This window comes from Microcebus murinus, chromosome 10, assembly GCF_040939455.1.
Source record: "Microcebus murinus isolate Inina chromosome 10, M.murinus_Inina_mat1.0, whole genome shotgun sequence".
Classification (NCBI taxonomy): Eukaryota; Metazoa; Chordata; class Mammalia; order Primates; family Cheirogaleidae; genus Microcebus; species Microcebus murinus.
In genome coordinates this window covers 53,758,969-53,993,285 of record NC_134113.1, presented here as the reverse complement: position 1 = coordinate 53,993,285, position 234,317 = coordinate 53,758,969, and the positions used below count along the sequence as shown (strand labels likewise).

General features: G+C 49.3%; 12 protein-coding genes, 1 long non-coding RNA gene and 1 other non-coding gene across 20 annotated transcripts; 10 read left to right on the top strand and 4 right to left on the bottom strand.

Moving 5' to 3' along the window:
* Positions 1-11,605: 11,605 nt before the first annotated feature.
* Positions 11,606-16,607, top strand: RHEBL1 (RHEB like 1). The gene is made up of 8 exons (XM_012764927.2): positions 11,606-11,863; positions 12,798-12,869; positions 14,145-14,212; positions 14,485-14,567; positions 14,657-14,713; positions 14,911-14,958; positions 15,301-15,382; positions 15,539-16,607. The coding sequence occupies exons 1-8, from the start codon at positions 11,812-11,814 to the stop codon at positions 15,626-15,628; spliced, it is 552 nt and encodes a 183-aa protein (XP_012620381.1). The 5' UTR covers positions 11,606-11,811; the 3' UTR covers positions 15,629-16,607.
* Positions 16,608-18,952: 2,345 nt separating this feature from the next.
* KMT2D (lysine methyltransferase 2D) lies at positions 18,953-58,751 on the top strand. Of its 3 annotated transcripts, none has more exons than XM_020287465.2 (55): positions 18,953-20,138; positions 24,512-24,597; positions 24,855-24,981; positions 25,154-25,377; positions 25,472-25,581; positions 25,768-25,930; positions 26,266-26,431; positions 26,532-26,646; positions 26,792-26,943; positions 27,148-27,293; positions 27,432-29,024; positions 29,119-30,212; positions 30,672-30,782; positions 31,139-31,249; positions 31,869-31,973; positions 32,667-32,848; positions 32,994-33,158; positions 33,251-33,360; positions 33,457-33,504; positions 34,152-34,373; positions 34,567-34,686; positions 34,776-34,889; positions 35,102-35,232; positions 35,317-35,464; positions 35,664-35,729; positions 35,912-36,022; positions 36,228-36,365; positions 36,461-36,545; positions 36,768-37,009; positions 37,111-37,184; positions 37,402-37,452; positions 37,577-39,388; positions 39,494-39,676; positions 39,754-39,890; positions 40,117-41,978; positions 43,317-43,440; positions 43,589-43,673; positions 43,779-43,845; positions 43,948-44,180; positions 44,280-47,096; positions 47,237-47,377; positions 47,502-47,669; positions 47,831-47,990; positions 48,611-48,686; positions 48,863-49,038; positions 49,398-49,528; positions 50,199-50,331; positions 50,409-50,536; positions 50,694-51,837; positions 53,040-53,176; positions 53,278-53,408; positions 55,119-55,404; positions 55,631-55,704; positions 55,829-55,937; positions 56,113-58,751. In XM_020287465.2, exons 2-55 carry the CDS (start codon positions 24,549-24,551, stop codon positions 56,203-56,205), a joined length of 16,680 nt encoding a protein of 5,559 aa, XP_020143054.2. In that variant the 5' UTR covers positions 18,953-20,138; positions 24,512-24,548; the 3' UTR covers positions 56,206-58,751. The 3 variants fall into 3 exon arrangements, with proteins under 3 accessions (XP_020143054.2, XP_012616594.2, XP_012616451.2); XM_012761140.3 differs by having other exon boundaries at positions 30,672-30,785; positions 34,776-34,880; XM_012760997.3 differs by having other exon boundaries at positions 30,672-30,785.
* Positions 58,752-59,178: 427 nt separating this feature from the next.
* Positions 59,179-73,894, top strand: PRKAG1 (protein kinase AMP-activated non-catalytic subunit gamma 1). Of its 3 annotated transcripts, XM_012761260.3 has the most exons (13): positions 59,192-59,260; positions 63,443-63,491; positions 67,582-67,763; positions 70,859-70,968; positions 71,149-71,230; positions 71,328-71,386; positions 71,521-71,566; positions 71,668-71,722; positions 72,024-72,150; positions 72,255-72,420; positions 72,584-72,621; positions 72,885-73,031; positions 73,172-73,894. In XM_012761260.3, exons 4-13 carry the CDS (start codon positions 70,897-70,899, stop codon positions 73,277-73,279), a joined length of 900 nt encoding a protein of 299 aa, XP_012616714.1. In that variant the 5' UTR covers positions 59,192-59,260; positions 63,443-63,491; positions 67,582-67,763; positions 70,859-70,896; the 3' UTR covers positions 73,280-73,894. The 3 variants fall into 3 exon arrangements, with proteins under 3 accessions (XP_012616704.1, XP_012616714.1, XP_075863343.1); XM_012761250.3 differs by lacking the exon at positions 67,582-67,763 and having other exon boundaries at positions 59,179-59,260; XM_076007228.1 differs by lacking the exons at positions 59,192-59,260; positions 67,582-67,763 and adding an exon at positions 59,445-59,576.
* LOC142873365 (uncharacterized) lies at positions 59,468-77,528 on the bottom strand. The gene is made up of 2 exons (XR_012921437.1): positions 77,445-77,528; positions 59,468-59,790 (listed from the first exon to the last, which is right to left on the bottom strand). It is a non-coding gene; the product is annotated as an uncharacterized LOC142873365 (long non-coding RNA).
* On the top strand, positions 76,837-79,552 carry DDN (dendrin). The gene is made up of 2 exons (XM_012761236.3): positions 76,837-77,055; positions 77,469-79,552. The coding sequence occupies exons 1-2, from the start codon at positions 76,847-76,849 to the stop codon at positions 79,396-79,398; spliced, it is 2,139 nt and encodes a 712-aa protein (XP_012616690.2). The 5' UTR covers positions 76,837-76,846; the 3' UTR covers positions 79,399-79,552.
* A 12,238-nt stretch (positions 79,553-91,790) lies between these two features.
* Positions 91,791-95,539, bottom strand: WNT1 (Wnt family member 1). The gene is made up of 4 exons (XM_012760921.3): positions 95,436-95,539; positions 94,456-94,709; positions 93,510-93,775; positions 91,791-93,026 (listed from the first exon to the last, which is right to left on the bottom strand). Exons 1-4 carry the CDS (start codon positions 95,537-95,539, stop codon positions 92,538-92,540), a joined length of 1,113 nt encoding a protein of 370 aa, XP_012616375.1. The 3' UTR covers positions 91,791-92,537.
* Positions 95,540-104,284: 8,745 nt separating this feature from the next.
* Positions 104,285-111,957, top strand: WNT10B (Wnt family member 10B). Of its 2 annotated transcripts, none has more exons than XM_076007226.1 (5): positions 104,285-104,572; positions 105,443-105,556; positions 105,784-105,926; positions 107,739-108,112; positions 108,709-111,957. In XM_076007226.1, exons 2-5 carry the CDS (start codon positions 105,483-105,485, stop codon positions 109,165-109,167), a joined length of 1,050 nt encoding a protein of 349 aa, XP_075863341.1. In that variant the 5' UTR covers positions 104,285-104,572; positions 105,443-105,482; the 3' UTR covers positions 109,168-111,957. The 2 variants fall into 2 exon arrangements, with proteins under 2 accessions (XP_075863341.1, XP_020143059.1); XM_020287470.2 differs by having other exon boundaries at positions 105,664-105,926.
* Positions 111,958-114,458: 2,501 nt separating this feature from the next.
* On the top strand, positions 114,459-146,415 carry ARF3 (ARF GTPase 3). The gene is made up of 6 exons (XM_012759392.2): positions 114,459-114,682; positions 129,920-130,159; positions 130,995-131,105; positions 131,326-131,450; positions 131,996-132,153; positions 146,172-146,415. The coding sequence occupies exons 2-6, from the start codon at positions 130,012-130,014 to the stop codon at positions 146,191-146,193; spliced, it is 564 nt and encodes a 187-aa protein (XP_012614846.2). The 5' UTR covers positions 114,459-114,682; positions 129,920-130,011; the 3' UTR covers positions 146,194-146,415.
* Positions 142,221-146,415, top strand: FKBP11 (FKBP prolyl isomerase 11). Its single transcript, XM_012759176.2, has 6 exons — positions 142,221-142,592; positions 142,779-142,844; positions 143,261-143,348; positions 143,653-143,686; positions 144,059-144,129; positions 146,172-146,415. Exons 1-6 carry the CDS (start codon positions 142,464-142,466, stop codon positions 146,387-146,389), a joined length of 606 nt encoding a protein of 201 aa, XP_012614630.1. The 5' UTR covers positions 142,221-142,463; the 3' UTR covers positions 146,390-146,415.
* A 366-nt stretch (positions 146,416-146,781) lies between these two features.
* Positions 146,782-158,674, bottom strand: DRC2 (dynein regulatory complex subunit 2). The gene is made up of 8 exons (XM_012759051.3): positions 158,316-158,674; positions 157,565-157,732; positions 150,145-150,314; positions 149,504-149,642; positions 148,508-148,705; positions 148,106-148,324; positions 147,268-147,417; positions 146,782-147,183 (listed from the first exon to the last, which is right to left on the bottom strand). Exons 1-8 carry the CDS (start codon positions 158,445-158,447, stop codon positions 146,812-146,814), a joined length of 1,548 nt encoding a protein of 515 aa, XP_012614505.1. The 5' UTR covers positions 158,448-158,674; the 3' UTR covers positions 146,782-146,811.
* Positions 158,675-172,922: 14,248 nt separating this feature from the next.
* On the top strand, positions 172,923-172,984 carry LOC142873573 (U7 small nuclear RNA). Its single transcript, XR_012921578.1, has one exon. It is a non-coding gene; the product is annotated as a U7 small nuclear RNA (small nuclear RNA).
* Positions 172,985-186,638: 13,654 nt separating this feature from the next.
* Positions 186,639-193,884, top strand: RND1 (Rho family GTPase 1). Its single transcript, XM_012758915.2, has 5 exons — positions 186,639-186,869; positions 187,643-187,730; positions 190,367-190,476; positions 191,337-191,471; positions 192,783-193,884. Exons 1-5 carry the CDS (start codon positions 186,750-186,752, stop codon positions 193,026-193,028), a joined length of 699 nt encoding a protein of 232 aa, XP_012614369.1. The 5' UTR covers positions 186,639-186,749; the 3' UTR covers positions 193,029-193,884.
* A 4,570-nt stretch (positions 193,885-198,454) lies between these two features.
* Positions 198,455-215,543, top strand: DDX23 (DEAD-box helicase 23). The gene is made up of 17 exons (XM_012758247.3): positions 198,455-198,581; positions 204,087-204,295; positions 205,437-205,541; positions 206,552-206,645; positions 207,090-207,155; positions 208,240-208,378; positions 208,657-208,790; positions 208,922-209,034; positions 209,274-209,417; positions 209,521-209,746; positions 210,260-210,405; positions 210,770-210,947; positions 211,703-211,945; positions 212,397-212,548; positions 213,104-213,212; positions 213,979-214,153; positions 214,617-215,543. Exons 2-17 carry the CDS (start codon positions 204,087-204,089, stop codon positions 214,838-214,840), a joined length of 2,457 nt encoding a protein of 818 aa, XP_012613701.1. The 5' UTR covers positions 198,455-198,581; the 3' UTR covers positions 214,841-215,543.
* Positions 215,544-216,367: 824 nt separating this feature from the next.
* On the bottom strand, positions 216,368-229,186 carry CACNB3 (calcium voltage-gated channel auxiliary subunit beta 3). Of its 2 annotated transcripts, none has more exons than XM_012758523.2 (13): positions 229,050-229,186; positions 221,571-221,693; positions 221,217-221,339; positions 220,627-220,742; positions 220,277-220,341; positions 220,050-220,069; positions 219,775-219,855; positions 219,529-219,587; positions 219,253-219,362; positions 218,809-218,960; positions 218,473-218,568; positions 218,202-218,351; positions 216,368-217,758 (listed from the first exon to the last, which is right to left on the bottom strand). In XM_012758523.2, the coding sequence occupies exons 1-13, from the start codon at positions 229,089-229,091 to the stop codon at positions 217,444-217,446; spliced, it is 1,452 nt and encodes a 483-aa protein (XP_012613977.1). In that variant the 5' UTR covers positions 229,092-229,186; the 3' UTR covers positions 216,368-217,443. The 2 variants fall into 2 exon arrangements, with proteins under 2 accessions (XP_012613977.1, XP_012613890.1); XM_012758436.2 differs by lacking the exon at positions 229,050-229,186 and adding an exon at positions 225,728-226,193.
* Positions 229,187-234,317: the final 5,131 nt, after the last annotated feature.

Genomic DNA, 234,317 nt, shown 5'->3' with positions numbered 1-234,317 from the left:
TTTAGATAGCGTTTATCCTTATCCCTATGTAGATTGGTCCTCATTTGAGCATCTGAGTGTTCATGATGTAGTTTTTTTTTTTTTTTTTTTTTTTTTTGGAGACAGAGTCTCACTTTATTGCCCAGGCTAGAGTGAGTGCCGTGGCGTCAGCCTGGCTCACAGCAACCTCAATCTCCTGGGCTCAGTGATCCTACTGCCTCAGCCTCCCGAGTAGCTGGGACTACAGGCATGCACCACCATGCCCGGCTAATTTTTTTGTATATATATTTTTAGTTGGTCAATTAATTTCTTTTTTTTTTTTATGTTTGGTAGAGACGGGGTCTCGCTCAGGCTGGTTTTGAACTCCTGACCTTGAGCGATCCGCCTGGCTCGGCCTCCCAAAGTGCTAGGATTACAGGCGTGAGCCACCGCGCCCGGCCCATGATGTAGTTTTAATCACAAGTAGGAAAGAAATGCTCCCACTCCCACACAGAGCATCCTGTGGGAGCAGATAGTGGGGGGCAGTGTAGGGAAATTGGAGCAGGATAGGAACAGAGTTGAAGGTGATACTTCCAGCCTGAGGTTTGCTTCTTTCAGAAACCTACACCTAAAGTGTCTCTCAACTTCTCTTCTTGGGACCACATAACCTAAGAACACAGTTGTCTTATTTCAAACCACATGGTGTCCAAACAGAAGTCCTTGGAACTAAGGACTCTTTCTCTGCTATTCTCTTTTGCTTTCCAGTGATCCCTTTAGCGGAGCCTTGGCTTAGCTTGGAGCTGATGGCCACAAGCTGAGACAGAGCTGTCACCCTGAGAGCCAGGCCTGAGCAGAGCATTGCAGCTGCCCAGGGAACAGCTGGTTAAGCCCTCAGCAGCTGCAGCAGCTGGGATTCCACCCAACATTTGAGCTGGGATTAATCCATTTCCTCCATACACATCCCATCCTTGTTCTAGTCCCTGGCTACTCTACAGTATCTTGTAGAATCTTTGAGAATAGATATCGTAGATCTCTTCCTTAACTGAGCTAGAGCCTGTCACCCACCTTCTTCTCTTGGAGGCAGCTGGCCCAAAGCACTTTGGGACTACTACAGAAAGGAGGGTGTGGGTCTCTCTCTCTCTCTCTCACATAACCTCCTTTCCCTCACTCTCTTTACCTTTCAATAAACTGACAGGATGGAATATTCTTTGAATTGTTTGCTTTTTAATAAATGTTAGAATTGTCTAAAGATGAAGGCAAGGTGAATTTCATTTATCTTTCTTTTATCTGCCCCAGACAGGGTCTCACTCTGTTTTGCCCAGGCTGGAGTGCAGTGGTGTAATCTTAGTTCACTGTAACCCCAAACCCCTGGGCTCAAATGATCCTCTTGCCTGGGCATCCCAAAGTGCTGGGATCACAAGAGTGAGCCACCCTGCCCTGCTGAATTTCCTTTATCTTTGATAGACTAAACCAAGGCCTAGAAATTATTGGTGGGAGTGTCTGGGGAGGATCAAGCATCATACCAGTGGTTGTCACTTTTAAACTGATTGCTTCTCATTTAACTGTGACTCTAAAGTTAAAAACAATAGGGCTATATATTCTATGTGGTTCTTATTCACCAGCTGTGCGGCCTTGAGAGCATCACTTTGAGATGCCAGAGGCTACAATTCGGTGCTTCTAAGAAGTTAGAAGTAGGGAGGTACCCTGAGATTTAACTCAGGAAGGGAAATTAACTCAGGAAGGGACAAAGCAATTCTTCCCAGATCCAGAGACTTGATTTCCTTCCTTCAACAAATATTTATTAAGCCTCCACAAATACTCATAGGCATTGTGCTATACTAAGGATTTTGATATTTTTCAAGAGAAATAGGTAATCATTTTAGTAGATTAAATTAATTTAATTAGATTTTAGCTTGGAGGAGTGGTCTAATCAAATTTGTGTTTTAAATAGATTACCTAGGCTGGGCGTGGTGGGTCACACCTGTAATCCTAGCACTCTGGGAAGCCCAGGCAGGAGGATCCTTTGAGTGTAGGAGTTCGAGACCAGCCTGAGCAAGAGTGAGACCCCTGTCTCTACTAAAAAAAGGAAGAAATTAGCTGGACAACTAAAAATATACAGAAAATATTAGCCGGGCATAGTGGCACATGCATATAGCCTCAACTACTCGGGAGGCTGAGGCAAAAGGATGGCTTAAGCCCAGGAGTTTGAGGTTGCTGTGAGCTAGGCTTATGCCAGGTCACTCTAGTCTGGGCAACAGAGTGAGACTCTGTCTAAATAAATAAATAAATAGATTACTCTATCTGCTGAGTGGAGAATGGATTAGAAGGGGGCTATCTGGTTCAGCAGGGAGGAGCCCAATGCAATAGGATCATGCAGGGGTGCAGATGAGAGATGATGTTGGCTGAGATAAAGAGGTGGCAATGGAGATGTAAAGAAAGGACGATTCTAGGAAATATTTAGGAGATTCTTCCAGCTTTAACAGGTCATGGTTCAATTATTTTGTAAAGTACTGGTTGTGGTCCCTGGATTGAGAAAGGTCCATTAGAGCAGCAGTCCCCAACCTTTTTGGCACCAGTTTCAGGGAAGACAATTTTCCCACTGCCAGGAGTGGGGGTGTGTAGAGCTCAGGCAGTGATGCACTGCCCGTTTCCTAACAGGCCACTGACTCGAACTGGCTGTAGCCCGGGTGTTGGGGACCACAGCATTAAGGATCTAAGAATTTCCCATCTTCCTGAATAGGTTAGTGTTTATCAAACTCCATGCTGGCAGAAGTCAAGGGTGGGAGTATATACGAGTGAAGGGAGAACCAGACATAGGGAACATACATACAGAGAAGATGTCTGCACAGGTATCCTGATTAATCTGAGGGGAGTAGGTAGAGATACATCCTTAACTGGTCCATCAACATGTGAACATCTGGGAGGTGCCCCAAAATCCACATGACAAAACTGAATGCAATTATTCAACGTCCCTCATACCCCCACTAAAGAATTCCTGCTCTTCTTTTCATGTCTTCTTTTCAATTCTTTAAATGGAATTGCCATCTTCATTTACTTTGTCCCCTTTACCAAGGTCACCAACATCATAACTTCTATTTGCTGTGCCCTTTGTATGAGTCCTCACCACCTTCTCTGTTGCTACCCTAGTCCAGGCCCTCATCTTACCCCTCCTGGGTATTGGCTTCCTATTAGGGTTTCCTGCCTCGAACCCCAACCCCTCTCTCAGCACATCCTCCTCCATAGGGCCACCAATGTGATCCTTACAAAGCATAGCTCTTCCGATGGTACTGCCCTGCTCCCAAAAGAGGCAGCAAAAATTTCACTGCTTATTGCAGTTTTTTCCCCAAACCTTGTATTATTTTCATGACTATTTCTATAGTCATTTACCACCCATATGATTATTTATTGCTTCTATTATAGCTACTTCTACTGTGATGAGACAATGTAAATTTGCCTTCTAATCTTTTACTCAATAGTTTCCCCTACTATATCATTCAGAGGTGTATTATTCAGAGTCCTTGGAAGAAACAAATGGCACACTCAAATAGGGAATTGAGAATATAATAAAAGAGCTGTTCACAAAGGTGTGCGTAAGGTGAAGGGGTACCAACAAGAGTGGTGAAGCACTGAGTCTGGCCCTCTGTGGGGAGCCATTACCACCCCTGGGCCTGAAGTAAGAAAGCGTTCTAAGACCCAGAGAGAACTGTAACTGCAGTGGTAGCTGAAGGAGAGGGCCAACCATAGGGTCTGTGGCCTCTGGTAGAGGAGCATAGCCACTATCAAGAGGTGGCCCAGCAGAGACTAGGGGAATAAACATTCCAATCTTCTGTCCTCTATGCTCAAGTGTCTGGCCAATGGTTCCTATTAGCTAAACCTAACTGGGAACCAGAGGGCGTTAACACAGTCTATAAAGGTCAGCCCTCCAGGAGCAAAGTGCAGAGTGGTGAAGGGTAGAGGGAGGATCTGGAGGGGCAAACAGAAGATGTGGAGTCTTTATAGAAAGATGTGGGGTCTTTATAGAAAGGTCTTCAGATTAGAAAGTGACAGGGAACACCTGAAGTAATTTATTAGCTAATTTCATTTTTTTCCTTTCCTTCTTCTTCTTCTTCTTTTTTTTTTTTTTTTAGAGGCAGGGTCTTGCTCTGTCACCCAGTGGCAGGATTCATAGCTCACTGTATCCTCAAATTCCTAGGCTCAAGTGATCCTCCAGCTTCAGCCTCCCATGTAAGCTGAGCCTACAGGCATGCACCACCATGCCCAGCTAATTTTTCTATTTTTTTGTAGAGATGGAGTCTTACTCTTGATCAGGCTGGTCCTAAACTCATGACCTCAAGTGATCCTCCTGCCTCAGCTTCCCAGAATGCTAGGATTATAGGTGTGAGCCACCACGGCTGGCCTTAAAAATATTTTTGTAGAGACAGGATCTTGCTATGTTGTCCAGGCTAGTCCTGGACTCCTGGCCTCAAATGATCCTCCTGCTTTGGCCTCCCAAAGTGCTGGGGTTACAGGTGTGATCATTGCGCCTGGCCTTATCAGCTAATTTAAACCTAAGAAACATAAAATGTTTGCATTTTATCTTAACTCTGTATCTGCATATTATTAAAAATGTTGATGCTTTTGATCATCAACTAAATGATCATTCATTTTTCTAATTAGAAGATCCAAAATAAAAGGTGTTGGTTGGCGAGGTGGCTCACACCTATAATCCTAGCATTCTGGGAGGCTGAGGTGGGAGGATCACTTGAGGTGAGAAGTTCAAGACCAGCCTGAGGAAGAGTGAGACCCCATCTCTACTAAAAGTAGAAAAATTAGCCAGGTGTGGTGGTCTGTGCCTCTGTAGTCCCAGCTACTGGGGAGGCTGAGGCAGGAGGATCACTTGAGCCCAGGGGTTTGAGGTTACTGTGAGGTAGGCTGACACCACAGCACTCTAGCCCAGGTGACGGTGTCTCAAAAAAAAGAAAGAAAGAAAGAAAGATAGATAGAAAAGAAGAGGTGTTGTTTGGCTAGCTTGCTTGAACACACTTTTAGGGATTAAATAATCAAATGTCTAATTTGTAATATTTAATGTATTAACTTCCATGTACTGCACATATTTAAAAGTACAAGTCCTATAATATAATAGATTACTGCTGTTATTTTCCTGTTTTTCTATTCTTACATTGCAAGAATAGTTTTATTCAAACTCTGATGTTCATATGAAAATATTCATTTTCATTACAATGCCTTTATGATCACTAGAGCCTCTTTTGGAACTTAGATGTAATACCTGAAGGTGAAATCATCTTGTGATCATGAGGTAACAAGCATGACGAAAGGGTCAAAAGAACTGTAATGATGTCAGACTTGACATTATGGAGCAACTAGACTAATGCCATTTACCTCTAGCTTTGTTACAAGAGAAAAATAAATCCCTGTTTTTATTAAGCTATTGTAAGTTGATTTTTCTGTTATTGTAACCACATATCTTCTTCTTCTTTTTCTTCTTCTTTTATTTTTTATTTTTTGAGGCAGAGTCTCACTCTGTTGCCCTGGCTAGAGTGCCATGGCATCAGCCTAGCTCACAGCAACCTCAAACTCCTGGGTTCAAGCAATCCTTCTGCTTCAGCCTCTCGAGTAGCTGGGACTACAGGCATGCACCACCATGCCCAGCTAATTTTTTCTATATATTTTTAGTTGGCCAATTAATTTGTTTCTATTTTAGTAGAGACAGGGTCTCACTCTTTCTCATGCTGGTTTCGAACTCCTGACTTTGAGTGATCCATCTGCCTCAGCCTCCCAGAGTGCTAGGATTACAGGGGTGAGCTACCACGCTCAGGCTTCTTCTCCTTTTTTTTTTTTTTTTTTTTTTTGAGACAGAGTCTCACTTTGCTGCCCAGGCTAGAGTGAGTGCCGTGGCGTCAGCCTGGCTCACAGCAACCTCAATCTCCAGGGCTCAGCAATCCTACTGCCTCAGCCTCCCGAGTAGCTGGGACTACAGGCATGTGCCACCATGCCCGGCTAATTTTTTGTGTATATATTTTTAGTTGGTCAATTAATTTATTTCTATTTTTGGTAGAGACGGGGTCTCGCTCAGGCTGGTTTCGAACTCCTGACCTTGAGCAATCCGCCTGCCTCGGCCTCCCAAAGTGCTAGGATTACAGGCGTGAGCCACCACACCCGGCCCTTCTTTTTTTTTTAGAGGTGAGTTCTCTCTATTTTGCCCTGGCTGGCTGGAACCCGTGGCCTCAAGGTGATCTTCTTGTCTCAGCCTCCTGAATAGCTGGGATGAGAGGCAAGAATCACAACACTCAGCTACATCCAAATATATTCTTAATATCCAAGTTACTACAACAATAGACTGTACATCAGAAAGTTCAGGTTAGTGTAGACTGGGCACTCAACTTCTATGACAGATGCCACATATGGCCTCATTGTCTACCATGAAGGCACACTCAGAGTGCTCCAGGGGTGTGGGTGGTGAGGATGGAGTTGTAGGGCTCAACTACAGCTGTGGAAACCTTGGAGTTTGGTCAAATGGAGAATTCCAGCTTGGAATTCTTGCCATAATAAATCTATTCTGTGATAGACTGAAAAATATAGCCACAATATTTTGTAGTTCCTGTCATCAAAAAATGGAATCTAGGCTGGGCGCAGTGGCTCATGCCTGTAATCCTAGCACTCTGGGAGCCCAAGGCAGGCGGATCACTCAAAGTCAGGAGTTTGAAATCAGCCTGAGCAAGAGTGAGACCTCATCTCTACTAAAAATAGAAAGAAATTAATTGGCCAACTAAAAATATATAGAAAAAATTAGCTGGGCATGGTGGTGCATGCCTGTAGTCCCAGTTACTTGAGAGGCTGAGGCAGGAGGATTGCTTGAGCCCAAGAGTTTGAGGTTGCTGTGAGCTAGGCTGACACCACGGCACTCTAGCCCGGGCAACAGAGTGAGACTCTGTCAAAAAAATAAATAAATAAATAAATAAAAGGAGTCTATTTCCTCGTGCCTTGAATCAGGGCTAGCTTTGTAATTTGCTTCAGCTAATAATATGTGGCAGAAGTCATGCTGGATGAGTTCCACAGCCTAAGGCCTCAAGAAGCCATACAGCTTCTATCTTTGCCCTCTTGAGTGTTTCTGCCACAATGTAAAGAAGCTGGACCACTGAATGATGAGACACATGTGGAAAGTGAGAGGCCCAGGCAAACCTAGCACCAAGGCCCCAGACATAAGTGAGGTCCTGTTAGACCTTCAATTTCCAGTGGAGCTTCCACTGACTGTAGACACATGTGTAAGTCCAACAGAGGCATCAGAGGAAGCATCAATTCAACCCACAGAATCCTGAGAAAAATACATTGTTGTTTCAAGCCACCAAGTTATGCAACAATAAATAACTGATACATCAGCAGGGAGGTGAACTGTGGAAAACCAAAAGCCCTGAAGACCTGTGCAATGGAATCCATTAGAAAAGAGATGAAGTATGATCTAGATGCAGATGTAGAAAAGAGATCCAGTATGATCTAGATGCAGATGTAGTAAAGAAGCTTTCACTTTTTCACAGAGGTACTTAAAACAGCTTTCTGGGAACATTTTATCTTTATTTTGTCTCAGTTGTTTGAGACAGCAATGTATGATGCTATCACTGGAAATATTATTTCAGTCCATTTACTCAACATTAGGATAGTTTATTTGATCATATGTTTGTGATCTTCACATATCTGTGATCTTTACAAGGCAACCATTTATGCATTACTTTAAAAAGTGATTGATATTTAATGAACAAATATTTAATAAACAAACATTTGTCCTAAAATGTGCAGGTTTTACATTTATTTATTTATTTATTGAGACAGAGTCTCACTCTGTTGCCCAGGCTAGAGTGCCATGGCATCAGCCTAGTTCACAGCAACCTCAAACTCCTGGGCTCAAGCAATCCTCCTGCCTCAGCTTTCCAAGTAGCTGGGACCACAGGCATGCACCACCATGCATGGCTAATTTTATATATATATATATATATATTTTTTTTTTTTTTTTTTTAGTTGTCCAGCTAATTTCTTCTATTTTTTTAGTAGCAACAGGGTGTTACTCTTTCTCAGGCTGGTCTTGAACTCCTGAGCTCAAACGATCTGCCTGCCTTGGCCTCCCAGAGTGCTAGGATTACAGGCGTAAGCCATCATGCCTGGCCTTTACATTTATTTCTAATCACTTTGTCTTTTGCCTTACTTTTTTTTTTTTTTTTTGGAGACAGTATCTTGCTCTGTTGCCCTGGCTAGAGTGTGGTGGCATCATCATAGCTCACAGCAACCTTAAACTCCTCAGCTCAAACTGTCCTCCTGCCTCAGCCTTCCAATTAGCTGGTACTACAGGCATGTGTCACCATGTCTGAGGTTCTTTTTTAAAAATATTTTTTTGTATATCTTTCAAAATATATATGTATTTTTGTAAAGACAAGGTCTCACTATGTTGTCCAGGCTGGTCTCAAACTTTCGCCTCAAGTGATCCATGATGCCTGGATGTCTTTTGTCTTCCTTTACTATGGAAGATTGGAAAAGAAATTGCTAAAATTTCCAAGCTTCCTTAATATAGCTAGAAATGACCATATGAAACACTTTTGTTCAAGGAGATATAGTGAAAATCTGCTGTGAGATAGTCCCTTGCTAAGTAAAAAGAAAATGTCACAAGACGAGAAAGCCTTTCGTCTTAGGCCTTAGCCCTTTCACTTTCTCCCGGATTCAAAACAAGAGAGCTTGAAGAGGATTTATTTATTTATTGTAGACAGAGTCTGGATCTTTCAGTTGGGCTAGAGTGCTGTGGCATCAGCCTAGCTCACAGCAACCTCAAACTCTTGAGCTCAAGCTATCTTTCTGCCTCAGCCTCCCAAACAGCTGGGACTACAGGCATGCACCACCATGCTCGGCTAATTTTTTCTACATATTTTTAGTTGGTCAATTAATTTCTTTTTTTTTTTTTTTTTTTTTTTTTGAGACAGAGTCTCACTTTGTTGCCCAGGCTAGAGTGAGTGCCGTGGTGTCAGCCTGGCTCACAGCAACCTCAATCTCCGGGGCTCAGCGATCCTACTGCCTCAGCCTCCCTAGTAGCTGGGACTACAGGCATGCACCACCATGTCCGGCTAATTTTTTCTATATATATTAGTTGGCCAATTAATTTATTTCTGTTTATAGTAGAGACGGGGGTCTCGCTCTTGCTCAGGCTGGTTTCGAACTCCTGACCTTGAGCAATCCGCCCACCTCGGCCTCCCAGAGAGCTAGGATTACAGGTGTGAGCCACCACGCCCGGCCTAATTAATTTCTATTTAGTAGAGATGGGGTCTTGCTCTTGCTCAGGCTGGTTTCAAACTCCTGACCTTGAGTGATCCACCTATCCACCTGCCTAGGCCTCCCAGAGTGCTAGGATTACAGGCATGAGCCACCGTGCCCGGCCTTACCTTTTAAAATATAACTTATTGGCCGGGCGCTGTGGCTCACGCCTGTAATCCTAGCTCTTGGGAGGCCGAGGCGGGCGGATTGCTCAAGGTCAGGAGTTCAAAACCAGCCTGAGCAAGAGTGAGACCCCGTCTCTACTATAAATAGAAAGAAACTAATTGGCCAACTGATATATATATAAAAATTAGCCGGGCATGGTGGCGCATGCCTGTAGTCCCAGCTACCCGGGAGGCTGAGGCAGAAGGATCACTGGAGCCCAGGAGTTTGAGGTTGCTGTGAGCTAGGCTGACGCCACGGCACTCACTCTAGCCTGGGCAACAAAGTGAGACTCTGTCTCAAAAAAAAAAAAAATATATATAACTTATTTGTTGTTTATTTGTAGATTGTTAGTCTTCTCCCAAAAGAATACTTGCTGTTTGTGAGCAAAGACCTTGTGTGTGCTGTTTGCCGCTCTATTCCCAGCACCTAGAAAGGTACCCAGGAAATGGTTCTCATTTAATAAATATTTGTTGATGAATAAATTAATAATACCAACTATCAAACTTAGGACTGTTGTCAATATTAAATGAGATAATAAAATGCACCGGGCACATAGTAGGAGTCTCTAAAAATCCAGGTATTTTCCTTCCTTTTTTCCCCTGCCTCTCTTACCTCCTATAGCCAATCCTATAGCAAGTCAGCTTCACCCCAGCTTCAAAACACACCCTGAATTCTCTACTTCATTCATCACTGTCACTCTAGTCAAGCCACCCTCATCTCTCATGTGGACTACAAGTAATAGTCTCCTAGCTGATCTCCCTCTTGCTCCTGTTCCCCCCAAACCCCAATCCATTCTCCACAGCCTGGGAGATCTTTTAGGAAAACAATTCAGATCATGCCACACCCCAGCTTGAACATCTTCAGGTACTTAGAATTAGCCCATATTCCTTTGTGTAGCCAGGCCTCTGCCATTCTCTTAGACTTCATCTGCTTTAGGCTAACTATCTGCAACCCCTCCCCGCTGGAATTTACCAAATGTATTTCTTTTTTTTTTTTTGAGACAGAGTCTCGCTTTGTTGTCCAGGCTAGAGTGAGTGCCGTGGCGTCAGGCTAGCTCACAGCAACCTCAAACTCCTGGGCTTGAGCGATCCTTCTGCCTCAGCCTCCCGAGTAGCTGGGACTACAGGCATGCGCCACCATGCCCGGCTAATTTTTTTTTTTATATACATATCAGTTGGCCAATTAATTTCTTTCTATTTATAGTAGAGACGGGGTCTCGCTCTTGCTCAGGCTGGTTTTGAACTCCTGACCTCGAGCAATCCGCCCGCCTCGGCCTCCCAGAGAGCTAGGATTACAGGCGTGAGCCACCACGCCCGGCCGACCAAATGTATTTCCATCTTAGCTTCTTAGCATGGATGGATTCTTTTGAATCTTCTGTTAGTTGGTTCCTTATTGTCTGTCATTCAGATCTTAGTTTAGATTGGGCTTCCTCTAAGAGAAAGCACCACTAATCTAAAGTGGTCGTTTCTTATCACACCACATTTTAAGGCACTTAACACTATCTGATATTTCCCTATCAATATGTTTGGTTTTCCCACAAGTTTTAAGCTTCCAGAGAGCAGTGACCTTATTTGTCATGTTCATTGCTCTATCCTCAAAACTAGAACAATGCCTGAAACATGTAGTATATAGGCTCAGTAAAGGTTTATTGAATAAATGAATGCATTGATTATTATGATGATGATGATTACAAAACCTCGGACTACCTGGTCACAAATTCTAGCAATTTTCCCAATCACAAGAATTGCAGTTCTGAGATAAGATGCTTGAAGACTGGAAACCTGCTAACAAAAGGTCTGGGGCTGAAGGCTGGAGGAAGCAGAGGGATTATATTGAAATCTACCTTTTTTTCCTATCCAAGGATCCCAGAAACCTTACAAAAGGGAGGCCTAGAATCTTTTGACCAGAAACTCCAGCCTAAACACAGCCGGCATTTTCCACCCACCATTCTTCGCAGCCACTTCTGCTAGGCTGCAAATGCGCAAACACCTCTAGGACCCCGGGTTCCTTTCTCTTTCTTTATGAATGAACCGGCTCCAGTCTGCGCACGCGCCGCTCCCGGCGCTCCCGCTCCACGTGAGGCCCACCCTTCCCTCCTGCTGGCGGCCCCGCCCTTTCCCATTCTAATAGACCAATGGCGAGCGGCCCGGGGGGCGGAGCCCTGAGCGGCGCGGCACGGTAGTTCCCCGGCGCCCGGCTCCCTCGCCTTAGACGTGCTGTGTTGTGATCACGTGGCCCGCTCCGGGCGCGGCGCTTGTTTTGGTTTCCCTCTAGCTTGCCCCTGGCAGCTTCGGGGTGAGCGACTTTCCTGCACCGGTTGCCGCGCTTTCCTGCACCCTGACCTCCGCTTCGGGCTATCTCAGCCCGCAGTTCTGCAAGCCTCTGGGGCGGGCTCCTGCCATGCCGCTGGTCCGCTACAGGAAGGTGGTCATCCTTGGATACCGCTCTGTAGGTGAGTCTCCGCCCCGCGGAGCGCACGGAGGCACAGTGGCTTTGTGGTCAGAGAGGCGAACTCGACCTAGGGAGGAATGGTGGCATCTTAAGAACGCGGGTGTAGAGCGAAGATTGGAAGGGTGGAGGAAGAAAGGCTGGTGGTGTGTGGAGGGCTGCAGGAAGCGGGAGAACGTAAGGGTTAATGTGGATTTGGCTTTGGGAACCTCGGAGTGGTCCCCTGCATTACTCTGGGGGCAGGGTGGGGTCAGGATTTGAAGATGGGGGCAGGGTCTGCGTGGGGCAAATAGTTGCAGGTATCCTGGGGCAGGTGGGACTTGATTTTAGGGAATCCTGGATCTTCCCTATGTGGGGTGGGGAAAATCGGTGGAAAAGATTTCTTGGAGGCTTCTGAATGCCTCTGGTAGCCAAAGTGCAGAGACCTGGGGGAAAAGAGGTTGAATGTGGACCAAGGGAAAGTATTGCTTGGGGCACTCACAGGCTAGGGTGCTAATTTGGTCCTGGGTCAGTCTGAAAGATCAGAGGATGTTGGCCGGGCGCGGTGGCTCACGCCTGTAATCCTAGCTCTTGGGAGGCCGAGGCGGGCGGATTGCTCAAGGTCAGGAGTTCAAAACCAGCCTGAGCAAGAGCGAGACCCCGTCTCTACTATAAATAGAAAGAAATTAATTGGCCAACTGATATATATATAAAAAATTAGCCGGGCATGGTGGCGCATGCCTGTAGTCCCAGATACTCGGGAGGCTGAGGCAGCAGGATTGCTCGAGCCCAGGAGTTTGAGGTTGCTGTGAGCTAGGCTGATGCCACGGCACTCACTCTAGCCTGGACAACAAACCGAGACTCTGTCTCAAAAAAAAAAAAAAAAAAAAAAAAAAAAAAGATCAGAGGATGTTAATGTTGGTGGTGGGTACGGCTACAACTACCACTGCTCCCCACAGGGAAGACATCGTTGGCACATCAATTTGTGGAAGGCAAGTTCTTGGAAGGCTATGATCCTACAGTGGAGAACAGTGAGTAGACTTCTTCCCTAGTGTGCTGGGGATGAGACTGGGAGAGTTTGGGTGCCCCACCCAACTTCATAATATGGGATTTCCCTGGGGTGCCAAGCGGCTGATTTATTTAGACGTTAAGTCTAATCTCTTCTCTTGCAATCTTTTCTATGTGTGCCTAGGATGTGGATTTTCCAAAATACTGAATCCAGGATAGTATAGATGTAGACAATAAACCCTAGCATGTCTGTGTGTTACCTGGAGAACTCCTTGGACCTGGTCCATGTCACCCCCAGGGTTAAGAATGTAAGGGGGCAGTTGAATTGTGGTGTCCCCCTGTAGTTCTAGCTGCTGGATAGGCTGAAGTCGGGGAATCGCTTGAACTGAGGAGAGATGCTCTAGTGCGCTGTGATCTAGCCTGTGAATAGCCCCTGCACTCCAGCCTTGGGCAACACAGTGAGAAGCTGTCACTGTGTCTTTTTTTTTTTTTTTTTTTGAGACAGTCTCACTCCATTGCCCGGGCCAGAGTGCCATGGCATCAGCCTAGCTCAAAGCAACTTCAAACTCCTGGGTTCAAGTGATCCTTCTGCCTCAGCCTCCAGAGTAGCTGGGACGATAGGCGTGCACCACCATGCCTGGCTAATTTTTTCTATGTAGTTTTAGTTGGCCAATTAATTTCTTTCTATTTTTTTTTTTTTTAGTAGAGATGGGGTCTCTGCTCTTGCTCAGGCTGGTCTCCCCTGACCTCAAGTGATCCTCCCGCCTCCACCTTCCAGAGTGCTAGGATTACAGGCAGGAGCCAGGACACCTGACCCATTCTATTTTTTCTTTAAGAGATGGAGGCTGGGTGTGGTGGCTCACCCCTGTAATCCTAGCACTCTGGGAGGCTGAGGCGGAAAGATCATTTGAGCACAGTTCAAGACCAGCCTGAGCAAGATTGAGACCCCATATCTACTAAAAAAAAGAATAGAAATAAATCAGCTGGACAACTAAATATATATATAAAATATTAGCCAGTGGTGGCGCATGCCTGTAGTCCCAGCTACTCGGGAAGCTGAGGCAGGAGAATGGCTTGAGCCCAGGAGTTTGAGGTTGCTGTGAGCTATGATGATGCCAAGGTACTCTAGCCCAGGCAACAGAGTAAGACACTGTCTCAAAAAAAAAAAAAAAAGAAAAAAGAAAAAAGAAAAAAAAGAAAGAAAAGAAAAGAAAAGAAAAAGAAAAAATAGAAAGTAAGGGGGCATACATTGCTGGCCCTACGAGGCATCTCACAGTCAAGTTTTCTTTTCTTTTCAGCTTACAGCAAGATAGTGACTCTTGGCAAAGATGAGTTTCACCTCCACCTGGTGGACACAGCAGGGCAGGTACCAGTTGGGGTAGGGTATCTAAACATGGCAGTTCAGCCCTAGGAGATGAAGCCTTGTAGTCTCTGTGGCTCATTTGTACAGCAGTAGTAAAAGGAAAGCATTTTAGCTGCTAATAGAGTACAGGGCTTATTGGAGCTGCTCCACAAATACTTGTTGAATACAAGAGACTGTAGTAGGGAGTGTCCCAGGGAGGGTCACCCATATGTTCTGACAACCTTTGCCATCTGAGTGGTATGGATCTAGGTATTGATGTTTCTGTTTCTTGTTAGGATGAGTACAGCATTCTGCCCTATTCATTCATCATTGGGGTCCATGGTTATGTGCTTGTGTATTCTGTCACCTCTCTGCATAGGTAAGTGACCAAAGTTGTGAGTAGGGGACTTGGGAGGATCTGAGGACTGTCTCAGAACTAAGGTTATAGCTCCTTTCTTGTGTTTGAAGCTTCCAAGTCATTGAGAGTCTGTACCAAAAGTTACACGAAGGCCATGGGAAAACCCGGTAAGTGGTCCTGGGGAATACAGACATACTGTGGGAATGAGGGGGTGGGAGAGAGGGGAGGGGAGAATTGTCCAAATTAGAGGGAGGCTGGCGCATAGATCCTGCCTGGTCTGATGAGTTGTCCAGCCTTGATTTGAAGGAGTTGGGTAATATGGGAAATGAGCGGGGATCCTGTAGCAACTGCTGTTTCTTCACAGGTTGCCGGTGGTGCTAGTGGGGAACAAGGCAGATCTCTCTCCAGACAGGTATGTAAATCCGTGCCACTCAGGGCAAAGGGAAGTGAGCTGGACTAGGAATCAGTCAGGCAGGCTCTTGTCCTGGCTCTACCACTGATGCAAACAAGTCGTTTCACCTCTTTTCATCTCTAACTTGAGAGTTTCTATCTCAAAAGCCACAATTTCATATCGCAAGCCTCAGTCCTAGCCTAGATTCACCCATTGTTCCTTTGCTTACTTATATTTTCTCCTCCCCAACCCTCCTCCCTAACCTTGGGGAAGTGGGATGGATCAGAAGTCTAGATTCTAAAGATTTTGCAGAGCATTTGGAGACAACTATCCTCCATCTCTATATCCTAAATTTGCTTCCAGAGAAGTACAGGCAGTTGAAGGGAAGAAGCTGGCAGAGTCCTGGGGTGCGACATTCATGGAGTCATCTGCTCGAGACAATCAGGTCCTGGGCCTGAAGATTAGGAGGGTGGTGGGGGTTGGTAGTGTTTCTCTCATGGCACTGCTTGGCGGTGGGGATGTTGGGGAAGTGGGAAGTTTACCCTAGAACTGGAATATCGGCACTGAACTGACTTTTGCCCTGAATCCCTATCCTTTGTAGATGACTCAAGACATCTTCACCAAAGTTATCCAGGAGATTGCACGTGTGGAGAATTCCTATGGGCAAGAGCGTCGCTGTCATCTCATGTGAGGCCTTGGGCATAGGATAACTGCCTTGTTTCTGCCCCTGGCACTTGCCAGGCTCCAGTGGAGGGCCTGCCCTCAGACTTTATGGGTATGGTTGCCCGCTGTGTTACTGGCCCTCTGGGCACACAGTGTGGTATCCTCATGTTTGCACACTTTCTCCAGGCTTCAGTGGCCTGGATGTCAATGTTTACAAAGGGGCAAGGATGTCTCATGGGTACTGGCCTCTAGCCCTCTGTTTTTGCTAAGTGAATTTTGTTGGAACCTGTGGGATTGGGTTATGAGTCCTAGACATTTTTTATCCAGAGCCCTTCCTCCTGTGTAGGTTGTGGGTGTTGGCTGGGAAAGAGGAGCTGGGGACTCCTGAAGTAGAGCTGGCTTCTGGGATGACAGTGTATATATGTAAATAAACTGAGAAATCTTTTGTTGTTGACGTCTTCGCATCTGGGGAGAGCTCAGGGCCAATATCTCCTTTTCTAAGGAATAAGTGATAGCTGTGGTCTTTGGGGAATCTTTCCTCCTCTATTGTTTCTATTCCTTACTCCTCAATTAAGGACCATTATGCTAAGTCTTAACACTTGCCTTCCTACCTTTCTGTTCTGCTGGGTTCCCCCTTTGCTGAGTCCAGTTGGTTGCCACTCCCATCCAAGTTTGTAGCCATTCAAGATCCCTTTAACTACAGAAACACCACCCTCTAGTGGCCAGCTGCTACATGCTGACCTAGCTATATTCCTGGGGCCTTGGCATTTGTTGGAACTCAGAAAGAGCGTAATTGGTTTGGGAAGGAGGAAGAAAGCTCTTCATTCCTAATGATGTAAGAATTGAGAAGCAGTATAGAGGCAGAGACTTAAGTGTTGTGAAGATTTTGACTTCTCAAGAGAGTTGAGGAGTATAATAAGAAATAATGCCCCGGTTGCCTATCAATCCCCTTGTCCACCATGTCCCCAATGTCTTTCATTAAAATGGACATTCTTTGCTCTTTTCATACTTTTGGTGATCTTTTTGTACCTTTCATACCCTTAGAACTGTGCTTTCTTTTTTAGGTGTCAAAGGCTATTGCTTCTGTCCTTCCTTATTGACCTACTGCCTCTAGTAGGATTGATATTTCAGCTAGAAAGGTTTGGTCCCATTTTGCCCCTACTTTTCTTGATTCCCCTTCCCCACCAGCCCAAATGCCTAACTGGTATAATACCTTCTCCAAGGACTTGCAAGTGTTATCTGTGTAGTATAGTATCTTCACAGGGAGAGACAGTATAGACCTCTCCTGCAAACTGGGGGAGCCCGAGGTACCCAGTTAATGCATTTAGTTGGGAAAGATGGACAAAATCTAGGTGCAATTTTTAACTGTGACTTTGTCAATGCCTGACTCTAGGCTTACAGTTGAGATATGGTTTGTCATGCTGATTTTCAAAAGTCCTGCCAGCTGCTTTTGCTTTTCTGATCTAGAATCTAAAAAGAAACAAGGACTATTGGAAGAAACATACTCCAAAGAGCAATCTTAGTAGCTTAGGAGGTTCTTCAGAGCTGTCACCACCCTCTCTCCTTATATTATAATTAAGTCACTTTGCACATCTGATCTGGGATACTCATTATAGGGGCCTACCTTCCCACTGCCATTTTCATGAAGTCTGGGGTTTTCTAGAAGTTTCTCAAGTGATCTCAAGGCCTGGGGACAGTAAAGAATGGTAGTTAATAGTTGGTTAATAGCTCTTCCACATAGTTTTGTGACCTTGGGCAGTTACTTACTCTCTGAGCCTTAGTTTCTCATTTATGAAGTGTGGTTAAATCTAGGTTGAGGAGAGTATTAAATGAGGTAATACAGGTTACAGTTCATCATACATAATAAGCCCTTAAGAAATGGCTGTGTTACTACTGGAGGTTTTTCTGGTGAGGGTCTGCCTGTCTCCGCCTCTGGGTACAGAGAGTAGAAAGAGACCTTCCATTTTCCAACTTCTGTCTCTTGGTTAACTTATCCTATTAATTGGGACAGGTGTGGGATCACTGCTGGAGTTTTTGCTGAAATAGACCTGAATGGTCAGTGCAGAGAACATGATGCCAGTGTGTGGCTAGCAGAGGATATGCCTAGTTCTGATCTCTCCTATAAGCCTGGCCAGTAGGGATGAAGTTATGCACTGTCCAAAATGGAATCAACTAGTCACCATGTGGCTATTTAAGTTTAGTTAAAAAGTTAGTTCCTCAGTTGCATTACCTACATTTCAAAGTTCTCAATAGCTAGATGTGATTAATGGCTATCATATTAGCTTAGAGTGCATTTCCATGGTTGCAGAAAGTTCTATTGAACAGCACTGTAAACCCTTTCCCACAAAACTAGCCCTGGATCTAATTTGCCTGCCTCTTTATAAACATGTATTTATTTAATCCTAGGAAAAACATGGCCTTTGGTTCAAATCATCAGCTTCTCACTAGATGTCGTTCCGTGATCAATTTCACCTATTTTAGCTTCAATGTTTTCATCTCCAATATGGAGATAATTCCCCGTAATTCATAATGTAACTAAGAATATATAAAGTATCTAGCACATAGTTAGTTTGTGTCTTCCTGTTGGCCCCTGTGTACAGCTAATGCAAAAAAGGCATTCCAATCCGATCTCATCCACACTTACGGAGGGTGGGGGAGGACCTGCAGGAAGTGGGTCTTGGGATCTTGTCCAGAGTAACAGTACTCCGGCCAAGAAGCAGCGAGACTACCTCAGTCTAGCAAAAAAAAAAACAGACACAGGTTCTGAAGATCCCGAAAGACGAAGAGGGTGTGGGAGCACCCTGAAAAGGAAAGGAGGCTCTACATTTATGTTTTGATGGGGAGGGGTGTGTGGTGATGGTGTGGGCACCCACAGTCCCTCCTTACGAGGGGGTCTGGGAGCCAGAAGGAACGACCATGGACTCGTCCGGCTTTCTTCGGGCCCCCGAACGTGGCAAGAATCCACCCTTTACAGTGCCAGGAGCCGTGCCTCACTTTCTCCATTTGCGGACTCCAGTTCCCAGGATGCAGAGCAGCGGCCAAGCTCCAGGCTCTTCTTCCATCCCCCCTCCCGGGAAAGATTGCCCCTGACCAAAGCAAGAGGACAGTTGGAGTTTCAGGGACCAATGATTGCACGGGAACGGAATTAGAAAGTGGCCAGAGTCCTAGTTTCACGTCCTGGGCGGTAAATGAGGCAGTTTCAGGGCCCAGGCGAAGAGGAGGGGGGCTTCGTTCCCACGTGTCTGCACAGCGGCCGGCCCGGCGCAGTCGGGGTTAACCCGTGGCGGAGGGATCCCGCAGCGTGTGCGTAGAACTGCAGAGTCACAGCCTTTCCTCCGAGAGGGCAGTATCCCTCCGCAGCTCCGCTCCAACACAAAATAGGGCCGCATCTTCTCCTTTCTCCCCTTCTCGAGTGGGGTTCCCCGGGCAAAAGGACCCCCCGGATCTCGCGCCGGAGGCTTCACGAATCTCCACGACCGCTGCCCAGATCTCCAGCCAGAAAATAGCCCCTTCGCAGGAACCACCCTACCGGCCGAACAGGAGGCGGAGGGGGGGGAGGCGGAGCGGCGCCGCGCTGCACTACTTTCCTCTCCGGTTGCAAATGGCTGCCTCGTTCCCCACTTTCCGCTCAGTTTCCTGACCCCCCGGTGCCGGGAGCCGGGGTTGGGCCATGCACCTCTAGGCCTCCCGCGATCACAGCCAGCCGGGGGTCGAGGGGGTGCCACCGACCAGAGCCGGCCAGGCCGGGGGCGGGGCAGCTCCCGAGGCCAGAGGGGAAGGGAGGCGAGCGCAGGGCCTGGAGCGGCCGGAGGGGAGCGGGCAGAGGGCTCGCACCGCCCGCCCCTTCCTCTTCCTCGCCCACCTAGCCTCCTCCCTTCCCCGGGGGGAGCAGGAGGTGGGGGGCTCGAAGCCGCCGAAGAGTGAGCTCTTGGGGTCGAGGAGCCCGGCGCTGGGTGTGTGTCAGGTTGAGCCCCGCGGCCCCGCCGGCTCCGCGTCGCCGTAGCTCGCGCGGCCCCGGGGCGCCGGCCCGGGCGGGGAGAGGGGCTCGGCGCTCCTGTGAGGGTTTCACGTTCCATCCGGGCCCGGCGCGGGGCGGCGCGGCATTCCTTCCGGGCTGCTGGGGAGGCGCCTCGACGTTCCATCTGGAGAGCCTCGACGTTCCGCCCGAGCCCGGCGCGGGCGGCCGGGGCGCTGGCCGGGCCCTGGGACTGAGAGGCCGCCCGGCGACGCGGATGCGGAGCCTGCTCGCCCAAGATCAAAGCCACCGGTGCTCTCTTTGTGTCCGCTCGGGATTCGCCGCCCTGGGGCTGTCCATGGAAACCTAAACTGCTGGAACCCGAGGCAGAGAACCCCCCTTTGGCTTCTTGCTTTTTTTGGGGGGTAGGGTGGCCACTCCGACCTGGATTTACCGTTCTTGGCCCCCCTAAGCCCCCCCGTGCGGGGGGCGGCTGTGATCGCTCTGGCGGTTGGAGGTCGGGGAGCGGCCCGGGCTCTGGCCATGTTCTCGGATGAGGATTTCTGGATCGCCCTGTGAAGAGGTGAGTGAAGTCCGCCCGGCCAAGGCCCAGAAAGGGTTGGACTGGGGGCACAGCCAGATGGACTATCTTGGCCAGAGCTGGCCTTTAGGTTGAAGAAGGGGGTGCCAGAGCTGCGGAGGGTTCCTTTGGCAGGGTCTGTCAAGGGAACCTGAGCCAGTCACCAGGGCAGAACTGAGGCCTGGTGTCTTGGGGTGTGCCTTTTTAAAGACTGGGGGTTCAGAGAACCTCAGGAGTTTGGGAAGCTGGCCAGATAGCCTCTCTGCCTGTTTATTTTTGTGTTGGGGGGAGCTTGACTAAACTAGGACCCAGGCCCTGATGCCAGCACCAATCCCTGGCTGCTGCTTCTCCCCCCAGGGTTCCTTGTGGGCCTTGGGACAGGACAACTTGGGATGGGGGAGGGAGGGTGCCACTGCCAGGTCGGACTTACTGCCAGTTGGACTTAAAGGTTGTTCCTACCCAGCTGAGCACCCAGAGAAGTCCCTGGGAAACTCAAGGAACCCTAGATCCTTCACCAGGCCTCTTTCACTGGGCAGAGGGGAGAGTGTGGACACTGACTAGTGTGATGAAGGGGGTGGCTGGGGCAAGAAGGAGGCGGGGCTGGGGGCAGCTCTGGCCCTGCTGTTCAACTTTAAACTACCACTGCCTGGCAAAGTGACCTCAGTGAGGCCTAGTGCTGTCTTAGCCTGGTTTGCCTCCCCTCCTCTCGGGATGGACCTAATCTCCAGGGGATTATAGAGGAGGCCGTTGAGATTTGCTCCCTGCGAATGTGGGCTGCAAAAAATGGCTTTTGTCTCCCACTTTCTCTGGGCCTAGTGTAGAGAGCTGGCTGCCCATGAGTCCCTGACCAATCCTGCAAGCCCCTCCCAGGCCTCTCCAACCTTTTTTTGACCAAGGAATGTTAACTGGTCCTCTGTTCCTGTCCCAACCCTGCAGTATTGGATGGCCTCTATCTCTTTGGGGGAGAAATGATTTTATCAGGGTTCTCTGCTATAAGCCTGTGTTTTGAGCCCTGGCAGGAGGTATTGAGGAGAAGGGATGTGTATGTGCCTGCATGAAGGGTGCAGCATGAGCCTCAAGCCTTTGGGCCCTGAGCTGGGACAGCCCCTCTCACACCTGTCATGTTACCCAGCAGGGATTTGGCTGGGGCATTTTGCTCCCTCACTCCACCCCCTCCAACATACATGTGCTGGATCTCTTTGAGTCCAGTCTTGGAAAAGGGAAAATAGAGGGTTTTGCCCTTGAAAGATTTCTGGGAGGTGAGAGGTGGCACAGGGGTGATAGAGTGAGGTGAGCTGTCAACTGTGCTTTCTGCTCCTGTGTTCTATGGAGGGTCCCTCATGTTGTCTACCCCAAACAACCTCCTCAGGTAGAACTATTCCTTGTTAGCTATGGCTACCCCCAGGATAACCCAGGGACAGTGTGGAGGGTCTGCAGGGCTAGTGTTACCATTTAGATCCATCTTGGAGGGCTGACCCAAAATGGGGGTGGGGAGAGGTGTGGTTTGATTCTCAGGCTGGGAACCAGGAAGTCCTGAATCCTACTGAAGAGCTGTTCACTCAAGGGCCTGCTTCAGCTTTACACCTCTCCCAAGCCTCCATTTCCCCCTTGGCTGGGAAAATGGAGTGAAAGCTATTGGTCTGGGATGGAAGAGGGAGGAGAGTGGGTTGAGATAAATTCCTGCCTTCCTCCTTGCTGTTTTGGACCTCTTAGGTGTAGGGCTAAGGGATGCTAGCACAGTTTCACTTCCTAGATCTGTACTTACTCTCTGGGATCTCTAGTTCCCTAGCGGAAGCCTGGCCAGGCACTAGCCCAGAGTAGATCCAGGGAAAAACCCTTGGGGAATATGTGTGTGTGCGTATGTATATGTATATATGTGTGTGTGTCTGTGTTTAATGGCTATGAATGATGGTATGGGGGAACCTGTGGTCTTTGTATGGTTAGATATGTTCAGGGGCCTGATAACTGTGAGTATAAGCATTGAGATGCAAGTGCTGGACTGCAGGGATGAGAGATAGGCATTGAGGGTTCAGACTTATTGGAGGTGCTAGATTCATTTTGATACAGTTTGGAGGATACTTTTCTCTTTGCCTCTTGATCTCTCATTTTCCATGGTCCCATGAATGGGGGCTCTGGCTTTGGAGGATGTTGGTACTCTGTCTCTCAAGGCCAGATGAAGGTGGTTTCTGTACCTTTTTGAACACTACCAGCCTTACCAGCCTGAGAGGGCTGCGCTTGGGGGAGGGCTGAGGAATTTGTCCCTCTGGCCTTGTATGAGGCAGTCCTCCTCCTACCCACTGTATTATCATTGTTGCTTTTTATTTCTTACTGTTTGTTACTCCTTTGGCCTCAACTTTCAGAGCAGAGCGAGTGGAGGATCTTTGGGGGCATGTGGTGGTAAGATGTAGTAAGATGCAAACAATTAGAAAACTTTGAGGACCCTAGGACCTTCTGGGTGTGGTCAGGCTGTGTGAATGATTGAATAGAGAGACCTGGCTGGTGCCCTCACCTCCAACTCCTACTTTGTGTAGGTGGCTTCTAAGTGCCCCTCGAAGTTCCATAGCAGTTTTTCTGTGAGCCAGCCAGATGACCCACCCTGCTTTCCTTTCAGGTGTAGTTGTGTGGCAGGTGTGGGAAATAGAGATGGTTTGGGAATGGAGATGACAGGTATTAGGTGATGCTTTATTTTCCCTATCTAGTATATTTTGAGAGTGTTATGGAGAAAAGTAATTTTCTTTCCTATGACATGTCTCAGGAGGGGGATAGCCAATATCTGGAAATGAAGTGTGAGTTCAGGGAAGGAGGACTGATATTGAGGTTCTTGAGGAATTGATTTACCAATCTTGGACACTTCTAAGGGTTCCCTCTGTCTCGTTTGCTCTGGTCATTCAACCTTAAGTGGCTGATTGGGGTATTTGCCTTCCAATTGGAGAGGAAAGGGTTGTTCTTACTAAAGTTGGTGTGGTCACTTTGATTAAACAAGAGGAATGGAAAAGGTGAGAGATGAATTTCTCAAACTTTTATTACTTAGAGTTCTGTTTTAGGGATTTCCCCCACCTCACTGCCCCCTTCTCTAGGAACACTGTATATATTCTTTCTGATTAAGAGAAAGGGTCTACACTTCTTTTTTTTTTTTTTTTTTTCAGCATATTATGGGGGTACAAATGTTAAGGGGTTTACACTTCTAAGAGCTGCTGGCACTTTTTTTCCCTTCTTTTATAGGATACCTTTCCTATTCCATACCTCTGTACTTTGTTATTTACTACTTTTTTTTGTTGTTGTTGCACTATGCTTAGTTCCCTCTGAGGTCTAGGAAAATATGCTCAAAGGTATAGGTCCCAGCTTTTTTAGGGGTAACTTTAGTGTGTTTCATTGGCTCTGGTACAGACACGCATATCTATGAGGGAAAGGGGACCGTTATTTTCCCCTGCCCCCCATGTGTGTGGAAACCCTGCTTGACGGAAGAGGAAGGAAGCTGCTCTGCTCTGCTATGTCCTGCCCTGTTTAGAACTCCTCCAAGTGGCAGTGTGCTTCCTGAGACTACAACTCCCAGCATGCTTAGCCTCAGGCCTGACTACACATGCTCAGTAACTCTTAAGGTCCACTTCTGTTAACTACTAGGGGCATCTAAAGAGGAAGGGCAGTTGGCGTTGCTAAGGGCAACGACCTGAGGCCTTCAGGCTGGGTGAGACTCTGAGCTCCGTTAGGGCAGGGGCCAGGGGTGGGCTGAGCTGGATTTGGGCTGGAAGTGGGTAGAAATTGGGGAGTTTCTTCAGTTGTGATTGGGATGTCCTGGTTGAAATGAGTGGAGATGGGGGAGATCTAAAGCTAGGGTTTAGTTTCAGTAGTGTGTTCTATCTCTTGCAAGACCCCAGACTCTGCCTCTGGGAGAGGGACTGTGGGTGGATGCTGACTTCCTGGGACATGACTACCCCTGGGATGGCACTGGCAGGCCTCTACAATGGTAGCTTACTTGAGACCTGAGGAAAAAACCCACAGGATAGGGCCCACCAGAAGCCAGGAACTCAGAGGTGAGGCAAAGAGTGGTACTGGGTGGTAAATCAAATGTGCTTCTAGTTGGGCGCTGTTGCCCTGTGAACTCTTACAGAGGGGGCTGGAAGTGGGAAAGTGGAATGAATCCCCTGAGAATCCAGAGTGGAAGAAGAGGGTATGTGTTTATCTGAGGAGAAAGTAGGCAATGGGATAAAGGTTAGGGATAAAGGTTCCTTATCATTAGTATAAGAGTTTGTAGGTATGGCTTTGCTCTGGCTATAGGGTCTGAATGCTATTAGCTGCCTTTTCCCTGGGATTCTGGGAAAAGTGCTTACTGGGGAGAAACTTAATAGACATACAGGTATCTCTCTTGGCACCAACAGGTCTCCCCGAGAGGGCCCTGCCCAGTCGGAGAGAGGGATGGACAGCCAGAAGTCGCCTGGTGAGGATAAAGATTCAGAACCAGCAGGTGAGTAGGAACAAATCCTGGGTTTGCTTTCAGCTTTCTCCTCCTCTTGGGCAACCTTAGATTTCTGGTCCTGTCACAAGGATGTGGGCTAAATCTGTGTAATAGACAAGTAATTGAAGAACTTTGTTCTTTGAGACAAAAGTCAAAATGCCATCACTGTGGCCCACTGAGGGTTTTGGATAATCTCACGGGTCTGTTGAGGAGACTTAGTATTAAATAGGGGATGAGGGCTGACATGTGCTCTGTCTGTTCATTAGCTGATGGACCCACAGCCTCTGAGGACCCAGGTGCCACTGAGCCAGACCTTCCCAACCCACATGTGGGAGAGGTCTCTGTCCCCAGTTCTGGGACTCCCAAGCTTCAGGAGCCTCCCCAGGACTGCAGGTAACTTGTTTGGGGAAAATGAGGATACCTTAGGGCACATGAGGATTTGATTTGAGAGTCTGGGGCTTTCAGGGGAGAGCATTTAGGAAAATGAGTGTTTGGGGAGCATGGGTGTGCCAAATCCTGGGGTCGGCAGGGGCCTGGCATGGTGCTGATGCTTGTGTGTCCACAGTGGGGGTCCAGTGCGGCGTTGTGCTCTCTGTAACTGCGGGGAGCCCAGTCTGCATGGGCAGCGGGAGCTACGGCGCTTTGAGTTGCCATTTGATTGGCCCCGGTGTCCAGTGGTGTCCCCTGGGGGGAACCCAGGGCCCAATGAGGCAGTGCTGCCCAGTGAGGACCTATCACAGATTGGTTTCCCTGAGGGCCTTACACCTGCCCACCTAGGAGAACCTGGAGGTAAGTGAGGGCACAAGGGGCAGGAAACAGGGAAGGGACTGGGTAGCAATCACCTTTTTGTTAACTCTTTCCTTTCTCTTTCCCACCTATACAGGGTCCTGTTGGGCTCACCATTGGTGTGCTGTGTGGTCAGCAGGCGTATGGGGACAGGAGGGCCCAGAACTATGTGGTGTGGACAAGGCCATCTTCTCAGGGATCTCACAGGTGGGGCTGGGGCCAGGGGATTGCATAGGTGAAGGACAGGACTGGGCTTGCTGGGCATAGGCAGGGCTGGTGGGCTTCTGAGAGTCAGGGTAGAGAAGGATAGTGGGCATACTGGGGCAGAGCTATGCCTGAACTGTTTCTCTGGAGAAGCTGGCTGGCACTGAGACATTGTCTCTACCCTGGCAGCGCTGTTCCCACTGCACCAGGCTCGGTGCCTCCATCCCTTGCCGCTCACCTGGATGTCCACGGCTTTACCACTTCCCCTGCGCGACTGCCAGCGGTTCCTTCTTATCCATGAAAACACTGCAGCTACTATGCCCGGAGCACAGTGAGGGGGCTGCACATCTGGGTGAGAAGTCCTTCCCTTTGGATGTAGGGCAAATGAGGGACCAAGTGTGCCTTGGATTTTTGTAGTCTACAGAGCACTCATCAAAGTCTGTGATTATATATTGTCAGTCTGTCCCACTAAAATAGATGTGAACTTTGTGAGCACAGGGGCTTTGCCTATCTCATTTACTGTGGTTATCTACAGTACCTAGAACAGTGCCTGGCATATGCTGGGCAGATAGTAACTGTCATTCATTCATTCTGTGTCCATGGAGTGCCTTTTATGTATACAGCATTGTGTTGAGTCTTGCAAGGAATCCATAGCTGACCTGTGCTGTCTGTCTCTTCCAACTGCAGAGGAGGCTCGCTGTACAGTATGTGAGGGGCCGGGGGAATTGTGCGACCTGTTCTTCTGTACCAGCTGTGGGCATCACTATCACGGGGCCTGCCTGGACACTGCTCTGACTGCCCGAAAGCGTGCTGGCTGGCAGTGCCCTGATTGCAAAGTGTGCCAAGCCTGCAGGTAAGAATCGAAGGGCAGGAGGGAAGCCTTAGGCAAAGCATAGGTTAGGGTTGAACGCCAGGGCAGGGAGAACACTGTAATGTTCTCTGTACCCCGGCAGGAAACCTGGGAACGATTCTAAGATGTTGGTCTGTGAAACGTGTGACAAAGGATATCATACCTTCTGCCTAAAACCACCCATGGAGGAACTGCCTGCTCACTCTTGGAAGTGCAAGGTGAGTGTACTCTGATTCTGCCTTACTCTTCCAAGTTCTGCCTCCTGCAACATCCCCAGAGTTCCTCTGTCATGACAAGTCCTGTGTTCTCCAGTCTTTGCTGTCTGTCTGACCAATGCCTGTTTTGCCTGCTCTCTTACCCTAGGCATGCCGGGTATGCCGGGCCTGTGGGGCAAGCTCAGCAGAGCTGAATCCCAACTCTGAGTGGTTTGAGAACTACTCGCTCTGTCACCGCTGTCACAAAGCCCAGGGAGCTATCAGTTCTGTTGCTGAACAGCATCCCCCTGTCTGTAGCAGGTAAGTGGTATGGACTGGATGAGAATGGGACAGGGGTTGGAAGGACTGAGATTGGAAGGGGCCATGTTTCATCCAGTGGACTCTGAAAGGAGAGCCCCAAGGTAGGCAGTACGATCCACAGCGTTCATGCCTTGCCCCAGTGTGCTCTCTAGGAGCTGTTAGCTGGTGAGAGCCACAGTGCCTACTCCCCTGTACCCTCTGCAGATTTTCACCCCCAGAGCCTGGCGATACCCCCACTGATGAGCCCGATGCTCTGTACGTTGCATGCCAAGGGCAGCCAAAGGGTGGGCACGTGACCTCTATGCAACCCAAGGAACCAGGGCCCCTGCAATGTGAAGCCAAACCACTAGGTGAGTAGGGTTTGAGGGTCCCTGAAATTAATCCCCTTTCATTCTGTGGCAAGAGACAGCTTCTGCTTTGCCCCAAACCCTGTGCTTTCGGTGGAGTAGATCAGAGCTAGGTAGGAGTATAGTGTGTTGTGTCTACAGGGAGAGCAGGGGTCCAACTTGAGCCCCAGTTGGAGGTTCCCCTAAACGAGGAGATGCCACTGCTGCCCCCACCTGAGGAGTCGCCCCTGTCTCCACCACCTGAGGAATCGCCCACATCCCCACCGCCTGAGGCATCGCGCCTGTCCCCACCACCCGAGGAATCACCTGCATCCCCACCACCAGAGGCATTGCACCTGTCTCCACCGTCAGAGGAGTCGCCCCTCTCTCCACCACCTGAGGAGTCTCCTCTTTCTCCCCCACCCGAGTCATCACCTTTTTCACCACCGGAGGAGTCGCCCTTCTCTCCACCAGAAGAGTCACCCCCATCTCCTGCACTTGAGACTCCCCTGTCCCCACCGCCTGAAGCATCACCCTTGTCCCCACCATTGGAGGAATCTCCGTTATCCCCCCCACCTGAGGAATTGCCCACTTCCCCGCCGCCGGAAGCATCTCGCCTGTCTCCACCACCTGAGGAGTCACCCATGTCCCCTCCACCTGAAGAGTCACCCATGTCTCCGCCACCTGAAGCATCTCGTCCGTTCCCACCATTTGAAGAGTCTCCTCTGTCCCCTCCACCTGAGGAGTCTCCCCTCTCCCCACCACCTGAGGCATCACGCCTGTCACCACCACCTGAGGACTCACCTATGTCCCCACCACCTGAAGACTCACCTATGTCCCCCCCACCTGAGGTATCACGCCTGTCCCTCCTGGCAGAGGTATCACACTTATCCCCACTGCCTGAAGTGTCACGCCTGTCCCCACCGCCTGAGGAATCTCCTCTATCCCCACCACCTGAAGAGTCTCCCAGGTCCCCTCCACCCGAGGCTTCACGCTTATCCCCACCACCTGAGGACTCACCCACGTCCCCATCACCTGAAGACTTACCTGCTTCCCCGCCACCGGAGGACTCGCTCATGTCCCTGCCACTGGAAGAGTCACCCCTGTCACCACTGCCTGAGGAGCCGCATCTCTGCCCCCAGCCTGAGGAGCCTCATCCAACCCCCCGGCTTGAGGAGCCGCACTTGTCCCCCCAGCCTGAAGAGCCGCATCTGTCCCCACGGCCTGAGGAGCCGCGCCTATGCCCTGTGCCTGAGGAGCCATGCTTGTCACCCAGGCCTGAGGAATCACACCTGTCCCCTCAGCCTGAGGAACTGCGACTGTCCCCCCAGACTGAGGAGCTGCACCTATCCCCTGTGCCTGAGGAGCCACACCTATCCCCCCAGCCTGAGGAGCTACACCTGTCCCCTCACCCTGAGGAGCCATGCCTGTCCCCTCGGCCTGAGGAACCACACCTGTCCCCTCGGCCTGAGGAACTGCCCCTGTCGCCTCAACCTGAGGAACCGCACCTGTCCCCTCGGCCTGAGGAACTGCGTCTGTCCCCTCAGCCTGAAGAGCCTGTGGAGGAGCCAGGCCAATGCCCCACACCTGAGGAGTTACCCTTGTTCCCACCACCTGGGGAGCCACCCTTATCCCCCTTGCTTGGAGAGCCGGCCCTGTCCGAGTCTGGGGAACCACCTCTGTCACCTCTGCCTGAGGAGCTGCCCTTGTCCCCACCTGGGGAGCCATCCTTGTCACCTCAGCTGATGCCATCAGGTAAGGAAATGCTAGTACCCCCTTACTCTGGAGCAGTCTTAACTCTTTATGACACATCTAATCTAAGAGCTTTTGTTTTTCTCTTTCCTTCCAGATCCTCTTCCTCCTCCACTCTCACCCATTATCCCAGCTGCGGCCCCGCCAGCCCTGTCTCCTTTGGGGGAGTTAGAGTACCCCTTTGGTGCCAAAGGGGACAGTGACCCTGAGTCACCATTGGCTGCCCCCATTCTGGAGACACCCATCAGTCCTCCACCAGAAGCTAACTGCACTGACCCCGAGCCTGTCCCCCCTATGATCCTTCCCCCATCTCCAGGCTCCCCAATGGAACTGGCTTCTCCCATCCTGATGGAGCCTCTTCCCCCACGGTGTTCTCCACTCCTTCAGCATTCCCTGGCTCCTCAGAACTCCCCTCCTGCTCTGCCCCTGTCCCTGCCCTCCCCCTTGAGTCCCATAGGGAAAGCAGTAGAAGTCTCAGATGAGGCTGAGACACAGGAGATGGAGACTGAGAAAGTCCCAGAACCCGAGTGTCCAGCCTTAGAACCCAGTGCCACCAGTCCTCTCCTCTCCCCTATGGGGGACCTGTCCTGCCCTGCCCCCAGCCCTGCCCCAGCCCTGGATGACTTTTCTGGCTTGGGGGAAGACACACCCCCCCTGGATGGGATTGATGCTCCTGGTTCACAGCCAGAGACTGGACAGACTCCTGGCAGTTTGACTAGTGAACCTAAAGGTTCCCCTGTGCTCCTGGACCCTGAGGAGCTGGCCCCTGTGACCCCTATGGAGGTCTATGGCCCCGAATGCAAGCAGGCAGCAGGGCAGAGCTCACCCTGTGAAGAACAGGAGGAGCCATGTGCACCAGTGGCCCCCATACCACCCATTCTCATCAAATCCGACATTGTAAATGAGATCTCTAATCTGAGCCAGGGCGATGCCAGTGCCAGTTTTCCTGGCTCAGAGCCCCTGCTGGGCTCTCCTGACCCTGAGGGGGGCGGCTCCCTGTCCATGGAGCTAGGGGTCTCTACAGATGTTAGTCCAGTCCGAGATGAGGGTTCCCTACGGCTCTGTACTGACTCGCTGCCAGAGACTGACGACTCACTGTTGTGTGATGCTGGGACAGCTATCAGCGGAGGCAAAGTCGAGGGGGATAAGGGGAGGCGGCGCAGTTCCCCAGCCCGTTCCCGCATCAAACAGGTGAGGGGCTCTGCAGCCACTGGGTGTGGTCAAAGTTATACCACTGTCCTGTGTCACTTACACCTCCTCACCTGGCTTATTGGGATCTCTGGGAGATTGTCTGTCTAGTCCTACTATTAAGGAGAATACTAATACATAGAAGGGACAAAATGCCCAGGTCCCAGGTTCATGGTTAATCAGTAATAAAATTGAGACCAGAAACTTAGTTCTTTCAAGCCACTGTTTTTTCTCTGTGTCTCATATTGGCCACACCTTGGGAGGGGAGAATGGATTTTGGCCAGAGCTACCTAATTGATGATAATCTGGTAGCTTGGCTTTTTCCCCTGCCTTCAGTGGGACTCCTGAGCTTTATTACCTGTCATACTCTGTCCATTCATCTCTTTTCTTCCCTCCAAGCCTATGAACCCAACGCACTAGCTCTTGACTTGCTCTTGCAATTGTCGCCTTTCCTTCACTCAGGGTCGCAGCAGTAGTTTCCCAGGAAGGCGCCGGCCTCGTGGAGGAGCACATGGAGGACGTGGGAGAGGACGGGCCCGGCTAAAATCAACAGCTTCTTCCATTGAGACTCTGGTAGTAAGGAGAGGCCTCCCATCCCCCAAGCATGCTTCAGATGGTCCCTTCAAAATCAAACACCCTTTAAATCCTGCCAGTCCCTTGTAGGCTGGCCTACCTGCCTGCTGACCTTGGGCCTATCAGACTATGTCTGCATTTCTTTCTGTCTATTTGGCCCCCAGGCTTTTCTGAAATGTCTGCCATCAGGCTGTGGCCCAGTTTGGGAGCTGGGGTGTCCTTTTGCCTTTTAGTCCTGGCTTCTGGCCTTCATCTTAGCCAGGGGTTCACACTTCTTTCCCCCAACACCAAAGAGGGAAGTGGCTTAGTTGGGGCAGATTTATCTACCTCACATTCCACAACTCTCTGCCTTTAAGGTTGCTGACGTTGATAGCTCTCCCAGCAAGGAGGAAGAAGAGGAAGACGATGACACCATGCAAAATACCGTGGTTCTCTTCTCCAACACAGACAAATTTGTTCTAATGCAGGTACTATACTCGACTGGTGTAGTCCCGACTGGTGTAGTCCCGTCCTCAGCAGTGAGACATGGTGTATGTTTTGGTGAGAGGGTAGATAGGGAAAACCAGGGACCTACTTCTGGGGATACACAGATAGTAACTTAGAATCATGTTCATTATTTGTCCATGCATCAAATTTTTCTTGAGTGTGTCCTTTGAGCTTGCACTAAGCTAGGAGCTAGACAAATAGCAATGAAAAAGGCAGAAAGGGCTTTTGCCTTATTGAAGCTTATATTAATAGTTTAGGGAGCTTATATATGTTCTCATCTGAATAATCTTGAAACAAATAGAATTTTGTCACATATGTGATTCTCACCCAACCGGTCTTTATTCCATCATGTCTTCCTTTAATTTCTTTTCACCTTTACCCATGTCAGGCTTATAAATTCAGGTTACCTGATTGGGTGTGCAAGGCAGGAGTAGTTCCTATGGATTGACTAGGAGTAGCAGGGTCCTGTGGTAGCTTACAGTAACCTAATGCTGGGGATGGGCTTCTCATTTCCTGGTCCCAGATTATTGTTACAGTCAATAGACTGGGACTTACTGGGTTGAGACCTTGTTGGACATTCAAGTTTGTGTGTTTCCTCAGGACATGTGTGTAGTATGTGGCAGCTTTGGCCGTGGGGCAGAGGGCCACCTTCTTGCCTGTTCGCAGTGCTCTCAGTGCTACCACCCTTACTGTGTCAACAGCAAGGTGAGTTCAGGGCCCAGGGGTAAGTTTCCTGTCCTGGCTACACTATTTATTAGTAATACAACTGTTGGTCATGGATGTCATTTGTCAGTCACTGATGGTTATCAAACTTGTCTTGGGGAAAAGTACTTTGGAACTCATGACAGACTCTTTGGTAGACCATGACTTGTTGGTGTAATTCAACTTATCATACAAACTATGACAACTTTACTAGTAGAAAACATGATATAATCTGGAGATAAAACATAAAATCAAAATCATAAGTACATGTACACAAAGAGAAAAACAGTGTTTTTGACCTAAGCATGATCAATTGTTTTGGGGCTTTCATTAATATTAATTTATGACTTGTCCACTGCTCATATTCACTAACTGGTAGCAAGAGCAAGTTCTAAATGTTCAAGAAAAATTGGGGGAAATACAACCTAATTTTCTCCAGTCTTTTTGGGGACTTGGTTAGGGAAAGGTTGCCATTTCACTTATAATGAGGCAGTGGCTGGTGTGGCTGTTCTCTGATCAGCAGAGATCCTTGAGAGTTTAGAGCCACTGTTCTGGGGGTGAGGGTGTTCTGCATAAACTTCCCTGTGGCTCAGTTGGAGGTCTGGGCTGTGCAGTGGGTTTCCTCCAGCCCTACCCATGTTAAGTCCCCGCTCCCATCCATGTCACACCCTGAAGAATTGCCTTCTTCTGCACCAGATCACCAAGGTGATGCTGCTGAAAGGTTGGCGTTGTGTGGAGTGTATCGTGTGTGAGGTGTGCGGTCAGGCCTCTGACCCCTCACGCCTGCTGCTCTGTGATGACTGCGACATTAGCTACCACACATACTGCCTGGACCCACCACTGCTCACTGTGCCTAAGGGTGGCTGGAAGTGCAAGTGGTAAGGAGACCTGGGATATTTGAAGGGACCTGGGGCCTGAGATGTTAGAGCGGATGTGATGTTGAGTATGTGACAGAGGCTGGTCACTTGGTTCTCTGTAAGGGCACCTCTGGGTGCTGAGGGTCTGTTTTCTTTCTCCTACCAGGTGTGTGTCTTGTATGCAGTGTGGGGCCGCCTCCCCTGGCTTCCACTGTGAATGGCAGAATAGTTACACACACTGTGGACCCTGCGCCAGCCTGGTGACCTGTCCTATCTGTCATGCTCCTTATGTGGAAGAGGACCTATTAATCCAGTGCCGCCACTGTGAACGGTGGGGGCATCCCTGTCCACCTATGTTGGCCCCTGTTCCCTGTTGTTAGCCACACGTTGCCTGGGCTCATCTCCTCCCGTCTTGTTCTCCAGGTGGATGCATGCAGGTTGTGAGAGCCTCTTCACAGAGGATGATGTGGAGCAGGCAGCCGATGAGGGCTTTGACTGCGTCTCCTGCCAGCCCTACGTAGTAAAACCTGTGGGTGAGTACCAGCTGTGGGGACAGGGAGGAGGAGTCAGGACAGGAGTGCCTTGCTTTGGGACAGGCCCTTAAACTGCCTTTGTCTTTGTCTCCCCAGTGCCCATTGCACCTCCAGAGTTGGTGCCTATGAAGGTGAAAGAGCCAGGCAAGTGACAGAAATGTTGAATGCCAAAGGCAGACGAGACCTTGAACACCATCTAGTCTAGTGTCAACCACCCTCCCCCAACTTTATCTCCTCATTTTAAGAGGAGGAAACTAAGACCCAGGGAGGTTGAGTGGCCTGCCTAAGGTAACCTAGTAAGTTATGACAAAGTTATGACTAGAACTGAGGCCTCCCCAGTTTCCCAGGCAGTGTTCCTTTCACTAGGCAACATGGCCTCTTTACTGCCAGAAGTTCATCTCCAGAGAACACAACTCTTTTTCCTCAGTGAAGGGAGCCAGGGCCAACTCCTTCGTCATGATGTGGGCACTGCCCCTGGCTTGTAGGGCACTGTGTGCTGGCCCCTCGTAGCCCCAGGTAGCAAGAGAATTTATTTGGTGGGCCTAGGGTTAATCACAAGCAAAGCCAGGCTTTTGCAGTTACAGTCCCTCTCTGAATTCCCCTAGGTCACTGACAGAGAACTCAGGCCTCAGCCAGTATCCCTTGGTGGCCTGTTCTCCCCAGGCCTTTGGACCCCAGGCTAGACTTTGTGTAACTGCCTCTGTCTTAGCTGGGGACATGGGTCGCAACTTGGAGTTCTGGTTTCCCTGGAGCCTCCATCCAGGGGTCACATACTCTTCCCTCTCATGCAGAGCCCCAGTACTTTCGCTTTGAGGGTGTGTGGCTGACAGAAACTGGCATGGCTGTGCTGCGTAACTTGACCATGTCACCACTGCACAAGCGGCGCCAGCGGCGAGGACGGCTTGGCCTCCCAGGGGAGGCAGGGCTGGAGGGTTCTGAGCCCTCAGATGCCCTTGGCCCGGATGACAAGAAGGATGGGGACCTGGACACCGATGAGCTGCTCAAGGCTGAAGGTTGGACTGGGGAATCTCAGGGAGCTGGATGTTGGGTGGGGGCTGCATTGCCACTCTCAGTTACCCTCATGCACTGTTGGTGTTGTTCAGGTGGCTCTGTGGCAAGGTACTCAGCTCTCTGAGTGGCAGGATGACAAGGTTAAAAGGGCACATACCTCTGATCTGTCTCCATCTTCTCTGTCACCATACACAGGTGGTGTGGAGCACATGGAGTGTGAAATTAAACTGGAGGGCCCTGTCAGCCCCGATGTGGAGCCTGGCAAAGAGGAGACCGAGGAAAGCAAAAAACGCAAGCGCAAACCCTATCGGCCCGGTGAGGCCCTGGGATGGGGCGTTGGGGTAGTGAGGGACAGCTCCCCAGGTCCCCCAGCGGCTTCTCATCCTCAGCTCTGCCTCCTATAGGCATTGGTGGTTTCATGGTGCGACAGCGGAAATCCCACACGCGTGTGAAAAAGGGGCCTGCTGCACAGGCGGAGGTGTTGAGTGGGGATGGGCAGCCCGACGAGGGTGAGACGGGTGAGGGCACCAGTGGGGCCTGGGAGAAGGTGGGGATTGCAGCACACATGGGCAATGCCGGGGGGGCTCTGGGAGTGGGCTCCCTGAAAGGGCCAAGCAGGTGGTGGGCCCAACTAGTGTTGGGGGAGAATAGGCAGAAAATGTCACCTGGCCCGCTTGCGAACAGCATGCTCCCAACCCCAGAGAATCTGACACCTCCCTTTTGTCCATAGTGATGCCAGCTGATCTGCCTGCAGAGGGCTCCGTGGAACAGAGCTTAGCTGACGGGGATGAGAAGAAGAAGCAACAGCGGCGAGGACGCAAGAAGAGCAAACTAGAGGACATGTTCCCTGCTTACCTGCAGGTGGGTCTAAGCTCCAAGGGGTGAGGGAGGTGTCTGTGTCCTGCAGGGCATGAAGAAGACTCTTTCTCCCTGATGCCCCCACAGGAAGCCTTCTTTGGGAAGGAGCTGCTGGACCTGAGCCGTAAGGCCCTTATTGCAGTTGGGGTGGGCCGGCCAAGCTTTGGACTAGGAACCCCAAAACCCAAGGGGGATGGAGGCTCAGAAAGGAAGGAGCTTCCTACCTTGCAGAAAGGTTAGTTATGTGGGAGTGAAATGGTCTGAGGGAATCCAACTCCTTCTTGCTAAGGAGCTGGCAAGGACATTTGGTGGAAATAGACTGGTCTCTAGGAGTAAAGGGCGGGGCTGCGAGGGCCCTGGCCTGTGGAGCTGGGGACTTGTTCTGGGCATCAGATGTGGGGTGTCTCTGATTGGAGTGGGACTGTTGCTTGTAGGAGATGATGGTCCAGATGTTGCAGATGAAGAATCCCGTGGCCCTGAGAGCAAGGCTGACACACCAGGTGAGGGCCGCCGAGGGGCTGTGTCCTATCTTGGCTTTGCGTCTATCAATCTGCTCTGTCCTGGAGCACTGTACAGTGAGGGTTGGAAGCTGGAAACTTGTTTCATGCTCCTCTGTGGTTCAGAGTGGCCAGTGTGGTACCTTCCCTGGGTTTGAATAATGGGTTTCTCTTGGCAATTGCAGGACCTGAGGATGGGGGTGTAAAGGCGTCCCCAGTGCCCAGTGACTCTGAGAAGCCTGGTACTCCAGGTGAAGGGATGCTTAGCTCTGACTTAGACAGGATTCCCACGGAAGGTGAGGCTGTGACCCACACCTCTTCCATGTGTAAGGGCCTGCTGGGAGAAGGAGAAGGTCCTATCTGTGAGACTGTGATCTGTACAGCTTTTGTGGGGGTAGTCCTGGGCACCCTCCCTAGCCATGACCATTTTTGTAGATTTGTGGTGTCACCTGAACTTCCCAGTCTTCCTCAAAAGTGTCCTTCATCATTCCTCCCCCACAGAACTGCCCAAAATGGAATCCAAGGACCTGCAGCAGCTATTCAAGGATGTTCTGGGTTCCGAACGAGAGCAGCACCTGGGTTGTGGAACCCCTGGCCTAGAAGGCAGCCGTACACCACTGCAGAGGCCCTTTCTTCAAGGTGATATGGGTGGCAGTGGTTCGAAGACTGGCATAGCCAAGTTCCTCCCCAGGATGGGCCAGTCACTCTTTTCTCTGATCTGGTCCCTCTTATAGGTGGACTCCCTTTGGGTAATCTCCCCTCCAGCAGCCCAATGGACTCCTACCCGGGCCTCTGCCAGTCCCCGTTCCTGGATTCTAGGTTGGTATCTGTGCTTAACCTTCGTGGGCAGTCCTTTTGTCCTTTCCCTCCATCTGGGTCCATGACTTGCCTCCCCTGGGCTCCTGGGCTGCTGTAGCAACAGTTCCCCTGCTCCTCCCCACTCCCTGCTAGGCAAGGGCAGTGGCCTAGGGCTCTGGGCAGTTTGTCTAGGGTGGGACTTGGTATCCCTTCCCCCTGTGACTCTCTGCCCCTGCGCCCCAGGGAGCGCGGGGGCTTCTTTAGCCCGGAACCCGGTGAACCAGACAGCCCCTGGACAGGCTCAGGGGGCACCACGCCCTCCACCCCCACCACCCCCACCACAGAGGGTGAGGGCGACGGGCTCTCCTATAACCAGCGAAGTCTTCAGCGCTGGGAGAAGGATGAGGAGTTGGGCCAGCTCTCCACCATCTCACCCGTACTCTATGCCAACATTAACTTTCCTAATCTCAAGCAAGATTACCCAGGTACCTGTGGGACAAGGGCAAGGGAGAGGACAGCCTGACAACATGGCTGGTGGAGGGGTCACCTGCCAAGTCTCTCTTAACTTAACCCCTCTACCCTCTAGACTGGTCTAGCCGTTGCAAACAAATCATGAAGCTGTGGAGAAAAGTTCCAGCTGCTGACAAAGCCCCCTACCTGGTGAGACAGGAGGGAGCACGGGTCAGCATGGGAACTGGGAGGGAGGGAGGTATCTTTGGGTCATTCACCTCAGTTCTCTCCAGCCCGCCTCCCCATTAAAGCAGCTGGGCCAGAAGGGATCAGTCTCTGGGTAGGGAGCGTGAATGGCTGTGTGAAGGATGCGGGCTGGGCATGAGACTGAGGGCTAGGCCCTAAGGCAGTGTCCTATATCCCTTAGCAAAAGGCCAAAGATAACCGGGCAGCTCACCGCATCAACAAGGTACAGAAGGTGAGTCGGGGCTGGGCTGGGCTGAGCCTTCCAAATCCTCTAGCAGGTGGCCTGTCTGAGAGTGGGAGCACATGGGGCCTACCTACAGCAGTCTGACTGCTCTGTGCCTGGTCTCCCCCTGTAGCAGGCTGAGAGCCAGATCAACAAGCAGACCAAGGTGGGCGACATGGCCCGTAAGCCTGACCGACCAGCCCTACATCTCCGCATTCCCCCCCAGCCAGGGGCACTGGGCAGTCCGCCCCCTGCTGCTGCCCCCACCATTTTCATTGGCAGCCCCACTACCCCCGCCGGCTTGTCTACCTCTGCGGACGGGTTCCTGAAGCCGCCGGCGGGCACGGTGCCTGGCCCGGACTCGCCTGGTGAGCTCTTCCTCAAGCTCCCACCCCAGGTGCCCGCCCAAGTGCCTTCGCAGGACCCCTTTGGACTGGCCCCCGCCTACGCCCTGGAGCCCCGCTTCCCCACGGCACCACCCACTTACGCTCCCTATCCTACTCCGACTGGGGGCCCCACGCAGCCCCCGATGCTGGGCGCCTCATCTCGTCCTGGGACTGGCCAGCCAGGAGAATTCCACACTACCCCACCTGACACGCCCCGACACCAACCCTCCACACCTGACCCCTTCCTCAAACCCCGCTGCCCCTCACTGGACAACCTGGCTGTGCCTGAGAGCCCAGGCGTAGGGGGAAGCAAGGCTTCTGAGCCCCTGCTCTCACCCCCACCTTTTGGTGAGTCCCGGAAGGCCCTAGAGGTGAAGAAGGAAGAGCTCGGGGCATCCTCTCCTAGCTATGGGCCCCCAAACCTGGGTTTTGTTGACTCACCCTCCTCAGGCCCCCACCTGGGTGGCCTGGAGTTGAAGGCACCTGATGTCTTCAAAGCTCCCTTGACCCCTCGGGCATCTCAGGTAGAGCCCCAGAGCCCGGGCTTGGGCCTTCGGCCTCAGGAGCCCTCCCCTGCCCAGGCTTTGGCCCCTTCTCCCCCTAGCCACCCGGAAATCTTTCGCCCTGGCCCCTACCCTGACCCCTATGCCCAGCCCCCATTGACCCCTCGGCCCCAGCCGCCACCCACCGAGAGCTGCTGTGCCCTGCCTCCTCGCTCACTGCCCTCGGACCCTTTTTCCCGAGTGCCCGCCAGTCCTCAGTCCCAGTCCAGCTCACAGTCCCCACTGACACCCCGTCCCCTATCTGCTGAGGCTTTCTGTCCATCCCCTGTTACACCTCGCTTTCAGTCTCCTGACCCTTACTCTCGCCCACCCTCACGCCCCCAGTCCCGTGACCCTTTTGCCCCATTGCATAAGCCACCCCGACCCCAGCCTCCTGAAGTTGCCTTTAAGGCTGGGCCTCTAGCCCACACTCCACTGGGGGCTGGGGGCTTCCCAGCAGCCCTGCCCTCAGGGCCGGCAGGTGAGCTCCATGCCAAGGTCCCAAGTGGGCAGCCCCCCAATTTTGCCCGGTCCCCTGGAACCAGCGCATTTGTGGGCACCTCTTCTCCCATGCGTTTCACTTTCCCTCAGGCAGTAGGGGAGCCTTCCCTAAAGCCCCCTGTCCCTCAGCCTGGTCTCCCCCCACCCCATGGGATCAACAGCCATTTTGGGCCCAGCCCCACCTTGGGCAAGCCCCAAAGCACAAACTACACAGTAACTACGGGGAACTTCCACCCGTCGAGCAGCCCCTTAGGGCCCAGCAGTGGGTCCACAGGGGAGAGCTATGGGCTGTCCCCGCTACGCCCCCCATCAGTTCTGCCACCGCCTGCACCCGACGGATCCCTACCCTACCTGTCCCATGGAGCCCCACAGCGATCAGGCATCACCTCTCCTGTCGAAAAGCGAGAAGACCCGGGGGCTGGAATGGGTAGCTCTTTGGCGACACCTGAACTCTCAGGTACCCAGGACCCAGGCATGTCCAACCTCAGCCAGACAGAGCTGGAGAAGCAACGGCAGGTGAGTAGGCAGCCTGGAGCTGAGCTCCCCCATATTTGCTGTGTCTGTGCCAGACCCATGATTGGAGTAAAATGGGCCCATTCCTCTTCTCTGTTTTCTGCACAGCGCCAGCGACTACGGGAGCTGCTGATTCGGCAGCAGATCCAGCGCAACACCCTGCGGCAGGAGAAGGAAACAGCTGCAGCAGCTGCAGGAGCAGTGGGGCCTCCAGGCAACTGGGGTGCTGAGCCCAGCAGCCCTGCCTTTGAGCAGCTGAGTCGAGCCCAGACCCCCTTCGTTGGGACCCAGGTAGGTAGAGTGGCAAGGGGTGGTGGGGCCAGGGTACTGAAGTTGGCCCTACCTTCATCTACTGCTGTCTTTTCTAGGACAAGAGCAGCCTTGTGGGGCTGCCCCCAAGCAAGATGAGTGGCCCCCTCATGGGGCCAGGGGCCTTCTCTAGTGATGACCGACTCTCCCGGCCACCTCCACCGGCCACACCTTCCTCCATGGATGTGAACAGTCGGTGAGGCTCCAGGAGGTTCCCTAGGGGTAGACCAAGGGGACAGATTTGACTACTGTTGTATTCTCCATCTGATTTTCCTTTCTTACTAATCCTTCTCCAGTATCACTTCTCTTTCTTATTCCTTTCCCCTCACTGCATTAATTCTGTCCTTCCTCACTACCCTAAGCCCATGTTCTGGCTCTTTTTCATCCTGATTCATATTACTGACTACTGTGCATTCTTCCAGGCAACTGGTAGGAGGCTCCCAAGCTTTCTATCAGCGAGCACCCTATCCTGGGTCCCTGCCCTTACAGCAACAACAGCAACAACTGTGGCAGCAGCAACAGGCAACAGCAGCAACCTCCATGCGACTTGCCATGTCTGCTCGCTTTCCATCAACTCCTGGACCTGAACTTAGCCGCCAAGCTCTAAGTTCCCCCTTGGCGGGAATTCCCACCCGCCTGCCAGGCCCTGGTGAGCCAGTGCCTGGTCCAGCTGGTCCTGCTCAGTTCATTGAGTTGCGGCACAATGTACAGAAAGGACTAGGACCTGGGGGGGCTCCATTTCCAGGTCAGGGCCTGCCTCCAAGACCCCGTTTTTATCCTGTAAGTGAAGACCCCCACCGACTGGCTCCTGAAGGACTTCGCAGCCTGGCAGTATCAGGCCTTCCACCACAGAAACCCTCAGCCCCACCAGCCCCTGAATTGAACAACAGCCTCCATCCGACTCCCCACACCAAGGGTCCTACCCTGCCAACTGGCCTGGAGCTGGTCAGCCGGCCCCCCTCGAGCACTGAGCTTGGCCGCCCCCCTCCTCTGGCCTTGGAAGCTGGGAAGTTACCCTGTGAGGATCCTGAGCTGGATGATGACTTTGATGCCCACAAGGCCCTAGAGGATGATGAAGAGCTTGCTCACCTGGGTCTGGGTGTAGATGTGGCCAAGGGTGATGATGAGCTGGGCACTCTGGAAAACCTGGAGACCAATGATCCCCACCTGGATGACCTGCTCAATGGAGATGAGTTTGACCTCCTGGCATATACTGACCCTGAGCTGGACACTGGGGACAAGAAGGACATCTTCAATGAGCACCTGAGGCTGGTGGAATCTGCTAATGAGAAGGCTGAGCGGGAGGCCCTGCTGAGGGGAGTGGAGCCAGGCCCCTTAGGCCCTGAGGAGCGCCCTCCCCCTGCCACTGATGCCTCTGAGTCCCGCCTGGCATCTGTGCTCCCTGAGGTGAAGCCCAAGGTAGAGGAGGGTGGACGCCATCCTTCCCCTTGCCAGTTCACCATTACCACCCCCAAGGTAGAGCCAGCACCTGCTGCCACTTCCCTTGGCCTGGGGTTAAAACCAGGACAAAGCATGACGGGCAGCCGGGACTCCCGGATGGGCACAGGGCCATTTTCCAGCAGTGGGCACACAGCTGAGAAGGGCCCCTATGGAGCTACAGGAGGACCACCAGCTCACCTGCTGACCCCCAGCCCGCTTAGTGGCCCAGGAGGATCATCTTTGCTGGAAAAGTTTGAGCTGGAGAGTGGGGCACTGACTTTGCCTGGTGGACATACAGCATCTGGGGATGAGCTGGACAAGATGGAGAGCTCACTGGTGGCCAGTGAGTTGCCCCTGCTCATTGAGGACCTGTTGGAGCATGAGAAGAAGGAGCTGCAGAAGAAGCAGCAGCTTTCAGCACAGCTGCAGCCTGCCCAGCAGCAGCAGCAGCAGCAGCATTCCCTATTGTCCACATCAGGTGCTGCCCAGGCCATGCCTTTGCCACATGAGGGCTCTTCTCCCAGTTTGGCTGGACCTCAACAGCAGCTTGCCCTGGGTCTTGGAGGTGCCCGACAGTCAGGCTTGGCCCAACCACTGATGCCTACCCAGCCACCAGGTCATGCCCTCCAGCAGCGCCTGACCCCATCCATGGCCATGGTGTCCAATCAAGGGCATATGCTAAGTGGACAGCACGGGGGACAGGCAGGCTTGGTACCCCAGCAGAACCCACAGCCAGTGCTATCACAGAAGCCCATGGGCACCATGCCACCTTCCATGTGTATGAAGCCCCAGCAACTGGCAATGCAGCAGCAGCAGCTGGCTAACAGCTTCTTCCCAGATACAGGTAACTTCAGCTGATTGTGTGGCCAAGTTGCTCAGAGGTGACCGTAGTTATCACCAAATAGGCTAGAGACCTAAGATAATCCCCACTTAAGGAAGATGGGACACAAAGAACCTTGGCTAATGATATTGGTAGAAGCACTGTAGATTTTAAGAAGGGAGGGAACACTGCCTGGCATATATCAGGCATTCAGATGTTTGAATGAATGAAGGGAATGAATGTATGAATGAAGTCTGATTAGCAAAGGCTTTGTGGCTGTGGTAAGGCTGAAAGTTTAGGCCTTGGAAAGAAGTGGCCCAAGAAAAGGTAAAAAGATGGAGTAAGGCTGTAGTGCCAGGAAAACCTATGGGATTTCAAGAACAGGGAGTGAAGTGGTTAGGCTGGAGTAGACTTTGTGTAGAGGAAGTAAGTGAGCACTACCATAATTTTGGAGAGTTAAGAAGGGGGGCCATATTGAGAAAGACCTCAAATTATTATAGCACTTATTGAGTAATTATTATTTGTCAAGCAGTGTGCTGAGCACTTTACAACAGACTCATGAAGTAGGTACTATTACTACCTTCGATTACAGAAGAGGAAACTGAAATGTGGAGGTTAAGTAATTTGTTAAAGATTACACAGAAATTAGCAGAACTAGATCTGAACCCTGATATTCCTCTTAATTGTTTTATTGTCCCAGAATTCCAGGAGAGGGAGTTTGGTTAGTACTTTAGAAAGTGGGGAGTCAGTTAAGTTTTTTGAGCCATGAAGAAATATATAAATTGTAGGATTTTAGGAAGATTTAAGTTTTTGGTGGTTGCTTTTTTACGTAGCATTCTGGATAGACAAGGGCATGGGCTACACATGGTACACGTTGTACCCCAAACAGCTCTGTCTAGGGCTTTGCCACAGTGCCTGCATCTTGGGTTCTCGGGCTGTGCTAGTTGCACTGAGGATACTACTTTTGAAGAGTGCTTTCCCAGTCATGAAATGTACTCATATTTCTGGCACATTTGATCCTCCACAGTTCCATGAGGTAAGCAGGGTAGGGATCATCATCTCTGTCAAATAAAGGTGTAAACTGAGGCTTAGAGAGGTGGAATGACATTGATACAGTGATTCAACAAATATTTACTGAGTCTCTTTTCCTAGCATTGTAAGTAAAAACAGGACTACATGTCCTATGAATAATAGAGCTGAGTCACCCACGCGTCCAGGCTCCTACTTCAGTGGTCTTTCTGCCATGCTGTGCCATTGTTCTGCTTGGCTTGGTTGAGGTCAAGGTGTTGAAAGGAAAGGCAAACATACAATGGAGGATTGACCCTCCGCAAAGCCCCACTCATTTGGCTATTCCCTCTCCAGACCTGGACAAATTTGCTGCAGAAGATATCATTGATCCCATTGCAAAGGCCAAGATGGTGGCTTTGAAAGGCATCAAGAAAGTGATGGCTCAGGGCAGCATTGGGGTGGCACCTGGTATAAACAGGTAAGACTCGGGGCTGGGGTGAGGTTGACCCTTTTCTTTCCTAGTCACACCCCTTTCCTTCGTGGTCCCCTTTCCTACTTGTCCCACTTCTTTGCCTTCCAACTTTCCCATTGCCAACATTTATCTTCTATGCTTTGGTGGACTCCAGGCAGCAAGTATCTCTGTTAGCCCAGAGGCTCTCTGGGGGAGCTGGCAGTGATCTGCAGAACCATGTGGCAGCTGGGAGTGGCCAGGTAAGTGGTCAGGTGGGAGTAGGAACTTGGGTCCTGTGCCATTGGGCCACCCTTCTTAGGTCCTGGAATAGAACAAAGACCCTTCAGCACCCTCTCTCATCACAGGAGCGGAGTGCTGGTGACCCCTCCCAGCCTCGTCCCAACCCGCCCACTTTTGCCCAGGGAGTGATCAGTGAGTATGGGGCTTGAGAGGAAGGCATGAGTGGGAACATAGGGAAGAAGAGGGATTGGGATCACCATTTTGCAGGTCCTGACACCCTGCTTCCTTTCCCAGATGAGGCTGACCAGCGGCAATATGAAGAGTGGCTGTTTCATACCCAGCAGCTCCTACAGATGCAGCTGAAGGTGCTAGAGGAGCAGATTGGTGTGCACCGCAAGTCCCGGAAGGCTCTGTGTGCCAAGCAGCGCACTGCCAAAAAGGCTGGTCGTGAGTTCCCAGAAGCTGATGCTGAGAAGCTTAAACTGGTTACAGAACAGCAGAGCAAGATCCAGAAACAGCTGGATCAGGTGGGGAAAGCAAACTTCAGTCTAGCACCCAGAAGCCAGGGAAGTGGGATTGTATAGGTGGGAATGCCCCAGGCTGACCTCTTGATCCTCCCATGTTAGGTCCGGAAACAGCAGAAGGAGCACACTAATCTCATGGCAGAATATCGGAATAAGCAGCAGCAACAGCAGCAGCAGCAGCAGCAGCAGCAACAACAGCAGCAACAGCATTCAGCAGTGTTGGCTCTCAGCCCTTCTCAGAGTCCCCGGCTACTTACCAAGCTCCCTGGCCAGCTACTACCTGGCCATGGGCTGCAACCACCACAGGGACCTCCGGGTGGACAAGCTGGAGGTCTTCGCCTGCCCCCTGGGAGTATGGCACTACCTGGACAGCCTGGTGGCCCCTTCCTCAACACAGCTCTGGCCCAGCAGCAACAACAGCAACATTCTGGTGGTGGTGGATCCCTAGCTGGCCCCTCAGGAGGGTTCTTCCCTGGCAACCTTGCTCTTCGAAGCCTTGGACCTGATTCAAGGCTTTTACAGGAAAGGCAGCTACAGCTGCAGCAGCAACGTATGCAGCTGGCCCAGAAACTGCAGCAACAGCAGCAGCAGCAGCACCTCCTAGGACAGGTGGCAATCCAGCAGCAACAGCAGCAGGGTCCTGGGGTACAGGCAAACCAGGCTCTGGGTCCCAAGCCCCAGGGGCTTCTGCCTCCTGGCAGTCATCAGGGCCTCCTAGTCCAGCAGTTGTCCCCCCAGCCGCCCCAGGGGCCCCAGGGCATGCTGGGCCCTGCCCAGGTGGCTGTGTTGCAGCAGCAGCACCCTGGAGGTTTGGGCCCCCAGGGCTCTCACAGGCAGGTGCTTATGACCCAGTCCCGGGTACTGAGTTCCCCCCAGCTGGCACAGCAGGGTCAGGGCCTTATGGGACATCGGCTGGTCACAGCTCAGCAGCAGCAGCAGCAGCAACAACACCAACAGCAGGGGTCCATGGCAGGGCTGTCTCATCTGCAGCAAGGTCTGATACCACACAGTGGGCAGCCAAAACTCAGTGCTCAGCCCATGGGCCCTTTACAGCAGCAACAGCTTCAGCAGCAGCAGCTACAGCAACAGCAGCTACAGCAGCAGCAGCAGCAGCAACAGCAACAGCTCCAACAGCAGCAGCAGCTCCAACAGCAGCAGCAGCTCCAACAGCAGCAGCAGCTCCAACAGCAGCAACAGCTGCAACAGCAGCAACAGCTACAGCAGCAGCAGCAGCTTCAGCAGCAACAGCAGCTACAGCAGCAGCAATTTCAGCAGCAGCAGCAGCAGCAGCAGCAACAACAGCAGATGGGCCTCTTGAACCAGAGTCGAACTTTACTGTCTCCTCAGCAACAACAGCAGCAGCAGGTGGCACTTGGCCCTGGTGTACCAGCCAAGCCTCTTCAACACTTTTCTAGTCCAGGAGCCCTGGGCCCAACCCTCCTCTTGTCGGGCAAGGAACAAAACATTGTAGAGACGGCTCTTCCTTCAGAGGTCACTGAGGGGCCCTCAGCACATCAGGGAGGGCCATTAGCAATAGGGACTACACCTGAGTCGATGGCCACTGAACCAGGGGAGGTAAAACCCTCACTCTCTGGGGACTCACAACTCCTGCTTGTCCAACCCCAGGCCCAGCCTCAGCCCAATTCTCTGCAGCTTCAGCCACCTCTGAGGCTTCCAGGACAGCAGCAACAGCAAGTTAACTTGCTCCACACAGCAGGTGGAGGAAGCCATGGACAACTAGGCAGTGGATCATCTTCTGAGGCTTCATCTATGCCCCACCTGCTGGCCCAACCCTCTGTTTCCCTAGGAGAGCAGCCTGGGCCCATGACGCAGAACCTTCTGGGCCCCCAGCAACCCCCTGGGCTAGAGCGGCCCATGCAAAATAATATAGGGCCACAACCTCCTAAACAAGGACCTGTCCCCCAGTCTGGGCAGGGTCTGCCTGGGGTTGGAGTTATGCCTACAGTGGGTCAGCTTCGAGCACAGCTCCAAGGAGTTCTGGCCAAAAACCCACAGCTGCGGCACTTGAGTCCTCAACAGCAACAGCAGCTACAGGCACTTCTCATGCAGCGGCAGCTGCAGCAAAGTCAGGCAGTACGCCAGACCCCACCCTACCAGGAGCCTGGGACCCAGCCCTCTCCTCTCCAGGGACTCCTGGGCTGCCAACCCCAAATTGGGGGCTTCCCTGGATCCCAGACGGGCCCCCTCCAGGAGCTAGGGGCAGGACCTCGACCTCAGGGCCCACCCCGGCTCCCTGCCCCACAAGGAGCCTTATCCACAGGACCAGTCCTTGGCCCTGTCCATCCCACACCTCCACCATCCAGCCCCCAAGAGCCAAAGAGACCTTCACAGTTACCTTCCCCCAGCTCTCAGCTCCCCACTGAGGCCCAACTCACCCCCACCCATCCAGGCACCCCAAAGTCCCAGGGGCCACCTTTGGAGCTGCCTCCTGGGAGGGTCTCACCTGCTGCTGCCCAGCTTGCAGATACCTTGTTTGGCAAGGGGCTGGGAACTTGGGACCCCCCAGACAACCTAGCAGAAGTCCAGAAGCCAGTGCAGAGCAGCCTGGTACCTGGGCATCTGGAACAGGTGGTGAATGGACAGGCGGTGCCTGAGCCACCCCAACTAAGCATCAAGCAGGAACCTCGGGAAGAGCCATGTGCCCTGGGAGCCCAGGCAGTGAAGAGGGAGGCCAATGGGGAACCAATAGGGGCACCAGGTACCAGCAACCACCTCCTGCTGGCAGGCCCCCGCTCAGAGGCTGGACATCTGCTCTTGCAGAAGCTTCTACGGGCAAAGAATGTGCAACTCAGCAGTGGGCGGGGGTCTGAGGGGCTTCGAGCTGAGATCAACGGACACATTGACAGCAAATTGGCTGGGCTGGAGCAGAAACTACAGGGTACCCCCAGCAACAAGGAGGTGAGTACTCTTAACTAGAGTGAAGCAGGTAGATTGGGGCCTGGAGGCTACCGGGGGCAGTGTGAGTGGGTCTGGATCAGACAGGAGATGAAGGCTCTGAGGATGACGGCCACAGCCTTCACTAGGCTTATCTGGCTTAGGATGCAGCAGCAAGGAAACCTTTGACACCGAAGCCCAAGCGGGTACAGAAGGCAAGCGACAGGTTGGTGAGCTCCCGAAAGAAGCTGCGGAAGGAGGACGGGGTCAGGGCCAGCGAGGCCTTGCTGAAACAGCTGAAACAGGTGACCCCCAGGAGCCAGTCCCCTGGTCCCATCCCAGGATAAGGGGACACCCAGTCCCCCAGCTGTGTAATGACAGGGATGCAAATGCTGCAGATTTCCAACTTTGTCATCTTGCCCTTCCTAGGAGCTGTCCCTGCTGCCCCTAACGGAGCCTGCTATCACCGCCAATTTTAGCCTCTTTGCTCCCTTTGGCAGTGGTTGCCCAGTCAGTGGGCAGAACCAGCTGAGGGGGGCCTTTGGAAGTGGGGTGCTGTCCACTGGCCCTGACTACTATTCCCAGCTGCTTACCAAGGTCAGAAAAATGGCAATACCTTTTGGGAGTAATGAAGTTCTTGGGAAAGTGGGGGTGGGAATGGAAGACATGCGGGAATTGCTGATATAGTGGGGGCCAGGAGATTATATCAGTCTCCCTATGCCATCTTGCACACAACACCCCCCACCCCCACCCCCCAGAATAACCTGAGTAACCCGCCGACACCACCCTCGTCGCTGCCTCCCACCCCACCCCCATCGGTGCAGCAGAAGATGGTAAATGGTGTCACTCCATCTGAAGAGCTGGGGGAGCACCCCAAGGATGCCGCCTCTGCCCGGGATACTGATGGGGCACTAAGGGGTAAGTTGAGAGCATATATCTGCCCCAGTGGGGTTTGGTGGGCAGGTGCCAAGCCAATTATTAATGTGCCATACAGTTTAAGAAATAAGTGGGTTGCATTCTGCCCTGTGTGCTTACATGACAGGGCACTTGGGTTTGGAAGGGGCTTTTCAGGACCTATTGGGGGCAAGGTTGGGCTTCTAGACTCTAGAGCAAAGGCAACAGGGTAGGTGGCAGAGAGTGTGTTAATGATGCTTTATGTAGAAGGAACAGTCCAATTTTAGTGGGGAGCTACAGTCCAATCTAGATTTGAATTGTCATTTCTGCATTTATTGAGCTGTGTTACTTTAGCCAAGTAACTTGATTGACTTGTGTGAGCCTAGTTTCCTTGGGTATTATACTACTCACCTAATGGAGTTGGTAAAAGGTTAAATAAAGAATGTACCTAAAGCCCAGAGCCTGGCACACAGGAAAGGCTCAATAAATACAGTTTGTCTGTCCCAAACTGGTGGGTGGGAGGATAGTCAATCATGATAGCTAAGCTGAGATCTCATGCTAGTAGACCTGAAATGTTGGGGAGAAAGTACCATCAGCTCTGGCCACCTTCACCTTGACTTTTCTTCTCCCTACCCACCCACCAGATGCTTCAGAGGTGAAGAGTCTAGACCTGCTGGCTGCCTTGCCTACACCCCCTCACAATCAGACTGAGGATGTCAGGTGGGGGTAGGGCCAGAACAGGGGTGGGGCCAGAATAAGGGTTGGGGGTCAGGTTGCCTCATTTTTCCTTTGGCCAATAGTAGATTTCAAATAAGATGATAACATCTACTAAAATCCAGATTTGGGAAAGGGAATCCACAGGGCAGTAGCAACAAATGTCTACTTGTGACACACAGGATGGAGAGTGATGAGGATAGTGATTCTCCTGATAGCATTGTGCCAGCTTCATCCCCTGAGAGCATCCTGGGGGAAGAGGCCCCTCGTTTCCCTCATCTGGGCTCAGGCCGGTGGGAGCAGGATGACCGAGCCCTCTCCCCCGTCATCCCCATCATTCCTCGGGCCAGCATCCCAGGTATGTGCTGCTGTGGGGATGGGCCAGGCCAGGCTCAGCTGGCTTGTCAGAAACTGGGAGAAGTATATAGAAAAAATGAGCCGGGCATGGTGGCGCATGCCTGTAGTCCCAGCTACTTGGGAGGCTGAGGCAGGAGGATTGCTTGAGCCCAGGAATTTGAGGTTGCTGTGAGCTAGGCTGACACCATGGCACTCTAGCCTGGGCAACAGAGTGAGGCTCTGCCTCAAAATAGATAGATAGATAGATAGATAGATAGATAGATAGATAGATAGATAGATAGATAGCTGGGGGGGGGGAGAGGTAGCGGAGAGCTGCGGAGAGAGGTAGCGGAGTTTTACACGAGTCCCTTTCTCATTTAGTCTTCCCAGATACCAAGCCTTATGGGGCCCTCGACCTGGAGGTCCCTGGAAAGCTGCCTGCCACATCTTGGGAAAAGGGCAAAGGAAGTGAGGTATCAGTCATGCTGACAGTCTCAGCTGCTGCAGCCAAGGTATGTTCTGAGGGTGCCTCGAGGCCAAGGGGACCCTGATCAGAGAGCAGTCCCTGGAATTTGTCCTGATAAAAAAAAATGCCATTGTTCAGAAACGTGTACTAAGTACCAGCTGTATGGGAAAGCCTGGGCTAGAGGCTGTGGGATTAGGGAATATGAAGCACGGTCCCTGCCCTCAGGGGGCTCGTGGCAGACAAGTGGTAAAAGGCAGACAAGTCAACAAACAAGGAGAATGGTGTAATGTGACAGGTGCTACAAGACAGCGTTTCCCTGGTCACATTTGGTGAAACTCTGTTGTTTTTGAAAATGGGAACAGGATTTTGTGGTCAAAGAAAATTGGAAAAACCAAATTAAAACAATAATATGGGTTTCTTCACTATAAGACTCATCAGGTGCTTTAATTTGCTAGCATATGTCATGAATCCCTAAGTTACGGATACAGCATGCATCATTTCCTAAACTTAGGTGACATGGTTCCCTTTTTGTGGAGCTTCTGTCAGTGCCCACAGTAGTTTGGAAGTGTGTGAGAAGAGCTGGGGTGGCACAGGGGTAGGACTGACTGACCCCTGGGGAATGGGTTCTGGGTGCCTTGTCCCCACTGAGTTGGTGGTAGTGATTACTTTAGATACTTTGCTGACATGTCTCTTCATCCTTTCCCCTGCCCTGCCAGAACCTGAATGGTGTGATGGTGGCAGTGGCAGAGCTGCTGAGCATGAAGATCCCCAACTCTTATGAGGTGCTGTTCCCAGAGAGCCCCGCCCGGGCAGGCATTGAGCCTAAGAAGGGGGAAGCTGAGGGCCCTGGTGAGTGTGGCAGGAAAGCCCCTTGGGACCTGAGGGGAATGATTCTTGTGGGAGGCTCTGACCTGTTCCTTCTGCAGATGGGAAAGAAAAGGGTCTGGGAGGTAAGAGCCCAGACGCTGGCCCTGATTGGCTGAAGCAGTTTGATGCAGTGTTGCCTGGCTATACCCTCAAGAGCCAGCTGGACATCTTGAGCCTCCTGAAACAGGTAGGTCAGAGGAGAAAAAGGGGTGAGTGTTAGGAAAGAGGTACTGCCTGGAGCAAAGAAGGCAGAGGGCTTTTGGGAGAGTGGAGCCTAAGTGAGGGAGGGAGGGGACTAGTTAGTTGAGGAACTGACACTAATGATACAGGGTGCCCTCCCATAGGAGAGCCCTGCCCCAGAGCCGCCCACCCAGCACAGCTACACCTACAATGTCTCCAATCTGGACGTGCGACAGCTCTCAGCCCCACCTCCCGAAGAACCCTCCCCACCCCCATCCCCCTTGGCACCTTCTCCTGCCAGTCCCCCTGCTGAGCCCTTGGTTGAACTTCCTCCGGCTGAACCGTCAGCTGAGCCACCCATCCCCTCGCCTCTGCCTCTGGCCTCATCCCCTGAATCAGCCCGGCCCAAACCCCGAGCCCGGCCTCCTGAAGAAGGTGAAGATTCCCGTCCCCCTCGCCTCAAAAAATGGAAGGGAGTACGCTGGAAGCGGCTGCGGCTGCTGCTGACCATCCAGAAGGGTAGTGGACGGCAGGAGGATGAGCGGGAAGTGGCAGAGTTCATGGAGCAGCTTGGCACAGCTTTGCGACCCGACAAGGTGCCTCGAGACATGCGGCGCTGCTGCTTCTGTCATGAGGAGGGTGATGGGGCCACTGACGGGCCTGCCCGCCTGCTGAACCTGGACCTGGATCTGTGGGTGCACCTCAACTGTGCCCTGTGGTCCACAGAGGTGTATGAGACCCAGGGTGGAGCACTGATGAATGTGGAGGTTGCCCTGCACCGAGGACTGCTAACCAAGTGCTCCCTGTGCCAGCGAACTGGTGCCACCAGCAGCTGCAATCGCATGCGTTGCCCCAACGTCTACCATTTTGCTTGTGCCATCCGCGCCAAGTGCATGTTCTTCAAGGACAAGACCATGCTTTGTCCAATGCATAAGATCAAGGGGCCCTGTGAGCAGGAGCTGAGCTCTTTCGCTGTTTTCCGGCGGGTTTACATTGAGCGGGACGAGGTGAAGCAAATCGCCAGCATCATTCAGCGGGGAGAACGGCTACACATGTTCCGAGTGGGGGGCCTTGTGTTCCATGCCATCGGACAGCTGCTGCCTCACCAGATGGCTGACTTCCACAGTGCCACTGCCCTCTATCCTGTGGGCTACGAGGCCACACGCATATACTGGAGCCTCCGTACCAACAATCGTCGCTGCTGCTACCGCTGCTCTATTGGCGAGAACAACGGGCGGCCGGAGTTTGTAATCAAAGTCATCGAGCAGGGCCTGGAGGACCTGGTCTTCACCGATGCCTCTCCCCAGGGTGAGCAGTGGGCCCTTGAAATGGTGATGTGGAATTGGGCGAGTTTCTGCCAGGGTCACTGTTAAGAAGTCCATAAGAGGATCTGCAGCCTCCTTGTGAGTGATCCTCCTCCCTCACCTCAGGCAGGAAGAGTCTCTTGAAAGTGTTTCAGTCTCTCTCAATCACCTTAAATTCCCTTATAATTGAAAATATTTTGCTTGTCTAATCTCACATAGTCTAGCTCCTTTTTCTATCCTCAGTGAAACTATAGAATACCGTTCTGAGACCCTATCGTCTCATTCACCCAACCTGAACCTAACCATAAGTTCTTTGCAGTTATTTTTCCCTGGACAAAATGTTTTGATCTTAGTTTTAGTGTTAATGAGAAAAATAACAATAAGAGCAGGTACCTTTTTTTGAGTGTGTACTATGTGCCACAAACTAAGCTAAGTGATTTGTATAGGTCATTTTAGTCACAACCCTATGAGGTGATTACTATGATTATGCCTATTTTATACATAACCTAAGCCTTAGATTTAAGATGGTCATGTATCATTTAATGACAGGAGTACTTTCTGAGAAATGTTTTGTTAGTCAATTTCATCGTTGAGTGATCCTCATAGAGTGTGCTTACACAAACCTAGATGGTATAGCCTTCTGCACACCTATATGGTATGGCCTATTACTCCTAAGCTGCAAACCTGTATAGCATGTCACTGTCCTGAATACTGTAGGCAATTGTAACACAGTGGTATTTGTATATCTGAACATATTTAGACATAGAAAAGGTACAGTAATAATACAGCTTTATAATCTTATGGGATTACTGTATATGAGGTCCATTGTTGACTGAAATGTTATGTTGCACATGGCTATTTGACTCAAGGTCCCATGTCCAGTACTAAAACCCGAACCCAACTCTTCCCAACTGCAAAGCATGCCTGTTCTTTCAGCAGGGACTGTGACCTATGTTAGGTCTCCTGGGCCCTAGATTAGTATCTCAAGGCTCTGTGGTGCCCCTCCAGGGTTGTGGTGCCCCTCCTGGCTTCTTAAGAGAGAGTGGGACTAGGAGGCCAAGAGAGAGTCCTGAAGATCCATACTCATTCACAACGGGAAGGTGTAAAAGCCACAGAAAACAACTGCAGCTCTAGATTAGGGTTAGAGACTGGGGGTCAGTGAGCAGAAGTTGGCTCTGAGGGCTGTTCTCTTTCCCTACCTCTTAGCTGTATGGAATCGCATCATTGAGCCTGTGGCTGCCATGAGAAAAGAGGCTGACATGCTGCGGCTCTTCCCTGAGTACCTGAAAGGCGAGGAGCTCTTCGGGTTGACGGTGCATGCAGTGCTTCGCATAGCTGAATCAGTAAGGAAGGGACCAGGAACTGGGGGGCTAGGTGGGTGCTGGGAACTTTGACCTTGCCCCAAAAGGGCTCAGGCTAAGGTGTGCACAACCTGTACCCACAGCTGCCTGGGGTGGAGAGCTGTCAAAACTATTTATTTCGCTATGGGCGCCACCCTCTGATGGAGCTGCCACTCATGATCAACCCCACTGGCTGTGCCCGATCGGAGCCTAAAATCCTTACACACTACAAACGGTGAGCTTGTAGGGCTGGGGCCAAGGCATGTGGGTGTGGGTATTGGTAGGGATCCTCTGGCCACATTATGAGGGTTTAGGATGCAGATCAGAGTTCCTTTAGAGAAACTGGGGATTCATTCTTAGACCTCTTGATTACAGGGTACACAGGTATCACTAGGGTATCCTTTTCTTTCTCCCTCAACCTGCTCAAGTATACTGGGTTGACCTGGGGTATAGGACAGAGTTATCTTGGGCACCCTGGAAATTGCTGCTGGGGAGGTTCTGGGTAGACAGTGAAATTTCACAAAATATATAAGGGACCTGGTCACTTCTTCCCTCTTTTGTTTTACTTCCAGGGGGGCCTGTGATTCTCCCAGATGTCAGACACCCCATGAGTGCTAGGGTCACCTTCCCTTCCCCAGGCTGAGTTGGTGTCAAAAATAAATAATTAGAGGTATAATAGAAAGATAATAAAACCTTACATTTGTATAGCACTTTATACTTTTTTTTTCAAAGCGTTTTCACATCCATTATCTCATTTGATCCTCACAACAACCTTATGAGGTAGGTAGGGCAGGTGGTATGATCCCCATTTTACAGCTGAGAAAACTGAGACCCAGAAAGCTTAAGTGACTTAACAAAGGTCACACAGCTGGGACCAGACTCTTTCACCTCTTGACTTGTGGGTCACTGTTCTTTCTGTGTGCCACAGTAGCCTGACCTTGGTCCCTGGGTAGAGGGAGGCAGAATCCACGGTAACAGGGCTTTCTTAAAGGCCTTTGGAGGCTCCTAGGCTGTCGTAGAGCGTCGGAGACTCTACCCCTAGTCAGCCCTCATCCCTGATGCTCTACAACGGTGGTTTTCAAACTGTGAACATGTGTGTTCCAAAAAACACATGAACTTGTAGGCAGAACTTGGATCTCCCATGTATAACTCCTCCTCCCCCAAATTGGATTCAACCGGAAGAGCTCCATTGTTATCTAGTTTATGTATTGGAGCTCTAATCAACATTTTGTTAAAGGAGAAAAAAAAAGATCTCTGCTAAATAAGAAAGAAAAGAACAAAAACGTTTGAAAACCACTGCTTTGGGATGGGCAAGAATTGGCTGGTGCCCTAGGGTGGTGAAAAGGCATCCCGCCAGGCATCAGTCATTCCCCTGCACTGAGCTGTCTGCACAGAGCCCGATGGTATGTCAGAGAAGGGGACAGTCTGAAGAAATGGAGGATGCCACCTTTCGGGTGTGAATTCACAGCCTGTTTTAATTCAAATCCACCCCAGTGTGGTAGACATGGCCCCCATTTTCAGAGCTTCCCATACGTGCACGAGGTAGGACTGAGATATTCAAGCAAACCATCAGCTTAAATTCTAGGCCTAGGCTGCTTGGGGAAGACCTCCCAGAGGAGCATGGCCTTGAGTATGGTTTGGCAGGAGGGTGGTAGGAAATGGGAGGTGGGAGAGCAGGCTCAGTGTAGGGGAACTGGTGCCCCCCTCTCCCTCCATACCCCACCCCTCATCCTGGGCTCTCTGTGTCACCTAGAGTGTCTGAAGGGTCTCTGTAGCTAGTTGTTGCCTCATCAAAGCTGAGACCCAGTCGCTTCTACTCCACTCCCAAGGCAGCACATGCCTCTAATTGGCATGTTGTACATCCCAGGGAGGAGGCAGAGGAGGCTGGTGGTGTGTGCTTGGTCTGAGGGAGAACTGTCTTGTCATGGACTATATCACCTCCCAGGCCCCATACCCTGAACAGCACCAGCATGTCTAAGGCATATCAGAGCACCTTCACAGGCGAGACCAACACCCCGTACAGCAAGCAGTTTGTGCACTCCAAGTCATCTCAGTACCGGCGGCTGCGCACCGAGTGGAAGAACAACGTGTATCTGGCTCGCTCCCGTATCCAGGGCCTAGGGCTCTATGCAGCCAAGGACCTAGAAAAGCACACAATGGTCATCGAGTACATTGGCACCATCATTAGAAATGAGGTGGCTAACCGGCGGGAAAAAATCTATGAGGAGCAGGTATGGGCCATTGTGGTGCATAGCCACACTCAGCCAAGGAGCCAGGGCAGGATTGGGCCTGGGAGAGCAGGCGGGAAGCTGGGGGTGGATGGTGGCGGGGAGGGAAGAGGCAGGAGAAATATAGAGAGTGTGGGAGAAGCCCACTGCCTGAGTCTTCTACCTGCTCCCGCCACCACTGCTTCTATTCTCTGATACTCTTGTTCTTCCACAACCTCTGCCTTTCTAGAATCGAGGCATCTACATGTTCCGAATAAACAATGAACATGTGATTGATGCTACGTTGACCGGAGGCCCTGCCAGGTGAGAGGAATGAAGAAGGAAGGACTTAGGCTCTCTGAGGGTGGCATTCTGGGGGTAGACAAACAAGGAACCAAATTGTCCCAACTCAGTTGCCTGGCATTCCTGACTCTATTCTACTGTCCAGGTACATTAACCATTCCTGTGCCCCTAACTGTGTGGCGGAAGTCGTGACATTTGACAAAGAGGACAAAATCATCATCATCTCCAGCCGGCGAATCCCCAAAGGAGAGGAGGTGAGAGGAAGTATCTTGTGTGAGTGACAGAGCAGCTCCTCCTTCTCTCTCCTCTCCTCTGCCATTCCATAATAGCTGGGTTCCAAGGCCACTCTCCTCAGATCAGGTCTTCACTGCCCACTCTTCTTCTGGGGGTTGACACTGATGCATTGATTCTGCCGTCTTCTCTTTCCAGCTGACCTATGACTATCAGTTTGATTTTGAGGACGATCAGCACAAGATCCCCTGCCACTGTGGAGCCTGGAATTGTCGGAAATGGATGAACTAAGAAGCTTTGAGGCTACCAGGCAGGGGAGTTCCCCCAACCCCCAACCTCTTCCCTGAAAGGGATGAGGGGGAAGAGAGGTAGCAGCCAGAGCCAGGACCCAGGGCTGGGGCTGCCGGCTGACCGGAGCCCCTGGAGCAGGAGGCTGGGGCAGAGGGCCCTAGGCCAAGCCCACCCTGGGCACCAGGGACAACCCTCTTCCCCGCCACCGGCCCTCAGGCTGGCATCTCTGCCCCCAGCTCCAGGAGGGGCCAGACAGAAGCAGCCATTGGGCATCTCAGGTTTGAGGGGGATATGGGCCGGGAACTACCCAGAAGCATCTGGGAGGCAGCAGGGAGGGGGGAGGAGGATGTGTGGCCGGGCCTCACAGCCCTGCTGCTCCCACTGACCTCTCCGGCCCAACTCAAGGCTGCAAAGAGACTTGACTAAGCTTGACAATCCCAAAGGCCGGGTCCCACACCTGGCCCTGCCTGCCGGGTCCTGCCCCCACCCTTGCCCCCATCCTCTTCCCTCTTGATCTGTCTCTGTCTCCCTCTTCTCCTCTGTGTTTCTGTCTCTCTATGGGTTGTGTTTCCTTGTTTTTCACTCTGACAAATGCAACATGAACGGGAAAGAGGCGCCCAGCTGCCCAGGAGGGCAAGCTGGGCAGGCCGGGCAAGGAGACCCCGCACCCACACCTACCTCATTTAAGTGTTGGATTTTTTGCTGTTTTGAAATGTGAGACCCTCTCCAAGCCCCCTACTGCCCCAACCCTCTCCCCCACCTCACTGCCCTCTTCTGAGTGGGTGGAAGGGGGGTAGGAAGAGGAAGAAAAATCAACAACAAAAAATCCATCTTTGTTTTTAATTATGGGCATGGGATGGTGGTTGAGGCAAATGATGATGAAGATTGGGGATGACTGGCCCCTAGTTGCTCTAGGACTTCCTTCTCCATCTGGACATGGGGGCAGGAGGGGTGTGCTAAACCTAGGACCAGGATATCTCCCTCCTGTTTTCCCAACCCCATCATGAGCCCATTTGCCCTCCAGCCCCTAGATGGGGTGGGTGGGGGGTAGGGTGAGGGCTATCCCTGAGTGGCATGCCCATACCTAGAGAGGCAGGGTGTGGCCTGGAGCTCCCACTTTCCCTCAGTCACCAAACTGCTGCTGGTCTGGTGGGAAGGGGTGGTGATGTGGGGGTGGGGGAGCTTAGTGTCAGCGCGGGGAGGGTGGGGGGTATTTATCTATTTATACATGGGATTGTACATAGTCTTGTGGGGCATGGGGGAGCCGGCTGGAGGTGAGAACCCTCCCCTCTCCCCCCACCCCCGGGGAGAGCAAATGTAAAACTACTAATTTTTGTGCTTTATATATTCTATATAAATATATCTATTTTCTTTTTACAAAACCAGTTTATAAATGGTAGGGGGGCATGGGGCGGACACATGGAGCTCCCCTTGTGGGGGGGCCCCCTCCATTACCCAACCTACCGCCCTTTTCCTCACCCCCCCACTCCCCACCCCCTGGCTGTGACTGCTGTAAGATGGGGGTATAGAGGCTGGACAAGTCCCACCCCCTGTTGTATAGTTGGACTATGTTATAACGCACAAAAGTGAGCTGACCCCAGGGGGAGCCAGAGGGTGATGGGTTCCCTGCCTCCCTTTCCTTCCCCTTTCTGCCCAAGCTTGTGCTGCAGTTGAACCTCTTCCTGGGGGTGGGGGTAGGTAGGGGGTGGGTTAGGCCCCAAACCCCTCTCTGGTAGGGAACCGTGGGGATGAAGATGAAGCTTATATGCAGTTCTCTCCTAGGGGCTGTGGGCAAAGGGCATTTTGTAATTAATATTTTCAAGAATCAAATGTCTGGAGTGTAGGGGTGGGCTTGGTGGTGGTGGATTGGGCGGGCCTGCTGGAGGGGGAGCTCGGTCACTGTTGTGATTTTAGGTTTGTTTTTGTTTTGTTTTGAATTTGGGGGGTTGTGGATTATTGGGGGTAGGGAGTTTTTGGTTTTTTTTTAAGCTGCTTCCTCAACTGTTTCAAGCTGCAAATGTTTAAGAGAATAACACCCCCCCACTCCCACAGAACCGCTGTAATTAAATCAGACAGTAGGGAGACTGGGCTGCTGCCCCCAAAGCCACAGCCCTTGGATGTTCCTTTTCCATGAGCAAAAGGTCTAGGCTACAGGGAGGGGGAGATTGGCTCCTGTGAGTCAGGCTCTGGTTGGGGCTTGGGCCCTGGGACTGGGAAAAGGGGATGGGGCAGACTTTGTAAGCATATGCTAGGTATCCGATAGTCCTGTAGATTTTAGTGAAGAAACCTTATACAGTTTTTAATTTTTATATAAACTATAACTCAGACCCAAGCTACAAGGTTGGAATTTTGGTTGTTGGTTTTTTTAAGTACCCTGCCTGTATAATTGCATCAAAATCCTACCCCCCGCCCTCCCCCCGTGTTTGTATTTTGGGTTGGTTTACACTCGCACATACTCAATTTTCAGTTTTCCCCTTTACAGTCTTCTCCCCTCACCTCCAGGACCCTCCCCCCTTTTTAAAAAATAAATCGCTGACAAGTGTGAATCCCGTGAAGACTTTATTTTGTGTTGTGTGTATCCTGTACAGCAAGGTTGGTCCTTCGTAACAACGGATGAAATGGTTCCCTTTTTTAAAGCGCCCTCTCTCCTTCCATTCCCAGCGCCCCTGTCCTTGGCATGTTTTGTATCAGCGATCATTCTGAACTGTACATAATTTATGTTGCGAGAGGCAAAGGGCAAGTTTTGGATTTTGCTTCTTCCAAGTTTGTTTTTAAACGACAAATAAAAAAAGGACATTTTAAATACAAGAGGCTCCGTCCTGTGACCCTCGTCGTCAGCCGGATCCGTGAGGTCCGCGAGGACCGGGGGAGGGCGGTTAAGAGGCCAGGCCAGCGCCAGCGCCGGAAGGGTGGGCTCTCTGCCTTCCGTCCTAGTCTTGTGGCTGCCGTGACGTGGGCGGAAGTGGCTTCGCGGCACCGGATGTAGGGCGGGGCCTGCCTGAAGCCAGCTTCCTAAAACGAACGAACCGAGCCAGCTCCTCTTGCAATGGAGACGGTGAGGAGCGCTGGAGGGCGGCGGGAGGCGCTGTGGAGCCTGAGACCCCTGTTAGGAGACGGGGAGGGCTGGGCTGGGGCTAGCGCTGGTGACTAGCAATTGAGGTGCAGCTGGGTGTCTGTCCTGTCCCGTGACCCTGCCCCTCCGCTCCTTCATTAGGCTCATCTCCCAGCGCTGGGCCGCAGCCGTATCTTCTTTTTGTCCGTGGTACCCTAAGCCCGAGCGCGCAGTGACTCCTAGCTGCCTCCTTGGAGTCTGTGTACTCCCTGACAATCTCGGGCTTCCTTTCCTTTCAGCACTTAAAGCCCATTCAGAGGTTTGTTTGAGAGAGCGGGGTTGTGATCCAGCTTTACTGGGTGAGGCGGGGGCGGGGAGAGGGAGGTGTCCTAGGGGATCCCTGCTTTCAGGTAGCTTCTCGGCCTCGGTTGTCTGTGATCTCTGGGATCCCTGGCAGGAAGGACATCTGAAGACTTTTATACTGCATTCAGCGAGATCATATTCCCTTAGTAAGACTGAGAATTGGGGTTTGTCTGAAAGAGAGAATCGTTCAGTGTGAGAGGCCGCTGTGTCCCTTCGACAAGTATAGGTCATGCCCTGCTGTGTGACTCTAAGCAGGCGTTTTGGCATAGCTCCTTCTTGGCTAGCAGACGTTGACCAATTGTGGCAGGTCCCTGTTAACCTCCCACAGATGCTGCAGGTTGTCTGCTACATGTTTGAAGCCACTCTCATTCTCAGAAGCCTTTTTCTAGCACTCTGGAACCCCCCCCATCCATTTTCCCTCTCCACAGTTTTTAACCATGTATCCTCTCTCAGGCAGAGTAACTCTTACCACCTTGGTTTTTTTTTTTTAATTATTTATTTATTTATTTTATTTCGGCATATTATGGGGGTACAGATTTTAAGGTTTCAATAAATGCCCATTCCTCCCCTCCCCCCACAAGTCAGTCTCCAGCATAACCATCCCCACCACCTTGGTTTTTATCATCTCCTAACTGTAATTGTGAAAGGACTGAGGGTTCACTTTGTTTTGGATCAGTCACATGCCCAGAGTAATTCTTTGCCACACTCTTTCTCCTCCTGCAGAGAGGTTGTGTCCCTCAGGTTATTAAAAAAGAAAACAGACCAAAGTAAAGTAAATTGCAATTGGTAAAGTGATTTGCAATTGGTCATCCAAGCAAGGGAGTAACTTCCTACAGATTAAGAGAATTTTGAGCAAGAATAAAGGGTCTGATTCCATTAAATTTAAAATAACGTATCATTTTCTACTTGTAGATGTATTATGGCAGGCGTCCTCAAACTACAGCCCTTGGGCCACATGCAGGTGTTTTTGCCTGTTTGTTTTTTTACTTCAAAATAAGATATGTGCAATGTGCATAGGAATTTGTTCATATTTTTTTTAAACTATAGTCCAGCCCTCCAAGGGTCTGAGGGACAGTGAACTGGCCCCCTCTTTAAAAAGCTTGGGGACCTCTGGTTTACAAAGCATTTTTATTTAGATTTTCTAATTTAGCTTTCACACTTTATGTACTGGATTGGGTTCTGGGGATAGAAATTGTTTTAAAAAGAAGAAAAAGAGGCTAGGCATGGTATAGCCTATGTCTGTAATCCTAGTACTTTGGGAGGCCGAGGTGGGAATATTGTTAGAGGCCAAGAGTTCAAGACCTGCCTGGACAATAGCTAGACCCTGGCTCTACAAAAAAAAAAAAAAAAAAAGCCAGGTATGGTGGCTTGCACATGTAGTCCCAGCTACTTGGAAGGCTGAGGCAGGAGGGTCGCTTGAGCCTAGGAGTGGGAGGTTGCAGTGAGCTATGATGACACCATTGCACTCCAACCCTAGCCACAGAGTGAGACCTTATCTCAAAACAAACAAAAAACACAAAAAGAAGGAAAATGCTTTGCTTAACTAAAGTGAGGGTGAGGGCAAGCCAGCAACAGCTGTTATTTAAGGTAGAGGGTAATAAATACTATCATCAAGATGCAAAACAAAGGATTGTGAAAGCATAGAGGAGGGAGAAAATTACTGTGGACTTAGGAGAGGACTTTGCTGATTGAGAGAATAGTATGAGCAAGGGCATAGAAATTGGGGTATGTAGAGAATAATTGGGGGTTAGCCAGTGGTCTGCTGTTGCTGGAGTTTGGGTTTTGATCACAGTAGGAGAAAAGACTGGAAAAAGTAGGCTCAGATCAGGTTGAAGGTATTGCATACCATGCTAAGTTTGAACTTTGTTTTGTAATAGGTGACCCATGAAGTTAAGGCTGTGAAAGTGGAAAGGAGACAGATGGATTTGAGGCATTTCCAACATGTCAGCTTAGCTGATACATGTTAGGGAGAGTGAAGGAATCAAGACTACAGTTCTAGGGCACCTGGGAAGATAGCAATGCAAAAGAAAAAAGAAAAAAATGGAGAGAGCTGGGAGCCACAGTAAAAATAATAGGATTGGAGGTTGGAGGGACAAATGATGTTTTGTTTTATATTGAGGCATTTAAGGAGTCTCTGTGATATCTGTGGTTGTCAAACAAATAACTGGAAATGTGGGTCAGGAGTTTCAAAGAAATTATGAGTCTATGTGTCAGAAGTAGCCTGTGTCTCTGTAATAATATTTCGTACTTAGGTAGTATAGTGGTATTTTCTCAGGTCCCCTATGTTATTAAAAGTAGAGAGGAGGGATATAATTCTCCCTCTCATATGGTGAAACAGGTAGAAAGTTAAAGTCATACATTCGATTGTGTTTGACTCTTATGTTGGTATCTATATCTATTTAGCTATTCTTTGTAACTTAGTCTTAGGTTTCTCTGTTCATATCAGTGGCCATCATTATTAAAGAATTTTTTAAAACTGTGAATTGTATGCAAAATAATTCACAAAAAAACCTATGCTAAGTTGTATGGGAGATACAAAGTATAAGATAGTTCTAGGCTTCCAGGAATTTATAATCTGTTTGGATAGATAACTGTAGCACAATGCAGTATGTATCATATGATGGCTGCAGTAACTTCTACAGAAGTACCTGTTTCTGTGCCTTTGTGAGACTCTGATATAATACTACCATGTGTCTATCTTTACAGCTAAACAGCCCTCCCTCCACTTATAAGTGATGAGGCTGTTATTCTAATAGCCTTGCCAAAATGGCAGGCCAAGCTGATAGTCTTATGCAGCCCAGAGGGAAGAGAGGAAGATTATCCCTCTTCCCCCAGCCCTCCCCTCCTCTAACCCATTAGGGGAGGGAAATTTAGGGCTGTCCTGCCAACTTGACTCTGTTTGCCAGTCAACCTCCCACGTTTAAGCCAAGGCCTTTAACTTCATGTTACTACAGAAGCTATGGAAGTGAAGAATGGCTTTAAGTTATTGTTTGTGGGATATTACCCAGAGCAAATGAAGCCAAATTGTTGATGCCAATGGATGAAAATTGTCATGATCCCCCCTGGGTTCTTAGAGAACAATTAAATTTCCAAATGTTCCCACTTGAGGGAGCACAGAGATGGTTCTGAAGCTTTGTCTATCCAAAGCACTCTCTCATCTCTAATCTCAAACTATCTTGGAAAAGGAAACTTGGAAAACCAGTATCACCTGGGCTGTAGCAGTCATTTACTCACAAAGGTGCTGAGAGGACTCTAGTTCCCAGGTTCAGAACATTTATGCTCCTTATCTACTCCCCAGTCATTCAAGTTCTGTCTGGCTGACAGTCACCTGCTGGGATCCTTCCCAGATGTGTCCCTTTCTCAATGGTAAGGGGTATGTCTATGATTCTAGTGCCCACAACTAAGCTTAGTTAGTGTTTCGGGGCAGGCAATGTTATTGCTTTGGCTTCCAGGTTTTAATAAAGTAGATATTTTAGTCTTAGCTTTTAATACTTAATGTTTCATTAAGCAGCATAGTATATAAGAACATGAGCTTTGGAATCAGACAGATGTGTGTTTTAATCCCTACTTTACCTCTTACCAGCCATGTGACCTTGGGCAGTTACTTAATGTCTCTTGACCCTCAGTTTCCTAATCTGTGAAAATAAGGCTAATAATAGTATTAACTTAGGACTGTTATGAAGATTAAATTAGATAATATTTAATGAAGGGCCTTTTAGTGCTTTAAAGGAAATCATTAGTTCACCAGCTCTTCCCCTAATGTTGCTAAGCTAAAATGGGTGGAGCCTAGTTTTTCTAAATCCATTTCTTTTATCTCTCCAGGTCACTTCTTCAGATAGTTCCCCAGCTCTGGAAAATGAGCATCCTCAAGGTAAGTTTACTGAAGACAGGGAAAATGGGCATTATAACAATAGCCTGATCATAATAATGTCTTCAGCAATGCTTTTGAATCTCTCCCAGGGTTACTCCTGGGAAAATCAAAGCTGGGCTAGATAATGTGCCAAACCATACAAATCAGAAACAATAATTTGGCAAGATCACCCAGGAATAAATCTTGGGCAGAGTGGAGACGATTAATATCTTCAATTATCAAACCACTTGAGAGAAACTTCTGAGGTACAGGAAAAACTTCCATAGGCAACTGTAGGCTGGCTAACCATGTTTTAGTGGTCCCTAGTATTTTCTGCATAGTCCAAAAATAATTTCACCAGAATTTTTAGTTAGCAAGCTCAATAAAGCCACTAAGTACACTCAAGAAATTATGCAAAGGCCTTGAAAGTCCTTAGGCTTAGAAGTAATCTGGTAGTAGAATCACTAAACCTCTAAAATCCAGAGCACAGGGGAGGAAATTCTCAGTGCCTGCCAAAATACCTGGTTAGAATGTAATGGTCCAACCCTAGGCCATCTAGAAAGAAGCAGAACTTACAGGCGTCTCTGTCTGGTAAAGGATTTGGCCCAGGAACACTCCTAGGTCTTCCTAGCACATTTCTGGCATCATGGATATGCACTTTCCCAGAGAATTGAAATATAGGCTGAGTATAAACTTCAAGAGGTAATATAATGTCAGAGATCCTAGGACTTGTTATTAAGGGTTATGAGTTCTCAACAAGATCTTTTTTTTTTTTTTTTTTGGAGACAGAGTCTCACTTTGTTGCCCAGGCTAGAGTGAGTGCCATGGCGTCAGCCTAGCTCACAGCAACCTCAATCTCCTGGGCTGAAGTGATCCTCCTGCCTCAGCCTCCCGAGTAGCTGGGACTACAGGCATGTGCCACCATGCTCCGCTAATTTTTTCTATATATATTTTTAGTTGGTCAATTAATTTCTTTCTATTTTTAGTAGAGACAGGGTCTTGCTCAGGCTGGTTTCAAACTCCCGACCTTGAGCAATCCACCTGCCTTGGCCTCCCAGAGTGCTAGGATTACAGGCGTGAGCCACCACGCCCTGCCTCAACAAGATCTTTTAAATTTTCTGTTTTTATTTTATGGATATTCAAAAAAGTTGTAGGCATATTTTGAATTGTCTAGATGACTCTTCATAATTGATTACTGCCACATGATGTCGGTGTCTAGTTTATGTTTCTGAATACATTTGTATTAGCACCAAGGCAGAAGCCAGAAACTCAGATTGTCTACATCTGTAGTCCCCAAGCCCTGGGACACAGACCAATGCTGGTCCGAGGTCTGCTAGGAACTGGGCTGCATAGGCAGGAGGTGAGCAGTGGGTGGGGCAGGCAAGTCAGTGAGTGAAGCTTCAGTATTTACAGCCATTGCTCACCCCTCTCCTGAAACTGGTCCCTGGTGCTCAAAAGGCTGGGGACCTCTGATCTATATGGACTGAGCAGTGAAGTGGACTATATATGACTGTGACAACCTATAGATTAGATTTTGTGTCACATGTAGCAGGAATCAGCAACTTTCCAGGTCTGGTCAATTAAGACCTGTTTTTGCCAGATCAGATTTCGAAAAGAAACTGGGAATTTGGATTTTTGTGTAAATCTTTAGATTTTTTAAGTTTGGCAATTGATTAAAATTATTTTAAAACACTGGGAAACACAAATCCAATATGTTTGTGGGTCTGTGGCCTAAAATGATAGTATTTAATAATCATTGTAGTGTATCTTCAAGTGATAGCCAAAGATGTGTTCTTGGGAGTCTGAATTCTCAAGTTTGAAAGAAAATTGTAGGCTTCCAGTTAAAGATCATAGATTAAATGTATATATCCACCTTCTTGCCTTCACAAAAATTCCCTAAAACCACTGTAAAGGAATTTTTAAAAAAATAATACCAAACCCACCAGGATAGGGATAACAAGAAACGAGACAATAGTAATGAATTTTTGGAAGCCAGAAAGCAGACAAAAGAGTTGTAAGTGATTTAGCAGACCTGAGAAAACTGTATTATAATTAACAGTGAGGAAAGCTAAAAAGCATGAAGGTCTAAGGTAAAGATCCCAAGATACCCTATGCCATTAGATACAGTTGGGCAAGTCCCCCTCCCAACTTCAGCAATGACTGAAGATCTAGAGAGAGACTCAGGCACACTTGGCTGAAGTACTGTACTAAAACCAGGAAAGGAGCGTGCAATGAACTACTGGATACTGAGCCTTCAGCCCTCTTCCCCCATTCCATTTCCAGAATGCTGGCAGAAGAAACATCATCCTCCAGGTTCAAAATTGAATAATCCTTCTTTCCAGAATCCCCTTGAAGAGAAAGTCCTAAAAATATAAGTATTGAATGTTCCCTATCTAAATAGCTCACAGTTAACAAGGCTCATTTACATACTTAGAGCTTTCAATCAGCTTTAAAGCCTCCACTCTTAAGATACAATTTGAATTCTCCTTTAAACCAAGAATTACCAAACATCTAAAGAAAGCCTCTATGGGAAAAAGTGAACCAAACTGCTGCCCAAAATGCCACATACACTAAAAAGAAACAAACAAGACAAAAAGCAACTGGCAGGAAAAGTCGATGCACAGGCCGGGTGCAGTAGCTCACACCTGTAATCCTAGCACTCTGGGAAGCCGAGGTGGATGGATTGCTCGAGGTCAGGAGTTCAAAACCAGCCTGAGCAAGAGTGAGACCTCATCTCTACTATAAATAGAAACAAATTAATTGGCCAACTAATCTATATATAGAAAAAATTAGCCGGGCATGGTGGCGTGTGCCTGTAGTCCCAGCTACTCAGGAGGCTGAGGCAGAAGGATCACTTGAGCCCAAGAGTTTGAGGTTGCTGTGAGCTAGGCTGATGCCACGGCACTCACTCTAGCCTGGGCAACAAATGGAGACTGTCTCAAAAAAAAAAAAAAAAAAAGTCGATGCACAGAGAAGAACACTTTAACATTATTATGTTCTCAGGTAAAAGAACATATTTCCACCATGAAACAAGTATAGGTTATAATTTTTCTTTCTTTTTTTTAAACCAACTACATTGACTTAATATAATTTTCAAAAAAGGAATTTTCAGAAAACAAAAAGATCTTAGAAATTAAAAATAACAAAAATTTTAAACCTGGTAGTAAGTTTGGAAAATCAAGATGAAGAAATTTCTCAGAAAGTAGAGTTAAAAACTAAAGAAAGGCTGGGCACAGTGACTTAACGCCTGTAATCCTAGCACTCTAGGAGGGTGAGGCGGGTGATCGCTCAAGGTCAGGAGTTGGAAACCAGCATGAGCAAGAGTGAGACCCTATATCTACTAAAAGTAGAAAGAAATTAATTGGCTAACTAAAATATATAGAAAAAAAAATTAGCTGGGCATGGTGGTGCATGCCTGTAGTCCTAGCTACTTGGGAGGCTGAGGCAGAAGGATTGCTTGAGCCCAGGAGTTTGAGGTTGCTGTGAGCGAGGCTGATACCATGGCACTCTAGCCTGGGCAACAGAGTGAGACTCTGTCTCAAAAAAAAAAACAAAAACAAAAACAAAGAAGTAGAAAATGAGAGAAGATATTTTAACAGCTACCACCACCCACTAAAACAAACAAAATCCCCAAACATTAAAGTTATCAGTCTAGAAGGTCCAATATCTAAATAATAGGAGTCAGAGAAAGAGAAAAATGGCAACTCAGAAGGGAGAAAATAATCAAGAAAATGATTCAAAAACATTTCCTGAAACTGAAGGACATTAGTTTTCATACTGAAAGAACCCATTGAATATTCAGCATAATGGATGAAATTGACCCACCAAAGCACAATCTTCATGAGATTTCAGAACACTAGAAACAAAGAGAAGATCCCATGAGTTTCCAGAGAGGAAAAAACAAGTCACTTACAAAGAATCAGAATTGCCGTGGACTTTTAACAACACTAGCAGCTAACAGGCATTGGAGCAGTGCCTTCAACATTCTGCAGGAAAATAAATTCCAACCTAGAATTCTATATCCAGCCAAATTATAAAGCAAGGATGAGGGTAAAGATATCTACAAGCTGCAAGGTCTCAAAAATTTTACTTCCCATGCGCCCTTTCTCAGGAAGCTACTGGAAGATATGTTCCACCAAAACAAGGGAGTAATCAAAAAAGATGAAAACATGGGATACAGGAAACAGGAATGCCATTAGAGGAGAGATGTGAAAGGGGTCCCCTGGATGGTGATGAAGGAAGATCTCAGGATGACAGCAGTACACACCAGGCAAACCAGCCAGAGATAAACAGGTCAGAAGGCTCCAGAGAGACTTCTTTGGGTAGTTTAATAGACTATCTAATGCTTCTGAATGTCTTGAAAGGAGATTTAAACAATTGGTGAAGAGTTTTGGGGTTGAATTAGTTATAAGTACTCTACATAGAAAATCAAATAAACAAAAGGACAAGACCATTATTAAATCCAGGGAAAACAAAGTTGTGAAAGAATGAACAAAAAAAATCAGAGTTTACTCTTTGGCTTACCTCTGAGTAATAAATATTCAGTCAAAATGATTTTTTTTTCTTTTTGAGATAGGGTCTTGCTCTGTTGCCCAAATTAGAGTGTAGTGGCACAATCATAGGTCACTGTAACCTCAAATTCCTGGGCTTAAGAGATCCTCCCACCTCAGCCTCTTGAATAGCTAGGACTATAGGGTATGCTCCACCATGCCTGGCTGATTTTTTTTATTTGTGGAGATGAAATCTTACTATGTTGCCCAGGCTGATCTCAAACTCCTGGGCTCAAGCAATCTTCCCTCCCTCCACAGCCTCCTAAAGTGCTGGGATTGCTGGTGTGAGCCACCATGCCTAGCCTCAAAATGATTTAAATACTGATGTAGGGCTGGGCACAGTGGCTTATGCCTGTAATCCTAGCACTCTGGGAGGCCCAGGTGGGAGGATTGCTCAAGGTCAGGAGTTCGAAACCAGCCTGAGGAAGAGCAAGACCTCATCTCTACTAAAAATAGAAAAAAAAAAATAATAATTGGCCAACTGAAAATATATAGAAAAAATTAGCTGGGCATGGTGGCGCATGTCTATAGTCCCAGCTACTTGGGAGGCTGAGGCAGGAGGATCACTTAAGCCCAGGAGTTTGAGGTTGCTGTGAGCGAGACTGATACCATGGCACTCTAGCCCGGGCAACAGAGTGAGACTCTGTCTCAAAATAAATAAATACTGATGTTTAGAATCTGAGGGTATTTTGTCAAAAAAAAAAAAAAAAGAAAAAAAAATACTGATGTAACCAACATTGTGGTTTAACTTCTGGAAGAATGGGGGATGCTGGGAAGTACATGTTTGTGGTGGATTCCTAGTAGGAAAGAGAACTAAAAGTTCTCATCTTCTAAAAAAAAAACAAAAAAAATTTCTCATCTTCCTTCACAGGAAGATAATAATAGATAATGCCCCCAAATGAAAAAATGATAAAGTAGCAATACAAGCATGTTATTTAAGCACAGAAATAAGTACCAAAATAATCAGCTAAAAGGGGTGAATGTGCTCATCTCTGGGGAGGGGTAATATGGAAGGTGGGTACAGGAACTGCAGTTTTTCTTAACAAAATTTATAAAACTATTGGCCTCTTTAAACTATATGCCTGTATAACTTTGGTAAAAAAGTTGAATATTAAAAAATCAACTGTGAGGCTGGGCGCGGTGGCTCACACCTATAATCCTAGCTCTCTGGGAGGCCGAGGCGGGCAGATCGTTTGAGTCCAGGAGTTTGAAACTAACCTGAGCAAGAGCGAGACCCCATCTTCTCTACTATAAATAGGAAGAAATTAATTGGCCAACTAACATATATAGAAAAAATTAGCCAGGCATGGTGGCGCATGCCTGTGGTACCAGCTACTTGGGAGGCTGAGGCAGTAGGATTGCTTGAGCCCAGGAGTTTGAGGTTGCTGTGAGCTAGGCTGACGCCACTGAACTCACTCTAGCCTGAGCAACAAAGCGAGACTCTGTCTCAAAAAGAAAAAAAAAAAAAAACAACTGTGAAAAGATTTAAGAGCATGAACTTTGAAATCAGGTAGATCTGGGGCCTGGCACAGTGGCTCACGCCTGTAATCCTAGCACTCTGGGAGGCCAAGGCAGACGGATTGCTCGAGGTCAGGAGTTTGAAAACAGCCTGAGCAAGAGCGAGACCCCGTCTCTACTATAAATAGAAACAAATTAATTGGCCAACTAATATATATAGAAAAAATTAGCCGGGCATGGTGGCACATGCCTGTAGTCCCAGCTACTCAAGAGGCTGAGGTAGCAGGATTGCTTGAGCCCAGGAGTTTGAAGTTGCTGTGAGCTAGGCTGATGCCACGGCACTCACTCTAGCCTGGGCAACAAAGGGAGACTCTGTCTCAAAAAAAAAAAAGAAAGAAATCAGGTAGATCTGGGATTGAGTCTTTCTTGCCACTTATTAATTTGTGACCTTGAGCAGTTTCTTTAACTGCTCTGTACCTGTGTTCTCATCTGAAACATGATGATAATACTTACCTTACAGATTTGTTATAAAGATTAAAGTATGTAATATTTTTAAGTACACATAACATAGTACATAGTACATTCAGGCTATTAATTTGGGGGAATTGCTTCTCCAATTTAGAGCAAGTAACTAGAATCATAGGAATTAGAAAGGTAAACCTAGCCAGATCTCTCATTTGTCAGAGTAGGTAGAATGATTTCTGATTCACAGGGTGCCAGAATGGACACTCAGGGTATTTTGGGCCAGGTTGATTGAACACTGGGCTCCAACTTAGTGTTAATGAGAAATAGCCCAGCTTGGAGCATGACTTTCCTTTGTTTGTTTGTTTGTTTGTTTGTTTGTTTGTTTAAATTGAGACAAGATCTCACTATGTTGCCCATGCTGGACTTGAACTCCTGGGCTCAGACAATCCTCCTGCCTCAGCCTTCCAAGTGACTATGACTACAGGCATGTACCACTGCAGCAGCATGGTCTTGGAGGAATTTTAAGAAGCTTACTTGGTTTTTCATCTTCATTGAGAAAAGAGGACAAGTGAAATGTGCTAAATATATGAAAGGAAAAACTTGGGTTAAAGATGAGAAAAGTTTCTAGACTAGGACAGGTTAAAGAGAGATATTATAGACTTCCTGTTTTATTAATAGTTAGCCTTCTTTTACTTAAGGAGCCAGTAGATATAATCTTACCTGGAGATAGGGGTTGGATGAAATGGTTCCTAAGGGGTTTATCCAGGTTTTGTGGAAACAATAGGAACAAACCAAATAGAATAAAGGGCTTTATACAAAATCATGTTTTAAATATTTGAGAAACTAGAACCACTTTGTCTTTTGATTGGGAGTTGTTGGGTAGAAGAAAACTACTAACTATTCCACCCTATGCAGAGACCCCAGAATCCAACAATAGTGTGTATACTTCCTTCATGAAGTCTCATCGCTGCTATGACCTGATTCCCACGAGCTCCAAATTGGTTGTATTCGATACTTCCCTGCAGGTGGGTTTCCCTTTCCCTCATTTTTGGAGCCTCTGTTTCAATACTCCTCATCCTATTTCATCCCCAGGGTAATATCCTTGTTCTTCTATGAATTTTCCCCAAACTGTCCAACCCCTGTTCTTTTTTACAGTCCTGCCCTCTGTGTCTTTCCTTTTATGATTATTACTCTCTTGGCTACAGGTGAAGAAAGCTTTCTTTGCTTTGGTGACTAATGGTGTACGAGCTGCCCCTTTGTGGGATAGTAAGAAGCAAAGTTTTGTGGGTAAGCAAAAGTTTCTGGAACACATTATCATTGGCATCTTGTGCTGGGCAAGAAGAGAAACTTTGGGTAGGCTGAGGGCTCTTGTCTTGGCTTTTAGGCATGCTGACCATCACCGATTTCATCAACATCCTGCATCGCTACTATAAATCAGCCTTGGTAAGGAACTTTAGCCAAATGACCAAAACCACTTTCCCTTCCCAGAGTCCCTCATTTCTGTTCTTCCCAACAAGCCACAAGAGCTTAATGAAGCAGAGAGAGCAGGTCTCAAATTCTGTTGTTTCTGCTTCCAGGTACAGATCTATGAGCTAGAAGAACACAAGATAGAAACTTGGAGAGGTATGTAGAGAATTGGGGATTGTAAAAGAATAAAAGCATGGTGATTCCTGAGAAACACTTTCCCAAGGTGGCATTTTGTGAACCATCACTTTTCCTTTCAGAGGTGTATCTACAGGACTCCTTTAAACCACTTGTCTGCATTTCTCCTAATGCCAGGTGAGTTCCAGCTATCCCTGTGTCTGAAAAAGGGAAGAGCCTTGACATCAGTATAGCTAAAGTCCTATAAAAATCCAGGGAAAGGGGCAGAAGAGAGAAAAGACACTTGTCCCAACACACACACTGTCTCTCTCTCTAAGTCTGGTCTGCACACTGCCCCCTTCCCTAACCACCAGTTTATCCTGTTTATATATACATTTTTTGGTAGTCTTATTGGATATATATAAATTTTACAAAGTATATTTAACCACCCTCAGTCCCAGCACTGTGGAACTTACCATTATATCCCGCCTTCCCACAGCTTGTTTGATGCTGTATCTTCATTAATTCGAAACAAGATCCACAGGCTGCCAGTTATTGACCCAGAATCAGGCAACACTTTATACATCCTCACCCACAAGCGCATCCTGAAGTTCCTCAAATTGTTTGTAAGTGCTCCTTAGCCCAGTTTGTATTCTTATATATTGGGTTGGAGAGGTATCCAGAGGTGGTTTGGGGGCCTTGATAGTCAAGCTGATGGTTTTTTCCTCAGATCACAGAGTTTCCCAAGCCAGAGTTCATGTCTAAGTCTCTGGAAGAGCTACAGATTGGCACCTATGCCAATATTGCTATGGTCCGCACTACCACCCCTGTCTACGTGGCTCTGGGCATCTTTGTACAGCATAGAGTCTCGGCGCTGCCAGTGGTGGATGAGAAAGGTAAGAGATTGGGCCAAAGTCTGGGAGAGGGAGAGATCCAGAGAAGTCAGGGTGGCTCTGAGAGAATCTGCTTTCCCCTCAGCTTGGCCAGGAGGGTGGTTCTGTGGGTAGAGGGAGTCTTGGATGCCAGATTCTCTTTGCTGAGCTACCTCTGTCCCCCTAGGTCGTGTGGTGGACATCTACTCCAAGTTTGATGTTATCGTGAGTGATTGTGGAGGGACTGGGAGGTAGGGAATGGGTAGGGGGTGTTGGAGTGGAGGGAGAGGGGAGTCTCTTCTGGGACCTAAGGGTCTTGGAAGCTTCCAAGCTTTCAAATCCTATTTGAAAAGGACTTGAATGAACTGAGTATGGCTGTGAGCATGGCCAACAATTTGCCCCAAATCCCTCTGGTGAGGTTGGGTGGGTTCAGAGTTTAGGGGCTGGCTCTCTTGCTTCCCTGCAAGCTGCTTCCTCTCTCCCCCCAGAATCTGGCAGCAGAAAAGACCTACAACAACCTAGATGTGTCTGTGACTAAAGCTCTACAACATCGATCACACTACTTTGAGGGTGTTCTTAAGTGCTACCTGCATGAGACTCTAGAGACCATCATCAACAGGCTTGTGGAAGCAGAGGTAAGGAGGCCAGTAGCCATCAAACGGCTGAGAGAGCAGCCTTGAGAGTGGAGTTGGGCATGGAGGGTAGGGGCTGAGGGGCCCACCTTAACTGAGGCTGGCACTAAACGTTCCCTTTCTCCCTTGTTGCTCTACACCAGGTTCACCGACTTGTAGTGGTGGATGAGAATGATGTGGTCAAGGGAATTGTATCACTGTCTGACATCCTGCAGGCCCTGGTGCTCACAGGCGGAGAGAAGAAGCTCTGAGCTGGGGGAAGGAGGCAGGCAGCACCATGCCCCACTCACTGCTGGAAGCTCTGGGAATCAGATGAAACTTGTGAGGACTGTGACTATTCCCTGCTCAGGAGCCCCCTATCCTCCTATCTGGGAGCTAGGAGTGGTGTAGGGGGAGGAAAGAGAATGAATTTTTAGCTGCCCTTACCCTAACACATACACTTGAAGATAACTTTCAGCCTAGCCAATTCTAGCCCTTCGATATAGCGCCCTTTCTGGATGAACTATGGGCTTTGTGCCCCTCAGGCAAATTCTGATCTCTAAGAGATCCCCAGACCTCACCCTGCCTTTCCTTCCATCTCTGCCATGACTCTACCCAAAGATAATAGCACAACAAAACTCTTCATCAAGATATTTTTATTCATCCTCTTTCATGATATACGGAGGGGGCTGAGTCCATTTAGTGACACTTCTTCCCATAATATGAGTGGGGAGGACTGTGGGGAGGAAGGCCTCAGGGTTCTTGTGCTGCATGCCTATGAAGGGAGATGGGGGTTAGGTAGAGGAGGAGGACAGAGTGGAGTGGTCAGCCAAGGTTATTGCTGTTCACGGCAAATCTAATTAAATGACAGGAATCTTGTCATGGTATTACCGTGTTTGATTTTTGCGGTTGATGGACACTACAGCTCCAACCTTCCTGCTTTATATGGCTTCTTCAGCTCATCATTAATAACACAGTAATAATAGCACACATGCATATGACTGTGTACCAGACATCATTCTCAGTGCTTCACATATATTGACTCATTTAATCCTCAGAACAATAGTAGATACTATTCCAGTTTTACAGATTTAATAAAACTGAGGCACAGAGAGGCTAAGTAAGTAGCCCAAGATCACACAGCTAGTAAAAAGTAGAGGTAGGATTTGAACCCAAACAATCTGGCCCCAGGGTTCATGCTCTTTACCACTACAGAAGAGTTACTATCACTTGAATTTTCCTTTCACAATTGTTCCCCACCCTATTTTCCATAGTTCCCCTTATTACCTTTCTTTCCCCTCTGCCTGGACCATATCTGCAACCCAAGGAAAATCCTGTAACAGTGTTAGATTTACAAAGAGTAGACAGACTTGAAGGTCTCCTCTAGGAGACCATCATCAGCTTTTCTTAGGGAAGGTTGGACTGGGTTTTGGATTTTGCTGAGCTGGTACTATCTTTGAACCTACAAATCCCTTTTTTTCCAAGGTGAGAATGAGCTAGGGAGAGAGGGGGAACAGAAGGACAATGGTCACCCCATCAGACCCATTCCCTGGGCTGGAACCACATGAACCAACACAGTAGCTAATACCAAACACCGTAAGGACTGCTAGACTATGGGTACCATCTCACACATGCATCTCACACATACACTTGCAGGTATGCAATTTCTCATCCAAGCCAGGGGCAATTTCAGAGTAATACCTTGCCCCTACCCCCCACTGTGCCTAAGCCTTCTGATCAACCCCCACCCATACCATACTGGTGCCTCCAAACCAGTCTTCCTGATGGAACACAGGGAAAAGCATCAAGGCCCTTGTCAGAGCTCAGGTTTCAGTGCTGCATCAATACTGTAGAGAAGCCCCTGTTTCTGCATTCACCTCTTCACAGCTCTCACAGCACATTCCCAGACTTGGGGGAGAGAGGCTTCCAAGTTATTAGAATTAGAGTATGTTTATGTGTGTGTGGGTGGGTACATGGTAGAAAGTACAGATGTCTCCTTATGTCACATTCTGTCGCGAAGGAGGATTTGCCTAGGGAGGAGGCAAGGGCTTTAAAAAGCCTTAGGACCAGTGGGATCCAGGGCAGAAGGAAGCACCTTCAAGCAAAGAGTCACCAGTGCAGCTGGTAGGTGCCTGGGATCAAGAGGGGTAGAGTGGATGGGACAAGGGATGTTTGGGGGTTCTCTCTAAAGGTCCATGTTAGGGAGCAGGTTGCTTGGGTTTTGTTGGCTCCACTTCTCAGTAAGTCTCTGCCCCATAACAACCCTCTGGCCCCCATCCCCTTAAAAGGAAGGATCTATGCCCAAAAGGCTCCACGTATTATAGTGTAAAACAAATTGGGATCTCTTCCTTCTCCCATTTTCCTCTAAAACTCAAACCAGTAAGTCTCAGAGTCTGAGGAGGGAGCTGAGGGAAAGACAAGGGATAAAATTTGGGAGCCTCATAGGTTTTTATTCTTATCTATTCCTCTCAGGAGGGGCAAATTATGCCTTCTTCTTGAAGAACCATTGCCATACACACTCTCTTTCTCTGCTCCCTGCACCCCTCCCCTCCACTGGAGCTGCTGCCATGGTTGCCAGGCATGGTTGCTAAGTCTCTGCATGGAAGGGTTGGCGTGGGCTGTACTGCCACTAACATTACCATGGTGAATCAGGGGACACCTGGTCTAGGCTTGGGGGAGGAGTCATGTGGATAAGCAACAACCCCCAGGACAGATAAGCCCCAAAGGTGAGCATCTTGAGCACTACTTCAGGTGGGGGCTATGTGAACTAGGCACAGTGGTTGTGGAGCTCTACACTGAGAAGTAGAGGCCACGTTTATCATTTCAGTTGCTAGGGGATTAGTTTTGCCCAGGGAGCACACCATTTCTCCTCTATCCCTCTGTAAGGGTGCACGTGTGCAAACACTCTATTCTGTCCTCCATAAAGCTGGGCAGAATTGTGTAGGCACAGAACAATGTAACCCCAAAATCCTGGCTTCTGGATTGGGGAGAGATCCTGCTGCTAGGGGAAGGCTCCCTGGGTGTCCAAGGACAAACATCTAGAATGGGAGCTGCGGGGCAGCTTGGGTGGCCAAGGCAGACTCCTGTGTCCTGTTGTACCAGCAGACCTGCGCTGCAGCACTGACAGGGTGAGGAATTAAGGCTGTAGGGGTCACCCTTTTTGAGCTTGGGGAAGGCAGCTCTCCCGGAGTCACACAAAAGCTTCAGTGAAAGCCACCGCCTCCTCTCTCCACCACATGGGAGCTGGTTACTCATCTCATCTCTGTACCCAAACTGCCGCTAAAAATAGCCCCCCAGCCGTAGGCCAGCCCCTCCTGCACCCTAACCCCATGGAAACCAGCAGAGTGGCAGGCAGAGACCTTGAGTTCCATTCTCACCACTCCCTGTCAGGGAAACTGAAATCTGAAGCAGGAAGTCAGAGGCAGAACCCTTGTGGTCAGGCAACATGGCAAGCTGGAGAATAAAGGGTTAAAACGACAGGAAGGTTGAAGAAAGGGGGACAGCGGGGGAGGGGGCACTGTCATCTTGGCAAGAATCTTAAGTCCCTCCCCCTCCCACTCGCGCGGTCCCATCAGGCTTGGGGGACAAGAGCAGTGGGAAGGGGCGTCCAATCCCGGGCCCCAGGGGGCGGCCGAGCACATGGGGGAGGTAGCAGCGCGGAGCCATCCGCGCAGTGTCACATGCGCGCGCACACACACAGACAGGCACACACGTGTGCCCGGGTATATATAGTTCTCAGTCCTGAGCCCGCCGCTCTGCAGTGGGCGCCGGCTCCCTGGGCTGGGAGGGGGCTGTCGGGGCGGGTGGGAGGGTGGGGGGCCGGGGTGGGGTGGGGCAGGATGCTGGATGGCCCGCTATTCTCCGAGGGGCCCGACAGCCCCCAGGAGCTCCAGGATGAGGAGTCTGGCAGTTGCCTCTGGGTGCAGAAGTCCAAGCTTTTGGTGATCGAAGTGAAGACTATTTCCTGTCATTATAGTCGCCGCGCCCCTTCTCGACAGCCCATGGACTTCCAGGCCAGCCACTGGGCTCGCGGGCCCCAGAGCCGCACGTGAGTGAAGGAGGGGTGAGGGGAAGAGAGTGGTGGGGCGGGGAGTGGGGTCCGGACCTTCCTGCAGGCGCCAGCGTATATTGCTGGTCCCCCTTCTCTTTCCCACGCCTCCCTCTCCCACCCCTTCCCTAGGGCTGGGGCCTGACTCATCCAGTGTTGTTTGGGGGACAGGGGTGGGCGTGAGAAAGGGCAGGAGGTGAGATGGGGCAGGCGCTGTTAAAGTGTGCATGGAGAGATGGCGAGGAGTCCCGCTTCGACTTCAGTCCTAACATATACGCACGTGCACACGCGCACACACTCACACACGCCCCTTCACATGGCTGCCCCAATTGGTCTCCAGTGCTCCCAGCTCCCCGGACCTCCGTTCCCTTTCCCCACAAACTGCTCACCTGGGTTCCTGCTCATTGTCCCAGGTGTGGGCCGCGCCCGGGATCCCCTGAGCCGCCGCCCCGCCGGCCCTGGGCCTCCAGGGTGCTGCAGGAGGCGACCAACTGGCGGGCGGGGTCCCTGGCCGAGGTCCGAGCCCGGGAGCAAGAGAAAAGGAAAGCGGCGTCGCAGGAGCGGGAGGCCAAGGAGACCGAGCGAAAAAGGCGCAAGGCTGGTGGGGCCCGACGGAGCCCCCCGGGTCGGCCCCGCCTAGAGCCCCGCAACGTCACTCGGGCGGCCCAGCCTGTGAGGCTGCTAGCTCCCTCACTGCTGGAGCGTCCCGGGCCAGTGGGCCGAGCGCCCCGTCCATCCGCGCAGCCGCAGAGCGCCCCAGGGTCGGCGTGGGCGGGGCCCTGGGGAGGTCGGCGGCCCGGGCCCCCAAGCTACGAGGCTCACCTGCTGCTGAGAGGCTCTGCTGGGACCGCCCCGCGACGCCGCTGGGACCGGCCGCCACCCTACGTGGCTCCACCTTCTTACGAAGGCCCTCACAGGACCTTGGGGACTAAGCGAGGCCCCGAGCTCTCCCAGGCGCCCACTTCATCAACTCCAACTCCAACCCCCGCCAGGATAGAGGGAGGGCGCACAAAGAAGAGGTTGGATCCTCGGATCTACCGGGACGTCCTCGGGGCTTGGGGTCTCCGACAGGGGCAGGGTCTCTTGGGGGGATCCCCAGGCTGTGGAGCGGCCAGAGCAAGGCCGGAGCCGGGCAAGGGGGCCGCGGAGAAAAGCCTGGGGCCGGCTGCTGCGGGCCTGAACAGTGGTAGCTACAGCCATTCCCAAACCAAAGCTACAGGGAGTCCAGACACCGTGACAGCTCCCCCAGGGTCTGCAACTGCGCCTCCTAGTCCCCCGCGTCCCGCTCCCAGGGCCAGGCACCATCTCAAGGGCTCGAGGGAAGGGAAAGAAGGAAGAGAACCGACCTGGTTCCCCAAATGCTGGATTTCTTCCCCTAAAAGGCAGCCGCCAAGGCATAGCCAGACACTCCCCAGACCTTGGGCTCCAGGAGGCACGGGATGGAGAGAGCCCCTGGGTAATAGGGAGGGGATAGGACCCGAGTCCTTGAAGGGTTGGAAGGAGACCCGCCGCGCCCACACCTTGCCCCGCAGTTCCCGGGGGCCGGCTCGTGGAGAAGGCGTCTTTGTCATTGACGCCACGTGCGTGGTGATACGATCCCAATATGTTCCGCACCCCCAAATCCAGCAGGTGCAGCTTTTGCCCTCTGGAGTGCCGCGTGTTGTGGGAGATGCCCCCAGCCAACCGAAGGCCGGTAAGGAGGAGGGCGAGGGGGCCGCGGTCTTTTCCTCCCCGTGCCAAAAGCTGCTGTTGAGCAGTCGCCTTTTACACCAACCCGGTGGAGGGCGCGGGTGCGAAGCAGAGGGCGGGAAGCCGGCAGACTCCTCACTGGAGCAGCGCGCCTCCCGTATCTTGGGGCTCCCAGTCGGTGAAGTAAGCCTGCGGGACGCCCGCGCGCAGCCAGGTAGCCCAGAGCACCCAGCCTTAGGCCCAGCAGCTTTGGGAGGCGCGGGCAGAGCGGAGGGCTCAGAAGTGGCGGCGGTCCAGTGGCGCGCTGGCCGGGGCTGGGCGCGGAATCCAGGGCCCTACGCCGGGGCCCTGCGGGAAGCCGTGTCCCGTATCCGCCGCCACACCGCCCCGGACTCAGACACCGACGAAGCTGAGGAGCTCAGCGTCCATAGTAGCTCCTATGAAGGAAGCGACACAGAAGCCCCGGGCGCCTCCTGGCGGAACGAGAGGACCCTGCCGGGAGTTGAGAACAGCCAGCCCCAGGAAGGTGGGAAGACAGCTGAACTGGGTGACAGTATCCGGGAGATTTTAGATGTCATCAGCCATACCGAGGAGGCCCTCTTCCGGGCGAGGGACACCAAGGAGCCCCCACAGGGTAATAGGGAGAGGCAGTAACAGGCCCTTTCTTGTGTTTGTGTGCCCCAAACCATCCATCCTTGGGCTCACTGGTCCCCATTCTTCCCCACAGACTTCCTTTGCTTCTATTTTCCTTGTATCCCTACCCATTCCCATTCCCATACTTAAAATAAAAAGAAAGGAACGGCCCTGACATGGTGGCTCACGCCTGTAACCTCAGTACTTTGGGAGGCAGAGGCAGAGTTTGAGACCAGCCTGGGCAACACAGCAAGACCCCGTCTCTACAAAAACATTTTAAAATTAGTCCTGGTGATGCCTGCCTGTAGTCCTAGCTACTCAGGAGGCCGAGGTGGGAGGATCACTTGAGCCTGGGAGTTTGAGGTTGCTGTGAGCTAGGCTGACAGAGTGAGAACCTCTTAAAAAAAAAAAAAAAAAGACAGGGTGCATATGCCCATTGGTAATTTTGTTTCAGGAGAGATGAGGGTAAGCAGAAGATTCAATGCCTGCCACTCAGAGCACATGAGTGAGATCTTCAGCAAGGGCTGATGCACTAGGCGTACAGCTGAACAGAGAGGTCTAGCCAGGATCAGGAAGGAGGGTAGGGATGGTGGCAGTCATAGGAGGGCAATGGCAGGGAGGGCCTCTGGACACGAGGGAGAAAGCGATGGAGAAACTTTGGACCAGGTGACAGAGTGACTAGGTGACAGACAGGTTCTTGGCAGAAGAGGAATAGGTCCAGAAACAACCAGCAAACCAGGAGGAGGGCTCACCTTGGTGTCACAAGTCTTGGGTTTCAATCCCAACTCTGCCACTGACTTGCTGGTTGACCTTAGGGAAGTCACTTTCCCTCTCCAGTCCCCCTGGAATGTAAAATGGTGGAGTTCTAAGGTCTATCCTTCCATCCCTGACGTTTTGGGATCTTTGGAGAGGCCTCTATCTCATCCTCCCCTCAACAAGCCAAGAAGGAGAGTTGGGAATAAGTGAACAGAGTCTGAGGGCCCCTGGCTGGCCTCTTTGTACTCATGCACTCATCCTCAATTTAGGAGACTGTCCAGGGTTTGGAGAAGAGCTGAGTAAGTGAGCAAGGTGCTTTTTTCCTAGTCTCTCCAGTTTTGGTGAGGGATCCCCAAGGCAGGGCAGGATAGTGGCCCCGTCACTTACCCTGGCCTGTGGTGGTCTGAGCTGGGGAGGGAAGGCAGCCAATGAATCAGCCTGGAACCGTCTTTAGGCCTTCCTTTTTTCCTCCTCCCCTGTGTTCCTTAGTGATGTTCCGAGGCATTACCACGATTTCCCTCCCAGTGGTATCGCCCACCTGCAAGAACCCTGGGAATTTCTTTCTCCCATCTCTGCCTCTTCCAGAAACCGGCGAGGAAGGGGGCTGGTCCCAAGAAGCCTGTAGGCGTGGGGTGTGATACTCGCTGTAGCCACTACGGGGCGCGCGCAGGCCGCAGATTTCCCCAGTTGCTACTCCTATTCCGGCACTGCCAGTTAATAGGATCCCCCGAGCGCCAGTCCCCCGCCTTGCCGCCTCCATCCTGCGGAGCCGGGAGCAGGCCTCCGGCCTCCCAGGCCTTTGGAGCGCGCCGAGCCCCTCTTTGTACTCATCCATGCCAACAGGCTTGGGACTCAGACACTGAAGTTTTTTTTCTCTCTGATCCTGGACACCTCTGTCTCTGCCATGTAATAGCCATGTGAACTTGGCCAAATCACTTCACCTCCCTGAGCCTCAGTTTCCTCATCTGTCAAATGGGGGTTTATAAACACCTACCTCGCAGGGTTGTTGTGAGGATTTAATGCGATAATGTATGTAAAGCGCCTTGCACAGTGCCTGGCACACAGTAGGCGCTCAATAAATCTAAGCTTCCCTTTATCCAGCGTTGGCATCTTCTTCCTTTCACTGACCCTTTTCCCACAGTGTCCCTCCCCCGGGGCTCCTCCGCTCCTTCCCGTCGGTGTGAGGGGGAGGAGTACTCCTTTCTCCCGTGGTAACTCCTGGCCCATCCCTGTCTCCCCAGCGGGGACTCTCCCTTCCTTGCCCCCCACCCTACCCGCGCCGGCTCTTCCCCCCGCCCCCCATTCCGGGCAAAGGCTGAGTCAGCCAGGGTAAATTTAGCTGCTGGCTCTGCAGGCGCGGGGGCTTCGCCCAGACTCAGTCTCCGGGTCCTGGCCCGGCCCCCAGGCTCGCCTCTGCTCCCGCTCCCACCGAGTCCCAAGTCCCGCTCAGCGTTCAGGTCCCCAACCCGCTCTCAAACCGCTTACGGTTTTAGTCTCCAATTATCTCGACGTTACTTCCCGCCCGCACCCAGAGAGACTCTGAGCAGGACTCGGAGTGGGGCAGGGCAGCCTGGGGCAACCCGACTCTGAGCTGGCCCAGCCGGCCTTGGGTCAGCGGGGGAGGGTCTTCTCTTTGAGTTTCTGGACCGGAGGGGAGCGCGTCGGTCAGAGCTCCTGGGGAGGGTCCATCCCAGAACCTATCTGGAACCCGCACTGCCAGGTTTCAAGTTAGCGCTTGCCAGAGGAGGTCAAGGAAGTGGGGGTCACCTTGGGCAGAAGTCCAGGATTCCTGAGGTCTATCTTCCTTCCACTGCAATTCCAACTGCCTGCCACCAATTCTAACTACTGAGCATTTACTGAGCACCTGCCAGGAGCAAAGCACTGGACTGGACTCCAAGATAGAGATGAGTAAGGCCTGCTTTGACAGTGGCGTGAAGGCGAAAATACACCAATGATGGTGCGGAGCAGTGAGTGTTAGGTGCTATAAGAAGTCAAACAGGGAGATTGTGTGGGTTCTAGGAGATCAGGGAAGACTCCATGAAGAAGGTGCCATCTGAGATAGAATTTGGTGAAAGGGCATTTCAAGTAGAGGGAACAGCAAAAATAGAGGCAGGGATGGGAGGAAACAGGGTATGTTTAGGACACTACCCAGTGGTGTGGTTTGACTACAGTCGGGAGTACATTTGGGGGATTTGTGGAAGATAAGGCAGGAGTGAAAACTGAGGCAAGATTTGGGTGAACCTGGTTGAGCTGAGGAGCGCGTGTGCCTTGAACCTCCAGACTTAGTAAGAGGATGGACTTCAGGCAAGAGGAAAGTTGAGGAAGGCCAGGGCAGTGGTGATAGCATCTACCTGGGTTTTGCTACAGCCCAAGGGCTCCAGGGCTATGGGGCCGATAGAGGAGATGAGCTGCGTGGTAGAGGGACTGGCTCTGTGGGGGGTGGGCTCTACCATGCTGCCCGAGCCCCTTTGAGGAAGAACAAAGTTTCTAAGAGCTCACCCACACTGCTGCCATTCTCAGACAACTGGGGTAATGCCGTGTTTAGAATATGGACTCTGAGGCCTGGCAGCCTATGTTTAAATCTTGCCTCTACCTCATACTAGCTTTGTGACCTTGGGCAAGTTACTCAAACTCTCTGTGCCTCAGCATCCTTATAAAAGGGGATTATTAAAAGTGCTTTTCAGATGGGTACAGTGATTCACACCTGTAATCCTAGCACTCTGGGAGCCCAAGGCAGAAAGATCACTTGAGGTCAGGAGTTCGAAACCAACCTGAGCAAGAGTGAGACCCTGTCTCTACAAAAAATAGAAAAATTAGCCAAGTGTGGTGATGCATGCCCTTGGTCCCAGCTACTCAGGAGGCTGAGGCAGAAGGATCTCTTGAGCCCAGGAATTTGAGGTTGTGGTGAGTTATGATGATACCACTGCACTCTAGCCCCAGCCAACAGAGCAAGACTCTGTCTCAGAGGGAAAAAAAAGTACTTCTCTCTTAGGGTTGTTGGGAGTATTAAATAATTCGATTTGTAGAGCACTTAAAAACAATGCCTGCCTGGTACATAGTAAGTGATAGCACTGATTGTGATTATGATTATTGTTATTATTTCTCTCTAGGGCTATTTCATTAGTGTTGGGGTCTGAGAATAGGAGGATGGGAAAGAAAATCAGAAGTAGGGGAGGAAGAGAAACAGGCAGCAGAGGCCAGGTTAAGAGGGGACAGGAGCCCCGTGGTGGTTACAAACTGTCCCTTGAATGGGTGAATGGTATACTGGAAACACTTGGGCAGTTAGGGTGTCAATGTAACATACTCCTTCCCCCAGAACTTCCTCTATCTTTGCCTACGGATAGAGTCAGCACCAGCTGCCAAAGTTCTGGGGAGACAGGGAGAGAGAAGAAGGGGAGGAGAGACTGACTACAGGTCTGAGGGCCAGCCCCTAGTGAGCCCTATCTCTGACTGGCCCTGCAGGGCCCGTGGGTGGGAGGCTGGAGGCTCCCTGCTGCGAAAATGACTTCTAAATCTGGCTGTGTCTGCCAGCCAGCCAGCCTTGAGACGGAGGCCACAACCACCCCCCCACCTTGGGACAGCCTCACTGGTCAGGAGTAGGGACAGCAGACACAGGAGGATGTGGTCAGTTTGGGGCAGCAGACCTCAGGTTAGCACAGGATCCTTCTACCTCCACAGCAGCCAGGCTCTTCCCAGGGAAGCCCTGTCCTGCCCCACCTGGGGCCCAGTTAACATGGCTTTAGAGGATCCAAGAACTCTCTCTCTCTCTCTCTTTAAGACACTCAGGAGAGCCTGGGACTTCCCTAGGTCAGCCATAAATGGGTAAAGGAAGCCCAGAGCCAGGCCATAACTCTGGGACCTCAGAGGGTCAGGAGTGTGAGTGTGTGTGTGTGTGTGTGTGTGTGTGTGAAGGAGAGGACCATGAGAGGTGGCCAAGCATGAGGACATAGGAAGTGTGCAAAGTGTATCTGTGGCGAAAAGGGTCAGCATTCACTCAGTTTTTCATTTGTTCACTTACCCATTAAACATGTATGCTAGGCCCTAGGGACACAGAAGAGACTGAGGTATGCTTTCTACCTTCAGGAAGCTCACAAGCTATGGTGTGTATGATATAGGAGAAGGGATATGGAAGATGAAACCCACAGAGTCATGACAGTGCAGGCAGACGGAATAATATACATTAATGAAGGCATTCCTGAGGGACCAGGGAATATGAGGGAAGGAGCATCTCTGGGAGAGGGACTATATCCAGGCCTCTGGGAAACCAGTAGCTGAGCATGCATATGCTAGTGAAGGAAGGTTCAGCCTGGTTGCTGTCCCTACCTCTTCATGTCCTGGCATGGGGTGACCTCCCTCCCTTGAAGCCCCTGCCACTACATAGCTTTTTGTGAGTCCTTCTGTGGAAGGATGTTCCACTCATTCATCTGTCCATCCATCCACCCACCCACTTATCCATCCATCCATCCATCCATCCATCCACCAACCCATCTGTCATCAATCTGGCCATCCATACTTCCATCCATTTATCCATCTACCATACCTCTATTTATTTGTCCATCCATCTAGTCATCATTTAACAAGGGCATATTAATGTGCTTAGCTCAGTGCTACAAGGGCCTGGTGGGAGGATGAGTAATACACACAGATCGTCAGTAGCTGCAACCTGCCATGTGCTGCTAATGAAAGCCCTACCAACAAGGTGCTTTGGGAGTTCAAACAGTCAAGACCTCTCTGCCAAGTTAGAAGAGTCTTCATGGAGAAAGGGACACCTGAGACAGGTTTCAAGATGGGGAGAGAGGGAAGAGGTGCATTCTAGGGTGTGGGCACAGGTGGAGGTTGGGAAAGCACGGACAGCGCCACCTTGTGGTGCCTCTTGGGAGAGCTCTTGGAGAGACCCCAGCAGGGTCATCTCTCCAGGGGAGGGGATCACACCAGGCAGTAGCCATCCCTCCTCCTACATTCCCAGGGAACAGGAGCTCTGGGAAATGGAGAGGTGCAGGGTCATGGAAAGATGTGTGGGAGCCACATCATTAAGTCTTTCTTGAGAGCAAGGATAAAACATTTGAGCTTTCGTGAGAGGAATAAAGGGAAGGGTGAATGATAGAGAGTTTTTGAGCTGGGAATGTTCTAGTGCCTCCTCAGCACTCATAGGATTGTTTTTCCTCTTGCTTGTTTATAACGCTGTTGGTCTTGTTTCCTTGTGGAATCCCCTACAGGACCATGAGCTGTCCAAGTGCTGTTCCTTTGACGTTACTCTGTATCCCCTACAAGCTTGGCATGGAGCAGGCTCTCAGAAAATGCTGGCATAAGGAAGGAACAAATGGTAAAACCGCCACAGGAACACTGGCATGGCAATGCAGCATCAGAAATGTAGGAGGAGGGATGGCTACTGCCTGGTGTGATCCCCTCCCCGGGAGAGATGACCCTGCTGGGGTCTCTCCAAGAGCTCTCCCAAGAGGCACCACAAGGTGGCGCTGTCCCAACTATGGCTCAGTTCTGCCAGGATCTGCAGTGTTTCAGCCGGTGAAGTGCCCATGCAGGAACTGTCCAAGGGATAGTCTAGATGTCTCCTTCAAGCAAGACCTGAGGGAATGAAGAGGCTGAGTGTGGTTGTGGAAGAGAAGAGCTGACAGACCCCAATTTCAATGCAAGTACATCTGAAACCACCTGTTCAACAGTGCCTACTGCCTGCATACCGGGTACAATGTTAGGCTCTTGTAAAACAACAGTAACCAAGACACAGTTCCTGATCTCAAGGAGCTCACAGCCTATTCCTGCCCAAATATTTCCTCTCTCTCTCTCTCTCTCTCTCTCTCTCTCACACACACACACACACACACACACACACACACACACGCACACACTGTCACACACCTGTTCCCCAGGGCCAGGCACCTTGACCTGAAAGCCATCTCCACGTGAAATATCTCTTAGCATTGCTCACCACTCCAAATCCAAGCTTCTCCCCAAAGTTGCTAGTGTGCATGGCCACATTAGTGTGACCCCTGGGATGCTGTGACCCTTCCTGGGAGGGCTCTTCTTATCCTTCCCCTGAATTCCCTGACAAGCCTTTTCCTGTTCTCCTCCCAACCTCCCCCATCATTCCCATGGCCACTCTGCCAGCCCTGGTAGCTTTAGGGACCTCCCCAGAGTAGGCCTGTTGTGGGCTAGGGCCTCCTGTCACCCTAGAGCTCTCGAGGTTACTGGGAAATGAGAGTGGATCATAAAAGTGCCCTGTGAGACCCTGGTGCCACCCAAGCCAGAGATGAAGAGTTGGAGAGAAAACCAGAGACCTCAGAAACATGCCCCTCTCTGGCCTAACGGCTCGTCCAGCCAAACCTGTCCCCCAAAAGAGGTTTCCTTCTTTTCTCACTCTCTTTGGGGGGACCAGGGCTCTTCCTGGACACGACTCCACAGTGGTGGCTGTGGGGGACACTGGCTGTGAGGTGAAGCATTGTGGGACATTGTCCACTTTCCCAACATGCTCCAGGGCCCATCTCAGCCCTTGGCGGGTTTGGAAGAGGGGAGGGAGGGTTGGTGCCGAGAGTGGGAGCCAGGCCCATTGAGGTCCCAGGAGTGAATGCCGCATTGTTGGCCAGGCCAGAGTCACAGATAATTACCTCAATTAGTGACAATGGGAGAGTAATAAATACAGGCTTAGTGTCTCCTACCCCACCAGGGCTCCGAAGATTAATCCAGGCTGACGGGCGGGCCCTGAAAAGCATGATAGACAATTCATTAAACTCCCCAAATGCCGCACAACCTGGGCGTGAAGGCTGAGTTAGCCCCCTGGGGGCTGAGCCTTTGTCCCGATTGTGTGTCTCCGCCACAGCAGAGCCGGGCAGCCCCCAGAGAGCCGGGAGGTGAGTGGGGCTCCCCGAGCCAGGCCAGGCGGCAGGGGGATTAGGCCTTGGTCCGGCCCTGGTTGCCCTGGCACACTGGCCCGGCCTGGCTGGAATGTCCGTGGGGGGGAGCTGGCCGAGCGGAGGGGCGGGGCCGACAAGGTAGGGTAAGGGGGGCACACAAAACCGGGGGCAGGAGGAGTTAATTAGACGCCAGCGGAGGAGGGCGAGGGGCCACAATAGGGCTGAGGGGCCGCCAGGGACAGCCCCTTTACTTTACTTCCGAGGATTAATAGGGAGGAGGGAGAAGGGAGGGGCTCAGCCCTGGGGGAGGAGAGCTGGGAGCTTCACAGGGTGGTACTGCCCCCTCTTGCTCAGCTTGGCACCTACTTGACAGGTGGCTGGGAGGCAGCGGGCTCTGGCAGCCTGAGCAGGTACCCTCAGCATCTCACAGAATGGCTCCTTCTTCCTCACATGGTATCTACATTGTGAGGTTGATTGGGCAGACGGGAGAAAGGACCCTCTCATTCATCAGGGAAGTAGTGAAAGCAGGAATGTCATGCAGGGGTGGAGAACCTGGGACCTTAAGGCCACACATGGCCCTCCGGATCCCCAAGTACAGCCCCTCAACCAAATCCAAACTTCACAGAACAAATCACTTTATTAAAATAATTTGTTCTGTAAAATTTGGATTCAGTCAAAATGTTGTACAAGGCATCACTCAAGGATCCAGAAGGCCACATGACTGCAGGTTCCCCACCACTGTGCAGCAGGGCTGTATTATCGGCACCTCCTACCCTCATATATAACCTGCTCTGAGGCCCACCTGGGGGCCTGAAGCTTTACCTTTCCTGATGAGACCGGCAGGTTAAAGCCAGGAAGTCCTTAGGAGGGGCTGGAGCACAGGGAGGAGGCGGCTGTGAGTGCACGTGCATGTGCCCGTGTTTGTGTGTGCCTGTGCTCAGGGGCTGGCACTTAACATGCCTTCCATGAATGCTTGTTGAATGAATGAATGAACTTGTGTTTTGCTGAGAGTAAATGGGTATGAGGAAGAGAAGTGGCACTGGGTTGCACCGTGACACAGAGTGGCTTTGGGCCCTTTCATTCTGAGTTTCCAGCTGTGGCCCAGGGAAGGTAGAGACCCCATCTCTGAAGAGATGCGCAAATGTCCAGGGAAAATGCAGTGGCAGTGGTTCATTCACCTTGAAAAGGGAAAAAAAAATGCTGTGGCCTCTTGGAAGCCCCACTTCCTCCTGGGCCTCAGGGGACAGGGCAGCCCTGGCTCCTCCCTAGGAGCCACCCCACCCTACCCCTCCCGGGGGATGACAGGGGAGCGAGTTGGCGGCAGTTCCCTGGGCATATTTATAACCTGCTGCTCGCTCACCAGCGTCTGCTTTTAGCCCAGACGGGGGAGGGGGTAGGGGGGTGGTCTGTCTCATGCTGGGCGCCCCGGCTGGGTGTGGAAAGAGTGAGTAAGGGTGAGTGGTGGGCAGCTCTGCATGGATATTCCTGCTCACACCACAGCCAAACAGCTTATTTTCTCCTCATTTTGTTATTTTTCTCCCTCTGGCCTGGAGAAGAAGACTGAGCCAGCCTGGGACGTGGGGGGTGGGGGCTGGACCCTAGGGTATTTGCAGCCCCACTGACAGGGTTTTTCCAGGGTGCGTGTGGCAGGGTGTGTGGTGCTGGCTTGCTGACCCCCTGGGGACTGTGCATAGCCTGCCTTTCCTCTCAGCCTTTCCGCTCCCCCAGGATAGTTCAGGGCCAGTCTCTCCTTCACTTGCTGAGGCTAGCTAACCTGTGTCCAGGGTTCCTGCCAGCCTCAGATCCCCTGAAGTGTGTGGCACCTGGCATGTGAAGACCAAAGGTGGATGAGAGCTGGAGCATCAGGCACGCACGTTCCTGATGACACTATCCCATGGCCACCACTCTGAGCCACTCTGGGCCCCGAAACCTTTGTGAGGCCTCTTTCTAGGCACAGCTGTTCTTGTCCCCAGGATTTACCCACTCTAGCCCTGCGTGGGGACAGCACAGATGATCATAATAACAAAATACAATAATTACCTTCTATGTATTGCTTTGCAGATCCTATAGGATCTTTTTTTTTTTTACCTGTTTTTTGTATTTTGTTAGTGCCCCATTGAGGCCCCAGCCTCACTGTGCACTTCCTGCACCACCTGCCTTGGAAGTCCCAGCCCCTGGAGGAGAAGGGACTCCATGCTGAGGACTGGAGTCTGAGAGTCTGTCCTTACACTCGATGCATGTGCAGAGGGCTTTACACTTCACTGAGCCTTCCTTGAATTCTCCCGTTTATACTGATAATATCTGTTGATGTGCTTGATTCCCTGACCAGACGGTTACCTCCTCTGAGCAGGCACTATAGCTTGACCATCACTGTATCATTAGCATTTGGCAGATGCCTGGTACAGAAGAGTTGTAAGTGTTCCAGTGACCCAACCTTTCATGTACATGTATCTCATCCGAACTTCACCTCCCTGAAGGATAGGTAATGATAACCATCCCTGTTTAATAGACAAGGCAATAGAGGCTGAGAAAGCAAGAGAATTGTTAAAAGTGTACTTAGGGACAGAAAAGGATTCATTGCTTTCCCTTGCTGTTCTTCCAGCTTGTATGTGTCAGCTCAGCCCAGAGGTCCCCAAATTCCAGGCCTAAAAGCTGATACCGACTCCACTTCTTAGAGTTAGGACTTAGGTGAGAGTAGTTAGAGACAGCTGCCAACCCTTTGACTCTCTAGGCTACTGCTTCTCCTCAACTCTGAGTGTTGTCCAACAGGGGCCTAAGCCCCTCTTCTGCTTTAACTTCTTACTTTGGGAGCTGGGAGATCTAATGGCTTTTTCGGTTGTAGACTAGGCATTCTCCGTAGACTAGGATGTTCTATAGTGGAAACCCAAGACCTGTTGGGTGCTTCCTACCTAGGACCAATAGGTTTTTATTCCTCCCCATAGGCTGCGCATTGCAGCTGAGATGGTGCTAGCTTGGCAGATGGAGAGAAAGGGAAAGGGATATCATTGTGGAGTTGAGCACCTCCTGGCTGCACTCCCCTACCCCCTAGAGGTATCTGAAAGGCCAACAGGAGTCAGAGTTCACACATCCAGGGAGACGTAGGAGGCAAGGACAACAGCAAAAGGCTCCTGGGAATAGGGGAAAATTCTCAAGTAGGCTGGGACCAGTTGTTCCCCTTGGGGTGTGGACGAGGGGCTTCATAGCTTCCCCTGCCCTTCTGGTCCTCCCCTAAGGGGAGGAGCTAGAATTAGGAACAGACATTAGAGTTTAGGAAGGGGTTAGTGTTTGTCTGAAGTTAGGGTTAAGGCTAAGGTTCAACCTAGACCTAGGAACAGGGAGAGGATTAGAGTTAGAGATAGGTTTAGGGCTATAGGTGGGATTAGAACTCCTGCCCACTCTGGTGAATGTGGACACAAGTTATCATATTGGTGTTGCTAGTAAAGGAATCCTCATTCTGGCTCTTTATGGGAAGGGCTAGCTTAATGTTTGGCTGTGGACCACACTTGGGTTTCCTTTCAGTTACATTGGTTTAAGCCTAGCCTGCATTTGGATTCTAACCCTCCTGCTCCCTTCTTCTCTCCCACAGGCATGTCTGAGATTATGGGTCCAGAACTAGAGCTTATCACTTGTTCCCTGGATCCCCCTGAGCCCAAGTTTGAGAACTGGGGTCTTAATAACGTATTTACTTTTCTTGGAGGAGGGGGCTTAACCCCTACCCAATGCTGTGACCACAGCTGAAGATGAGCTTCAGGGGCCAATAGCTCTCCCCATTGGGGACAGCAGCACCTTTCTGCTTGAGCTTCTTTTTTTTTTTTTGTTTTTTTTTTGAGACAGAGTCTCGCTTTGTTGCCTAGGCTAGAGTGAGTGCCGTGGCGTCAGCCTAGCTCACAGCAACCTCAGACTCCTGGGCTCAAGCGATCCTTCTGTCTCAGCCTCCCGAGTAGCTGGGACTACAGGCATGCGCCACCATGCCCGGCTAATTTTTTCTATATATATTAGTTGGCCAATTAGTTTCTTTCTATTTATAGTAGAGACGGGGTCTCGCTCTTGCTCAGGCTGGTTTTGAACTCCCGACCTCGAGCAATCCGCCCGCCTCGGCCTCCCAGAGAGCTAGGATTACAGGCGTGAGCCACCGCGCCCGGCCCTGCTTGAGCTTCTTTTCCTACTTTTCAGAACATGGTTGCGGCTTTCACTCAATTGTAACTATTTTCACAACTTTTCCAGATAGGAAAAGCAGGCGCAGAGTATATGTGTGTGTTTAGCACATGCACGTGCCCATATCACACCGCAGCAGCAAGTCGGTGTTAGATCAGGAGGAAGAGCCCTGCAGAGTCTTTTGCCTCCTGACCAGGTTCTTTTCCCAGGAGAGCTGGATCCCCAGTGGCCTCATTAGGGTCATCCAAGGGTCAGAATCTCAGGGGCCTTTTGCAGGGCCCGGAAAGCAGTCCCCCAACAATGCATCCTATTTGTTGAAAAGAGGTAAGCCCTCAAGCCTGGGAGTGGTAAAAGGAGGGGGGGAGGAGACACCACAAGCAATGTTGTGTTCTGGATTCAAGGAAAAGCCACCGAGTCATTGATAAAAATAGAGATTTTATTCTACAGAGGAAGATGCTATATTGGTTGGGTGAGGAGCCACTAATAGCTACAGTGAAAGGAAATACTGATATCAGTAGGCAAAGGCATCTTTGAGAAACCAAGAGGAGGGACTGGAAGAGGCTGGAGGGCAAAAGGAGAGAAGAGCAGAGAGGGGTTGGGTTGGGGTGGAGGTGGTCTCTGCAAACCAGGCTGGAACCCAGCACAATAAATAGTTTTATTTACAACAACCAAACTCGTGGCTTTGTATCCACGTTGTTTCAGTGCAAATTATTTACACACTGATGAGGAGGCAGGACAGGAAGGGGTAGGAGGTGGCTTGGGGAGGCATGGCTCACAGCTGTTCAGTGGCTCCATGACAGAGGGAGAATGGGGGCATTTCTTCGGGGTCCCCCTACCTCATTTCCACATCACCACAGCTGCCCTTTCACCCTGGAACCTCCTGCTTCAGCTGCAGGTGGGGAGGAGAAAGGCCCTGATGCCCAGGTGTGTGTTCAGGGTCTGCACCCTGGCCAGGAGAATGAATGGTCGTCTCCGTGACGACCTGGAGAAAACGGAGCACAGAGGGGAAGGAGAGAGGTCGCTGGAGCAGTGGACTAGGCAGAGCAACACCGTCAGGAGCTGACGCGGGTTGGGGGAGGGATGCATCCTTCTCACACCTCCTGGCCAAGCAAGGGGCAGTGCAACAAGGGGTCTCCCATGGAGAGGGAGGGAGGTAGGTCCCGGCAGGTCCATCAGGATGGCAAGAGGGTTCGTGCTGCCCCAGGCAAATGGTTTGAGGAGTCCCCAGGTGGAAGGAAGTGGGAGAGATGGGATACGGATAACCGCCGGGGAGTGCGGCTGAAGGTACTGGGGTGGGCGAATATCAGGGTCTTTAGTGCCAGCGAGTCTGTTTGGAGGAGGGCTTGACGAGAGCGTTCCTGGGGGGCGAGTCCGCGCAGTGCCTCACAGACACTCGTGCAGTACGCGCGTGTGCGTGCAATTGCGACAGCTGACGTGGCAGCACCAGTGGAACGTGCAGTTGCAGCGCTCAGTGACGCGCTGCGTGCGCGTGCGGTGGCCCCGGCCACAGCAGAGCAGCTCGCAGCCGTCCAGCGCGGGCGACGAGCTGTTACAGGCGCGCCCTGCAGTGCCCGCTGTACCCAGGCGTCCGCTGTACGTGCAGAAGTTCGGTGATTTCTCGAAGTAGACGAGGTCATGGGGGGAGGGCGGCTTGTGGGCCGGGTCTTCAGGCTCTAGGCGCAGCAGCTCCGCCCGCGAAGCACGGTTGCTGCCACGGTTGCCGTAGAGGACGCGCGAGGCACCATCGAAGCGGTCTCGCAGCACGTCGCCCACGGCACGCAGCGTAGGCAGCCGCATCCAGCACGTGCGCACCGTGCACGAGCCAGACATCCCATGGCATTTGCACTCCTGGCGCATCTCGGAGAATACGGTCTGGGGGAAGGGGGTAAGAAAGGGTGTCCCAGGGCACTGGGCCAGAGCCACCATACCAGATACCGCCCTCTCCTGGACGATACCGGGACCAGACCTGGCAAAGGCTCAGGCCTAGCGGAGCCAAGGGAAGGGAGGCGCGAAGTGTCCCACCGAGATTTGAAACCCGGCCCAGCTCTGCTCCAAGCCGGCAGAGTCAGTCTCAGCCTCTCAACCTTATTTTTCGAATCTGTACAATGGAGGGGCTGTAGGCAATACGTTCTATGGTTTGGATGACTTCTAACCTCTCTGTTTTACCTGCCCTAAGCGGAGACATCCCTTTGCCCTTAGTCTCTGTGCTTTCTATTCTCTGGCTTCGTTCCAGCCTCCCGCTCTTTCAGGACGCCCTCTCCTGGTGCCCCTTGCCTAATCACCGACCGCTACTTCCCGAGCCCGAGGTTAGCCCCTGCCACTCCGCTTCGGCGCGGAGCCTCTTAGCCGGCTCACCGTGCGGCCCGCCTCATTGTTGTGAAGGTTCATGAGGAAGCGCAGGTCCCGCCCTTTCTCTCCGGAGTCCACGAACTCCCGGCCGAAGAGGCGGCCGAAGTCAATGTTGTCGCTGCAGCCCCCCCAGTGCCAATCAGGGCCCCCAGGGCCGCGTCGCCGGTAGTCGCACGTGCAGGACTCAATGGACCCCTCTGAGCAGGAGCGGGCCACCGAATGGGTGACCCCGGCGGAGGTGATGGCGAAGATAAAAGCAGTTTCCCGACAGCCTGTGGAAGAAGGGAGAGAGGATCAGCAGGGGATACGCGGGGCGCGGCTCAGTGGAGAGCTTGGGACCCTGAGGTCCCACGCCGCCCCGACTCCACCCTTAGAGTCCTGAGAGCCCGGCGGCCCGCTGTGTTGGAAAGCTGGTCTCTAGGGCTCATAGAAAAAGCAGGTGCGTGGGCACGCACCCACCTCCGCCGTCGTAATCACGTCTTACTGAAACTCTTCAGGGCTCATTTTGGCTCTAATGCAGAAGCTCGAAAGAGAAAAACCTAAAAGAAGGGAGCGGAAGAATTATGCATTGCTTTGACCTCTTCGAAAGCCCAAATTTTCGGCCCATTTTGGCAATGCAAGCTTTGCTGGGCAGGAGGCAAGACACGCCCGCAGAGAGCCACTTCCCAGGCTGGGGGAAAGCGGCGGTCGACCCGCCGGCGTCCACGACCCGGAACTCCCTTTCTCTGGGACAGTAGTTCAAAACAGTTAAGTTCGTCCCCAGGGTCCAGGGGTGGAAAATGCCTGGTAGAAAGAGTCCGGCCCGGGCTAGCGCTGGGCCCTAGGCACTTGGCGGGTTGACCATGTGCCCCTGCTGGCGCCCGAGACACCTTCCCTGCACTCGCCGCCCATGCCCTGGGGGTGACCCCGCGTTTTCCCTGGTCCCGGAAGCATCGCATTCCTGGGCACCCACCTCGGTTGACGATCTTGCCGAAGAGGTGGGGCCCTGGAGCAGTGGGGCAGTTCCAGCGGCGATTCCGGAACTGCCACTTGCACTCGCGCACGGCGCTCTGCAGCCCCCCGCTCACGCTGTGCAGGATCCCCGGGTTCTGGCGGATCAGGCGCCGCTGTTTGCGGCTCAGCAGCTGCAGACTGGGCTCGAGCACCAGCTGCAGACTTTTGGAGTCGGTCAGCAGGTTCGTGGAGGAGGCTACGTTCACGATGCCCCTGGTGGGACGCATGATAGAAGCTCAGGCTTGGAAAGGGGACCTGCACCCTGGCCGTAAAGGCTGTGCCCACCTGTTCTCTGCCTGGCGCTATGAGGAGAAAATCTCCGGAGATCAATAATAAGGTAATGATTCCGCGCTACCAGGCTCACTAGTTTGAAAGAACTGGGCATTCAGACTTTTGTGTGCTTAGGAGGCTTAGGGTTGCTCTCGGATCCCCGTGTCCGGAGACTGAACAGAGACATGGGGGAATCAGGAGACTGAGTGTCTACCTTGGCGTTCTGAGCCTCCTTCTAGTCAGCTTGAGCAAGGAAATCATGACCTGCAGCCCTTGCCCACCCGAGACGTGAAATGCTTAGGAGTCCCACCCTCTTCTTGCTTCTTTTCTAAGCGAATACCTGGTCCTTCGCTTCCAGAGGTGGAGAAATCTGTGGTGCGGCCACCTCTGTGAAGTGGGTGCTCAAAGGGGAAGGGCGCTGCTAGATGAGAGTGGGCTCCCTGCCTGGGGTATCTCAGGCCTCCTCGGGAGGACCATCTGCCCCACTTCAGCAGAGCTGGAGATTCTGGGGCAGCACTACGCCAGAGCGCCCCTCGGTGTCGCGGAGGGAAGTCAGAGCGCGGGAAGTAGCCTGTCGGAGGACGGATCCCAGAGCGTGGGAAGCTGGGTAGGGTTGGCCCTTGGCTCTGTGCCCCAGGACAAGTGGCGACCCCGCACCAGCCCACTTACCACCATCGGCCACTGCTGTTGGCAGCCAGGGCTGCGGGCAGAGCGGCCAGTGCCAGCAGCAGCGTAGCAGAAACCCAGCCGGGCAGCAGCGCCCAGCGCCCCATGGCCTGCTTTGCCCGCTCTGTACAGCAGTTGCGGCGACTTTGGCTGCTGCCCGCGACGGTGCGACGGGACGCGGCGGTGGCGGCAGTGGCGAGAGTTCCCAGTCTGGCTTTAACAACCCCGGGGGCGGGCGGCGGACAGCATGGCTCGCGGTCCCGGCTGGTGGGCTGAGGCAGCCACGGCGGGCGGCACCGCCTCTTATAGTTGCGGCGCTGGCTGAAGTGACGGGAGGAGGCTGCCCCTCCAGGCCGCACTGTGACACCAGGGCGCACCGGTTAGGGACGCAGACAATGGGCAGCGAGCGGAGCCTTGGCTCCCGCCCGTCTGAGCCTAGAGCTGACGCGCTGACCGTCGGGGCTCACCCCCCCCTGCCCGGTGGCCCCCGCCTCCGGGCTTGCACTGGCCGCGGACCCCTCCCCTTGGGACACCCTCCCACGCGCGCCCGCCTCACTTCTCCTAGAGTCCAGAGCCCGTCGGGGACCAGCATCCGCCAGGGGGCGCGGCGACAATGTGCTGTGGGGAGAGCCCGCCAGGAGCCCAGCCAGCCTTGCCTCTCGCAGTGGGGCTGTCCCCTCGACGTCACCCCGGGGCCCCGCTGGCGTTCCCTCTCTCCCCCATCCTGAGCGGCAGGAGGAAAGCTGTGGTGATGTGGTTCTGGCCAGGGACTCCGGAGAGACGCTTAACCACCCAGGAACCCCCATGGGTGGACCGAGAAGGAAAAGGGGGAGATGGGGGCGTGGGTTGGGCTGTGGTCAGGGAAATCCCGGAGGTGGCTGGGGGCGGGGGTTAAGTGACCAAAAGGAGCTAAACAGTGGAGAGAAACCTGAAGCAGCAGCAGTTGGAGCATGTGGGCCAGAAGGAGCCCACAAGTGGCTGTGTGTGTGCGGTGTGTAAGGGCAACAATGTGAATGTTAGTGCAAATGAGAATGTGCTAGTGCGTTCCTAGGGTGCACACTCCTGTTGGCAGCATGAGAAGAAACTCCTTGTTCTGAGGAGGGATATTAGGAAACTTTCCAAAGAATTTTGGAATGTACCTCAGGTCAGAAGGGATCATCCAGTCATCTTGTCACAGTCACCACCTGGGCAGTGTGTCGGGAAGGAGGTGGCAGCTGTTGACAGGAGAGACCCAGAAGCTTGACTGAGGAATAAAGTGTCTGGAACTGTGAGTGGAGTGGGTGGATGAGTGTGTGCATGGAGAGATTAAATATGTGGCGTGTATGTGTCACTCTTTTGCCCCGTGTACCTTGAGGCATCCTATGGTGTGTCACCCTGTGGCATGTGTCAACCTGCATGTGTCATTGGGGGAGGAGGCTGAGCCTATAACCAAGGTGATATCAGAACGGACCAGTCTGGAGGGGCTGGGTCTCTGAGGACTAGGTTCAGAAAGGGTGGGCAGGCTTATAAGGGCTCATACCTGTAATCCTAGCACTTTGTGAGGCCAACGAGAAGATCACTTGAGCCCAGGAGTCCAAGACCAGCCTAAGCAACATAGCAAGACCCTGTCTCTACAAAAAATAGGAAAATTAGCTGGGCATGGTGGTGTAGACCCTGTAGACCCACCCAGCTACTTGGGAGGCTGAGGCAGGAGGATCACTTGAGCCTAGGAGTATGATGTTGCAGTGAGCTATGATGATAGCACTCTAGCCCAGTCAACAGAATGAGACCCTGGAGAGAGAGAGAGAGAGAGAGAGAGAGAGAGAGAGAGAGAGAGAGAGAGAGAGAGAGAGAGAGAAACAGAGACAGAGAGAGAGAGAGGAGGGGGGAGATGGGCAATGGTATAGATGTCAGGTGTGTGTGTATGGTGGTTGAGGACTGGGGAAAAAAGGGCTGCTGGCTGCACTGAATCTAGCTTAGGGAATTTACACTTCCATATGTTTGCTTCTCTTTGGATATTTCTGCCAAGTTTTCATCTTTCCCTAAAACTCTGGTTCTCTCCACTCTCACCACACTGGAATACCCAGAGTACCTATGACCATCTCGTCGACTATACAATTTTCTCTTCTCTCCCAGGGACTCCAACTCAGCTTCAAGACCCCCCTGGCCTCCCATTGAAGTGGCTGCCATTCCCTATATGGGGCGTAGGGGGCACTGCCAGCCTGGTTATCATGCCCCACCACCACACACACAGATGGCCCCTGGAAGGAGGGAAGGTCTCCTTTATATCTCTCCTCTTTCCCCACTTTACAGAATTAAAAATAGACCAGGCAGTTGTCCAAGACCCACATCTAATAAATGTATCAATGGTAGAGCTAAACCAGACCATTTTGGCTCAAAGCCAAAGCTTTTCCCACCTTACCAGCTGCTTGCCGGTATGCAGCAATAGCAGGTAGGAGCCCTTCTCAAAATTGACAGATTGGTAAAAATGATTTTTAGGACTTTCCTATCTCCCTTTTAGGTCCTCTTTTTTTTTTCCATTTCCTCTGTCTTTTAGGATGCTTTCTTTCTTTCTTTATTTTTTTGAGACAGAGTCTCGCTTTGTTGCCCAGGCTAGAGTGAGTGCCGTGGCGTCAGCCTAGCTCATAGCAACCTCAAACTCCTGGGCTCAAGCAATCCTGCTGCCTCAGCCTCCCGATTAGCTGGGACTACAGGCACGTACCACCATGCCCAACTAATTTTTTCTATATATATTAGTTGGCCAAATTAATTTCTTTCTATTTATATTAGAGACACGGTCTTGCTCTTGCTCAGGCTGGTTTCGAACTCCTGACCTTGAGCAATCCGCCCGCCTTGGCCTCCCAGAGTGCTAGGATTACAGGCGTGAGCCACTGTGCCCGGCCTGGGATGCTTTCTGATTGGGAAATTTCCCCAGGCCCAATCCTAAAGAGTCTCAAGTCCCCAAAATATCCAGGGCTCCCTTCCAAAGCAGGGAAATTACTCTAAGGAGTAAATGCCTGATAAGGTAAATTAATATTCTTGGGGCATTTGTGTATTAACCGAGATGAAGCCTGACGGAGGTTGTTCTTGAGGGAAATGTCCTTCCCAGACTCTTTGTCCAGCACAGTGTATCTGACCCTAGATTCATCCCTGAGGGGCAAGGCGTACCGGCTGCCCAGCATCCTCCACAGATCCAAAAGCTAGTAGTCCCTGTGCATAGAGCACCAGAATAGATGGCTCAGGTACATGGACAATGTACTATGGGCAGCCTGTCCTTTGCCCCTTAGGTATTTCTCCCCATTGGGACCTGGGTCACATCTTTTGGCCTGGTGGATTGATACAACTTTACAAAGGTGGGATGTGGGCTGGAAGACAGGAAAGCCCTGTCCGTGGCCACTGGTGTCAAGCAGATGTAGGAAGAGAGGAGAGGAGTCAATACCCTTTGTTCCACTGTTCCACCCACCAGAACTAGGGGCAGAGGGAAGCAGCCCTAGGTCTGGATCACACTGTGTATTACCTGGCCCAAATTTCTATTTAGATCAAATCATCACTTTATCAATTGTCCCCTCTTTCTTTCCTGCATTATCAACTTCTCTGTCTACTGGAACATACCCATATGCATGCAAACATGTTGTAATACCGTGTTTCTCTGAAAATAAGACAGGGTCTTATGTTTAGTTTTCCTCAAGAAGACACCCTTAGGGCTTATTTTCAGGGAATTTTTTTTTTTTTAAGGACGGTACAACATTCTACATTTATTCAAATATAGTTAAGTCATCTTCTTGTGGAACATCGTCATAACTCTCCAAACCCTGAATTCCATCCCTGGAATTCCAAAGCCTGAATTTCTTGCGACTCTATTTCCTTTAGAACCATTGGCCCCAATCTCTCATGTCAATCAATAGAGCTCTTATGGGGCAAAAGTGAAGGATTGCTCATCTTCTTTACCACTCCACAACAAAATGCATGGGTTTTGCAGATACGCTGCATAGCCATGCCCATCACTAAGTCTTATTTTCGGGATAGGGCTTATATTGTGCAAATGCTTAGAAGTCCTGCTAGGGCTTATTTTATGGGTAGGTCTTATTTTCGGGGAAACACAGTATCTCTGATCTGAAAAACTCCAAAACTTCTGTTTGACAAATATTACTGTCCAAGGTTGCCCCATTTCTCTGCTCTCTTTCAGTGCAAAACTCAAAAAGGTTGCTTTACTTATTAGTGCCAATTTCTTTTCTTTTCTCTCTTTTCATTCCAATCATACTTTGAACTCACTACACTTCCTTATCAAAATCACCTATGTACCACCTCCTTGTTGCCTTACCCAAGAGTCAATTCTCAGTTCTCATTCTAATCAATTTTTTTTTTTTTTTTTTGAGACAGAGTCTCATTCTCTTGCCTGGGCTAGAGTGCCATGGCATCAGCCTAGCTCCCAGCAACCTCAAACTCCTGGGCTCAAGAGATCCTCCTGCCTCAGCCTCCCAAGTAGCTGGGACTACAGGCATGCCCCACCATGCCCGGCTAATTTTTTCTATTTTTAGTAGAGACGGGGTCTCACTCCTGATAGGGCTGGTCTTGAACTCCTGAGCTGAAGCAATCCTCCTGCCTTGGCCTCCCAGAGTGCTAGGATTACAGGTGTGAGCCACCACGCCTGGCCCCTAATCAATTTTCTGGAACAATAGACACAGTTGAACATTTCCTCCTTCTTGAAATACTTTCTCATTTTGTTTCTAGAGCACCATTCCTCCCTTACTTGCTGCATATTTGCTCAGCCTCTTTGTCTGCTTGTTCCTTGTTGGCCCAATTTCTAAATATTGGAGTACACCCCAGTTCCATCTGAGCTGGTTCTCAGTCTACACAAACCCCCTTGGTGGACTATTCAGTTTTATCCTCCCTAATGTATATCTCTGGTCTTGAACTCTGGGCTTATACACCTAACACTTGAATAAACATCTAAAATTTTACATGCCCAAAACTCCTTCTTCTTCTTCTTCTTCTTCCTCTTCTTCTTCCTCTTCTTCTTCTTCTTCTTCTTCCTCTTCCTCTTCCTCTTCTTCTTCTTTGTTTTTTGAGACAGAGTCTTGCTCCGTCATCTGGCTAGACTCCAGTGATGTCAGCATAGCTCACAGCAACCTCAAACTCCTAGTCTCAAGCGATCTTCCTGCCTCAGCCTCCCAAATAGCTGAGACTACAGGTGTGCACCACCATGCCTGGCTAATTTTTCTGTTTTTAGTAGAGATGAGGTCTTCCTCTTGCTCAGGCTGATCTGGAACTCCTGACCTCAAGCAATTCTCCTTCCTTGGCCTCCTAGAGTGCTGAGATTAGAGGCCTGAACCACTGCCCAAAACTGAACTCTTGATTCCTCCCTCCCCCTGACCTACTCTTTCTTCAGTTGTTTGCATCTCAGTAAATGGTAACTTCATCCTTTCAGTTGCTCAGAAGAAATATCTTGGAGTCATCCTTGACTCATGTGTTTTCTTACACTTCATGTCGAATCATTCAGCAAATCCTGTCCTTCAATCTTCAAAATATATGCAGAATCTGATCCATTCTCACCACTCCACTACTACCGCACTGGTCAGGGGCCACCACCATCTGGCCTGCATTACTGCAGTAGCCCTCTAACAGCTCTCCCTGTTTCCACCCTGGCCCCCCACAGCCTGTTCTCCACACAGCCCCCAGAGCCATCGTTCAAAAACACAGGTAAGATAACTTCATTCCTCTGCTCAAAATTTTCAGTGATTCCTCATCTTACTCTAAGTAAAAGCCAAAATTTTACCTTGGCTGACAAGGCCCCATATGATCTGACTCTGTTACTTCCTAGTCCTCCAATTGCATTGCTTACCACTCTCTCCTTTGTGGGTTCCTCCCCTCTAGCCACACTGACCTCCTTGAGGATCCTTTGCACATACCAAGCATGCTCCTTTCTAAGGGTCTGTGCACCTGCTTTCTGTCTTCTGGAATGCCCTTCCTCATATCTCCGTGTGTTTGTTCCCTCACATACTTTTCCCTCCCCCTTTATAAAATAGAATGCCATTGCCAATCTCCTCTACCCTGTTTTATTTTTCTCTGTATCACTTTTGACCACGGATAATTTTAAAGGCTTGAAGTAGAAAATCAGTAGCAAACCACCCCCTGGAATAGGGATAGGGGAGACATCTTGGAGGGGAAAGGGGCTCTGCCTTGCCATTGGGATCTGGGGAGGAAACAGGGGGGCAAGGCTGAGAGTTTGTGGGCAGAAAAGCCTACCTTCCTTTGAAGCACCGGCAGGCAGCACTGCCTCCTTGGGCTGGGAAAGCACAGCCTATCCATTAGCCCCAACTAGAGAAGGGGGCAAAATTCTGTCTAGGGTGATCCCTAGGGGTGGACCGCTGAATGTGGGGGGCTTTCTGAGCGTCCAGCACGGTTGGGCGGGAGACCCTTTGGTGCCTCCGGGTGGTGGCCTGTGGTGCTGCAGCAGAAGGCGTGTGAGGCAGAGGGTGGGCAGCGCAGCTGAGCTCACTGCCACGGGCGCATCCATCCCTCCTGGGCCTATAATTTGGGTTCCCCGGCCCTGGCCGCCCCTATCAGCGGCTCAGCAACAGATGAGTCACCCGGGACCCCGGGCCAAGGCAAACATGGTGGGGGGAGGAGTAGGAGGAGGTTTCCGAGGCTGCTTTAGCCACCGCCTCAGTTGCTCGATGATCCCCCAATCTCCAGGGGCCCCCACTCTCTTCTTTGACCCCCGCCCTCCAGGGCCCCAAGTGTTCTTCCCACATTGCTCTCGCTACACCCTCCATCCCTATGATGGCAAGAATAGCCCTGCACTCTTCTCATGGAAGGGAAAGGGGACAAGCTTGTTCACACTCCCTCCACACAGCGACAACAGTCCCCCACTTTCCCCCTCCTGTCATGGCCCCAACCCACGTCAAGGGCTCTCTGGTTCCCGCCCCTCCCCTTTCCTGGAGCTGGCCGCGTGCTTGGGGTATTAGGCAATGGGTGTGCACCGCAGCCCTCTCCAGGCCCCGCCTGTCCCACCGCCCTCTAGCTGCCTGCGGGTCAGTGCTCAGGCCAGCCGGTCGGGCTGAGGGCACTGCGGGCCAGCTCAGGCCACCCAGTCTGCCTGCCTGTGGCCTCTTGTCCCAGAGTTGGGCTTCAGTGGAGAGACGGAGCAGGAGTATGGTTCCTTAGATTTGGAATAGTCCAGCATGGGGAGCCCTAGGGTTGCTGAGAAGTTGAAACCTACAGTAGTCATTCTGACTCCAACCCCTTCTTGGCACCTGAGTGTATGCTGGAGCCAGACAGGGGTGGAATCAGAAGGCAAAAACTTGAGGGAGACCTAGAGCCATATGGAGAAATACTAATGTCTATGACGTCCCCATGGAGAAAAGGGAGTAAGCAAACCTTGTTTCCCTCTTCCAGGGACCAGGCTGGAATCCCAGGCTGATGTGCAGGAAAAAGGATGAGGACATTGGTGAGGATCACTGAATCCAGGTATAAGGATGAAAACTACTGAGATTGGGCTTGCAGAGTCTGGTGGCCTCAAAAGCCACACATGGTTTGGCTCTTGTCCTCTAAATGGGAAGGAGGGTCAGGAGCTCCAGGGCTCCCTCTCCGCCATTGCTGAGGTAGGGAATCAGAGAGCCCTCTCTGCTCCAGGCTGTCCAGTGTCAAGGACCGTGGCACTTACACCTCAGTCTGCTCAGGGCCTGGTGGTCAGTAAATATCCCAACAGATATATGCTGCTGATCTCCTCGCTTCAGATGGCTGTGCCCCCTATCCAGCAGTGACCCCTCCAGCATGGAGCAGGACCTGCAACAGCACAGACTAGGCTGGCTGCCCAGCAGAACTGCACTGCCACCAACAAGGAAGAGGTGACTGTGGCTGTGGGTATCAGCCCTGTGCCTCTGCTTACTGGGGGGCAGTCTCTGAGTCAATGTGCCTGGGGCGCACGGGGCCAGCCATGCCATGGGCTGCGGTCTGGCAGGGGCGGGGGGCGGCTGGGAAGCCTGGGGCCCCTCTCTGGCAAAAATAGCCCACAGTGGTTAGAGCTTCGAGGGTGAGTCAGGCGGGAGCACAGTGGCGCCTAACCCCTTCGCTGCCGCTGGAGCTCCGTAAGGCGCTTTGCTTTTAGCTGTGCACCCCCCCCCACACCAGGTTCTTTCCTGGTTGCCCTTAGGCTGGGCTCAATTTGGGATCTCAAGGCTTTTCTCAGCCCATGTGAAGCAAGTCTGCAGCCAGGAGCAGGAATCTGAGCCCCCTGAAGTGCAGACCCAGGAATCTCAGGAAGAAGGGTAGGAAACCTCCGTGGGCAAGGATGCCTGCAAGGCAAGGGAAACGTAGCAGCAGGCTGGAAATCTTTGGGGCTACTGGAGCCTCCGCTAGGACCAAATCCTGAGGCCAAAGCTGACCCCTCCCAAGGGGCAGGCCCAGGGCTTGGAGTGGGCGGGAGCCAAGCCTCCCAGACCTGCACTTCTCCTGCCCACTCCAAGTGCTCTGTGTGTGCTATAACTGTGGGCTCTGTGTGCAACTGTCCCACATCTGAGAAGCCTGAGGACGGTTCAGCTCCATCCTCATCTTATCAAAGATGCCCTCCAGCCACCCTGCTCTCGGTGGGGAAACTGAGGCAAAGAGAAATGATGAAAGATTTGGTCATTTGGACCTGGTCCTTGTCTGGGTCATGGCACGCTCCCTGCAGCCTTGGCAACCCCAGAGCAGGTGAGAGGAGCTCTAGCCACCTCCCACTTGAGTGGGGCCAAGCCTAACCGGCGTCGGGGGAGAGGGTGTGTGTGTTCACTGGGAGGAGGGGGAGCGGCTGCGTTCCCCTGGTCAAGGGGGGGGATGCGGGGTAGGGTGGGGATGCCCGGGGCTCGGGGTGGGGCCGCAGCTCCGACAGCCCGGCAGAGCCACCGTGAGCTCCGCGCGAGTAGAGCCAGAGCCCCCGGTTCTTTGCTCGCCCGCTCGCTAGCTCTCTCAATCACTCCCTCCCTCCCTCCCTTCCTCCTGGCGGCCGCGGCGGCGGCGCTGGGGAAGCAGCGAAGAGGAGTGGCCCGGCCCTGGAAGAATGCGGCTCTGCCGCCGAGGGGGCAGAACCCGACGCAGTCTCCCCACGGTTTAAGCAGCCCGATCCGAACCCAGGAGACTCAAGCGTGCTGATCGCGGACCCCGCACCAGAACAACTGGAGGTAATTGGACCTGGGAAATCAGGGAGGGCAGGGACCGCGCACACGGAGACGGAGACGAGACAGGCACGCGGGTAGTCAGACAGACACGCATCCACCCACAGGAGCACAGAGAGAGCCAGAGATATTGCTAGAGATAAAGACACAGCGAATAAGGGAGTGCCCCTAGATTTGGAGAGCAATGACCATGAGATCCAAAGGGTGGGGATCAGAAGGGTTCTGTGCTGAGAAGGAGAGCATGTAGTTAAGAAAGGTGGGGGACAGGGAAGAGGACTAAGCTTGCCAGGGTCCTTTTCAAGAGGTAGCCAGGTTCCTCTCCCTGTCTTTTCCACACCTGGAGCCTCTCATCTCTCCCTGCTCCGCAGGGAGGGGGCTGAGTGGGGTGGAGGAGTCCATTCATAGACCTTTCCGGTGGAGTCTGCCTGCCCTTGAGTGCACCTGGAGGCGACACCCCTGTAGGTGGTGGGGAACCCCCTCCCTTCCTGCTCCCTAGCCCTGTGAGGGCGGGGAAGCCAGTTCTGGGGCCCTGGAAGAGGGAGCGGTGGGTGAAGTCCTGCAGCAAGTGTTTTGTGAGTCTGTGTCTGAGTTTGCATGTGAGTGTGTGTCTGTGTGCCGGGCATTGTGTCTGACTGGGCAGGGCTCCAGGGGCGCTCGAGTGAGTCCTGAGCTGGGAGGCTGGACTCTTCCTCTATAAGACCTCCAGGACTCAGACTCTGGGAACCAAGGGGTGAGTCTCATTGTTTTGTTTCAGGAGGGATGAGAAGGGTCAGGGGGATGGCACCAGTGGGTTAGGAGGCCGAAGTAAGGGATCCTTTGGTTGCCCGGGCAAGCTACCCTATTCCAGAACCCGCATCAAATCTCCCTGTCCCGCAGGTCCTGACCGAGCTGCCCAGCGGAGCCTCCGGGCTTCGACATGCTGGAGGAGCCCCGGCCACGGCCTCCGCCCTCGGGCCTCGCGGGTCTCCTGTTCCTGGCGTTGTGCAGTCGGTGAGCAGTTTCCCAGGCTGTGGGAGAAGCACCTACTGGGCTGGGGGGGAATTGGAGTGGGCGCCAGGCCTGGATCGCAGACGCCGAGACGCCTTCTCCGTTCCCAGGGCTCTAAGCAATGAGATTCTGGGCCTGAAATTGCCCGGTGAACCGCCGCTGACGGCCAACACCGTGTGCTTGACGCTGTCTGGCCTGAGCAAGCGGCAATTAGGCCTTTGCCTGCGCAGCCCCGACGTGACAGCATCTGCGCTTCAGGGTCTGCACATCGCGGTCCACGAGTGTCAGCACCAGCTGCGCGACCAGCGCTGGAACTGCTCAGCGCTCGAGGGCGGCGGTCGCCTGCCGCACCACAGCGCCATCCTCAAGCGCGGTGAGCCCGGCTGGGCGGGTCTGCGCCGCCACCAAGGCAATGGGGTGGGGAGGTGGGGGGGCAGGCCGAGGCCCAGGGAGGCGAGAAGGGACGGGTTTGCGACTCCCAGAGGGGCCTCCCCGGGAATCCCCCCCCACCCCCCAGCGCTCTGAGTCGGGTCTGGCCACCGTCTTAGCCCTTGAGCGCTTGACTTACACCTGCGTGCTGCGGGCAAGGCAGCTGGGTCCCTGCTCCCTTACTCTAGGGCCTCCTTCTCCTGCCTCCGCCCAGCTTGATCTAGGTTGCACCTGTGAATAAGAGATGCCCCCAGCCCTGGAAGCTTCAAACGCCCCCCATCCCTCCCCCATTTTTCTCTCTTCTCGGTCTTTGCTGGACAAGCCCAGGCTGGTGTCCCCAGAGACTCAGCGGGGGTGGGGTGACGCCCCCAACCGTTTAAGGGTTAAACATGCTCCCCTAATTGCTGGGGTTCCCAGGAGCCAGAGCTGGGAACAAAGACCCTGATGGCTTTGAAGCCGAGAGCAGCCCCCTCCTCTGTGTTGTAGGGGCCCCAGGTGTCGTTCACCTGAGCAGGTGAGGAACTGCTGGAGGGACAGAGAACAGGTCACTGCCAGCCTGGTCTGGGAGACATGGTCTGGGAGACATCGCTGCCTCTCCCATGCTCTGCTAGAGTTCACTCCCTGAGGAGTAAAGATCCATGGGGGCTCAGCCCAGCAGTGGGGGCAGTGCTTCGGGGACTATGGGGTTAATAGGCAGCTGCCATCTGCGGGGAAATTCCCAAGACGTGTGCAAACAGCTTCACCCCTGGAGGGCTGGGGTTGGGGGATCGGGAGGCTGGCCCAGGAGCCCTGGATCCTGGGGTAGGAGAGGCCTGGCCTCTAAAGAGGTGCTGTCTCTCATCTTCTCAGGGATCCAGAAAGCCCCTGCCTAAAATGAAGTGAGGATTCCCCCTTCCCCACAGGGCCTGGTGTAGGGGAAGGCTTTGATGCCCAAAGAGTGAGCATGTCTATCTAAGCCTGGGAATGACTTGTCATCCTGAGCCTCTGTGACCCCCAAAATATAACAAAGAAGCCAACCTTTTAAGAGGGCCTTAGGGAAAATCACCTCCCCCTCCTCCTCCCAGTGTTTTATAGGGTAATAGCAGGTTAGGGTAAACATAAAGGGCAGTCTTGAAGGGCAAATATAAAACTAGAACCTGGGAAGGGGAAGGGCAGCTCTACAGCTCCAGTGCTTTGGGAGTGTTGGGATGGAGGGTTGGTTAAAACACTGATTAAAATAACCCTGAAGAAAAAAAGAACCCTAAAGGCCTCTGCTCCCACCTCACCCAAGTTCCCTGCAGGGCTGGGGAATTTCTAAGACTTTCAGATGTAGAACTCAGTGAATACATCTTCAAAGACCTCAGGGACTCCCTTTTAGTCATCTCCCAACCCCAGAGGTCTCTCCCTCTAGGCTAGCTCTTTCATCTACACCTGAAACCCACAGATTTAGGGAGTGAGAATGGGCCTCAGAGATCATCTTGACCCATCCTCTCCCTTTATAGATGAAGAAACTGAGGCTCTGTGCTTTCTATTTCTTTCTTTCTTTCTTTCTTTCTTTTTTTTATTATCTCCTAAACATTCTCCAGGATGAGGCTCTGTGCTTTCTGTTCCCGTCCCCAGTGACTTTCTCTCAAATCACTCAGCTGGTGAATGGCAGGGTCAGGATTCAGTTAGGAATTTCTGGAATTGGAGGGGGGCCGTTTATTTCCTTCCACCTCCCCACTCTCTCAGCTGTCTGCCAACCTTACCTCCACCATCACACCCTTCTCATTCCCAGGTTTCCGTGAGAGTGCTTTTTCCTTCTCCATGCTGGCTGCTGGGGTCATGCACGCGGTAGCCACGGCCTGCAGCCTGGGCAAGCTGGTGAGCTGCGGCTGTGGCTGGAAGGGCAGTGGTGAGCAGGAGCGGCTGAGGGCCAAACTGCTGCAGCTGCAGGCACTGTCCCGGGGCAAGAGTTTCCCCCACTCCCTGCCCAGCCCTGGCCCTGGTTCAGGCCCCAGCCCTGGTCCCCAGGACACATGGGAATGGGGTGGCTGTAACCATGACATGGACTTTGGAGAGAAGTTCTCTCGGGATTTCTTGGATTCCAGGGAAGCTCCCCGGGACATCCAGGCACGAATGCGAATCCACAACAACAGGGTGGGGCGCCAGGTATGTGTGTACATCTTGTCCTGGGTCTCCCTAACTTTTGAGGCTTGGCCAGAGTTTGAAAGGCACAGAAAAAGAATAGGATGAGGCGTAGTGGGTGATTGCCACTCATTTTCAGCAAGTCACCCAACCTCAGTTGTGCATTGGTAAAGAGAGCTTAATGATACTTAGTTAAGACTGAGCTAGCATACAGTGCACCCAGCATGGTGCCTAATTCTTGGCTCATTATATAGTAGCTATTATTACAGCTGCCTTCCCTACAGAATTTAGGTGTGCTGTGGGCCAGACTCCCTATTTTATCAGCACTTACTCTGGATAGGGCACTGGACTGGGAGTCAGGACAACTAGAGTTGAGCCCTGGCTCTGTTACCAGCAAGTGACTGAAGATGGACAAATCACACTACTCTGGATTTAGTTTTCCAATCATAAAATGAGAGAGTTGGGCTAATAGCTAACTTCATAAAGCCCTTTCTCCTCTGATAGTCCATATTATTCTTGCCTCCATTTGTCCCTCCCTGTGTTCTCTGTTCCCTTCCCTCTCTTGTGCCTCTGTCCATTTGCTGCCCTCCCCTTCACCTCTTCTCCCTCTAATGTTCTAGGTGGTAACTGAAAACCTGAAGCGGAAATGCAAGTGCCATGGTACATCAGGCAGCTGCCAGTTCAAGACATGCTGGAGGGCAGCCCCAGAGTTCCGGACAGTGGGGGCAGCACTGAGGGAGCGGCTGGGCCGGGCCATCTTCATTGATACCCACAACCGCAATTCTGGAGCCTTCCAACCTCGTCTGCGTCCCCGTCGCCTCTCAGGAGAGCTGGTTTACTTTGAGAAGTCTCCTGACTTCTGTGAGCGAGACCCCACCATGGGCTCCCCAGGCACGAGGGGCCGGGCCTGCAACAAGACCAGCCACCTGTTAGATGGCTGTGGCAGCCTGTGCTGTGGCCGTGGGCACAACGTGCTTCGGCAGACGCGAGTTGAACGCTGCCATTGCCGGTTCCACTGGTGCTGCTATGTGCTGTGTGATGAGTGCAAAGTCACAGAGTGGGTCAATGTATGCAAGTGAGGGTAAGCCTCACCGTGGGGCTGGTGGAGGGGACTGTATGAGAGGGATACCTTTTCAGCCATTTGCTCTGATTTCCATCCAGGGTCAATCCTGGTCCCTGAAGGCTCAAAGTATCTACCTGGAAACAGCTTTGGGGGGGGTCTGGTGGACTCTGTGATGTGCCGACTTCTCCCCAAAAGTTGGAGGGCCTTGTGGGGAAGATGTTATCCCTCTTCTGCTCCTTAAACACCTGAATGGACTAAGATGAAATGCACTGTATTGCTCCCCCTTCTCAACTCCAGGGCCCTTTAAACCCTGATTCATACCCCTTTTGGCTAGGGAGTCCCTGTAGTTTGATCACTCTTCTCCCTTGAGGGATAACCACAGGCATTGTGTGGAACCATAGACGGGTATCTAGAAAGAGACCACTCACTCCTATTTGCTGTTCCCAAATTCCTCTACTCCAGCCTGGGCTCCCTCTTGTAGGGTAATGGGAAGTAGTGGTAGAACGTTTTTTCTTGGGGAAGGGACAGAGTACTGGGGGGGGCACTGTGCCCTGAGTCATCAGAGAGTTCTCTGTCCTGGCCCTTAGGGAAGTTGTCTCCTGCCATTCTCATGTTAAAGGGCACCCTCCAAAGGAAGGGTTTTTCCAGGCTGGCAGGGTGGCTCAGGCCTGCCTGCAATCCTAGCACTCTGGGAGGCCAAGGTGGGCAGATTGCTCGAGGTCAGGAGTTTGAAACCAACCTGAGCAAGAGTGAGACCCCATCTCTACTATAAATAGAAATAAATTAATTGGCCAACTAATATATATAGAAAAAAAAATTAGCCGGGCATGGTGGCACATGCCTGTAGTCCCAGCTACTTGGGAGGCTGAGGCAGTAGGATTGCTTGAGCCCAGGAGTTCGAGATTGCTGTGAGTTGGGCTGACACCACCACACTCACTCTAGCCTGGGCAACAAAGTGAGACTCTGTCTCAAAAAAAAAAAAAAAAAGGAAGGGTTTTTCCTAAGACTCTTGGGGCCTCTTTTTCCTCTTCAGCAGGAGGGGCAGAATAGATAATTTATTGTACTAGGACTTGTTCTTGGTTCCTGTTTGAAACTAAGATATAATAAATTAAGTTACTGGACTGGTGGATGCAGATAGTGATGTAGCTACCCACACTTGGGATCCAAGTCCATAGCTTTTTTTCCAGGTGAATTCTCCTACTCTCCTACACCCAAAGACTTTATTTATGTAAATCCTGCTGAGTTTCACAAAGGCTTTGAAATGGTCTTCAGTGACTTAGTTGGCAACTTTTAGTTTATAAAAACCAAGAGGGACTTTTAGATGGGAGGAGCTATAGAGATCCAAATGTAGGCCCTGTTTACTATGTGCCTCAACTCCAGATTTCACCTTGATTGCTGCCCTAGAACAAGGGTTGGCAATTTTGTTTTTTTGTTTTAAAGGGGTAGATGGTAAATATGTTAGGCTGTGGTCTTTGTCCCAACTACTTGACTCTGTCATAATTACTAAACTCTGCTGTTATAGATCAACAGCAGCTATGGACCACACATAAATGAATGGGCATGGCTGTGCCCAGTAAAACTTCACAAAAATGGGCTGCAGGACCATATTTGGTTCTCTGGCTGTAGTTTATTGACCCTTGCCCTAGACCAAGAAGTCACCTTTGTTCTTGGGGATTTCCAGTCTTAAACATATCTTAACAATGGGATTGGGCCCAAAAGAGCAGGTCTTTTTTCTCTGGCTCCAAATGACAGAACTTGGGAGGCAGAGGTAAGACTGATGGGAAACATATTAAAGGGATTCCTATTCTCTAAATGTGACTTTTTTTTTTTTCTTTAGAAACCAGCAAAACCAGCATGTTCTCCCACTGAATTGTTTGTATATGTATTTTGTCCTTCCTTATTCAGAGCTCTTTTGTATTTCATCTTAGTAAAATAATTCCTTTATCTTTTAAGAGATAACCATAACTAAAGAGAATAGAATTTCTTTTACTCTTTCTATACCTAGCCCCAATATCTGTGAAAATAAACTATTATCTTTCTAAGATTTAATGCAGAAAAGGGATATCCATCACATGTTTAGAACTTTACAATTAACTGCATACTTCTAAGGTGCTGAAAATACTGACTCTAACAGGTCATCTTCTTGGCCAAGGAATATAGAAATTGTTTTCCCACTTCTCAAGGCAACAGATATATCTGCAACCCAAATTACCCTCAAAATCAGGTGAAGTGAGTAGTACACCAGGGTAGCAAGGAAATTTTGAGGAGTCTTGGGTTAGGGTAAATACTTCATGGCAAAATTTTATGTCATGAATTTTCACTTGAGCATTGAGAATTCTGGGCTTAGAAATGTGATGGGGGCAGATGTTCCATCCTTACTTACTCCAGGCACTTACTGAACCTTGTGTGTATGGGGAAAAGAGCAAGAGAGAGGGGATGCACCTAGAATGGACATAGGACATGAGAGAGAATAATGATAAAGAATATCCAGAACTGGAATTTCTCATACTCAGGAAGAGGAAGGAGAATCTCTAATGGAGTCTCAGCAAGAATATTTCAGCTTTTTCCTATTTCCTTCCTCTGTACTCCCTTTGGCTCCCTCATTCTTTTCTAGCTTTCCTTCTTTCATCAGATATACTCTGTGGCAAACTTAAGCCCCAAACCACAACCTTGACAAATTCCAAATGGATTTTGTCAGCAAGGCCAACAACCACCCTGCCACTCCCCAACCCTGCTCCTGGCACACGCACTGGGCTCAGCCCCAGGCATGGGGTCAGTGACAGGGTTGGAATATGCAACCCACAGAGCTGGTGGCTACAATTTCAGCTTTTACTAGGTTCCAAAGGCAGCTAGAGGGAGGAAGAAAGACTGATGGACTGTAAGTCAGGCCTCTTGTCCTCCTTCAGCTCCAGATGAGCTCTACTCCGTCTGGCCTTTACCAAGTGGCTGGGAAATTGGGGAGCAGCAGTGGCCAGCTAATTGCTAGCTGGACAGCACTCCTCCTATCTCTGCTCCTGTTTGCTCCATGGGTAGCCCACTCTGATGCTTCAATAGACACTTTCTTCTCCAGACTCCAAAGGGGTGAAGGACTGAAGAGTTGGGAGATTCTCCAGTCCCATTTTTAGTTCTTACTCAAATACCATGGCACTTGCTGCTAACTGTGTTAGGCTGTCATCATTTTCTTTTGAGAGTCTCAGTCTGTCACCTGAGCGAGAGTGCATGGCATCAGCCTAGCTCGCAGCAACCTCAAACTCCTGGGCTCAAGTGGTCTTCCTGCCTCAGCCTCCAGAGTGCTAGGGCTGTTATTGTTTGTATCCTGTTGCACCTGGGATACAATCTTGAGAGAATGTGAAGTCTTGGGTAGGAACATTGACAGGTTCCATCTTCATGTCAGAGTCCTATAGGACATGTGGGTTTGGTACGGGAACTAGGGAGGAATTGAAAAGCATAATTTTGGTGGTCAACATGGTGGGGTGTTACTAGAAATTTCTAAGAAAAGAAATGGAAAGAGTAATCATGTGGAGGTATCACAATATCACAATGCCCACTCTAGGACTCTGTAATAACACTAGAAGAGTCTTTTGCCTTTAAAAATACAGACCTGTCCAGTACTGTCCCAGCTATTTGCCAGGCAGAGGCAGGAGTATAGCTTGAACCCAGGAGTTCGAGGCTATAGTGCACTGTGTGTGGTCACTGTGATTGCTCCTGTGAATAGCCACTTCACTCTAGCCTGAGCAACATAGTGAGAGCTAGTCTCTTCAAGGCCAGGCGTGGTGGCTCAGGCCCATAATCCTAGCACTCTGGGAGGCCCAGGTGAGTGGATCGCTCAAGGTCAGGAGTTTGAAACCAGCCTGAGCAAGAGTGAGACCCCCGTCTCTACTAAAAATAGAAAGAAATTAATTAGCCAACTAAAAATATATAGAAAAAATTAGCTGGGCATGGTGGTGCATGCCTGTAGTCCCAGCTACTCGGGAGCCTGAGGCAGAAGGATTGCCCGAGCCCAGGAATTTGAGGTTGCTGTGAGCTAGCGTGACACCACAGCACTCTAGCTGGCGCAAAAGAGTGAGACTCTGCCTCAAAACAAAACAAAAAAAAAAATACAAAAGTCAAAACAGAGTTTATCAGCTTTTAAAGGCCCTCACAGCAATGACCCAGGACAGATATAACTCTCTGTTATAACAGATTCCTTGTTATCCATCTCATCACTCTCCATCTTACAGTCCTCTTGATTTTACATTCTAGGATCATGTTATTCTTCAGGTTAACATAAGAGAGAAAACAGATTGGGATAAGGGACTGGTGAGTGCATACAGTGAGATTGATGGGAATAGGCATAGTATGGCTACCAGCCTAGTTCTTGGCGGAGACAAAAAACAAGGCAAAAAATTCAGAAGAGTAACAATTTTGGCTCAAGCCTTAGGGAAGAGCCATGTGTTTTCCCATACTGCTGTAAACGAGAGAGGGCACTTAAAGAACCTTCTTTTGTTCTTAGCATTACTAGGGCCCCTGTGACTGTTTAAGGCAGCATTGCATGTTTAGACCAGGTGCAAACATGAGTGTGAGGGAAGTGGGGGTGGGTAGGAAGCAAGAAACATGCGTGCAAAGTCCTTCACTTTTCCTTGGGATACTAAAATCCACACACATCTAGGTACACTTTATAAAACGACACCTCTGAATATTAGGCTTCAACCCTCTGTCTTTCAAGTTCCAACTTCCTAACCGGCCAAGAGTCCAGTTGTTTCATTTAGTCTCTTAAACTCATCACTCTCTCTCCTCTTCCTTATGGGAAAGGATCAGACTCCTGAGTAACCTAGCCTTAGGAATAGTGAGCAGCAACAATGGTGCAGTGAAGGCTTTCGGGGAAATGCAGCTAGTTCAGATTAAGAAATAAAGATGATTGTCCAGCATGAAACTGGAGGTGAAAAAAATAAAATAAAATAAAGATGAAGTCTGGTGGAGTAAGGCTGGCCACAGTAGAGCCTGTTCACCCATATATAGCTCCTGGCTTTGCCCAAGGAGCGCCTGGGTCCCTCAGCCCAGCTCCAGGCCCCAGTACAGCCAGCGCGCAGCCTCAGTCCTTAAATTCCAGGCACAACCATGGAGCTTGGGATTCTCACCTCAGTCCCCGCTGTTTCATCCCCATTCCCGGCTCCCGCCTCCGCCGCCCACAACCTCCATCCCCCGCACCGGCCCCCACCCTGACTCCAGCTCCAGCGCCCGGCTGCCTCTGCTGCAGCTGCTGCCATGGTGATGGGTCTCGCGAGAACTGCCACTCGCAGCCGCACAGCTCTCGCGTGATCAGGGAGGTGGGAAGTATCCTGGGCTGGGGGTGGGGGTGCGCTGCACTGCTCCTGTCGCCGTCGCGGCTTCCGGTGCTAGGTGGAGGGAAGGAGGGAGGGAGCCGCGGAGCGGGCCAGGGGAGCAGCCGCGCTGAAGTCGGCTTGGGGAGCCGGAGGGAGAGGAGCGAGAGGCGAGCGGAACCTGAAGGGCGGAGGCTGCGGCCGCAGCGGAGGAGTCGGGAGCCGGAACAGGTGAGGGGCTGGGGAGGGAAGGCGGATCCCCGTAGAGAAGAGGCTCGGTTGGGGTGGGAGCTGTGGAGATGGAGGCCTCCGGGCCCCGCCTGGCACTGCCTGACGTGGGGCGGTGTTGTCCTTCCCACCCGAGAGCTTGGAGAGGGGGCGTCAGGCCAGCCCCACGCCTGCCCCCGCGTTTGAAGGACGCGGAGCTGGGGTGGGGGTGGGGGCCGCACACAGATTTGTCCTCTGCCTCGCACAAGGGGGCGACTTGGGGTGCAGTTGGGTTCTCCTCACTTGCAGGAGGTGGGCTTTCCAAGGGTCCGTGTCGAGGAGGAGGAAAGCCGTCCGGGGAGAGGTGATGCGGGGGCGGTGATGGCTGTTTGTTATCTTTTTTCTGTTAAAGGGCTTGAGAATGCTGCTCTCTCCTACTCCCTCTCCCTCCCCCACCTTAGCAATAGGAGACCAGAGAGAAACCTTGCTGTGGTTACACCCCCTCCCCCCATCGTGGGACAGGGGTGTGTAGGGGATTTGGGAGTTAGCCAACTGGGCAGGCTGATGGGACACCCCAGGGGCACTATTCTGGTGGTGGTTGCGCTTTCGGGTCTTGGGAACCGCTGGTTGGTAAGAGGGCAGCAGGTGGGGAGAGGGTGGAGAGGAGGCAGGAGAAGGGGGAGGGGATCTGATCTTGCTTGGAGAGGAGAGGTGGGGCCTTCCTCCCCCGTCGGAGCGGGGGCGGTCTCACAGGAGGAGGGAGCATCTTGTCACTGGCCCTGAGTTTGTGTCTTCCAATCCGCTTTCTTTCTTTAGGAAGTACCAGGATTCCCGGAACAGAAAATGGAGCCATTGCTTACGCCAGTCTTTGAGGGAAGGAGGGGGGAGGTGGGGAGGTGGAGTTCCCTGTTAAAACGGGCCACTTGATTCGCAAAGTGGTAGCTGTTCTTTTTGGGGAGTTCCCATCTTTCTGGGTTGTGTTATTGTGGGTCTCCATCTGGCCAGGCCAGGAGGAGTGTGGTGGTGGAGGTGGAGGAGTGTGGTATGTGGTCAAGAGTGAGAAGAAATCGTGAGGTCATCCCGGTGAGCTAGAAATGTAACCTAAAACCTGCCTCTGCTGCTGTTGGATTGGGTCACCCCTAGTCTATGGCATGAAAGTTTTATTGGGAGGAGATCTGCTGCAGGAGTCTGATTGCTTGGGTCAGTGCAACAGGACAGAATCTAGTCTCTGCATACCTCCTTCCCTGTTCCCAGTCAGGTAGTTAGTGACAGTCTTTGCTGCCATTTTGTCTTTGGTATGTTGCTGTGACTGGCATGGGACAGTAGATCTATCATTGCATATTGGACCTGAGTTTGAATAACATGCCTATAAAAAAGCTCATTCTAAGAAAGAAACTAATTGAGATTCAGCTTTCCACAGAATGAATCATTGACCTTGGATTCAGCCAGGAAGGGCTCCCATATATCACATACTCACATACCTCCTGCCTCCCAGCATAGAATTATTACCTTGCCTAGTCAGAATATTTACATGTGTGTATCTTCCTTTTCCAAAGAGACTAGAAGCTTTTTGAGTGCAGAAACTGGGTTTTATCTCTTGTCTCCTGCAATGCCTGTGCAAGCAGTAGGTACCCATGATGGATACAGAATGTGAATAGGTAAAACTCAACAAGCTTTCTAATTACAGTTGAAGGAAAGGGAAAGAGATGGCTTGGCTCTGGGCAAAAGTGCCTGGAAATAGCTAAGTAAGGGTACAAAGACCCTTAGCTTTTGTAATTGAGAAGTCTTGGTCTCTCCATCTTCCTAGGAAGCACAGAACAGGCATTGATAGTGGAAACTAAGACCCAAAAAGAAATATATTACTAGAACACAATCAGTATATGTCTGAAATCCCAGATTTCCTCCTTTCCTATTATGGGTGAAGGTCTCCATCAGACCTAAGTCTTCGGAAGTATTGTATATGAATTGGGATCCTTGAGATTATGGAGGAGAGGCCAGTGTATATGTATGGTGCCTAGCATGGAATTGATGCCAGTGAGTGGTAGCTGCTATTATTATACTGAATGCAAGTATAAAGGAGAGCAGATAGTAGGCTGGGAAGAGTGGAAGTGAAGTGTTAAGTGCATAAAAGGTCATATTGTAGCATGTATTCATTCACCCTACTCTCTTTTCCATTAGAGTCATAAGAGGAAATGGACTCAGAGGACAGAGGGCAGGGTTTATTGGTTAGAAGGAAGAACTTATTTAAAACCAGTTTTTTGGTTTTTGGTTTTTTTTTTTTTTTTAATTTAAAGAAGTTTTTTTGACATGGGTTGACATGGGATCTTGCTATGTTACCCAGGCTGGATTTGAACTCCTGGGCTCAAGCAGTCCTCCCACCTCAACCTCCCGAGAAGTTGGGATTACAGGCATGTACTACTGTGCCTGGCTTAAAACCAGATTCGGTAAAGCCGAGTATGTAACTGTGGGAAATTGTGGAATTTGCTTCCTGGTATTTAGAAACAGGTGCCAAGAGGCCTGAGATTCATAGCATATCACTATTTTTGGCTCTTCTTACCATTTTTGTTGTAGATAAATTAAGAATGGTATAGTAGTTAACAGTGGACCTTGGAATCAGACAAAATTGGGTTTAAATCTTACCTCTGCTAATTACTAGTTGCATGTTTTTGGTAACATTACTTGTCCTCTCTTAACTTCATTTTCTTTATCTGTAAGGAAGGTAATGATAGTACCTACTTAATAGGTTGGCCTAAGAATTAAATGAGATAAGTATAAAGCACTTAGTATTGTGCAAAGCACATAGTAATTGCCAAATAAATGTTAGCTGCCATTAATAATCCATCATCATAATAGTAATAATAATATGAACACTCAGGGCTGCCTTAGAGGAAAGGAGGTTTACAAAAGAACAACTTGTCACCCTAGGTGCCTATGTAGAGGGATGATTGTTACCATGACTTTCTATGCTGGTCGTAGGCTTATGAGCAGTGAAATCTTTTTTCAGTATCAGCCTCACAGAAGCAGCTCCTGCTGCCTGAGTGGGAGGTAAAGCTGGAGCAAAGCAGGGGCCCTGAACCGTCAAGTTGGATGTAGGGTGAAAATGTGGGGGCTCATGAATAGTGTTCATGTTAGAAAAGTCAGTGTTACTCTGAGGTAATGGTTGACTCTTCCATAAAAGAGCCTCCTGATTGACCCAGGTCAGGGATTTAGATTCCTGGGTCCTATTATTTTAGGTCTTAATCGGGATTTCAGGATCCTCCATTTCCTGGGCTAGTCTTTTCATTTAGTCGTATCTTTTTTAAGTGTCTGCCTCTGGCCTGTAATCCTAGCACTCTGGGAGGCTGAGGCAAGAGGATTGCTTGAGCTCAGGAGTTCAAGACCAGCCTGAGCAAGAGCGAGACCCTGTCTCTACTATAAATAGAAAGAAATTAGCCAAAGAACTAAAAGTAGAAAAAAATAGCTGGGCGTGGTGGCAGGTACCTATAGTCCCAGCTACCCAGGAAGCTGAGGCAGAGGGATCGCTTGAGCCCAGGAGTTAGAGGTTGCTGTGAGCTAGGCTGACGCCATGGCACTCTAGTCCAGGCAACAGAGTGAGACTGTGTCCCCCCCCAAAAAAAGAAAAAAGAAATGTCTGCCTGCCTCTGAGTATCTGTTTTAGAATGTACTGTGTTATGGTCCAGAAATTGTATAATTCTGTCTGTCACACCTTCTCTACTCCTCCATCTATCGCAAATACAGGTAGAGTGCTAATAAAGCTTTTTGATAAGCAAAAGACACAGGGAGCATTTGGAAAGAGTCCCACAAATATTTAAAGGCCTTATATTATAGTCTGGGAAAGAACTGACTGAGGTAAGGATCCTGCTAATGTGTTAGAGCTTTGTCCTGGACCTCTGCAAAGTATCTGCCACACCATATGGACCAGAAGGGAAATGGCTCAAGATTTCAGGGATCCACCATTATCACCATATTCCTAAAGAAAGGTGAGATGACTGGGTGTGGTAGGTCTCCTGGTACCTTAAAGTTCTCCCATTACTGGTGAGAGACTGGCATAACCTTTCCTTTATTAGTTTATGCACAAGACTGTCAACCACAAATGTTTAAACTTCAGCATGAGCTTAGGATGCAGGATAGCATTTGCTCTCTATTGCAATGGTTTTTGTCCTTTTTTGGGTAAAGAGTCAAACCTTACTTTAAATAAAATCTTATTTGAAATCTAATACATAAAATGGATAAAAGTGGAGTTGCTCTGGTGGTGGTAGAGAGTGGGAGAGCATACTTAGAGAGCCCCCATCATCTCAGGCAGCCTCTGAATTCCATCCAAGGAACTCTAAGACTCTGAAAACATGGAAACCATTTCTCCAGTTTGTCAGGTACAGGAAAAGTATCAGCAAACACCTATAGAATACTCTGTTCCCCAACCCCACAAATGTTTTGCCACCCTCAGAACTGTTCTCTTCAACAAGCATTTCAGTCACTAGCTACAAGTCAGTCATGGTGCTGGATGCTAGGGACATGAAACATGAATAAGGCATAGTCCCTGCTGGCAAAGGGCTCGTAGTCTATGGAAGTAGTTCCCAACCTTTTTCCCATAATGGCATACACAGAAAATGGTAATAGTGAGACATGAAACCTGAGATGGCTGGCCCAAGCCCTCTAGCCACCCCAGCCCTGTCCAGCCATCCAGTGGCTAATGGAATCAGTATCTCCAGCTGACCTGTATTGCATTAGAGGCACATTGGGAAGTTCCAGCTCTGGAAAGTGAGACAGACAAATGTGAATAAATCATACTGTGATAAGTCCTAGAGTAAGGCTGGGTGCGGTGGCTCACGCCTGTAATCCAAGCCCTCTGGGAGGCCGAGGCAGGCGGATTGCTCGAGGTCAGGAGTTCAAAACCAGCCTGAGCAAGAGTGAGACCCTGTCTCTACTATAAATAGAAAGAAATTAGTTGGGCAACTAATATATATAGAAAAAATTAGCCGGGCATGGTGGTGCATGCCTGTAGTCCCAGCTACTCAGGAGGCTGAGGCAGGAGGATTGCTTGAATCAGGAGCTTGAGGTTGCTGTGAGCTAGGCTGATGCCATGGCACTCACTCTAGCCTGGGCAACAGAGCAAGACTCTGTCTCAAAAAAAAAAAAAAAGTCCTAAAGTAGAAGTGTGTTTGAGGTGCTGAGGAATCACAGATAGCTCTTATTCCCCAAGGTTCCCCGTTCTGTATCCTTATGCTGCTCTATAATGGTTGGCCTTGTCTATATCATATCTTCCTGTTTGAGCTGTATACTCTCAGCTCCATCTTGATATGCACAGTGGGACCAGATTAGGGGCAAAGGATTATTAGGGCTTTATGCTGTCTACTGGTAGACTTTCAGTGATGTAGTAGTTAGGAAAGTATGGTGTTCTAGATATCCAAGGCTATAGATGTGGACATTGGAGCAGCCATAGAATATTAGGAAATGGAGCAGTTGTAAGCTGATCAGACTCTTTTTTTTTTTTTTTTTTTTTTTTGAGACAGAGTCTCACTTTGTTGTCCAGGCTAGAGTGAGTGCCGTGGCGTCAGCCTAGCTCACAGCAACCTCAAACTCCTGGGCTTGAGTGATCCTTCTGCCTCAGCCTCCCGAGTAGCTGGGACTACAGGCATGCGCCACCATGCCCGGCTAATTTTTTTTTATATATATATCAGTTGGCCAATTAATTTCTTTCTATTTATAGTAGAGACGGGGTCTCGCTCTTGCTCAGGCTGGTTTTGAACTCCTGACCTTGAGCAATCCGCCCGCCTCTGCCTCCCAAGAGCTAGGATTACAGGCGTGAGCCACAGCGCCCGGCCTGATCAGACTCTTAAGAATAAGGCAAGCTGAAAACTTTGGGCAGAAGGCAGTGCCACAGAATGTTCCAAAGAAACAAATGAGTCCAATTTTTATCTGGTCACTGTTTTATCTAGCTAGGCCATGTATTCTGTTTTCCTCTTTCTTTCTTTCTTTCTTTCTTTCTTTCTTTCTTTCTTTCTTTCTTTCTTTCTTTCTTTCTTTCTTTCTTTCTTTCTTTCTTTCTTCCTTCCTTCCTTCCTTCCTTCCTTCCTTCCTTCCTTCCTTCCTTCCTTCCTTCCTTCCTTCCTTCCTTCCTTCCTTTCCTTCCTTTCCTTTCCTTCCTTCCTTTCCTTCCTTCCTTTCCTTCCTTCCTTTCCTTCCTTCCTTTCCTTTCTTTCTTTCCTTCTTTCTTTCCTTCTTTCTTTCCTTTCTTACCTTATGCTATGTTTTGACTCATTGCTAAGTATTGTCCATGGGAAGAGCTAGAGCCTTCCCAGGTGTTATGGGTCTCCATCAGACGGAGTGATTCAAGATCCTTCTGCACTTGATAGCTGTAGCTTCCAGGGTTATGTGTGCTGGTGTCTTCTCCAGTACTCTTTCTTGTCTCTGTTTCTGACTAGAAGGAAACTGGCATAACAGTTCTGGCCTGAGCCTAAACACTACTAGGTATGTGGGGCCTAATTTTAGTTAGATATGTTTCAGTTTATACCAAGTCGTTGTTGATTGCCTAGTAGTGAAGTTTAGTAGATATCTTTCATGCTTTATTTAATTTGACTGTTCTACAGCTTTTGGCCCTCCCTCTTTTCTGTGTTCTTTCCTCACTGGTGTTTTGTTCTTTTGATTTCCCTTCTACCCCTCTGGTTGTTTCTTACTCTCTTTCCTGGCCTCCTTTTCTGCCGACTACTTTAAATGTTGATGTGCCCCAGGTTTCTGCCTTTGCCCTCTTCTCCCACTATGCGCACTCTCTCTAGATATATCAGTTAGGATGTATTAGTTGCAAAAAATAGAAAACACACATGTGGCTCCAATAGTTAGGATTAATTAAATTATATAGTAAGAAGTCTAGTTGAAATAAGCCAGACACAAAAGGACAAATATTGTATGATTCCACTTATATGAAGTATCTAGAGTAGTTAAGTTCACAGAAAGTAGAATAGTTATTGCTAGGGCTGGAGGGATGTGGGAATGGGGAATTTCTGTTTAATAGGTACAGAGTTTCACTCTGGAGATTGATGGTGGTGATGGTTGCACAAAAATGTAAATGTACTTAATGCTACTGAGTCATACACTTAAATATGGTAAATTTTATATATATTTTACCATAGTTTGGAAAAAAAAACCAGAAGCCGGGTACAGTGGTATGCCCCTGTAGTCCCAGTGACTGGGGAGGCTGAAGCAGGAGGATGGTGGATTGCATGAGGCCAGGAGTTTGAGGTTGTAGTGTACTGTAATTGCACCTGTGAATAGCCACTATACTCTGGCTTGGCAATATAGCAAGACACTGTCTCAAAAAAGAAAAATACTGGAACCCATACTATTAAGTGAAGTTTCCCAAGAATGGAAAAACAAGCACCAGATATACTCACCAGCAAATTGGTATTAACTGAGCAGCACCTAAGTGGACACATAGGTACTACAGTAATAGGGTATTGGGCAGGTGGGAGGGGGAGGGGGGCGGGTATATACATATATAATGAGTGAGATGTGCACCATCTGGGGGATGGTCATGCTGGAGACTCAGACTTGTGGGAGGAGGGGGGAATGGGCATTTATTGAAACCTTAAAATCTGTACCCCCATAATATGTCGAAATAAAAAAAGAAAAAGAAAAAAAAGGAAATCTAAGGATAGGGCACTTCTTGTTTTTCGTTTTGTTTTTACTTTTTTTTCTTCTTTTTTTGTTTGTTTTGTTTTTTGACATTTTGGTTACATTGTATATCTTCGCCTCTCCCTAAGAAGGGTTAGAGTTATCCCCTTCCTCTTCAAAATGCTCACCACATCCCTAAGATTGGGTCTCTCTCTCCGCCCTGAATCCCTGGTGAACATTACCACCATTTGAGAACCATAGTTTTAATCAGTCAGTACCAATTTGATGGCGAGTAGATGTGGGGCCCATTTTCCATGTCTTGTGTCGCCTCACTTTGGATAATGGGCTTGAGCTTAATCCAGGATAGCATAAACGGTGCTAGCTCACTGTCATTTCTTAGAATTGAATAATATTCCATTGTGTTATTTTTTGTTTTGAACTTATCCGCTTGATATTGTCATTAAGGACCCAACCAAGTTTTCTCTGTTTTTCTACTCTGACATTCTAGAGTTGTTAGGTTTGTCTCGTCCCTTCATGTTCTCAAGATTACTCTGGCATCTAATCCTTCTACATCAACATCCAAAGACTGAACAAGAGAACATTGCCACAGATCCATTTTTAAGATTAAGGGAAACTTTCCTGGATAATCCTAGCATCTTATTGACTAGAATTAGTGAATGACCATTCGTGCCCCAATCATTGGCAAGGAAAATGGAATGTCCACATCTCTTAGGCTGATCAGTTTTAATTCCCTAGGGCTGAGGAAGGTGGCCATTCCTCATCTCATGTGCACATCTCAAACCCCAGACCCTTTCCAACATCTGAACAAAATAGAGGTCTGTTAGAAGAGAGAAGGGGGAGAATGGCTGTTGGGTAGGCAGCCAGTAGTTAATGCCATCCTTGGTCATCTTGGTTCATCTTATGGCTTCAGTTACCGTTGTACAGATGGCTCCCAAATAGCCCAGACTTTTCTCCTGAGAGTCATACCTTACTTAGCACCTCAAAAATCAATGTTTAATTTAAAAACAAACATCTTTTCCTCCACTAAACAGTGTTCACAAAAAAAATCTTCACCCTCATATCTGTTCCTCTTGTATTTTCTTTCTGAAGAAATGCCACCCATTTGGGTGTGTGACTTGTGCTTGTAGTCCCAGCTACTCAGGAGTCTGAGGCTGGAGGATCACTTGAGCTCAGGAGTTTGAGGCTGCAGTGAGCTATGATCACGCCACTGCACTTCAGCTTGGGTAACAGAATGATACCCCATCTCTAAAAAATAGAATAAGATTCATTCATTCATTCATTCATTCATTCATTCATTCATTCATTCATTCAGTGGTGTCCTTGGTATTCATGGTGAGGGATCCAGGAGGCAAGGTCATGCCCAGCCTGAGGAGGCCAGGAAGAGGGGGAGTCTGTGCTCCTGGGTACCAGCAGCAGTGGCCATTCTACCCCACACCAACTAAAAGTGCCCTAAAATTTAAAAAGAAATGTCATCCAGCCACCCAGGCCAAAGATCTGGGAATCATCTTTGACTCTTCCTCTCTTCTGCCTGCATTTAATCAGTCATTAAATCCTGTGGATTCTACCATTTTGATGTTTCAAATCTATCTTCTCTCTATTACCACCTTTAGTTAAGAACTTGTGATTTCTCATCTGTATTACTGTACCTCCCAAGTGGTCTCTCTGCCTCCAGTCTTTCCCATTTCTAATTGATTCCTGAAACTGCTGCCAGAACGGTCTCTCTAAAGCACATATCTGATCATGTTACTCACACTGTCTTTAAGGTCCCTCATGATCTAGCCCCTGTTTATCTCTCCAGTCCCCTCCCTTATCACTTCCTTTTAGTTACCATGCTGCATCCAAATAAACTACCTCCTAGTTGCACCTGGCTTTGTCTAAATAAAAGTGCTATCTAACTTAAGTCTATGCCTTTGCACAACTATTTCCTCTCTCCCATTCCCTCTTCTTTATTATCTCATTACTTCCTATTCTTTCAGGAGTCAGCTCAGGTGTGACCTGAGGATCATGTTTGGGAATCATCCTTTACCCCTCAGTCTTGAATAATTGCTCCAGCTTTCTGTCCTCACAATACAATGTGCTTACCTACTCTTTGCCTCACACCATTTTGTAGACCTTTGTTTACTAGTCTTTCTCTCTCATTAGACTGAGTTTCATGAAGGCAGAAACTGTCTTCCTCTCTGTATCCCTGGTTCAGTATACTCAATAAATGGATGGAAGCTGACATCAGCAACTATTTTTTGGCTTTGGGAAATCTTTGAGTCCAATAGAAATCATTGAGATACTAATCTAGGAGTTCTTGTGGTCTGGTTTCAGTACTCTCAAGATTTAAAACTTGGAGTTTACACAGGTTATAAGCCAGCTGTACCAAGTGAACTAAGTGTAGGCATTCCCTGCTTTTGTTGCCTTAAATTGTATTGGTCTGCTTGGTTATCTGTGATAAAAATAGCATCTCCATTAGATATCTTAATCTGAAAATTATCTGGGAACAGAGCTGCTTTTTTTTTTTTCTTCTGCACCCTGCCTGGTAGCAGAGGCTTTGGGAGACTCTGGTTTTCCTTTGGACCCTGAAGAGGAGGAGGTGGTATCAGATCAGGAGTCCCCTCAGATATTCAGTTTCTCAGGGCACATGTCTGGATCAGTCATTGGAATCAGGGGGAGTGTGTATGGCAGACTGGGCTATGGGCTATGACTCCCTGAAACACCTGGGGATTGAGGCAGGCATGTTCCTGCAACACTCTGCAAGCCAAGGTGACTGAGCAGCCAGTTACAGCAACAAACAGCCTGCCTCTCCTAAGGGGGTAGGGGTGGGGGTAGGGGCGCTGAGTTGTCCTCAGGTGGGGACATCCTCAGATAAAGCTTAAATCAGCCAATGCACATGACTGAACTCCTACAGTGTCCCACACATTGTACTGGAGCACATTTTTTAGAGTTCCTGTTGTTATTTTGACCTGTGACAACAAAGTTTCTAACTATAAAATAGGATGTTGAGATAGAATCTTTGTTAATAGAGATATTATCATATTCCATTTTTCATCTTGAGCCACTCACCTGCAGTTTTAACTGCTGATTTCTGGTTCCCAACAGCCCATGGAATCCTGGCACTTTGCCCTATCAACACAGGAGTACCATCTGTGGTGAAAGAGAGTAACTATAGGCTATATAGTACTACAGTAGAGAAATAAGGTGGTTTTTAAATTTTTGTTTTATTCATTTTTTTGCCATTCTCCTTCCTCAACCTTTTTCTCGGGATGCATTATGGAGAATTGGCTGTATAGCCAAAGATTTGTGTTCATGGCACAAAGCTAAAAAACTGCCACCATCCTGGTGATAGAGCAGCATACTCTCTGGTAATAGGCAGGGACAGAGAAGCCAAGGCAAGAAAGCCAGCATATCCTCTTTGAAATGCTCATTTAAGTCAAGCTCCTGATTATATTTAAAGAGGAGTCATAATCATTAATTTCAAGGCCTTGGGCTGTCCTGGGAAGATACATGATAGTTACTGTATATTTCATCAATTATCTATCAGCCCATTGCATATTAAATGGCAAGAGAAAATCTCACCAGTTCTAGTCTTTTAATCTATTTCTGGTGTTCCCAGACCAGTCCTGGGATTAGATATGTGTGGGAAATGGCTGAGAATTGACAAGATATCTCAACAACTATCTGTGCATTACATAGAGATACCAAGTACTACTGGACAGAAGAAATGATATAAGGACGTCCTCAGATGAGGCTTAAATCAGACAGTGTGCCTGATTGAACTCCCATAGTGGGCTTGGCACTGAGGGAGAGGACAGATTCAAAATAAATAAAAGCCATAGTCCTGGCCCCTAGGGAATACACAGTTTAATTGGGGAGATAGCTCCACAAGGTAGTAAGTTCCACCTGAGTGGTTCAGGTAATTCAGGGGTCTTGATATGGCATGCCAGGAACTAGAAATAGGTGTAACACTGGGATCAGCTTTTTCTTTGAGACAGTCTCACTCTGTTGCTCCGGCTAGAGTGCTGTGGTGTCATTCTAGTTCACAGCAACCTCAAACTCCTGGGCTCAAGCAATCATTCTGCCTCAGCCTCCTGAGTAACTGGGATTACAGGCATGTGCCACCATGCCTGGCTAATTTTTTCTATATATTTTTAGTTGGCCAATTAATTTCTTTTTCTATTTTTAGTAGAGACGGGGTCTCACTCTTGCTCAGGCTGGTTTCGAACTCCTGACCTTGAGCGATCCGCCTGCCTCCCAGAGTGCTAGGATTAGAAGCATGAGCCACCGTGCGCAGCTGTGGGATCAGCTTTTGAACCAAGACTTTTGCATGACAGCTTAGCAAAGAAGCAAACCAAAGGACAGTGTACCCATGTTCTCCGACAAGGGGTGTTGCTGCTTATATCTTTTTCAGCCACTGCTATATTCACAGTTGGTAATCATTTAATCAGCAATAGTTCCAGTCATAAATGACAGCAAGATAAATGTGTGGTATAAATTCAACTCACATGGGACTGCAAACTAGTACAACCTCAATGGAAAGTAATATGGAGATACCTCAAAGAGCTAAAAGTAGAACTACCATTTGATCCAGCAATCCCGTTACTGGGCATCTACCCAAAGGAAAAAAAGTCATTCTATAAAAAAGACATCTGCACTAGAATGTTTATAGCAGCACAATTCACAATTGCAAAGATGTGGAAACAAACCAAGTGACCATCAATTCATGAGTGGATTAATAAATGTGGTATATGTATGTGATGGAGTACTACTCAGCCACAAAATACAATGGTGATCTAGCACCTCTTGTATTATCCTGGATAGAGCTGGAGCCCATTCTGCTAAGTGAAGTATTATAAGAATGGAAAAACAAACACTGTGTGTACTCACCATCAAATTGGCATTATTGATCAACACTTCTGTGCACATATAGTAGTAACATTCCTTGGGTGTTAGGCAGGGGGAGGGGAAGAGGGCATGGGTATTCACACCTAATGGGTATGGCACACATCGTCTGGGGGATGGACATGCTTTGAAGCTCTGACCCAGGTGGAGCAAAGTCAATATACATAACCTAAACATTTGTACCCCTGTAATTTGCTGAAATAAAAAAAAAATTCAACTCAGAATCTGGGCCACAGCCTAATACAAAACTTTTAAAGCAAAGTGTCATCTGGAGCTGAAGAAAAGGCCACCTGAGCAGGAGGCAGGGTAAAGACTAGGAAGCCTTATGGAAGGTTTAAATTTCTGGAGGTGATGGTAGCAGAACCAGAAGTCTGGCTACCAAAAATTGCTGAGGTTGGTGAGATTTGATCTTAGCTGGGCAGGTGTCCCCTCCAGCCTCAGGGATCCTGGGGATTTTGTCTGCCTGGGTGGGTTGAGGCAGGAAGGGTAGGAAGGATGGCTAGTGGGCGACTTGGCTGAAGTTGAGCTCTAAGGTTGAGTCAGGGCCTCTTCCCGGATTGTGAACCCTCTGGGTCAGGGGCAGGGCTCATCTGGGGAACCTACTGGGAGCACCACGCCTGGCTCATTAGTGGATGTCTGGGGAGGCCTTTGAAGATGAAACACTCCATAAGCACTCATTGTTTCTCTATTTTTGGACAAACTAGTACTTTGGTCTCCAAGGGCTGTTGATCTGGCTCCTTTGCACTAGTCTGGAATTTGCTGCAAACTGAGAAGAGTGGCAGGGAGTGGGGTTGGGGATGGGGGTGGGAAGCCTAAAGAAGTTTTTGAAAAAACAACTAAATTCCCACCAAACCCAGTGTGTTAGCTTGTAAATAGGATTCCTCCCCATCCACCTTTCACATTCTTGGGTTTGGGTGCACTCTGTCTTGACCTGTTCCTTCGCCTGCTGGGTTTGGGGTGTGTGTGAGTCTCTGGTTCCCATACTCTGTAGATAATGCCAGCAGTTGGCATATGGCGATTGCTGAATAAGCTGCCCGCTGACGCATGCCTCCTGCAGGCACAGAGAACTGGCTAGCATGGGTGAATCCCCACTTTATTACTGTTTCAAAGATGCATTTCTGTGGTTGTCCTGTACCATAGAGGATGGAGGGAAGAAGAGAGAGAATGAATGAATGATTGTGATTCTGCCTGTTGGGGGCAATGGCTGGAGTGGGCAGATAGGCATTTTGTACCTTCATGGTGGTTCTTACTGCTCCTCTTGATCCTTTCAGGAGGTATTTGCTAAGTGCCTACTATTTACCAGGCATTGCATCCAATCTGAGTGAGCTGCCAGTGAGGTCAGTAGATACTCTGAAAATTAGTTCAGTTATTCAACTACTATGTGCTAGGCACTGTTCTTGCTACTGGGGACACAGCAGTGAACAAAACACATAAGGAGCTGACATTATAGGAGGAGGAGTAAAATCATACAGCAAGAAATGAATATATAATGTGTCAGACGGTGATAAATGTCATTAAGGGAAGTAAAGTGGCATAAATGGGGTAGGGAGTAAGGGGTGTGTGTGTTATATACAGGTGGTTGTGGAAGGCTGGAAGGCCTCTTTGATAGGTAACATTGGAACAGACACCTGAAGGAGGTGAGGGAGTAATCCATGAAGCTTATCTGGGAGAGCAGCATTCCAGTTAGAGGGAATAGCAAGTATAAAAGTTTTGAGGCAGGAAAGCATAGGGGAATTGGAGTGGAGTAAGCAGGAGAGTGGTAGGAGATCTGATGAGAGAAGTAAGGCAGTGTAGTTCATGCAGGACCTTGGAAGCTATGGTATAGGCTTTGGGTTTTACTGAAGGAGCTATGAAGCCAAGAGAGAGTTTTAACAAAGAAACCACATTACCCGAGTTTGGTTTTAAAATCACTGTGGTTGCTATGTGGAGAATAGAGTGAAGGGCTTAGGGAAGGAGCAGGAAACTAATGAGATGACTACCTCATTGCTGGTGACCATTTAGATTAGCTCTCCTTGGATGGGCCACAGTGAGTTTAGGATTTACCTAGCTGATAAGTGAAGGATGGCCTCTCCACCCCTCACTTCCCAATTTTTGGTGCACTGTTATGTGAATAGGGCACAACTTTAGCAGCTAGCATTCCACAGGGTGTAAAGGATCAGCCTCTCTTAGGAGTGCTGTTTTCTTATTTCTTCTTCATTTATTTTGGTGTGGAAGGAAGATGGAATTGCAGAAATATAGGAAGGAAAGAGGCAGTCTCTTGATTAGAGCAGAGAACATAAACCTTGGGAACCTGGCAAGCCTGGACCTTGTCAGGAGTCAGAGAGCCACTCCTCATTCCACTCCTTCCTCTCCCACCCTTTCCAGAAGTCTTAGGGTAAGGTTGGGGGAGGGAGTGGCATTAATGATCTTGCAATGCCTTGGGGTATAGTATAGAATGTCAGAACTGAAGGGACTAGAAATCATTTTTAGTTCAAACCCCCTCTGTTTACAGGTGTAGGTATGGAAAGGTGAAGTAACTTGTCCAGAGTCACACGGTTAGATTGCTGGCAGAGCGGGGATCCTGAGTGTTCACTGATTTGTCTCTGTTCCCAAAGGCTCAGTATATATCTGAGTGGGCTTTGGTATTCATAGTCCCCTCAGTCTCTTGGTTTGTCATGAATGTACTCCAGCCATGACTTTGGTAAATTCCATTTACATGAAGTCCTGACAAGCAAGTGGTGGTAATATGTTTGCATTTCCTTTGCCTAGGATCAGTCCTCCATACCAGGGACCAGGACAAAACCAGACTGCCACTGCCCCCACTTGGGCCTCACTGTCCTCAGAACGCAGCTGCTGTGATCATGGGCAATATCTTTGGAAACCTTTTGAAGAGCCTGATTGGGAAGAAGGAGATGCGCATCCTGATGGTGGGCCTGGATGCTGCAGGAAAGACCACCATCCTGTACAAGCTGAAACTGGGGGAGATCGTCACCACCATCCCTACCATTGGTAAGGGCACAGCTTGGATATGGGCTTCATGTCAATAGCTAAGGCAGGGCAAGAGACCTATTCCTGTTCCCTCACCTGGCCTCCTCTTTCCAGACAAGTCTGTGCAATCTGTGGGGTTTAGAGAAGTGTGGCTGTTTAGCTTTCTAGCAGGTGCTGGGCCCTGCCATTTGCCCACCTACCCTGGCTCTCCCTGATGCGGGAACTTCCACAGCCTGGCACTCAACAGTTGCCCTCAGGCACTAGAGTAGGTTTGTTCTCTGTGTTGTTTGGAAAGCAGGTGAAGGACTTTGATGTTCCTGCCAGGGCCTGGAATTGCTTGGGTTTAGATCTTCAGTGGCCGATCCTGGTTAAGACCTGCCTATGGGAGGGAGAACATTTGCCATGTAGATGGGAGCTCCAGTCATCATCGTCAGCTGGCTCTGCCTTTGGGGCTACAGGACTATAGCTCACTTCTCTTTTTTCACTCTGCCTCTCAGGCTCCACATCTTAGCTAAGGCAGACTCTAGTGACCTAAGTACAGGAGTTGGGGCTGAGTCATTTCTTTGTAGGAGGGAGAGCCAATGACTGAGTGAATGAATGGCGAAAGGTTGGCTGACATAGAGGCAACTGTGAACCTCCTGACCAGCGCTTCTCATCCTCTTTGACTTATCTTAGGTTTTCATTTTGGCCTTCAAGCTACTAGGCCAACAATTACCAGATCTGAGGAAGCCTTAGTTTTTTTTCCATTGTTGGTGTCATGGCAAAGGCTGGGGGGAAACAGAACCAAACTCATTGGAGCACTGCTTGTAGGCCTGGTGTTTGAGGCCAAGTGGCCAAATTGCCTGTTTTTTCAAAGGGTTCAACGTGGAGACAGTGGAGTATAAGAACATCAGCTTTACAGTGTGGGATGTGGGTGGCCAGGACAAGATTCGGCCCCTCTGGAGACACTACTTCCAGAATACCCAAGGTATGGCAGATGAACTGCTCAGGACTGGCATGGGTTGGTTGGTTATGAGCAGAGAGTGTGGCTGTCTTCATTGGTTATGGGCAGCCACCCCTTGCCCTGCTACAGCTCCTTGGGGTGGGTGAAAAGGAGGAAAGGGAGAAAATATGTGGAGGGTGTTGTTTGGGTGGTGGGGGAGGGGGTTATCTGTCCTGTCTGTGCAGCCCATGCTCTGCCTCCCTAGGGTTGATATTTGTGGTCGACAGCAATGATCGGGAGCGAGTAAATGAGGCCCGGGAAGAGCTGATGAGAATGCTGGCCGAAGATGAGCTCCGGGATGCTGTACTTCTTGTCTTTGCAAACAAACAGGTGAAACTTCTTCCTACCCTGAATTTGGGAGAGGGCAGCCTGGCTGTGGAAATGCAGTCTTGGGCTGATTGTATGGGAAGCCCTATGACTGTGCTCTCAGTTTTGGGAGTGTGAGAAATATGAACAGTTGGCTTCTTTATTCTCCTCTTCTTCTCCCCCACCCCAGCTTTATTAGCAACATTTCAGGCCTCAGGGATTGGTGTGGTAGATACATGGCCTCAAATCTTTCTTTCATCTTCCCTATTGTCTACTTTAGTGGAACTGCCCTCACTCCTTCTGTCAGACAGGCCTGATTCTTTGGTCAGTCTGAATCACCTGTCTACTTCCCTACCAACCCCATATTTAGTCTCCATATTCAGTGGAATGACCTCTAGTACCTTGGATCTGGTGTTCTAGAGTGACTAAATCCCTAGGATCTTGTTGTGGGTTTCCTGAAAAAAGGAGGAGAAAAAGGTACTGATATACATTTCTTTGGTAGATACGTGCTCTAAAAGCCTTTGAAAGATTTTGAGGCTTGTTCTTTGTGTGTCTCCTTCGTGCTCCAGGACCTGCCTAATGCTATGAATGCTGCTGAGATCACAGACAAGCTGGGCCTGCATTCCCTTCGTCACCGCAACTGGTACATTCAAGCCACCTGTGCCACCAGTGGGGACGGGCTGTATGAAGGCCTGGACTGGCTGGCCAATCAGCTCAAAAACAAGAAGTGAGAGCCAGGCAGCCCTATCCGAGTGCCCCACCCACCCCTGACATACTTGTTGTCTCCCAACCCCAGCCCTACCCCTTCCTTCCCATTGCAAGTGTGGCCAGGGACCTGGGTATCATGTCCGCATGCCCAGCAAGAGCCTTGCCTCCCCTGCCTTCCCTTCTCTCCCCTATCCACCGACATGACCAGTCCCCAGTTGCTGTCCTGTTGATGAATCATTCCAATTTACTGGATTTAAAACAAAAACAAGGTTGTTATGGTTTCATGGGGTGGCCCCTCTCTCTCTCACCCTCTGGGTTTTGGGGTGGGGTATTCTCTCTGTTTGCTTCATTTGGCACTGGTTGCTGTGCTCTTGGCATCTGAGTCCTTTCCTTGTCCCCACAAGCCCCTCTTCTGCTCCTTGTCTTCCTTTCCTTCACCACCCTCTCCCTGTTCTACATGGAAATTGCACGGGCCTCTCTGTGTGTGCGTGCATGTGTGCGCCTGTATATACATGTATAGAGAGATATATATGTAGGGGAAAGGGGGAGGGGGTGGAATACAGCTCAGGGCTTGTAGCCAGGACACTGCCCACTGGGGCCTATCATCTGCCCCTTCCACGTTAGTTAAAGGAAGAAGGTTGGGGGAGGGAATTGGTCAGGCTGGACTGCCCCGGTCTTGGACTGGTTTTCCTCCTCTCTGCAGGTAGGTTATCCTGGATGGCAGGACAGATAATGGATTCTTCACCACCATCTTCCTTGTACTCCCCTTTCTACCTTTCGTAGGGTTGGAGGGTGGCATTTATCTCTAGATGGCTGTTCCCAAGGAGATGCCATTCTGCTATGCCTTGTTATTGGGAAGGCGAGAAGAACCCACTCACTCTTATCAGCCCAGAGTGTTCAACTGATCCACCCCCACCATCCTTAGATCTGTTCCTCAGGAGCTTGAGGAGGAGGAGGTGGTGATAGCAAGACCGTGTGTGTGTGGTTACCAGGGCATGGGGAAAGGGAGGAGGAGGCCTTAGGTTTTCCATCTTCATTCTCTTGTTACTAGGAGAAGTGAGGCATGGAGCAGTCCCATTCCTGCCTTCCTGCGTGCCCCCCCACAATCTTCTGATCTTGGGGGCTGGGCGGTTCATTTATCCTTTGTCAGAAGTTTTCGTACCCTAGTAGTCCTGCTGGCCTGACCAGGGCTGATTGGGTGGTCTAATGAGGAGCTGGGGAGTTGGGTGACATAGCAGACCTCAATATCAACCCCCTGTCCAACTCTCATTTTCTAGTCCAGGATGTGCTAAAGGATGAAGATTTTCTATTGTTTGTAGGCCCTCAGACCATCCTTGCTGTCCCCTCCTCACCCATTTGCCATAAATGGATCTAGGGGTTGGAGTGGAGGAAATAGAACCCTGAAATGTCATCGTTGGTGCTTGTGAGATGCCGTAGTCTTCAGGGTCCTCCCCCCATTATGTAGTTGTTCAGAAGCTGCTGCTACTTCGTCTCTCTGTCTACAGGGGGCGCTTGTCCCTGTGGTCCTGGCCTGAGTCCTGACTTCTGCGGTTTGTGTGAAGCCGTGGCTGTTTTGTGGGCTCCTGTGTGTGCTGGCTGTGCCCTGAGCTCCAAGATAGCTGCCCATGCCTTTCCACTAAGGTCAGGGCTCAGGGCCCCCCACAGCATGGCTGAAGGATCCCTTCCCAGAAGGGCTGCCCCAAGCCCTACTCCATGGGGCCAGGCTTCCTGCCCACTTTGTCTACAGCAGACAGATTAATACTCCTCACCCTACCCCAGATTGAACTGTGAAAGAGTGGTTCCAGGGGTATCTCCCTCAGTGCCAGTTACTTAGTGATGTGTTACCCAAGATGCAGTGGGTGTGTGTAGGTATCTTGCTCTCTAGGTCTTTGTGTGTGTGTGTTTCTGTGTGTGTGCGTGTGTGTGTTTGGTGTGTGTGTGTAGGGGGGTGGGGGGACTTGGAAGTTCTGTTTCATTTAAAAATGTATTTATTCCCCTGACTCCACAGATGCTTTCCTCTGCGCTTTTTCTTTGCTCTGTTTCCTCAAATTTTTTTGTCCTGCCCCATTGCCTTTCCATCCCTGAACTCTTTCCTTTGCCTTCTCAATTCATTCACTGCTGTTGCTTGTTTGTCTTTTCCTTGTTTTTTTCCTACTTAAGATTCCCCACTCTATATCTTTGTGGTTGGTGAGGACTTTGCCTCTTCTCCTGCTTCACTCCCTCTCTGACCCTCCCTAGTTAGATGCCAATCCCAAATAGGTTTTCCTCATTTCAGCCCTTAGCCCCCCCCCCCCACGTTGTTTTGGGGGACTCCAAGGATCAATCTGGGGTAGAGGGTGTTAGGAAGCAGCCTTGGAGATTGCCTTGGTGCTGCTCCAGACCTGGCCAGCAGGGGGCAGTAAGCGATCTTGGAAGTATCCCTGGCTGCTAAGCCCTTGGCAGGGGTGGTCCTTTCTGCATTCCCATTCACTTAACAGCTCTTTTGGGATTGGGTGTTTCATTCCATTTCTGCCCACTCCCTCTCCTGCTCTCCTCTGGTAGGTTTAATTTTATGCTTTCTTCTTCCTGGGGACTCCCCTCCCTGCCACCCCCAAAGTTTGTTTGTGGTGTTATAGTGGTAACTGCAGTTCTGAACTGGTTTTTCTCTTCTTTTTTCCTCCTCTGGAATGTAGACTGTATATGTTTAATAATTCACCTTCTCTATCCTTGCTCAAATGTGGGATAACGCGATGACTGTGACCCTGGTTGGAAATTAAAATTGTTTTATGCAGCTTTGGAGCAGACCTTCATCCTTGATGTGCAGGAGCTATGGGACAGTGGTTCACTGGTGAGGGTAGTTCTGTTACTGGTCTCTCTCTCCAGACTGCCCCTTCTCTTAGCAGAGCAGTAAAGGGCACACTTGACTGGTGTAGAGTGAGGTTATGGAATAACTTAGGCCCATCTCCATGATGCTTATTTCTTCCTATTGTACCCCGGGGGGGAGGGGGACCCAAATGAATTGGGTATCAGAGTGTGAAGGCTTTGTCTTTGCTTCTCTAGTTCTGAAGGGTTCAGCCCTGAACTTAGCCATATTTATCACCTGTTGGTACACTTTAGGGACTTCAGTGGCTGGAGGGCCCTGAACTTAGAATGCCCCACACTCCTTTCACTCTCAAATCTCCCTAGCCCTGTATGTCAGGTGCTTCGAACTGTTTTGAACAGGGTCCCTTCATCTATAGATTGGAGTCTCCTCACCAATCTAGTTCTAGACTTTAGCAGTGAATAAGCATGAAAGGTCAATGTCTGGGCAGTATAATGAACTGTATCCTTCTTACAACTGATGGTCCTGCATCAACTCTACTTCATGCATGTGGTTTCCCATTTTCAGGATGCCAGGCCTCATCTAGAGATTCCACAAATGTCTTGGGGAATAGACCTTTTCCATAAAGCCTGTCCTCCCATCCCACTCCCACCACCATGGTGTTCCTCTCTCCTATTCTCTAGCTGCAGGCAAAGAAAGGGATGATGCTCCTCTTGAGGTGGGCGAGTTTGGGTGAGCCAGGCAACCTTCCTCAGTCTTATCACTTTCTTAAGCTTTGGGGACAGAGGTCTTCCCAACCTGCTGTTATGGGAAAGGGACAGGATTTAGGCATATAATAAGTTTGAGAGCCCCAAGTATCAATGTGGAGTATATAATTTGTATTCTGTTATCTCTCTGCTGCCTCCCCTGCCCATTTTCCTTTTCAGCTCCTCTCCTGTTATTAATAAGCCATCACCTTCAAGGACTAGTGCTTCTGCCCCTGTGTAACCCTCAAACTACTCCAGATATGCCTTTATCAATCCCATAACTTCAAACATTACCCACTTATCCCTCAAAATCAGATGTCACTTTCCTTATTCTAGGCTCCTCCAAAGTTCTGCTTGGTGACAGGTTGCAGATAAGTTAAGAATACCTATGATGACTGACACCACTGCACTATAGCCGGGGATGACACAGTGAGACTCTGTCTCAAAAAAAAAAAAAAAAAAAAGGAGCACTTTCCTAAGTGCTTTATTTGTATAAATGATAATGGAAAGGACTTTAGCTGAATGGCAGGCCAGTGGGAGTCTTTGGACCCCTGAACAACTTGGAGGAGAGGAAAACCTATTCCTTTCTGTCCTTTAGTACTCAGTTAAGGATGCCAGGAAGGAGGTAGAGGGGAGCCCTCTTGTGGCAGTTGTTTAAACCTTTCAGGTCATAGGATGAGGAGGAAACTCAACCTGGGAGGTAAATGCTTAGCACCTAGCTCCTACACCAAACAGCAACCTCACCTTCCAAAATACAAATAGCTCGGCCAGGTGTGATGGCTCATGCCTGTAATCCTAGCACTCTGGGAGGCTGAGGTAGGAGGATGGCTCAAGGTCAGGAGTTCGAAATCAGCCTGAGCAAGAGCGAGACCCCATCTACAAAAATATAAATAAATTAATTGGCCAGCTAAATATAGAAAAAACTAGCTGGGCATAGTGGCACATGCCTGTAGTCCCAGCTACTCAGGAGGCTGAGGCAGAAGGATTGCTTGAGCCCAGGAGTTTGAGGCTGCTGTGAGCTAGGCTGATGCCACAGGAGTCTAGCCCGAGCAAGAACAACAGAATGAGACTCTATCTCAGAAAAAAAAGAAAAGAGCCAGTCGAAGGGCTTGGCAGTGTCCCCTTCATTTCAGAGTATAGGGGCAGTGACAGAGAATGAATGTCAGTAAATATGAGTTTCTCTGACTTGAAGGCTCTGGGGATTCACCGCATGTACCACTTCCAGATCAAGTGCCTAGACTGGTTGGAACAGAAAGTTGACAAGTATTTATTTAGTACCTTCTATGTTTTTAAGCCTGTGCTAAAAATGTCTCAAACCACTGTCCCCAGGGACCTGGGGATCCAATTCTGGGATGCTCTGGAATCCTTTGGGATATCTTTAGCACACCACGTGGGGTAATGAGAGTTGGGGAATAACATGTAGGGGGATACCCCTTCCTTTGCTGCTGCTTAGTGTAGGGAGTGGTGTCTTTGGGCATGCAGTCGTAATACTAAGACCAGCTTTTCCAGTTCTGAAGGAGGTAGGAGAGCCAAAGACTAGTTCTCTTACTTTCTAACCTGGTGGCTGCTCCACTATGTTGGTCACTGGGGAATGATAGGATCCAGATGCCTTCCTTCCTCTGCAGGTTTTTCTTTCTAATTGGGTTTCCTGACCCTGGTTGCTGGTACAGTTAAGAATGACCCTGAGTTCCTGAGAAAAGGGAAGAGGGTTAGAACAGAGGAAATGGAAGCTTTGAGAGTAGGGTAAAGGAGGCAAAGCTACAGAAGGCAGTGGTTGGAGGTCTCAAAGTGAGGAAGTTGGGTCAGGACCATTCACCATCAAGGCTTGAAGGTGAGTGTCTGTTCATGTGTGTCATTTTGGCCATGAGTTGCAGAAGAGAGTATCTGGGCTCTAATTTAAGAGCACATCTGGCTTCTGAGCTGAACATAGTGGAATAGAGAGGTCACTTGAACCAAAATCCTGCTATCTGTGCACAAAGCTGATTGATTCTACCTATGCACCCTTCATCACAAACCAGGCACAATTGAGAAGCTATCTGGCAGTCAGGCCAGGCCAGGCCAGGCCGGGCCAGGCAGGAGGTTTGAGACTGAGCTTATGCACCTGGAACCTGGAACCTGCCTTCTGCTCACCTTCCACCTCCATCCTTCCATCCCATACATTGTTGAGAGCCCTCCAAGGACAGAATTGAGTATAAGTACTTTTAAGGTTTAGAGGGCTTAGCTTAGGGCTCTGAACCACTGGGATTATTTGTGAGTTCTGAATATAATAAAGGGCACGATCTTTTCTTTAGGTTAGAGACAGGAGATGGGGAATCTGTTTCTGCCTTTCCCACATCTTGCATTAATGGGACGATACCTCCTTGGTTAGCACAGCCATAAGGGAAGAGCAGAGGAAGGAGACAACAGCTTCATTCTTGGATAAATGAGTGTACAACCATAACTAAAAGAAAAACAACTAGTCAGCTGGGGTATGCATGCCCTTGAAAATATGATATCACATTTGGAATCCAGGTTTGCATATGCTGATTCATAGGCTTTTTATTTGTTAAGAACCTGTTATAAACATACTTAAAAACATTTAAAAAGCAGTGCCCTGCTTACTATCTGGCACCTAAGAAGCATTGAACCTTGATGAATGAATGGGTGAATGAACAAACATCATTGCTCTTAATAGCCCAACATCATTGGGCAAAGTGGGTATGGGGAGTTATGGTAGAGTTTTTCCCTACAAGCTGAGACACCTTTGAGGGAGTAGGGGCTTTTCTAGGTGTGATTTAAGTTGTGCCTCCAGCCAGGGTTTGGCCAGCTCCCCTCCTTTCCCAGAACCATCTCACCTTTCTCTGTCCTTCAGTTTTCTTCTAACTTGACCCAAGGAAAAAGATCCTTCCATGGTCCCTCCCCAGTCCTGGTGGGCTTGTGCTGCCCTCTGTAGGTGGATATTGTCTTAACTATAACAGTTTTGTCTTTTCCATGCCTACTCCCAGGTGGAAGACACCTTCATAGCACCATTCCAGTCACCTGATGCATCAATGCACTGTTACCTCTTTGCCCAGAACCTTTTAATATGTTCCTAACCGTCTTAGTCTGACATTCAAGGCTCTCTACAACCAGCCCTTAATTCCCTCTCCTACCACCTCTGTCCACTCCTGACCAAATCCCTTACTTTAGTCAAATTGGTCCATTCATTTTTCCCAAACATCTGGCCCCGCCTTTACCCCCTTTCTCATTTGTTTAAAAATCCCGCTCCAAGATCCAGCTCCTTTCACCTCCACTAAGCTGCCTGTGCCCTCTCTAACCACAAAGACTTTATCCTCCTCCCCCACTCCTTTAGCTCTGTTAGCACAACTCATTCAACACCTCCCACACATTCCCTTGTGTTGCTATATATCTTGTTCATTCATTTAATATTTAATTTAAAAATTATTTTTGTAACCAACATAATTTTTATTGTAAAAGATACAACAATACATAAATATAATGATCAGCATGTGGAACTTGTTACCCTCTACTCTTCCCATTCCCATCCCCAAACATAACCATCCTCAGCTATTTGGTATGCATCCTTCTAATTCCTCTTCTAAACATATGTACCTAGACACATTTAGGGCTGGGTTAAAATATAATTGGGCTCATATCGCAACCTTTATTCTGCTACTTTTTAAACTTAAGGGTATATACATTTATTTTAGAAATACTCCATATTAGTATGGTTAGATCTTTCTTTTTAATGGTTTCTTGGTATTTCATAGTATAGTAATCAAAATAAATCACACCTGTGATCCTAGCACTTTGGGAGGCCGAAGCGGGAGAATTGCTTGAAGCCAGGAGTTCAAGACCAGCCTAAGACCCTTTTCCTACCAAAAATACAAAGTTAGCCAGGCGTGGTAACATGTACCTGTAGTCCCAGCTATTATACTTGGGAAGCTGAGCCAGGAGGATTGCTTGAGACCAGGAGTTTGAGGTTGCTGTGAGCTATGATGATGCCACTGCATTTTAGCCTGGCTGACAAAGCAAGACCCTATCTAAAAAAAAAAAAAATATTTGTCTAGAATCTGTTATTTGGAGTGTATTGTGTAGCAAGTATATAGGGAGCTCCAGACATGATGACAACTTTGTCCTTGCCATCAGTGAGCTGGTGCTTTGGGGGAGGAGATAGGAATGGAGGGCTGGGGCATAGACAGTTGCAACATAGGGAAAAATATAATGATGTCCCCAAGTGTATCCCTGAAGTTCAGAAATAGAGGAAGTCACTTCTAGCCAAGGGAATCAGGACTTCATTCACAGAGGAGATGATATTTGAACTTAGACTGGAGGGCGTTTGACAGGTGAAAGAAGAGCATGAGCTTGGGCATAGAGCCAGAAACGAGACGTAGGTTTGTCTGATGCCAGACCACAGTCTATGAGTAGGAAGGGGATTTGGTTCAATTCATAAACATTTAGCAAGCATTTGTATGTCAGACACTATGCTGGCAATGAGGAGATAGAAGTGAGAAACCGGTTCCTGTTTCTAAAAGGCTTTCAGTTTAATGGAATAAAAGCCAAGTTTAGAAAAGTTGATTAGGGCTATATGACAAAAGCTTTAATTAGCATATTAAGGAGTCAGAATTTTATTTATTTGGGCAATGTGAAGTCCTAGTAGGCTTCATAGTGGGCAGGTGATGTGACTGAAAGATAGTAGCAACGTACAGAATGGTCTAAAGTAGGGAGAAGCTGGGGTTGAAGGGTTTACCACTCCTTTCTTAAAAAATAAGTTTATTTCTACCTCAGTTAATAGGTGTCTGTGGTAGGCAATCCAGGGGTGGTATGGGGGCTCTCCAATGATCAAGGGCTTAGGCTTCTGTCTTTTTGCTTCACCTTCCTAGCATACAGCTTCCATCCTCATGGTCACCTCATGGTGACCACGGCTGCTAGAGCTTAATTTATCTCATCTACATCCAGGCAGCAGAAAGAAGGAAGGAAAGATGATTGGGGGGAGGGAAAAGAGTACACAAAGACACACTTCCTAGCTAAATTAACTCCTTTTAAGGTGTCTTCCTAGAAGTCCAAGACAATACTTCCAACACTTCTGTTTATGTCCTATTGGCCAGAACTTAGATGACCATATCTATTTTTAAGGAAGACTTGGATATGTAGTTTTGTGGGGATTTTTTATTTTTTCTTTTTTAAAAAATTGAGATATAATTTGTATACAGTAAAATACACAGATCCTAAGCATACAGTTTGATAAGTTCTAAGAAATGCATGCACCCATGTAACCCACAGCCTTCTCAAAATATAAGACATTCCATAACACCCCCCCCAAATTCCCTCCTGCTGAGGGGTGTCTTTTTTTTTTTTTTTTTTTGGTAAACAATCCAAAAGAGAGATAATGAGGGCTTAATTAGGGTGAGACTAGAAAGGAAGAGCTGGAGAGACCATGGATGGAGAAGCCAAGGAAGACTGGTTGGATGTGAGAGATGAGAGAAGAATCAAAGAGAATGCTGGTGGGATGTGGGAGATGAGAGAAGAATCAAAGAGAATGCTGGTGGGATGTGGGAGATGAGAGAAGAATCAAAGAGAATGCTAACAGCAGAGCCACTAACAGGAACGGGAGATTGGGAGGAAGTCTGTGTTGTTGCTGATGGGATGGAAGGAGAAGGAAGAATGAGTACAGTATTGGGTGTGTTGAGTTTGAGGTGCTGGCTAAACACCCAGGTGGAGATACCCAGTAGACAGTTGTGTTTAGAACCTGGGAGGGCATTCAGAACCCAATGGCATCAAATACCACAGTGATGCTAAAGAGAACAAGGGACCAAGAACCAACCCAAGAATTTGGTGACCCAAGAAGTTGGAGCTTGCTGATGACTTTTGAGGGAGCAGAATCCAGACACCAAGGCCCGAGTGACCAGTGGGGGGTTAAATCCAGTAGGATCACCCAAAATAATCTTAAAACCTTTTAAAAAACTGAAGTCTTTGCACAAATATAAAAGGTTTGTATGTGCTGCCCTTTTGAGAAGTTTGTTGAAAGGTGAAAGGAAATGGTAGGAACAGAGGAAAAGATCAAGGTTCACCCCATTCTAACAGGAAAATAGCCCCTTGCCCTTTTCAGTCAGCACTCCCAAGGACAGGGGATAGGATAGCTCCCCTGTCCTTGAATATACAACTCCCCTTCTTTTGAATATACAACCTCCAGAAATTCAAGCTGAAGGGGTGGAGGAGGAACAGGGATGCCACCTATAACAACTGCCTAGGTGGGTGGGCCAGCCAGACACTGCCAGGAGAGGTGTGAGGAAAGAGCAGAGAGCAAACATGCTGGACTCAGATAATCCTGGGTTTGAATCCTGTGTCTGTTATCACCTGGCTTGATGACCTTGGGGAAGTTACTTAATCCGAACACCGTGTTTCCTTATCTGTAAAATAGAAACAACTATGCCTACCTTTCGGGGTGGTTTTGAGGATTAGAGGCTATTGTCTGGCACACAGTAGGTAATAGTAAATGGGTGCTGTTAATATAACAGATTATAGTTCATCTGTCCCTCAACCCCTGTTGTGGGACAGAACGGGCTAACGGACGTGTCAGAATCTGAGACCTCCCGATCTTCCAGGTTAGAGAGGGCTCCCTGCGGCCTCCTCCCTTTAGGAGGTGGGGACAAGGTGGAGGAAGGGCTGCAGGAGGAGGAGCTCAGGCATCGCGACCCGCCCCGTCCCGTCCAGTCTGGTCTGGGCGCCGAGGGAACGCTGTCCTAGCTGCCGCCACCCGAGCAGCCTGTCCTGCTGCCCCGGTGCCCTGCCCCGCGTCCAGTCATGACCCTGCGCCCCTCACTACTCCCGCTCCATCTGCTGTTGCTGCTGCTGCTCAGCGGCGCGATGTGCCGGGCTGAGGCTGGCGTTGAAACCGAAAGCCCCGTCCGGACCCTCCAAGTGGAGACCCTGGTGAGGAGGAGACAGTCCCGGACCCCAGTGCCCATGGGCCGGGCCTTGTGGGGAAATACGGGGCTCTCAACGCCCGGGAGCCGGGAGGAGAGGGAGTGCGGGAACGGAGTTGGGGGCGGTGCTGGGTCCAGGGGCGAGAACGGGATCTTTGGAGGTGCATCCGTGACCCCTGTAGTCCGATCGTAGGTGGAGCCCCCCGAACCGTGTGCGGAGCCCGCTGCTTTTGGAGACACGCTTCACATACACTACACGGTGAGGGGTCTGGGGGCCGGGGCGGGGCCTGGGAGGGGGCGGCGCCCTGCTGAAACACGTCAGCTTTGGCTCGGACACGTGGCAAGCGGTTCTGGGGAAGAAAGTCGGTTCTGGGGAAGAAAGTCGGGGCCCAGGGGTCGTCTAGCACGTGGCCGGGGGAGGGGCGCTGCTCTTCCCTGCCTTTTTCCCCTCCCAGCTTTTCCGCCAGTTCCTACCGGGCACTGAGAAGCGATCTCCAAGAAGTGCCAGCCTTTTGGGGCTTCCTGTGCCTTTCAGCCCTGAAGGGAATGCTAGGCTGTAGCAGTAAGGGGGTTGCTGCCTCCCAGCGGGCCAGGTGTGTGTAGTGGCCAGGTGTGTTGCCCACTGCTGGGAGGGAGAGATACTAGGTGTACGCTCTCCATGTTCTCTACCCCCAGGGCAGCTTGGTAGATGGACGTATTATTGACACCTCCCTGACCAGAGACCCTCTGGTTATAGAACTTGGCCAAAAGCAGGTGATTCCAGGTACGTGACCTGTTCCTCCCTTTCCACCTCTTCCCAATCTAAGCCCTTTCTTAGCCTCTTCAGGGTTGAAGAGGCTCTGGAAATGCTCCCCCTGGAATGAGTAAGACCCTAGGATTCTACCAGCTACCTCCTGAGATTCAAACCCCATTTCTAATACTCCTCTTGCCCCATACCCCACTGGAAGTCAGGGATTTAAGAAGGGGGGGGGACTCAATTGAGGATCCAGGGGGAGCCTTTGATTCTCTTCTTGTGGGATTTGGGGAATGTGGGTAGCTTCCAGTTCAGTTGTGTCTTCTTCCTCAAGGTCTGGAGCAGAGCCTTCTAGACATGTGTGTGGGGTGAGTATCTGGGCAGGGATGGGCCTGGGTATCCCCCTTGCATGGTTAGAGGCTTTCTTCGCCAACCCCGCTCCTCAAGGAGGCAGGAGAATGTGGGATAAAGGACTCTGACTTAGCACCGGACAGGTCCAAATCAGCGGTACCCCTGAGGGCATCCAGTGCCTCCATGCCTCTGGCTGTTGGTTTTATTGGAGGAGTTGAGGCATGTGGGGAGATGGACACCTTTGCTGGTCAACTTGCTTGGTGCTCAGACGGAAAAGTTCATGTTTCGGGTATGAATATCCAGGGGGTTTTGCTGGTGGAGCTTCAGATGGACTGAAGCTGCTGGCACACCCTCCTGCCTCTGGCTGTGACTCACGTTCCTTCCGTCAGAGAGAAGCGAAGGGCAATCATTCCTTCTCACTTGGCCTATGGAAAACGGGGATTTCCGCCATCTATCCCAGGTAATCTGACTAGGTCTCTCTCCCAGGCCCTGAAAATACCCAGTCCCTAAGAGCTATGAGGAGCTATACATACTTTGTCTAGAGCTTGAGAAGGTCCAGACCAAGTTTGTTGAACTGGACAGGAGTGGCTGGGGCCTCCTTCTGCAGGGCCACTTTTTTTCTCCTCAGATCACCCACAGGGATTAGAGACATATAACCTATTAAGGCCACCTGGCTTGACCTCTGGCAGCCAGCGACTTTTTAGGGAAGAGACACCTGCTTGAGCCACATGGGTCTGTTGCCTGTACTACACTTCCCAGAACTCTGGACTTCTTTCCTGCCTTTTTCCTACGACTCTACGCTGTGTTATTTGTGCAGTTGGCATGGTTTCTCACCATAACCCCCCTCCTTCCTTTCAGTCTCCACCAGGGAAGAGATTGTAAAAATAATCACAGTCAAGTAATTCAAAACAAAACAAAAAGCAACTTTTAAAGCCAAGTCTACCTCATAACTTTAAAAGCCATTATAAGTCACTGCTGATACCTATTCTTGAGGGTCTGAGACTAGACAGATTTCCCAAGACACGTTATCTCTAGCTTTTGGTTATAACAGATGTTCTATTAGCTAAAATGTGTTTTACTCCACAGAGATTGGGATTATAATTCTTATTCTAGTTCCAGTTTAGAAGAAGGCCTGGAAGGAGGGTAGGGGAACCAAGGAGAAACTCCTTTACCCAAACTCCTATTATCTTCCCATTCCTGGTGCTGCGTGTTTGCTTCTGTTTGCACCTCTTCCCCCACTTACTCCTGTTCCACCAGCCCTTTTACTTCTTAAGCAACAGCCTTCTTCCTCTCCAGCTCTTATGTTGATATTCTTATGTTCTTTCTATTAATCATATTGAGTATGCTCATTGATTGATAGAATATTTAGAGTCCAGCTTATAATTTCTTTTCTTTTTTTGAGACAGAGTCTTGCTTTGTTGCCCAGGCTAGAGTGAGTGCCATGGCATCAGCCTAGCTCACAGCAACCTCAAACTCCTGGGCTCAAGCAATCCTGCTGCCTCAGCCTCTCAAGTAGCTGGGACTACAGGCATGCACCACCATGCCCGGCTAATTTTTTCTATATATATTAGTTGGCCAATTAATTTCTTTACATTTATAGTAGAGACGGGGTCTCGCTCTTGCTCAGGCTGGTTTCAAACTCCTGACCTTGAGCAATCCGCCCACCTCGGCTTCCCAGAGTGCTAGGATTACAGGCGGGAGCCACCACGCCCGGCTGAGACAGAGTCTTACTCTGTTGCCTGGGCTAGAGTGCCATGGCATCAGCCTAGCTCACAGCAACCTCAAACTCCTGGGCTCAGGCGATCCTCCTGCCTCAGCCTCCCTAGTAGCTGGGACTACAGGCATGTGCCACCATGCCAGGATAATTTTTTCTATATATTTTTAGTTGGCCAATTAATTTATTTCTATTGTTTAGTAGAGACGGGGTCTCACTCTTGCTCAGGCTGGTTTCAAACTCCTAACTTTGAGTGATCCACCCATGAACTCCTGACCTTGAGTGATCCACCCACCTCAGCCTCCCAGAGTGCTAGGATTACAGACATGAGCCCCCACACCTGGCCTTAAGAGTCTAGTTTGTTTTTTTTTTTCTATTTTTTTCTTTTCTTTTAAGAGTCTAGTTTAAATCCAGTTAATTTCAGCCCTGCAAAGATTCTATCTATGTGGGTATTTAGAAATGGGTTACGGTTAGTATAGAGGGTTTTCTCACTTATAAATGGAGAAGAGCCTGTACATTTCATATTCACAGAAAGTTTTCCTTCACTGTCAAAGACCTGTTACTGAACCCAAGCCACATGTGTAATTGGGGTCAACATGACTATCACTAGACTCTGCTCATAATCCTCCTCTGCCTTCGTCTAAGGGAATTCAACCTCACATTTAAATCTTGCCAGCTTCGTAGTTGTTGGTTTTGCCGTGGCTCACTCTCCCTGTTTTCATTCAGATTCTGAGCCCTGGATAAAATGTACCAAGATTCTAACCATCCCCTCCCCTCTGCCTCTCCAGCCGATGCAGTGGTGCAGTATGATGTGGAGCTGATTGCATTGATCCGAGCCAACTACTGGCAAAAGCTGGTGAAGAGCATTCTGCCTCTGGTAGGCATGGCCATGGTGCCAGCCCTCCTGGGCCTCATTGGGTATCACTTATACAAAAAAGCTAACAGACCCAAAGTCTCCAAAAAGAAGCTCAAGGAAGAGAAACGAAATAAGAGCAAAAAGAAATAATAAATGATAATTAAAAGAAAAAAAAACTCCTTTGCATTCTTCACCTTAGACTTTCTGAGGCTGCTTTTATAAGTGAGGTAAAAAGGTGTTCTGAGTTGGATCTTGCCTGGCATGGGGGTGGTTGGAGGCCTTGTATCACTCTTCCCCTGGCCTCCTCTTGCTGTCCTAACTTACCCTAAGGATCTGGTCTTGAATCTTCCTGTAAGATCTCTAGGTGCTTAGGGTATAGGTTTTGGCCATCCCACAGTGCCCTGACTCCAAGGAGCAGTGCTTCATTGAGGAGTAAGCCTCCTGGTAGTTGCCTAGCTATTGTCTCTACTCCCTGGGACCGCAGTAATCCGAGTGTCTCAAAGCAGACTGTCCAACATGGCAAAGATAAAAGGAGCTTATAAACTCCATGGAAACTTTTAATAGCAAAGTCCTCAGGTCTCAAAACAGAAATCTCTGGGGGTTGAAAAAAGATTTTTCTCCTTGGATGACAGGGTATGGGAGATCACATGGGCTGCTTCAATGATATTGTAAGTGGTTCGATGTTGTTTGTCACCTGGCTGGGCTACAGGTGTGGGCGAGGGCTGGGGTAAGTTGCTTCGATGGTTGACTATGAAGAGTGGGTTGAGCTGGCTCAGCACTTCGTCACTCACTGAGATGCCATCCAAGTACTGCTTCAGCATCTCCCGCAGCTTCCCATTGATTTCCAACAGCTGGGCTCGTCTGTGTTGGAGGCTCAGTTGCTCCAGTTTCACTTTGTTGTACCTTTTCCAGAAATTCACCATCCCTGTGTAGTCCATCATCACCTGGGAGTTGAGTAAAAGGGAGAAGGTGTGCAGCGGGACCTGTTAGTGAATGCTGCCCAATGCCCCATAACACCCAGCCTTTACCTTTGCGAGCTCCTCAGTAAGCCCTCCCCAGTTAGCCTCAGTCCCCTGCTGCTCCTTAGGAGTCAATACTGATGAATAAAAAGGCAGCACTTTTTCTTCCTCTGTTTCAAATTTCCTACATATTTCAGCAAGTTTAAGGATCTTTTCACCCTGTTGGAAGCAGGAAGAGACTTATTAGTAAAGAGGTGGAAAGGGGAGATAGTGGAGTTGGTTCCCCTGCTTGAACCTGGGAACACTAGTCATCCAAATGGGAGACAATAGTAATAAGTAACATACAGTGCTTACTAGAGTGTAAGTAACATACAGTGCTAACATACAGTGCTTACTATGTAACAAGCACTATCCCAAGTATTTTACACTCTTAATTATAAAATTAATTCATTATTAATTCATTTCACTTAAAATGTAAGAGAGGGAGGAAACATGGAATAAAAAATGTATTCCAAGTGTCCACTCAGACAGGAAGCAGGAAGAAGCCCTCCTCTATCTCTTCCAAATCCTTTTCACCTTGCAGCAGCAGTCCCCAACCTTTTTGGCACCAGGGAATGGTATCATGGAAGATAATTTTTCCATGGATGGGGGGGGGCAGGTCCAGAGCTCAAGTGGTGATGAAAGCGACAGGGAGCAGCTGTAAATACAGATGAAGCTTAGTTGGCTCACCCCCTTCTTAAGTTTCATGGAAGACAGTTTTTCCACAAATGGGGTGGGGGTGGGGGTTGATGGGCAGCAGAGCTCTGTGGCCCAGTCCCTAACAAGCCTAGAAGGGATGGTTGGACTGCAGCCCTGCAGGGAGCCAAATTCCTTAGCTTTGTTCTGACTTCCCTCCCGCCCATGTTACCTTATCAACAATCTTTCTCAGGACCTTGAGAGTGGCATTGCTTTCCAGGGTGAGTTTGACTAAGTTCTCCTGGGATGCTGTCCGGGCCTGAGTTCTTTGAGCCTTAAGTTTTCGCAGTTGTACAAGAACCAATTCCTTGTCATTACGGACATACTGGTTCTGATCTTCACTGTCACGGCTGTGTATCATGATCTTGCCCCTTAAAATAGTTATGGCATCCTGGGAGAACAGAGATTAGAGGAAACACTTGACCAGTGAGTGTCTTCAGTGACACAGGTAAAAGGGCTTCCTGGGAACTAAAATCAGAATATTATCATCTTTTCCCAACCAGACCCAGTGGAAATTGGGGGAAGATGAAAAGAACAGTTAAAACAATGAGTATTTCTGGTTGGCTACACTAACCTGTAGCTTCTGTATTTTTCTCATCTGTGCTTCAATCTCTTTGGAGCTCTTCTCGTCCTTCACCTTCAGGGTCTCAAAGGCAATCTTTCGATCCTCTGTGGCATCAGTATAATTCTTGAGGGCATCCTGGAATCTTCTCCACAGATCTTCCACTGTGTTCTCCAGTTGTAGTCTTAGAAAATGCTTCTCTTCTAAATTCTAGGAAGTGACCCCAAAATAGATAATGGTTGGAATTACCCTATTAGTGCCCTTTCACTTCCATCAGCAATCTCACCCTCTTGAACTGTTTGTAGCAAAGGTCACCAATGGAAATACCTACAAGGACCAGGCAGATGATATAAATAAGTGGTGTGGGCTGGGTGGGGCCTGTGGCAAACTAGAGAGGAAATGCTCTGTCTGTGAGGGGGAGGGGCAGCCACTCAGCTCCTCGTGAGTGTTGCCAGACCTTTAAATTTTTCAGGAGAAGCTGAAAATTTGGATTTTTATGTGACATGTCTCCAATTTTTAAATGTAGGATATTTATTCAAAAATTTTATAAAACACTTTGGGGTAAAATAAAAACAAAGAACCCGACACCCACACCTAGGTCTATGGGCTGGCTAAGTTTGCAACCTCCAGGATGGTGGAAAGCTCTTTGGGCCAAGGAGCAGGAGACCTAGATTCTCCTTCTGGCTCCACTACAAACCAGCAGCAAGACTTTGGCAGGTCATTTTATGTCTTTGGGCCTTAGTTCTTTCATCTGCAAATCACAGGGGTGAAGCCAGATAGATGATCTCCTTGGTGCTTTTTAGCTCTAAAATGCATTCCCTTGACATTTTAGAATAGTCCTCCCTCCTGACCAGTTTTCATAAAATTACAAAAAGCAGTAAGGGTACCTACAGTGGCAACAGACTTTTATTGACTGTTGGTTAAAGGGCTCTCTTCTAGCTCTAGTAGCCTTGAGTACTTTTCTCTCACTTTTCTCCTAGTTCTTTCCCATCTGCTTTCCCTCTATACCTTATTTTTGAGATCGTCCCACATGCTCTGGAACTCCAGCTTGCTTTCATACTCAGAATCTATACAGTTCTGTTCCATGGCCATGAAGACATCTTGTAGGTAGCGAATCTCTTTCTCATGTTGGTCAATAATTGTCTTCCTATAGGAGACAAGACACTGTCCCTGCTCTGAGGGATAAAGCATATGGACCAATAATGACCACACAGAGCAGTATATAGTAAAACTATATGAATGGTACAAACTCGTAGGTACTAAAGGAGAAAAGAGAGAGGGAGGGCTCTGTTCCTTTCAGGGCCACAAAGAATGAATAAGATTATTTTATTTTGACTTCTAAATAGGTAATACATTCACATGATACAAAAATCAAAAAGTACAAAAGGTTAGAGTAAGAGAAGTCTCCCTCACATCCCTGTCATCCCTGTTGCATAGAGACAGGGGCCTGGCATGGGTAAAGGGAAACTAAGACTGCAAGCTTAACCTGAGTTTGTTTAAAAGGAACTCAGGATCTTCTCTGCTGGGAAGCACGTCATAATCAAGGTGGGATGCTCCAACGTACTAGCCACTTGCTTATAGGCAACTCAGTGACACAGATTCTGGGCACTGCCCTGCATTTAATTCCCCATCTCTTAGGCCCCCCATACCTTTCTGTCTCAAACTCCTTGGTTAGGGCCTCTAGCTCCGTGTTGTAACTTTCCTCCAGGAGGTTAAGCCGACGCCTCTGTAGGGCCAAGAGCTGGTCAACATTGTGCAAATGGCTGCGCAGGGCATGGGCGTACTGCTCCTCGGCTTCTGACAGGTCTTTCGCTAAAGACTGGGCAGGAAAAAGAAAGTTACCATTCTAGCTGAGTGGCATCTATATGAGAAAATAAAAATGTATTCAGCTGACTGGCTGGATGGCACGATGGCATTTTTTCTTTAGTTCCTAATGCCAATTCTTTGGCTTTAGGAGTGCTAGCTCTCCCATTCACTCTTGACTATAAAGCAAGAGTAACGTCAAGGAGCCCCATGAAGCCAGCCAGTGTCCACTGTGGACAACTAACATTTACAATGATGGAGCTACTAATAAAGGGAACCAGGGATGCTTGGAGAAATGGCTGATTTGAGGTGTGAGGCAGAAAATATGTTGAACCTAGGGTGTCTTATCATACAAGATAGCAAAGAAGCTAGCTAAGACCAATAGGGTCATGTCAGAAGGAATCAGGAACCAACATGTAATGGCTCACTGTGGCAGATTTTGTTTTCTAAAGAAGAGCATAATAATATCTCCCAACCTACAATTTTCTGCAATTTGATTTTGACACTCCCCCATCAAAAGTAGAGTCTCTCTAAGGATACCCTAATCAAAAAAAAAAAAAAAAAAAAAGTAGAGTCTCTTCTTTGATCTCTTTGAATTTAGGCAGACTTGTGACTACTTGGATCAATAGAAAATGGTGGAAGTGGCTGGGCGCGGTGGCTCACGCCTGTAATCCTAGCACTCTGGGAGGCTGAGGCGGGCGGATTGCTTGAGGTCAGGAGTTTGAAACCAGCCTGAGCAAGAGCGAGACCCCGTCTCTACTATAAATAGAAAGAAATTAATTGGCCAACTAATATATATAGAAAAAATAGGCCAGGCATGGTGGCGCATGCCTGTAGTCCCAGCTACTTGGGAGGCTGAGGCAGTAGGGTTGCTTGAGCCCAGGAGATTGAGGTTGCTGTGAGCTAGGCTGACACCACGGCACTCACTCTAGCCTGGGCAACAAAGTGAGACTGTGTCTCAAAAAAAAAAAAAAAAAAAAAAGAAAAGAAAATGGTGGAAGTGACACTGTGCCAGTTCCAGGCATAGCCCTTGTTTGGCCTGGCAGCTTCTGTTTCCTGCCTCCTGGAATGCTTGTTCTTGGGATGCTCCCTCCAGGAACCCAACTGTCATGCTGTGAGAAGCCCAGTGCACATGGAGGGGCCCCATAAAAGCATTCCAGTCAACAACTGGCTGAGCTCCCAGCTGGCAGATTCAACTGCCAGGCATCTTGGACATCCATCCCAGTCAAGTCTGGGATGTCTGCACCTCCAAATGACGTCTGACTGAAAACTGTTCTTACTTGAGAGACCCCAAGGAAACACCACCCTGAGTCAGTCAACCTACAGAACAAGGAGAAATAAGAATAAATTGTGGTTTTAAGCCACTATTTCAGGGATGGTTTGTTACATAGCAATAGATTTTTACACTTCTACTGGCAAAAAATGGACAGTTTGATCATCAGTAAGGAAAAGAACTGCAGTGTATTGAAGAATATCAAATATATTTGATTGTGAGTTCATAAGGATACTTAAAAAAAAAATCAGCTGGGTGTGGTGATTCACGCCTATAACCCCAGCACTTTGGGAGGAAGGTCAGGCCAGGAATTTGATACCAGGAGCTTGATACCAGGAGTTTGATACCAGCCTGGGTGACATAGCAAGACTCTTGCCTTGTTGCTACAAAAATAAAAATAAAAATAGGCCGGGCATGGTGGCTCACGCCTAGTAATCCTAGCACTCTGGGAGGTCAAGGGGAGGCAGGCAGATTGCTCAAGGTCAGGAGTTCGAAACCAGCGTGAGCGAGACCCTGCCTCTACTAAAAATAGAAAGAAATTAATTGGCCATCTAAAAATATATACACAAAAAATTAGCCGGGCATGGTGGCGCATGCCTGTAGTCCCAGCTACTCAGGAGGCTGAGGCAGGAGGATCACTTGAGCCCAGGAGTTTGAGGTTGCTGTGAGCTAGGCTGATGCCACGGCACTCACTCTAGCCTGGGCACAAAGTGAAACTCTGTCTCGAAAAAAAAAAACAAAAAACAAAAAAATTAGAAAAAAAAAAAATTAGCCAGGTACAATGGTGTGTACCTGTAGTCCTTTGGGAGGCTGAGGCAGGAAAATTGCTTGAGCCCAGGAGTTTGAGGTTACAGTGAGCTATGATCATGTCACTGTACCCCAGCCTGGATGACAGAGTGAGACCCTGTCTCTAAAAATATTTTAAAAATTGGCTGGTATTCTGAGAGTATGTATCTGAGAAAAAAAAAAAAAATTGGCTGGGTATGGTGGCTCATGCCTGTAATCCTAGCACTCTGGGAGGCCAAGACGGGAGGATAGTTCAAGCTTAGGAGTTCAAGACCAGCTTGAGCAAGAGCGAGACCCCATCTCTACTAAAAACAGAAAGAAATTAGCTGGACAACTAAAAAAAATATATAGAAAAAATTAGCTGGGCATGGTGGCGCATGCCTGTAGTCCCAGCTACTCAGGAGGCTGAGGCAGTAGGATTGCTTGAGCCCAGGAGTTTGAGGTTATTGTGAACTAAGCTGACGTCAGGCATTCTAGCCCAGGCAACAAAGTGAGACTCGGTCTCAAAAAAAACAAAACAAACAAACAAAAATTTAAAAATCAGTTAACATTGGTGAATGTCAAACAACCTATTTATTTATTTATTTATGGAGACAGGGTCTTCACTCTGTCCCCCGGGATAGAATGTAGTGGTATCATCATAGTTCACTGCAATCTCAAACTCCTGGGCGCAAGTAATCTACCTGCCTCAGCCTCTCAAGGAGCTGGGACTAGACTACAGTTTCACACCACACCTGGGTAACTTTTCTATTTTTTGTAGACACGGGATCTTGCTCTTCCTCAGGCTGGTCTTGAATTCCTGACCTCAAATGATCCTACTGCCTCGATCTCCCAGAGTGCTAGGATTATAGGTGTGAGCCCCAGTGCCTGGCATTTTTTTTAACCTGTAAATGAAGAGAAGAGAAAGAATCAAACATTTATCTTGCCCTTCCTATAGGAACTATACTTCTGGGTAACTTAATGATAAATGATGGGGAGTATCTCTTTACAGAAGTATTTAAAGCTAATAAATGATAAAAGAATGATAATATTAGAAAGTCAGCATTTAATCCCCAACAAGTTAGTGGATCATCAGTGACTCCTCACATCACAAAAAGAGAGATAACTAGATGTTATGTGCCACCTTATAGAAGAATACAACATCTCCAAGCATCTAGATTCAGTTACTAAAATATAAGATATAAGGAGGACAAAGCAACAGTACAGAATAGTATACAGTTGTAAAAAAACAAAATAAGGCCAGGTGCGGTGGCTCACGCCTGTAATCCTAGCTCTCTGGGAGGCCGAGGCGGGCTGATTGCTCGAGGTCAGGAGTTCGAAACCAGCCTGAGCAAGAGTGAGACCCCGTCTCTACTATTAATAGAAAGAAATTAATTGGCCAACTAATATATATAGAAAACATTAGCCAGGCATGGTGGTGCATGCCTGTAGTCCCAGCTACTTGGGAGGCTGAGGCAGTAGGGTTGCTTGAGCCCAGGAGATTGAGGTTGCTGTGAGCTAGGCTGACGCCACAGCACTCACTCTAGCCTGGGCAACAAAGTGAGACTCTGTCTCAAAAAAAAAAAAAAAAAATCAGACATTGTCTTCCAAAAAAAAAAAAAAAAAAAAAAAAAAAAAAGCTCTTTATAGGAAAATATGGAAAAATCCTCAAGATTTATTAACTGAAAAAAGCAAGAGGGCAGAACAGTGTGTAATACTGTCATTTGTGTAAAAAACTTTACTCATGAAACTAGAATTATTGGGAGGAACACTGGGTGGCTGGCTGGCACTGGTGGGAGGAAACTTCTCTATATAACCTTTTTCACCTTTTGAATTTTGAACAGTATGAATGTATTACCTTCAAAAAAGTAAAACAAATTAAAATTAAATAAAACAGAAAAGCATTTACTGAATGCCCACATGATCTAGGCACCTTGAGTCCACTCACTGTTAACTACCATGACCTCTACACAGAGCTAGCTTTTACCTTATATGTTTAGAATGAAAAAAAGATCCTATAAAATGGGTTCTGATAATAGAAAACTTCACTCACTCAACAAACGTGGACCAAACCCCTGCACCAGTACTGCTGAAGATTCAGAGATGTTCACTGCTCCCAAAGGAGCTAATAGTCTAGTAGGAAAAGAGTTACCTAAACGGAAAATCATAATATCATATGGAAATAGCTATGAGGTTGATACTTTATTAAGTGACAATGGAATATAAAGGACTGAATGCCTATATCTGACTAAGAGCACTGGGGAAGGCTCATCAAAGAGATGTCATTTATGGGGGATGGACATGCTTGAAGCTCTTACTCGACGGGGGAGGGGGGCATGGGCAATATAAGTAACCTTAACACTTGTACCCTTGGCCAGGCGCGGTGGCTCACGCCTGTAATCCTAGCACTCTGGGAGGCCGAGGTGGGCTGATTGCTCGAGGTCAGGAGTTCAAAACCAGCCTGAGAAAGAGCGAGACCCTGTCTCTACTATAAATAGAAAGAAATTAATTGGCCAACTAATACATATATAGAAAAAATTAGCCAGGCATGGTGGCACATGCCTGTAGTCCCAGCTACTTGGGAGGCTGAGGCAGGAGGATCGCTTGAGCCCAGGAGTTTGAGGTTGTTGTGAGCTAGGCTGACGCCAGGGCACTCACTCTAGCCTGGGCAACAAAGGGAGACTTTGTCTCAAAAACAAACAAACAAAAAAACCACTTGTACCCCCATAATACGCTAAAATAAAAAAAAAAATTAAAAAAAAAAGAGATGTCATTTGTATCAAGTCTTGAAGGAGGAGTGAAAGTTTGCCAGGAAAACTGGGAGATGCAGAGACTTTCAGATAGAACAGCATGTGCAAAGGCTACGAAGGTAAGAAACAAGGTTGCCTGCTTGAAAGGTATATAGGTAGGGGCTAGATCATGAAGTGCCAACAGTGGGGAAAGAGAGCAGGGCACGGCTTTGAAAAATACTTAAGGAGAAGATTTATACAAGACTTCGTAACAAAAGAGGTCAGGCATGGAGGAAAAACCTAGGATGGTTCCTTCCCAGATTTCTGGCTTAGGTGATTTGGTGAATTCAGCCACCCTAACAGAAAGTATAAGGATGACCAGATTGTGGGGGATGGAGAATGGGCTGTCTGGGGAAGGAGAAGCTCATGAGTTCAGTTGTGAGGATAGTGCAACAGCCAGAAACAGGTATCTACAAAGCCTAATATAAGGATTTGCAAATCAAGAGAAAAATCCAGGCTGGTGTTATAGATTTAAGAGTCATCAATATGTGAGTGGTATTTAAAGCCAGGGTAATGAATAAAATTGTCTAGGCCCCAGACAACTGGTCAAAGAATGAGATGGCCAGACTCAGAAATCTGGGGAATGCTAAAGTTCAGGGGATGGTGAGAGGAATATAAACTCGCAAGGAGGACTGGGTTTATATGTTCCAGAGGCAGAATAAATGTCAGAATGCCATGGAAACCAAGGGAGAATTTAAAGATGTATGGCATGACCAAGAGTGTCAGTGCCATAGAGAAGTCAGGTTAGATGAAGACTAAATGAAGCCACAATTTTGGACTGGTGGCCTTTACCAGAGCATTTCCTAGAGAAAGGTGTAAATCAGCTGTTCTGGGATGCAGGATAAATAGGAAGTGAAGAAATGGAGATAGCACGTGAGGATCCCTAACAATTGCATATTTCATATGTATAGTCTCAGTTATTCAGGAATGAACCTGAAGGTGCTTAATATTAGCAGTGTGTGATTTACCTAAGGCAAGGACTATAATCATAAACTGCAAGGCTATTGGGCAGGAAGAAGTAATCAGCTCATGGGTAAACATGGCCAACTGCTCAGCTTCCCTTAATGAACACCGCTGGTACTCTTCTCATCAAGTCTTTGATAACTCCTAACAAGGGCCTAAAAAAGCCACTTAAGAAGCTGTAAGGCATAACTAGTGGGTTGAGGCCTTCTAATGTATAACGGTTTTTGCAAATTTGGGGACTCTTAATATATATTTCTTGAGGCTGCCCAAGGTCTGCAGAATTTTTCCCCCTGGGTTTAGGCTATGAAGGAGAGATGTGTGTTTTCTAGAGGGGGAATATCATGTTAGCGATGTCTATTTGCTATTACTGTGGGATTTTTTGTTTTGTTTAAAATGGAAATGACTAAGGAGTAGTCAGTAAACAGAGGTAGGATACAAAAAGTAGCATGAAAGAAGGGATATGGTAAAATACCTTAGAAGAAAATATGGGATAGAATTAAGAATTTAAGAACCTCCTAAGAGCATAAGGATAGCTGATTGAATTGCTTAGAAATCCAGAACTGTGGCCAGGTGTGGTGGCTGATGCCTGTAATCCTAGCACTCTGGGAGGCCAAGGCAGGAGGATGGCTTGAGGTCAGGAGTTCAACACCAGCCTGAGCAAGAGTGACATTTCCATCTCTACTAAAAATTAAAAAAATTAGCCGGGTGTGGTGGCACACACCTGTAGTCCTAGCTACTTGGCAGGCTGAGAAAGGAGAATTGCTTGAGCCCAGGAGTCTGAGGTTGCTATGATCTAGGCTGGCACTCTAGCCCAGGCAACAGAGTGAGACTCAGTCTGGAAAAAAAAAAAAAAATCCAGAACTGCTTTTACCTATGGAGATCTTCCCAACCTTATCCAGGACCACTGAAGTTGAATCAAAGAGGCCAAACAATTTGGTTGGATGAAGCACATGAAGTAGGAGTCAAACCCATGCTCTAGTCCTAGTTTTCTCACTGACTAGCTATGTGACCTTGAGCAAGTCAGTTCCCCTCTCTGGAACTGAGCCCTCTGACATTGAAATGAAGGTGTGGAACTCATTTCAAGTCACCAGGTGATGTCTACTGTGCCTTACATCTCTATTATTCTATAGTAATGGTTTGGGGCAGTAGATGACCAAGGGGAGTAGCTCCTTTAAGGGAGGGAAGGGGATGAATGACAGCCAGTATTCTAATTTTTATTTCAGTGAAAACTGTTATTACCAATAGCCTGGCTTTCTCACAGCCTGCCTCTTGTGAGGGCTTTAAGATTGATTAATTCACTAGGCTCACTCTATAAGAGAAGAGGTCAAGAAAACCATACTGAAGGATTTCCTTAGAAAGAGTACCTACCCATTTTCTGCCATTAATTTACAATCATAGATTGAAAGATGTTAAATTAATACAATTAAATTTTAAATTTTTAATAATTAAAATAAAAATTTAAAAAAGAGTACCTACCTTGATGACACTGTTCTTGCAGTCCACCACTCGTTCAAATGTCTGGCTGAGGATCTCAATGTCCTTATGAAGTTCTCTGGTCTTGACTTCCCGAAGGACAGTTCTCCACTGTGTGTTAATCTTATTAAGGTTCAGAGCACTGTTGTGTTCCTCCTTGGCCAGCTTGTCCTATGTGAAGGAATAAATACACCTCCAGGAGGTCAGGGCTAACATCCCTGACACAATACAACAAACAAGATCACTTTTAATTTTTCAGCTGACATCTTACCCCTTGTCTTTTCCCAGTGACCAAAGCTCCTGATGGCTAACACCAGGGGGTTCCTGTTCTTGTTTTGGGAGGGCCTGAAGTAAGATGGGAACAGCCTGATGGCATTTTAGGAAGGACAAGGGTGAATTTCCTTGAGGGTGGGAGCAGCAAAGCAGGATGTTGTTTGTAATGAACCATCTCCAGGGAGAATATCAGAATTCCAAACAGGTCAGACAGCTGACAGGACCTGCTGTCCTAGTTCTGGGGCTCAGTAGAGACTGCTAAGCTCGAAGCTATACCAAACACCCCCTCCATCCTTTGCAGAGAACTCCCCCACCTCCCAAACAATGTTGCCTGAAATCTAAGTACATCTGGGTCTCAGGATTTCCGGAGGAGGAGGAGGCCGGAATGAAAATGAAGCGGCGGCAATGACAGGGCAGAGACAGCACGGCCAGGGCAAAGGGTGGGTGGAGTTGGGCAGGACGCAATGCAAAAGGCCATCACCTTCAAGAACTGGCTGAGGAGCCTCTCTTTCTTCTTGGCCATCTCCTCCTCTGCCAGCAACTTCTGCTGAAACAGAAGCAGCTGCTCCTCATCAGACATGGGCGTCTTGGCCTTTTTTTCTTTCTTAGACATTGCTAAGCGAGGGATTGGATCCTGGCAAGGAGCCTTGGCCCCCCTCGGCCAGCGTTAGAAAGGGTAGAGGGAAAACGTCCCTACAAATGGGGCTTCCAGAACTGCCCTGGGGCTGTAGTGGAACCTTAGATCTCAGCTCTGGGCAAGAGAGAGCCCCTGCTATTGGCGAGACAGACAGAGCTCCGGGGTGAAAAGACGCATCTCGTCTCCTAGCAACGAGGTCCTCGCTAAAATGGCGCGGCGAGAGGCCAGAACCGAGAGGTATTGGAGCGCCCCCTGCCTACGGGAGGACCGATGTCAGTTTTTAAGAGAAGGTCCTTTTACCTGTCAAAAACCCTAGTCTCCTCAGTGCACTTTTAAAAACCTTATTGTTTGTTTGTTTGTTTTTAATAGAATGGCTGTAATAAAAATGTAATAAAAAGTGTTGCATAGAATGTGGAGAAACGGGAACCCTCGTATATTTCTGATAGAAATGTAAAATGGTGCAGCCACTTTGGAAGCTTGGCAGTTTCTTAAAATGTTCAACATAAATTTACCACGTCACTCAACAATTTCACTCTAAGGGATCTGCCTAAGAGAAATGAAAACATGTATCCACACAAAGACTTGCACAGGAATGTTAGCCATATCACCCATAATAGCCCAATTGGAAAAATTGGGAACAATCTAAATGTCTATGTCAGCTTGTGAATAGGTAGACAAACTATGCTATGTCTATCCAATGGAATACTATTCAGAAATAAAAAGGAACAAACTATAGATACCTGTCACAATGTGAATGAACCTCAAAAATATGCTCATTAAAAGAAGCCAGACACAAAAGACTGCATAGTGTATGGTTCCATGTATATGAAATATCCAGGAAAGGCCAAGCTATTATATAAATACAGAAAGGAGATCACTGTTACAGCCTTAACCCCAATTAGATGGTATTAGGAGGTGAAGACTTTAGGAGATAATTAGGTTTAGACATGTCATGAGGGTAGAAGGGCTCCCATTGTGGACTTAGTGTTCTTAGAAGATGAGAAAAAGACTAGAGCTGTCTCTCTTGACCTTGTAAGGATACCAGGAAAAGACTGCCACCAACAAAACAGAAACAGTGCCCTCACCAGACACCAGATCTGCCAGCACCTCGATCTGGAACTTCCCAGACTCTAGAACTGTGAAAAAAAAATGTTTTTTTGTTTAAGCCACCTAGCATATGGTATTCTGTTGTGTGTGACAGCCTGAACTAAGGCAATTATCCATTGCCTTTGGGAGTGGAAAGGGAGATTAATAGTAAATATGCATGAGGGATCATATTGGGATGTTGAAAATGTTCTAAAACTGATTTATGTTGGACAACTTAATAAATTTGGTTTAAAAAGTTATTGAAGTCAGTTGCAGTGGCTCATGCCTGTAATCCTAGCACTTTGAGAGTCCAAGGTGGGAGGATCACTTGAGGCCAGGAGTTTGAGACCAGCCTGGGCAACATAGTGAGAATTTGTCTCTATAAAATGAAAAAAATAATTATCCAGGCTTGGTGGCAATCTCTGGTAGTTCTAGCTACTCAGGAGGCTGAGCTGGGAGGATCGCTTGTGCTCGAGAGTTTGAGGTTGCAATGAGCTATGATCATGCCACTGCATTCCAGCCTGGGTAACAAAGTGAGACTCTGTCTCTTAAAAAAAAAAGTCATTGAATTGTATACTTGAAAATGGTGAATTATTTGATATGCAAAACGTTCCTCAATAAATTTGTTTTAAGTGTGAAATATAGTGCTCGTATTAGGAGTCTCCAGAGATACAGAAATAATAGAGTATGTGTGTATTTATTATATTTATTATAAGTAATTGGCTCACAAGACTATGGAGGTTGGGTAGTTCCAAGTCCTGCAGTTGGCAAGCTGGATATCTAAGAGAGTTGATGTGCAGTCCCAGACTGAAAGCCAGCCAGCTCAAGACCAAAGAAGAGCTGATGTTTTGGTCTGAGTCAGAAGGACAGTAAAAACCAACGTCCCAGCTTAAGCAGTCAGGCAGGAGGAGTTCCTTTTCCTCCGACTTTTTGTTCTATTCAGGTGTTTGTTCAATGATTGGATGAGGCTCACCCACATTACAAGGGCAATCAACTTTATTCAATCTACTATTAATTCAAATATTAATTAATTAATCCCCAATCTACTTCAAATGTTAATCTCATCCAGAAACACCCTCACAGACACGCAGGAATAATGTTTGATCAAATGTCAAGTTGACAATAAAAAGAACGATTGTAAGTCCACTCTTGTCAGCATCTCCTTAAACCATACTTCATTTCCAAATAAAGACATAATAAGGTCATAACTCTGCCTAACATGGCACACCTATTCTGTGTACAACCCAAAACACACTAACCCCTTCCCCAGAAAAGGACGTAAAGTCCTCGAGATTATTCTTCTTGATATCCCATAACTCAAATGCCATGGTGCAAAATTAACAATACTTAAATACTATGATATAAAGTTGATACATCTTATGTTACACAAGGGAATAAGAGAAGGAAGAAAACAAAGATATTTGCTTAATATATACACACACATATTTATAACAAGTCCTAAATTATGTAACTGGTGACATGGTCATATCTTGTATTTATAACTACTGTCTTCCACTACTCATCCTGTATTTCCTTCGCCTTCAGCAAGCACCTCAACGGGTCATGGTTCTTTACCAGGTGAGGTGACACAAAACTTTGTTCCTGAGGGGTCTGGGCAATGGCCCAGTCCTGTCTGGATAGGGTTGTTGTAGTTTGTCCAGTGACCTTCATCACAGGGCACTGTAATACTAAGAGATGCCCCAAGGGGTCTCCTATAGTCCAGACACACTCTTACCTCCGTTGTGGAGTAACAGTCCGATTTCCCCTTGGTACCCAAGATCAATCATCGCAGCCAGCTCAGTAACTCCCTTCTTTGCCAGCAACTCCCTGACTTGCTGTGAGGAGCCCAAAGTGGCCAGGACTCAGCCAACTTCCAGTTCAGTGGAATCATTGTTGCGTCTCCTTGTGGAAGCATTTCTCCCTTTGGAGTAAGATTCCTAGGCCAGCAGACCTTGAGATTGGGGGAACAGGAAACAAAAATTTTGCTAGTGGGTCACTAGGGGTAATAGTGAGTGGTTCGATTCCCATTTCTATCCCTTGATTCCTGGACCCATGAATCCTGGCTATGGGAGAAACAGCACTTACAGGACACTGATTAAGAGCATATATAGCCTTCTGGAGAACTGTGCCCCAGCCCTGCGAGGTATTGCCAGTAGCTGGTATTGTAACTGTATCTTCAAAGGCCATTCTACTGTTTTATCAAGTCAGAGGCTTCAGGTTGGTGGGGAACATGGTAAGACCAGTGAATTTTATAAGCATGGGCCCATAGCTGCATTTTATTTACTGTGAAGTGAATTCCTTGATCAGAAGCAATACTGTGGGCCGGGCGCTGTGGCTCACGCCTGTAATCCTAGCTCTTGGGAGGCCGAGGCAGGCGGATTGCTCAAGGTCAGGAGTTCAAAACCAGCCTGAGCAAGAGCGAGACCCCGTCTCTACTATAAATAGAAAGAAATTAATTGGCCAACTGATATATATATAAAAAAAAAATTAGCCGGGCATGGTGGCACATGCCTGTAGTCCCAGCTACTCAGGAGGCTGAGGCAGAAGGATCACTCAAGCCCAGGAGTTTGAGGTTGCTGTGAGCTAGGCTGACGCCACGGCACTCACTCTAGCCTGGACAACAAAGTGAGACTCTGTCTCAAAAAAAAAAAAAAAAAAAAAAAAAAAAAAAAAAAAAAAGAAGCAATACTGTGAAATACCATGATAGTGGATGAGACATCCTGTAAATCCATGGAGGGTAGTTTTGGCAGAGGCATTGTGTGCAGGGAAAACAAATAGGTTTTGCGCTTTTTTTTTTTTTTTTTGAGACAGAGTCTCACTTTGTTGCTCAGGCTAGAGTGAGTACCATGGCGTCAGCCTAGCTCACAGCAACCTCAATCTCCTGGGCTCAAGTGATCCTCCTGCCTCAGCCTCCTGAATAGCTGGGACTACAGGCATGCGCCACCATGCCCGGCTAATTTTTTGTATATATATTTTTAGTTGGTCAATTAATTTCTTTCTATTTTTAGTAGAGACTGGGTCTCGCTCTTGCTCAGGCTGGTTTCGAACTCCTGATCTTGAGCAATCCGCCCGAGTCGGCCTCCCAGAGAGCTAGGATTACAGGCGTGAGCCACCGCGCCCAGCCAAGTTTTGCTCTTTCTCACTTTTATTTGCCATTGAACATTTTCTTTTGTGGTGTATCTTTTCAAGTTTCTTGCCAATTTTCATATTAGGTTATATGTCTTTTTATAGATTCACAGTAGTTCATTTTATACAGTATTCTGGTTATAAATCCTTTTTTTTTTTTTTTTTTTTTTTGAGACAGAGACTCCCTTTGTTGCCCAGGCTAGAGTGAGTGCCATGGCGTCAGCCTAGCTCACAGCAATGTCAAACTCCTGAGCTCAAGCAATCCTACTGCCTCAGCCTCCGGAGTAGCTGGAACTACAGGCATGCACCATCATGCTCGGCTAATTTCATATATATATATTAGTTGGCCAATTAATTTCTTTCTATTTATATTAGAGACGAGGTCTCACTCTTGTTCAGGCTGGTTTCGAACTCCTGACTTTGAGCAATCCTCCGCCTTGGCCTCCCAGAGTGCTAGGATTATAGGCATGAGCCACCGAACCTGGCCTATATAAATCCTTTATCAATGTATGTATTCCAGATTTCTTCTCCCAGTCTATGGCTTACCTTCTCACTTAATTTTCTTTTTTTAGAATTTAAGCCTCCAAAGTAGCTGGGACTACAGGTGCATACCACATGCCTTGCTAATTTTTGTACTTTTGTATTTTTAGTAGAGACAGGGGTCTCACTCTTGCTCAGGCTGGTCTCTTGACCTCACGCAGTTCTCCTGCCTCAGCCTCCCAGACTGCTAGGATTACAGGTGTGAGCCACCATGCCTGGGCTATCAGTCTTTTTCTTTTAGGCTTCCTATTTGGTTTTTGTATTCTGTTTAAGAATTCTGTCCAGGCTAGGCACGATGGCTCATGTCTGTAATCCTAGGACTCTGGGAAGCCGAGGCAGGCAGATTGTTCAAGGTCAGGAGTTTGAAACCAGCCTGAGCAAGACCAAGACCCCATCTCTATTAAAAAATAGAAGGAAATTATTTGGCTAACTAAAATATATAGAAAAAATTAGCCAGGCATGGAGCCACATGACTGTAGTTCCAGTTACTCTGGAGGCTGAGGTAGTAGGATTGCTTGAGCCCAGGAGTTTGAGGTTGCTGTGAGCTAGGCTGACACCAGGGCACTCTAGCCCAGGCAACAGAGTGAGACTCTGTCTCAAAAAAAAAAAAAAAAAAAAAAAAAAATCTGTCCAAAAGGAAAAAATAAACAAACAAAAAAACCCCAAGTATTTCCCTATCCCAAGGTCATGAAGATAGGTTCCTAACCTATTTTCTAGAGGCTTTATTTTTCTGCCTTTTACATTTACATCTATAATTCACCTGGAATTTATTTTTGATATTGGGATTTTATATATGCCTTGGGGGTATTTCCTCACTGCTCTCTGCACTATCGTCTTTGTCATAAATCAAGTGTTCATATACGTGTGGGTTTGTGGTCGGATTCTTTATTCTGTTTCACTGTCCTTTATTTTGTTCCATTGAACTGTTTGATTGTCTTCCTACCAATACCACACTGTCTTAATTATCATAGCGTTATCATAATTATTGATATATGTTAACTGAGAACTTGTATCTTGTTCTCCTTGATGTATATCTTGGTTATTCTTGGCCCTTTGTGTTTTTATATAAATTCATAAACCAGATTGTCAGATTTTAAGTTCTTGGTGTTTTATGAGGGGTCACACTGAATCTCTAAATAAGTTTAGGGTGAATTACTATCTTTGTTATAATAATGAGTCTTCCAATTGATTAACCTGATATATCTTTCTATTTATTTATGTTATTTTTAATTTCTCTTAATATTGTTTTATTTATTTATGAATTTTTTTACAGCCATTTTAATATATCTTTTTTTTTTTTGAGACAGAGTCTTGCTTTGTTGCCTAGGCTAGAGTGAGCGCCGTGGTGTCAGCCTAGCTCACAGCAACCTCAAACTCCTGGGCTCAAGCAATCCTGCTGCCTCAGCCTCCCGAGTAGCTGGTACTACAGGCATACGCCACCATGCCTGGCTAATTTTTTCTATACATATTAGTTGGCTTTCTTTCTATTTATAGTAGAGACAGGGTCTCGCTCTTGCTCAGGCTGGTTTCGAACTCCTGACCTCGAGCAATCTGCCAGCGTTGGCCTCCCAGAGAGCTAGGATTACAGGCGTGAGCCACTGCGCCCGGCCTATATCTTAATATTATTACATAGTTTTCCTACTAGAGGTCTTAAACATATTTCGTTAGAATTATTCTTAAGTATTTGCTATTTTTATTTAAAAAAAGCATATCAAAAAGATAATGGTATTTTTCAAACTTTTTCTATTTGTTGCTGACATATAAGAATGAAATTGACTTTTGAAATTTGATCCTTTTAATGACATCTGTACATGTCAGCTGTAAAGAGGAATAATAAAAATAAAGAGAATAAAATTTTGGCCGGGCGTGGTGGCTCACGCCTGTAATCCTAGCACTTTGGGAGGCCGAGGTGGGCGGATTGCTCAAGGTCAGGAGTTCAAAACCAGCCTGAGCGAGACCCCGTCTCTACCAAAAATAGAAATAAATTAATTGACCAACTAAAAATATATAAACAAAAAATTAGCCGGGCATGGTGGCGCATGCCTGTAGTCCAGCTACTCGGGAGGCTGAGGCAGGAGGATCGCTGAGCCCCGGAGATTGAGGTTGCTGTGAGCTAGGCTGACGCCACGGCACTCACTCTAGCCTGGGCAACAAAGTGAGACTCTGTCTCAAAAAAAAAAAAAAAAAAAAAAAAAAAAGAGAATAAAATTTAAATGAAATAAAAATTTTAATTTTGTAAAATTAAAAATTAAAAGAAAGAAATTTGATCCTGTATTTAGCAATATTTATAAACTCACTTATTAATTCTTGTACTTTATTTGTAGATTTCTCTAGATTGTCTATATCACAAGTACATCATTTGTGAATAATGGTGAGTTTATTTCTGCTTTTCCTCAAAACTCTTATTCCTCTTTATTTTTTACTTTTATTTTTTGTAGCCCAACTTTTAGAAGCAAATCTTCAAACTCTTATTCCTTTTTCTTGCCTTCCTGCACTTTAGGATGTCCAGGACAATATTAAACAATATTTAAGAGACAAATGATAGTGGGCATTTTGTTGCTTTCCCTTTACTCATAGGGAAAGCTTTCAACACCACTAAGAATGATATTTGCTCATAGGGATTTTGAAATTATTCTTTATCAAATTAAAAGAGTTTTCTTTTATTCCTTAGTTCATAAGAGGTTTGATTGTTTTGAATAATGAATCAATGTTGAATTTTACCAAACACTTTTCTCTATCTATTGCTCTGCACTGCCCCCTTTGTCATAAATCAAGTGCCATATATGTGGGCAAAATCACTGGACTTTTCTCACAAGTGTGGTTTATATGGTGAATAATACTGATTGATTTTCAAACATTAAAATAACCTTTCATTTTAGAAATAAGGTGAACACAGTCATGATATATTACCCTTTTTATGTGTGGCTAGATACTATTTGCTTATATCTTGCTTAGCACTTTTGCAAATCTTCCTTTCTTGTAATGTCTTATTTTGTTTTGTTTTTTAGAGACAGGGTCTTGCTCTGTTGCCCAGGCTGGAGTGCAGTGGTGCAATCACAGCTCTCTGCAGCCTCAAACTCCTGGGCTCTAGTGATTCTCCCACCTCGGCCTCCAGAGTAGCTAGGACTACAGGTGTGCACCACCACACCCAGCTAATTTTATTTATTTTTTCTTTTTTTGAGACAGAGTCTCACTTTGTTGCTCAGGCTAGAGTGAGTGCCGTGGCGTCAGCCTAGCTCACAGCAACCTTAATCTCCTGGGCTCGAGCAATCTTGCTGCCTCAGCCTCCTGAGTAGTTGGGACTACAGGCATGCACCACCATGCCCAGCTAATTTTTTCTATATATATTAGTTGGTCAATTGATTTCTTTCTATTTATAGTAGAGACGGGGTCTCACTCTTGCTCAGGCTGGTTTCGAACTCCTGACCTCGAGCAATCTGCCCACCTCGGCCTCCCAGAGAGCTAGGATTACAGGTGTGAGCCACTGCACCCGGCCCACCCAGCTAACTTAAAAAAAAAATTTTGTAGAGACAGGGAGAACGTGGAAGGGGGTCCCACTTTGTTGCCTAGGCTCCTCGCCTCAAGAAATCCTCCTGCTTCAGCCTTGCAAAGTGCTGGAATTACATGACTGTGCCACTGTGCCCAGCCCAGTAATGTCTTTATTGGGTTTGGTATCAAGGTTATATTTGTCTAATAGAATGAGTTTTGGAGAGTAGCCTTTATTTCTATTATTTGGGGGAATTTGTGTCCAGTTGGCTTTATTTCTTCCTTAAATATTTGGTAGAATTCATTGGTGCCACATCTGAGCATTTTGATTTGTGGGAATCAAAATTCTGAGGAATTTGATTTGTGGGAATTTAAAAAATCACAGCTTTATTGAGATATAATTCACACACTACACATTTCGCCCATTTAAAATGTGCGACTAGCCGGGCGAGGTGGCTCACGCCTGTAATCCTAGCTCTCTGGGAGGCCGAGGCGGGTGGATTGCTCGAGGTCAGGAGTTTAAAACCAGCCTGAGCAAGAGCGAGACCCCGTCTCTACTATAAATAGAAAGAAATTAATTGGCCAACTGATATATATATATATATATATGTATATATATATATATAATATATATATAATAATTAGCCGGGCATGGTGGCACATGCCTGTAGTCCCAGCTACTCTGGAGGCTGAGGCAGTAGGATTGCTTGAGCCCAGGAGTTTGAGGTTGCTGTGAGCTAGGCTGACGCCATGGCACTCACTCTAGCCTGGACAACAAAGTGAGACTCTGTCTCAAAAAAACCCAAAAAAACAAAAAAAATAAATAAAATGTGCGACTAGATAGTCCATCACCACTATCAATTTCAGAACATTTTCACCACCCTATAAAGAAACCCTAAACCATTATCAATCACTCTCCTCTTATGGAAATGTTGTGAACTATAGATTCACTTAAGAGTTTTCTGCCTCCTTCATGGTCAAACTCAAGTGCCTACACTTTAGGATTAGCCCTTCCCTGAGGCTCCTGTTCCAGGGAATCAATATCACCAAACAAGGACTGACTGTTTGTGGCACGATGGCACCATGCTGGGCATAGGGACACACAGAAAGGAGATGACACTGAACCCTGGCTCTATAGATCCCTGAGTTTTAGCACTGGGTTAGAGTTGAGCCTTTGAACATTCAAGCTTATATTCTAAATTTATAACTTCATCTGCAAAGTGGGGAGAGTAATCCCTTTTCTATTTTTCAGGATTGGGGTGAGACAAATGAGAGAATGTATATAAAAACACTTTGAAAATTGTAACGTATTATTAAGTTATTATTATTGAAGGGCTGGAAATTCAGCAGAGAAATAATACAGAAATAACAGAAGCAATAAATATAGATCCATAAGCATGTACGGCAGCAACTACATTTTTGAGCACTCACCATGTGCTAGGCACTGCAGTAAGTGCTGCATGTGCATTACCTCATTGGATTCCTACAATAACCTGTGAAGTAAGTGCTGCCTTATTTTTATTTTACGGATGAGAAAAGTGATGCTCAGAAAGGGGTCAAGTAACTCACTCAAGGTCAGATGGCTACTAAATGACAGTCTGTGGGTAGGGGTTGGTCAGTTTGGACTGACCAGTGGCCCCTGAGAGGACTGCATTTATGGTCAAGGAAGCAGATCCTCTTCACACAAGTTATTCATTAACCCCTATAAAGCAATCCTCCCTTCACCCGGACTTCTTTCTCTTGCTCTCTCCATATTTTTTGTGAACGTTTTTTGCGTTTGCCCTTCCTGTATCTCCCTGCAACCCCCTCCCCACCCTCCCGCCCCAATCTAGATTCTTCTCATAGCTTCACAAATCAGCTCTGGGAGGGATGCAGAGGCTCCTGTTTCCATGGTGATGTGGGGAGGCTGGTACACCGCACGCCAAGTGTAGGCGATGCAGAGAATTGGCTGAGGATCCAGAGGTGTCGGCAGTAACCAGGCTCCGGGAAAAGAGATCTATGAGAAAGCCAAGTCTCAATGACAGGACCTCCCTTAAACTCCAGAAGAACCTCCACCCCCACCACGCCCCCTGCCCTCCCTAAACTCCTAATTTGAGAGTAGAAGATAGGAGCCCTGGGAAGGGAAGTGGAGAGGGCGTCTAAGCAGAAGCCACCGCCCCTGATTTGTTCTGAAGACAAAGCCTAACCGTAATAGAAAGCCTGCCCAGCAAGGGGCCGTGCCCTCCCCAGGCACCTGGCCTCGCCTCCCTCCCCTTTTCCCCCGTGCAGACCCCGGTGTTTGAACCACCCGGCCCTCGGCGGGCCGCTGAAGGGGAGCAGGGCAGCCAGCAGGGGGCAGAGTCTCCCTCGTTAAAAGCTGCAGGACTCTTTCCTCTGCTCCCACCCCACACCCTGCTTTCAGCAGGATTATTTTCAGCTGACAGGCTGCAAAGGCGCAGTAGGTGGATTTCAGGACAGGAGAAGGGTTCTGGCACGGGCTGTGAGCCGCTGAAGCGTTGGTCTTAAGCTGTGGGCCCAAATGAGGAAAGGGGTATTTAGGGCCATAGATAGAGTCAGGGGCTGAAGCAAGGGGTACTTTTACTGGCAAAGATTTCTTCTGAAGTTTTTCTTAATCCACTGAAAACATTAAAAACACCCTAACAGTGAGGAGGAGGTATTCATTCATTTAATAACTGTTTATTGAGTATCAACTATTACATTCATTGATGAATGCATCCAATCAGAAACAAGTATCTAAGAAATGCCTACACTGTTTCTTAACCTTTGGGGGACAGAGGGTGTCACGTATCCTTTTGAGATAATGATAAAAAATACAGAATATCTCCCACAGAGAATGCACTAAGAACCTACAAACATTTTCACATGATCATGGGAGGCCCATCCATGCATTAAACCCCTGGTCTGGACACTGGGGATACAATAGCAAGCCAGTTAAGCATGATCCCTGCCCTGCCTGAGCTTGGCAGGCTCGTGGGAGGCACAGACAAGGAGATGCTTGAAATACAGTGGGCAATCCAGGTGCTGGGAGACCCCAAAAGAGGGCCACCTCCCTAACCCAGGGGCCTCACAGAGGGCTTCCTGAAGTGACAGGTAAGCTGAGACCTGAAGAAGGAGTAGGAGCTGGCCAAGCAATGACCGAGGGAGGAAAGCATGCATAAAGGCCCTGAGGAAAGACAACAGCCAAGCTGAGAAACTTACAGCAAGCCTTCGTGGCTGGCCAGGAGGAGGATGGAGAGAAAGGAGGCTGGAGGGGTAAGTGCCATCTGTACTTGGGATACAGCTGAGAACAGGGAGACAGCTGCTGCCCTCAAGGACACAGACAAGAAAGCCAGTGGTTATGATGCCCACGATATGGGAGTGTGTGGGGCGAGCATTGAACTCAATCTTGGGGATCAGGCCCAGGGCCCAGAAAGTGGGGCTCCAGAGGCAGGTGGACCTATGGTACATTCAGTGCATTTGGAATATTCTCAGCCTCTGAAGATAGCTGCAGGGGAGGGAGAGTGGGGTCAATAATCTGCATACATTGATTTGACTGCAGCCTACCATTAGGAACATCTTTTTTTGCTGTTGAGACAGAGTCTCACTCTGTTGCCCTGGATAGAGTGCCATGGCATCAGCCTAGCTCACAGCAACCTCAAACTCCTGGGCTCAAGCGATCCTCCTGCCTCAGCCTCCCAAGTAGCTGGGACTACAGGCATGTGCCACCATGCCCAGCTAATTATATATATATATACACATATATATCACTCTTGCTCAGGCTGGTCTCGAACTCCTGAGCTCAAACGATCCTCCTGCCTCGGCCTCCCAGAGTGTTAGGATTACAGGCGTGAGCCACCATGCCAGGCCAGGAATATCTTTTATTCTAGGAGTGAGGAGGGTTGGGGTGGGGGAGAGCTCAGCTCTACTTTTTTTTTTTTTTTTTTTTTAATATTTCCCAGGCTGGACTCAAACTCCTGAACATAAGCCTCAGCTACTACAGGCGTGCACCAACTTGCCCAGCCACTTTTTTAAGTACCAGAGTTGTGGCCATAGGCAGCTTTGAGTAAGCAGAGAGAACAGCAGGCTCAGCCTCTGGCTCCTTGATGTGGGCCTAGTGGGTAGGACTGGGAGAGCCTGGAATGAGACAGAGAAATGGGAGAGATTGCAGTGATTTATTGCCAGTGATTCAGTTTATTTAAAAAACAATCTGTGGTCTCACTTTCCATGGTTTCAGTTACCTGTGGTCAACCTTAGTCCAAAAATATTAAACGGAAAATTCCAGAAATAAACAATTCATATGTCTTAAATTGCTGCCGTTTTGAGAAGTGTGGTGAAATCTCGTGCCATCTCATTCCATTTCACCCGGGACATGAATCACTCCTTTGTCCAGCATATCCATGCTGTAGATGCTGCCCACCCATTAGTCACTTAGTAGCCCTCTTGGTTATCAGATCAACTGTCTTGGTATCACAGTGCTTGTGTTCAAGTAACCCTTATTTTACTTAATAATGGCCCTAAAGTGCAAGAGTAGTGATGGTGGCATATCATAGTTGTTTTATTTTATTACTAGTTATTATTGTTAATCTCTTACTGTGCCTAATTTATAAATTAAATGTTATCATAGGTATGTATGTATAGGAAAAAATATAGTGTATGTAGGGTTTGGTGCTATCTGTGGCTTCAGGCATCCACTGGGTGTCTTGGAACATATCCCCTGAGGATAAGTACCATAAGTGCTGTAAACTTCCCATATGCCAGGCACTGTCCTAAACACTTAGCAAATATTACCTCATAACATGCCTAGGAGATAGGCTTGATCATCATCATTTTACACATGGGGAAACTGAAGCACCAGGCAGTTTAGTAACTTGACAAGATCAAACAGCAAGTAAGTGAAAGAGCCACTATCTGAACCCAGGCAGTCTAGCTCCAGAGTTTGTGCTCTTCACCACTAAACTATGCTACCTCTTGGCCGGGCGTGGTGGCTCACGCCTGTAATCCTAGCACTCTGGGAGGCCAAGGCGGGTGGATTGCTCGAGGTCAGGAGTTCAAAACCAACCTGAGCAAGAGCGAGACCCTGTCTCTACTATAAATAGAAAGAAATTAATTGGCCAACTAATATACATAGAAAAAATTAGCCGGGCATGGTGGCGCATGCCTGTAGTCCCAGCTACTTGGGAGGCTGAGGCAGGAGGATTGCTTGAGCCCAGGAGTTTGAGGTTGCTGTGAGCTAGGCTGACGCCATGGGCTCACTCTAGCCTGGGCAACAAAGCGAGACTCTGTCTCAAAAACAAAACAAAACAAAACAAAACAACAAAAAACTATGCTACCTCTTGAGAGGGAAGGCAGTTGCAAGGGTTAAGAATTGAACCTGGGCCTCCCACATAGGACAGATAGGAATTCTACCACTCCACCTCCCAGGCCACTGATAAGGTATAAGGAGCACCTGCTGCAAGAGCGGTCCCAGGAAAGTGGGAGAAGCCATGGGAAACAGTGAGGACTTACAACTGGGGGAGCTGCCAGAGATCGGGGCCTAGAGGACCAGCACTGGAGAGGGGCAACTAGTTAAGAGATAAGGTTAAGCCTGGCATGGTAGCACACGTATGTGGCCTCAGCTACTCCAGAGGCTGAGATGGAGGATCCCTTGAGCATAGGGGTTCAAGGCTGCGGTGGGCTCTGATCGCATCTGTGAATAACCACTGCACTCCAGCCTGGGCAACATAGCGAGACCCTGTCTCTAAGCATTAAAAAATTATACACTGCTTTGGCGACCATCTCCAGTGTGCTCCTTACTTCTGCCAAGTAATAAAACCCCTTTGTTATAACGACAACAAAGAAACACTTAAAAATTGTAAAATGAAAGAGAGAGTTAAGGTCAGGGCATTGGTGAAATGGAAACTCCTGGGGCCTATGAGATCTAGCCCCTATCATCTTCCCTTGTCATCTCCTGCCATTCTCCCCTCACTCACCATCTTCCAGTTACACTGTCCTTTCCTGCCGTAGGGCCTTCGTACTTGACGTTGCCTGAGCCATGAATCCTCGCCACACAGACGCGCCTGCCCTTTTCTAGGCTGACCCCCACCCATCCTCCACATCTCAGCCTCACTGGCAGTTCCTCGGAGAGGCCCTTGGATCCAGTCTCTGGATTAGATCTCTTCTCTTATTTTCTCATGGTGGTACCCTATGATCAAATATTTTCCGTTATAACCTGTATCACAATTTAAAATTATATATTCAAGTTACAGCTCTTTTAGAATTTGTCTAGCAGGTCTTCCGGTCCTTACTGGAAGCCCCCCCCCCAAAAAAAATAAAAAAATAAATAAATAAATAAAATTATATATTCAGTTGTGTTTATTTAATATCTAACTCTCCCATTACACTTACACTGGCTTACACTGTAAGCCCATGAGGGCAAGGACCCCATCTTATTCTCCACTGCAAACTTTGATCCTAGCACAGTGCTTGATACATACAGAGACTACCATAACATTTGCTAAATGGGTATATGGATTTAGAGGCATCTTAGAGGTCTACTGGTCCAATGCTTCTTTCTTCTTACCATATGCCCAATTGGTGGTCACCTACCTTCTCCTTGAATATTCCCAGCAGCAGAGTACTCAATACTTCATGAAGAGGCCTATTCCACTTTTTTATTTTATTTTATTTTATTTGAGACAGGGTCTTGCTCTGTCACCTGGGCTGGAGTACAGTGGCACAATCATAGCTAACTGAAGCCTCGAACTCCTGGGCTCAAGTGATCCTCTAGCCTCAGCCTCTTAAGTAGCTGGGACTACAGGTGCATGCACCACCACACCTGGCTGATTTTTTTTTCTTTTTTTCTTTTTTTTTTTAGTAATGAGGTCTCTCCATATTGCCCCAGTTAGTCTTGAACTCGTGGCCTCAAGCAGCACCCCCCTTTTTGGCCTCCCAAAGTGCTGGGATTACAGGTGTGAGTCACCATGCCCCACCTCATTCCACTTTTGAAGAGATTTAGTAGTTAGAAGGGTTCTCTTCATCAGAGAAAAATCTGATGCCCTGGTTCCCTCTTGGTCTTAGTCTGGGCCTCTGGAGCCACCTCCTTTAAACCTTTGCTGACAGCCATCACGCTTGCCCCAAGCCTCCTCCCTCAGCCTTCTCTGTGCCTCCTCACCAGTCGCAGCTCTGGAAGGCTTGGTCTCTCAACACTTCTTTACCCTGGTCCCCCTTTCAGGAAACACTCCTTTTGGTCAGTGCCGGGATTTGTGATTTATTATCATTTCCCCAGGCACTCTAGCAACTGGAATAGAGGCCCAGCATGATGAGGGAAGGGAGGGAGGAGAAAGTGAGAAAAGAAAGCTACTTTCTTTTCCACCATATAACCAGATGTGTTTCTCCAGGAAACAATATTATTGATGATGGTGGGGGCCCCAGGCTAGTCCTAAACTAGATGTACCACTGTCAGCTGCATTCTGGGTCAAGTGGCCTTTCTGGACCCATTTAAGATTTCTTCTCCAGGAAAAGTGCGTTTGGGTTCCAAACAACCAAGTTATATATAAACCGTTTAAATAACCAGCTTACAAATTGGGAACAGCTTCTATAGAAGTATTTAGGTAACACTGAGTGGGAGAGCGAAGGGATAAGAACAGAGTGGGCTTGCTCAGAAAAGTTTCCAAGAAGATTTTGAAGCAAGCATAGGAAAAGTGGGAAGGGTTGGACAACCCTGAGTTTAAATCCCAGATATTCCACATACTGGCTGTGAGCATTTGCTTAATTTACCTAACTTCCTCTCATATTCCTCTCCCTAGTAACAGAAGACAGTTTTGTTTTTTTTTTCTTTGACCCAGGGTCTCCGTCTGTCACCCAGGCTGAAGTACAGTGGTGCAATCACAGCTCACTGCAGCCTCGAACTCCTGGGCTCAGAGGATCCTCTTGCCTCAGCCTTCAGAGTAGCTAGGACCACAGGCACACACCACCACACCTGGCTAATTTTAAATTTTTTGTAGAGATGGAGTCCTCCCTATGTTGCCCAGGCTGGTCTCAAACTCCTCAAGCAATCCTCCCACCTTGGCCTTCCATGGAATTATAGGCATGAGCCACCAAGCCCTGCCTGAAGACAGTTATTTTTACCTCACAGAATTGTTGAGGACATTAAACGACTGTATTGCCATCAACACAATGCCCGGCGCATACGTGCTACATGAATGGTAGGTATTGTAATGTTTTCCAAACAGGGGTCTTTGTCCTCTTTTGGAGTGAGGTAACAGGATCTACGACCTGCTAAAGTCCCTGAACCCTATATGCAGTTTTCCTACCTGTGGGAGCCCAGGCTTATTAAAGAGAGAACTGCCCTCTGCCTTCCCCAAACACACATTCCAAAGGGCGGACACTGAAAGGGGGCTCCAGAGAGGAGATAGGGGGACAAAGGAGCAGGGGTCTGAGTGTCCCCGAAGACGAGTGTTTCTGTAGAGGTGCCTGTCCTGTGTGGACCGCCATGACTGCCTGTCGGTTTGACAATGTAGGCAAACATGCTGCCTGCTCTGCCTGTCAGCGTGACTCCGGAGACTCCCCTCCCTCCCGCAGGCTCCATTACTCAGCTCTTTGCAGCCCCGGGTCTTATCACTTAGCTGTCTGCCCTCTGGCCTCTTCCCTTTGTTTACCGGCTTGGCTGGCTTTCTCCTCTGGGAACAAAGGAGGTGTTCAGTTCTGGGCAGTGCCTGGCTCTCGCTGCCCCACCCCCACACTTTCCCCTTTCCAGGAGGGTTGCCCCTGTCTCTGACAGACCCCGCCGTTCTGAGAGGCCCCTTCCCACAGTTCCAGGGAGAGGGGAGGCTGAGCTCTTTGGTTGGCACCCCTTTTTTCTCACCCTCTGGGCCCCATTCCCATCCCCAATGAGGCCCCTGAAGCTCCACTTGTCTAGGCTGGAGACAGCTCCTCTCCCTATTGTCTGGGCAGGATTTGGAAGCTCTGGTTTCCATAGCAACCCCTGGGCATTTAATTAAGGGAGGAGGCCTTCTCTTCCAGCCTGGGCAGTTCCAAATCTCAGCCCGAAAGGATACCCTGAGGGGGTGAGGGAAAAGTGTTGTCCTCCAATATTGCACAATTCTGGCTTCCCCACAGAGTTCATTGTGGCTTTCCCAGCCTATCCCTCTCCTACCTGCCACCTCTGTCCTCACTTCCCACCAGAGCAGACTGGGGGAGACCTCTCAAACCAGCTAGGGCAAACCCCAGGTCCCAGGCTAGTAGAGGTTTCAAGGGGTGACATGCATTTTCTGTAAGGTCCCCCTCCCCTATGTACACTGTTGCTTTGTTTCCTGGACTATGTATGAGGTTGGGGATAAGGGTAGGAGATAATTCAACACTGGCCCTACTATCCAATGTCTTTACCATAGAATGGGTTTAGGGGCTCTTTGAAGCCCCTGAAATTGAATGTAACATGTGTATAGGTTCATTATAAGCTTTCCCCCGGATACTAGGCACACATCTTTCACAGATCCTCAAGAAAGGGATCTGTGATCTCTGAAAGATTCCTAGTACTGCCATTTGCTGGCGATGAGACCTGAGTCAAATGACTTAACCTCCCTGTGCCTGTGTGTTCTCATCTGTGAAGTGGAGATAATACTATTAATACTTTAACAAGATTGTTGGCACCTTAGTAAGGCTGTTGTTCTAGTAGTTGTGATTACTATGAGAGTGGGCTAAATGGAATACCCCACACCTTATCCCTCCCACACTCACACCCCCTGGAGGTGACAGGTCCGCCCTCTCGGTGGGGCGCATTCATCTCCGCCCCTCTCTGCCCCCGCCAGGCTGCTGGAAAGTGCTCCAGACGCTGATAGCTGATCGGAAGCCGCAGCTTCCTAGAGCTTCACGTCACGCAGTGGAATTTCCAAGCGCAGGTCACTGAGTTATCCCAGTTCCTGAAATTCCTGTCTCAGATTTCTCAGCTGTCGCCGTGACCACTTTTCCCCATTTCTGGTCAGGTTACTTTGTGTGTGTATGTGTTTCCTTTTCATGGTATTTTTAGACTTTGGAAAAAATAAACACAATTCACACACTAGCACCTCCCTGATCTTTTGGCTCTCCACAGGCATGGGGGTGGGGGCATTTCTTCTCCTGATCATTCTTCAACCTTGTCCGCAACCCCATCATACATCATCATCGTCTGTTGAAAATTCCCAGACTTACCCTCCCACCTCCCATCATTCTGCCCCCCATCCCCTCAGCACTGATATAAGCAGATTGTAACACAGTTCTGAACTGTATGTGTCTCTGGGTCTATTATCTTTTTTATATTCTCTTGTTTCCCTTCTAGAAATTCTAACCCCTTTCCCTTCCTTCCCCTCTTCCCCATGGCTTTTTCCCCTCCCTTCAGAAAAAGCAACTCTATCCCTGCAGTTCTTGGCTTGTCCCATTGAGATAGCACCTGACTCAGAGGAGGAGCTGTGGGGCAGGTGACCCCTGGGCCCTGTACACCACCAGTTCATAAACAATAAAGTAGTATTTATGGTTGGCTCATGCCTATAATCCCAGCACTTTGGAAGGCTGAACTAGCAAGATTACTTGTGGCCAGGAGTTTGAGACAAGCCTGGGCAGATCCTGTCTCTACAAAAAATAGAAAAATTAGCCTATAATGGCAGTGCACCCCTGTAGTCCCAGCTACTTGGGAGGCTGAGGCAGGAGGATAGCTTGAGCCCAGGAGTTTGAGGTTGCAGTGAGCTATGATGATGCCACTGTACTCTAGCCCAGGTGACAGAGCTAGATGCTGTTTCAAAAAAAAAAAAAAAGTATTTAATAGAGAGGTTTAAATGAAACCACGCAAGGAGAGCACTTAGCACAGTGCCTTGCAGGTGGCAAAGGCCTCAGGAAGGGAACTGTTATTTCCTGGATCTGAGGGTTCTACAGGACACAGGGTCTTTTCTCAGCTCTCTTTCTCTCAGCTCAGTTCAAACCCCAGCCTGAGGCACTGAGCTGGACTCAGTGTCAGAGGACACAGATGATAGAGGGAGGTGGCAAAGGAGAGTGTGGGGAAGGCTGAGAATTAGATTTGTGAGGGCAAGAGAAGGGGATTTTCATTATTCAACCCAGAGAAAGCTGAAAGAGGGAAGGAAAGTCTCTTAATAATTAATCACAGTTTGGCCAGTGCTACTGTGGCAATTGCATTTTCCCTCCTTCAGGGAAGAGGAAGTGTTGAGTGTGGGGAGACTGAGGCTGGCCATCAGAAGAACATCCCAGCTGTGGCAGAAACCCTGGCCCAGGAAATCCAAAGTCCTTGCCAAGGAAACCAAGGCTCCCAGAGGTTGTGGCTTATCTAAGGTCACAAATTTAGTTAAGTGCTGGGCCCTGGATTCAGGCCTCAGCCTGCTCAATGCAGAGCCTTCCCACCCCCATGCAGTGCGCAGGCCAGCAGCCCCCGAGGTGTCAGGTGGGAGGGAGGCGCTGGGGACTCCTGGTTTGCTTAAGATTCCCAATCCCCAGGAAAGCTTCCTGGAGATGTGCTGGAAAGAGCATGAGGTTGCACAATTGAAGCCATCCCCATTAGACATGAGAAAGCCCAGGGGCAGGTGGAGTGATTTACCCTAGGTCACACAAGTCGTAACTGATCGGGTCAGGATCCCAACCCAGGCAGTGTGGCTCCAGCTAGTGCTCTGGACCTGCGCTGCCTCTGCGAGCGTGGGAATCAGGTTTTGAATCCGATCCAGCTGACTCCTGAGGCGGAATGTGTCATGGTGTTCCGTACCACTTCTTCCACCCTCAGAGGGCTGAGGATTGACTGAGACAATGCAGGCAGAACATTTAGCACACAGGAACTACCTCGCCATCGCTTGTCTTCCTTATGTCCGGTTGGCTCCAGTTCTGTCTTTCCATTATTTGTTCTGTGCCTGGGTTTATATCCTCGGCCTTCAGGAGACTGGAAGCGAGACCCTTCCATGGTAACTGTCCTCAGTTGACTGTCTGACCTTCTGGGTCCTGCCCACTGGGCACGGCCCTGGGAGTCTGGAGCACATCCTCTGCTGCGTCCTGGAAAACTGGATTGATCATCGGGAGATGTGGAGGGGCTCTGGGAAGTGGTTCCAAACTCACGCTTTGTAGGGGAGAATGCGCAGGCCCAGAGAGAGCAAGAGTCTGCTCAAGTGTAAGCAGACTCCCTCAGTCTACCTGTGTTACTGAGGACCTGCTGTGCTCGGTTCAAGGTACAAATGGAGAAGGCAAGAAGGTCTGCCCTTGCAGAGTTCACCCTATCATAGTGAGAGAGAAAGACTATCAACAACAACAATAAAAAATAGGTGAACAATAAAACATAAACCAGAAAAATTTCATTGTGATAAAGGCCATACTGAGAACATGGACGATAAGCTTCAGGTGGCTATTTTATTCTGGGTGACCTCTGTGGGCAGGTAACACTTAACCTGAAATCTAAACAATGGCAAGGTGCCACTTGCGACAATCAGAGAGAAAGGCATTCCTGGCAGAGAAAAGGCCCTGAGTATAAGCTTGGTATGTTGGAGGAGAGTAGGCAGCGAGGTCAACTGAGTGAGTCCTGACAAGCATTTAAAAAAAATGAAGTAGAAAAAAATCAGAGTGCATTGTACTTAGTAAAGGCAAATGTTTCAGCAAGCTTTAGGAGATATATATACACACACATATGTATGTAGAGAGATATAGTATGTGTAATTTCTGTTGATATATCTATATCTATACATAGTATGAGTATTTTGGATTGTGATATAATATGTATTTCTGACTGTAACTTGTAGACAGAAACATCTGAAAGCCAATATTGAAGGAATCCAAATGAGTTCAATGTGGCTGGAGCATAGTGGGAGAGAAGAACGGCAAGAGACCAGGCCAGCCAGGGGGCAGGTCACGTGTGGCACTATGTATGAGCCAGGATGAGAAGTGAACCTGACCCCACGGAAAGACTTTAAGCAGAGGATAGACATGATCTATGCAGTTTCTTGTGTTTGTTTTTAATCTATCCATTTGCAAATAGGGGAACCAAGTGTCCTTACAGTCATTTTCCCAACATAACAGTTTTATCTCACTTTTGCAGGCAAGACATCTGAGGATAGGCAGGAGCAGAGTTATACTTATGTCTATCTTTGCCAGATCAAGGACTTCCCAGAGGGGCCCAGGAGAGTGGAAGCAAGAAGACCCCAGGGAGGCTGTTGGAAGGGGAGAAAAAGCAGGATCAAAAGAGGGTAGAGGGGTGAGGGAGTTGCCACAGGGGAGGATGAGGAAGTAGCTGGACCTGGGAAACTGGAGAGGGAGTAAGCCTGGCTCAGGGTCCACATCATTTCTCAACTCACTCTTATGTCCCTGAGGTCCTTTCCTCCCTTACAATTACTCCCTATACTCCCTACCATGCACCCAGCAGGTGGTCACGGTGGTCTTGGCCAAGCCCCAGGGTGGTGGCAAGACAAGGCAGGAAGGCCTGCATGCTGCCTCTCTCCAGTCTCCTGTTCTCACATGCCAGCCCCAGGTGTGGCTATGGCTGAACTCCCTTTGGCCCCCTCCTTCTCTTCTACGTGCCTCCACTCCCACCCCCACTCAGCCAGAGCCAGGCAGCACACAGGCTTCTTCACAGCCACTGTCTTCAACACCTGCCACTGTTTTTGCTCTGTCCCCATCCTCGGCCACTTCCCTCCTAATTCTTAGTCCAGCTCGAGTGGCTTTTTCCCCCTTCTCTTCTCCTCCCATGCATATACTTCTATTCACACACACACATACACATACACAGTCACACACAGGTCCTCTTCCCCGACCTCCATCTCTTGCTTCCAAGCCACCCCATTCCCCTCGAACATTCCCTACACTCAGGCTCACCTCTCAGCATCCTAGTCTTCTTTGGTATCATGGCACATATCAGTGCTTTCTTCCAGGAAGTTTTCCAAGAAAATTCTTCTCTTTTTTTTTTGTTTTCTTTTTTGGAATTTTTTTTCTTTTCTTCTTTGAGACAGAGTGTCTCTCTGTTGCCCTGGCTAGAGTGCTGTGGTGTCAGCCTCGCTCACAGCAACCTCAAACTCCTGGGCTCAAGCAATCCTCCTGCCTCAGCCTCCCGAGTAGATGGGACTACAGGCATGTGCCGCCATGCCCGGCTAATTTTTTCTATATATTTTTAGTTGGCCGGCTAATTTCTTTCTATTCTTAGTATAGACAGGGATCTCACTCTTGCTCAGGCTGTCTTGAACTCCTGACCTCAAGCAATCCTCCCACCTCAGCCTCCCAAAGTGATAGGATTACAGACATGAGCCACTGCTCCTGGCTGTTTTCCCTTTTGAAAAAAAATTTTAAAATTTTTTTTTTTTTTTTTTTTGAGACAGAGTCTCACTTTGTTGCCCAGGCTAGAGTGAGTGCCGTGGCGTCAGCCTGGCTCACAGCAACCTCAAACTCCTGGGCTCAGCGATCCTACTGCCTCAGCCTCCCGAGTAGCTGGGACTACAGGCATGTGCCACCATGCCCGGCTAATTTTTTTTTTTTTGTATATATATTTTTAGTTGGTCAATTAGTTTCTTTCTATTTTTGGTAGAGACGGGGTCTCGCTCAGGCTGGTTTCGAACTCCTGACCTTGAGCGATCCGCCCGCCTCGGCCTCCCAAAGTGCTAGGATTACAGGCGTGAGCCACCGCGCCCGGCCCTGTTTTCCCTTTTGTTTTCTCACCTGGCTTATGTACCAAGGCCCAGCTCCCTGGAAAAGGAGAAAAGACAAGCCTGAGAAGGAGAAAAGCAGCCCCTGACAGCCAGGAACTGGCCTGGCACTCTCAGCAATGCTTTGGTTTTCTCCTGCCGGACAGAAGTATTTCACAGAATACCAGCATCAGGAAGGCCACTCTATCGCTATGATAGATTAAGACAAAAAGAAGACCTCTCTGTGATCATATCTGAACAAAGACATAAACAAGAACATTGTCCAAATCACAAAAACAGCCAGCTATCCCCACATTCTAGCCAATAAGTGAATGCTGCTGCTTTACCAATCAAAGCTTTATCCTTATTTCATTCTTCCCACTTTCTATATAAGATTTATTAAGATATCCCACTTTGTGACCAGCATCCAATCCAGAGCAGTCCCACTTCTTTGACCTCTCCCCCAAATTACCAAATGGAAGTCAAAAATCCTAAATCAGTTCTAATACCTTTTTATCAGATGTACCACAGTTCCACCATGGTGTGCATTCTTATTGAAATGAGTCTACAAACCCAATTTTGTTCAACTACAGGTGTCTGCTGGAGGTCTTTTGGCTGGAAGGAATGGATAATAAAAAACAACATGTAGGTAGATGTATATGTATTTTTCTTAAAGTACAAACTTCTATATCTTTGGATTTGAAGTGCATCTTTATTATATTTTAGCAGCAGATTTCCCTTCCTAATTATGTCAATTTAGATTGATTCTGCAGTCCTCAGGCATGCTTCTCATTGTCCTACATTCATAGTCATCTTCTTCCAATCTTGTATTGGAACTGAGGCCCAAGTGAAACCACCCTGTTCCTTGATCACCTGACCAGATCTGCGCTCCTACTACACTTGGTTTTAATTACTTACCAGGCTTTTTGCCTATCTCCCTTCTTAGCTGTGAACTCCCTGAAGGCCGAGCTTGTGTCTTAAAAATGTGGTCAGCACTTCAGTGAGCTAAAATGCCAGCAGTCAAAAGGTCAGGTGTTCTGAAGTGCCAGGGGCCAGAGACCCCTGAGATCATGAGAAGTTATCGCTTAGGACTGAGAAGTGGAGCACCTGAGTCATGTTAAGGGCAGGAGAGAACGGGCCGTGCCCTGCCAGGCTCCTGGGAGCTGAAGGTGGCAGGGTGCCTGGGGGCTCTTTGCAAGAATCCCTAGGGCAGAGAATGTACTGGGTTTGTATATTCTCTGGTAAGAGTCAGAGTGAATTTTAATTTGCTACCATCCTGAATGTCTTTGTGTGTTGTGCCACTGTCCCAGATACAGGACTTATCAGAGTAATCAGAACCCAAAAAAGGTAGGGCAGCCGTGGGCTTTGGGGGTGTGGTATACACACACACATACTTGTGCTAGAGGACAATATCCAGACCAGTAGTTTTAAAACTGTGCTCCCTGGGGTTTGTCCCTTGGAGGTTCTCAAGGAGAGGAGGGAAGGCTGGGTGACACCCCCCTCCCTGTCTCCTATTCTGGTTCAAAAATGCTAATTCAGAGCATTTTTGTTTGTCATCTTTTTGGTGTTTTGGGATTCTGCATAAGATGTAGTTCATAAAAGAGTTTACTACATTTAACCAACACCATGGAGATGTAATCAGCAAAATCCAGAAGGTGGAAGACACTGTAGAAAAACCTGGTTTCTTCAATAAACTGCAAGAAAAAAAAAGGGGGAGGAAGAACCTATAAAATAAAAATCATTTAAGAGCCACGTTAACCAGATTTAACATGTGGATCTTGTTTAGATTCTAATTTGAATAAATCCAAGATGGACACAATTGTGGAAATTTTCACACTGACAGGATATTTGGTGATATTAAGAAGTTATTTACTTATTTTTAGGCTAGGCATGGTGGCTCAGGCCTGTAATCCTACCACTCTGGGAGGCCAAGGCGGGAGGATTGCTCGAGGTTGAGAGTTTGAAACCAGCCTGAGCGAGACCCTATCTCTACTAAAAAATAGAAAGAAATTAATTGACCAACTAAAAAATATATATACAAAAAATTAGCTGGGCATGACGGCACATGCCTGTAGTCCCAGCTACTCGGGAGGCTGAGGCAGCAGGATCGCTTGAGCCCAGGAGTTTGAGGTTGCTGTGAGCTAGGCTGATGCCACGGCACTCACTCTAGCCTGGGCAACAGAGTGAGACTCTGTCTCAAAAAAAAAAAAAAAAAAATCATCCAGTACAGGAGATATAGGGGAGAAAAGTGGGTGGGAATATAGATGAATCAAGATCATGTTGATAATTATTGAAGCTGGTGATGGGTACTTGGGGATTCATTGTATTATTCTTTCTACCTTTTTAAAATGTTTGAACATTTCCACAAGAAAAAAGTTTTTAAAAAACAGGTTAATGGAGACTGTATAAAGAAGATTTGGAATTATAACTTTATTTTTCAAAGTAGCAGCTTTATCAAGACATAATTCACATGCCATACCATTCACCAATTTTTACTGTGCAGTTCAGTGGTTTGTCATCAGTCACTCCTTTTTTATCCCCCACCCCACAGCCCTATGTAACCACTAATCTACTTTCTCTTTGGAATTGCCTATTCTGGACATTTTGTAGAAATGGATCATAGGATATGTAGTATTTTGTGATTGGCTTCTTTCACCTTGGCATAATCTTTCCAAGTATTACCTTCTTTTAAATTTTCCTGATCTTGACAGAGAAGATCTATCCTATAAATGTATTACTTGGGCTATGGAGTTTTAAATAACTACACTTGGAAGAGGTTTAAACAAAGTTGGAGGAGGAAGCTGGGCATAGTGGGCACCTGTAGTCCTAGCTACTGAGGAAGCTGAGGTGGGAGGATCCCTTGAATGCAGGAGTTTGAGACCAGCCTGGGCAACATAGCAAGACCCCAGCTCTAAAAAAAAAAAAAAAATAGGAGGGAGTCTAACTACTAAAAAAGAAAAAAAAAGGCCTAAAAACAACTTCTCTAGTTAAAGCCCTCATATTACATTTAAGGAAAGGCGTCCAGACAAAGAAGTGACTTACCCAAAGGTACACAGTTAAGGAAAGAGCTGGGTCCAACAGCCAGACCTACTGAACTTTGGCTTCATTCCTCTTTTTATGTTGCCACGCTGCCTCCAGACCTAACACACACACTCACACACAACTCCTTTCCCATCGCAACTCATAAACATAAGACCCACAAAACATCTTTGGAGACACATCTTGAAACTCAGCCATGGTGGAGGCTGCTCTGTAACATGGCTCAGGCTTTCTGCTGCCCAACCCTGAAATGTAGCAACCCAGGGAAGAATCAGTGCTAGCACGAGAATTTCCATCTCAGAGGAGCTCAGGAATGGCAACCTTGTTAGAAGCCAGATGAAGCTGTTTGCATAACAGGAACAGTTTTTACTTATACTGAATGTTTATTTGGAGTGGTGGGTGGAGCGTGTGTGTGTAGGGGGAGGCTTGTAGAGAACATGGGAGAAGGCTAAATTCTTTTGGGGCTGCATTAGAGGGAACTCAGTTAAGGGTTAAGAGGATGTATTGGAGGGAACTCTACTGATGCTTCCAGAACTAAGTACCATTGAGACTGTGGGTGGGGAGCAGGAGGATACAGAAGGAGAAGGTCAGGCGAAGGAAAGGATTCCAGATTAAGGCAGTTCATGATCTGACAGCTGTTCCTGGAACTCTCCCAAACCATACTTATGGGCAGCTCAGAGAGGCTGTCAGCCTGCTGGAAAAGGGCAAGGAGAGGACGAACTCTATAGACAGAACAACATCTGAGGACTGAGGATGAGGCCTGGGGGAAGGTAGAGGGAAGAAACTTCCAGAGAGCCTGAGAAAGGAGGGTAACCAGCTAATGGTAGCACCTGGATAACCCTCTGTCTACCCTGAAGGTTTTCTTGATTCCTGATTCCCTGGAAATGGGTGGGGCTTAGGAGATGGGTAGAGGGCAGTGCAGGCCTTGGCACCAGAGCCCTCCGTCAAGCAGCTAGGACTTGGAAACCATAGGATTTGACTGAAAGGACACTGGCTAGAGTCTCAAGATAGTCTCAGAATAACTTCCACTCTCCTACTGTCTATAGTGGGCATTGAAAATCCCACTCTTAGAGATCTGTCCCTTTGGGTCTAAGGAAGGCTTAAGCATCCTTTATCACAGAGGAAATATCCCTTGGTGGGGCGGCAATGACTGTGAAGGAAGAGTAAAACTCAGATGGAACAAGACCCAAGGCATGCTCCAGAGGTTCCGGCTTGACAAAGGGAAGGGATTGCCCCAGGTTGGTCTTCTCTTAATCCCTATTCCCCAGGAGGCCTTATTTGGACTCTTGGTTCCCATATAATCAGTGGTTTATTTAAGCTGTGCACATCCATGGTTCTGTCTTCAGTGCAGAGGCTCCCCAAGATACAAAGGCTCTGAGGGGCAGGGCTCTTAGGCATTTACATAGCTCATCTCAACTTCTGCTCACCTTCCAGCCTTTTCTGACCTCAAAGTCCTAGGCCCAGTCTGGACTTTAACCAGGCGACACACATTAGTGCGTCAGTGTCAGAATGTGTCAACATGGAACTAGATCTGTGCCTGATTCATCCAGGAAATGGAACCTAGGCAGCAGAACAAACACCCCTAAGCAGCTCCTGTTAGCCTTGGGGTGACAGGTTGTCTGGCCAAAGAGAAGGTGACTTTTGTTTACTTTGTTCTCTTCCTGTCTTCTATCTCTGCTTGCCAGAATCCAGCATTCTTTTCTCTCTGTCCATCTCTGGGTCAGGTGCTATATAGTTTTTTCCAGATGTCACTAGAAAGTTTGTTTTTGCTTTTGTTTTTTGGTGGTAAAGGTGATGCCTAAGGAAGAGACTTGGGCTTTAAGAGGGGTACAGCAGGAGCTGATACTGGAAGGGGAAGCCAGAAGTAGGAACTGGTTTGGATGGGTATTAAATGGAACAAAAAAGTCAGAGGTCTCTGGGGCTAATCCCAGTGCTCCAACCTGTCTATAGTTTAAGCAGGTCCTGCTTTTCTCCTGGGACAGTCCCTGAAACTCCACCTTGACTTCACATCCTGGTTCCAAAGCTAGTTTATGATTTTTGACACTAATTGGTGGACACTAACGATCATTCAATTTTGCTTCAAATACCCTCCCCCTTTCCTAATACAAATGTAAAACAGCGTGGGAATCCCCCTTCAGAGGGAAGAAATGGTGCAGCTTTAAGGGAAAGGGAAGGGAGGAAGGGTGCTGATATAGAGCCTCCTACCATTGGCTGCTGGAGGGGATCCCATGTCAGGGATTGGCCTTGACAGAGCCCGCCCCCTGTTGTGATTGGTTTAGCCAGAGCAATATAAAGCGCCTGTGCCGGCCTTTTCCTCAGTTGGAGGGAGACAGGGAATCCGGCTGGTCTGTGTTCTGAGACTCACCTGGCAACCCTCCCCTCTCAGGATCCAAGTCCAAGTCTCGCGGAGGCTGCAACCATGAAGGAGAGACGGCCCCCTCAGCCAGTCGTGGCCAGATGTAAGCTCGTTCTGGTGGGGGATGTGCAGTGTGGGAAGACGGCGATGTTACAGGTGTTAGCGAAGGACTGCTATCCGGAGGTGAGCTGCCCGCCCGCCAGCCGGCTTTTCTCCCCGCCTGCTTGCTGGGGGGCGGGGGGCGGGAGTAGATTCCCACCTGCCCAGGAGAGCTGTCTCCCCCAGCCCCACCGCAACCCATCCTCAGCCGTTTTCTGAGGCTGCCCCATCCCCAGCTGCATTGTGACTGGAGGACTGCCCTGCCTTAGCTTCCCCTGAGACCTGTCCCACTTCTGCCGCCCTGATGGCTCCTCCTCACCTCTTCACCCAGAGGCACCGATCAAATCCCCTCGTCCCTGGAGTCTGCTCTCAGGAGATGGAACTGGGGGCATTGGAGAGGCTGGGGTTTCTCCTTGACGTAGTCCCTGCCTGTCCCCTCGCCCCTCCGTAGAGGTTCTAGAGTGTGCCTCCAGGCAGGCTACTGCAGTTCACCTGGCTCAAGGGGCTTGTAGGGAGGAGATGAAGAGGTGGAATTGGCTTGTGGCTCTCTAAAATAGGGAGACAAACCGATCTGGGGATGAGGAGTCTGTGTGTGTGTGTGTGTGTGTGTGTGGTGTGTCCCTGACCGTCTAGGATATGGGGGGCTTGTCCCTGGCTGGGGGGGTCATTCACATTTCTTACTTGGATGGAGCAAATTGCCTGTGCCTCTACAGCCCCTTCCCTCCTGCCCTGTGTATCCCCTCCTCTGGCTCTTTATCTCCTGTCACTTTGGTGTCTCACTAGATGAGTGCTTGTGTAGCCAGCACTAACCAGAGGATTCTGAGGATAGGGTGTGAATGGTTCCTCTTTTCTCACAGACCTATGTGCCCACCGTGTTTGAGAATTACACAGCCTGTTTGGAGACAGAGGAACAGAGAGTGGAGCTTAGTCTTTGGGATACCTCAGGTAAGACTCTGGCCCCAAATGCTCCTTTCCCACCTCCACTGATCTGCTGCTGCTGCTGCTGTCTTTTAGAAATTATTTCCCAATTTGGTGAAGAGAAGTATAGCACTTGCCAGGAAACAGAAAGACAGGGATCTGAAGATTTCTTAGTTGTGGGGAGGGGTGGTGGTTGGTCAACTCAGTTGAATGGGCTACAGATGAACCCCACAGGACCCGCTTCTGTGGGTCTAGTTCTATCCTTCAGAGGGCTGGGGTGGTGAGGTGAAGGGAACCATGAATACTCCCTGGGGGCGGGGGCTGCAGTAAAACAGGGCTTCTTGATTCCCACTCCCTGCCACCCATCACATACACACATACACATATACCATGCACACAACCTTTCCTTCCCCAGATCAAAGCCAAATAAGAGGCAGGAGGTGTGGTGCTGCTGGAGGCAGTTGTGGTTGGGGCAGGGAGACAAGCCTTCTCTGGCAGAAATATTGCTCAGACTCAGTTTTCTCTCCTGCATTCCATCTCGGGCCACTGCTGTCCTCCTGCCGCAGCTTAGCTCCACTCGTCACACTTCTGCGGCTCAGGGATGCAGCGATGCATCATCGATGTTTTAGAGGGTGGGGGAAATGGCTTAATATAGGGCGTTATCTTGTTAATAGTGGCTAGTGGGGTCCAAGGGGTTGGTTCTGGCCGTTTTCCCTGTACTGAGGTGAGGTGGAAGATGCACTGTCTCTCTAGAATGTAGACAACAATATTTTTCCAGCCTGTCAGCCCCAAGCCCTTAGTGCTAGGCTATCCTTTGCTTTGATGCTGACCCCTTTCCACATCTCTTTACCCCAGATCTTTTTTCATAGACTGCCTCAGAGTCATAATTAAGGAATAAAAGCCAGAAATAGGAGGAAGAAAATAAAATCTAGTACTCCTCCAAAATGCATATTCATGCTGAATTTAAAGAGGAACTATAAATCATCAGGGGTTTCCTGTTACATATAATAAATATGATGTCCTACTCCTCCAAAGAGCTGTTATTCCCATGCTCCAATTTTGAGGTCTGAAAAGGTTGGGAGTAGGAGATGGGTTGACAGAAAATAAGACTTCCTCTTGCTTCCCTACACCAAACAAATATTCCTCAACCTGGTATGCTTTTCTGTGTTGCAGTTCCAGGGGTTGGGAGGCAGGGTTCTAGTTATCCTGGACTGTGCTACGCTGGCTGGATTGGACTAGAATGCAGCTTGGCTGCATAATGTATGGTTTTTTGGTTTTTCATCTGCTGTGCCCTCCTACCTCCCAATCTTCCCAGAATCTTACTGCAGCTCATCTCTTTTCACTACCACCGCCCAAACCCCCTGCTGCTTTGCCCCTCCTCCCACAGTCTGAATGCAGCCCTGAATCCCAATTCAGATAATGGAAAATCAGCAAGTGTGGTCTCTATTCCCTGTGTCACACCCCCACCACCCAATTTCAGAAAGGATAAAGGCTATCAGTAATTCTCAAACTCCCTCTTGCAGATTAGATTCCTGTAAGGAAGGAGGAAGTGGCTGTGGTGTGTGGGATGGGGCTTCCCAACACTGGGGCCTGGATCCATCCTGTTCCCATTATTCACTTGCTGGTCTTAGGGGAGGGGGATCGAGCCAAAATGGAGGCCTTGTCCCCTCCCCCTCCCCCAGTGCTGCAGTGCTTCTATTCCTCAGTGCTGCAGTGGTAAGACCCCACCTCAGAAAGGGATGGGGGCGATGGCTGAAGGAACAGGCAGCTATCCCAACTCCCGTGTACTCCTTTTTTTTTAATGACCACCCCCTCCCCAGCTTGGATTCCCCCCAGTTTCCATGGCGATTGCAGTGCGGGGAGAGGGGCTGCTTGCTATTCTGAGCACGGCTTGTCTGGGTTCCAAATCCGCTATTGCTCCTTCTCTAGGGTGGTGGGGGGTAGGCTCAGCTCCTAGCATTCTCCCATATAGGACCACCTGGGTGGGCATTGCCTACTCTCCTCCCAGTGAAGGATCCTTGCTCCAGCCTCTAAATCCCCAGCTATTGGTGCTGCTGCCTTCGAGACTGCCTTCCTGAGATCTTAGGGATAGGGGCTACAGCTTTCCTTTTGCCCTTTTCAGTGTAAGCAATTTGGGAGGGAAGAGGAGTAGGGCACAGAACCCTTGATGGTCTCCCTCCCCTGCCAACCTCCTGAAGCTCTGAACCCATGGTAAAGAAGCAGAGCAGCCAGTTATGTAACAGGCAGGTTTGTTTCTTCACTGGGGAGACCCTGGAGCAGAAGAAACAAGCAGAGTTGGGCAGCAGGCAGACCCTAGAAAAGAGGAAACCTAAAACAAGCAGGATTGGGAGTACCTTTTGAGACTCCGAAAACTAGTAGATCTCAAAGTAAGCCTTTTCTGCAGGAGACCCAGACAAGATCAATTTATATGTCATGCCTTTTATTTTGCCATCTCTTCCTTTTTTCTGGACTAAGGGAGATGATATTCTGTGCTGCCTTCTGGCAGGTGGTCAGTCCCAAGCTTCTAGGCTGCAGCACATTCCCCTGGGAAAGGGATGGATCCTCAGGGATCAAGAATGGTATTCCTGAGGCTCTTTGGACTTAGGCCTATAAGGAGGGGAAAGTACCATAGCTCTGCATCAGCTCTTTTTCCCCTATACCAGGATCTCCCTACTATGACAACGTCCGTCCGCTCTGCTACAGCGACTCAGATGCAGTATTACTATGCTTTGATATCAGCCGTCCAGAGACAGTGGACAGTGCACTCAAGAAGGTAAGGCTAGGTAAACTGCACAATCTCTAATTCAGCATGAGAACAAGAAGGAATCTTTGGGACCTTGTCACCTAATTTCATTTTGTGAAACAGCAAGAAACAGAGGCCAGGGGAAGGAACGGCTTTGCCTGAGACCACACCATTAGCTATAGCTCTGAGACCAGAACCCAGGTCTCCTTACTCCTCTGTGTCCTGCCCTTTTCACTGTCCTATACTGCTTTGCCAGAGGCCCAGCAAGCAAAGGACTGAGAGTCAGAGAGCCTTCGGGGAATATGTTTGTGGGTCAGGGATAGGATCTTTTGAAAGCTGCTTTAAGAGATCTTGATCCCAGGCCCACTGAGACTGGGCAAGCTAGGCAGGTCTGAGCTGAACTATTGGTGAGAAATTCTTGGGTCTGGGTGGATCTGCTTATACTGAAGAGTCCCAGGAATCCTTGCAGAACTAGCATAGTTTCTCAGAAGGTGCTGGGATTATATCCTTTCCTTGGGAAGAGATTGGTTGGCTTCCCCCTGACCTTTTGGACTTGTAAGGCCCTTTGTTTGGGGTGAGAAGGCAGATTCATATCCTCTGTGTGTGGCAGAGAGTGGGAGGAGAATTGCCCCTGTGCTTTTTCTGGTGACTGGGCTGTTGACTAACGAGACGGTTCCTGGGTCAGTACTCTGGTGGCCCCAAAGGCCTCATGGGCAGGAAGATGATGTAATTAGTGCAGTGGAGATGCTGTGACTCAGAGGGAGGACTGGGCTAGTGATAAGCAGGATGATGTGTATGATGTTGCCAACTGGGCTCCTCTGGGTATGTCTCTGCCACTGACCCTCCTTCCTTCCTCCTTCTCCTTCCCTTCTTCCTGCTCTGGCCCTCAGTGGAGGACAGAAATCCTAGATTATTGTCCCAGCACTCGTGTTTTACTCATTGGCTGCAAGACAGACCTACGAACAGACCTGAGCACTCTGATGGAGCTGTCCCACCAGAAGCAGGCACCCATCTCCTATGAGCAGGTGTGTGTGTGAGTGTGAGTGTGTATGTGTGAGTGTGTGTGTGTTGGGGATGAGGTGGGGATGAATACAGGTAGAGGGATTGAAATATGGCTCTTGTTCAAACTCTCCCACTGTGGCAAGAGAGAATGGTATTATAATTAGCAAAGTAGTCACCTGGATAATGGGTACCTGTTTACCTAGGTATATGTGTGTGCCAGCATTTCTAAGATTGCATCGTGTGTGGACCACTTGCATTAGAATCATTAGAGGTGCTTGTTAGAATTTCAAATTCCTGGCTCCATACCTATAGAATCCCTCTGGGAAAAAGATATGGGTGGGAATCTAATCTGCATTTTTGACAAGACCCCTGGATAATTTCTTTTCTTTTCTTTTTTTTTGAGGCAGAGTCTCACTCTCTTGCCCGGGCTAGATGCCATGGCATCAGTCTAGCTCACAGCAACCTCAAACTCCAGGGCTCAAGCAATCCTTCTGCCTCAGCCTCCTGGATAGCTGGGTCTATAGGCATGTGCCACCATGCCTGGCTAATTTTTTCTATATATTTTTAGTTGGCCAATTAATTTCTTTCTATTTTTAGTAGAGATGGGGTCTCTCTGTTGCTCAGGCTGGTTTCAAACTCCTGACCTTGAGTGATCCTCCTGCCTCGGCCTCCCAGAGCGCTAGGATTACAGGCATGAGCCACCGTGCCCAGCCTAACCCCTGGATAATTTCTTATGCACATGGGAATATAAGGACCATCTCTTTTTTTTGAGACAGAATCAGTTGCTCGGGCTAGAGCGCCATGGCATCAGCCTAGCTCACAGCAACTGCAAACTCCTGGGCTTAAACAATCCTTCTGCCTCAGCCTCCCGAGTAGCTGGGACGCAGGCATGTGCCACCATGCCCGGCTAATTTTTTTTCCATATATTTTTAGTTATCTAGCTATTTTTTTTCTATTTTTAGTAGAGACGGGGTCTCTCTCTTGCTCAGGCTGGTTTCGAACTCCTGACCTTGAGTGATCCTCCCGCCTGGCCTCCCAGAGTGCTAGGATTACAGGCATGAGCCACTGCGCTTGGCCTGGACCATCTCTTTTAAGCCAGTGTTTCACATTAAAATCTGATTTACTTAGTCTGGCATCAGTATAGTTTTAAAAGCATCCCAGGTGATTTCTAATGTGCAGTTCGGCATCATCTTAAGAAAAATAATCGGCAGAGGGTGGTGGTGGGAGACTGGCTGTTGGGTCCCACCTGGAGTAGTCTGGGGAGTGGCACATAGAAGGCAGTGTTGCAGAGCGATTTTAGACCACTGCATTAATGACCTCACCTCCTCCTGCAGGGCTGTGCGATAGCCAAGCAGCTGGGTGCAGAAATCTACCTGGAAGGCTCAGCTTTCACCTCAGAAAAGAGTATCCACAGCATCTTTCGGACAGCATCCATGGTGTGTCTGAACAAGCCTAGCCCAATGCCCCCGAAGAGCCCTGTCCGAAGCCTCTCCAAACGACTGCTCCACCTCCCCAGTCGCTCTGAACTCATCTCTTCTACCTTCAAGAAGGAAAAGGCCAAAAGCTGTTCCATCATGTGAAGTGGGAATTGGAGGGGGGAGACAGCCCCCCATTTCCTCCCTTGGGGTGCAGAGGCACGGGGAGAGGGAGGATGAAACAATTTAGGACACTGGACATGAGTTTTTCAGATGGCCACAGTGGGGGCTTGGAAGGAGACAGGAATGGGACGAGGAGGGAGCCAGGCCCGGCATGAGGACCTGACACTGAAAGAACCATCATACCCCAAGCCAGGCACGAGGCTGTGGAGGGGGCAGCTGCCCCAGTGCCCTCCACTCCAGAAGAAGGAAAGGTGTGGGGGTACGGGGGGCATGCTGGTCTCATGGGCTTGGGGGCCTATGGCAGCCTCACCTTCAGCATCATGCCTCTTCCACACAGTGTTTCCATGCAGCCGGGGGATGGGAGGGGTCCCTGAGCCCTTCCCTTCCCCACTAAGGAGGCAGCAGAGAAATGGAGAGTGGGGAAGCCAAGAGGCAGGTCCCTTAGGAGCTTAGCCCAGGTGCTTCATAATTGAAATCAGAAGGGCAGGAGCTGGTCAGAGCCAATAAGAAGGAAACCTCATCTTTGCATAGCCCATGCCTCATGGAGAGGTGACATCATACATTCACATGCTTCTCACCTAAGTCCCCAGGATCCAAGGGAGAAGCCCCAGACCCCCTTCTCTTGCAGAGTGTGGGGGTGGTGGTGCTGCAGGGGCAGGGCTGGGTGGGGGTCACCAGACTTTTTCTGCCCTTAGGGCAGTACAGCTGGCATTTGTTTTATAGACTCTTGTCTTTGGAATTGGGGGGAGGGGGGAGTGTTTCAATCTGTTATATGTTCTGTGTTTAAAGAAGAAAAACTATTTATTAATGAAATATATAACACATATTAAGAAGTTGACTCTATTTTTTTTTGTTTGTTTGTTTCTTCCTTTGTTTGGCCATTGGCCCTTTCTGTGGGTTGCAGATTGGCTGCCTCCCCAGTTCCCTAGCACCTCCAACAAGGAACTCCTCCCTCTCTTCCCCCACTCCCTGCCAAGTCCTACTAAGCCAAGAAAGAACGCCTTAGCCCTGGAGCAGGGTTTTTCAACCTTGGAACTATTGACATTTTGGACTGGATAATGCTTTGTTGTGGGGTGCTGTCCTATACAGCGTAGGGTGTTTAGCAGCATCCCTGACATCTGGCAGGTGCTAGATGACAGTAGTACTTCCCAGTGTCATAACCAAAAATGTTTCCTGATATTGCTAAATGAGCCCTGGGGCAAAATCACTCCTGGTTGAGAACCACTGCCCTGGAGATTCTAATGGAGTGAGACAAGGTGGGGTGAAATCAACAGTAGAGGATCCAAGCTGCTGAGATCCCACCTGCTGCAGGGGACAAACTTATTTGGGGATCCCTTAGTGGACAGACTAAGCCGATGCTGGGGAGAGGCTTCTGGGGTTCCAATCTCCTCTGAGTTTGAAGAGAGGAGACACCTGCCATTGGAAGGATGACCTTCCAATCCCAGTGCCTGTTAATGGCAGCTCAGGGGCCTTAACTTCCCTTCTCCTCGGTGACTTACAGCTCTTATTTTCCAAGTTTCATGGTATAGTGCTAGAAATAAAATGTTACCATGTATTGAGTACTTACTATGTTCCCAGCACTGTGCTGAGGGCTTTATCTACATTTTAACATTTAACCTCTAAATGATAATAGCTAACATTTATTAAATGTTTACTATGGGCCAGGTGCAATGGCTCATGCCTATAATCCCAGCATTTTGGGAGGTTGAGATAGAAAGATCCCCTGAGGCCAGGAGTTCGATACCAGCCTGGGCAACATAGTAGACCCCTGTCTCTACAAAAAGGAAAAAATATTACCCAGGGGTGGTGGCATGTGTCTGTATTCGCAGCTATTTGGGAGGCTGAGGAAGGAGGATCGCTTGAGCCCAGGTTGCAATAGCTGTGATTGGGCCACTGCACTTTAGCCTTGGAGACAGAGCTAGACCTTGTCTTTCTCTCTCTTTTTTTTTTTTTTGGAAACAGAGTCTCACTCTTGTCCAGGGTAGAGTACAGTGGCATCATCATAGCTCACTGCAACCTCAAACTCCTGGGCTCAAACGATCCTCCTGCCTCAGCCTCCCCAGTAGTAGCTGCAAATACAGGCACATGTCACCACACCTAGCTAATATTTTCCATTTTTTGTAGAGATGGGGTCTCACTTTTGCTCAGGCTGGTCTCAAACTCCTGACCTCAAGCTATTCTGCCTCAGCCTCCCAGAGTGCTAGGATTACAGGCATGAGCCACTGTGCCCAGCCTAAACTTTATCTCTTAAAAAATGTTTTCTGTGGGTCAGGGGCACTTGTAAGGTATTTATATGTTTTCTTTTCTTTTCTTTTTTTTTTTTTTTTGAGACAGAGTCTCACTCTGTTGCCTAGGCTAGAGTGAATGCTGTGGCATCAGCCTAGCTCACAGCAACCTCAAACTCCTGGGCTCAGCAAGCAATCCTGCTACCTCAGCCTCCCGAGTAGCTGGGACTACAGGCACGTGCCACCATGCCTGGCTAATTTTTTCTATATATTTTTTGTTGGTAAATTAATTTATTTCTATTTTTAGTAGAGACAGGGTCTCGCTCTTGCTCAGGCTGGTTTCGAACTCCTGACCTTGAGCAATCCATCTGCCTCGGCCTCCCAGAGCAATAGGATTACAGGCATGAGCCACTGCGCCTGGCCTTCTTTCTTTGTTTTTGAGACAGGGTCTCAGTCTGTTGCATGGGCTAGCAAGCAGTGGTGTCATCATAGCTCACTACAAACTCAAACTCCTGGGCTCAAGCAATTACTTACTGCTAGTAAGTAATTAAGTCAAGATTCAAACCAGGTCTCACTATTAACTAAAATCCCATGGACCTCTTACTGCTAGGCATGTTGTACTTAAAAAGAAGTCTCTAGGTGGGTGAGGAGGAGAAAAAAAAAAAAAGGAGTCTCTACTTATGGTCCTTATAAGAACATAGTCTCTCTGTCTCCATCTCCAAAGATGTTTGTGAGATAACTAGTGGGATAAGACAAATAAGTATCTTTTAAACTCAGTGTCTTACGTGTGTCATGAGAGGGGTATGCACAAGTACTAGAGGAACTCTGCCACTACGAGCATGGACAAACTTTATCACCCTTCCGGATCTCAATTTATTCATCTTTTTTTAATTTTTTGAGACAGAGTCTTGCTGTGTTGTTTGGGCTAGAGTGCCGAGGCATTAGCCTAGCTCACAGCAACCTCCAACTCCTGGGCTCAAGTGATCCTTCTGCCTCAGCCTCCTGAGTAGCCGGGACTACAGGCATATGCCATTATGCCTGGCTAATTTTTCTATATAGATTTTTTATTTATTTTATTTTTTTGAGACAGAATCTCGCTTTGTTGTCCAGGCTAGAGTGAGTGCCGTGGCATCAGCCTAGCTCACAGCAACCTCAAACTCCTGGGCTCAGCCTCCTGAGTAGCTGGGACTACAGGCATGTGCCACCATGCCCGGCTAATTTTTTCTATATATATTAGTTGGCCAATTAATTTATTTCTATTTATATAGTAGAGTCGGGGTCTCGCTCTTGCTCAGGCTGGTTTCGAACTCCTGACCTCAGCCTCCCAGAGTGCTAGGATTACAGGCGTGAGCCACCGCGCCGGCCAATTTACTTTTTTTTTTTTTTTTTTTTTTGAGACAGAGTCTCGCTTTGTTGCCCAGGCTAGAGTGAGTGCCGTGGCGTCAGCCTAGCTCACAGCAACCTCAAACTCCTGGGCTCGAGTGATCCTTCTGCCTCAGCCTCCCGGGTAGCTGGGACTACAGGCATGCGCCACCATGCCCGGCTAATTTTTTATATATATATCAGTTGGCCAATTAATTTCTTTCTATTTATAGTAGAGACGGGGTCTCGCTCTTGCTCAGGCTGGTTTCGAACTCCTGACCTTGAGCAATCCGCCCGCCTCGGCCTCCCAAGAGCTAGGATTACAGGCGTGAGCCACAGCGCCCGGCCCAATTTACTTATTTTTAAAGACAGTGAAGATGGTAGCCTGAAAATGGACTCTGAAGTTAAATGAAACTGGGAGTTGAATTTTGCTTCCATTCTTTTAACTATGTGGCCTTTAAAGGCATAATCTTTCTGGGTCACAATCTCCTTATTAATAAAATGGAGGTAATACCCACCTCATACTGTTATGAGAAATATGTAAAATAACATAAGGTAAGTGTCCAGCCAAGAGTTGGGCACTTAGGTTCTCAATGTAGAGTAACTGCAGTTCAAAGATTCTGGCCTACCACCATTGGTCTGATAGTTAGCTGGGGTTCCATTCTGTGAGTGGAGAGCCCTCTAGTGTTCACTTGGTGGATTACTCCCACTAGATCTCAGACTTCTTTCCCCACAGTTCCCTCTAGACATGAGAAGTTGAGAGGGTGCAGAATTCTAAGAGCAGAAGGTTACTTTGGGCCATTGTGCATGATGTTCAGGGATTTAAGATTATTTGAGTCTATCCCGACGCTCTGCTTGAGACCTGAAGGCACATTCAGAGAGAAAAGCCAGACCTCCAGCCATGTGAGATTGAGACAACAAAGCGGATGATGGGAAAATGGGCAGAAAGGCGCTGGATATTTCTGGTTAACTAAACCATTCTAGTAGTTGCAGTGTTTTGTTTGTTTTGTTTTGAGGGGAAGAATTATGAACCCACAAGACCAAGGAGAAACAAAGTGAACATATGACTTGGGGTAAAAAAGCTCAGTGGAGGATTGAAGTAGGGAACTTGGAAGAAGAAAGAAGCAAAAATATCAAAATAGCCCAACAACTGGCCAGATTCCAAGGATCAAGAAATTGAGAAAGCCAGGGTCTCATATGGAATGTTGAGAAAGCAGGTGTCAGAGCCCAGGAGATACTGTCCTTCCGGAGAACTTTGGAATCTATGTGTGGGCTCATTCTGAGTTGTCACAATAACTAGAGGTTGTTATGGCATTCACCTCTTTATGGGGCCAAGGTTGCTTAAATGTCTTCCTAAGCCTGGAATAGTTCTGCACAATGGAGAATTATACCACCCTCATTGTTAAATACTAGGTTTCTTCTGTAACTTAATCTTTACTTTGTTCAGCTGTAAAACGGGGCCAATAATCTATCTCAAAGTACTTTTGTAAAAACTCTTTTTTACAAACGGTATTATTGTTAACTGCAGTTGTTAGTTATAATTACGTGCTACAGATTTCTAAAGAAGCCCTTAAATTGCTCCGCTATAAGCCACGGGCCACGACAGTCATTAACTGTAGTTTCTAGGACCAGATTCCCAGAAGACTGCGCAGCAGGAGGCCCTCACGCGGGAAAACCTGCCCACGGAAAACTCTTCCTCCCGCAGACGCAAACGTTTGGTGAACCACATTGCCCAGCAGACCACGCGGCGTGAGGGCTGGCGCTCGCGCCGTGCATTCTGGGATTGGTAGTTCTCAGGCCTCACTGTCGACCTGTGCAGCTCAACATCGGGAACTCGCCTTCCCAACTTGCAGCGCGGCCAGGGGTGCAGCTTGGTGATCAGGAAACGGGAAAGATGGCGACTGCTCGGCGACGTTGAGGCCGCGTTGGGCGGTTCAGACTCAGGGTGGTGAGTCCTAGGCGGTGGAGGCGGTTCCCAGGAGCTTGCAGAGAGGGCGAGAGTGGGGGCTTGGCGGTGGCCCTTGCCTCCGGGACGAGGAGGGAAAGGACGTCTCAGGAAGGGGGCATGAACCTGGGAAGCTCTGGCGGGCAGGAGCGAAGAGGCGCGGGCCCCAGGGGAAGTGTTGCCTTCTGGGGGCATAGGCCACGTCCCTGGACGGTGTTACTCTCCCAGGTCTCTGCCCCTGGCACAGTGCTTGTGATATCCCCCGTCTGACCTTACTCTTTCATGCTTCAAGTGGCCTTTGCTCTAGCCAACCTGGAACTCGGGCTTTTCTCCCGAAACCAGTCCGTGCTTTCCCGCCTCTGCGCCGCCTGTTACTTATTTTGCTAGAATGACTTGTTTTCGGTGTCCTCAATTACACCTCTTCTATACTTAAAGGCTCAAGAGCCACTTCCTCTATGGAGCTTTCCAAATCACCTTTTACAAATGAAAGGAAACTCCTTTGAACTTCCGTGTAATACTGCATCTGAGCTTTGGTACACATCTTGGCATGTCTCATACCCCTTATTCTAAAAGCTTCCTTTTGTAACTCACATAGCATCCAGTACTGTGCCTTGCATATAGTAGATGCTTGATAAATACTTCGTTGAATGAAAAAAAGAATCTGCCCCTGGCCTACAAGAACTGAGAATTCAAAGATCTGGAGATTTGAGAGGAAGGCTGCTGGAAAACATGGCCACAGTCAGCCTGGTTATTTGACCCTTGGGATGAGTATAACCTGTAAAAAAGGTGCCTATATATACCTTTTTGTTATTCTCACTTCTCATCCTTATCCGAAGTCACTCCACTGAGGCTTCTACTCCCTCCATGCCAGTGAAACAGCTCTTGTCAAGGTCACCAATAATCTCCATTTTTCTAAGTGCAGTGGTCACTTCTCTATCCCCTAGTCTTTCTCAACTTCAAAGGTACTTAACACAGTTAGTTGACCACTCCCTCCTTGAAACACATTTTTGGCTTCTCTGTTGCCATACTTTACTTCTCTTTCTCCTTTCCCACTGGCTTTTTGTCTGGTTCATCCTGTGCCTAACTCCTGTTAAAATGTTCCAGAGCTCAATCCTGAGTTGTCTTCTCTTCTATTTTTTCCTTTATTCTACCTACTTAGGTATTATCATTTAGTGCCCCATGGCTTCAAAAGCCATCTATGTATTAGTGACTCAAATTTTTGTCTCTAGACCTCCCCTGTTCCAGATTTGCATTCCCATCTGCCTTCCTGGAATCTCCACTTGGTTGTCTTATTGACATCTCACGTTCAACCTGACCAAAATGAAATTTTGATTTCCTTGTTAATCTGTTTTATTTCACAAAGGAGCCATATATGCAAAGCAACCTACAAATGCAGAAAGATCTGAGAAGCCAAAGAACGAGGCAGACAAATCCAGTCCATTGGTATAGGATATTTTACTGGGAAATTTAAGGACAGGAGTATGGTCTTGGACAGCGACAAGAGAGGTGGATCTCTGCGCCTTTACCCCACCAGACCTGGAATTTATATACTATAGCAAAAGGTTATAAGTGCTTTAGAGGGAATTTGTTTAAGGGCAGGGTTTACCATAAGTATGCATTTATGATAATTGACCTGAGAGCAGGATTTATAGTAAGTACATGCTCTTACACAAGGAACAGTAGATAAACTCGAAATCTGAGGCATTCCTAGGACTGGGGTTAGTCAGAAGTCAACATGGTGGATTAACATCCAAGATGGAGTTACTTTAGCCTTTAAATATCCCTTCCCGGCCATGCAAGGTGACTCAGGACTGTACTCCTGGCACTCTGGGAGGCTGAGGCGGGAGGATCACTTGAGCTCAGGAGTTCAAGACCAGCCTAAGGAAGAGAGAGACACCATCTCTACTAAAAATAGAAAAATAAGCCGAGTGCAGTGGTGTGTGCCTGTAGTCCCAGCTAATTGGGAGACTGAAGCAGGAGGATTGCTTGAGCCTAGGAGTTTGAGGTTATAGTGAGCTATAATGATGATGCTGTTGCCAGGGCAACAGAGTGACACTCTGTCTCCAATCAATCAGTCAATCTCTCTTCCCCAGTCTTCTCCAGTTGGTTTGCTAATGATGCCACAAACTATTAGATTTCTCAAACCATAAATTTAGGAGCTGTCTTTGTGTCCCTTCTTTCCCATTCTCCCTCCCTCCACCATAAGTATTGTCAGCTCTGCCTCCAGAATATACCCTGAAGATATCTACTTTTTTCCATCTTCATTGCCGTCTTCCTCTATAGAACAAGCCATTGTCATCTCTTGCCTAGATTACGATAAAAGACTCTGAGTGGTTGTTTTTACTCTTGCCTCCCTACCATATATTTTCTTGCAAGTCATCAAAGTACTTCTTTTAAAATGTAAAATTAGATTATGTCACTTCCTGTTTGTTTGTTTGTTTCTTTCTTTTTTTTAGAGACAGTCTTGCTCTTTCGCCCAGGCTGGAGTGCAGTGGTGTAATCACACCTCACTGCAATCTCAAACTCCTAGGCTCAAGCCATCCTCCTGCCTCAGTAGATGGAGGGACTACTACTAGTAGTTGGGACTAGTAGTCCTAGTAGTTGGGACGACTCGGGGCTAAAGGCATGTGCCACCACACCCAGCTAATTTGTAGAAAATTTTTTGTGGAGACAGGATCTTGCTATGTTGCCTAGGCTGGTCTCAAACTCTTGGCCTCAAGTGATCCTTCCATCTCTGCCTCCTGAAGTACTGGAATTACAGGTGGAAGCCACCATGGCTGGCCTGTTTGTTTATTTTTTGGGATGAGGTTTTGCTCTGTTGCCTGGGCTAAAGTTCAGTGGTATGGTGATACCTCACTGCAACCTCAAACTCCTGGGCTCAAGCAATCCTCCTGCCTCAGCCTCTTGAGTCATTGGGACTATAGGCATGTACCACCATACCCTGCTAATTTTTTAAATTTTTTGTGGAGATGAGGTTTCCTTATGTTGCTCAGACTGGTCTCAAACTCCTGGCCACAAGTGATCCTGACTTGGCCTCCCAAAGGATTACAGGTATGAGGCACTGCATCTGGCCCACTTCCTGTTTAAAGCCCTTCTGAGGTTCCCATTGCAGTTAAAATCCAAGTTCCTTTACTCTGGCCTGTAATACCTTTTCATGATCTGACTTATGTGTACCTCACTGAACTCATCTTGAATCAGTCTTCGCCCTGGGTCAGTGCTGCTCAACCACACAAATCTGGCAAACGTGCTAAGCTAGTTCCTGCCCCAGTGCCTTAGTACTTGCTGCTCCTTCTACCTAGTAAGTATTTCCCTGATCTTTGTAGGGCTCTTTCCCGTTTAAGTTTCAGCTTAAATGTCAACTAAAAATTCTTCCCCAAGCCATTTTCTTGTTCATACCTCTACCCATCCTATCACTCTGTTTTATTCTTTACATTCATTACTATTTGAAATTCTCTCTGCTATACTAGAATTAGGCTTTATGAAGCCAGAGACTTTGTTTACGGCTATATCTCGAGTAACTACAATAATTTCTGGCACATTGTAGGTGCTCAGTGAATATTTGTTGGAAGAATAAATGATGTCCAGGATGCTTTATAGGAAAAATAGCCATTCTTTTGGATTGTTTTCTTAGGGCTATAAGTGGAAGACATATAAGTATTTCTGTGTCATATGCATGATGTACTGATGTAAAACAGTCAGTCATTTCTCTGGGTAATTGTGAGATGAAATGGGTTATCCCCACCTTTTTTTTCTTTGAGATAAGGTCTCTCTCGGTTATGTGGGCTAGAGTGCAGCATGTTTATAGTTCACTACAACATCAAAATCCTGGGCTCAAGGGATCTTCCTGCCTCAGCCTCCCGAGTAGTTGGGACTACAGATGCGAGCCACCACACCCAGCTACTTTTTCTATTTTTTGTAGAGATGGGGTCTCACTCTTCCTCAGGCTGGTCTTGAATTCCTGGCCTCAAGCAGTCCTCCCACTTCAGCCTCCCACAGTGCTAGGATTATAGGCATGAGCCACCTCACATGGCGTGTCCCCACATTTTGAAAGTGTTTCTTATTCATCCTTTCTCACCTTTATACATTCTTCTTAAGGCTATATGGCAGGGAATGGCATGGGAAGAGGGGGTTGTAAACTAAAAATAAGGGAACTATTCCAGCAGAACCATTTGGGGCTAAAATTAGTTCTGAGAAATGTGTCCGAAGTCTTAGGGATGATGGGTTGCTGTCATTTTAGCTCCTGGCTGAATTAGATTCTGTAGTCCAAGGAACAGTTTGACAGTGTGGCAGTGTTCAGTGTCCTGCTCAAACCTTTCATGAGGCTGGGTAATATAGATGATTGAGGCTGTGAAGCCCTGAGTAGGTAATGTCAGGACTTCTGCAGCCTCTAGTTTTTGGTACATTTCTTTTTAAAAATGTTTTATTTTGAAATAATTATAGATTTTAGGAATTTCTTTTAATCTGAGTAAAAGTGTGTTTGTTTCTTCATTTAAATTTTTTCCTTATGATGCTGATTATAATCCAAATTTTATTTGTTTGTTTTTGAGACAGAGTCTCACTCTGTTGCCCAGGCTAGAGTGCCATGGTGTCAGCCTAGCTCACAATAACCTCAAACTCCTGGGCTCAAGCAATCCTTCTGCCTCAGCCTCCCAAGTAGCTGGGACTACAAGCAAGCACCACCATGCCCACCTAATTTTTTCTATATATTTTTAGTTGTCCAGCTAATTTCTTTCTATTTTTAGTAGAGGCGGGATCTCGCTCTTGCTTTGGCTGGTCTTCAACTCCTGGCCTCAAGCAGTACCCCCACCTCTGCCTCCCAAAGTGTTTGGATTACAGGTGTGAAACACTGCCCCTGGCCTTTTTTTTTTTTTTTTTTTTTTTTTAAGAGAAGGGTCTCACTCTATTGCCCTGGCTGGGGTGCAGTGGCATGATCATAACTCACTGCAGCGTTCAACTCCTAGGATCAAGGGATCCTCTTGCCTCAGCCTCACAAAGTACTAGGATCACTAGGACTACAGCCACACCTGGCTAATTTAATTTTTTTTTTTTTTAGAGATGGGGTCTCAAGGTCTTGCTATGTTGCTCAGGCTAGTCTCAAACTCAATGATTCTCCTGCCTCAGCCTCCCAAAGTACTGGGATTATGGGTGTGAGCCACTGTACCTGGCCTTACTAACACTTCTTTTAATATTCTTTTGCAGTTTAATTACAAAAATATGGTATATTCATTTGTACATATTTCAAATGTATAGAATATATAAAAAGGAATCACAGGGAGATTATATAGTATAGTGAGTAACAATGAGCCTTTGGAGCCAGACTGCCTGTAACTCTGCCACTTACTACCTGTGTGTCCTCAGGCACATTGTTTTATATACCTTAGCTTCAGCTTTCTCATCCATACAGTAGGCATCCTATATCTTTCTCAGGGTCATTTTGAGATTAAGGAGTTAAATATAAACAGTTTAGAGGAGTACTTAGTACATAGGTATTCTTCTTACCCATAACAGATGGCAGGAGAGCTGGCTGAGAAAAAAGACCGTGATGTATCACCTTCCAAGGAGGAAAGGAAGCGATCTCGGACCCCTGACAGAGAGCGGGATAGAGACCGGGACCGAAAGTCTTCCCCATCCAAAGATAGGAAGCGGCATCGTTCCAGGGATCGGCGCCGCGGAGGCAGCCGTTCCCGCTCCCGTTCCCGTTCCAAGTCTACAGAAAGGTAAAGTAACTGCGTGTCTGTGGGAAGGGAAGGGAGTGTACATTTGAAACTTACTCATTCTTGGTTTCTCTGATGCCTCCAGTATCAGACATCTACTTTTCTTTTCTTTTTTTTTTTCTTTTTTTTTTTTTTGAGACAGAGTTTCACTCTGTTGCTTGGGCTAGAGTGCCATGGTGTCAGCCTAGCTCACAGCAACCTCAAACTCCTGGGCTCAGGCGATCCTCCTGCCTCAGCCTCCTGAATAGCTGGGACTATAGGCATGCGCCACGATGCCCGGCTAATGTTTTGTGTGTGTGTGTGTGTGTGTGTGTGTGTGTGTGTGTGTGTGTGTGTGTATGTGTGTGTGTGTAAATATATATATATAAATATATGTATGTATGTATGTGTGTTATATATGACGCTTGGCCTATATTAGACATCTACTTTTCATACATTCATCTACCCCTATCCCAGTTGGACCTGCACGTGTTTTAAGTTTTCCTCAGTGTCTCAGCTCTTAAAGATTAGGAGGGAACTTGTAAGATGAAGGTGGGATGATGAAGTTCATCTGTTCACACAGTCCATGGTTTATCCCTGCCATTAATACTTAGTAGTACCTCTCTGATCTGTAAGACCTCAGAATTCCCTTGTAACATTCCTGGGAAACACATTCCCCAACTTATAAAACATTACTTTGGGGAGAAGACAGCATGGGAACCTTCTCAGGGCTGCACTGAAGCAAGATGCTGGAAATATCAAGTGATTTTTTTTTTTTTTTTTTTTTTTTTTTTTTTTTTTTTTTTTTTTTTTTTTGAGACAGAGTCTTGCTTTGTTGCCCAGGCTAGAGTGAGTGCCGTGGCGTCAGCCTAGCTCACAGCAACCTCACACTCCTGGGCTCAAGCAATCCTCCTGCCTCAGCCTCCCGAGTAGCTGGGACTACAGGCATGCGCCACCACGCCCGGCTAATTTTTTCTATATATATTAGTTGGCCAATTAGTTTCTTTCTATTTATAGTAGAGACGGGGTCTCGCTCTTGCTCAGGCTGGTTTCGAACTCCCGACCTCGAGCAATCCGCCCGCCTCGGCCTCCCAGAGAGCTAGGATTACAGGCGTGAGCCACCGCGCCCGGCCTCAAGTGATTTTTTAAATTGGCTCTCTTCCAGAGAACGACGGCACAGAGAACGGGATAAGGAGCGGGATCGGAATAAGAAGGACCGAGATCGAGACAAGGATGGACACAGACGGGACAAGGACCGTAAACGATCCAGGTACCTGAGGGAATGAAAGTGGACTTTAGGGGAATACTGCCATCTCTTCCTCTCTGCATCTGAACTGCTCAGCTCCATAGGAAAGTAAATTTCTCTTAACAGATCCTATTGGTAGTTATTGCAGAGCTGTCCTTTTTAGAAAGCATGACTTTTTTAGAAAGCATGACAATTATTGAAGTCGAAACCCTTTGAGGCTCAACTTATTAGAATTAATTAATTAATTTTTTGAAATGACAACTGACGTTTGTTAAGATCTTATTATTAGCCAGGCACTTTATATGGCATGTTCTTAGAATTTAGAAATTAGTTTGGAAAGGTTGCTAGGCTACAAAATATTCCTTTAGCTCTACTGGATCATTGAGTTTCCTATCCAGTATATATGCAACTTATATTTGTTGGAATAACTTAATGTCCCAGTGCCTTGATCTCTTTCCTCTGGAAACTTTCTATGCAAAGTTCTTATTAGTCCCTGAAAGTGTAGGTTGAATTCAAGGCAAAGGGCAGAATACTCACAACAGAAACTCAGTGGGGTTGTTTGAAATCTCTTGTATATTAAGCTTCAGCAGGTGTGGGGAAAGAATTGTTGGGACTGATAGGAAGGACAAATGGTGGGGGATGTGTACAGTGGTATCTCCCTGGCTTGTGGGCGTGACCATGTGGGCTAAATTCATTGTGTATTGTACAGTTAAGGAGGATTTTTCTTTCAATATGCACTTTCTGTTTGGAGGAAATATTTTTGACATCAGTAGTGAAGTCCTACTTCCCAGAAGAGATTAGTCTCAGAAAAGGAGTTTTGGGTAGAAGGGGACCAAGACAGAGCCATAATTAGGTTTCAGAGCAGGCAAAATGACCATGCTTGCTAAGAGAGCTTCAGGACATGATGGGTCACCATGGGTCAGTCTTGTTGAGTCATGGGAAAACTTCCATCCTCTTTGGGGCTCAGCCTGAATCTCATTCTGGGGCTGGGGTAAGACAACAATGTGGGCCTTTCTTGTTCCTTTTCCTTGAAGCTTATCTCCTGGCCGAGGAAAAGATTTTAAATCTCGGAAGGACAGAGACTCTAAGAAGGATGAAGAGGATGAACATGGTGATAAGAAACCTAAGGTAAAAGAGAGGAAGGACTATTTCATCTTCCTTTTCAACTCAAGCCCTGCTTTGTTGATCTTTTTTTTTTTTTTTTTGAGACAGTCTCACTCTGTTGCCTGGGCTAGAGTACTGTGGCATTAGTCTAGCTCACAGCAACCTCAAACTCCTGGGCTGAGCAATCCTCCTGCCTCAGCCTCCCAGGTAGCTGGGACTATTGGCATGGGGCACCACACCCAGCTAATTTTTTTCTATTTTTAGTTGTTTGGCTAATTTCTTTCTATTTATAGTAGAGACGGGGTCTCACTCTTGCTCAGGCTGGTGTCAAACTCTTGAGCTCAAACAATCCTCCTTCCTTGGCTGCCCAGAATGCTAGGATTACAGGCGTGAGCCACCACGCTGGACGTGCTTTGTTGATCTTTAAAGGGAGAGAGCCTTTATGGACTAAAGTTCTTTCATCTTCAGGCCCAGCCATTATCCCTGGAGGAACTTTTGGCCAAGAAAAAGGCTGAGGAAGAAGCTGAGGCTAAGGTAAGAACTTGGGCATCTGTATTAGGCTGCCATAACAAAATATCACAGACTGGGTGACTCCCACAACAGAAATTTACTTTCTCACAGTTCTGGAGGCTGGAAGTCTGAGATTGAGGTGTGTCAGTAAGGTTGCTTCTTCTGAGGCCTCTATCCTTGGCTGTTTTTTCCCTCTGTCGTCACATGGTCTTCCTTCTGTGCACATGTGTCCATGGTGTCTCTGTGTGTGTCGAAATCTCCTCTTCTTACAAAGATAGATTGGGATCAAATGACACTCTACAAAAAAGACACCTGCATTCGAATGTTTATAGCAGCACAATTCACAATTGCCAAGTTGTGGAAACAACCCAAGTGCCCATCAGTACATGAGTGGATTAATAAAATGTGGTATATGTATACTATGGAGTACTATTCAGCTTTAAGAAACAATGGTGATATAGCACATCTTGTATTTTCATGGATAGAGCTGGAACCCATACTACTAAGTGAAGTATCCCAAGAATGGAAAAACAAACATCACATGTACTCACCAGCAAATTGATATTAACTGATCAACACCTAAGTGGATATATAGGAATAACATTTATTGAGTGTTGGGGAGGGGGGAGGAGGAGATGGGTATATGCATACATTATGAGTGAGATGTGTACCATCTGGGGGATGGTCATGCTTGAAGCTCTGACTTGAGGGGGGAGGGGGGCATGGGCAATATACGTAACCTTAACTTCTGTATCCCCATAATATGCTGAAATAAAAAAAAATAAAAGAAAACATCAAAAAAAAAAATAAAAACAAAGATAAATTGGATTAGGGCCCACCCTAATGGCCACATTTTAACTTAATCATCTCTTTACAGCCCTGTCTCCAAATGCAGTCACATTCTGAGGTGTCGTGGGTTAGGGCTTTAACGTAGGAATTGGGGGGGGGGGCACATAGTTCAGCCCATAACAGGGTCCTAGGCCTATTTGTGTTTTTCTCAGAAAGTTTAATCCCTGAGTAAGTATGGGCTCCCTGCTGTCACCCCATCTATGGTATGATTGTACCCTGTTCCCAGATCCTTTGTTTACAGTTCCAATCTGCTTTGTAGCCCAAGTTCCTCTCAAAAGCAGAACGAGAGGCTGAAGCTCTAAAGCGCCGGCAGCAGGAGGTGGAAGAGCGGCAGAGGATGCTTGAAGAAGAGAGGAAGAAAAGAAAACAGTTCCAGGACTTGGGCAGGAAGATGTTGGGTTCGTTTTTCTACCCCATATAGTCCCTAGATGGGGTAGGAAAGGGTGGGATGGATTATAGTGTCACTCAGGAGATACAGAAACCTTCTCCTTCTGGAGTTTAGAAAAGAGAAGGATGAAGGATGACAGAAGGTTTTCTTTCTGTTAGATGTCCATTTCCCTGGGTCGTAAATATATCTCTTTTTTTTTTTTCTCATTTGGTGTCTGGATTCCCTCCATTCCCTCTCCTTTTTATTTCCACTGAGCTCTTCTGCAGCTTTGCTTTCTTTGGTCTGCAGAAGACCCTCAGGAACGGGAACGTCGGGAACGCAGGGAGAGAATGGAGCGGGAGACCAATGGAAATGAGGATGAGGAAGGGCGGCAGAAGATCCGGGAGGAGAAGGATAAGAGCAAGGAACTGCATGCCATTAAGGTGCAGGCCTCGGCTCTGTCTTCACTTCTCCCACATACAAAAAAATGAGGTTTAGTTATTTGGCCATTCTGATTCTGCTTGTGAGAGTTGGGCCTAGAGGTTGATGTGCTTTGTGTTCTCTCCCTGGGCAGGAGCGTTACCTTGGTGGCATCAAAAAGCGGCGCCGAACGAGGCATCTTAATGACCGAAAGTTTGTCTTTGAGTGGGATGCATCTGAAGACACATCCATCGACTACAATCCCCTGTGAGTGGCTTTGGCCTGAGTGCTAAGTCTTACATTAGGCAATCCTAGAGAGAGCTGGTGACTACAGAGGCAGAAGTAAGATGAGCTGGGATGGGAAAATTGGTAGACTAGTATTCAGCCAGCCCTCTGGATGAGCAAAGACCCTGGCCAGGAAGGACAACTATTACATATTGGTAGTCTGCCCTTGGCTCTTCACTGCTGTAACAGTTCCTTCTCTTTTTCCTTTGTCTCAATCCCAGGTACAAAGAACGGCACCAGGTGCAGTTGTTGGGGCGAGGCTTCATTGCAGGCATTGACCTAAAGCAGCAGAAACGAGAGCAGTCACGTTTCTATGGAGACCTAATGGAGAAGAGACGAACACTGGAAGAAAAGGAGCAAGAGGAGTGAGTGAGCGAGCATGCCTGGGGTGGTTGGGCAGAGCCCAGAGTCTTTACAGAAAACATTTGGAAGGTACTGATTCCACTTATTCTTCACGTCCTGCTTCAGGGCAAGACTCCGCAAACTTCGTAAAAAGGAAGCCAAGCAGCGCTGGGATGATCGTCATTGGTCCCAAAAGAAGTTAGATGAGATGACGGACAGGGACTGGCGGATCTTCCGTGAAGACTACAGCATCACCACCAAAGGTGGCAAGATCCCCAATCCCATCCGATCCTGGAAAGACTCTTCTCTGCCCCCACACATCTTGGAGGTCATTGATAAGTGTGGCTACAAGGTAAGAAGGGGCAGATTGGCTCGGGAGACCTGACATGTTTCTACATTCTAGGGCAGGGGTCCTCAAACTTTTTAAACGGGGCCAGTTCACTGTCCCTCAGACCGTTGGAAGGCTGGACTATAGTTTAAAAAAACTATGAACAAATTCCTATGCACACTGCACATATCTTATTTTGAAGTAAAAAAACAAATGGGCAAAAACACCTGCATGTGGCCTGTGGGCCGTAGTTTGAGGACGCCTGTTCTAGGGGATACAAATTTAGTTTGGGAATAGAGAACTTTGTTCCTTGACTATTTGGTGCCTTCTGTGCCAGAGGGCACCAAGGTGACTTTGTCTATCACTTTTTGGTAGAAGTGTTGGCTTTTAGTGATTATGTTTCTTCTTGGGTCCCCATTCCTGTGAACGATACTTGGTGTCCTCCCATTGTGCTAGCGTATATGCCCACTTTGTCATCAGTAGCTCAGATAGTATAATTCTACCTGTACCCATTACTCTTTCTCTGGGTCACTGCAGGAACCAACACCCATCCAGCGTCAGGCAATTCCCATTGGGCTACAGAATCGTGACATCATTGGTGTGGCTGAGACTGGCAGTGGCAAGACAGCAGCCTTCCTCATCCCATTGTTGGTCTGGATCACCACACTTCCCAAAATTGACAGGTAGTGTCAGCTGGCACCAATTGGAGTGGGTTTGGCTGGGTAGGAAAGGTGGAAGTGGCTAATGAGTATTTGGTTTTCTTTTTAAGTCTATAATCAGAAGCTTGATTCTTTATTCTGGATTGGATATTAGGGAATAGTTGGATTATCATATTAAAGAAGTATGTGATTTTGTTGCTGGCAAGGATCACACCTTGGAGAACTTTGTTATCCTGGAGTTTCTGATTTTTAAGTGGGATCATTGCATCCTCTTCCTCCCACCCTCTGCATTCCCATAGTTTCCCTTAAGAGTTGACTGTCTTGCTCCTGTTTGTGGTTGGCTAAGAACCAAAGCTCATGAAGCTGTGGAATGCCTCATTTACCACAGGATCGAAGAGTCAGACCAGGGCCCTTATGCCATCATCCTGGCTCCCACTCGTGAGTTGGCTCAGCAGATTGAGGAAGAAACCATCAAGTTTGGGAAGCCGCTAGGCATCCGCACTGTGGCTGTCATTGGTGGCATCTCCAGAGAAGACCAGGGCTTCCGGCTGCGCATGGGTTGTGAGGTTTGTTTCCTTAGCCAACAGCCAGCCTGCTGTTTGGGAGAGTTTGGGGCTGTGTTTCTAGTTTCTGGAATAGATGTGCAGCAAAATGAAGAAAGGGCTTGGTTTATATACACGTGTGTGCTATTATTGAGAACTTATGCACCAGGGTTTATGCCACACAATATATATATCATATAGCTCATAGCAGTCATATGAGAGTAGGTAGTAATATTTCCTTTTTATAGATGAAGCTGAGGTTCAGGTTAATAACTTGCCTAAAGTCACATACATCTGGCAATGGGCAAAACTGAGGTTCATATCCAAAGCCTGTGCTCTTAATTACTCTGCTAGACTGTGTCATTGACTCTGTATATTGCCTTCATCTCAGGAAAGGGGAGGAAAGCTTTTTACGAGAAGTCTGCTATAAGAATTGAATCTTTGCAGACTTCTCAGTATAATCCCTTTAGGCAATCACCTCCACAGTATCCCTGTCTCTCTCCCATCTAATAAAGTTCTTTCTGATTTTGGCCTGCACTATCTAACCCCTGGACCTTACTCAGAGACCTCATTTCATTCCTAAGAAAATTCAAGGCAGCAGTAAGTGATTTCATGCTAGTTCTAAGGAACCTTCACTGCTAAACATAACTGGAGGTTGTTATATAACTAACCAAATTCGTTAGTATTGGAGGTCTGTTGTCCAAGTGTATGGATAGTTCACGGGAGAGAAAAGAAGAAGGTACCTTCTGGAGCCATTTATGGTTATACTGTACTCCCAGATTGTGATTGCGACCCCTGGACGTCTGATTGATGTGCTGGAGAACCGCTACCTGGTGCTGAGCCGCTGTACCTATGTGGTTCTGGATGAGGCAGACAGGATGATTGACATGGGCTTTGAGCCGGATGTGCAGAAGATCCTGGAGCACATGCCTGTCAGCAACCAGAAGCCAGACACGGACGAGGCTGAGGACCCTGAGAAGATGTTGGCTAACTTTGAGTCAGGAAAACATAAGTACCGCCAAGTAAGGCTGCTTCCCTGGGTTGGGAAAAGTTGGACAAGTTCCCAGACTTGCTCTGGGACCCTTCTTATCTTAATTGGGCCCAGAGTACATGTTTTCAGAATGGTGAGATGTGCCTAGGTACAGTCTTCTGACAATCCTAGGGATGGAGCCATTTGGCTTAGCCCTAGAAAAATGATTCTAAAGAATCATGCTATTACCTGGACCACAGTTACTAGCAAATGCTCTCAACCCTTCCTGTCATCAAGATGCAAAGTGCCATAATGAACAGGTACTGAGGAAAAATGGGAAGGCAGAGGACACTTAATTCCTGAGGTGGAGACTATCAAAGCTTACAACCATGGCACATTTTATATTCATATTCATTCCTTAGTCTGGGTTGAGCTGCCTGAGGTGACAGTGGGCATGTGATTGTATCTATGTGAGCACAGAGCCAAGCTTCCTGTTTTTATAGACAGTCATGTTCACGGCCACCATGCCGCCAGCGGTGGAGCGTCTGGCCAGGAGCTATCTTCGGCGACCTGCTGTGGTATACATTGGCTCTGCAGGCAAGCCCCATGAACGTGTGGAACAGAAGGTCTTCCTCATGTCAGAATCAGAAAAGAGGTATGGGGCATACTCTGGGAGTCCGAGGCAGGCTGATCGCTCAAGGTCAGGAGTTTGAAACCAGCCTGAGCAAGAGCGAGACCCTGTCTCTGCTATAAATAGAAACAAATTAATTGGCCAACTAAAAATATATAGAAAAAAAATAGCCGAGCATGGTGGCACATGCCTGTAGTCCCAACTACTTGGCAGGCTGAAGCAGAAGGATTGTTTGAGCCCAGGAGTGTGAGGTTGCTGTGAGCTAAGCTGATGCCACGGCACTCTAGCCCAGGCAACAGAGTGAGACTCTGTCTCAAAAAAAAAAAAAAAAAAATTGGTATGGGGGAGCTGAGCCAGGGAAACAGGGTGGAGAAATAAAGCGCTTTGAGAACTTCTTTTGACGCAAGTGGTGGCTGTAGGGTGATCGCTCTGCCTTGTGGAAGAGCTTCTGTTTCCTTAAACAGAATGCTGTGGGCATTGAAAAATGTGGATTGACGTTCATAGGTCAGAGTCAGGCATTTCACTTGGAGTGGGAGGTTTTTATGCATCTCATTTTTCTCCTCTTCCTCTTCTCCCCAGGAAAAAGCTGCTGGCAATCTTGGAGCAAGGCTTTGATCCACCCATCATCATTTTTGTCAACCAGAAGAAGGGTTGCGATGTGTTGGCTAAATCCCTGGAGAAGATGGGGGTATGTTTTACAGGAGAGAGCAAAATCTGGCCTCTGTGGCACTACTTTCTGAAACTGTCAGGGCTCCCTAGGCTCCTGGTTTCAATTCTCACCCATTCTTTAACCTCTCCAGTATTCTTCAAGGCAGGGCCAGAGGGAAAAGTGTGGTTTGAGGGGATAAGGAGAACTGGATCAATTTCAGGACTCCCTGTCCATTCCAGTAATGCCAGCCAAAGCTGCCTTGGATCTTCATGCAAGCGGGGTAGGGGCCAGACAAAGGTTTTGAGACCTACATCCTGGCAGTGTGAGGATATGGAATAGAGTGGGATGAGCAGTTTGTGTTTATATTTGTTTGGGAGAGGAGGTGATGGGATCAAGAGGAAGGTACTGTTGATAAACTGTGTCCTTTACTTCTGGTACTGGTGCTTGGGAGTGTTTTTGTCACTCTTCAACTTCCTTAAACTTGTTGATCCCTGCTTTCTACCCTTGTCTTTCCTCCTTATCCTTTTTGAGTACTCATCTGTCTGGTTCCACATCTCACACTGATTGCTTTGCCTTTGGCCTTACTGTGTATCCCCGCCACACTACATCCTATTCTCTCCTGCCCCTTTCTTCAACTCACCTGTTCTCTCTCTACTTTAGATTGCACTCATTCTTTCTCTTGCCTCTTTCCCTTTCTCCTACCCTGCTGCTCTCTCCAACCCTACCTCTGCCCCCATTCCCTCTTAACTTCTGTGTCTTCACTCAACTTCATTGCTCTTTCTTTACCTCTCCACTCTTCCAACAGTACAACGCTTGTACCTTGCACGGTGGAAAAGGTCAAGAGCAGCGAGAGTTTGCATTGTCCAACCTCAAGGCCGGGGCCAAGGATATTTTGGTGGCCACGGATGTGGCTGGTCGTGGTATTGACATCCAAGATGTGTCTATGGTTGTCAACTATGATATGGCCAAAAATATTGAAGGTAAGTGCAGGGGAAAGCAGCTTTAATCCAGGGCAGCCAGGCTCCTTATGTCGTCCCACTTGAAGTCAGGGTGCTGTACTTAGGAGGCTGCTGCTGCTGTCTCCCACAGCTCTGAGTCTGCAGTTGCTTGTCCCAATGAGAAGAGCTCCTGTCCTTTATCTCACCTGGGTTTGTTGTCCCATCACCTGGGATAACACGTCTTTCCTCAGGTGTGGAGAAGGATGTAGCTAGGCAAGCCTGGGTCTTGGTAGGACACTGGGTGTGGTAGGACGACCACAATCAGTAGTAGTAGGGGGGAGACACACTGCAGAGAGTGCCGTGGGTGCTTCAGGTCCAGGTAGCACAAGGCGAATTCACTGTCCTTGGAGGTTCAGTGGGGAGGGCACCTTTAGAAGTGGAGGCTTTAGACACTGCTCACCAGGGCATCTGGCCTGGTGTGAGTGATGTTCTTCCTACTCTGCAGATTACATCCACCGCATTGGCCGCACGGGACGAGCTGGCAAGAGTGGCGTGGCCATCACCTTCCTCACCAAAGAGGACTCTGCTGTGTTCTATGAGCTGAAGCAGGCCATCCTGGAAAGCCCGGTGTCTTCCTGCCCCCCAGAGCTGGCCAACCACCCAGATGCCCAGCATAAGCCAGGCACCATCCTCACCAAGAAGCGCCGGGAAGAGACCATCTTTGCCTGATAGCACTCTCTCATGGGTTAAAGGGCATGCTCTGAAGCTGCCTGATGCTTGTTCTTCACAACCCTCACATCCCCCTTTCCGGGTCCTCACTCTGGGGTTATGGGGGCTTAGGAAACAATCAGACTACCTGGCCCAGACTCTGAGGTCTGGAGGCCTGAGTGTGGGGCTGCAAAAGGAGAAGATGCTGTAGGTGGCAAGGGAAGGTTACTGCAGATTTTGGCCCAGCTCTGTCCCTTTGGAGGGCTTTGGGATTGCACTGGGCCAAGGGCTCTTGCCAGTTTATGGGGGCAGCTAGTTGGCATTACCTCCTGGACTGAACAAAAATCTGGCTGCCTATGTGGGACCTTCTCCAGCTCAGACTTGACTGTAACTGTATAAACTGCAGCAACATCATTGCCCTAGATGCCCTGGGAGATCTGGCACTGTGAGGATTTTGGACCGTGGAATCTTACTGTCATTTGGACAGCTGCTTTCCCATTTGGATTATAAAATATGTTGAGAGCCTTTAGACCTGTGCATGGCCCCATGCCAAGGGGTGCTGTGCACTCTAGGCATCCTCCCCCAGGGAATTTTTTTTAGATGTGGGGACAGGGTGAGCTGGCTGTGTCCATCTTTAAGTTACTGAGTGAAATCTCTGTTTTTTATTCTCTGAGAAGATAAGTTTGTATGTTCTGAGAATAAATACATGAAGATTCAGGCTGTATCTAGTTCTAGCTAAACTCATATCTCCTAGGTCCTCCCTGGCAGAGGACATGAGGGACAGCACTGGGCACGGTGGCTGGCTTGGCGAATGAAAGACAATCACATCAAGAGAAGAGCCTAGGGTCTCAGCTAGTAGTCCAAGTCCACAGGTGGCACTTGAGGGGAGATGGAAAAGCCATGGCAGCAGAACCATCGTGCATCTTCCCTCTCCTGCCCTAGCCCCACATAATTGTGGCCCTGGCCTGACACCCTCTAGGGAGCTTTGCACAGGGACGAGAAAGGAAAGCAGTTGTGGAATTTTGGCAGATGAGGGACAGTTGGAACCCCTTTTACACTGCTGTTGCTGTAGCCTGACACTTGGTCTCAGTAACTGTGCTTATGTTTCTCTAGTTTCTGGGTCCACTGCTCATTGGAGAGGATGAAGGAGGGTGGGCAGCAGAGGCATCACGGCCGGCTGAGTTAGATGTGGTGAGAGGAATGCAGGGCCTTGGTCCTCCCTCAGCGTGCCTCTTATTCACGTGCTTTGCCTCCCCCCTCAGAAAGAGCTGGACAGGTACATGGAATTCAAGTTGCAGCTATTTTTCCAGAGCCTGAGGCAGGGGCAGTGTGAAGTTGTGAACTCCTCTTCCCCATCTCCCCAAACCAGTATCTGTTGAATGTCTCCCTCCAGACATCTGGGCATGAGGGGAGAGGGCTTGTGAGTCCAGTGCCTCCCCCAGCTCTGCCCTTTTCCTCTTCCCACTCTGTGGGTCCTGGGAGGGAGAGGGGGCCAGAATACTTTACTTCCTCCAGACTTGGAGACAGACAGAACAAGAGCCTGAAGGACTGTGAATGGTGTTTATTAGTGATGACAGGTGAGGCAGGGTCTTGTGGAGCATGCTCTGTAGGTCACACACTAGAGCCATAAGGCAAGAGTAGCTGGGTAGACAGGGCCTCTAGGGGCTGTCCATTGTGTCCTATCTCTCCCCATCTAACCCTAACCTAACAAGCGGCAGCTAAGAATGAGTCAGGGAACAAAGTCTGGAGCCTGCATCTCCCAGGAGGCATGAGGGACAAGAACAGAAATGACAGGATGCAAGGGCAAAAAAATAAGAAAGGCAAGGAAGTCCCCAAAGCCATTCTACAAGTTCTCTGCTACACATGCCCTTCCTCAAACCCCCAATCCGGATTGGCTTCCATCTGCCATTTGGCTTGACCATGCTCCTGGTCCCTGGTCCTATCAGATGTTAAGAAGCTTCCTGGCAGGGTGAGGAGAGCCCTGTTCTCCAAGAGCTTCAGCTGTAAGATTGTTCTCTGGCCCCAGCCTAGCCAGCCTGCTGCTCCAGTCTTGTACATGGATGCCCCACCCCAGCTAATGGATGGGCATGCCACCCTGGTGGGCTCTGATTGTCTCATTCCTAATGTGTGGCAGTGAGGTGAGTGGAGGCTCTTGGACCCCAAAGCACAATCCCTGAGTCCCTTGACTCTTAGTACTTATGCCTGCCCAGGGACCCTGTTCTTCCTCACACCATGCTGCCCACACCCCTACCCTCTTGTCACTTTGAGGGGGCATCCCTTCCCTGAGTCTGATGGGAAGGCCCCTGCTAAGGGGATTCTGGCCTGAGGGCACTGCCCAATAGGGCAGCTTCTTGTGCAGGAAGAGGAAGGTGCCAGGGGTGCAGAACACACAGCTAGTACCTGGAATGGGAGCCTAAGGGGGGGAGTCACTGCCCAGGAGGTGAGGGGGTCCCCTGCTTCTCCCAGAACCTTGGGACCACAGGCAGCCCTGAAGCTGGGGCTGGGCACAGGGTCGTGGGGGCTGAGCCTAGTGCTCAGCCTAATGCCAGTCTAACCACCCTTCCTGGAGTGGGTTCCCCAGCCAGTTGTGCCTCTGCCTGCCAGGGTAGGGCAGCAGGAGGCTGTCAGTAGCTATCCTTGGGCCAAGGCCGGTTGCGTTGCCAGTTCCGGTCATTGTGGTTGTGCTCCGAGTCCTGGGCTAGGAGCCGGTCTTGGGGGTCGTGTCCGTTAGCACTGGGCAGCCCCGAGGTGTGTTGGCGGTGAGGCTGGTACAGGTCCTGGTAGGCATCTGCATAGTCCTCCTCCAGGTGGCGGGAACTACGCTGTGAAGATCCTGTCCAGGCTTGGCGGGAGCTCTCGCTGGCCTCATCTGAGGGCATCAAGCTGTCCCGCTCGAGGGGTGAGTGCTCCTCACCACGCTCTCCGAGCAGCTGCTGGTTCTGGGGGCCACACAACAGCTCTCAGTGAGACAGCACAGACCTCACCTTGGCCTTTGGTTGGGTGAGGGATTCTTCCCCCAGCACCTTGCAGTTCCCCAGTACAGGAAATAGTGCAAGGAGGAGACACGCTGGAGCATTCTTCCGCTTCAGACATAGAAAATTGGAGCTTTGACTCCCACAAAATTCAGGCTGTGCCTTCAAGGCAAACTGGGAGAAGGGCTGGAAGATTGTGTTTTTATTGACCTCTAGAAAACTAATCTCTGACAGCCCATCTCTGTCATCAGGAGTTCCTTCGCCTATCTGCACTAGCTCTCTACAGCACAGATGAGCTCCACCATCCTTTGGCCTTCCCAACTGCAGGCCAAGGATGATCTGGGTGGGGGGTGGGGGGCAGTGCTTTGGCTGGCTTAGCTTGAGCATCTGTGCCCACTGGAAATGGTTACCTGAAGTCCAGGGATGGCACTGGGAGGGCCCAGAAGTCCAGGGCCGGGGGCTGGGTGGTGGGTGGCCCTCCAGTAAACCTCTAGGTACTCAGCCAGGTGCTCACAGGCATCCTCCAACTGGTTCTCATCCAGAATCACATCAAATGACTCCTGGGGAGAGAGGACAAAGGGGAAATGTTGGTTCCTCTCAGCAACAGCCCACGCCCCCCATCTCTATCACTCCCACAGCCCTGGGAGAGTGGGCACAGGACTAGCTGACCCAGGCACTCACTGGCGGGCACTGAACCAGCTTATCATATGCCATCATCTGTACAGTCAGGTGCTTCATCTGTGACTTCCCCCGGGAGCGGATGAGACGCTGGAGTACCTGAGGGGGAAGGGCAGAGCTAGGCCTGGAGTCTCTCAGGGCCCTGGGCAGAGCTGCGCTTGGAAAGAACTGGGCATGTTCCCCACTGGAGACGTGGCATCAGTCGCAGGGAAGGATGACTCAGAATGGTGTTAAGGGAAGCAGGAAGAGGGAACTCAGTGCCCCAGGCAGGAACCAAGCAGAGTCATGCCACATTCTATGGGGCAGCCCTGTGGGCCACCATGACCCTGGCTGACTTACCTTTGGTGAGGACACTTTGACAAAGACGATGATGGGGGCCAGAGAGGTCTTGGCCAGCTGTGCTGGGTGGTTGATCGTGTCAGCGTCCAACACTACTAGCTGCAAGGATTTGGCCAGCTCAAATATGCGCTCGATCTCACTCTGTACTTCAGCTATGGAGAGAGGGAGCCCAGAGCTCACCAGGGCTCTGCCCACTGCTTATTCCAGCAGGGATTTGAGGGCTCCCACATGGTGGATGGGAAGGAATTGGAGGGAAGGGGTATTCATCAAGGCCGGGGCAGGCAGAGGAATGGAGAATTGAGGAGAATGAGGTGGGTTCTTGCAGATCCTGGGGCAGGTAGAAAGTTGGGCAGAAAGACAAGGAGCTGGGGACAAGAAAAGGGAGGGGGAAGGTTCTCACAAGCACTCAAATGGGCAGAAAAGCAGGAGATGGAGACATCTCACCAATACTGGAGCGAGCAGAGGAACGCTCAATGATGGTCCTCTTGCCAGGATTGTTGAGTACAGATCGCTTTGCCAGTGAGAGGTCAGCTGTGACTCGGGTGATGGAGATCCTGGGGTGGGGTGGAGAATCCCAGCTTGCTGCCACACCTAAAGCCTAGGCCTCTCCTTCCCAGCTCCCGCTAGCTCTCTCTTTAGGGAAGACTCGCTACAGGCATCTGAAAGTAGGCCATGATCTTCTCCTTGGTTCTCGGGCCACCCCAGGCCAGGGCAGCTTACCTGCCATCAAACCTATGTTTGAGGAAGTCGAAGAGAGCCTTCTGCATCATGTCTGTGACCTACGGGGGAGGGCATGGAACTGACGGAGGGCCCTTTTGGAGAGGGGTGGCATCCCCATGCATGGCTCGAGTCCACCCCCTCCACACACAGACCCTCGAGGGAGAACACTCCTTTCCACTGTCCCTGGGGCCTTCCTGTGGCAGGCTTGGTAGAGATGGCTCTTTGGGGTCAGGGATCTCCTCTCACCTCATAACCTTTCAGAGAGGGTCCCACAAGCACCACAGGCCGCATGGAGGGCACCACATCGTACGGGGGAACATGTTCTGCCTGCAGAATGGACGTAAGGTCAGACAAAACTACAGCCCTGGTGCCTACTTTATGCCTGGTTGGTGTGGGGACACATTCAGAAGTTCCAGCTCCCTCCCCTCTCTGTTCTGCACCTCCAACAATGACTGCCCAGAAAACTGTCCCCAGAGCCATAAGCCATGAGCCCCCCAGCCCAGGTTCCTTCCTTGACTCACCTGCTTTTGCTTCTGCTTGGCTTTTTGGAAAAGGAAATAAAAGATTAACATTGGTGACGGGGGAAAAGTCCCTGGGGGTGTTGGATCCCTTTCCCCAGTGCAGACACTGGGCTTCCCCACCCCTTTTGATCCCTCACCAGCCCCTTCCCACACAGTTCACCTGGGCAGAGTCCCTTCTTTCCCTAGTTACCCACCTACCCAAGATGGGTGGGTTGGGGGGAGGCTACCTAGAGATGGAGGAGGGGAGCGTCGGTTGCCAATGTCACTCAGGCTGGAAGGGTTCCCAGATCTCCTGAGAGAAGAAAGGGAGGTGAGAGAGAGAATGTGTCTCTGTAATGTGTATGTCCTGTGCACTAGTTAATAGCTGTACAAATTTCCATACACTTTAGCAAGAGAAGTGTACTGTGGTATGTGCATTTATTTGCATACATGTGCTTGTGTATTTGTGTGGTATAAACGCGTAGAACTGGACATGTGAGTGTATTGAGGGGAATACATGTGTGGGCGCGCATGCGCCTGTAGTGACATGTACTGTGGGTAAAGTGCACATGTTGGGGGGTGTGTTTACTGCCCTCACCTGGCCTTCTGCTCCTGTTTCAGCCGGATGCTCTCCAGGCGTTGGGGGCTGGGGATGAAGGCGATGTCCCCACCCTCTTTCACTAGCCGCCCGATCCACCAGTCATTGCTGTATTTCTGGGGGTGGTGGAACAGGAAGGGGTGGTGAGAGGAGCTGCAGTGCCCCAATCCTGGCTCTCCAATGTGAAGGAGCCAAGGAGGTGTTCAGTGAGCTGGTCTGAGGAGGAGGAGGGCAGCACAAGGGGCAGTGGGCAGGAGAAGGTGTCAGAGGGAAGAGCAGCTGGGTCCCAGCCACCCAGGATCTCAGAGTAAGGCAGCACTGTGGTCACAGGGGACCTCGGAGGCAGCTAATCTGACTACTTGCCTTACAGATAAGGAAACAGGCCCAAGCCAGGTCTCGCAGGGGTGGAGACCCTGAGGATCAGGTCTTAGACATGAGGGGTGTATAGGTGTGTGTTAAGGATAAGATTTGAGGAGTTTGAGGACTTTTATTTAGAGACTGAGGACTGAAGTAAGAGGCATTGGTTTCTGGGGCTAAAGCAAAGAAATTAGGAGGTAGAGGCTTCTGGGAGGAGGGAGGGGGTCGATCACCTCTTTAATGTGCAGAAAATCTTTGGCCTCAAAGTTGACTCCAGAGCCCTGGACTGGGCACTCCTCATCCAGCACGCCACAGTAGCTGACATTGGTCCTCACAGCAAATGCCACAGGTTTGTGCTGGAGAATTTGGCCATCAGTGCAAGTGAGAGGAGCCTCAGAGCACTTCAGTGCCCCATCAGCCTCCGCCCCCAGTGGAGGAGCTCAAGGTCGGCCATTGCCACTGCCCGTCACACGCATGCTCGTTCACACTCAAGCACATCCTGCCTGATGGCCTCTTGGTACTTAGGATTGAGTGTAGGTTTCCACCCAGCCTGGCCTCCTATCTTGCCCCACGCCTAGAAGCTATACCTTGGCCCTTTCAAGCTGCTGCTGCGCCTGGCTTTCCACTTCGCGCCGGGCACTCTCCCGGTCCTCCTCCAGGGAGACGTCTGAGTCCAGAGATGGGCGGCTGGTGTAGGAGTCGGCTGAACCCTGGGATAGGAGACAGGCTGTCATCCTGGGCTCAGGCATGACAGATACCATAGAGCAGGGGTCCTCAAACTTTTTAAACAAGAGGCCAGTTCACTGTCCCTCAGACCGCTGGAGGGCCGTTGGAGAGTGCAGTGCACATTCCACACACGCACACTGTGGGCCCAGGATGAGTGGGCTGCTAAGCAGGACAGGCAGCGGCAGCAAAAACATCTGGCGGGCCAGATAAATGTCCTTGTCCTCGGCGGGCTGCACGTGGCCTGGGGGGCTGTAGTTTGAGGACCCCTGCCATAGAGAAACCCTCCCTCCTAGCTTCAGAGTGGTGCCTCTACTACCCCTGCCCTCTCTGTCTCCTAGGGGGTGGCTGGGTGGATCCCTATGGTCCCCCCTATCCCCTGAGAAGGGCCCAGTGCCTCTGAGGCTGCAGGAAAGTTGGCCCAATCCGTATGTGCAAAGATCTGGGCCCTTCCTCCCCCAAGCCTATTAATACTGCAGCTTTGAATAGAGCCTTCACTTGTCTTTCCTCCCTTTTCTCCCCTCTACCATGTCCTCTGAGGCAGAGGGAAGGGAGATATACTGAAGATGATATATTAGAGATGATTCTTAATCCAGGAGCCCCAGCCCTCTTGTTCACACCAGCCTACAAAGCAGCCTGGACATTATCCCTTTAAGATGCCTGGCAGGAGCACAGCCAGTCGGCAACAGTCAAGAGACACTGGTTGGCACAGCACTGGTCCTGAGCGTCAGGATGTCGCCATCTGCCCCTTGGATCCCACCTTCCCTGCTCCAGCGGGCTTGGAAGGCTCCCAAATGGTGAGTCCCTACCCATCCAAGGTGAAAAGGAGGGTGCAGAGCTGCCAACTCCTGGAAGTTACCTCCCCTTACACTCCCCTCACCCACTTTCTTTCCTTCCACACCTGCTGGGGCAAACTGCCAAGTGTGGGCAGCAAACAAGACAGACTAAGAGAGCAACACAAAGCTATCTCCCTGGACACCAGTGACGCTGGGCCACGCCCACCACTTGGCCTACATCTCCCCACCCCTTTCCCAGCCCTGGGGGATATCAGGCCCTGGAGGAAGGCCATGCTGGTGCCAGGCAACCCAGCGAGGAGCAGACCCTGGGGATGTGGGGAAGGGGTCTTTGGTAACGTGAGCAAGGAGAGTCTCTGAGTCCTGTCCCTAGGAAGGGTCTTTGGGCAATGATGGTGCATTTGGAGGGTGGCAGAGCTCACTTTCAAGGCTGGGAGGGAGATGAGTGAGGGAAGTGCGGGAAGCTGGGCTTTGAAACAAGAGGCTGGAAGTTAGGATGTCTGGGTTTTCCCTTCAGTCTAGAGAAAAGGGAATTGTTTATTTTCTGCCTTGGTTATCCCTCTTTGTAGGCAGAAGCCTGAAGTAATGCTTCCCTCAATTCTGAGGTGCCAGTGGCAGGGAGAAGGTACAAGCCTAGATAAGGGGTTCACTCAGGAGTGTGTAGGGGGGAGAGAGAGAGAGAGAGAGAGAGAGAGAGAGAGAGAGAGAGAGAGAGAGAGAGAGAGAGAGAGAGTAGGAGAAGGGGATTTAGAATGTCCTCTGGCTGAGGAACAGTTGGTCCCTCAAGCCCACTGTGCATGAACACCTACAGAAGGCAGCAAAGGCCAGAATGTCAGAGGAGAAGGCAAAAATCACACCCCTGCTGTCCACCCTGCCCTCTGCCTCACACCTGCCTTGGCCATAGAGCCCAAGCTAGATAGTGTCCATGGTAGACCAATGGCACGAAGACAACATGAGGGGGAAAGGTCTTTTATTTTACAGAACAGTAGAGCCTGCCTGCTGTTCCCCATCTCTCCTGAGAACAAAATAAGGCTGGTTTGGCAGTGGGATAGAGAGGCTGAGAACCGGAAAGAACTTCTGCATGGGGCGAAGGACCTCCCCAGGGGTCTTAGCACACAAGAGATACTTCTGTGGGATATGCCTGTCTGAAGTAGATAGGGCCAGCAGGCTGGGAGGCAGGAGGCAAGGCAGGACAACACTCACTTTGGTAAAGATACCTTCTAGATGCCCAGCACTGTGTTGGGAAGTGAGTCTGATCCTTACTCCCTGCTCTTCAGGGGCTCAGCCTAATTTAGTAATCTTAATGTCCCTGCCTGGGGCATCCAGGCTACCTGGCATCCCACCCTAGGATGGAATGATAGGATCTCTCCCTAAATATTTAATGAATTGTGCTCAGAATGGAATCCCCTCTCCATTACTCCCAAGTCCTCAGAGCTCACCCATCCCTCATGTTCCAGTATTACTTGGGGAGGCCAACGTTGCCCTGCCAAGCATATTCTGGGGTCTCACCTTTCCCACCCCCCGCTATGCTAAAATAGCCATAGTCTCAGAACTTTGGAGCTGCCAGAAGTTGGCACTGTGCCCTGGTGGTGCCCCCCTTGCCTGGTGAGTGTGTGGGCAGGCTGCAGCTCCTCTCTTGCCTGGCACGGGGGAAGGAGAGGAGGGAGATGAGCCGGGTGGATTTATTTAGAGCCTGATCTCCCTCCTACTGCTTCAGAGGGGGCCTCAGGGAGAGCAAGGAGCCAGGCAAGAGAAAGGGAAGTGGGGGAGGGTGACCCAGGAGCCAGAGAGGAATGGGAGGGAACAGTGGGTCAGAAGGCTGCCCTCCAGCACCAGCCACTTGTCAGTCTTCTTGCAACAGCGCTTGCCTTCTCACTAGGGATGGGAAGGACCTCCTATGGCCCTCCAGCCCCACAGAGAGGTTTGTTCTCAAGCTCACCTTGGCACCCCAGGCTATGCCAGCTGTCCCTTCAACTGTCAGAAAGAGGTGTCCACTAGAGCCTTGAAAATCATCTGCTCTAGCTGCAATGTAATTAGCCTCAGAGGTCCCATGGAGAATCGGGCCCAAGGGAGCCCAGGCCCAGAAAAGGACTGACAGCTGCCTGTCCCGAGCACTAGCACTCATCTATCCTGGGCCTGGCATCAAGAGCTGGGAGAAAACTTGAACATATTCCCCTTTCACACCCAGGGGTGCTCTACTCTCCTACTTATCTGGGCCCCCTTCCAAGCCATCTAGTGGCCCTCTCCAAAGATGGCCTTCTTGCAGGATGTTTGAGGGAAGGTTGGCAGCTCCAAGGGGCTGAGAAGCTGCTCCCCATTCTTGCCCCATCTTTCCAGGCACTCTCCCTGCTCTCTGAGCTCCGGGAATCACTGCCTAATGAGCTGATTTGTCTCAGTGGGTCAGGAGATAAAAGCAAAGAGGAGAATTAAATATTTATCGGTTGCCTGGTTCTCTGAGCAAAGAGCTTCCTCTCCATCCCCAGGCCCTCAGCTCCTCTGGCCTCACCTCCAGGCCCTGCATGCTGAGCAGGAGCCAGGATGCTGCTCAGAGGAAGCCTCAGCAGGGGCTGTGGAATGGCTGAGGCTCAGTCAGCTGGCCCACCCATGTGCTGGGTGCCCAGACCTCAGCCTGGGAGAGACTGGGCAGGAGGAAGGCTGAAGAGAGAAGGCGACACAGAGATGGAAGGCAGAAGGGAATACTGGGGCTCTTCAAGTTTTATGACTCCTCTGTCTGAAGAGGCTGATACCTGGTTCAGCTCTCTGATGTTCTCCCAGTTCCCTAATTTGTCATCTGCTTGAGGCACAGGAGGTCTGGAATGTCCCCCTCCCCAAGAGCCCAAGCTTCTCTTTTAGCTCTTGTGTTCAGACTCTATAAATCCGGGACCTAGAACTCCAGACGCTGCGTGTTCCCTTTCTAAAGCCTCTGTGCCCTTAGCCTCCAACCCTTTCTCCCTCTGCCCCCTCAGTCCTAGGCTTTGGAGCCACCTGCTCGAGCCCTTCCCCTACACCGCCCCCTCCGTACACACACCCAATGCCCCTGGTCTAGGTGTGGGGCACTAGGGAGCCCTTGGCACAAAAATCCATCTCCCCACGTTCCTAGAGCGCCCCCCTACACGCCCTGCCCCGCCACTGAAGCGTTTTTCAAAGTCCTGAACTGGGGGAAGGGTTGAAGGGAGAGGAGATGTCACCCCAACTTCCCCGCCCCCACCCGCACCGTGAGCACTCACCGCCTCCGAGTCCTCAAACCCGGGCACGTAGGAGTCGTCATACATGGGGGAGTCCGGGTGGGGGAAGCGAGCGGCGCCGGGGGCGGGAGCGGCCCGGAGGCAGGGGCGAGGACAGCGGGCCGCGCCCGGAGATGCCACCGAGCCCCGCAGCCCTGCGGGCGGCGGCGGAGAGCGAGGGAGCGCGAAGGAGGGAGCGAGCCGCGAAGACCAGCTGCTCCGAGCTCAAATCACCGCTCCCCCCACCCCACCCCCCGAACCCAGCCGGTCCCACCCCGAGCGCGGCTGAGGAATCTGGCGCCGGCTCCCACAACAATAGTGCCCGCCCACCTGACCCCCTCCCCGGGAAGGCGGGGGCGCCGGCCGCCGGGGGCGCCCGGGACCCGGCCGGGAGAGGGTGGCAGACCCGAGCTGGGTAGAAGGTGGGCGCCTGAGCACCTATGGGGCAGGGGCGGCGGGGAGGAAGGGGCGGAGAGGCTGCGGGCGGGGCGGATCCAGGCAGGGAGGAGGCGGAGCGAGGAGAGATGCGGAGACAGAGACGCTCCGCAACCCAGGAACTACTCCGCCGGGAAACAAAGGGCTGCGGCGGGGGAGGGGAGCGGAGGGGGTGCGGGGACTCAGAGCGAGACGCGACCCGGGCGGAGGAAGGAGAGGGCGCAGGGAAAGAGAGGAAGGAGAGAGAGGCAGAGGGAGGAAGGGGGAAGACAGGAAAATGGGGAGACTGAGGGAGACAGAAGAGCGGGGGCGGGGGGACGGGCGACCGACGCGGAAGGGGTCCCAGGTGAGAGCTCGACGTGTCTCGGCCAGGAGGCTCCGAAAGCAAACCTAGTCATGGTACGGACAGGAATGGGTTTGGAGACCCCAGGCCGATACCATGAAGGCAGCTTCTGCCCCAACAGGTGCCCGCCCAGCTCAGTACTGGGACGTTGCAGCAAAGAGCGGTGTCGCCCAGCCCTTGAGAAGGGGGAAGTTTCGGTGAGCTGGATAGGCCTCCCCACACCTGTTGCGCGGGCAGATTTCTTCCTAGTCCCGCCAGGTTGGGGGTTCCCTTCCTCACTTCCCTGCCAAGGATTGTGCCAGACATTGCCAAGGCATCCATGGGAACGGGGGCAGAAAGGGGCTGTTTTCGGTGAGCCTAAAGGGAGGGGGAAGGAAACCGTAGGGTGGGGGTCGGGGGGGATAGATTGGGTGGGACAGAAGGTGGGATCCTGGCTACACTGGGGTTGGGAGGTGGAAGGGGCAAGTCTCCCCAGAGTCACTAGTGTAAGATCAGAGTCCTCCCTCCCGCCCCCCAATCAGAAGGACGGGGGCAGGGGCAGCATCCTTGTTTTAGCCTTGGTTCCACTCTGTCTCACTCAGTCTCCTTCAAAGCACACTGAGATTTGAGGTAAGAGATGGAGGAGAAGCCCTCATCTTGAGGAAACTTCCCCAAAGATCCACCCATTTGAGCTCCCTCCTTTTCTCATCTCCTGAGCAAAATTATTCCTTTGAATTTTGACTGCCTACCTGGGGCCCTAGAGGGAAAGTGAGATTAAACAGGGTGTATTTCGAGGCCTCTTAGTGTCTCTGCTCTTGTTCCTGAGCTCAGTCCTTTTCCATTCCCAGTTTCTCACACCAGGAGGGTAAGTTCAGCAGTTTGCTCATCCCTTTACCTTCCTGGGATAAAGGAGAATCAGAAACCCAGAACTCTGACGTGGTTAATGAGCTCTGTGGTAGAAGGCACTGTGCAGGGGAGACAGAAGATCAGCCAAACCAGCTGGCTTCCCACCCACCCATGTTATTTGTTTGTGTCCCTTTGGCAAGAAGAAAATAGAGAAGGGGCCTCATCTTAAGACTGTCTTTCCTCTGTCTACCCCTCTGGGTGGCTCCGTGCAGCCCAGATCCTCATCTTCCTCCTGTTGGACTTAAGAACAACTTTGTTGGAGCCCCTATGTCTGAGAGGACCAGTCACTACTGGGGGTGGCAGTCAGCTTTCACAGTTCCTTCTCCTGAGTCCAGCACCATTTGGGGGTTTATATATTGGATTCTTCTATACTGGCAGCTACCAGACACTATCTTCTCACTTTTGCACTCTCTCCCAGTTCCTCAGTACTCCTGTCTCCTCCTCCTTTATTCTGTCTCTTCAATTCCTTCTGTCTTCCAGAGGGCTGGAGAGGGGTGAAAGAATAAGACCCTCAAGGTACTCTTTTGGAAGATGGTTCTAATGAAGGAAGCAGCTACTGAGGCAGCTGCTTCTCTCCCCATCCCTGAATCTACTCTCCTGGCCTCTCCTTTTCGGACTCTCCCCACCCTTCGTGGGTCCTGGGGATTGTAGGTGATAGTGGATCTGCCATCAGCGGCACTCTTTCCTCACACACCTTGTTGTCCTCTCCCCATCTGGGACAATGGTGAATAAGTCTGCTCCTGAGGCATAAGTAGCCATGCCAACCACCCCCAGGAGATGGGTTCAAGTTCCTCATACCTGGGCCTATCCCCAGGGCCTTGCTGGAACTTCAGAGGCTCCCTTCCTTTCCCTTTATCTCTGCGTTGCTACCCAGTGCCCCTTTCCATTCTCATTTTACCCACCCATGCACCCTAGTTCTCATGCCAACCTAGTGACTTCTTGTCCTGTGACAAGACATGTGCCTGTCAGTGTCCATGTGGTCCCAACCTCTTTTCCTTCCCATGGCTTAACACGAAGGTAGAGAGCTGAGGGCAAGAAAGGATTAGAGGAGAGGACTCCTCCTGCTGATTCTTTCTAGGAGAGAGTTGTTAGACAGGCAGCTGGCAGGTACCCAAGTCATGGAAGCAAGACATAAGAGGAAAAGCCTGCATAATCAGGTTTAGGAGTTGGAGTTCTTGGGAGCCTCCTGAATACATTCTAGCCTTTCCTCTAAGTGTACCAGTAAGCTGGGCAGATCCTAATCCCTGGGCATTGAATGGGGAAACCGAGGCAGGAGCTAGGACTTCTGTGAAGTCATAAAGCCTCCCTGTCTCCTCCCAGCAGTCTTTAAGATCTGAACCAGGTGGAAGCCCCTAGCATTCTAGCTGCTAGGCTATCCCCAGGTAATTCAGGGATGGGAACCGAGAAGCTTGGCGGAGCCCTCCTCATCTAGCCCCTTTCCTGGCTCCCCAGTCAGTCCTCCCCTCCCTTCCCCTCCCCTCCCAGTCCCAATACTTGGAAGCGGCCAACTCTGGCCGCTCCCTTCTCTCGTACCAGGTTCCTCTGGTTTCCCTCCCTCGCCTTCGCTGCAGTCTCCCCCAATGCGGGCCCTCTTCCTAGCTCGGAGCGGGCTCTCCTCCCACCCACTGTGGAGCCCCCCACCTCCCCACTCCCCGCGGTTACCTCGTTCAGCAGGAAGGTTGCACTGGAGTCAGAAAAAGACATAGACCGGGCTAGCGGCCTCTCCCCCTCCCCCGGGCCAGGGGCTCCGAGGCGGGAGCAGGACCCGGCGGCTGCTCTGCACACTGGCTCCCGCCTGCACGCCTGGCCTCGCCCCACGCCTGCCTGGCTCTGCCGCCAGCTCCCTTCCCTCTCCCCTGGTTCCCTCCCCCCTTTCCTCCTCCCTCCCTCCCTCTCCCTTCCTCTCTCGCCGCCTCTGTCAGTCTCTCTCGCTCTCCCTTCGCCTTTCAGTGCAGTCTTTCTCCACTTTCGCCTGTGCCGTCCCTGTTCTCTGTTTATGTGTGCCTCCCACTGTCCTTCCAATCCCCAGCTCTCACCCTCCCTCCCTCCCCCGTATTCCCCTGCCCCTCCGCTGCTGCTTCAGCCTCTTCCCCTTGAAAGGTAGGGACCCGGGAGCTCCCTCCGCCGCAGGCAGAAGGGCGGGAATAGCTCAGAGCCTGCCCCAACACCAGAGCTCCGGGTGGACGGTCCTGCTCCCTCCCGGCCCTGCTCCGCGCGCCCGGCGCCCATCCTCCGGCGCCCGGGGGAGAAAGGCGCCGCGGTCCGGGCGGCGGCTTCGACCCGACCTCAGCAGAGGAAGGGACCGAAAAGGAAGAATGCTCGTGTTCGGCTGACTTGGCCAAGCGTCAAGGAGCCCCCTCATCTGGGTTCTGGGAAAGCCACGTCCATCCACCCCTCCCAGGCCCCGATCCTGGACTCATGCGGGATCCGTTGGGAGAGAGCCCAGCCCCGATGCGCCCCGCGCCGGGGAGTCTTTACTGTCACCCCGCTCTCCCAGGCTCTGGCGCCGCGGGTCTCAGCCCCGCGAAGGGGGAGGGCGAGGGGCAGCAAGGCGGCTCCTTCCCGACCGGCTGCAGCGCCCCCTGGCCTCGCTGGCCCGGTGGCCGCACACGCCCTCCAGGTGGCGGCACCCGCCTGGGGTCCAGGCCTTGGGCCGCAGGGGTCCGACCCTGCCAGCAGGAGGCGCTGCCCAGGCTGGAGCAAAGAGGCTGCAGCCGGGATCCAGACCCCGCCCAAGCCTAGGACGAACCCCTCTCCTCTTTTCCCCAGGAGCTGCAGTCCCATCTCCAGATCCTCAGTCGGGAACCCCTGTACTCTATTTATCCCCAGCCCCATGGGGCTCCTTTGAGGCACCTGCGTCCTCCTGAACCCTAGACCGTTCCTACCTCCATCCTGGTCTCGAGGGCGACCCCGCTAAGCCGGGCAGCGTCCCGGCCGGGACTGGGCAGCAGGGAGTACGGAGTCGCGGGACCGCTCCTCGGGTCAGTACCCCCTCCCGCCCCCCTTCTTCGGGCACGTCAAACAGGACAGGCCCAAGTTCTGGCGGGGGAAGGGGGGAGCGGGGGTGTAGTCCCAGTTTGCTCTCTCCCTGCACCCTTCTGAGCGGACCAACCTCTCATTGGTCCCTCCACATCCCCGAACACCCCCAGGCGGGACCCTTCTCCAGATCAAAGACGGCGGCTGGGATGGGAGCGAGGGACCCCCTCCTGGAAATAGACACCCTGAGACTGAATGACCCTGGTCTCCAACTACCCCCCAGCACCAATTAGAACTCTCCTCTTGCAGAGGAAAGGCTGTCTATCCTCCTTCCCGGCCCTTCTTTTAACCCACTTTCCCTGGACGTTCCTGGGACCCTTCCCCTCAATCCTTACATCCGCTGGGGATCTCAGGAAACTGTCCCTCCCTCTCAGCTCAGCTGACCCTCCACGTGCCCCTATTTCAAAGGGAGCTAGCTAAGTTGGAGGAGAATGAATTATCTCTCCACCCTCAGCTCCTCCTTAGGCAGGTTTCACCTGGAAAGTGCTTTGGGAAGGCACCTCCTCCTTCCCTCTGTGGTCTAGTCCCTACCACCCACCCACCCCCAGGTTACTCAGCTCAACCATTCAGAAGAGACAAAGAGGTTGTGTGTGTGTGCGAAAAATGTGTGTGGAGGTTTTTTGTTTGGTCTTTTGGTTTTGGCTCTAATAGAGGGAGTGAAGCACTGCCTTTCATTTGCCGATAAGACCTGGAGGGAGAGAGAGAGGCCCCTCCTTCCTACCTACCCCCCTGCTGACCACAGCTAATGGACTAGCTCCTCTGGGCCTTGGGGCAGCTTAAGTTTCCATAGGAGAAGGGCAGTGGGGGAGGGAATGCCAGCCCAGGCAAGCGATTGTCCCTGGCTTCCCTCTCCTCTCCTTCCCTACTTCCACTCTCTCTGCCTGAACCTATATAGCCTAGAAACCATCGCCCCACTTCCTGCTTTATTTATTTATTTAGACAGAATCTTGCTCTGTCGTCTGGGCTTGAGTGCCCTGGCATTAGCCTAGCTCACTGCAACCTCAAACTTCTGGGCTCAAGTGAGCCTCCTGCCGCAGCCTCCCAAGTAGCTGGGACTACAGGCATGTACCACCATGCCCGGCTAATTTTTTCTATTTTTAGTAGAGACAGGCTATTTTCTATTTTAGTGAGAGACAGGCTTTCACTCTTGCTCAGGCTGGTCTTGAACTCTTGACCTCAAGCAATCCTCCTGCTTCATCCTCCCACCTCCTGCCTTGGTGGCTCAGACTAGGATTACTGGCGTGAGCTACCAAGCTGGCCATCCACCTCCTACTTTAAAATAGAAATATCAATTACTTTCCCCTGAACCTAGCAGAGGGAATCTGAGGTGCATAGGGCAGTTCCATGCCCCTCACTTTTCCTCATTTCCACCCCAGCTACTGGACCACATACCCCTTCTCAGCCTGCTAAGCAGAGGAGGTAGGAACCTCAGAGCTGGAGCCAGGAGCCTGGCCTCCAGGTCCCCAGAACTGCCCTCTCCCAGGCCTCGCTGTATGCAGTGGGCGACTGGCAGGATTATCCTTCTCTAGGACCTTCCCAGGACACACACTGTCTTCCTCCCAACTTGAGCTCCCTCAGGTCCCCCATCTCTGGCTCTCAGCAGGCCACCCTGCTAAGACAGGCCTCTAGCAGGGCTACATTCCTGGAAGCCATGCCCTGGCTTGGCCCACTCATACTCCTGGCTCTAGCATACAGGCTCTCAGGGGGTCCCAGGCAGCCTTTATCCCTTTTCCCTGCTCACCTTGGCCTCTGACCCCCTAGACACACAGGTTGTCAGGACTCAGGATATTTGGCAGGGCCCCTGCTAGCCTTTTTGGCCAGCCGTTGTGGAGATGCAGCTCTGCACCGGGAGGTTATCGACCTAGGGCTGGATTTCAATCTCCACTTGCCTCCTCAGCAAGCTATAACCTACACGACTATGCCTAGTGGCTCTGGCATTTGAAAATCTGTGCACCATGAGGACAGAGATCACCATGTCCATCCCTTTATATCTATTCTATCCAAACCAAAAAAAGGTGCTTCCCCCCCCCCCCCGAGAAAATTCTGCAGAAGTAGCTTCCACAGAGAATCCCCATTGCAAACTCCAGATATGACTCTGGGTTAAGTTCCTCTGACATCAAACCTCAATCCCTCTTGCTGCAATCTCTGTCTTCTTTTTCTGGGCTCCACCTCTAGACTCATGGTGTTATTTGATGCTTCAAGGCACTTTCAAACTCCATCTCCTGACGCAGCATTTGCTATAAATATGTCTGAAGAGTTTCTTGCTGACAATGCCCAGCAAGATTGCACCCTCCTTCCTGCACCAGGCCTCTGGAGGGACTGGGGACATTGTGATTGCTCTGTGGATTGGGGATTCCTCCTGGCACCCAGCAAGAAGGGGAAGGTGAGAGGGCTGAGATGGTTGGCTTCATGCTCTTGCTGCCCAGAGTGTGGCTAAGCCTGGCACATAATAGGTGCTTGATATATGTTTATTTTAGTCTTAGATCTCACTTTCCCCTCTGGGTTCATTGTGTGTGAGAGGTGACTCCAATTCCACAGAATGGATTGGAGTGAGAAATGAGCCCAGGACACAAGTGGAACTCTAGGGCTGCCCCAGATGGAGGAAGGGGTATTGGTGGCAGGATCCCTAAGTTGGGAAGGGGCTGGCCTGGACTTCACCTTCTCTCCTTCACTAGAGGCAAAGAACCGCTCTTGCCAAACTCCTGACACTTTAAGACTCTGAATCACAGCACAGCCCAAGGGGTTAGTTCAAGTCCTTCTTCCACTCCCACGCATTTACAAGATTTATAAACATCAGAGGTTAACCAGGGAAGCTGGGGTTGAAAAGAGATGGGGGAGGGTGGGGATCCCTGGAAGAGATTTTGGATGTTTGACTCAGATTATAGGCCCAACTGGTGGGAGCTGTATGGAGAAAGAGTTCCCCAACTAGGGGCCGCTGATACATGCCAGGGCTTCTGAAAACCTGGAACAGAGGGCACTGGGGCGTCCTTTAGGAGGGTAGGGCTGCTGACAAGAGCCTGAGGGTGGCCTGGAGAAGGGTCAGAGCCATAGGGGAAGAGGCCTGACCCTGGCGTGTGCAGCTGGAGGGAGTGGGCTCCCATCTGGGTGGAGCCCAGATGAGGCACTATGTTTGGATCCTTCCTTTCTGCCCCTCTGACTCCCTGCAGTTCATGGGCTCCTTCTGTCTCAGTAGGTGCCTGCTTTCAGCCCAGACCAGGGCCCCCCTTTCACAAAGACTATTGAGAGAGGTGTCAGCATTTGGCCTGGAGGCTGGGTTCCCTTCTACCTGCTCCCACTAGCCCTCCTCCCCTCCCTTCTCAGTTTAAGGATCTGAGCTGTGATAGCCATCTCCAACTCAGAATGAGGGCATGGTGCCCGCAGCCTCCCTGGCAATGAATTATTGAAGAGAGTGTAGTGCTAGCTGCTCACAGCTGCTGCCCCTTGGGCCCACCATTGCCTCTCACTGTGCTTCTCACTGCTGAGAGGGGGATGAGTGCTGGGGCCTGCGAAGGGGGTATTAGGCATTAGGCGGAGGCAGGAACTGGAGAGGGATGGAGAAGTGGGGCTCAGGCCTTGGGGAAAAGCTGGTAAAGAGTGTGGGCCCTCATCACGGATCAGCAGGGTATTCTTAGGACAGAGGGAGCTAGCAGCCACCCTGGAACCAGGCTGGGAAGTGGGACTGGGAGGCCCTTGACTGGAATGGTTTCCCAGGACTGGAGTCTGGATTCCCATATTCCTCTGGGTAACACAGAGCCAGAAGGAGTCTGGGTTTCTGGGTTCTTCTTTGACTGATTGGAAGTCAGCACCAGCAAGGGCTATTGGTCATTCAGGGATGCTCTGTGCAGAGGCCTCTGTCCCTTCCCTGCAAATAAGGTCCTGTGTGTGCCATGTAAG

Bases quoted from the DNA above. Each gene is read 5' to 3' on its own strand.
- RHEBL1 (XM_012764927.2), top strand. From the start codon at position 11,812: ATGCCGCTGGTCCGCTACAGGAAGGTGGTCATCCTTGGATACCGCTCT. The intron at 14,213-14,484 runs GTACCAGTTGGG...GTTTCTTGTTAG, and splicing joins TGGTGGACACAGCAGGGCAG to GATGAGTACAGCATTCTGCC. The intron at 14,959-15,300 runs GTATGTAAATCC...ATTTGCTTCCAG, and splicing joins GCAGATCTCTCTCCAGACAG to AGAAGTACAGGCAGTTGAAG.
- KMT2D (XM_012760997.3), top strand. From the start codon at position 24,549: ATGGACAGCCAGAAGTCGCCTGGTGAGGATAAAGATTCAGAACCAGCA. The intron at 34,890-35,101 runs GTGAGGGCACCA...TTTTGTCCATAG, and splicing joins GCCCGACGAGGGTGAGACGG to TGATGCCAGCTGATCTGCCT. The intron at 37,010-37,110 runs GTACCTGTGGGA...TCTACCCTCTAG, and splicing joins TCTCAAGCAAGATTACCCAG to ACTGGTCTAGCCGTTGCAAA.
- PRKAG1 (XM_012761250.3), top strand. The intron at 63,492-70,858 runs GTAAGTTTACTG...CACCCTATGCAG, and splicing joins GGAAAATGAGCATCCTCAAG to AGACCCCAGAATCCAACAAT. The intron at 71,387-71,520 runs GTAAGGAACTTT...TTCTGCTTCCAG, and splicing joins GCTACTATAAATCAGCCTTG to GTACAGATCTATGAGCTAGA.
- DDN (XM_012761236.3), top strand. From the start codon at position 76,847: ATGCTGGATGGCCCGCTATTCTCCGAGGGGCCCGACAGCCCCCAGGAG. The intron at 77,056-77,468 runs GTGAGTGAAGGA...TCATTGTCCCAG, and splicing joins CGCGGGCCCCAGAGCCGCAC to GTGTGGGCCGCGCCCGGGAT.
- WNT1 (XM_012760921.3), bottom strand. From the start codon at position 95,539: ATGGGGCGCTGGGCGCTGCTGCCCGGCTGGGTTTCTGCTACGCTGCTG. The intron at 94,710-95,435 runs GTAAGTGGGCTG...GCGTCCCACCAG, and splicing joins AACAGCAGTGGCCGATGGTG to GGGCATCGTGAACGTAGCCT. The intron at 93,027-93,509 runs GTGAGCCGGCTA...CCCTTCCCCCAG, and splicing joins ACAATGAGGCGGGCCGCACG to ACCGTATTCTCCGAGATGCG.
- WNT10B (XM_020287470.2), top strand. From the start codon at position 105,483: ATGCTGGAGGAGCCCCGGCCACGGCCTCCGCCCTCGGGCCTCGCGGGT. The intron at 105,557-105,663 runs GTGAGCAGTTTC...CTCCGTTCCCAG, and splicing joins TTCCTGGCGTTGTGCAGTCG to GGCTCTAAGCAATGAGATTC. The intron at 105,927-107,738 runs GTGAGCCCGGCT...TCTCATTCCCAG, and splicing joins CAGCGCCATCCTCAAGCGCG to GTTTCCGTGAGAGTGCTTTT.
- ARF3 (XM_012759392.2), top strand. From the start codon at position 130,012: ATGGGCAATATCTTTGGAAACCTTTTGAAGAGCCTGATTGGGAAGAAG. The intron at 130,160-130,994 runs GTAAGGGCACAG...GTTTTTTCAAAG, and splicing joins CACCACCATCCCTACCATTG to GGTTCAACGTGGAGACAGTG. The intron at 131,106-131,325 runs GTATGGCAGATG...CTGCCTCCCTAG, and splicing joins CTACTTCCAGAATACCCAAG to GGTTGATATTTGTGGTCGAC.
- FKBP11 (XM_012759176.2), top strand. From the start codon at position 142,464: ATGACCCTGCGCCCCTCACTACTCCCGCTCCATCTGCTGTTGCTGCTG. The intron at 142,593-142,778 runs GTGAGGAGGAGA...GTCCGATCGTAG, and splicing joins CCCTCCAAGTGGAGACCCTG to GTGGAGCCCCCCGAACCGTG. The intron at 142,845-143,260 runs GTGAGGGGTCTG...CTCTACCCCCAG, and splicing joins CGCTTCACATACACTACACG to GGCAGCTTGGTAGATGGACG.
- DRC2 (XM_012759051.3), bottom strand. From the start codon at position 158,447: ATGTCTAAGAAAGAAAAAAAGGCCAAGACGCCCATGTCTGATGAGGAG. The intron at 157,733-158,315 runs GTGATGGCCTTT...TCCTTCACATAG, and splicing joins TCCTCAGCCAGTTCTTGAAG to GACAAGCTGGCCAAGGAGGA. The intron at 147,184-147,267 runs GTAAAGGCTGGG...CTCAACTCCCAG, and splicing joins TTACTGAGGAGCTCGCAAAG to GTGATGATGGACTACACAGG.
- RND1 (XM_012758915.2), top strand. From the start codon at position 186,750: ATGAAGGAGAGACGGCCCCCTCAGCCAGTCGTGGCCAGATGTAAGCTC. The intron at 190,477-191,336 runs GTAAGGCTAGGT...TCTGGCCCTCAG, and splicing joins TGGACAGTGCACTCAAGAAG to TGGAGGACAGAAATCCTAGA. The intron at 191,472-192,782 runs GTGTGTGTGTGA...CTCCTCCTGCAG, and splicing joins CACCCATCTCCTATGAGCAG to GGCTGTGCGATAGCCAAGCA.
- DDX23 (XM_012758247.3), top strand. From the start codon at position 204,087: ATGGCAGGAGAGCTGGCTGAGAAAAAAGACCGTGATGTATCACCTTCC. The intron at 204,296-205,436 runs GTAAAGTAACTG...GCTCTCTTCCAG, and splicing joins CGTTCCAAGTCTACAGAAAG to AGAACGACGGCACAGAGAAC. The intron at 205,542-206,551 runs GTACCTGAGGGA...TTTTCCTTGAAG, and splicing joins AAGGACCGTAAACGATCCAG to CTTATCTCCTGGCCGAGGAA.
- CACNB3 (XM_012758436.2), bottom strand. From the start codon at position 225,772: ATGTATGACGACTCCTACGTGCCCGGGTTTGAGGACTCGGAGGCG. The intron at 219,856-220,049 runs GTGAGTCAAGGA...TCCATTCTGCAG, and splicing joins CCAAGCAGAAGCAAAAGCAG to GCAGAACATGTTCCCCCGTA. The intron at 218,352-218,472 runs GTGAGTGCCTGG...CTCTCTCCCCAG, and splicing joins AGCTGGTTCAGTGCCCGCCA to GAGTCATTTGATGTGATTCT.